This window comes from Notolepis coatsorum (genome assembly GCF_963971535.1).
Source record: "Notolepis coatsorum genome assembly, chromosome: 3".
Lineage (NCBI taxonomy): Eukaryota > Metazoa > Chordata > Actinopteri > Aulopiformes > Paralepididae > Notolepis > Notolepis coatsorum.
The window spans coordinates 112,518,918-112,803,917 of NC_140167.1; the positions used below are offsets into that span (position 1 = coordinate 112,518,918).

Here is a 285,000-nt window from a genome sequence, read left to right on the forward strand (position 1 = left end):
TGCCGAGAGATCTGTCTGGCAAAGTGGGGTTGTTCCCGGAGCTCACTCTCAGCCGTGGTTTCTCAGTGTATAATGTATGGTGCTCTCCCTCAACACGCGAGTAGGGTGAGACAACACCATTCTTTAGTCCAAATAATACCCTACTTTATACTATATTATTGTCATTCGTTTAATGTAAAGTCAGTCTTACATTGGCACTGCTTTAACGTTGCATTTACCCATAATCCATTGCTGTGCCAGTATAACTTTTGTAATGTAATGAAGCGCAAATGTAAAGTTAATCAAGTCAAGTCAAGTCAAGTCAAGAGTTTTAATTGTCACGGCATACAGGTATACAATGAAATGCGGCTGGTCTTGCCCGCGACGATGTGCAATACAGTGGTACAACATATAATAGAATCCAATAAAAAACAACAGTGCAATAAACAGGTAACATGGTGTGCCATCTCGGTATCTGTACATAGTATTTACAGAGCATATAGGACATGCTAGGTAGCTTTAGTAGTGCAATACACTGTTCCCGTTGTTTTACTAATTTAAAGTGGCCTTTCCTCTGGCCATAAGTGTGCGTGTGTGCGGCATGAGTGTTAAAGTGGCTACTAGTGTGTGAGCGTGCTCAGCGTGCGTGTCTTGTGTGTGCTTGTGTGTGCTTGTGTGTGGATAGTTCAGTTTTTCTGTGTCTCTCAATGTTCATTGTTCAAGGCTCTGATGGCCTGGGGGAAGAAGCTTAGCCTAAGCCTCTCCGTCCTAGTAGCTGGGGTTCGCAGGCGTCTGCCTGACCTCAGCAGCTGGAACAGGCTGTTATTGGGGTGGTGGGGGTCTTTCATTATCCTGCAGGCTCTGGATTTGCACCTCTTGTTGTATAGAGCCTGCAGGGGAGGTAGCGCAATACCCGTGGTACGCTCGGCTGAGCGCACCACTCTCTGTAGGGCCTTCTTGTCCTGTGCCGTGCTGTTCCCATACCAGGCAGTGATGTTTCCGGTCAAGATGCTCTCTACAGCTCCTGAGTAGAAGGACTGGAGTATCTTCCCCGATACTCTGAACTTCCTTAACTGTCTCAGGTGGTAGAGGCGCTGCTTCGCTTTCTTTACTACTGTGTCTATGTGTGTTGACCATGTCAGATCCTCTGAGATGTGGACCCCCAGGTACTTGAAGCTGCTCACCCTGTCCACGGTAGCCCCGTTAATCATCAGTGGTGTGTGTGTCTCTTGCTGTCCTCTCCTATAATCCACGATCAGCTCCTTGGTTTTACCAATGTTCAGGAGCAGGCTGTTGTCCTGGCACCAACGTTCCAGTACCTCAACCTCCTCCCGGTAGGCCTTCTCGTCGTTGTCCGAGATCAGCCCCACCACCACCGTGTCATCTGCGAACTTCACTATGGAGTTGGAGCTGAACTTGGCCACACAATCGTGTGTGTAGAGTGAGTACAGCAGGGGGCTTAGAACACAGCCCTGGGGGGACCCGATGCTCAGGGTGATGGTGTTGGAGGTCTGACCCCCCACCCTGACCGCCTGGGGTCTTTCACTCAGAAAGTCCAGTACCCAGGCGCTCAGGGCGGAGCTCAGACCTAGCTCGATCAGCTTGTCCACCAGTCTGGTGGGGACTATGGTGTTGAACGCTGAGCTGTAGTCAATGAACAACAGTCTCACATAGCCCCCCTTCTGACGGTCAAGGTGGGAGAGAGTGCTGTGCAGTACCTGGGAGACCGCGTCGTCAGTGGACCTGTTTGTCCTGTATGCAAATTGCATAGGGTCCATATCACTGGGGAGGGAGGCACAAATGTGGTCCTTGACCAGCCTCTCGAAACATTTCATGACCACAGAGGTGAGTGCCACCGGTCTGTAGTCATTTGGACATGTTGGGGAGGGTTTCTTCGGTACAGGGATGATGGTAGACATCTTGAAGCAGGCAGGGACTACTGACTCCGCCAGGGATTGGTTAAATATGGCAGTGAACACCGGGGCAAGCTGGTTTGCACAGGACTTAAGTATGCGTCCTGTTATACCATCTGGGCCAGCAGCCTTCCTGGTGTTCACCTGCATAAATGCTCTTCTCACACTGTGTTCCGACAACGAGAGAGCTCTCCCGCCCCCCCGCGGTTGCCCCCCCCCCCCTCCACAACAGCCGGTGCGCCAGTGACGTCCCTAGCCAGAGGGCTAGCGGCGACACTGTCTACACCGAACCGAGCGTAGAAGGAGTTGAGTTTGTCCGCGAGAGAGGCGTCGTCGCTCCCCATTGAGGGGGCGCTGACTTTGTAGTCAGTTATTGTCTTCAGTCCCCTCCACAAGCCTCTTGTGTCGTTTTGTGCCATTTGTGTCTCCAGTTTCTCAGCATATGTCCTCTTAGCAAGTTTAACAGCCTTGCGCAGAGTGTAGACTGAAGCCTTTGTTGGGGAAAATGTGTATATCTCTCTTTCATACATACACATATACACACACACATTTAATCTTTTCTCTCTTTAATCTTTTCTCTCTTTTACACACATACATATACACACACACATTTAATCTTTTCTCTCTTTAATCTTTTCTCTCTTTTACACACATACATATACACACACACATCTAATCTTTTCTCTCTTTAATCTTTTCTCTCTTTCATACATACACATATACACACACACATCTCACTAATCTTGCATCTCTCTTCGATGTTAAATCTATGTTCTTCTTAATGTCTTTATCTCTCTTCGATGTTCTTAATGTTTTTATCTCTCTTCGATGTTAAATCTATGTTCTTCTTAATGTCTTTATCTCTCTTCGATGTTCTTAATGTTTTTATCTCTCTTCGATGTTAAATCTACGTGTCATCTTAATGTACGTCATGTCATATCTGATATGATATGACACGTCATCATATCTGTCATGTGGGGGCAGGACTGAGAGGGGATTTATGGGACAAGCAGAGGGATTGAGAAGTGAGAGTGTTTTTCTTCAACTGTGGTGACCGTCTGATGATCCATAGCTTCTGCTGTTAAAACTTTCTTTCATTAAACAAATTGCCTGTTGAAATTGGAAATATCGTCTCCTGCTGTGTTAAACAACCATCAGCCACAACACCTTGTATTCTTCCATATTTCCTGACTCTCTGCCCAGGTTATAAGCCGTGGTGCGTGAGTTCAGGGCTGCTCTTATAGTGCTGTCCACCCACGGTTTCTGGTTTGGGAAAACCCGCACCTTCTTTGTGGGGACAATACCGTCTGCCACTGTTGTTATGTAACTCACAACAGTATCAGCGTACTCGCTGACGTCACTGGCGCTTCCTTTAAACATGTCCCAGTCTGTGACCTCGAACGCATCACGGAGCGTGGCCTCTGATTCGTCAGACCACTTTTTTGTCTCACGTGACACGACGACGTCACGCGATCTTTGTTTGTATGCAGGAATTAAAAAAATGGAGTCGTGATCGCTCGCGCTTGCAGCACCCATCAGTGGCGGAGCCGCTACAGCCTTGTAGCCAGCTCTGAACGGGGTGTAACAGTGGTCGAGTGTGTTTCCCCCTCTTGTGGAGCAGGCGATGTGCTGAAAAAAGGACGGCATCACCTTTTTCAGATTTGCCTGGTTGAAGTCACCGGCCACTATCATCGCGGCTTCCGGATGCTTGCTCTGTTGTTTGTTGAGGTGGTCGTGTAATTCCACCAGCGCTTTGCCAGTATTTGCCTGTGGGTGGATATATACGACGGATATAATGACCGCGGTAAACTCACGGGGTAGGTGATACGGACGGCACAGGATTTGGAGATGTTTCATATCTGGGGAGCATGAACTTGAGAGGACATGTACTTCCTTGGGATTAACCCAGAGATTGTTCGTGAGGATGCAGACCCCACCTCCGATGCTCTTCCCAGAGGCTGCCGTGCGATCTGCTCTCAGGACGGTGAAGTTGTCCGATGGAGAGACGCTGTTGTCCGGCGTCGCTGGCTTGAGCCATGTCTCCGTGAAACACATGATATTAACGTTTCTCATCTCCCGTTGGAATCGGACCCTCGCTCTCAAGTCGTCCATCCTTCCCTCCAACGAACGTGCATTCGCCAAAAAGATGGATGGAATTGCTGGACGGTAAGCAGATCTTTTTAATCTAAGTCTGATACCTCCTCGTCTTCCTCTATGCTTCTTTCTGCCGTTTCCTTTGTTGCCGTTCTCCCGCTTGATTTCTGTTAGCCATTCTGGGCATAAAGTGTCTCCCAACTCCTCTTTGAGTCCGGAGTTTAGGTCCATAAGTGTCAATCAATACACAATGAAACAATATCTTTATCTATATCTAAATCAAGGACCTTGTCTTGACTTTTTTGTGTAGCATCCTTGACGTTTTTCTGGAATCTTGTATTTTTTTTTAAATGTCTAATCAAATCAAATCAAATATCACATGTCAAAACTACTTTAATAAAACAAGATTTCCGTTTTTCATTTCTACTCATTCATCCAAAACGGCGTGGTACCGCGTGGCATGAGCACTGCACCTCTGGATATACAGTACTGTTACATCCAGACATTTATGATACAAGATATACAAATATACAGTACTGATTAAGAGGCAGAGATAAAAAAATATATATATTGTAATAAATACGCTATTTGTCCAAATGCCTTGAAATAACCAACCTCACAACCGGGGTACAAGGAATAACAACTTTATTTCATAAAAGTACCTATGCTAAAACGATTATACATTTACATTTACATTTACATTTAGTCATTTAGCTGACGCTTTTATCCAAAGCGACTTACAAGTTCTGTGCGACAAGACAGCAAGAAGGGTATAACTCTATCAGCTGAGTAACAATGTTCATCAAAGTGTTGCGTGTTACAGTGTAGGTTAGTTTATTAGGACAAGTGCATGACATTAAGGTTAGTCGGGGTTAGATTTTTTTTTTTTTTTTTTTTTTTTTTTTATCATTTCAGATAATATTATACAGGGGACACGGGATTATTAATTAAGAGGACCAATCGGGTACCGTAGAGCTCCTATTATACAACCCCCTCTTATATGAGGCACTGCAATTACAAAACACGGTGTGTCTAATCCCACCTATTAAACACCCTCTTTTTGAGGCACTGCAATTGCACACACCATGGTGTGTTTAATCCCACACATTAAACACCCTCTGTAAGAGGCGCAGCCCTTGGAACAAAAGGCCTAATCAACCACGGCACTGCAAACCCTCTCGAAGAGGCATTGCAAAACACATCAAATCATAGTAGTTAATTAAGGAACACTCTTCCGGCAATAATTACCCCCCCCCCCCCCCCCGCACCGTCTGGCTACGAATCGACTTTAAACGGTAAAATTTCGGTCCCATTGGAAATGCATTGCAATTTAGAGTGCGAGAGCTGAAATAATCTTTTTTCCACTACCTTGGGTGAATTGCGAGTGTGATCTCAATTTTGGACGTAGAAATAAAACAAACACATCAAAACGATGACACGGCTGTCAGCCCACTCACAAAAGAAAAATAAATAAATATATCTCAACTGACGACCATTTCTTTGAAGGTTCTCCTCCCCATTGACTGCCATGCAAATCCACTCTAGGAATCTCTTTTTTCCCACTCTTTTTTACCCTTCTGTTCCGATCGCCGAAGGAGTGCCACAATATCGCACGAATGCCACAATATCGCACACAACCCTTCGCCTACTCGTTGTAGTGCTCCTGTGCGTGTCACAACGCTTCATCTCTTATAATTTTCTTTTAATCAACGTGACAATGCAGTCATGCAAAGAAAATCCAGAAAATGCAAGTCATTGTGTTGTGATTGCATCACCTGTGTGGCTCGTGGCTGATTGGTTCAGCCTAACAGCTGTGAGGCTCAGGGCTCATGGCTCAGCTGACCTGCCAATGACCTCATTGACTTAACCCATCATTGCCCATCACTGTGTTGCAGTACTGAATTGCTGGACAGCGCCCTCTGTCTTGCGGGTTGTGTCATTGTACTCAGTAGGGATATCCTCTTTCATTTTTCATTGGTCGATGTTGACCACCTTTCATTGGTCGATGTTGACCACTCCCCCGATCCTTAGACCACGCCCCATTAGGCCACACCCCCTCAGTGTATCTCTTGAACCGTTTGTCGTAGAGACTTGCGGATTGTGCCATTGGTCGATGTTGACCACCTTTCATTGGTCGATGTTGACCACTCCCCCGATCCTTAGACCACGCCCCCTTAGGCCACACCCCCTCATTGTATCTCTTGAACCGTTTGTCGTAGAGACTTGCGGATTGTGCCATTGGTCGATGTTGACCACCTTTCATTGGTCGATGTTGACCACTCCCCCGATCCTTAGACCACGCCCCCTTAGGCCACACCCCCTCAGTGTATCTCTTGAACCGTTTGTCGTAGAGACTTGCGGATTGTGCCATTGTACTCGGTGTAATAGTGTAATAGTGTGTAATAGTGTAATAGTGTTATAGTGTGTAATAGTGTAATAGTGTAATAGTGTAATAGTGTGTAATAGTGTAATAGTGTAATAGTGTGTAATAGTGTGTAATAGTGTAATAGTGTGTAATAGTGTAATAGTGTGTAATAGTGTAATAGTGTAATAGTGTGTAATAGTGTGTAATAGTGTGTAATAGTGTAATAGTGTGTAATAGTGTAATAGTGTTATAGTGTTTAATAGTGTAATAGTGTAATAGTGTAATAGTGTGTAATAATGTAATAGTGTGTAATAGTGTAATAGTGTAATAGTGTGTAATAGCGTAATAGTGTGTAATAGTGTAATAGTGTGTAATAGTGTATTAGTGTGTAATAGTGTAATAGTGTAATAGTGTCTAATAGTGTAATAGTGTAATAGTGTGTAATAGTGTAATAGTGTAATAGTGTGTAATAGTGTAATAGTGTAATAGTGTGTAATAGTGTGTAATAGTGTGTAATAGTGTGTAATAGTGTGTAATAGTGTGTAATAGTGTAATAGTGTGTAATAGTGTGTAATAGTGTGTAATAGTGTGTAATAGTGTGTAATAGTGTGTAATAGTGTAATAGTGTGTAATAGTGTGTAATAGTGTAATAGTGTAATAGTGTAATAGTGTGTAATAGTGTAATAGTGTGTAATAGTGTAATAGTGTAATAGTGTGTAATAGTGTAATAGAGTGTAATAGAGTATAATAGTGTAATAGTGTGTAATAGTGTAATAGTGTGTAATAGTGTAATAGTGTGTAATAGTGTGTAATAGTGTAATATTGTGTAATAGTGTAATAGTGTAATAGTGTACTAGTGTAATAGTGTAAGTGTGTAATAGTGTAATAGTGTGTAATAGTGTGTAATAGTGTAATAGTGTGTAATAGTGTAATAGTGTAATAGTGTAATAGTGTAATAGTGTGTAATAGTGTAATAGTGTGTAATAGTGTTATAGTGTGTAATAGTGTAATAGTGTAATAGTGTGTAATAGTGTAATAGTGTGTAATAGTGTAATAGTGTGTAATAGTGTAATAGTGTAATAGTGTGTAATAGTGTAATAGTGTGTAATAGTGTAATAGTGTGTAATAGTGTAATAGTGCTATGCGACTTGCGGGTTGTGTCATTGCACTCAGTAGGGATATCCTCTTTCATTGGTCTATGTTGACCGCTCCCCCGATCCTTAGGCCGCGGCCCCTTTTTGTATCCTTTGAACCGTTTGTCATAGAGACTCGCGAGAGACCCTCTCCCGTTGGCCGGCGGTGCACAGGCGTCACCCACACTTTCACAATTTCCCCCACGCGGAATTGTCTAGTTGTTATTATTATTATAATTTCTTGTCTTAGGGCGGTTAGGTGGCCGAGCGGAGATTGCGTTCGTCACCAACCCCGGAGCTGTGAGCTGGATTCGCCTGTTCGAATCCAGCTCACAGCTCCGGGGTTGTCACCAGCTTGGCTGGCCGTCTGCACTAATACAATTGGCTGTATTAGAGGGTGGGAGAAGCTGGCGGGGTGGGTCCGGGTCGTTGTAAACAGCGACTCCTACAGTTCGGTCGTGGCGCCTGCTAAGCGCGGATAGGACTTGAGGGGGATAGTGTGATCCTCCCACACGCTACGCCCTCTCAATGAGAATCCGCGCTGCCAGGTGAAAAGAAGCGGTGATTGGCTGGACGTGTGTCGGAGGAAGCACGTGGTAGCCTCCACTCTCCCAGATGATCTGACTGTGGGGGGTAAGTGCGCAGCAACCAGGAAGGGACTGGGAATTGGCATACGACTAACATTGGGATGGGAGAAAATCGGAGGAAAAATGGAGGGGGAAAAAGACCAAAAAAATCTTGTCTTGTTTTGTCATGTATGTATTGTCTTGTTTGAGAAAAATAAAAAAACTTTAAATATCAAAAAAAAAAAAAAAATTAAATAAATAAAAATAAAAGCTGTAGGAAACACACAACACCAGTATAAAATAAGTAAGGGATAATGTAGCCCCTTACGTGACTGCAATGTGCACACCGCAGTCACTCTCAGCTGTGCCGCGACCAGGCTAAAAAGAAAATATGGGTTTAACACAGCTTTACAGTGGGGTCTGGAAGCTCGGAGTTGCTAATAAACAGTTTAAAACATTGTTACAAAACGAGTGGTACTCACAGAGCGAACGTCCATTTCCGCCGTTGGTGCCACAGCGCATGCGCACCAGGCAGCCAAATAGCGGCAAAAGAAGAAGACGCCATCTTGCCAACGTTCGCTCTGTGAGTACCACTCGTTTTGTAACAATGATTTAAACTGTTTATTAGCAACTCCGAGCTTCCAGACCCCACTGTAAAGCTGTGTTAAACCCATAATGTACGCTGGGTATCTTTGAAATTCATATCTGATATATTTTTTACCCACCCCCAGCCCCCGATCACCGCTTGGTACTTTCTTTTTAGCCTGGTCGCGGCACAGCTGAGAGTGACTGCGGTCACGCGGCCCCAGGCTTGCACATCGCAGTCACGTAAGGGGCTAGGGATAATGTATAGCTACGAGGTCATTGTCGCAAAATAATTGGCCGACACTGTGTTCTGGAACACCGAGGCGTAGCCAGTGTTGCGTTCCTCATATCAACACTGATTGCATGCACGCTAAGGACGCCACGTGCACGCACGCTCCAGGTGCGTGCACGCGATCCCATGAGGAACGCATCACTGGGCGCAGACGAGGTGTTCTAAATGCAGTGAAGGTCAATTATTTTGCGACAATGACAGAGTATAGCTATACATTATCCCGCTTATTACATGGCTAACTTACTAACAATATACCTAATTCATTTTACACCATCGACAAGATGAGATCAAATGCAGACGCAGTTGTTCTGTGGACTTGATTGAACCTGATGTAGTGCAGCGGGGCGAGATAAAGCTGGGAACGAGGTTATAGCTTTCGTGACTGCGATCAAAATGCTTGATTGTGATTGGTCAATAGCGCTCTGTTGCCCCCAACAGCGGTCATTATTGCGCCGTTGCCCATAGCAGCGGTCAATTATCGAGAAATAGTTGACTGCTGCTAGGGGAAACGGAGCGCTATTGACCAATCACAATCAAGCATTTTGATCGCAGTTACGAAAGCTATAACCTCGTTCCCAGCTTTATCTCGCCCCGCTGCACTACATCAGGTTAATAATAAGTTATAACGATTGTGAAGGAGAAGTTAGAAGCCTAGAGGCTTATCAAGAACGTCCCCCGTTTTATAAAATCAAACATACAAAAATACAAAAATATGCATATTATAAAATACCAGAATACATTAAAAGATTTGTGTTAATACAAACATACATACACACAGTACATACATGGATATACTGTGTACATAATAATATATAACAACCCACCCACCTGCCTATAAACCTACCCACCCACATAACCAAATGCATACCTACATGTATGACCTGTTATCTATCTACTACTTTTGGATGAGAATTTCTTTGTAGTTTGCTTTAAAAATAAGCAGAGATGGAGATTTCCTCAGCATAGGATCAGCTGCATTCCAAAGATTGGACCCTCTATACCTCACTGAGAACTGCCTAAGTGAAGTACCACAATAAGGTATATGCAGGTCCCTGGACTGACGTGTAGCATATGAATGAACATCTGAATTAAAAGAAAAAAAACTATTAAAACCATTTGGTAGATTGTGATCATGAATGCATTTGTACACAAATATACATATCTGTAAAGAATTAACCTCAGACACAGTCAGAATATTTAGTTTCTTGAAAAGAGGAGCAGATGGTTCGAATCGATCTGAGAGGGTTGCCAGTCTAACAAATCTTTTTTGAAGTAAAATAATTTTTTGAAGATGAGATGAATGAGTGCTAGCCCAAATTATGTTACAATAAGATATGTAAGGAAAGATAAGACTATAATACAGGATTAAAAAACAACTTCTATTTATCAATGAACACACCTTCCTAATTATACCTACTGACTTCATTGCTTTTTTACAAACATGATCAATGTGTTTTTTCCAATTTAGTTTATCATCAACTAGGATCCCTAAAAACGTTGTTGAAGTTACTTGTTTGATTTCGGTGTTACTGATCAATAGCTTTGCCTCCTTTTTCGAATAACTTTTACCTTTATTACAAAATACAATAAAATTAGATTTTTCTACATTTAACGATAGCTTATTAGTCTGGAACCAATCAGAGACACAAGATAAACCATAATTTGCTTCCCTAATTAATACTGCAAAATTCTCATGTGACATTATAATGTTGGTGTCATCAGCAAACAAGATCGAGAATACTCTAGGAGATACCCAAGCAAAATCATTTATATAAATCAAAAATAAAAGGGGGCCAAGTATAGAGCCCTGAGGAACCCCACAGACTAGCTTTGCCCTGTCAGAGTCATCGCCATTTATGGAAACAAACTGTTCCCTATTATAAAGATAGTCACTGAGCCATTTAATCACGTCGCCAGCCAAACCATACCTCTGAAGCTTTGATATAAGTATTTTATGGTCCACAGTATCAAATGCTTTGGATAGATCCAGAAATATACCAATTGAAAATTGCTTATTGTCTAGTGCATCTGTGATTCTATCTATAAACTGTAAGAGAGCCATGTACGTAGAGTGTTTTTGTCTGAAACCATATTGATGTTCATATAATATATTATTGTCATTAAGATGTTTCAAAATTCTGGTATAAACCAGCTTCTCCAATATTTTAGATATGGACGGTAATAACGAAATCGGACGGTAATTGGAAAAAAATAGAGGAGCCACAGAACAACTGCGTCTGCATTTGATCTCGTCTTGTCGATGGTGTAAAATGAATTAGGTATATTGTTAGTAAGTTAGCCATGTAATAAGCGGGATAATGTATAGCTATACTCGGTCATTGTCGCAAAATAATTGACCTTCACTGCATTTAGAACACCTCTGCTGCACCTCGGTGTTCCAGAACGCAGTGTCTGTAAATTATTTTGCGACAATGACCTTGCTATACATTATCCCTTACGCCAGTAGTGTGTGTGACATTGTATCGACCACCAAAGTACTCACCACTCTTCATACAGGAATTTTCAGAACTCATATCGATCTGCATTACCAGGTATGATCGAATCTTCTTAACACAATCGCGGCCACTGGGATGAGTCTAATTAATCTCAAGAGGACCGGGGAATGTAAACAAACGTGGGGCTGTTTGTAGAGCTAAATCTATACTTTATAGTATTGCTATCTGTCCATTCTCATTGTCAATTGAGTCCATAAACCGTCCCTTCAAAATGGCTTAAAGAAAAAAGATTTTCATCAATAGGTTCTCATTTTATAGCGCCGTGAATATAAGCGTTATACCGGATTTGGTCTAGTATATTTCCTGGAAGCCAAGATACAGGGCTAATAGCTAATAACGTTAAATCCAATGGCATTTCGGTTATAGATACGCTCCAGTTAAAACTCAAACTGCATATGATCGGTACGATCCTCACGCATGTATGCATGAAAGGGGGGGGGGGGGGGGGGCGGGGGACGTCGTTTCTGATTATTGATTAGCAATAACCGTGTTAGCCTCATTAGCCTCATAGGCCGAACGCCTGGATGGCTATCAAAACAAGGCCCGATCGGGATGTACTTTACGTGAAAAAGATCTTACCGTGGTCCGGTGGCGTCTATGCCAAATACAACGCAGTTCGGTTTCCGGGTTCCTCTGATTGGCCACTAAGCCCACGTGACCGCACTCTAGCACGCCCCCCTTATCGCCCGCTGCCGCGCTGTGAAGCGGAAGAGCCAGCGAGGCGACGCGAGGCGGTGGTTTTAGCAGCAGCGGCCATCTTCTTCCGAGGCCGCTCGTTCTTATTAATCCCTAATGTCATGTATGTTGTGTATGTCATGAATGTCGATATGAATTGAAAATGGGGGACCCTGATGTAAACAAGACGAAAGTCTTTCTCTGGTCTGCATCCCCTTAACAATTGTGTGTATTGCGCCGTACTGTGTTGTACCCATTCTGCAATCTGTTAAATAAAGTTTTCATTCATTCATTCATTCATTCATTCATTCATTCATTTTTCCCCCACTACTCCCAAAAGTAACACTAAATAATAGATAAAGTACAACAACGCCAGACTCAAGAAACTGTGTTCCTTTTGGCGCAATACACACACTTGTTTAGGATTGCAGACCAGAGAAAGACGTGTGTCTTGTTTACATCAGGGTCCCCCATTTTCAATTCATATCGACATTTATGACACAACATACATGACAGCTTTGGCTGTTTGTACGATGAAACAAAGAACTTCTAAGATATACATTAACTTGGATTTCAGTGATATTCAGCGGTTATGTCAGTGTTCTTAAGAGCTTGTAGTTGTGCATGTCATAAAAAAACAAACTCGCATCATTTGGGTATTTCTGAATGTTTTGGCATATGAGTCTATATAGCATAGGTGTCAAACTCATGGCCCGCGGGCCAAATGTGGCCCGCCACGTCATTTGATGTGGCCCCCCAAGAGCTCTGGTAAAAAAAAAAAAAAAAAAAAAAAAAATTTAACATTAATCTTGGGTTAAAAAATAGCGGTGTTAAAATAATTGTGGGTTAATGCGTTAATAAAGCTTTAACTTTGACAGCCTTAGTTATTACACATTCTTACACATACATGTATGTTGAACATCTGAGGTATTGATGAAGTAACAAAGGAAAAAAGCCAAAAGCACTTACTCCTCAGACATTCTTTGACAATTTTACAGCCCAAAATACAAAAAAGATCCAGGCGGAATAGGTAACAAAGGGTTGAAGAAATATTGTCTGAACTGTCAGATGCAAACTGGCTGTGTGACATAACCGAGCATCTCGCTCAATTGAATAAGAAGCTGTAGGGACGCAAACAAGTCCCACCCAAAACTTGACCAATATAGTTGTGAACTGAGACAACCCTTATTTAGTTATTTTTAAGTACAGTTACAGTTGTGTGTTCATGCAGACACATAATAGCAATTTCATTACGAATAGAAAATGGTGGACCCTGATGTAAACAAGTCGAAAGTCTTTCTCTGGTCTGCATCCCCTTAACAATTGTGTGTATTGATACTGTACTGTACCAATTCTGCAATCTGTTAATTAAAGTTAATTAAACTATCTTCCATTAGTTGGATGTATGGCCTCTGCAAGGTTGTGTGCAGCCATTTGTTTTTGTAACATCTGCTACATCTGTCCCACATGTTCTTTGCAGCTCAGTTGTTAGTTCTGCCCCTCTTGACTGTGACAAAAAGGTTTTGAACAAACTTAATGTCATAGCTTGTATTTGATGATCTTATTCTTTGTTATTTACTTGAATGGTTTGATCATTGATTAATGGAGTAATATGGGGTTCTGATAAACTAAAATTATTTGTTAAAATAACATAAGCTAACATATATTTTTACATCTATGCAAATACATATGCAATATGTATAACTTGAATAAGTAATAAATACAGAAACAACATGTTTAACAATATGTAAATGAGTAGCTACATTTATTTTACATTACATTAACATTTATACGGTCTTTGGCCCTTTGAGGGCAACCATAATGCTGATGTGGCCCTCTGTGAAAATGAGTTTGACACCCCTGCTATATAGGATGCATTTTTGTGTAATTGTTTGATCATAATACAGGACTAAGGAACATGGTATTTTTTTATTTCAAATTATATATATAGGACTATGTATAAAGAAACCATTTCTTCTTTCAGAAAGGCTGATATAAAGCTAATGTTTTGTGTAATTGTTATACTCATTGAGGACCATTACATTTGTAGTATTAATCGTAGAATCATATCATATCAGTACCTTCAATAAAGAGTAGATCTGACTACTTTACTGAATTAACAATTACTGTGAATATCTCCAAACCACGCTCACAAACATTGAGTAACAATACCTTGGATGATGTAACTGATATGGATATTAGTCGCGCTACTGGAGAAAAATTGTGTGTATTGCGCCAAAGGGAACACATTTTCTTGAGTCTGGCGTTGTTGTACTTTATCTATTTAGTGTTACTTTTGGGAGTAGTGGGAGAGAAATGAATGAATGAAAACTTTATTTAACAGATTGCAGAATGGGTACAATACAGTACAGCGCAATACACACAATTGTTAAGGGGATGCAGACCAGAGAAAGACGTTTTTTCTTGTTTACATCAGGGTCCCCCATTTTCAATTCATATCGACATTTATGACATACACAACATACATGACATTAGGGATTAATAAGAACGAGCCGCCTCGGAAGACGGCCGCTGCTGCTGAAACCACCGCCTCGCGTCGCCTCGCTGGCTCTTCCGCTTCACAGCGCGGCAGCGGGCGATAAGGGGGGCGTGCTAGCGCGCGGTCACGTGGGCTTAGTGGCCAATCAGAGGAACCCGGAAACCAAACTGCGTTGTATTTGGCATAGACGCAGCCCGGAGTGGAGGACCCTGGACTAAAGAGGAGACGTGTAGGAAGATGATGAGGGGGGGAGGGGGGAAATAAATGAAAAAAACATGAAAAGCAAGAGAGTTGTTTTTGAAGGAAGAGCGTTGAAATTGCAGCATTTCTTGGTAATGCTTTACTTTAAGGTAAGGGATTACAAATATAGAATAATTACCTAGGAGCTACCGTTGATTACCCGTCAGTTACTCACGTCTCAGACCGTGACCTGAGTCTCCTCAATCTGGGATGCGGGGAAATCCTTCACGAATGGCTTCTATACTTCGCTTCCCAACAACACATTGTCCATCTGACTGAAATGAATTGAACTCTTTACCTGCTTACCCCATGATTCACTTCCCCAAGGGGATTAATAAAAGTACAACTTTTCATGTCAATCAATCCTTTTTTTATTTTTATTTTAGAACCTTCACTGTGAATAATGCTGTGACAACCAAGCCTACGGTGTTGACACTTTTGAGAGTGCTGCTTTATTTTAAGAGACAGCTATATTAGTGGTGGGACTCGATTACATTTTTTAATCGAATTAATTCGAGACTTTATAGTTAATTAATCGAAATTAATCACATTTTAATCGCATATCAATATTTGATGCGAAAAGCAAAACATTTCAATTCAAATTAATTTTGGTATACGAGTGAATCAATGAAATTATACATAAGTTTAAGCAGCAAAATCCTGTATTAGCTACACAGACCAAGATCAATGCAATTTTTAAGAAAGTGCAGCAATTTTAGGAATAATATATATATAGCACAAAGGACCTTTTGTAAACTCAAGCACTTTCAAGGTAAAAGTAAAACGCAGTACTTTCAAGTACATTCCAGAACAGTTGACCATTGGAAAAAGAAAACTCTTGATTGATCTCAATTTCTCTTATTTCAGACTAGGAAAAAAAGTTATTTGCGATTTATTATACTTTATACTTATAGCACATGCATGAGTCTGGTCTCCTTTGAAAGGTAACATTCGTACACAATAAAGAAAAATCATCATACGATTAAATGCATCACCTTTTTAAACTTTTAATTCTTTCTGTAGTTAATTAATAGAAATTAATGCGATATAGTAGTAGTAGTTTATTGTCACGAATAAAGTACAGGTACATTATAGTGAGATGCTTGGTTCATATACACATACAGCTCATTATAGTAATATTCCACAATTATTAGTTGATAGTAATAATGGCACACATACATTTCACACCAACATGCGCATTTGATGATACATGTTACATGCTAAGTCTTAAGACAACGTATGTGTATCACCGCTGCCATTTCCACGGCGCGGTCCAGCCCTATAGTAGTCCCAGCCCTACTATTAATACAGCTATACATATTCATATTTACCTTCACAGACTCAAATCAAATCAAATCAAATTTATTTATAAGGCCCGACAACACACGTTAATGTCCCCATGGGCCGTACATGTCTTCTTTAAACAAGTCAAGAAGAAAACATAACAATAAGTCAAGAACAGAACAAGAACACCTTAAGGTCCAACAAATTTAAAATAAATGCAAATAAATGAAAGAATGCAAGCACTCCCAGACATACCCAGGGGTGTAAAAAGTACCCAGAAATTATACTTAAGTGAAAGTATGGGTACCGTCTCAAAATCTGACTCAAGTAAAAGTCAAAGTATCTGGCTAAAAACACACTTGAGTAAAAGTCAAAAAGTACTACTTTTAAATGTACTTAAGTACTAAAAAGTAAAAGTAATTTTTTTTTAAAAGGGATACACCAGGGGTCTCAAACTCAATCCATCGTGGGCCAAGTTTTCATTTTAACTATAGGCCTACATTGCACCAGGTCAGTTTTTTTCTTTTTTTTTTTTTAAATCTTTTTCCCCCTCCTTCTTTTTCCCGATTCTTCTCCCATCCCACTGTTAGTCGTTATGCCAATTCCCAACCCCCTTCCTGGTTGTTGCGCACTTTCCCCTACTGTCGGTCCGAGAGGCCGGAGACTGTCACATGCTTTCCTCCGACGCATGTGCAGCCAGCCGGCAGCCAGCCTGGCGGCGCAGATTCTCACTGGGAGAGTGTAACGTGTGGGAGGTCGCACTACCTCTCACCAGATCCTACCTTTGCTGAGCAGGCGCCCCGACCGAACTGTAGGGGTCGCTGTCCACAACGCCCAGGACCCACCCACGGCTCCCCTCCCCCTAACTCAGCCAAACGAGTTAGTATAGCGATCAGCCCGAGCCAAGGCAATGCTGACTCTCCGGGAGTCGAGGCCGCAGCCTCTTGCATTGGTGACGAGCACAATCTCCGCTACGCCACCTGACCGCCCCAGCACCAGGTGAGTTAGTTGAAGAGGTGAGCCAATTAGTGAAATCATCAGCTGGTGTTTAGGCAAGGCTGGAATGAAACCAAGAATACACTCTGCCCACAATGGAATGTGTTCTGCGATAGCCAATGCTGAAATGAAAGAACAGAGGACACTTTTTTTGCATTAAAATTATTGAATGCACTTCTCCATTGAAGGTAAACTAACATGGACGGCATTCACATCACAGCATGAATAATATCACAATATTAACCACAGCATACTGGATTATCCTGAATAATATCACAATATTAAAGGCAAAATACTGGAGTACCCTGAATAATATCACAATATTAAAGACAGAATACTGGAGTACCCTGAATAATATCACAATATTAAAGACAGAATACTGGTATACCCTGAATAATATCACAATATTAACCACAGCATAATGCGGACCTGACTGTCTATTCTTCTGATAGCAGGTGTTTAATCAAAGATCCCCGCTTTCTAGTGTTGCACAAGGACCAATCAGCATGGGTATGGGCGGGTTCATTTTCCATTGATGGGGATTTGATTGGCTGTTTACCTGTGGTTGCAGGATTAATAACGTTAACGTTAGTTCGGCCAGATAAACAATTAAAATGGTTGGACCTGTGAGATTTGTACTTTGTACTTTGTAGGTCTGCATTTGAAATGTAAGGAGTAAAAAGTATGTTTTTTTTCTCTGAAATGTAATGGAGTAAAAGTACAAAGTATACAAACCTAATAATACTCGAGTAAAGTACAAATCCCCCAAAACAGTACTTAAGTATTGTAACGAAGTACAATTACTCAAGTACTTTACACCCCTGTATGTGTGTATGCATGCGCCAACACAGATACTTTGACAGAAAGAAAGACATTAATGCTATGTTCATACAGCCAGTATAGTAGGATGGCTTTCCTCTCTGAACTGTAGTGGCTCACACTTGTCATGTTGTCCACACAGACAGCCTGATCAACAGAACATCTTCAGAGCATGTTCAATGTCTACTAGAAAATAGGCTCTAAGTCTGTGCCGAATCTCTAGGATGATGCCTTGCTGCCCCATAGAGCCACGTTGCTCTAACCTGTTACAGCCCCCTCAGCATCGACGGGGCACCGGTTGAGAGAGTCAACAGCTTTAAGTACCTCGGAGCCTACATATCCGAGGACTTGACATGGACCACACACATTGACAGTGTTGTGAAGAAGGCACGACAACGCCTCTACTTCCTCAGGCGCCTAAGGAAGTTCCAGTCAGAAGATCCTTAAGAACTTCTACTCATGTACAATAGAGAGCATCCTGACTGGCAAAATCACCTCCTGGTTTGGGAATAGCACTGCACAAGACCGAAGCAGACTACAAAGAGTGACACGTTCAGCCGAACGCACAATTGGAGGGGGGCTCCCCACCCTCCAGAACATTTACAACAAGCGTTGCAGGGGCAAGGCTAAGAGAATCATTAAAGACTCCAGTCACCCGAACAACTGCCTCTTTGAACTGCTGCGGTCAGGCAAGCAATACCGGAGTCTCAAGGCGAGCACAGAAAGACTCAGAAGAAGCTTCTATCCCCAGGCCATCAGGCTGCTAAACGAACAATGAACACTACACAACAACAACCATCAAACGCACATAGCACACACATCCACACGCACACACTCACTTTAAACAAACACACTGTAGCACCCACTCCACACACTTTATAGCACACACTCACTTTAAACAAACACACTGTAGCACCCACTCCCCACACTTTATATTTATTGATGAAGGATTGCACTACAACTCGTACACCTTACTGTAAATTGTACCTAAATTGTACCTCATCCCATTTCTGCTTTGCACTATATAGTACTGTACATTAGTACACTGCATAGTATTGTATATTATATGGTAACTCAGTTACGTCTATTCTGCATCGAACATTGTACATATGTCTATACTGAACACTGTGACCTCATTTTCTACTTCTAAATTACATGCTATACTATGTTATTTGATACTATCTTGTCTAGCACAGTCTCTGGAGCGTAACAGTAAGAAGCATTTTGTATGAAAGTATTCTGTACTTCTGTATGACAACTATTAAAGAAACTTGAAACTTAACAGGGTCACTGTGTGGCTGATCTAGCCTGTTAACATGGTCACTGTGTGGCTGCTCTAACCTGTTAACAGGGTCACTGTGTGGCTGATCTAGCCTGTTAACATGGTCACTGTGTGGCTGCTCTAATTGATTGATTGATTGATTGATTGAAAACTTTATTAACAGATTGCAGAATGTGTACAATACAGTACAGCTCAATACACACAATTGTTAAGGGGATGCAGACCAGAGAAAGGCTTTCGTCTTGTTTGCATCAGGGCCCATTTTCAATTCATCAGGACATATATGACATACATGACATACAGATAGACAGTACTGCTACATCTATACATTTATGACATACCAGATTTGCAAATACAGTACTGTTTGTGATACAAAAAGAGTCCAGAAAAGAGAGTATAAACATTTGACGTAGAAACTGTACATTGGAGGAGGTTGGGTAGGTGGGGTGGGGTTGGGTAGGTGGGTGGGGGGGTGGGGGGGGGGGGTTGTACATTGGAGGTGGTTGGGTGGGTGGGGTGGTGGGGGGGGGGGGGTGGGTAGGAGGGGTGGGTGGCTAACACTGTACAACTGTACAAGCAAAACTGTACATTGGAATATTGACAACCATACTTGGTCATTTACTGTACATTGGAGGGGGTTGGGTTAGGACATTTACAGGGGCCAGTTTCGAATTGCAGTCTCCCGTAGGTGTTCGTTGAGAGTTGTTTTGAAAGTGGGTAGTGATTCACATTCCTTTACAGCTTTGGGTAGGGCGTTCCACATTGATGTGGCATAATTGCTAACCTGTTAACATGGTCACTGTGTGGCTGCTCTAACCAGTTAACATGGTCACTGTGTGGCTGCTCTAACCTGTTAACATGGTCACTGTGTGGCTGCTCTAACCTGTTAACATGGTCACTGTGTGGCTGCTGTAACCAGTTAACATGGTCACTGTGTGGCTGCTCTAACCAGTTAACATGGTCACTGTGTGGCTGCTCTAACCTGTTAACATGGTCACTGTGTGGCTGATCTAACCTGTTAACGTTAGGTTATGACTATAACCAAGTTCTGTTAACACTAGTGGACGCTCAGCGTCTCATTGCATATATCTCGCTTCAGCATATATACACTGAATAAATTTCAAAATGTACCTTTAAATGCCAGCATTCATCTGGCCACACCCCCATCCGCTTACCTATATAAGCAGGGGTGGTGCCACACACTCATCTCCTTCCCAACAAATTTCACCACAATGAAAAATCAAGGGCCGCAGCGGCGTCTAGACGCTGAGCGTCCACTAGTGTTAAAGGGGAACTCCAACATTTTGGGAAATTAGCTTATTTAACATCTTCCCTGGAGTTAGACAAGAAGATACATACCTTTTTTGTCTCTGTTCGTGCATTTTAGCTTTGGGAATAGACGCTCCGTTAGCATAGCTTAGCTTCATCACTGGAAGTGAGGCAGGACAGTAGCCTTACAGTGCCTTACAGTGTATTGCAAGGTCTGACATTGACCAAACTTGATATGCATGACCTTGGTGGGCTCTAGGTCAACTCCTGAAAAGGGGGTCAATGTCAGACTTTGCAATCAAAAGTTAGGGGGCTAATAACCCTTGCCATAATTTCAGTGCGCCCCCTAACTTTTGATTGCAAGGTCTGACATTGACCCCCTTTTCAGGAGTTGACCTAGAGCCCACCAAGGTCATGCATATCAAATTTGGTCAATGTCAGACCTTGCAATACACTGTAAGGCACTGTAAGGCTACTGTCCTGCCTCACTTCCAGTGATGAAGCTAAGCTATGCTAACGGAGCGTCTATTCCCAAAGCTAAAATGCACGCACAGAGACAAAAAAGGTATGCATCTTCTTGTCTAACTCCAGGGAAGATGTTAAATAAGCTAATTTCCCAAAATGTTGGAGTTCCCCTTTAACAGAACTTGGTTATAGTCATAACCTAACGTTCTGTTTCACACTAGCTCCCGCTCAGCGTCTCATTGCATAATAGGACCTGAGCGGGAGCTAGAAGCTCGACAAATACACCCCGCTGAAGGCCCCCCACAACCATCAGAACAGGGAGGGCCGAGCCCCCCCGACCCCCCTAATGGAGGGCACCCCCCCTATTAGGGGTTTCCCGGGAGGGCGACGGACCCGACCGTGCGAAGAGGCACTCAAGCAACTCAACGCACAGGGTGAGCAGACCGTGGCCTGACCCCACGACTACACACACGCACAACCCGCATGCCACCCGGGAACGAACGGAGGGAACAACCTCGTTACTGCCCCCTAGAATCACAGGGTCAAGGGTAAAGCCGACCCTGTGGCAAGGCCGTAGCAGCGGAGCGCGAAGGAAGACCCAGACCCACCAAAGGGACTGGACCCCCTGGAACGGGGGCCCGGAGAAGTCCATGATGCCAGCATCAAGACCCCACCAGGTGGCCACTTGGTGACCCCGCCCCCCACATCGCCAGCGTATTCGGACAAAGGCCCCTCAGCCGAGCGGGCCCTGTCCCCCCAATAGTACACCGCCTGGCACACTGACCCTGCAGAACAGGCAGTCAGCATGGCCGTAAGCACACAAAAAAGGTTAACCAACGGAAGCAGGCAGCGAACCGGGGAAAAACCAGGCAACAGGCTGTTAACCCTAGCCTGGAGACTGCGGACGAGACAGGCGCCAGAGGGGACAGCTGAACACAGCCGCACCGGCGGAAGGGGCGTAAGCTGGCGTTGTTGCATGACCAAGCCTCCATTTAAAAAAAAAAAACACCCAGAGGGGTTGAGGCAGAGAAGGCTGACACGATTGGCAGACGTCATGAACGTGCAGGGGCACCCTCAACCGGTGAACCCGGGAGTTGACACTGCTCCAACACACCAGGGAATCAACCACCTTGGTGTTACTCAATGCGGTGGTTGTTCCTATAACCCCTCAAGAAAAAACTCCAAAACACACCTGCGGGTATAGTTTTTCAAAAAAGGGTTAACCCAGGCCTACGGGTCGACGAAACATTACTTCGGACCGGGCCCGGCGATACGGGAAGCACAGGGTCACCAGAGGAGGTCAAAGACCACCCCAACAGGCCCCTCTTCGCCATGCGTAAGAGAGGAGCGAAAAAGAATGGAGAACCAGCCCCAAGCACACCATACTTGGTATTCCCAGGCGGTCTCCCAATCAAGTACTAACCAGGACCAACCTGTGTAGCGGCCAAGATCTGCCGAGATCGAGCGTGTACAGGTTGGCATGGCCGTAAGCCATTACGACAGTGCTGAGTAAAAAACATACCCAACCAGGGTCTCCATAGTGCTTAACCCTGTGACACCCGGACCGACCTGGCATTTTTCCCCCTGAAAAAAGCCCAAGTCCCTCAGGGTACCAGAACAGCAGATCTGCATCCCCGGCGGACAACGGGTTCAACTGATCCGGACCAGCGTGACCAGAACCAGTCCCGTGCCCTAACCACGCCGACATGCCTACTCCAGGAGAAGGGGCAGATATGCGTGTTGATCTTAAACATGAAAAGAAGGCGCCACCCAGACGTTCGGGCGAACCGCGCCCGGTGGCCCACCCCCAGGGCGTGAGACCCCTCTACATATGTTCAGATCCATTCCGTCATCATCCCCCAGATATGAACGAGAATCCGTCGATAACCAAACCAGGTCTCGGATTTGGTCGTCGGAAGAGGAAAAAACCTCCATCCCAGTTGCTTTATAAAAACGCCGTTTTAACCTCAAGCAACCAAGGCGTGCCAGTCAGTCGCCTGTTTACAGAACACCCCGAGCTAGCACTATACGTGCGTCGGGACACACCCACATCAATGAACAGGCTATTTAGACATATCATTGAATCCCCAAGGCGCCCAGGGGAACGACAAGAGGGGTGTGACACTTCCTAACTCCAACTCTTTTTAATAGAAAAGCAGGAAGCACCAACAGTATGTATCCCAGTCTACACAGCCGGGGGTAAAAAAAATTCACATTTTTACATCCCACCACCCTCCCATAGGAAGGAGACGGGAATCCCCAGAGAGACTTCCCACGCGAGCTGTACAGATTGAAAAGAATATATTGCACCTTGAGCCATGTAAAAAATTGGTTTTAGGGCTCTCCGGGGAGGAGGCACTGAACCCATACACACTCAATAATCGAATTGAATCGAATACATACACAATAGAGTAGGACTCCTTCTTGAGGGTCCACTCACCTTGACAATCTGAGGAGGAGGCTCTGTACTCTGAAGGAGGCTCCCTCACATGGAAGGAGGAGTCCCAACTCACAGAAGGCCAGAATAGGAGCTTGGTGAGGAGGAGCCCTGACCACCCCCCCAAAACAGATCCATCACATGGACCTGAACAGCACACGGAAGTCCTACCAACAGAGACGCGCACAGTGACGTACTCTATGGCGGGGGAATTTCTGCTCTGCACACGCCCAATATTCCAGGCCGTGGGACCAGGAAACTCCCCCCCCTCACCCTGTAACGTGCCGAACCGCAACGTGACAGGAACCTTGAAGGACAGGGGGTTTACCCCTGACCAACAGAAAAAAGGGGGGAGGAAAGGTTACCAGTTCACCCCTTTACGACCCCACACCCATGATACGATGTAATGACAAAAAGAGAGTATGACACAGTCATAGTCAGCTCCATGAAGCGTCTGACAGCTTCACACAGCGCATGAGCTAACCTGCTATCTGATTTTTACTAAGGAAAAAACACAGAATAGAGAGGGCTCTCCAAGAGCCCCGGTATCAAACTTTACACATGTGCTTCTGTGGCCAGTCCAACCCAGTTGTAGGTCACATGACACACACAACCCATCATCACCTACAAAAAATGGCAAAAACACTCTACAGAGGAACGCCGTTTTTCATAATGAGAGAATACATAATTCTCGATTAGTATCGGCCACAGGCCTTGCTAAGCACACACGAAAGCGACCAAACAATCTTTTCTTTTAGGAAAATAAAGTTTCTCCAGCAGTTGTAGCACAACCTCAGCAATCAAGCTAAGGGTTACATCGCATCCCTACCACACAGTGACACAATGTAGTGCAACAACATGTCTGATAGGAGGATGAAGAAGTCCCCAGGGAACCGGGGGGAAACACAATCCTCCTACTTTACCCTTAATACGGCCAGTTAAAACAGGAAAACCTGTTAATATGTGAACACACTGTTCATTGTCATTACAGGCTGAGAAAAGAATCATTCTTTACTCATTTGTCACTAAGCATAGCTTTATAGGTTAGTTAACCCCCTTAGTTGTGAGTACACGGTACATATAAACACACATGATGTTTCTCAACACAACAAACCAGATAATTTTCACATCTGTAACAACAACACGATTTGCATGGAGAAGCTAAATACCAGACAAGACAATTCACACATAACTCGCGTCGTATCCTAAATGTAGTGCAGCAACACTCGTTTTGGAAAACATCGTTATTTACAAAACATTTAGAAGGTAAAGCCAGAAGAAGTGTATAAGGTCTGGCCAAACCTTGCCTACCCGGAGAGCGTAGATCAACGAAGTGCAGTCTCAGTCTCGTCGCCGCTCCAACCCGTCGCTACGGTCCCCTTTGTTGACGCAATCCTTGCCGTCCTGGCTCAGGGCAGGGTCGACGAACATCCTCTGTCAAAGATGACGTCGTAGTCAAGAGTGTTAAAACATGTTATAATCAAAGCACGTTCAACAGAGTAGCATTAAGCTAACGGCCGCTCCAAACGTCGGTCGCTACGCTACGGCGCACGCGACCAGAGGAGAGCTTCGAATGCCCCCCGCCTCTCCCCGCGAGGGAGAGGGGAGTTGGGAACCGCGGCGGCGCGCGAGGGGCCGGAGCCACCCCGCGCTGGGCCTCGGCCGATAGCAGCAAGCTAACGTTTCCTAGCCTAGCCAGGTAGGCCACCTACTCACCTAGTGATCACAGCAGGCTAGTGCCGCAGCTAACAGCTGACTGGCTAACAGTAGGCCACCACTAGCACGTAAGCTAAGCAGCGATAGCAGCAAGCTAACGTTTCCTAGCCTAACCTAGATAGGCCACCTAGTGATCACAGCAGGCTAGCGCCGCAGCTAACAGCTGACTGGCTAACAGTAGGCCACCACTAGCACGTAAGCTAAGCAGCTATCACCTGAACTTGTACACAATGATATAACACTCACCCAGACAGGCCGCCGTTCTGAAACCCTCCTCACTTTTTAAGAGAAAAGAGAAACAAGATGTTAACAGTTTTACAACGGTGATTTTACCAACACCCGACGGAGCCAGCACAATACCCAACTGGCCTGTGTAGCTGACTTTGAACACAGATCTTCCGCTAATGAACATCTATGCCCATATCTCCTCGTGAGGGAATACTCTCATTTGGATATGAAAGATGGGGCCTAACACGGTGACAGAGAGAGATCCACTCGTCCAGAAAACACAGGGATCACCAGTGTTAATGGTCGTGGCCCACTAGTTAAACTATAATGGGCTTCAGATCAAGGTCTTCCGCTGCTGCCTAAGAGGCTGAACAAAAGACCTTAATCTGGGGCCGGTGTTCGTAAACATTGTCAGTTAGCCCCCATAGCACTAACAGACAAGTGGAGCCGCAAGCAAACAGTACTCACCCAACCTGAAACCCACCGCTTCTCACAACAGCGGCGCGTCCTACAGTTCAGCTGTGTCCTGAAAGGTTTCACCCCAACCAACACAGCAAGGAACTGCAGTTGAGAGGCATGCAGCGCCGTGCTCCCAATACGAAAACCGGTGGAGGATTTTAGAATGATCACCATCTTCCAAACACTCCAGTGACGAAGACAATATCGCCGTATTTTCTCGAAAATAGTGATAGAGAAAATAAAGATATGATGTCAACGTATCTCCTTGTTCTTCCTTTCCTCGTAAACATTGCTCTTCCAGCCAATATTTTTTTCCACGTCAAGTGGGCATATGAGCAACACGTTGCTTGTGATGAAATTTGAGAAGGAGATGAGTGTGTGGCACCACCCCTGCTTATATAGGTAAGCGGATGGGGGTGTGGCCAGATGAATGCTGGCATTTAAAGGTACATTTTGAAATTTATTCAGTGTATATATGCTGAAGCGAGATATATGCAATGAGACGCTGAGCGGGAGCTAGTGTGATACAGAACATGGTCACTGTGTGGCTGCTCTAATCTGTTAACATGGTCACTGTGTGGCTGCTCTAACCTGTTAACATGGTCACTGTGTGGCTGCTCTAATCTGTTAACATGGTCACTGTGTGGCTGCTCTAACCTGTTAACATGTGTGGTAGGGTGCGGAGATGTCATTATCTGTATATGTATCTGTTCAACCATCAAAATTATCTGTATCTGTTCTGTATTGTGATTGTGGTTTATATCGGAGGTTATTCTTACAATTTTTTAATACACTTTTTTTGCAACAATTATTGCACAATACAAGATGGGAACTGATATAATCAAATTAACAAATGACCATTAGATTAAAGGAAGTCACGTTAAATCCGGCAAATATATTTTCTAACATAAGATTAATTGGAAATGTAATTGTTGTGCCTTCAAAGCATCAAATTTGATTAAATATTTGGCATATCATTATTTCATCTGTACTTGTGCTCTCTCTTTATTTTCTTTTATTTTTAACAAAACTAAGTTTTATGAACTGCCTGAAGTTGACTTTAACTGGGTGACATTGAACAGAAACTGGGGGGGGGGACAGTATTATATAACAGTAATAGTATACATTAACTTTTTTCCTGTTTTATTTATTTTGTAATCTCTTTTTTTCACAGCCTGTAGACTTTTAGTACTATTTAGCACCCTTTTTCTTAAGCGTGATCCAGCAGGCCTTGCACACACCCTACCTTTCCTCCCCTGCTAAATCAGGTGTGTTCTGTTGAAGCAGCTTGTAAACTGATACGTATGTAGGCTGCCCATAAGATTTTTTTTTCTCAGACAAAAATGTTTAATCTAATCTAATCAAATCTAATCTAATATTTGTTTTATGTTCTTTTTTTTGTATCCACTTTTTCTCCTCCATTTTTAAATTTTTTCTCCCATCCCAATTTAGCCGTGCCAATTCTCCCCTCCCCTGTCTTGATCGTTGCTCGCATGTGCCCCCCACTGGCTGGTCGTAGGCAGGAAAGAAGCCCATCACATGTCCCCTCCGATACATGTGGAGGCAGCCAGTCACTTCTTTTCACCCGCCAGCACGGACTCTCATTGGCGAGGAGTAACATGTGGGAGGCTCACACTGTCCCCGCCATTTTCCTGTCTTTGCTGTGCAGGCGCCCTGACCGACCTGTAGGAGTAGCTGTTTCCAACAACCAGATTACCACCCATCGACTTCCCTCCCGCTGACTCTGCCAATTGAGTCAGTATGACGGACGGCCCAAGCCGGAGGCAACACTGACAGCCGGATTCGAGAATATTTGTGTTATGTTCTGAAAGAAATTTCAGAAAAAGTTTAAGCATGAATGTCGGAAACTAATCTTTAAAAGAAATACTCACGTCTCTCCTACAAATTGGCCCATATTCAAGATTTTCATAAAAGTAGATTCCCCCCCCAAATAATAATAGCTGTGTAATAAAAATATATGTGTCCATCTCATTATCCGTGCTTTCCCAAATTCATGTTCGGATTCAGGCTCATCCCTAATACAGTATGTAGAACAGAACACTGGCTATCTCTACAGGGGCTTCCTGCACCTCTCCCATAGGAGACCGCTGTGCCGAGCACACCAGTGAGTGGGCGAGGCCACATGAACACACATGGTGAGTGGGAGTGGAACTCCTGTTCCTGCCACTGCTCTGTTTGTTTCAACCACTTGTTCACTCGCACTCCCCTGAATATATATTGCCTCACTGTGGGTGTTACTTGTCAAGCTCAGCCCTCTCAGCCATAGAACTTAATGTATTTGGACATAACGGTGATTGGGATTCCTTCTTCTCTCAGGAGAGTGTGTGCCCACCTCTATAGTCATTCCAATGTCTTTATTTGCCACATTTTTGCATATACCAGGAATTTGTACTCTGCATTTAACCCTTTCACTACCACACTACAGAAGGTTAACCTTTCACTACCACACTACAGACGGTTAAGGATAATCGTCTGTAGTGTGGTAGCGAAAGGGTTAACATTCTGTTCTGGTTGTGAAAGGGTTAACCCTTTGTCATGTGGCAGTGAAAGGGTTAACATTATGTATTGTCACAGTGAAAGGGTTAATAGTTTGGTAGTGTGGCAGTGAAAGGGTTAACCAACCATACTTATTTAGGCGCACTGGCTATCCGAAGTACCTGGAAGAAACGCATGCAAACCTCACTCAGAAAGCACACAGAAGGAAACAGGCTCACACTCACCTGATCCAGTTTGAGAGCTACTAGATGGGGGGGTGGGGGGGTGGAGAGGGAGAGTGCTTGGATGTATGGATGGATGACTCCTCCTTCAGAACTGAGGTATTGTTACTTGCTAGAATGGGAAGATACATTATTCGTCAAAGTTTAATAATAAAGAAAATAGCTCAACGTTTTTAGATATTCAATGCAATTCAATGCTATTCTAACAAATACATAGTTTATTGAATTAGGTTTCTGCCAATGCTCTGGTTTACATGTTACTGTTACCAAAAGGGAGATGTTATGGTGATGTTAATGTTAGGCTGCCACCTGTTGGCTTCATGTTGTACCTTGCATGTAGACTGGATATGCACATATTTGCAGTGCCTTGTATTATCTGTTGTAGTGATGTTATGTCCTGGCACAACTATTTACAGACTATATCACACACTATAGGCTACAGATTCCTGCTCAGATTTATCAGTAAAGATTCAAGTTAACTGATTTAAGACTACAAGCCCAGTGGATGTAGCAAAAGGTATTCTGGTCAGTTCAGCACCATGGATAGCAACCGAGAATGTAGGTTAAACTAAGTGTGTTGCTATCTAACACACTAATGTTCTTGTGTTTTACATACATGGGCCAGACATGGCCATCAATCAGACCAGGAGGGTCTGGCACCATGAAGTTCCTTCAAGATGTTTCCATTAAAGGGGCACTTCACCAAAAAACACATCCAAAAACTGTTTCACACATTTATTTAGTTTGACAGTTATTGAGGACAAATTAGATTCAATGTGGCCTCCACTGATGTCATCTGGGTTCAAGTTCTTTATTTGTCAAATACACAACAATACAGGGGCATTGCAGGTAATGATTTATTTGTAAATTATTGTTAATCCCTATAAGACAAGCTTTCTTTTTTATCTACATCATTTCACAGTGCTGTAATTAACACAACACAAGGATTCAATGTCCCTGATGACATCACTGGTGGCCATACATTATTATCTCAATAACTGTTAAACTAAATTAATGTGTGCAACTAATTAATTAAATTGGTGAATTGCCCCTTTAAGACCTATAGCTCATTATGCTTTTCTGCATCTTGCTCCTCTATGTCTATGCTTATTTAAATTTAGCATGTTTTTGATTGACTGCAAAAGATAGTTCACTTATTTAGCTGTTGACAGACTAGATCTAAACAACATTGTTAAAAGTCACACATTACTGCATGAGCCACGAGTAAAGACATGCATAATATTAAACATGTTTAATGCCATTGTGTAGTGTGATGTGTGCCTGATGCCAGTGTATGGCAGCCATTGAGGCTGCGTAGCCCAAGGTTGGGTGCTACCAGTGGTGGTGAAGGAGACAATTTCCACGGTAGGAACGGTAGGCTACATATACACACATATACATATATGCATAATAGTATGTATGAACTCCCCCCCATACATTCTTAATGAACCCTGTTGAGCTATTCTGATTGGTTAGAAGGGGGAGTCTCACTGTGAAGCGGGGGCGACAGTAGCTCGGGAGGTAGAGCAGTCGTCTGGCAATCCGGAGGTTCCCGGTTCGATTCCTGCTCCTCCCGGGAAGCGTGTCGATGTGTCCTTGAGCAAGACACTTAACCCCTAGAATAGAATATAAATACTTTTATTATCCCGAGGGAAATTTGACACTGCAAATCGCTCAACATTAAACGTTTAGACAGAACAGGTCACGAATAAGAATAACAAAACAAATCAAATTGCCTAAGATAAGAGTAGAATAAAATAGAATAAAAATTGAATAAAATATACAGTAAATAAATACAGTAAAAATATACTGAGGTCTACAGTAGGTGTAATATTGCACAGAGTCCAGGAAGATGGTAACTGTCACTCTGTGCTCAGTGATGCAGTGAGGCACAGTGATGCATTGTATAGTCTGATGGCTGTTGGAATGAAGGACTTCCTGTGCCGTTCAGTGCTGCATTTAGGTAGTGTTTCAAGTTCAAGTTTCAAGTTCAAGTTTCTTTATTAGTTGTCATACAGAAATACAGAATACTTTTGTATGAAATGCTTTTTTCTGGTTTGCTCCTGAGAGTGTGCTAGATAAAATAAAAATATAGTATAAAATAATTGAGCCTAGCACTGAACATGCTCCTCCTGTCAGCCAAGTCTGTGTATAGTGGGTGGGAGGGGTTTTCCCTGATGGCCTGGAGCTTAGCAAGGCTCCTCCTCTCCGCCACCCTTGCTAGGGAGTCCAGCTCCACCCCAACCACGCTACTGGCCTTCCTGACCAGCTTATGCAGCCTGTTTGTGTTCCCTGCTTTCAGTCCGCTGCACCAGCAGGTCACAGCATACAAGAAGGCGCCCGCCACCACCGACTCATAGAACATCCTCAACATCCTTGTACAGGCATTGAAGGATCTCAGCCTTCTGAGGAAGTAGAGTCGGCTCTGGCCCTTCTTGTACAGTGCCTCTGCATGTTTTTACCAGTTCAGTTTGTTGTCGATGTGCACACTGAGGTATTTGTACTCCTCAACCATGTCCACATCGACTCCCCTGATGGAAACGGGGGTCACAGGTGCACTCCTCCTCCTCCCCAGCTCCACAACCAGTTCCCTGGTCTTCGCCCCATTTAGCTGCAGGTGGTTTTTATCGCACCATGTGACGAAGTCCACTACCAGTTCCCGGTATTCCTTTATACGTCCCACTATCGCAGAGTCATCAGAAAACTTCTGAAGGTGGCAGGACTCTGACCGATAGTGGAAGTCGTTGGTGTAGACGGTGAAGAGGAAGGGAGAGAGGACTGTCCCCTGCGGGGCCCCGGTGTTGCTGACCAGTCTGTCAGCAAGCTCCGTAGGCGCACATACTGTGGTCTGCCCGTCAGATAGTCAACAACCCAGGACACCATGGGGGCCTCTACCTGCATCGCCTCCAACTTCTCACCCAGCAGCCCAGGCCTTATGGTATCAAAAGCACTGGAGAAGTCAAAGAACATGACTCTCACAGTGCTCCCCGGCTTGTCTAGGTGAGTGTAGGCTCGGTTCAGCAGGTAGATGCCAGCATCCTCTACCCCCAGTCGGGGCTGGTAGGCGAACTGGAGTGGGTCTAGGTGGGGTTTGATCACCGGGCGGAGTTGCTCCAGGACTAACCTCTCCATGGTCTTCATTATATGAGAGGTTAGAGCCACCGGCCTGTAGTCCTTGGACGTGCTGGGACGCGGGCACTTAGGGACAGGGACCACACAGGAGGTTTTCCACAGTGTCAGGACTCTCTGCAGCCTCAGGCTCATATTGAATATGAGCTGGAGCACATCATACAGCTGAGAGGCACAGGTTTTAAGTACTTTTGGGCTCACCCCATCAGGACCTGCAGCCTTGCCTGCGTGTAACTTGCTCAGCTGTGTACTCACCTGTCTGCAGAGAGCCACACTGTGGGCTAATTGCTAATTGCTCCTGATGAACAAGTTGGCACCTTGCATGGTTGCCTCCGCCGTTGGTGTGTGAATGTGTGAGTGAATGGGTAAAATGTGAGTAACAAATTGTAAAGCGCTTTGGATAAAAGCGCTATATATATAAAAAATAAAATAAAAAAAAGGCCATTTGAAGCATTAAAATGGAACATCTGCACAATTGCTACACTGGTCAATGGAACTCACTCATAGTGGACTGAGAGTCAGTGTGTCCACGGGTAAGATATGTTTTGTAGCCAAATCCAAACAAAAACATTTCATATACTGTAGGGTCCGTGTACGTTTTGATAGTTCGTTTTTCGTTTCAAAAGGAAAAACGAAAAAACGAAAAAAAACTGAAATACGGACCTGTTTTTCGTATTTTGGTGTCAGAATCAAATGAAAAAAGGAGTCAATAATGGGCCGTGTACGTTTTGATAGTTCGTTTTTCGTTTTTGATGTGAAGAATGGAGAACGGAACCACGTGACAAGTACATTTTTCAATGGAAAAGCCATGCACAATCTAACGTGAGCGAATATGTATAACGTTATGAATAAATACATAAATACATGCATACAGATCTATACCAGGGTAACGTTATGATACATAATTTTTTTGTTTTGTGCATTTCATTTAGACATGATATTTTATGTGAAGTAATAGCCTAATAATATGGAAATAGCCTGTGTGGTCTGTCCCAAGCAGTGTTGTCTAAACGCACGTTATACAGATATCCTAGTTCAGTGCAGTGGTCAGCAATAGGCGGCTCGCAGACCGAAATAGGTCCGCCAGCAATAATATCTGCCGATCAGATTATTTTGAGAATATGATTTGTGATGAAGACTCGCTTTATGCACTTAGAATAACCAGAAAGGCTTTCGAAAATAGTGAAATGCCATGTTGGCCTCAATATTTTCAAAACAAATGATATGAAAAGGTTATGAAATAAACAAGAATGTGATCAAATATGTAAAAAAAAGGAGCTCAACGCATACATTTGATCGTAGAAATCCGTCTGTTTCCCCAATACCAAGATGGCGGCGTTCTCGTGACATCAGAGTGTCTTCTCGTGACACACAATCAGCGTTAGGGGGGTAGGATTTGAATTTTATTTAATTTCTTTTGTTTGTGTTTAGGTTTTATTTTTATTAGGGTTGTATATGGTGGTGATGCTAGGGTTGTGTATTTTGTTAGTTTGTTCTGGGTTTGTTGGTTTTTCTTTATTGTTTTCTTTTCTTTGCCTTATCCGCTCCAGTTGCTGCTGGGTTGTACAGTAGGTGGCGGTATGCACCTTTATGTAGTTGCCACCCGCCATTAACACCGAAGAAGAAGAAGAAGAAGAAGAAGAAGAAGAAGAAGAAGAAGAAGAAGAAGAAGAAGAAGAAGAAGAAGAAGAAGAAGAAGAAGAAGAAGAAGAAGAAGAAGAAGAAGAAGAAGAAGAAGAAGAAGAAGAAGAAGAAGAAGAAGAAGAAGAAGAAGAAGTGATCATTGATCAGCGCAATAAGGTCCAGCTGCAGCCTCGGAGAATCCTCTCACTGGGCAAGCCGGTGGCAGCCACGAAGTCGCCCTCTTTCGAAGTCGGTTATTATGCTTGAATGAATGAATGAATGAAAACTTTTTTTTTTTTTTTTTTTGCAGAATGGGTACAATACAGTACAACTCAATACACACAATTGTTAATGCAGACCAGAGAAAGACGTTTGTCTTGTTTACATCAGGGTCCCCCATTTTCAATTCATAGTGACATTTATGACATACACAACATACATGACATTTATGCAGTGGTGGTCCCACGGGGTACCACGCCGTCCTAGCAGTTTTCTGAGCAGAAGTACCCTGTCTTATAACAATAGCGCAGGTCGTCAGGTGTCTTCAACTACACTACCCGGCACTTATATATCACCTAGACTTTGCATAATAATAGCCTGGATACCAATACATAACAAAGAACGAGGAGAGCCAAACCAAAATACAAGCCCTGTGGTGGTTTGCTTGATCTGTGGAGCTCCCACTATGTGACAAATGGTCCCGACTGGAAGGCATTAAGTTGTGCTTCAGAAGGAAACTGTCCTTCTATGAACTGTAAGTTACATTGTTAATTTAGTTTGTATTTACTTTTCTAGTTTAAGTTAATTCAATTAAAGAAATTGTAACTACAATATTGTATCTACAATTCCATTTAAAACATTGTTTGTTTTTCAACCATATCTGTTGACAATATAATTTCTTTATATATTGAAGGCTACATCCTGCTACCTTTTTCAGCTTCTCTATTTCAAGGCAATATTTACAAAAACTAAACTAAAACTAGTAATTTCCTATACAAACATGTTTCCTACTATTTATGCATAATAATCATCTGAACATTGAGTGCCACAGAACACTGAACTATCCACACACAAGCACACATGAACACACACACGACACGCACGCTGTGCATGCTCACACACTAACAGCCACTTAACACTTTAACATGAGCGGGCACACACTCATGCCGCACACTTATGGCCAAAAGGAAAGGCCACTTTAAATTAGAATAACAGGAACAGTGTATTGCACTACCAAAGCTACCTAGCATGTCCTATATGCTCTGTAAATAACTATGTACAGATACCGAGATGTCACACCAGTCTGTTACCTGTTTATTGCACAATGTTTTTTTTTTATTGGATTCTATTATATGTTGTACCACTGTATTGCACATCGTTGCGGGCAAGACCACCCGCATTTCATTGTATACTTGTATGCCGTGACAATTAAAACTCTTGACTTGACTTGACTTGACTCGACTCTTGTTCTGTGCGACCGCAAGGGAACATGTGTGCGCATGCGCACACGCCGCGTCCAGGCAGTTCTGATCATTACGACCATAGATATATATATCTATTGTGGGCGGCTACGTGGCGTAGTGGGCAAGGCGCTCGCCACGAATGCGGAGCCCTGTTCGAGCCCAGCGCTCCACATTGCTTTCAGTTTAGCTGGTCGTTCATACTAATACACATTGGCCGTATTAGGGGGTGGGAAACTGATGGGTGGGGATCGGGCGTTGTGGACAGCGACTCCTACAGGTCGGTTGGTGCGCCTGCGCAGTAGAATCAGGAAGTGTCGGGGGCAGCGTGAGCCTCCCACGCGTTACTCCTCGCCACTGAGAGATCGAGCTGCGCAGGTGAAAAGATGCGACTGCTGTTACCTCAAGTACCGGAGGGGACTTGTGCTATGTATGACTTCGTCCACATTGCAGCCGGCTTGTGGGAGGCAAGAAACAGCGTTCGTGACAGTGGCGGCTCTACCACTAGGGGCGCTCGGGCGCCGCCCCCCCTCAGCTCCTACCCTGGTTATATGAGAGAACAAGACAAATAAGTTTTTTGTTTTTTTGTTTTATAGCCCTATAAATAATATAAACATGTTTAAAATTAATAATATTTACTCATTTTAAGTATGTTTGTGTTTCCAATGCACAATATAACGTTATTATCGCAATTAAAAAACACTCGTTTTCCAAAGCAGGAAGTGACATCATGTTTTTTTTATTTTTTCATATTTCTCGCCCGGGCTAGAAGCGATAGCGCTCTGAGTGCGCGTCACAGTTTGATCGCTGTCTCCGTCACAGCCAATCAGTGCATACGGCGTTGTGCGTTGAAATATGACTATTATGTTGGAATCCGAGCGCGATTTGAAGCGGTCTAGGCAGCCGCGTGAACTTCCGTGAAGAATTTCCATAGCCGCATTTTCGTGGAGACGCTCTCTGATTGGCCGACGCGATGCCAGTTTTTTTCCATAGCCGCATTTCTCGGGTTGGCTTACAGAGAGAATGCAACACAGCAAGTTCAGCAACAGCAGTTCAGTCGACTCGTCAACAACAACAGCAACTACACTGAGCTTAGGCACTCTTTCAAAGTTGGTTAAGGTTAGAGTTTGTCTTAGAGCATGGCGATAGAACGCCAGGTAGTTTGCAGGCTGTTCGAGGCGGAAATGGACAAAGACACAGCTCTTCACTCACACAGCTTGTTGGCTAACAACAAGCTATATATGGATGCAGTGTGGAGGGACATGTATGGACAATGGATGGACATCAACACAGGCTGGATGGACAATGCCATGGAGTGGATATACTTTATCAACAAGCCAACAACAAGGTAGATTAGCGATCTTAACTCTAGTTTAATACATGATACGTTGTCTACTGATGCCGCATAACGTTGTAACGTTACAGCTACTGCTAGCTGTTAGCTCCGTTAGCTTAGCTGGCCACTTTTATAATTACTGCATGGAAACGGAGTAACGTTAACGTTTAAACGTTATGTCGAGGTCATACAATACTACAGTCGACATAAGGTTAACGTTACCCCGTTTCCATGAAGTGTTTAAATAGCAGCAATCTTGTTGAAAATGTAACTTTACTAAAATGCTCTCTCTCTCGCTCTCTCTCTCTCTCTCGCTCTCGCTCTCTCTCTCTCTCTCTAATTTCGCGGCATGTGGGACATAACCACTCAGACAATGAATGGTAACTTGTTTAAAATAACGAGCTTTACAAATGTGTTTATTATTGAATGGATCTGACATCATCTGAGAGAGAGAGAGAGCGAGAGAGAGAGAGAGCGAGAGAGAGAGAGAGAGCTGTGCGTGTTTGTGTTGCTGCTGATGCATAATGAATGAATGGTGAGTTGTTTAAAATGACAACATACATGTGTTAATTATTTGATTTGATTGATCCGAGAGACAGAGAGAGATTGCTCCAGAGCATCTCAGAGCATTACATTTTCAACTCGACCTATTAACGAGAACTGCGACCTACAAGGCACCAGCGGCAGCGGCCGCCATTGGTTCGTGACAGGGGAGGGTTGAATTGGATGATTGGGATGGCAGAAAATATAGAAAATGGGAGAAAAAGTGGATACAAAAAAAAGTTATATATATCTATGATTACGACTGCATCCCTGCATTTATGCCTGGCTTAGAGTTTGGAATCAGGGCTGGTGGTCTATCGCCCTGCTCTAAAAATAAACTCTAAGCATAACCGACTTCGAAAGAGGGCCTAATTAACCAGTTCGAAACAAGGCGGACATTAATAAAATGTTCAATCAATCAATCAATCAATCCAATAACCAACGCTCACTTAAAACAGGCTTGCCCATTGAGAGGATTCTCCGGCGCTGCAGCTGGACCATACTCTCCTGTTGACCAATAGGAGAATAGTGCACCCAGTTTGTATTCCTGCTCCGCGGCGCGAGGCACCACATTGGTGATTGGTCACGTTAGGTTTTTACAAAACAGTTTTATAACAGAGCGTAAGTTAGTCTAACCGTATCGACCGTTACTTTGCTTTGAAGTAATAGGTTATCGTATATAAAACAATAAGTGTATGTTCATTGGATATATCTGAACTCTGTTTTGAGGTGGGAGACATTCGATTTTTTGTGTGTGCTAACGTGTTAGCTAACGGGCTTACTGATGAATGAATGAATGAAAACTTTATTTAACAGATTGCAGAATGGGTACAATACAATACAGTACAGCTCAATACACACAATTGTTAAGGGGATGCAGACCAGAGAAAGACATTCGTCTTGTTTACATCAGGGTCCCCCATTTTCAATTCAACATGACATTTATGGCATAGGGACATACATGACATATAGTACTGTTACATTTGTGACATATACGATATGCAAATATACAGTACTGTTACCCAGAGATCCTAACAGATTATATACATATGATGGGGAGGAGACTGTACATTAGGAGGGGTAGTGGTGGTGGGTGGGATGGACATGCATACACACACGCATGCGTACTATACCTACCTACCTACCTACCTACCTACCTACCTACCTACTATTGTAATGGTAATGTTTTTTTCCTTAGTTTACTGTTCAGGCAGTTGGTAAAATGATGGATGCGCTGTCAGTGGTGACCAGTGGCGTCGTTAGCCCTGGGCTTCCGGGGCTTTAGCCCCGGATGTTTTTCTCCTAGCCCCGGATCTAAATAAAAAAAAATAAAAAAAAATTGTTTACATTTTTTTTTCTTTTTTTTTTTGTCAGCATCCCCATTGTCTGTGCTGAATGTTTGTTAGTGTTTGGTATTTTTTGTTGGTTTTTAGTACTTTTAAACATTTTTAGTAAGTAGTTTTCATTTGATCCTATAATTCTTTCATTCACCGATTTGTGGACTTTTTTTTTAGTGTCCTGAAAGGCGCCTTATAAATCAAATGCATTATTATTATTATTATTATTATTATTATTATTATTATTATTATCATCCAGGAGGGAAAAGACACTTTGGATAGTAGGGACTGCATCTCTGCCTGTCCTGACCAGGAAACACTTTGCAACTGTGATCTCCTCATAGTTGGATATTGTAATGTGTGGCGAGGGGTTGCAGCAATTCCACTGAGAGAAACTGGTCTGAGGCTGGATAACATGCCTGTATGCCTCTCATAAGTTGTTATCCAACTCATGAGAACCTGCTCTCAAGCTCTTGCAGTATTCTGTCGACGACTGGATAGAACAGTCTCTGTCTCAGCTGATCTCCTGAGCTGAGGTCTGAGCTTGTGCCACAAGATGACTCAACTACATACTCGCCCATCCTTTTCTGCTTCCTCCTTTGGCTGGTAGTATGTTCCTCAATCCAAAGGCCATTACATATGGCCTTTGTCCTGTCATACATGTCCACTGCCATCTCTGAGGTGCGATAACCTTTGAGTGTGTCCTGCACTGTGCTTTTAAATAGTACAGATATTGAAGATGTGCACTTTAACGCAGCAGCAACTGGAGCCATCCATACCCATGTCCAGTGTCCTATAATAAGCTTTAATCGAACCTCGGATAGTCCGGTTGGTTTGGGGTGGTGTGAAAGCTCATTCACTCTTGCAAGTGAACCCTGCTGCGGTTCATTTGAGATGTGAATGCAAAGCGGACCAAAGGCAGGAAAAGACCCAAAAATCGAATCTTTTTTTTACGAGAAGACTGAAACATAATGTATATAATGAAACACACAATAGTTTTTTTCGATTGCCTAAGCATGATTTTGAAAACGGGGCCCGGTGTTTCAAAACACACAATTAGCACAACCACACACACAATTATCAGAACACCTCAGATCCTTTGCTAAATTAAACACTTGTCAAAACCATACACTAATTTTGTTACCATATGAAACACACATTTCATAATGACTTAATTCTGTTTGAACCAGTTACACACACTGCTGTGCTTAACCTAAAACACATTTAGCAATTCTACTTCTCAGTGATTAGAGTACTGTAAGTGAAGTACGCAGAGAATGTGCAAATATACAATAAATTCACCAAACACTACACAAGACCAATGCTGTAGACTGACGAAAATATAATTTATTTATCTACATATACCCAAATCAATGATGCAGACTGATGAAAAAAATAACATTTTCTCTCCATATACCCAAATCAATGATGCAGACTGATGAAAATATAAATGTTCTCTCCATATAACCAAATCAGTCAACATTTCAACATGGAGAATCACAACAATACATGTCCCCGTTTTCATGCTACTATGTGCATAACACTGTAAGCTCAGCAAATATCAGACAAACATAAAATACTGTATCCAGTACAGGTTAAAATTACAGTAATACAATTTATTTTTGAAAAAATCTAAACAGAAAATACTAGACATTATCTCTTTGCCTAGCTGGATCTGGCAAGATACTTTTTTGTTGTGATTCTCCATGTTGACATGTTGACTGATTTGGGAAAATGGGAGACAATTTATATTTTCATCAGTCTGCATCATTGGTTGTCTTGTGTAGTGTTTGGTGAATGTATTGTATATTTTCACGTTCTCTGTGTACAGTACTTCACTCTCCTTCCATTTTGGTTGAAGACAGGTGAACTCACCTGCTGCATTTTTATAGTGCTTAAACCTGATTGTGTATCTACAATTAAGCAATGGTGTGTTTGTGCATCTGATGGCTGTGTTAACCAATTGGCTCATATGTGTGGTATTTTGACATTCTGTGTCTAATGTAATGCAAGTGTGTTTAGTGTTTTGCAAATCACTGTGTGTATTGTTTTGCAAAAAGTGAGGCTGACATTGTAGGGGTGCAAATCTGGGCCTATATTTTGCTCATTGAGTGTAAGGTTTTGATAATTGTGTAATACTTTTGATTTGAGTGTTTATGCAATTGAAGAAAACTGTAAAGACTAGAGATGAACTGTTTATTTATTTTGTACATAGGCTGTGCATATGTTTGTTTGTTTGTTTATTTGCTTATGTGTATGATTCTTAACTGTGTTTTTATTTTGTTATTGGTGTATATGTGTATGTATGTACAGTATATATATATATATATATATATATATATATATATATATATATATATATATATATATATATATATATATATATATATATATATATATATATATTGTATATATGTATATTTGTAATCATGTAGGGGCTTCTTGGACCAGATCAATGTTTAATCTGGCTAAATAAATAAATAAGAAACTGATGATTTGGTCCTGTTAACTTTGAATTTTCTATGGGGACTGCCCAGATCCCTCTCATGGACCTGGACCTCACTTTGAGAACCTCTAATGATTCTAGTTATTCAGTATTCATCTCTAATTACTCTAAAATTGCGTATTTCTGTGCTTAAAAAAAAAAAAAATAAAGGGGGGGGGGTTACCCCCCCTCCACCCCCCTGGGGTGAAGCCCCCAATGTTTCCTAACCCTAAAAACGCCCCTGGTGGTGACCCAGCAGCGGGACCTGGCATCTGAGTCACAGAACCGGGGGGCCATAGTCCAGGACCAGGGCTGTCTGCCCGGACTGGTTCTCTTCCTGGACCACCAGAACCCACAAGTACTGATGACCACTCTGCAGGTGGGTGATGATGGTTTAGGTTTGGAGCCTGGAAACGTAAACAAAAAGGAGATGGCTCCACTCCCTCTGAAATATGTATAATATTGGAGGAATTGTTTATTCTGACATTAATTGACTGAGCTCTTGTCGCAAGGACTGATGGTATTTGATTGGCAGCCAAATCTGAAATTATACAGCACTTCATAGCTGTGAAATCTTTATTTACATGTGAAATTATTGTAAACAAATAAACAAACCTGTATTTTGAGTTGGGTTATGTGGGGTTACTTGGGGGGGGGGGGATTCCACCGACTAGTCAAACTCTTCCGATACGGTCCTTGATTAAAGAAATTATTGCTTGACTAATAGTCAGGTAGAATTGTGTTACCCATTGTTAGAATGAGCTATATTCATTTAGTGCTCATGACGTGCTTATCATTTTTCAGGTATTATCTCATTCAGCGGGCGGGGGGGAAGCATAAAATACGACTAACCAAGTAACAAAATCTTAGTTGACTAAGACCTAGGTAACCAACTGATTAATTGCTAAGAGGGGCAGCTAGGGATGGGAATCGAAAACCGGTTCCCGCTGACTATCGATTCCTCTTATCGCTGCCAGGTTTTTCCGACAGTTGCGCATTTCAAAACAATACGTTAGCGTTAGCATGCAGCCGAAACGCTCCCGCTGTTTGACTGTTTCTAAGTGCAGTGATTGAAAACTACTCGAATGCTTTAGAACCGAGTCATTCATTTAATTCAGGGCAACCTAACAGCCGCGAAGCTAACGCTAGCTAACCAAGCTCAATGCAGACACACAGAGAGAGATAACAGCTGACAGCAGGTAGTACAGGTACAAAAAAAATTAAATAAAAAGTGGATGGGGGCTGTTTTGTAAACCTTGTACTCTTTAGTTCACATATAATAAGAGACGGAGAGCGTGTGATCACGTTGACTGTTGTTTACTAGTAGGTAAGTCAGGAAGTACCGTACAACATACAAACATGTCCGTGTAGCAACACGAGCCAATACCTTACAGGACAGGGGCGAGCGGGGACCGGAGAGGGAGCTGTGTGTGTGTGTGTGTGTGTGGTGTGTGGTGTGTGGTGTGTGGTGTGTGTGTGTGTGTGTGTGTGTGTGTGTGTGTGTAAGACCAAGGACGGAGAAGTCAGAGGAATAACGACCTGTTGAATGCAACTACGGTTCAATAGATTCAATTAGTTTAATTAAGATATTGAACTGTAGTTACATTCAACAGGTCGTTATTCAATAGATTCAATTAGTTTAAGAATAAAAAAATTCGAAATAATTTTTTTTAAGAGAATCTCAAATACATTATTTTTATTTAAGTGTATGCTATAGTGATTTTTTTTTTTTTTTTTACAGTTTTTGTATATTTCTGACATGGGGCTCAACAATAAATGACAATCAGAAATGTCAAGTTGTATGTTGTTATTCTAACCAGCTTAGTTCTGTTGCATTTCCAATTTATTTATGTAAATTATAAATCGATCAGGGATCGATAAAGAATCGGATTGATAAGCAGAATCGATAATGGAATCGTATCGATAAAATCTTATCAATTCCCATCCCTAGGGGCAGCCCTTGTACAGATACCAACAAGTTCAAGTTTCTTTATTAGTTATAAAAAAGTTGAGATCCAAGGCAGCTCTACAAGTTTTAAAATGCCTTTATTTTATGGCTCACATTATTTAGAGAATTTAAAATAAACCGACATGTTTCGGCCTACACAGGGCCTTCATCAGGGTGTTGGGTGTTTCTTTATTAGTTGTCATACATAAATACAGAATACTTTTGCATGAAATGCTTCTTTCTGTTTTGCTCCTGAGAGTGTGCTAGATAAAAATAACAAGATAGTGTAAAATAGTATAATATAAGTATAAAATAGAAAGTCAAGTACGTAAACAAGTGTAAACAAAACAAAAAATTTCAATATACATATATACAGTATATGTACAGTCTATACTTCTGTACAGTCTATACAGTCAGCTACTATACAGTACAGTGTAGAATGGTGAGGTATACCAATACCAACAATTAAAGATGCTGTAAAATAAAATAAAAAAAACTCTGGATTAGCTTTAATGACATTGACAGTTGTCAGATTAACTCATTCCGGGCCAACAGCGCCCTCAGCTGATGGCCCTTTCCGTGCCAGCGCTTTAGTCAATGGGAGCACGGGGATATTTGCGAACGCTTAAACTATATCTTAAATTATGGCTATGGGTCTAATACACCAGTCGCTTATCAATGACTTGCTTGCAGTCAACATGTACGAAACGGATTGTTTTTTCATCTGTACATTTCCGTTTTATACCGTTTTGAATAAGAGTATAGTTTGACATTTCTAATAATTCCAGAGAAATCCGCGATAATAGCCCTTTAGTGGAATACACAAAACACGTAATTTTTCGGCTGATTTATGAATAGTTTTCAAATAAACGCTAGATTATCGATAGTATATGTGTCGTTATGTATGAAGAGAAGCGGGGTCTGAAAAATCGCTTCTAAGTACTTTGGTCGGCGCTAACGGCACACACACACACACGCTCCGATGGCGGTGATAGGAACATCTGATTACCCCAAGATTCGTAACATAAAGGCCTTACCTCACATCTGATGTCATGCAAAAAGATTAATCCAATTCCTGATCGCCATTCCAAATATCGATCGCATCCATTGATTCAACGTTATAGTCCAAAACACAATGATCCACGATGCTCCCAGTGGGGGGACTCAATGCAATGGTATCCAGCTGCATGCCTGAGAAGTAAAACCTGGACCGGACTTATTTTTTAGATGCACAGTCCCAGCCAATCCAATCCAATGATGTGCAATACCATACGGGAGACGATAGGCGGCGGTATTTGCCCTTTGCGAGCTCAGACCCATTCCCAATGATAATGTCAGGCTGGATATATGAAAAATGAATGGATATCGCTAATAAAAGAAATAACGATTAAAACCCGACTATACTCGTGATTGGCACGGAACGCATGGCGAGTTAACCCGACTATACTCGTGGTTGGCACGGAATTAGTTAATGGCATGATGATGGTAAATTGGGTGACAAAACATTAGTACAGAGTGGACGATGATTTTGCATATTCACCCCCCCTCTCTCTTTCATTCTCTCTTCTGACCTCAGACCCTACGCTACTTAGCTGAGTTGTCGCCCAACCTTTCCATCATGCAGAATGAACTGGGCATGATGGTGAGCCTGGAGAACCTAATGGAGAGGTAATAATAATATTATTAATAATGAATCTTGGGTGTTTTGGCTTAACTTTTAGTTTTGTCCTGTGATAAAAAATCAGAAACTCTTTATTTGCCAAATAGTAAATACAGTGAATTAATAGGAATTTGTTGTTGTGTGACAAAGGTGAACATGTATATAATCATCTTCTAATGCCCCCCCTCCCCCCACCTAGGTCAGAGTTGTCTATTGACGTCGTGGCACTGGCCAAGGAGGTGTACAGTGTTTTGAGCAAACCCCCCAACTCTGCTCCCCGCACCCCGGAGAGGAGGAAGAAGCCCCAATTCTTCCTCAACTCCTCTAACAAGAAGGCCAAGTGTGTCACGCTACACATCCATGGGCTGAACAGCATTGTGAGTAAGGTGGCGAGGACACACACACACTGTCTCTCACTCTCCCGCCACACACACACGCATGACGCAGTATCTTGAGGACACACACTGTCTCTCTCTCTCCCGCCACAAACACGCACGCTTGAGGACACACACCGTCTCTCACTCTCTCCCGCCACACACACACACATGACGCAGTATCTTGAGGACACACACGTCTCTCTCTCTCCCGCCACACACACACACACGACGCAGTATCTTGAGGACACACACCGTCTCTCTCTCCCGCCACACACACACACACATGACGCAGTATCTTGAGGACACACACCGTCTCTCTCTCTCCCGCCACACACACACACATGACGCAGTATCTTGAGGACACACACCGTCTCTCTCTCTCCCGCCACACACACACACATGACGCAGTATCTTGAGGACACACACGTCTCTCTCTCTCCCGCCACACACACAGGCACGCATGACGCAGTATCTTGGACACACCGTCTCTCTCTCTCCCGCCACACACACAGGCACGCATGACGCAGTATCTTGAGGACACACACAGTCTCTCACTCTCTCCCGCCACACACACACATGACGCAGTATCTTGAAGACACACACGTCTCTCTCTCCCGCCACACACACATGACGCAGTATCTTGGACACACACCGTCTCTCTCTCTCTCCCGCCACACACACAACGCAGTATCTTGAGGACACACACCGTCTCTCTCTCCCGCCACACACACACACGCACGCATGACGCAGTATCTTGAGGACACACACCGTCTCTCTCTCCCGCCACACACACACAGCTTGACGCAGTATCAGAATATTCATGACCGACGTATCTTATCGTTACTTATGTGCCGTCTTTGCCGTGGAAGTGGCAGACGTTCAAAGTCATAACATGCGCAACATGTCATCTAACTAGTGCGCATGAATCACGTTTGAAATATAAATAACACCACTGTCCGTGATTCTGCCTAAAGCCAGGACTATGTGCATTTTGTGGTAGATTCTGGAAACATAGATCATCAAAGTAATTAAACTGTTGTGTAAAAGTCTTATAGAAACAGTCAAAGTGGAACAACATAGATCTCAGGATCAAACTAATGTGTTATATTTAGAGAAAACAGCTGCAATAGTAAAGTCAGCCAAATATATGCTTCTGGTGATTAGATTACTCTGCCCTTTTGCCGGTCTCACTAAAATAGACAGGGATTTTGAGTTCACAAACAAAGGTGAATTTGCATACAAAGTGTGGGCAACAGCCGAGTCTAAAGATACAGAGTCATGTATCCTGTGTGATCTGTGGAACCGGTCCTGTGAGAACAGCTGAGTAGACAAGTTTCAAACCAAGACAATAGAGGAACTGTTTACAACAACTGGTTACGCAATCAGCCACCTGGGTTCGTCAGGGGTGGGGGGCAGGAAGCCTTAGTTACCCATTCACACACACACTTACATTCACATTCACATACACACACACACACACACACATAGACTCACACACACACACACAGACACACACACACATTCACATTCACACACACACAGACACACACAGACACACACATACCCACACACACACACACATAGACACACACACACACACACAGACACACACACACACACATTCATACAATCTGACCACACATACACACACATATACACACACAACTTAGTTTTGGATGTAAAATATAATGAGAAGTGTTTACATTGGGATAATAATTCTGAAGTCATACTAAAACTGTATAAATGTGTACAAGTAATGTGTTTTAGTATGATGTATCTGTGTTTATGTAATCAATATATTTTGAGGTTCATCAATCAAAGTATTAGAAATACAGGGAAATTATTATCTGGGTTTATGTGAAGGGGGTTGGCCTATTAAGCCAAACCCCTATTTTCAAATGCAAGCTTAGCAGGCCTGGGATTGGAGGAAAGAATTTGGTGATGTCATTCTGATGACATCACAAGATCCGGCAGGTCTTGGCTATAAGATCTGGGTGTGATGGGGGGAAGAGGACTCTGAAGAAAACCCAACTCACCAGGAGGAACCACACCCATCTACACACGAGGCGGGCAAGAACAAAGGAACTTTTGGAGGGAAAAACAGAACTATACTTTGATCCCTAAGCCAAGGGAACAAAGCCATCATCAACTATCATTCTCTTTACTGTAATATTATTCTGGTTGTATCAATTACGGCATAGTGTTTTTGATCACAACTATAGCATTCTTTATTGTAATTTGTATACACTCTTTAACTTTGATTAAACAGCTGTTATATAACCTTTTTCCTCCTAATTCCTTCTGCCTGCACCGCTGGGAGATAGAAGTAATTCCCAAAGCTTTAAAGGTATTGAATCACAATGCAGAGTACTAAGCAACCCGGTTCTGAACAGAGCAGAACCGAAATAGCTTGGGAAATCCACTTCATTTGGTGCTGTGGCCCTTGAATAGAAACGTCCGTTTTGAACGACAACAAAAGAGAATTTTTTTTTTCCTCTTTCTTCACCTTGAACAACAACGACAACAACAAATCGTCTTCGCGTAGCCGGAGAGTTACCAAAAAGGTGAGTGTTATGAAGTGTACGGGTGTTCAATTCGAACCAAGGGGGGGTTTGCTAAAGACTTAACCTCATGTGAACATGAAGTAATAAGTGATGAGTTGGGTGTTCTGAATGGAAGGGGAAGTGCTGTGTAATTGGGTACAGGGAAGTTCCACTGGAGAACTGTTGTACAGAGAATATGGGGAAGTGTACAGAACTCTGTTACTATTCAGAACATGCAAGTCAGATATGGTAAAGATGAGTGTGCACCGCCAAAACTGGTTTGCGAGACAGGTTATAAGCGTCGTATTGCGACTGACTACGGTTTTTCTGGCCAGGAAGCCACGGTGGTCCGTTTTGCGTGCGATAGGGTGCGCTTCTCGAGGGATTATTAGAACCCTAGAAAGTAATACTTGAGACATGGAGCGCAGTTAATAAGGAATGATTTGGGTGTTCTGAATGGAAGGGGAAGCTCTGTGAAATTGGGTGCGGGGAATAGTTCCACAATGGAGCTGAAGTACAGAGAATATGGGAAGAGGACAGAGCGCTGTTACCATTCAGAACATGCGAGTTAAGTGTGGTAAGCATGAGGAGAACCTTCGGGACCGGGGAGTGGCGTGTGAGGTTACAGAGTACGGGGAATAGTTCTACGGGGGAACTGAAGTACACCCAGATACGTGGCTTTTTAATAAAAGCGGGGTCTGGTTCGTGCTCAAAGTTAAACGGTGGTACGTGTGCGTGTTAGGACCGTGCCGGGCAGACTGCAAGGGTCTTGTTTGACTTTGAGCGCAGCAGGCGTGTTAATTAACTGCGTTAGGCTGTAACAAGATAAGTACTTAATGAAACAATTCGGACTGATAGGTACTTAGTGGGAATTCAACAAAAGCTATGGTAAGCTTAAACATGCAGTATGAAAGTGTGTGCAATTACGTTTGGTCTAGTGTTTACTAGTCGCGCTGCTGTGCGACGTTCGAGAGACGATGATGTGAGTGAATGCTGATTTTGTATTTTTATTTGTAGTTAGGAAGCGGGTATGGATGTATGGTTGGCGAATGGCTATGGTTAGGAATGATTGGTGGTACGTGTGAGAGTATAGTTGTATTATTATGTAATTTAAGTCACCGGTTGGCCGTGGGGAAATGTAATGATAACGCCGGTTTTTCGGGGCCCGTGGAACGCAGCAGCAGTTAGCTGTTGTATTAGCCTCTGAGGCGACCGGAGGATACGGCGGACAAATAGACATAGGTTCAAATGTATAAGGTCGATCGATAGTGTCTTGAGATTACGGGGATGTGTAAGGCACTTAAAAGTTTTTATATTCGTGGCGGATAAAATAGATGTATAATGTTTAAGGTGAATGGGATTATGTGTTGCGGGGACCCGGAAGTCGTTCTAAGCTCGCCGGTGGTGACGACAAAGGGGTCAAACTAGAGTTTTGCGGCGGCCTGAGGGCTGTTATGTTTTTATATTTCTGTTTAGATCACTACACTGGCGTTTTGAGGGAATTCGGATTCTGTTGTGGGGAATGTGGTGTTATATTAACATTGCGAGGTGTCGGCCCGCGCGGCGAAACGGGTCGGTGAGTCGTTGGGGAACGTTTTTATGGGATCATGGGTGAAGCTAGGCTAATGCTACCTAGCCGCGCTAACGGCTAAAATGGTCGCCGGTTGTGACATCTTAAGGGTGCGCGGTCTGACGGCCCGCGACGTGGCTAACGAAGCTAAGCTAACTGTGCTGACGTCATGGCATGGCGGGGCTCTCGGGATGTCTCGCGGGGGGCGTCCATCTTGGCAGGGGCGCCGGCGTCCATTTTGGGAGGGGCGCCAAGCGTCCATTGTTGAGGGGAGGGTGGAGTTTATTTAGGAATACGGTAGGGGGCGGAAGAGGACAGGATGAATATTTTTGGATTCTGCTCACAGAACGTTTTCATTAGGGGGTTGGTGTGCTGGTAGAGTGAGATTGGATTGTTGTGCTTTAATCTGGCGGTGGATTGTGGGGCCTTGGCCCCCCCTCCCCCTCGTACACTCTCTCTCACCCCCCCCCCCCCCTCCCTCTCTCTCTTTCCTTCTCTCACCCTCCCCCCTCTCCCTCTCTCTCTTTCTTTCTCTCCCCCCCCCCCTCTCCTTCTTTCCTTCTCTCCCCCCTCTCTCACTCTCTTTCCTTCTCTCACCCTTCCCCCTCTCCCTCTCTCTCTTTCCTTCTCTCACCCTCCCCCCTCTCCCTCTCTCTCTTTCCTTCTCTCTCTCCTCCCTCCCTCTCCCTTTCGCCTCCCCCCTCTCTCCCTCTCTCTCTCTCTCTCTTTCTCTTTCACCCCCCCCTCTCTTTCCTTCCTTCTCTCACCCTCCTCCCTCCCTCTCCCTTTCACCTCCCCCCTCTCTCCCTCTCACCTCCCCTCCCTCTCTCTCTCTTTCACCCCCCCTCTCTTTCTTTCCTTCTCTCACCCTCCTCCCTCCCTCTCCCTTTCGCCTCTCTCCCTCTCCCTCTCACCTCCCCTCCCTCTCTCTCTCTTTCTCTTTCGCCCCCCCCCCCCTCTTTCTTTCCTTCTCTCACCCTCCTCCCTCCCTCTCCCTTTCACCTCCCCCCTCTCTCCCTCTCCCTCTCACCCTCCTCCCTCCCTCTCCCTTTCGCCTCTCTCCCTCTCCCTCTCACCTCCCCTCCCTCTCTTTCTCTTTCACCCCCCCCCTCTCTTTCTTTCTCTCTTTTACCCCCCCCACTCTCCTTCTTTCCCTCTCTCACCCCCCCTCTCTCTCTCTCTCCTCCCTCCCTCTCCCTTTCACCTCCCCCCTCTCTCCCTCTCCCTCTCACCCTCCTCCCTCCCTCTCCCTTTCGCCTCTTTCCCTCTCCCTCTCACCTCCCCTCCCTCTCTCTCTCTTTCAACCCCCCCCCTCTCTTTCTTTCTCTCTTTTACCCCCCCCACTCTCCTTCTTTCCCTCTCTCACCCCCCCTCTCTCTCTCTCTCCTCCCTCCCTCTCCCTGTCGCCTCCCCCCTCTCTCCCTCTCCCTCTCACCTTCCCCCCCCTCTCTCCCTCTCACCTCCCTCTCTCTCTCTTTCTCTTTCACCCCCCCCCTCTCTTTCTTTCCCTCTCACCTCTCCTCTCTCCCTCTCCCTCTCACCTCCCCTCCCTTTCTCTCTCTCTCTTACCCCCCCCCCCCTCTCACTCCCTCCCCCTCACTCCCCTCATTCCCACACCGCCTCTCTTCCATATATTTTTTCCCCCCTCGGCCCCCCTGAAACGCTCTCTCTTTCTCTCCTAGTTTGGGCCTGTATATAGATATGTTGTTTTTGTATGGGTTTCAAACGCGGTGTAGTGCTAGGGTTATTGTTTATTGCTGTTTACTGTAGGGTTCAAAGGCTGTAGGTTGAGTTTGGGACTTATTGAGCGGGTGTTGTTCTATATTCAGTTTTATTGTTATTTTTAGGGAATTTCTAGTGCTGGCAGTGGTATTGGCTGGCGTTAGGGCTACGCTTTGGTCGACAGGGCGCTCGTACTTCTTTCCTTGCATTTGGACGAGCTCCGGCTGGTAAGGCGGGGGCTCCGTGTCAGTATTTTTTGTGTGGCGTTCATGTTGGTGGGCCGTAGGTCGGAGCATATTTACTCTGCTCGGCTGCGCCTGCGATGGGGGTGTGGGTAGACAGTTCGTCGTGGCTCACTGTCTGCCTCCACGCTTTGACGGGGATGCGGTGTGTGCGACTCGTCGATGCTCGCTGCCACACTGCGCACATTTTTCATTTTAACAGGGGTACGGGGACTGCTAGACGTCATGGCGGGGGTGGGCTCGCTGTCTGCCACCGCGCATTAACGGGGGTGCGCTATGCGTGCACTCGTCAATGGCTCGCTGCCACACTACGCGCATCGGATTATATTGTGTGTGGGTATTTGGGTGACTGTGGTTACGGTGGGTGAGTGGTATCAGAGGTGCTGTGTGTGTGTGGCAGGGGTTGTGAGTGGAATGATCTTTGAATATCCTTGAGTAGGAGGCCCGGGGTTTCGCGTTCCAGGTTGCAAACTGGGGGTGACGCCGTGGGCCACAGGTCGGGTTGACCGGTGAGCTGTCATTGGTCGGCAGGATTTTCAATGTGGGGATGGAGTCGGCGCCTGTGGTTATGAACGGGTTGTGTGACACTGTTCTAAATGCACGGGGACTTCAGTGACATAAGACACTGAAAATTGATTTCTGTTCTCGTGGGAAGCGCGTTATTTAACACCTAAAGGGTTAGGTGTTACGGGGGAAATATAGTAACTGTGTGAGAAATTATGAATGGAAAATATGTATGTTACTGAGATGTATAATGTAATATGAGCGGAATACATTGTTAGGCTTTCACGGACAGAAATAAATATAGTTACACATACACATAGTAATTTGCAAAGAACAATTAGAGTAAAAGTGAGATTATTCACCTAAAATTACCATGTCCAATTCAGATGTTTAGAAATGATAGGCTGTAAATAACAAATTTCTGATTGACCAACCTCTTTTCTAGTGTGTTACGAGCAATTCCTGACTTAGGCCGGGAGCGTTCATTTTGTTTATTCATTTGATATCCCTTTTTTGTTTCTTAGTTAATACAGGGGTGCATAAGCCTCTAGATGATAGGTTAAAAATTAGTTGAAAAGAAAAAAAGAAAAAGCTCACAAGTTTGGATTATTTTTTCATTTATTTGGTTTGGCATGGGTTTTTCTTTGTATGTTTTGTTTTCTGTTTTCTTTCTTTCTGTATATTTTTTCTTAGGGTACCTGGCAAGCTGGGAGTGATCGACACATCAGGACTGGGTAGTATATGTCTGTAAAATGGACTGGGAACAAAGTGAAGGGACAGGAAGCAAGTTCATGGATTTTTGTTCTCCGCCCATTGAATACCCGGTTTTAGGGGCTGGGGGTGTGTCGTGATTGGTGAAAGTGTTGGGAAGCATGATTCTCTGTACATTAATGAAGCTCAATAGGTTTGGTCGCTATTGGCCAAATTTGTCTTTGTGTAGGGTGTGAACATGTGCAATTGATAATTGGCTTGTGGGGGACTCCGTGGGCTTGATGAAGGCTGGCGGAGAGTGTGGAAGATGTGTGTTTAAGGCGGACTGTGATTTGTTGCCATACACACAGGATTACTGGGAGAGTGGATGTGTCAGTGCTGACCGTCCGGTCCGGGGTGCAGCTGTCCAAAGGACGAAGGTAACGATGTTTGAATGTGTATTCCACATCGAGAAGTGGAGGAGTACACTGTTTTGACAGCATAATATAATGAGAGCCATGTGAATTTTTCAGAATTTTGAAAATTAATGATCTAGAAGCCAGGAAATATATAGATAAATGATTTGGAAAAGAAAGTTGTCAAAGCTCAGACCAGTAAAGAGAGTCTGAGGGAGGAAAAGTATGGATTCTCAATCAATTGTTGTGGTAAGAAGTGACCTGCACTGTCCCCCGAAGCGATATATATTCACTGCAGGATACGGATGGGAGGTTGGGGAGTCAGCAGTCATCCGAGTGTGGTACAAGGAATACCAAGGACTCCATCGGTACTGTTGATCCAGGACACTGGCTAGTGTCTACCCAGCGGTTCCATGGGGAGCCACAACACTGCGGAGAACCAGGGGACGCCTACCTCTCGGGCCGGGAGAGTTTCGGCCAACGCAGTGACCGAGTCTTGAGGCTTCAGAGGGAAACGACAGACAACCAACGAGGAGACAGGCGGCTAGGCCTCAGCAACAACTCCGGCTGTCAACAGAAGCAAGGCCTCAACCATTGACCAGGGGGTCAACCAGCGAAAGGGTGGAGCTGCTATCGCCCCTATAAACGACCAGGCGGAGGGGGAGAGAAGCGAACCTCTTCCACATCCAAGGGTAAACAGGGGTCGAGCAGCCAGCGACGACCTCCCCACCGCTGTGACAGCAATAGAAAATACAGCAGGGGGCTCTACCCCCTAATAGAGGTCAACACGAGTCAAGATGTTCTTGACAGAAGATGGGGTGTGATAGAAAGGCAATTTGCTTTCTAAATTCCACCTCCCAGAATGGGGAGTTGCACCCAGCAGTCGTGAACTGCACCAGCTCTGAGCAATAAAGAGGAGGCCGGGTCAAATCTAGAAAACATAGACCCCCCTCCTCAATGCTCCAAGTCAGAATTTGACAACTCACAGTTGAAACCAATGGAAATTGATCTTGGTACGAGAACAGGTTGTTAAAGACTGTACACGGGATCACAAAAACTGAAATTGCTAATTTGAATTTTAGGATCTGAGTGTGGCAAACTATATGTATTTTATAAAATGTCTTAAGTATTATCTAGATAGTAGTGTGTAGAGATTGATATCTATGTTTGACATATTAAGGATAGGTAAACTATCCGAGTGTGGAAATGTGGTAGATTCTGGAAACATAGATCATCAAAGTAATTAAACTGTTGTGTAAAAGTCTTATAGAAACAGTCAAAGTGGAACAACATAGATCTCAGGATCAAACTAATGTGTTATATTTAGAGAAAACAGCTGCAATAGTAAAGTCAGCCAAATATATGCTTCTGGTGATTAGATTACTCTGCCCTTTTGCCAGTCTCACTAAAATAGACAGGGATTTTGAGTTCACAAACAAAAGTGAATTTGCATACAAAGTGTGGGCAACAGCCGAGTCTAAAGATACAGAGTCATGTATCCTGTGTGATCTGTGGAACCGGTCCTGTGAGAACAGCTGAGTAGACAAGTTTCAAACCAAGACAATAGAGGAACTGTTTACAACAACTGGTTACGCAATCAGCCACCTGGGTTCGTCAGGGGTGGGGGGCAGGAAGCCTTAGTTACCCATTCACACACACACTTACATTCACATTCACATACACACACACACATAGACTCACACACACACACACAGACACACACACACAGACACACACACACACATTCACATTCACATTCACACACACACACAGACACACACATACCCACACACACACACAGACACACACAGACACACACACACACACACACACATAGACACACACACATTCATACAATCTGACCACACATACACACACATATACACACACAACTTAGTTTTGGATGTAAAATATAATGAGAAGTGTTTACATTGGGATAATAATTCTGAAGTCATACTAAAACTGTATAAATGTGTACAAGTAATGTGTTTTAGTATGATGTATCTGTGTTTATGTAATCAATATATTTTGAGGTTCATCAATCAAAGTATTAGAAATACAGGGAAATTATTATCTGGGTTTATGTGAAGGGGGTTGGCCTATTAAGCCAAACCCCTATTTTCAAATGCAAGCTTAGCAGGCCTGGGATTGGAGGAAAGAATTTGGTGATGTCATTCTGATGACATCACAAGATCCGGCAGGTCTTGGCTATAAGATCTGGGTGTGATGGGGGGAAGAGGACTCTGAAAAAACCCAACTCACCAGGACAAGACCGTTGACCATCTCATCCACAAGCAGGTCGGCAGAAAAGAACAAAGGAACTTTTTGGAGGGAAAAACAGAATCCTCTTTGTTATCAGCAGAGAACAAAGACTTTCAAACAACTTATACACTCTTAAACTTTGATTAAACAGCTGTTATATAACCCTTTTCCTCCTAATTCCTTCTGCCTGCACCGCTGAAAAGAAGAGAAGTAATTCCCAGAGCTTTAAAGGTATTGAATCACAACGCAGAGTACTAAGCAACCCGGTTCTGAACAGAGCAGAACCGAAATAGCTTGGGAAATCCACTTCAATTTCACCCACATTTGATGAGTTTAGTTTTTGACCTCAACTCCAGCTGCAACAGTGAGTGACTAAGCCCCATAGCGCACTCTCTCTTCTCTCTATAGGCTACTCTTTTTGACATGGATTAGGCTAATTCTTCAAAAGACAGATATTGATTTACATATGTATATATATCATTTTTTTTTATAATCTTATCTCAGAGTGGAAGAATAATACATAATACAGTCATATAATAACACATGGGGATATACTAACAAGCTATTTATCATTTTTGGCCGGTAAAAGATCTCACTGGCTGGTAGTCTTTTAAATCTAAAGCCAAAAAGTACATTTTGTTCTGTTTTTCAGAATTTGATAAATTGTATGTAATGATAAACAATGTCATAGTAACTGGTGGTGGGTGTTATATTATTTCAAGATAATAAAGTAGCTATGAGTCAATAAATAAAAAGCAGTAATGGCATGTATGTTGCTCACCCTACTCATGTACATTAGGCAGGCATCCACACTACACAGCATTTACAGACATAAATCAACTTCATGGCTCATCTCCTACTCTGGGTATTCAGTAGATTATCGTACATCTAGCAGTGGTGCATGAGCCTCTACCATGGATCAAACTGCCAGACTAGACATTTCAGATACAATATAACTCAAGATCCAGCAATAGCAATAGAAAGCAATAGAAAGCAGCCCTGCCCCCTCCCATCATACTGGGAGGCACTCAGGTGGCCTCCGTGGAGTCATGCCGATTCCTCGGCATGACCATCTCCCGGGATTTGAAGTGGGAGCTCAACATCACGGGCCTGCTCAAGAAGGCCCAGGGGAGGATGTTCTTCCTCCGGCAGTTGAAGAAATATAAACTGCCGAGGACCATGATGGCCCAATTCTACACGGCCATCATTGAGTCCATCCTCACCCACTCCATCATCTCCTGGTTCCCTGCTGCAGCGGCAAAAGATCTTGCCAAGCTGCAGCGGGTGATTCGCTCCGCGGAGAGGGTGATCGGCTGTCCCCTGCCCTCCCTCAGGTCCCTGCACGACTCCAGGGCGCTGAAGAGGGCGAGAAAGATCATGGCCGACCCATCCCACCCCGGTCACAGCCTCTTCACCCTGCTCCCCTCTGGGAGAAGGCTGAGGATCCCAAAGGCTGTGAAAGCTCGACACAGACTGAGCTTCTTCCCCTCAGCCGCCAGGCTGATCAATGCCTCAGGCCCCCCCCCCCCCCCCTCGGTACCCCCCCCCCCCCCCCTCTGCCCCCAAGTGACACTGGCACAATGACATTGACTGCACTGCACTAGTCCGTACTGGATCTCTGCACACTTCACTTTATATATATATATATGTATTTTATTTATTGATTAATCCCCCACTGCACTGTTTTCGTTTCTTGTCTGTGTTGGCGTTTGTTTACTGTGAAAAAAGAAAGAATGCATACACTGTATTGCTGCAACAATTACCAATGTGTTTTACACAAATGGCTCAATAAAGGAATCTGAATCTGAATCTGAATAGCATATCAAACTTACCATAGCAAATGTTGTCAGAAACATATTTTAGGTTCAACTTTAGGTAGAAAAGAGAAGATTTACAAGGAAACCACCATTTTGTACACACACATGTTCCCGAGATCTCTTCACATTGTTAGATTTGGATCAATCAGCCAGTATCACCTCTATCGGTTAGCTCGGGTAGTTTCTGCGTTGTGTTTTATTTCTCCGACGTCTTCTCATCGTGGTCATTCCCCTTTATGCAATCCGTAAACATAAGAATTCGACACTGGACGGCGTAGTACCTTTCTTGGAATCGTTGTTTATTACATAAACAAAAACCTCAGATGTTACCCATTTCGTGTTGTCCTTGAAAAGTCTTTGATGGAACACTAAATTCATTATTCTAATGATCTCCTGTTACCCCGCTTGGTGGTCGTTGCGGCCTTGTCGTAGCCAACAACCATATCTGCTAGCCGAAGCTAGTGATGAGGTGTCACTCCCCTCCCCCATCCAGCGAGGGTGGAGAGGGATGAAACAGGGCTCGAGACTAACGATGTCCCGTCGTCCCGGGGACGATCAAATATTGATTTGGGACGAACAGAAATCTTTTTTGGGATGCAAACGGGGACGGAGAGGATTAAATTTTTTTCACAGGAAATGTCAATTAGCCGACTGTCAGTGCGCGCATATATATATATGAATTATTCTACGTTAATAAAACATACCTGGTGATCAACTACAGTTTGCTGTAAACATTATGATATGTGTGTAGTGTTCTGATAAAGACGGCTGCAGCAGGAGCTGGCTCATGCTGGATTTGCGAATAGCATGCAGCTGCAGAGCCGCAGAGCCAGGGGCTCTTTCAGGTCCGGTCACAGGCCCGCTCAACAGCGCCCCCCACCCAACGGCTGAATTGCCAATGGCTGAATTGGAGTATTGCACAGTGCAATACTCCAATTCAGCCATTGGCAATTCAGCCGTTGGGTGGGGGGCGCTGTTGAGCGGGCCTGTGACCGGACCTGAAAGCGCCCCTGGCTCTGCGGCTCTGCAGTTGCATACTATTGGGATTCGTTGAGAGGAGCACGGAGTCTCGACTCGGGACTTATTTTATTTTAGCAGCAGTTATCAATATCGACCAGGACAGTGCGATCTAAGGGACATGTTTCATTACTAGTCAAGTGTCATTACTTTAGTTATCAAAGGTGGAATCTCTGGACGCAATGACAGTATATAGTTTAAAGCTAAACTACGTTTTTCTTTCTTGTTAGAAGAGGGATATTTGATCTTTATTTATCTCTAACATTTTCAACCATAAACACACACATTTGTAATAACAAAAAAAACTAAAACGAAATAAAATACAAATACATTTAAATATATTTTCCTATGGAAGGAATAATCAACATGGCTCCAATTGGTTGACTATAACAGCACCGTGACCAAATATCCCTTGTTAAACACTTTTTTTTTTATATATATATATCTATTTATTTTTAATCATAATTATTCTTGTGAAATCTTTCCACCTGGGAGCCTTTTGACTAAATCAATTTATTCTCCCCTTCTCTGAATGGTGTTTCTTATGGCAATAACAACTATAGACGACAAAACCAAAGTAAAGAAACGACATTTGATTTTTGGGACGGTTACATTCACTTTGGGACGGTTAAAATTGTATTTCGGGACGGTTCTGGGACGGTGGTGAAAAAAGTTAGTCTGGAGCCCTGGGATGAAAGTCTCTGATCAACGCGTGCGCTCTTCGGTGTGGTTCGTTTTTCATTCTAACTGTACCCGGAAGAAAACTCCATTATATTATCTTCGCCATAGCAACGACAGGCCCCGCCCCTCTTCTTGTTACTATGTGACGCTGCCATGGCAACTGCTTTTAACCTTTAGTATGGTTCAATGTCAAACTCTGCATAGTTCTCTCTGACCAAATCTGCACTGTTCCCAGTCCTTATCAGTGTTATGTTTAAGCTAGCTGAACGACCTCGAAGCCCTGGGCTCTATCTTAGTCTGCTGCTAAACACATTGACTCTCTCTCTGACCGCCTCCACCACCACATCTACCTCTCTGACCTGGCACCTTTAGATGCTGTCATCTCCCCCAATATATACATTATATACATTGAAAAAACCTCGACATCCTTCAACGTGCACATATGAGGTGTAATTAACTACATAGATTCTGAATGGCTAGTTTCAAGAGGGAGGGTTCTGAACTGCATAAAAGGCACAATGCACATATTTCACATTTTCCCAGTGTTGGGACAACCCCTCATTCTGTAAAAACAATGCAAAACACAGGAAATGGCCATTTTCACAATAGCATTGTGAAGAAAGAAATCTTAAAGAAAATCCACTCCCTGAATTAATTGAATTGAAAGTGAATTGATCCCAAGTCCAACCCTGATAGGTACCTAAATTAACCAATGCTGATGATACCGTGTGTGTGTGTGTGTGTGTGTGTGTGTGTGGCACAGGACCAGCGTGGTATGTGTGAGGAGGCTCTTCTGAGGGTCAAAGGAGTGATCAGCTTCACCTTCCAGATGGCTTCCAAGAGATGCACTGTCCGCGTCCGCTCTGACCTGCCCACAGAGGTAACTAGCCCCCAGACACACAGACAGCCCTATACTAGAGGGACATTCTAGTATGTCACCACTAGGTGACATTCACGCTGGCAAGGACTACTGTTGAAGTGAGGCTTCTATCTGCTCTCAGGGACTAGAGCTTCCTCCTGGAGTGAGGTTTCTATCTCGTCTCAGGGACTAGAGCTTCCTCTTGGAGTGAGGTTTCTATCTCGTCTCAGGGACTAGAGCTTCCTCTTGGAGTGAGGTTTCTATCTCGTCTCAGGGACTAGAGCTTCCTCTTGGAGTGAGGTTTCTATCTCGTCTCAGGGACTAGAGCTTCCTCTTGGAGTGAGGTTTCTATCTCGTCTCAGGGACTAGAGCTTCCTCTTGGAGTGAGGTTTCTATCTCGTCTCAGGGACTAGAGCTTCCTCTTGGAGTGAGGTTTCTATCTCGTCTCAGGGACTAGAGCTTCCTCCTGGAGTGAGGCTTCTATCTCGTCTCAAACTGCAGGTCCTCTGCTTGCCAGCATGGAAGGCACTTTTGTGATAAATTATTTATGTATTTATTGTTTGTATAAGAAAGGGGGAACACCATTAGTCACACAATTGGGTAAATTATAATGCAACAGTTTATTTTGCACCCCTCCCCTAGAGTAGTTGTTATTGTACAAGTTAACCCATTCTCAATAACTTACCTATATAAATAAAGGTACAACATTTAGGTTTAGCCTCAAAATGGAGTGAATGTGAGAATTGACAGTTTTGGGTGCCTTCGAACAGGATTTATTTAGCAAGTTCCAAGTCTGTGATGCAGATGAATGGGCTTTGACACTTTTGTCATTACCGGTAGACTTGACTCTGGAATCTTGTGTCCTTGAGCGCGACACTTAACCAACTGCCCCCGATGAGCCCAATGGCGCCCTGCATGGTTGCCTTCACCGCTTTGAGTGGTCAGAAGATTAGAAAACGCAATAATATAAATCCAGTCCAATTAGCATTAACCCAAGTGGGCCTGATCTCTGCAAACGACGAGAGGGCCTACCTGGAGGAGGTCAAGGTTCTAGCGGGATGGTGTCAAGAGAACAGCCTCTCCCTGAACATCAGCAAAACAAAGGAGATGATTGTGGACTTTAGGAGGTCGGGGGTCAGGGACTACAGCCCCCTCAGCATCGACGGGGCACCGGTTGAGAGAGTGAACAGTTTTAAGTACCTCGGAGTCCACATATCCAAGGACTTGACATGGACCACACACATTGACAGTGTTGTGAAGAAGGCACGGCAACGCCTCTACTTCCTCAGGTGCCTAAGGAAGTTCCAAGTCAGTCAGAAGATCCTTAAGAACTTCTACTCATGCACAATAGAGAGCATCCTGACTGGCAATATCACATCCTGGTTTGGGAATAGCACCGCACAAGACCGTAGCAGACTACAGAGAGTGGCCCGCTCAGCCGAACGCACAATTGGAGGGGGGCTTCCCACTCTCCAAGACATTTACAACAAGCGGTGCATGGGTAAGGCTAAGAGAATAATCAAAGACCCCAGCCACCCAAACAACTGCCTCTTTGAACTGCTGCGGTCAGGCAAGCGATACCGGAGTCTCATGGCAAGCACAGAGAGACTCAGAAGAAGCTTCTATCCCCAGGCCATCAGGATGCTCAACGAACAATAACACTATGTAACAACCATCAAATGCACTCACATCCACACGCACGCACACTCACTTTAAACATACAACTCACTGCAGCACCCACTTTAACCACTTTAGAACACCTAAGCACACTTTATATTTATTGGTAAAGAATTTGCACAACAACCCATACCTCATTACACCTTACTGTAAATTGTACCTAAATTGTACCTCATCCCACCTCTGCTTTGCACTGTATAGTATATTGTATGGTAACTCAGCTACTTCTACTCTACATTGAGCATTGTATATTATGTAAATACTGAACATTTTTGTCTACGTACTTGACTTCTATTTTATACTTGCTATACTTATTTTATACTTATCTATTTTTGCCTAGCACAGTCTCTGGAGCGAAACAGAAAGAAGCATTTTGTATAAAAGTATTCTGTACTTCTGTATGACAACTAATAAAGAAACTTGAAACTTGAACTTGAACTAATCTCTCCTTCCCTCTAGAGTCTGGCATCGGCCATCGCCTCCACCAAGGTGTTATCAGCCCAGCAGGTGGTGAGGAGAGGAGGTGAGTTCCGGGGCTAGAATGGAAACACACTGGGCCCCATTCATCAAGCAAAATACACTTAAGATTTGCACACTCTTTTTAAATATACACTTAATGAGCCATTGGAAAAGCATGTTGTGCATTTGAGTAAATTGTGGCTCAGTAATTTATGAACTTTCAACCATTTACACATGTGGAAATATTGGCCCACTGTCTCCCCCTCTCAAAGGCAGACCTGTACAACATGGGGCTGGGCCATTAATTAATTAGTAGAAAGCTATCTGGCTGCAAGCTAGCCTAGCACAGCACAAATTAATGGAAGCCGATACGGACCACTAGCCTAGTTTAAAACTTCGGGAGAAGTGTTTTTGGCCAACAGCTAGGCTAGTGGTCCGTATCCGCAATTTGTGCTAAGCTAGGCTAGAGTGCAGCCAGATAGCTTTCTACTGAACATAACAGAGAAAACAAGTATATATATTTCTTGTGACTCTGGAGAAGACTGTAAATTGCATGTCCCATAATGTTGGCATGATGTTCCTAATGAAGATCCCCTGAATAAAGGGGTCTCCATGCCAACGAGGGCTGGGCGATTAATCGATATTTAGATTAATTCGAATTAATGATTTAGGACGATTTTGAAAATTTTTAATAGATTTTTACGAGTCACCTTTTATTTGACAAAAAGTGATGTTTGGTGAAAGTTAGAGTTGATCAAGAGTAACCTTTTATATTATATACCGGTATATATTATTATAAAAAAAATAAATAAGTGAAGATTGGTGAAAGTTAGGTTTGCACTTCAATCCCAATAGGGGCATTAATCTTGGTTTGATAATTTTTTTGTTTTTGCTCAAGAGAAAAAAAATCGATTAAAATCGTATATTGGATTTAAAAAAAAAATCTGGGATTTTATTTTTAGGCCATATGCCAACCCTATGCCAACCACACCCTTAATAACCGCAAGCCTAATGATCTCCTCAGGTTCTCCTACCTCTGACCTCGTCTGCGGTGGTGGAGGTCCAGCAGAACACGGCGGTGCCAGACTACCTCTCGGAAGACGAGGACAGCCCAGAGAAGGACGACGGCCGCGCCATCTCCCGCACCACAGCCAAGGGCGACCCCAGCGGCAGCTGGCTCAACGCTGCCGCTGGTTTCCTCAGCAAGACCTTCTATTGGTGAACGCTGGAGCCAACATGGCGTAACCAAGACCTTCTATTGGTGAAGTGCTGGAGCCAACATGGCGTAACCAGTCCCTGCGATCCAATACAGTAAAGATGTGTGAGGACTCCATCAGGGTTGCGTATGTTACCGGGGTGGGCATGAGTAGATGTAGTTCACACTTCATATAGCGATGCATTCAGGCTTTGTGGAAGCCATAATTTCCTGTGGACTTATATCAGTTGATTCTGTGCAGGTATTGCACAATGCTCTTATGTTCAGTGTCATTTTCCAGATGTGTACATATTGTTCGGTCACAAATCTTCTCTATGTATATATTTCCCCATGCTTACAATTCTTTCTTTGTGTACATTCTCTGTTTGTATGTATATATATCCACTTTTCTCACTAGATGCAACTGTTTGTGTACATGTCTTACTCTGTAGTATCTTCTTTATTCTGAAACACATTTACAAAACATTGGTGTACCTTTTGATGCATGTTGTACATTTGGGTAATTTCTCTGGAGTAAAAGAAAGCTCACTGCTTATTATTTTAGTTCCCAAGTCTATGACTTTCCTCAACTAAAGAGAGTCAAATGTTTCTACCACATGCAATCTTGAAGGACTAATTCAAATATTGTGCTTAACCAGAGCTGGGCTTATTATATTTCTGAAAATTACTCAATTGAGCTTGGAAGAAAACACTAGGGGCTAGATCCACAAATAATGGATTGCATGGTGCTAATTGCACTCTTACTTATAATTCATTATGAATTGAAAATGGGGGACCCTGATGTAAACAAGATTAAAGTATTTCTCTGGTCTGCATCCCCTTGAATGAATGAAAACTTTATTTAACAGATTGCAGAATGGGTACAATACAGTACGGCTCAATACACACAATTGTTAAGGGGATGCAGACCAGAGAAAGACGTTTGTCTTGTTTACATCAGGGTCCCCCATTTTCAACCGTTTCTGCGCTCGTTATTTCGTTTATTCGCTATTTCTATTCATAATTCATAGCTGCAGCCTCTGGTATACCCCTCGAAGCCTGTCTGAGCTGGCAGACGGTCAACACTGCCCTCTACTGCCAGGCGGAGCTATTGCATCTCATTGAAAATGGGCAGATCTGAGCCGGGCGGGCGGGGTTTAAATACTCAGGCGAGCCAGTTCTATACAACGATGGCATCGAACAGTGACTCCGCCCGCCCGTCATTGTGAAACGGTTGGTAGTGTGGTACAGACCTCCACGAGCATTATTTGGAATTGCAATCAGATATTTGGATTATCTCTTTTGCATTACATCAGATAACAAGGTAAGAACATATATAAATTTGATCGTTGATCTGACATTTATTTCTACCCTGATCACAGCTATCTGTGGACCGTGTATGGCTGTTTACCGTTGGGGGGGGGGGGGGGGTGTGAGTGATTGAATATATATTCACGGTAAAAAAATATATATATATATTTACAAATATTTCTTTATTAACATTTAAAAAAAATTACAAAAATAATGAACACAAACAGCTCCACAGGCGACTCCAATTCTTTCCCTGGCTGGTCCCGAAAAACAACCGATCAGTCAGTCTGTGGCGGATACGGGCTGTCGAGAGGACGGCTGGATCAGCGGCTCTCTGATCTCAAACACTTCAATTATTTCCTACAAGAAACAACAGTGCAATGTATTAGTGTAAAACAAAGAATAGTAGTAGGCAGGAGTGTATTAGTGTAAAACAAAGAATAGTAGTAGGCAGGAGTGTATTAGTGTAAAACAAAGAATAGTAGTAGGCAGGAGTGTATTAATGTAAAACTGAGTAGTAGTAGGCAGGAGTGTATTGATGTAAAACAAAGAATAGTAGTAGGCAGGAGTGTATTGTGTAAAACAGAATAGTAGTAGGCAGGAGTGTATTGGTGTAAAACAAAGAATAGTAGTAGGCAGGAGTGTATTAATGTAAAACAAAGAATAGTAGTAGGCAGGAGTGTATTAGTGTAAAACAAAGAATAGTAGTAGGCAGGAGTGTATTAGTGTGAAACAAAGAATAGTAGTAGGCAGGAGTATTAGTGTTGTAGAAGCCAAAACTGACATTATTAGAGGTTGTATTGCCATATGTTATATTTTATGTATTTGTTTGGATTCATGTTGAGTTCTGCCTGTATAAATTGAGCCTGCCAGCCTGCCAAATTGAGTTTGTGGCATCAGTTCCCGTTGCTCACCAGTAGGCGACATACTTAGCTACTTAATGGGTAACGGGACTGATGACAGCAGGTGTGTTTGGTTACCGGCAGAGTCACGTCGACACGGCACGTTATCATTGTTTGGTGAATCGTTTTGTTTGTAGTATAGGAATGTTATGTTGTGCAAGGTAGTACCGTTGGCGTTACTTCATATCACATGCAAATTGTGCATCGATTATTGTTTAGTGTAAATAAACCCAGTTGGGGGCATTATTGCAACGGACCTTGTGGAAATTTTATTTTTGGATCAGACGAGTAGCCTTCACGAGCCACAGATGCGTCAACGTATGTTCTAGCCGGTTTCAGCCTCCTCAGGGCTTTATAGATTTATTGTTTTGTTTAATAAAGTTAGGCCCTTATAAGTGTAAAACAAAGAATAGTAGTAGGCAGGAGTATTAGTGTAAAACAATAGTAGTAGGCAGGAGTATTTTTTATTATGTTTTTGGTAGATTTTTATTTGTTTGTACTACCGGGCAGTCCGGTAGAGAGAGAGAGAGAGAGAGAGGAAGTACGGGAGACAGAGCAGTGGGGGGGAAGACATTCGGCCAAGGACGCCAGGTCCGGGAATCTAACCCGGGTCGGCCGCTTCGCGACGCAGCACGTTACATGGGTCGCCACTTGGGTGCCCGGTAGGCAGGAATATTAGTGTAAAACAATGAATAGTAGTAGGCAGGCGTAGGGATGGGTATCGTTAGGATTTTATCGATACTACTACTCTTATCGATACTGCTTAACGGTTCGGTACTTTATCGATACTCTTATCGGTTATTTTTTATTATTTTTTAATGATTTTTATATTTGCAGTTGAGAGCATTGGTCATCTGTCTCCCTACAGTAAAGATTAGAAATGATTGAATTATTGTAAATGTGTGGAGTGGTGGGATTCCCACCACTCCACACATTTACAATAATTCAGACAACTATGTATGCAAAAAAAAACTATACACACTGAATGATTAGTTGTTACCTAAAGTCCTTGGACTCCACTGTAGAGAACGGGTGCAGGCCTTTGACAACAAACTTTGTCACAGCCCTGTGACACTCGTTCACCCTATCCTGTCATCCTTCCTCTAGCTGCTAGGGAGAAAGGACTTTGGGTGGTGGAGGTAGAGGGAGGATGTGTGGTGGCCCTGGGCTCACTGGCCTGGGACACATTGGTGGCTGACGCCTCAGCTTGACGATCTATAAAAAGTTTTTAGATTGTAGTATTTGTAGCTAAACAATTATTTTGTTTATTAGCCTATTTGTAATAATTCGTTATTAGCCTAGGAAACTCTGTATCTTGGCTTACCGGCTGCAGTGGACGTGGATGCAGATGGACCACTGCGCGCAAGGCAGTCGAATACGGCGCATTTCTGCACACTAATATCGTGTTTTGCCAACAAATGTTTTGATAGATTGCTCGTATTGCCACCCTTACTGGCAAATGTTTTGTTGCACTTGTGGCAACGTGCGTTGTCGGCATTGACCCTTGTAAAGTATATCCATACTTTAGAACGCTTCGCTCTATCCGCCATCACGACTCAGTGCATGCAGACTCAGAGCTGTCTGTGTCTGTGTGCAGCGCGCTTCAGCACGGAGACATCGCTTTCATTAAGGAGTACCCGTATGTATAAGAACGAAGTACCCGTATGTGTAGCGCGAGGAGTGTGTGTAATATTGACTCGCTGCGGCTCGCTTCTCGTGCAGAGACAGAGAGAGGAGAGATCGTTCGCAACTTTTAAATAATAATAATAATTTCTCTAGAGTATCGATAGCAGTACCGAGGACGTCGGAGCTTATAAATACTCCGGTATTTTCTAATATAGTACCGGTTCCCGTTTAAAACCGGGGTCCGGGGGGCATCCCTAGGCAGGCGTGTATTAGTGTAAAACAAAGAATAGTAGTAGGGAGGAGTGTATTAGTTTAAAACAAAGAATAGTAGTAGGCAGGAGTGTATTAGTGTGAAACAAAGAATAGTAGTAGGCAGGAGTCTATTAGTGTGAAACAAAGAATAGTAGTAGGCAGGAGTATTAGTGTAAAACAAAGAATAGTATGAGCGAAAATAGAGCCCAGTGTCATAAATGCAAAGTGCATTTCCTGTGAGCCGCCACTAGGGGAAGATCAGCTAACCATGAGTGAGTGAGTGGGTTACTGCATGAGTGAGTTAGTGACATTGCTGGTTATATAGATGTGCTTTGCATTTTAAAAACCTAAAATAATAAAAACTTTGGGAAATACAATTAAAAAAGTCTAAATCAATTATACTCCAAACATTCAAAATTTAAACAAGTTCACAGAAGAATCCCAAACTTTTAAGCTTTTTGGTGCCTCTTGATACGCCGTAAATGTCTTACCCTTAAAAAGCTATAATTTTGTATACGCTGTCTTAGTAGGTGTTAAAAGCTGTCTTAGTAAGTGTTAATAGCTGTCTTAGTAGGTGTTAGGAGCTGTCTTAACCCTTTAATCGCCAAGGACGACTTTAGACGTCATTCCTCGCCATGCGTAATCTGCCAATGACGTCGTACAGCGTCTTTGAGATCAATATTTCAAAAATCTGTCATGGCAATCATATTTCACCCACGGAGACTTGAGATCTCCTGTAGATCTCCTCTCAACTCTCCAACGGTTCAAGACCGCCATCTGGTGGCCGATCGGCGAATCGCCAAAACCGGAAGTGAGCGGCAGAAAGTGGTGCTGACCCATATTTCGTCCGGCCACTCGCTATCGCTAGCGGGACTCCAGCTTGATACACTGGATAGCCATCCGTTGCCAATAACTCGATAAACAACATGATTTGGACGTATATAGTATTATACAACCTGGAACTCGACCAACTAGATCGACATCCCATAATAGCGAACTTTCTGCTCCACGCTGATCGCCCAACGCTACGAGGAAGCCGCGGTGAGTTTCAGCGTGTTTGATTATTATTATACATGCAAACTGCTATGATCAACATATCACCCATACTACATGAATCATTTAACGTCGGCCACGGACTTATGAACCCCCTCCGGTCACCAGCAGATGATGAGGCATGACGATTAGGACCTTGTACAATTGAATTTTTTTATCTGACGTCAATCGGTATCAAACTACATTTGATGATCGAATATATGTATTTGTGGCTATAACTCACGTTCTATGGAATGCTGCAGAAAACGATAAAAACATATTTATACTTTAGACCATATTTTAGTATGAATGTGTGAATGAAAAAGTAGAACGTTGCTACATCCTAAACGAGATACTTGATGTTGAATGGGCCATAGTAATGCCAATTTAGCAATACAATTAAAAAAGTTATAGCCCTGCAAAGAAGGGGAACATCTCCATAGACAAATAGAGCTGGCAGAGGATGGTATAAGGATGGATATAAGCGTGGCAGAGAAAGGGTTAACTCATTGGGCGCCAGCCATTAGCCTTATCCTTGTAAGGTTTCCATAGCCTATTTTCACTGTGCGTCACTATGTTTGGAGAGCTATATCTATATTCTATATTATAGCTATGGAGACAATACTATAGTCATTTGACAGTGACTTTCTTCCGTCGAACATGCAAAAAAAGAGATAATTTCTTCATGCATACGTTCGCGAGCTATCTCTTGGTGAATATAAGTATAGTTTAGGAGTGATCCGGGATAATTCCTGAAAAGCTGGTTTATAGGGCGCTACGTGTATTCTACTATAAGCGTTGGCGTTTCTTGCATGGACACGCTACTATTTACAAATCAAATGTATATAATAGGCATTATGTTTCATCATGAATGCATGAAAGGGGGGGGGGGGGGGGTCGTTTTTTTTATGCTTTGATGGCCAGTAACGGCATTCGTGTTGAACACTACAGAAGCTGATCAGCTGGATCGATATCAAAACATTGTTGGATCAAGCTGAAATTGATGTCAGATAGTCCTTACCTTTGGTCGGGGGTATTCCAAAAATAATATTCCAATTGTCTGATCGAGATTTCCAGTATTGGTGTCCATCTGGTCCCGGACATAATGTCACTTATGGATCGAGTGTGCCAGATGCGCTTCGAAGTGGTCGGATGAAGCGATTTACTCGGCTCCGTCTAAATATAGCGCCCGGAGACATTTGAGTGTAACACAGGGTTAGACGGCAGGTGTTAGGAGCCGTCTTAGTGGGTGTTAAGAACTGCTCACCTTCCAGCTCTTGGGACTGATGGAGATGATACACTGCTGACGCTCGCCTCCTGCTTTTTTTGCTTGATCAACCTCTCCCTCCTCCACAGGAGCTACACACACACAAACACACATACACACACACACATTAACAATGTGAAAGAATTCTTTCTACGTGATTACCAATGTGTTCAATATCAATACATCTCCATCAGTCACTAATGTGTTCAATACATCTCTATCAGTCACCAATGTGATCAATATCAATACATCTCTATCAGTCACCAATGTGATCAATATCAATACATCTCTATCAGTCACCAATGTGTTCAATATCAATACATCTCTATCAGTCACTAATGTGTTCAATATCAATACATCTATCAGTCACTAATGTGTTCAATATCAATACATCTCTTATCAGTCACCAATGTGTTCAATATCAATACATCTCTATCAGTCACTAATGTGTTCAATACATCTCTATCAGTCACTAATGTGTTCAATACATCTCTACCAGTCACTAATGTGATCAATACATCTCTATCAGTCACTAATGTGTTCAATACCAATACACCTCTACCACCATGTATACAGAACATAGTTTGTCTATGTTTCTCCAATCAGAACTATCTTTGTTGGTTTTAATAATCAAGCTAATAATCAAGCTTGCTAAAGATATTCCACCTATTGATAATATTACATTACAGCCTATTTACCTACCCTATGTAGTTTTGAACCACCCACATCTATTGAAGTGCTTGAAATCATTAATAAATTAAATAATTCAGCAGCCGGACATGATGAAATCAAGGTCAAGCTTCTCAAGGAAGTAGCTACCACAATCATCATGCCATTAACACATGTACTTGATGTCTCTTTGAAAACAGGTGTCGTCCCGAATGACTTGAAAGTAGCTAAGGTAGTACCACTCTTCAAAGGTGACCCTTGTCTCTTCAATAATTACCGTCCTATATCGATCTTACCCTGCTTCTCCAAGGTTTTTGAGAAGTTGGTCTATGCAAGAGTGTTAAAACACCTCAATGACAACAACATCCTGTATAAGCATCAATATGGATTTAGAAAAAAATCACTCAACCTATATGGCTCTCCTCCAAGGAGACATTTTGCAAAAAAGTTATGAAATCATATGGCATTATTAGAAGGATTTCTTCTCTTGTGAATCGCTCCTGTCTTTTGACACTTTATTAGTTTGATATACCCATATTTATCGTATTGTAATATTGTTTGGGCCAGTACTTTTCCTACTTCTCTTCTAAAACTTTTTATATTTCAAAAGAAATTCATAAGGCTTGCCACTACTTCTAATCACCTTGAACCATCTGCTCCTCTTTTTAAATAACTTGAAATACTATCAATCTTTAATATTAATGTATACCAGATATGTATTTTTATGTTTAACTGCACTTTTAATTTAGATTTATTTCCCATTGTTTTCCATATCAAACTCCAGTATTCATTCATATCAAACAATATTCATCGTAATTTCTTCCGCACAACATTAGGTCAGTTCAGTATAAGATTTAGAGGTCCTACTATTTGGAATTCAAAACCCTCCATAATAAAACATTTAAAATCCATTTAATCACTCAAATCCAAGCTTATATACATTGTTAAATGAATAGCTTCAATCTCGTAAAACCATTAATGTCACTTTGTTTTACAGTTTCATGTTAATTTGTTTAGACTAATTATTAATGTTGTTTTTGTTATTATTATTACTTTTATTATTATTGTTATTATTATCTTAATATTATGAAAATTGTTTTATGAACTTATTTCACTTTACTTTTGTTTGTGTTTTTTTAATCCAATGATTTAATGAGTTGAGGCCCCATATCGGCCCATCTGGGTCTCTTGCCTCTACTCAGCACCTTTATACACTTTCTGTCATGGTCAATGTTTTTACTGTTTTGCTGAAATGGTGCGAAATAAAGAAATACAAAATAAAAATTAAATAAGCCAGTTACAAGCGTCTAGCCAAGGAAAATTACACCAAAATTCACAAGATCAAAATATGTCTTTAATGTGAGGCCTTCTCACCAATACATGGCAACTTCTCTTCATCCAAATACATCCTGGCCAACCCATCCTAAGAGAGAGAGAGAGAGAGCGAGAGCGAGAGAACACAGCCTTAAGCATCCAACTGACCTATTTCAAACCATGCCTTCTTTTCTCGATCCTCCAATCACAACTGTTCAAAATAAATATATATATATCCCTCGTCTAACCTCGTTCCCAGTTTTATCTCCTCCGTGAGATAAAGACTGGTAAAGCACTACGGCCGAAAGTGTGTATGGGGTAGAATTTCCGGTGTATGTACTTCCCCTGGAAGCTGCCTCCGAACGGACCAAACCTTTCCCGAATCCTGTCGCAAACAAGCTAGAACGTCCCGGTCGCGTGAATACTTTACCCAACGCAGTTGTGTTTCCGCGTCTCTGATTGGCCCACGCATTTCTGGTCATGTGCGCCAATCTTGGGACCGCAAGTTTCTACACTGGTTAAGCTTAGGGGCTCTTTCGAAGTTGGTTACGGTTAGAGTTTGTCTTAGAGCAGGGCGATAGAACGCCAGGTAGTTTGCAGGCTGTTAGGCGCAGAACTCGCTGTCCCACGATTGGCGCACATGTCACATGACCTGGCCAATCAGAGTGCAAAACGGGAACGCGGAAACACAACTGCGTTGGGCAAAGCATACACGCGTCCCGGTCATGTAGTAAATTCTTCAGGCAAAGCCGTTGCAGTGGCTTAAACGAGGAAATATTGTGCACTTCACACGTTTCTATAATTGTTTTGTCGAAACCGGAAAGCCTGTAGCCGGTACTTCCGTTTTCACACTTTAGGAGGCATATCTTTACCAGCCTATCCCTTGTCGGAGAGAAGCAACAGTTGTGATTGGACGCTCAAGGAAAGAGGGCAGGCCTTGAGCTAGGTCAATTGTACAATGTTCTTTTATGATCTACTGTAGGTTGTAGGCATCTACTTTAAACACCATCAAATATCTCAATATTTCTATGTGAGCAGAATATTGAATGGAGAACATGCCATATCCAAAGCACCTTCCAATACCACGAATGCATGTGTTTTTAGCATGGGTGGTCACAATGGGAATCAAACCCCTAACCACAGCGTTGTATTGTGCTCTACACAGAACCATAGGACATTTGAACAAAAATACTAGTCTATCAAATTATTTCTACTTTAATGAGGATAATATACAAATACAAGTACCCTCACTACTCACCCGGATTAGAAACGACACATGAAACATATTCTCTACAGTTCGTGAGAATGAGCCGGGGTCAATGACAAACTCGTAGTAGGAGAGGGGTGATGTTGCTGCAACAGAAAAAGGAAGCAATTAGTGACTGATAATTGTTGTATTGTAAGATGTATTGTGTTAGTATTGAAGACATTAGTGGATGATAATTAGATATATTCCCGGCTATAACAGGATACCAGACTATAACAGGATACTGTAATGATACCAGACTATAACAGGATACTGTAATGATACTAGACTATAACAGGATACTGTAATGATACCAGACTATAACAGGATACTGTAATGATACTAGACTATAACAGGATACTGTAATGATACCAGACTATAACAGGATACTGTAATGATACCAGACTATAACAGGATACTGTAATGATACCAGACTATAACAGGATACTGGTGTAATGATACTAGACTATAACAGGATACTGGTGTAATGATACCAGACTATAACAGGATACTGCTGTAATGATACCAGACTATAACAGGATACTGCTGTAATGATACCAGACTATAACAGGATACTGTAATGATACCAGACTATAACAGGATACTGCTGTAATGATACCAGACTATAACATGATACTGTAATGATACCAGACTATAACAGGATACTGGTGTAATGATACTAGACTATAACAGGATACTGTAATGATACCAGACTATAACAGGATACTGCTGTAATGATACTAGACTATAACAGGATACTGCTGTAATGATACTAGACTATAACAGGATACTGTAATGATACTAGACTATAACAGGATACTGTAATGATACCAGACTATAACAGGATACTGGTGTAATGATACCAGACTATAACAGGATACTGTAATGATACCAGACTATAACAGGATACTGTAATGATACCAGACTATAACAGGATACTGCTGTAATGATACCAGACAGGATACTGCTGTAATGATACCAGACTATAACAGGATACTGTAATGATACCAGACTATAACAGGATACTGTAATGATACCAGACTATAACAGGATACTGGTGTAATGATACCAGACTATAACAGGATACTGGTGTAATGATACCAGACTATAACAGGATACTGTAATGATACCAGACTATAACAGGATACTGTAATGATACCAGACTATAACAGGATACTGCTGTAATGATACCAGACTATAACAGGATACTGGTGTAATGATACCAGACTATAACAGGATACTGTAATGATACCAGACTATAACAGGATACTGTAATGATACCAGACTATAACAGGATACTGTAATGATACCAGACTATAACAGGATACTGCTGTAATGATACCAGACTATAACAGGATACTGCTGTAATGATACCAGACTATAACAGGATACTGCTGTAATGATACTAGACTATAACAGGATACTGGTGTAATGATACCAGACTATAACAGGATACTGTAATGATACTATAACAGGATACTGTAATGGTACTAGACTATAACAGGATACTGTAATGATACCAGACTATAACAGGATACTGTAATGATACCAGACTATAACAGGATACTGTAATGATACCAGACTATAACAGGATACTGTAATGATACCAGACTATAACAGGATACTGTAATGATACTAGACTATAACAGGATACTGCTGTAATGATACCAGACTATAACAGGATACTGCTGTAATGATACCAGACTATAACAGGATACTGGTGTAATGATACCAGACTATAACAGGATACTGTAATGATACCAGACTATAACAGGATACTGTAATGATACCAGACTATAACAGGATACTGTAATGATACCAGACTATAACAGGCTACTGCTGTAATGATACCAGACTATAACAGGATACTGCTGTAATAATACCAGACTATAACAGGATACTGTAATGATACCAGACTATAACAGGATACTGCTGTAATAATACCAGACTATAACAGGATACTGTAATGATACCAGACTATAACAGGATACTGGTGTAATGATACTAGACTATAACAGGATACTGCTGTAATGATACTAGACTATAACAGGATACTGCTGTAATGATACCAGACTATAACAGGATACTGCTGTAATGATACTAGACTATAACAGGATACTGTAATGATACCAGACTATAACAGGATACTGTAATGATACCAGACTATAACAGGATACTGTAATGATACCAGACTATAACAGGATACTGCTGTAATGATACCAGACTATAACAGGATACTGCTGTAATGATACCAGACTATAACAGGATACTGCTGTAATGATACCAGACTATAACAGGATACTGCTGTAATGATACCAGACTATAACAGGATACTGCTGTAATGATACAAGACTATAACAGGATACTGCTGTAATGATACCAGACTATAACAGGATACTGCTGTAATGATACCAGACTATAACAGGATACTGCTGTAATGATACCAGACTATAACAGGATACTGCTGTAATGATACCAGACTATAACAGGATACTGTAATGATACCAGACTATAACAGGATACTGGTGTAATGATACCAGACTATAACAGGATACTGTAATGATACCAGACTATAACAGGATACTGTAATGATACCAGACTATAACAGGATACTGCTGTAATGATACCAGACTATAACAGGATACTGCTGTAATGATACCAGACTATAACAGGATGCTGTAATGATACTAGACTATAACAGGATACTGTAATGATACCAGACTATAACAGGATACTGCTGTAATGATACCAGACTATAACAGGATACTGTAATGATACCAGACTATAACAGGATACTGTAATGATACCAGACTATAACAGGATACTGCTGTAATGATACTAGACTATAACAGGATACTGTAATGATACCAGACTATAACAGGATACTGGTGTAATGATACCAGACTATAACAGGATACTGGTGTAATGATACCAGACTATAACAGGATACTGTAATGATACCAGACTATAACAGGATACTGCTGTAATGATACCAGACTATAACAGGATACTGCTGTAATGATACCAGACTATAACAGGATACTGTAATGATACCAGACTATAACAGGATACTGTAATGATACCAGACTATAACAGGATACTGTAATGATACCAGACTATAACAGGATACTGCTGTAATGATACTAGACTATAACGATACCAGACTATAACAGGATACTGTAATGATACCAGACTATAACAGGATACTGCTGTAATGATACTAGACTATAACAGGATACTGTAATGATACCAGACTATAACAGGATACTGTAATGATACCAGACTATAACAGGATACTGGTGTAATGATACTAGACTATAACAGGATACTGCTGTAATGATACTAGACTATAACAGGATACTGCTGTAATGATACCAGACTATAACAGGATACTGTAATGATACCAGACTATAACAGGATACTGTAATGATACCAGACTATAACAGGATACTGTAATGATACCAGACTATAACAGGATACTGGTGTAATGATACCAGACTATAACAGGATACTGGTGTAATGATACCAGACTATAACAGGATACTGTAATGGTACCAGACTATAACAGGATACTGTAATGATACCAGACTATAACAGGATACTGCTGTAATGATACCAGACTATAACAGGATACTGCTGTAATGATGCCAGACTATAACAGGATACTGGTGTAATGATACCAGACTATAACAGGATACTGTAATGATACCAGACTATAACAGGATACTGGTGTAATGATACTAGACTATAACAGGATACTGTAATGATACCAGACTATAACAGGATACTGCTGTAATGATACTAGACTATAACAGGATACTGTAATGATACTAGACTATAACAGGATACTGTAATGATACCAGACTATAACAGGATACTGCTGTAATGATACTAGACTATAACAGGATACTGCTGTAATGATACCAGACTATAACAGGATACTGCTGTAATGATAACAGACTATAACAGGATACTGCTGTAATGATACCAGACTATAACAGGATACTGTAATGATACCAGACTATAACAGGATACTGCTGTAATGATACTAGACTATAACAGGATACTGCTGTAATGATACTAGACTATAACAGGATACTGCTGTAATGATACCAGACTATAACAGGATACTGGTGTAATGATACCAGACTATAACAGGATACTGTAATGATACCAGACTATAACAGGATACTGTAATGATACCAGACTATAACAGGATACTGCTGTAATGATACCAGACTATAACAGGATACTGCTGTAATAATACCAGACTATAACAGGATACTGTAATGATACCAGACTATAACAGGATACTGCTGTAATGATACCAGACTATAACAGGATACTGCTGTAATGATACCAGACTATAACAGGATACTGCTGTAATGATACCAGACTATAACAGGATACTGGTGTAATGATACTAGACTATAACAGGATACTGCTGTAATGATACCAGACTATAACAGGATACTGCTGTAATGATACTAGACTATAACAGGATACTGCTGTAATGATACCAGACTATAACAGGATACTGCTGTAATGATACTAGACTATAACAGGATACTGCTGTAATGATACCAGACTATAACAGGATACTGGTGTAATGATACCAGACTATAACAGGATACTGTAATGATACCAGACTATAACAGGATACTGTAATGATACCAGACTATAACAGGATACTGTAATGATACCAGACTATAACAGGATACTGGTGTAATGATACCAGACTATAACAGGATACTGGTGTAATGATACCAGACTATAACAGGATACTGGTGTAATGATACCAGACTATAACAGGATACTGTAATGATACCAGACTATAACAGGATACTGTAATGATACCAGACTATAACAGGATACTGTAATGATACCAGACTATAACAGGATACTGCTGTAATGATACCAGACTAACAGGATACTGCTGTAATGATACTAGACTATAACAGGATACTGTAATGATACTAGACTATAACAGGATACTGTAATGATACTAGACTATAACAGGATACTGTAATGATACCAGACTATAACAGGATACTGTAATGATACCAGACTATAACAGGATACTGGTGTAATGATACCAGACTATAACAGGATACTGTAATGATACCAGACTATAACAGGATACTGTAATGATACCAGACTATAACAGGATACTGTAATGATACCAGACTATAACAGGATACTGTAATGATACCAGACTATAACAGGATACTGCTGTAATGATACCAGACTATAACAGGATACTGTAATGATACCAGACTATAACAGGATACTGCTGTAATGATACTAGACTATAACAGGATACTGTAATGATACTAGACTATAACAGGATACTGTAATGATACTAGACTATAACAGGATACTGTAATGATACTAGACTATAACAGGATACTGTAATGATACCAGACTATAACAGGATACTGCTGTAATGATACCAGACTATAACAGGATACTGCTGTAATGATACCAGACTATAACAGGATACTGTAATGATACCAGACTATAACAGGATACTGTAATGATACCAGACTATAACAGGATACTGCTGTAATGATACTAGACTATAACAGGATACTGTAATGATACCAGACTATAACAGGATACTGGTGTAATGATACTAGACTATAACAGGATACTGTAATGATACCAGACTATAACAGGATACTGCTGTAATGATACTAGACTATAACAGGATACTGTAATGATACCAGACTATAACAGGATACTGTAATGATACCAGACTATAACAGGATACTGGTGTAATGATACTAGACTATAACAGGATACTGTAATGATACCAGACTATAACAGGATACTGTAATGATACCAGACTATAACAGGATACTGGTGTAATGATACTAGACTATAACAGGATACTGCTGTAATGATACCAGACTATAACAGGATACTGCTGTAATGATACCAGACTATAACAGGATACTGCTGTAATGATACCAGACTATAACAGGATACTGTAATGATACCAGACTATAACAGGATACTGTAATGATACCAGACTATAACAGGATACTGCTGTAATGATACCAGACTATAACAGGATACTGCTGTAATGATACTAGACTATAACAGGATACTGCTGTAATGATACCAGACTATAACAGGATACTGCTGTAATGATACTAGACTATAACAGGATACTGCTGTAATGATACTAGACTATAACAGGATACTGTAATGATACCAGACTATAACAGGATACTGTAATGATACCAGACTATAACAGGATACTGTAATGATACCAGACTATAACAGGATACTGGTGTAATGATACCAGACTATAACAGGATACTGGTGTAATGATACCAGACTATAACAGGATACTGTAATGATACCAGACTATAACAGGATACTGTAATGATACCAGACTATAACAGGATACTGTAATGATACCAGACTATAACAGGATACTGTAATGATACCAGACTATAACAGGATACTGGTGTAATGATACCAGACTATAACAGGATACTGTAATGATACCAGACTATAACAGGATACTGTAATGATACCAGACTATAACAGGATACTGCTGTAATGATACCAGACTATAACAGGATACTGCTGTAATAATACCAGACTATAACAGGATACTGTAATGATACCAGACTATAACAGGATACTGCTGTAATGATACCAGACTATAACAGGATACTGCTGTAATGATACCAGACTATAACAGGATACTGCTGTAATGATACCAGACTATAACAGGATACTGGTGTAATGATACTAGACTATAACAGGATACTGCTGTAATGATACCAGACTATAACAGGATACTGCTGTAATGATACTAGACTATAACAGGATACTGCTGTAATGATACCAGACTATAACAGGATACTGCTGTAATGATACTAGACTATAACAGGATACTGCTGTAATGATACCAGACTATAACAGGATACTGTAATGATACCAGACTATAACAGGATACTGTAATGATACCAGACTATAACAGGATACTGTAATGATACCAGACTATAACAGGATACTGGTGTAATGATACCAGACTATAACAGGATACTGGTGTAATGATACCAGACTATAACAGGATACTGGTGTAATGATACCAGACTATAACAGGATACTGTAATGATACCAGACTATAACAGGATACTGTAATGATACCAGACTATAACAGGATACTGTAATGATACCAGACTATAACAGGATACTGCTGTAATGATACCAGACTAACAGGATACTGCTGTAATGATACTAGACTATAACAGGATACTGTAATGATACTAGACTATAACAGGATACTGTAATGATACTAGACTATAACAGGATACTGTAATGATACCAGACTATAACAGGATACTGTAATGATACCAGACTATAACAGGATACTGGTGTAATGATACCAGACTATAACAGGATACTGTAATGATACCAGACTATAACAGGATACTGTAATGATACCAGACTATAACAGGATACTGTAATGATACCAGACTATAACAGGATACTGTAATGATACCAGACTATAACAGGATACTGCTGTAATGATACCAGACTATAACAGGATACTGTAATGATACCAGACTATAACAGGATACTGCTGTAATGATACTAGACTATAACAGGATACTGTAATGATACTAGACTATAACAGGATACTGTAATGATACTAGACTATAACAGGATACTGTAATGATACTAGACTATAACAGGATACTGTAATGATACCAGACTATAACAGGATACTGCTGTAATGATACCAGACTATAACAGGATACTGCTGTAATGATACCAGACTATAACAGGATACTGTAATGATACCAGACTATAACAGGATACTGTAATGATACCAGACTATAACAGGATACTGCTGTAATGATACTAGACTATAACAGGATACTGTAATGATACCAGACTATAACAGGATACTGGTGTAATGATACTAGACTATAACAGGATACTGTAATGATACCAGACTATAACAGGATACTGCTGTAATGATACTAGACTATAACAGGATACTGTAATGATACCAGACTATAACAGGATACTGTAATGATACCAGACTATAACAGGATACTGGTGTAATGATACTAGACTATAACAGGATACTGTAATGATACCAGACTATAACAGGATACTGTAATGATACCAGACTATAACAGGATACTGGTGTAATGATACTAGACTATAACAGGATACTGCTGTAATGATACCAGACTATAACAGGATACTGCTGTAATGATACCAGACTATAACAGGATACTGCTGTAATGATACCAGACTATAACAGGATACTGTAATGATACCAGACTATAACAGGATACTGTAATGATACCAGACTATAACAGGATACTGCTGTAATGATACCAGACTATAACAGGATACTGCTGTAATGATACTAGACTATAACAGGATACTGCTGTAATGATACCAGACTATAACAGGATACTGCTGTAATGATACTAGACTATAACAGGATACTGCTGTAATGATACTAGACTATAACAGGATACTGTAATGATACCAGACTATAACAGGATACTGTAATGATACCAGACTATAACAGGATACTGTAATGATACCAGACTATAACAGGATACTGGTGTAATGATACCAGACTATAACAGGATACTGGTGTAATGATACCAGACTATAACAGGATACTGTAATGATACCAGACTATAACAGGATACTGTAATGATACCAGACTATAACAGGATACTGTAATGATACCAGACTATAACAGGATACTGTAATGATACCAGACTATAACAGGATACTGTAATGATACCAGACTATAACAGGATACTGTAATGATACCAGACTATAACAGGATACTGTAATGATACCAGACTATAACAGGATACTTCTGTAATGATACCAGACTATAACAGGATACTGCTGTAATGATACCAGACTATAACAGGATACTGTAATGATACCAGACTATAACAGGATACTGTAATGATACCAGACTATAACAGGATACTGTAATGATACCAGACTATAACAGGATACTGGTGTAATGATACTAGACTATAACAGGATACTGTAATGATACCAGACTATAACAGGATACTGCTGTAATGATACTAGACTATAACAGGATACTGCTGTAATGATACCAGACTATAACAGGATACTGCTGTAATGATACCAGACTATAACAGGATACTGTAATGATACCAGACTATAACAGGATACTGTAATGATACCAGACTATAACAGGATACTGCTGTAATGATACCAGACTATAACAGGATACTGTAATGATACCAGACTATAACAGGATACTGTAATGATACCAGACTATAACAGGATACTGTAATGATACCAGACTATAACAGGATACTGTAATGATACCAGACTATAACAGGATACTGTAATGATACCAGACTATAACAGGATACTGTAATGATACCAGACTATAACAGGATACTGCTGTAATGATACCAGACTATAACAGGATACTGCTGTAATGATACCAGACTATAACAGGATACTGTAATGATACCAGACTATAACAGGATACTGCTGTAATGATACCAGACTATAACAGGATACTGCTGTAATGATACCAGACTATAACAGGATACTGCTGTAATGATACCAGACTATAACAGGATACTGCTGTAATGATACCAGACTATAACAGGATACTGGTGTAATGATACTAGACTATAACAGGATACTGCTGTAATGATACCAGACTATAACAGGATACTGCTGTAATGATACTAGACTATAACAGGATACTGCTGTAATGATACCAGTCTATAACAGGATACTGCTGTAATGATACTAGACTATAACAGGATACTGCTGTAATGATACCAGACTATAACAGGATACTGGTGTAATGATACCAGACTATAACAGGATACTGTAATGATACCAGACTATAACAGGATACTGTAATGATACCAGACTATAACAGGATACTGTAATGATACCAGACTATAACAGGATACTGGTGTAATGATACCAGACTATAACAGGATACTGGTGTAATGATACCAGACTATAACAGGATACTGTAATGATACCAGACTATAACAGGATACTGTAATGATACCAGACTATAACAGGATACTGTAATGATACCAGACTAACAGGATACTGCTGTAATGATACCAGACTAACAGGATACTGCTGTAATGATACTAGACTATAACAGGATACTGTAATGATACTAGACTATAACAGGATACTGTAATGATACTAGACTATAACAGGATACTGTAATGATACCAGACTATAACAGGATACTGGTGTAATGATACCAGACTATAACAGGATACTGGTGTAATGATACCAGACTATAACAGGATACTGTAATGATACCAGACTATAACAGGATACTGTAATGATACCAGACTATAACAGGATACTGTAATGATACCAGACTATAACAGGATACTGCTGTAATGATACCAGACTATAACAGGATACTGCTGTAATGATACCAGACTATAACAGGATACTGTAATGATAGACTATAACAGGATACTGTAATGATACTAGACTATAACAGGATACTGTAATGATACTAGACTATAACAGGATACTGTAATGATACTAGACTATAACAGGATACTGTAATGATACCAGACTATAACAGGATACTGCTGTAATGATACCAGACTATAACAGGATACTGCTGTAATGATACCAGACTATAACAGGATACTGTAATGATACCAGACTATAACAGGATACTGTAATGATACCAGACTATAACAGGATACTGCTGTAATGATACTAGACTATAACAGGATACTGTAATGATACCAGACTATAACAGGATACTGTAATGATACCAGACTATAACAGGATACTGGTGTAATGATACTAGACTATAACAGGATACTGTAATGATACCAGACTATAACAGGATACTGCTGTAATGATACCAGACTATAACAGGATACTGCTGTAATGATACCAGACTATAACAGGATACTGTAATGATACTAGACTATAACAGGATACTGTAATGATACCAGACTATAACAGGATACTGTAATGATACCAGACTATAACAGGATACTGGTGTAATGATACTAGACTATAACAGGATACTGCTGTAATGATACCAGACTATAACAGGATACTGCTGTAATGATACCAGACTATAACAGGATACTGCTGTAATGATACCAGACTATAACAGGATACTGTAATGATACCAGACTATAACAGGATACTGTAATGATACCAGACTATAACAGGATACTGCTGTAATGATACCAGACTATAACAGGATACTGTAATGATACCAGACTATAACAGGATACTGCTGTAATGATACTAGACTATAACAGGATACTGCTGTAATGATACTAGACTATAACAGGATACTGTAATGATACCAGACTATAACAGGATACTGTAATGATACCAGACTATAACAGGATACTGTAATGATACCAGACTATAACAGGATACTGTAATGATACCAGACTATAACAGGATACTGGTGTAATGATACCAGACTATAACAGGATACTGTAATGATACCAGACTATAACAGGATACTGTAATGATACCAGACTATAACAGGATACTGTAATGATACCAGACTATAACAGGATACTGTAATGATACCAGACTATAACAGGATACTGTAATGATACCAGACTATAACAGGATACTGTAATGATACCAGACTATAACAGGATACTGTAATGATACCAGACTATAACAGGATACTGCTGTAATGATACCAGACTATAACAGGATACTGCTGTAATGATACCAGACTATAACAGGATACTGTAATGATACCAGACTATAACAGGATACTGTAATGATACCAGACTATAACAGGATACTGCTGTAATGATACTAGACTATAACAGGATACTGCTGTAATGATACCAGACTATAACAGGATACTGTAATGATACCAGACTATAACAGGATACTGGTGTAATGATACTAGACTATAACAGGATACTGTAATGATACCAGACTATAACAGGATACTGTAATGATACCAGACTATAACAGGATACTGGTGTAATGATACTAGACTATAACAGGATACTGTAATGATACCAGACTATAACAGGATACTGCTGTAATGATACTAGACTATAACAGGATACTGCTGTAATGATACTAGACTATAACAGGATACTGCTGTAATGATACCAGACTATAACAGGATACTGTAATGATACCAGACTATAACAGGATACTGTAATGATACCAGACTATAACAGGATACTGCTGTAATGATACCAGACTATAACAGGATACTGTAATGATACCAGACTATAACAGGATACTGTAATGATACCAGACTATAACAGGATACTGTAATGATACCAGACTATAACAGGATACTGTAATGATACCAGACTATAACAGGATACTGGTGTAATGATACCAGACTATAACAGGATACTGTAATGATACCAGACTATAACAGGATACTGTAATGATACCAGACTATAACAGGATACTGTAATGATACCAGACTATAACAGGATACTGTAATGATACCAGACTATAACAGGATACTGCTGTAATGATACCAGACTATAACAGGATACTGTAATGATACCAGACTATAACAGGATACTGCTGTAATGATACCAGACTATAACAGGATACTGGTGTAATGATACCAGACTATAACAGGATACTGGTGTAATGATACCAGACTATAACAGGATACTGTAATGATACCAGACTATAACAGGATACTGTAATGATACCAGACTATAACAGGATACTGGTGTAATGATAGACTATAACAGGATACTGTAATGATACCAGACTATAACAGGATACTGTAATGATACCAGACTATAACAGGATACTGTAATGATACCAGACTATAACAGGATACTGCTGTAATGATACCAGACTATAACAGGATACTGCTGTAATGATACCAGACTATAACAGGATACTGTAATGATACCAGACTATAACAGGATACTGTAATGATACCAGACTATAACAGGATACTGTAATGATAACAGGATACTGCTGTAATGATACCAGACTATAACAGGATACTGCTGTAATTATACCAGACTATAACAGGATACTGCTGTAATGATACCAGACTATAACAGGATACTGTAATGATACCAGACTATAACAGGATACTGGTGTAATGATACTAGACTATAACAGGATACTGCTGTAATGATACCAGACTATAACAGGATACTGCTGTAATGATACTAGACTATAACAGGATACTGTAATGATACCAGACTATAACAGGATACTGCTGTAATGATACTAGACTATAACAGGATACTGCTGTAATGATACCAGACTATAACAGGATACTGGTGTAATGATACCAGACTATAACAGGATACTGTAATGATACCAGACTATAACAGGATACTGTAATGATACCAGACTATAACAGGATACTGTAATGATACCAGACTATAACATGATACTGGTGTAATGATACCAGACTATAACAGGATACTGTAATGATACCAGACTATAACAGGATACTGTAATGATACCAGACTATAACAGGATACTGTAATGATACCAGACTATAACAGGATACTGCTGTAATGATACCAGACTATAACAGGATACTGCTGTAATGATACCAGACTATAACAGGATACTGTAATGATACCAGACTATAACAGGATACTGCTGTAATGATACTAGACTATAACAGGATACTGTAATGATACTAGACTATAACAGGATACTGTAATGATACTAGACTATAACAGGATACTGTAATGATACCAGACTATAACAGGATACTGTAATGATACCAGACTATAACAGGATACTGCTGTAATGATACCAGACTATAACAGGATACTGTAATGATACCAGACTATAACAGGATACTGTAATGATACCAGACTATAACAGGATACTGCTGTAATGATACTAGACTATAACAGGATACTGTAATGATACCAGACTATAACAGGATACTGTAATGATACCAGACTATAACAGGATACTGCTGTAATGATACCAGACTATAACAGGATACTGTAATGATACCAGACTATAACAGGATACTGCTGTAATGATACTAGACTATAACAGGATACTGTAATGATACTAGACTATAACAGGATACTGTAATGATACTAGACTATAACAGGATACTGTAATGATACCAGACTATAACAGGATACTGTAATGATACCAGACTATAACAGGATACTGCTGTAATGATACCAGACTATAACAGGATACTGTAATGATACCAGACTATAACAGGATACTGCTGTAATGATACCAGACTATAACAGGATACTGCTGTAATGATACTAGACTATAACAGGATACTGTAATGATACCAGACTATAACAGGATACTGGTGTAATGATACTAGACTATAACAGGATACTGCTGTAATGATACTAGACTATAACAGGATACTGCTGTAATGATACTAGACTATAACAGGATACTGCTGTAATGATACTAGACTATAACAGGATACTGCTGTAATGATACTAGACTATAACAGGATACTGCTGTAATGATACCAGACTATAACAGGATACTGCTGTAATGATACCAGACTATAACAGGATACTGTAATGATACCAGACTATAACAGGATACTGGTGTAATGATACCAGACTATAACAGGATACTGCTGTAATGATACCAGACTATAACAGGATACTGCTGTAATGATACCAGACTATAACAGGATACTGGTGTAATGATACTAGACTATAACAGGATACTGTAATGATACCAGACTATAACAGGATACTGCTGTAATGATACCAGACTATAACAGGATACTGCTGTAATGATACTAGACTATAACAGGATACTGTAATGATACTAGACTATAACAGGATACTGTAATGATACTAGACTATAACAGGATACTGCTGTAATGATACTAGACTATAACAGGATACTGCTGTAATGATACCAGACTATAACAGGATACTGGTGTAATGATACCAGACTATAACAGGACACTGTAATGATACCAGACTATAACAGGATACTGTAATGATACCAGACTATAACAGGATACTGGTGTAATGATACCAGACTATAACAGGATACTGTAATGATACCAGACTATAACAGGATACTGTAATGATACCAGACTATAACAGGATACTGTAATGATACCAGACTATAACAGGATACTGCTGTAATGATACCAGACTATAACAGGATACTGTAATGATACCAGACTATAACAGGATACTGTAATGATACCAGACTATAACAGGATACTGTAATGATACCAGACTATAACAGGATACTGTAATGATACCAGACTATAACAGGATACTGTAATGATACCAGACTATAACAGGATACTGTAATGATAACAGGATACTGCTGTAATGATACCAGACTATAACAGGATACTGCTGTAATGATACCAGACTATAACAGGATACTGCTGTAATGATACCAGACTATAACAGGATACTGCTGTAATGATACCAGACTATAACAGGATACTGTAATGATACCAGACTATAACAGGATACTGGTGTAATGATACTAGACTATAACAGGATACTGCTGTAATGATACCAGACTATAACAGAATACTGCTGTAATGATACTAGACTATAACAGGATACTGTAATGATACCAGACTATAACAGGATACTGCTGTAATGATACTAGACTATAACAGGATACTGCTGTAATGATACCAGACTATAACAGGATACTGTAATGATACCAGACTATAACAGGATACTGTAATGATACCAGACTATAACAGGATACTGCTGTAATGATACCAGACTATAACAGGATACTGTAATGATACCAGACTATAACAGGATACTGCTGTAATGATACCAGACTATAACAGGATACTGGTGTAATGATACCAGACTATAACAGGATACTGTAATGATACCAGACTATAACAGGATACTGGTGTAATGATACTAGACTATAACAGGATACTGCTGTAATGATACCAGACTATAACAGGATACTGCTGTAATGATACTAGACTATAACAGGATACTGTAATGATACTAGACTATAACAGGATACTGTAATGATACTAGACTATAACAGGATACTGCTGTAATGATACTAGACTATAACAGGATACTGCTGTAATGATACCAGACTATAACAGGATACTGCTGTAATGATACCAGACTATAACAGGATACTGGTGTAATGATACCAGACTATAACAGGATACTGGTGTAATGATACCAGACTATAACAGGATACTGCTGTAATGATACCAGACTATAACAGGATACTGTAATGATACCAGACTATAACAGGATACTGGTGTAATGATAGACTATAACAGGATACTGTAATGATACCAGACTATAACAGGATACTGTAATGATACCAGACTATAACAGGATACTGTAATGATACCAGACTATAACAGGATACTGCTGTAATGATACCAGACTATAACAGGATACTGTAATGATACCAGACTATAACAGGATACTGTAATGATACCAGACTATAACAGGATACTGTAATGATACCAGACTATAACAGGATACTGTAATGATAACAGGATACTGCTGTAATGATACCAGACTATAACAGGATACTGCTGTAATGATACCAGACTATAACAGGATACTGCTGTAATGATACCAGACTATAACAGGATACTGTAATGATACCAGACTATAACAGGATACTGCTGTAATGATACTAGACTATAACAGGATACTGCTGTAATGATACCAGACTATAACAGGATACTGGTGTAATGATACCAGACTATAACAGGATACTGTAATGATACCAGACTATAACAGGATACTGTAATGATACCAGACTATAACAAGATACTGTAATGATACCAGACTATAACATGATACTGGTGTAATGATACCAGACTATAACAGGATACTGTAATGATACCAGACTATAACAGGATACTGTAATGATACCAGACTATAACAGGATACTGTAATGATACCAGACTATAACAGGATACTGTAATGATACCAGACTATAACAGGATACTGTAATGATACCAGACTATAACAGGATACTGCTGTAATGATACTAGACTATAACAGGATACTGTAATGATACTAGACTATAACAGGATACTGTAATGATACTAGACTATAACAGGATACTGTAATGATACCAGACTATAACAGGATACTGTAATGATACCAGACTATAACAGGATACTGCTGTAATGATACCAGACTATAACAGGATACTGTAATGATACCAGACTATAACAGGATACTGTAATGATACCAGACTATAACAGGATACTGCTGTAATGATACTAGACTATAACAGGATACTGTAATGATACCAGACTATAACAGGATACTGCTGTAATGATACTAGACTATAACAGGATACTGTAATGATACCAGACTATAACAGGATACTGTAATGATACCAGACTATAACAGGATACTGTAATGATACCAGACTATAACAGGATACTGTAATGATACCAGACTATAACAGGATACTGCTGTAATGATACCAGACTATAACAGGATACTGTAATGATACCAGACTATAACAGGATACTGTAATGATACCAGACTATAACAGGATACTGTAATGATACTAGACTATAACAGGATACTGTAATGATACCAGACTATAACAGGATACTGTAATGATACCAGACTATAACAGGATACTGTAATGATACCAGACTATAACAGGATACTGCTGTAATGATACCAGACTATAACAGGATACTGTAATGATACCAGACTATAACAGGATACTGCTGTAATGATACTAGACTATAACAGGATACTGTAATGATACTAGACTATAACAGGATACTGTAATGATACTAGACTATAACAGGATACTGTAATGATACCAGACTATAACAGGATACTGTAATGATACCAGACTATAACAGGATACTGCTGTAATGATACCAGACTATAACAGGATACTGTAATGATACCAGACTATAACAGGATACTGTAATGATACCAGACTATAACAGGATACTGCTGTAATGATACTAGACTATAACAGGATACTGTAATGATACCAGACTATAACAGGATACTGCTGTAATGATACCAGACTATAACAGGATACTGCTGTAATGATACCAGACTATAACAGGATACTGTAATGATACCAGACTATAACAGGATACTGCTGTAATGATACTAGACTATAACAGGATACTGTAATGATACTAGACTATAACAGGATACTGTAATGATACTAGACTATAACAGGATACTGTAATGATACCAGACTATAACAGGATACTGTAATGATACCAGACTATAACAGGATACTGCTGTAATGATACCAGACTATAACAGGATACTGTAATGATACCAGACTATAACAGGATACTGCTGTAATGATACCAGACTATAACAGGATACTGCTGTAATGATACTAGACTATAACAGGATACTGTAATGATACCAGACTATAACAGGATACTGGTGTAATGATACTAGACTATAACAGGATACTGCTGTAATGATACTAGACTATAACAGGATACTGCTGTAATGATACTAGACTATAACAGGATACTGCTGTAATGATACTAGACTATAACAGGATACTGCTGTAATGATACCAGACTATAACAGGATACTGCTGTAATGATACCAGACTATAACAGGATACTGCTGTAATGATACCAGACTATAACAGGATACTGTAATGATACCAGACTATAACAGGATACTGGTGTAATGATACCAGACTATAACAGGATACTGCTGTAATGATACCAGACTATAACAGGATACTGCTGTAATGATACCAGACTATAACAGGATACTGCTGTAATGATACCAGACTATAACAGGATACTGGTGTAATGATACTAGACTATAACAGGATACTGTAATGATACCAGACTATAACAGGATACTGCTGTAATGATACTAGACTATAACAGGATACTGTAATGATACTAGACTATAACAGGATACTGTAATGATACTAGACTATAACAGGATACTGCTGTAATGATACTAGACTATAACAGGATACTGCTGTAATGATACCAGACTATAACAGGATACTGCTGTAATGATACCAGACTATAACAGGATACTGGTGTAATGATACCAGACTATAACAGGATACTGGTGTAATGATACCAGACTATAACAGGACACTGTAATGATACCAGACTATAACAGGATACTGTAATGATACCAGACTATAACAGGATACTGGTGTAATGATACCAGACTATAACAGGATACTGTAATGATACCAGACTATAACAGGATACTGTAATGATACCAGACTATAACAGGATACTGTAATGATACCAGACTATAACAGGATACTGCTGTAATGATACCAGACTATAACAGGATACTGTAATGATACCAGACTATAACAGGATACTGTAATGATACCAGACTATAACAGGATACTGTAATGATACCAGACTATAACAGGATACTGTAATGATACCAGACTATAACAGGATACTGTAATGATAACAGGATACTGCTGTAATGATACCAGATTATAACAGGATACTGCTGTAATGATACCAGACTATAACAGGATACTGCTGTAATGATACCAGACTATAACAGGATACTGCTGTAATGATACCAGACTATAACAGGATACTGTAATGATACCAGACTATAACAGGATACTGGTGTAATGATACTAGACTATAACAGGATACTGCTGTAATGATACCAGACTATAACAGAATACTACTGTAATGATACCAGACTATAACAGGATACTGTAATGATACCAGACTATAACAGGATACTGCTGTAATGATACCAGACTATAACAGGATACTGTAATGATACCAGACTATAACAGGATACTGGTGTAATGATACCAGACTATAACAGGATACTGCTGTAATGATACCAGACTATAACAGGATACTGCTGTAATGATACCAGACTATAACAGGATACTGTAATGATACCAGACTATAACAGGATACTGGTGTAATGATACTAGACTATAACAGGATACTGTAATGATACCAGACTATAACAGGATACTGCTGTAATGATACTAGACTATAACAGGATACTGTAATGATACTAGACTATAACAGGATACTGTAATGATACTAGACTATAACAGGATACTGCTGTAATGATACTAGACTATAACAGGATACTGCTGTAATGATACCAGACTATAACAGGATACTGCTGTAATGATACCAGACTATAACAGGATACTGGTGTAATGATACCAGACTATAACAGGATACTGGTGTAATGATACCAGACTATAACAGGACACTGTAATGATACCAGACTATAACAGGATACTGTAATGATACCAGACTATAACAGGATACTGTAATGATACCAGACTATAACAGGATACTGCTGTAATGATACCAGACTATAACAGGATACTGTAATGATACCAGACTATAACAGGATACTGTAATGATACCAGACTATAACAGGATACTGTAATGATACCAGACTATAACAGGATACTGTAATGATACCAGACTATAACAGGATACTGTAATGATAACAGGATACTGCTGTAATGATACCAGATTATAACAGGATACTGCTGTAATGATACCAGACTATAACAGGATACTGCTGTAATGATACCAGACTATAACAGGATACTGCTGTAATGATACCAGACTATAACAGGATACTGTAATGATACCAGACTATAACAGGATACTGGTGTAATGATACTAGACTATAACAGGATACTGCTGTAATGATACCAGACTATAACAGAATACTACTGTAATGATACTAGACTATAACAGGATACTGTAATGATACCAGACTATAACAGGATACTGCTGTAATGATACTAGACTATAACAGGATACTGCTGTAATGATACCAGACTATAACAGGATACTGGTGTAATGATACCAGACTATAACAGGATACTGTAATGATACCAGACTATAACAGGATACTGTAATGATACCAGACTATAACAGGATACTGTAATGATACCAGACTATAACAGGATACTGTAATGATACCAGACTATAACAGGATACTGTAATGATACCAGACTATAACAGGATACTGTAATGATACCAGACTATAACAGGATACTGTAATGATACCAGACTATAACAGGATACTGCTGTAATGATACCAGACTATAACAGGATACTGTAATGATACCAGACTATAACAGGATACTGTAATGATACCAGACTATAACAGGATACTGCTGTAATGATACTAGACTATAACAGGATACTGTAATGATACTAGACTATAACAGGATACTGTAATGATACTAGACTATAACAGGATACTGTAATGATACCAGACTATAACAGGATACTGCTGTAATGATACCAGACTATAACAGGATACTGTAATGATACCAGACTATAACAGGATACTGCTGTAATGATACCAGACTATAACAGGATACTGCTGTAATAATACCAGACTATAACAGGATACTGTAATGATACCAGACTATAACAGGATACTGCTGTAATGATACCAGACTATAACAGGATACTGCTGTAATGATACCAGACTATAACAGGATACTGCTGTAATGATACCAGACTATAACAGGATACTGGTGTAATGATACTAGACTATAACAGGATACTGCTGTAATGATACCAGACTATAACAGGATACTGCTGTAATGATACTAGACTATAACAGGCTACTGCTGTAATGATACCAGACTATAACAGGATACTGCTGTAATGATACTAGACTATAACAGGATACTGCTGTAATGATACCAGACTATAACAGGATACTGGTGTAATGATACCAGACTATAACAGGATACTGTAATGATACCAGACTATAACAGGATACTGTAATGATACCAGACTATAACAGGATACTGTAATGATACCAGACTATAACAGGATACTGGTGTAATGATACCAGACTATAACAGGATACTGGTGTAATGATACCAGACTATAACAGGATACTGGTGTAATGATACCAGACTATAACAGGATACTGTAATGATACCAGACTATAACAGGATACTGTAATGATACCAGACTATAACAGGATACTGTAATGATACCAGACTATAACAGGATACTGCTGTAATGATACCAGACTAACAGGATACTGCTGTAATGATACTAGACTATAACAGGATACTGTAATGATACTAGACTATAACAGGATACTGTAATGATACTAGACTATAACAGGATACTGTAATGATACCAGACTATAACAGGATACTGTAATGATACCAGACTATAACAGGATACTGGTGTAATGATACCAGACTATAACAGGATACTGTAATGATACCAGACTATAACAGGATACTGTAATGATACCAGACTATAACAGGATACTGTAATGATACCAGACTATAACAGGATACTGCTGTAATGATACCAGACTATAACAGGATACTGCTGTAATGATACCAGACTATAACAGGATACTGTAATGATACCAGACTATAACAGGATACTGCTGTAATGATACTAGACTATAACAGGATACTGTAATGATACTAGACTATAACAGGATACTGTAATGATACTAGACTATAACAGGATACTGTAATGATACTAGACTATAACAGGATACTGTAATGATACCAGACTATAACAGGATACTGCTGTAATGATACCAGACTATAACAGGATACTGCTGTAATGATACCAGACTATAACAGGATACTGTAATGATACCAGACTATAACAGGATACTGTAATGATACCAGACTATAACAGGATACTGCTGTAATGATACTAGACTATAACAGGATACTGTAATGATACCAGACTATAACAGGATACTGGTGTAATGATACCAGACTATAACAGGATACTGCTGTAATGATACTAGACTATAACAGGATACTGTAATGATACCAGACTATAACAGGATACTGTAATGATACCAGACTATAACAGGATACTGGTGTAATGATACTAGACTATAACAGGATACTGTAATGATACCAGACTATAACAGGATACTGTAATGATACCAGACTATAACAGGATACTGGTGTAATGATACTAGACTATAACAGGATACTGCTGTAATGATACCAGACTATAACAGGATACTGCTGTAATGATACCAGACTATAACAGGATACTGCTGTAATGATACCAGACTATAACAGGATACTGTAATGATACCAGACTATAACAGGATACTGTAATGATACCAGACTATAACAGGATACTGCTGTAATGATACCAGACTATAACAGGATACTGTAATGATACCAGACTATAACAGGATACTGTAATGATACCAGACTATAACAGGATACTGCTGTAATGATACTAGACTATAACAGGATACTGCTGTAATGATACTAGACTATAACAGGATACTGTAATGATACCAGACTATAACAGGATACTGTAATGATACCAGACTATAACAGGATACTGTAATGATACCAGACTATAACAGGATACTGGTGTAATGATACCAGACTATAACAGGATACTGGTGTAATGATACCAGACTATAACAGGATACTGTAATGATACCAGACTATAACAGGATACTGTAATGATACCAGACTATAACAGGATACTGTAATGATACCAGACTATAACAGGATACTGTAATGATACCAGACTATAACAGGATACTGTAATGATACCAGACTATAACAGGATACTGTAATGATACCAGACTATAACAGGATACTGTAATGATACCAGACTATAACAGGATACTTCTGTAATGATACCAGACTATAACAGGATACTGCTGTAATGATACCAGACTATAACAGGATACTGTAATGATACCAGACTATAACAGGATACTGTAATGATACCAGACTATAACAGGATACTGCTGTAATGATACCAGACTATAACAGGATACTGTAATGATACCAGACTATAACAGGATACTGTAATGATACCAGACTATAACAGGATACTGGTGTAATGATACTAGACTATAACAGGATACTGTAATGATACCAGACTATAACAGGATACTGCTGTAATGATACTAGACTATAACAGGATACTGCTGTAATGATACTAGACTATAACAGGATACTGCTGTAATGATACCAGACTATAACAGGATACTGTAATGATACCAGACTATAACAGGATACTGTAATGATACCAGACTATAACAGGATACTGCTGTAATGATACCAGACTATAACAGGATACTGTAATGATACCAGACTATAACAGGATACTGTAATGATACCAGACTATAACAGGATACTGTAATGATACCAGACTATAACAGGATACTGTAATGATACCAGACTATAACAGGATACTGTAATGATACCAGACTATAACAGGATACTGTAATGATACCAGACTATAACAGGATACTGCTGTAATGATACCAGACTATAACAGGATACTGCTGTAATGATACCAGACTATAACAGGATACTGTAATGATACCAGACTATAACAGGATACTGCTGTAATGATACCAGACTATAACAGGATACTGCTGTAATGATACCAGACTATAACAGGATACTGCTGTAATGATACCAGACTATAACAGGATACTGGTGTAATGATACTAGACTATAACAGGATACTGCTGTAATGATACCAGACTATAACAGGATACTGCTGTAATGATACTAGACTATAACAGGATACTGCTGTAATGATACCAGACTATAACAGGATACTGCTGTAATGATACTAGACTATAACAGGATACTGCTGTAATGATACCAGACTATAACAGGATACTGGTGTAATGATACCAGACTATAACAGGATACTGTAATGATACCAGACTATAACAGGATACTGTAATGATACCAGACTATAACAGGATACTGTAATGATACCAGACTATAACAGGATACTGGTGTAATGATACCAGACTATAACAGGATACTGGTGTAATGATACCAGACTATAACAGGATACTGGTGTAATGATACCAGACTATAACAGGATACTGTAATGATACCAGACTATAACAGGATACTGTAATGATACCAGACTATAACAGGATACTGTAATGATACCAGACTAACAGGATACTGCTGTAATGATACCAGACTAACAGGATACTGCTGTAATGATACTAGACTATAACAGGATACTGTAATGATACTAGACTATAACAGGATACTGTAATGATACTAGACTATAACAGGATACTGTAATGATACTAGACTATAACAGGATACTGTAATGATACCAGACTATAACAGGATACTGGTGTAATGATACCAGACTATAACAGGATACTGTAATGATACCAGACTATAACAGGATACTGTAATGATACCAGACTATAACAGGATACTGTAATGATACCAGACTATAACAGGATACTGTAATGATACCAGACTATAACAGGATACTGCTGTAATGATACCAGACTATAACAGGATACTGCTGTAATGATACCAGACTATAACAGGATACTGCTGTAATGATAGACTATAACAGGATACTGTAATGATACTAGACTATAACAGGATACTGTAATGATACTAGACTATAACAGGATACTGTAATGATACTAGACTATAACAGGATACTGTAATGATACCAGACTATAACAGGATACTGCTGTAATGATACCAGACTATAACAGGATACTGCTGTAATGATACCAGACTATAACAGGATACTGTAATGATACCAGACTATAACAGGATACTGTAATGATACCAGACTATAACAGGATACTGCTGTAATGATACTAGACTATAACAGGATACTGTAATGATACCAGACTATAACAGGATACTGTAATGATACCAGACTATAACAGGATACTGGTGTAATGATACTAGACTATAACAGGATACTGTAATGATACCAGACTATAACAGGATACTGCTGTAATGATACCAGACTATAACAGGATACTGCTGTAATGATACCAGACTATAACAGGATACTGTAATGATACTAGACTATAACAGGATACTGTAATGATACCAGACTATAACAGGATACTGTAATGATACCAGACTATAACAGGATACTGGTGTAATGATACTAGACTATAACAGGATACTGCTGTAATGATACCAGACTATAACAGGATACTGCTGTAATGATACCAGACTATAACAGGATACTGCTGTAATGATACCAGACTATAACAGGATACTGCTGTAATGATACCAGACTATAACAGGATACTGTAATGATACCAGACTATAACAGGATACTGTAATGATACCAGACTATAACAGGATACTGCTGTAATGATACCAGACTATAACAGGATACTGTAATGATACCAGACTATAACAGGATACTGCTGTAATGATACTAGACTATAACAGGATACTGCTGTAATGATACTAGACTATAACAGGATACTGTAATGATACCAGACTATAACAGGATACTGTAATGATACCAGACTATAACAGGATACTGTAATGATACCAGACTATAACAGGATACTGTAATGATACCAGACTATAACAGGATACTGGTGTAATGATACCAGACTATAACAGGATACTGGTGTAATGATACCAGACTATAACAGGATACTGTAATGATACCAGACTATAACAGGATACTGTAATGATACCAGACTATAACAGGATACTGTAATGATACCAGACTATAACAGGATACTGTAATGATACCAGACTATAACAGGATACTGTAATGATACCAGACTATAACAGGATACTGTAATGATACCAGACTATAACAGGATACTTCTGTAATGATACCAGACTATAACAGGATACTGCTGTAATGATACCAGACTATAACAGGATACTGTAATGATACCAGACTATAACAGGATACTGTAATGATACCAGACTATAACAGGATACTGCTGTAATGATACTAGACTATAACAGGATACTGCTGTAATGATACCAGACTATAACAGGATACTGTAATGATACCAGACTATAACAGGATACTGGTGTAATGATACTAGACTATAACAGGATACTGTAATGATACCAGACTATAACAGGATACTGTAATGATACCAGACTATAACAGGATACTGGTGTAATGATACTAGACTATAACAGGATACTGTAATGATACCAGACTATAACAGGATACTGCTGTAATGATACTAGACTATAACAGGATACTGCTGTAATGATACTAGACTATAACAGGATACTGCTGTAATGATACCAGACTATAACAGGATACTGTAATGATACCAGACTATAACAGGATACTGTAATGATACCAGACTATAACAGGATACTGCTGTAATGATACCAGACTATAACAGGATACTGTAATGATACCAGACTATAACAGGATACTGTAATGATACCAGACTATAACAGGATACTGTAATGATACCAGACTATAACAGGATACTGTAATGATACCAGACTATAACAGGATACTGTAATACCAGACTATAACAGGATACTGTAATGATACCTGACTATAACAGGATACTGTAATGATACCAGACTATAACAGGATACTGTAATGATAACAGACTATAACAGGATACTGGTGTAATGATACCAGACTATAACAGGATACTGTAATGATACCAGACTATAACAGGATACTGTAATGATACCAGACTATAACAGGATACTGTAATGATACCAGACTATAACAGGATACTGTAATGATACCAGACTATAACAGGATACTGCTGTAATGATACCAGACTATAACAGGATACTGTAATGATACCAGACTATAACAGGATACTGCTGTAATGATACCAGACTATAACAGGATACTGGTGTAATGATACCAGACTATAACAGGATACTGTAATGATACCAGACTATAACAGGATACTGGTGTAATGATACTAGACTATAACAGGATACTGCTGTAATGATACCAGACTATAACAGGATACTGCTGTAATGATACTAGACTATAACAGGATACTGTAATGATACTAGACTATAACAGGATACTGTAATGATACTAGACTATAACAGGATACTGCTGTAATGATACTAGACTATAACAGGATACTGCTGTAATGATACCAGATTATAACAGGATACTGCTGTAATGATACCAGACTATAACAGGATACTGGTGTAATGATACCAGACTATAACAGGATACTGGTGTAATGATACCAGACTATAACAGGATACTGTAATGATACCAGACTATAACAGGATACTGTAATGATACCAGACTATAACAGGATACTGGTGTAATGATAGACTATAACAGGATACTGTAATGATACCAGACTATAACAGGATACTGTAATGATACCAGACTATAACAGGATACTGCTGTAATGATACCAGACTATAACAGGATACTGTAATGATACCAGACTATAACAGGATACTGTAATGATACCAGACTATAACAGGATACTGTAATGATACCAGACTATAACAGGATACTGTAATGATAACAGGATACTGCTGTAATGATACCAGACTATAACAGGATACTGCTGTAATGATACCAGACTATAACAGGATACTGCTGTAATGATACCAGACTATAACAGGATACTGTAATGATACCAGACTATAACAGGATACTGGTGTAATGATACTAGACTATAACAGGATACTGCTGTAATGATACCAGACTATAACAGGATACTGCTGTAATGATACTAGACTATAACAGGATACTGTAATGATACCAGACTATAACAGGATACTGCTGTAATGATACTAGACTATAACAGGATACTGCTGTAATGATACCAGACTATAACAGGATACTGGTGTAATGATACCAGACTATAACAGGATACTGTAATGATACCAGACTATAACAGGATACTGTAATGATACCAGACTATAACAGGATACTGTAATGATACCAGACTATAACATGATACTGGTGTAATGATACCAGACTATAACAGGATACTGTAATGATACCAGACTATAACAGGATACTGTAATGATACCAGACTATAACAGGATACTGTAATGATACCAGACTATAACAGGATACTGCTGTAATGATACCAGACTATAACAGGATACTGCTGTAATGATACCAGACTATAACAGGATACTGTAATGATACCAGACTATAACAGGATACTGCTGTAATGATACTAGACTATAACAGGATACTGTAATGATACTAGACTATAACAGGATACTGTAATGATACTAGACTATAACAGGATACTGTAATGATACCAGACTATAACAGGATACTGTAATGATACCAGACTATAACAGGATACTGCTGTAATGATACCAGACTATAACAGGATACTGTAATGATACCAGACTATAACAGGATACTGTAATGATACCAGACTATAACAGGATACTGCTGTAATGATACTAGACTATAACAGGATACTGTAATGATACCAGACTATAACAGGATACTGTAATGATACCAGACTATAACAGGATACTGCTGTAATGATACCAGACTATAACAGGATACTGTAATGATACCAGACTATAACAGGATACTGCTGTAATGATACTAGACTATAACAGGATACTGTAATGATACTAGACTATAACAGGATACTGTAATGATACTAGACTATAACAGGATACTGTAATGATACCAGACTATAACAGGATACTGTAATGATACCAGACTATAACAGGATACTGCTGTAATGATACCAGACTATAACAGGATACTGTAATGATACCAGACTATAACAGGATACTGCTGTAATGATACCAGACTATAACAGGATACTGCTGTAATGATACTAGACTATAACAGGATACTGTAATGATACCAGACTATAACAGGATACTGGTGTAATGATACTAGACTATAACAGGATACTGCTGTAATGATACTAGACTATAACAGGATACTGCTGTAATGATACTAGACTATAACAGGATACTGCTGTAATGATACTAGACTATAACAGGATACTGCTGTAATGATACCAGACTATAACAGGATACTGCTGTAATGATACCAGACTATAACAGGATACTGTAATGATACCAGACTATAACAGGATACTGTAATGATACCAGACTATAACAGGATACTGGTGTAATGATACCAGACTATAACAGGATACTGCTGTAATGATACCAGACTATAACAGGATACTGCTGTAATGATACCAGACTATAACAGGATACTGTAATGATACCAGACTATAACAGGATACTGGTGTAATGATACTAGACTATAACAGGATACTGTAATGATACCAGACTATAACAGGATACTGCTGTAATGATACTAGACTATAACAGGATACTGTAATGATACTAGACTATAACAGGATACTGTAATGATACTAGACTATAACAGGATACTGCTGTAATGATACTAGACTATAACAGGATACTGCTGTAATGATACCAGACTATAACAGGATACTGGTGTAATGATACCAGACTATAACAGGACACTGTAATGATACCAGACTATAACAGGATACTGTAATGATACCAGACTATAACAGGATACTGGTGTAATGATACCAGACTATAACAGGATACTGTAATGATACCAGACTATAACAGGATACTGTAATGATACCAGACTATAACAGGACACTGTAATGATACCAGACTATAACAGGATACTGTAATGATACCAGACTATAACAGGATACTGGTGTAATGATACCAGACTATAACAGGATACTGTAATGATACCAGACTATAACAGGATACTGTAATGATACCAGACTATAACAGGATACTGTAATGATACCAGACTATAACAGGATACTGCTGTAATGATACCAGACTATAACAGGATACTGTAATGATACCAGACTATAACAGGATACTGTAATGATACCAGACTATAACAGGATACTGTAATGATACCAGACTATAACAGGATACTGTAATGATACCAGACTATAACAGGATACTGTAATGATACCAGACTATAACAGGATACTGTAATGATAACAGGATACTGCTGTAATGATACCAGACTATAACAGGATACTGCTGTAATGATACCAGACTATAACAGGATACTGCTGTAATGATACCAGACTATAACAGGATACTGCTGTAATGATACCAGACTATAACAGGATACTGTAATGATACCAGACTATAACAGGATACTGGTGTAATGATACTAGACTATAACAGGATACTGCTGTAATGATACCAGACTATAACAGAATACTGCTGTAATGATACTAGACTATAACAGGATACTGTAATGATACCAGACTATAACAGGATACTGCTGTAATGATACTAGACTATAACAGGATACTGCTGTAATGATACCAGACTATAACAGGATACTGTAATGATACCAGACTATAACAGGATACTGTAATGATACCAGACTATAACAGGATACTGCTGTAATGATACCAGACTATAACAGGATACTGTAATGATACCAGACTATAACAGGATACTGCTGTAATGATACCAGACTATAACAGGATACTGGTGTAATGATACCAGACTATAACAGGATACTGTAATGATACCAGACTATAACAGGATACTGGTGTAATGATACTAGACTATAACAGGATACTGCTGTAATGATACCAGACTATAACAGGATACTGCTGTAATGATACTAGACTATAACAGGATACTGTAATGATACTAGACTATAACAGGATACTGTAATGATACTAGACTATAACAGGATACTGCTGTAATGATACTAGACTATAACAGGATACTGCTGTAATGATACCAGACTATAACAGGATACTGCTGTAATGATACCAGACTATAACAGGATACTGGTGTAATGATACCAGACTATAACAGGATACTGGTGTAATGATACCAGACTATAACAGGATACTGCTGTAATGATACCAGACTATAACAGGATACTGTAATGATACCAGACTATAACAGGATACTGGTGTAATGATAGACTATAACAGGATACTGTAATGATACCAGACTATAACAGGATACTGTAATGATACCAGACTATAACAGGATACTGTAATGATACCAGACTATAACAGGATACTGCTGTAATGATACCAGACTATAACAGGATACTGTAATGATACCAGACTATAACAGGATACTGTAATGATACCAGACTATAACAGGATACTGTAATGATACCAGACTATAACAGGATACTGTAATGATAACAGGATACTGCTGTAATGATACCAGACTATAACAGGATACTGCTGTAATGATACCAGACTATAACAGGATACTGCTGTAATGATACCAGACTATAACAGGATACTGTAATGATACCAGACTATAACAGGATACTGGTGTAATGATACTAGACTATAACAGGATACTGCTGTAATGATACCAGACTATAACAGGATACTGCTGTAATGATACTAGACTATAACAGGATACTGTAATGATACCAGACTATAACAGGATACTGCTGTAATGATACTAGACTATAACATGATACTGCTGTAATGATACCAGACTATAACAGGATACTGGTGTAATGATACCAGACTATAACAGGATACTGTAATGATACCAGACTATAACAGGATACTGTAATGATACCAGACTATAACAAGATACTGTAATGATACCAGACTATAACATGATACTGGTGTAATGATACCAGACTATAACAGGATACTGTAATGATACCAGACTATAACAGGATACTGTAATGATACCAGACTATAACAGGATACTGTAATGATACCAGACTATAACAGGATACTGTAATGATACCAGACTATAACAGGATACTGTAATGATACCAGACTATAACAGGATACTGCTGTAATGATACTAGACTATAACAGGATACTGTAATGATACTAGACTATAACAGGATACTGTAATGATACTAGACTATAACAGGATACTGTAATGATACCAGACTATAACAGGATACTGTAATGGGGCGGCTAGGTGGTGTAGTGGTCTAAGGCACTCGCCACCAGTGTGGAGACGCTAGGATTCGCGTGTTCGAATCCAGCTCTCCACATTGTTTTTCAGTTTGGCTGGTCGTCCGCAGTAATACACATTGGCCGTATTACGGGGAGGGAAAAACTGAAGGGTGGGGATCGAACGTTGTGAACAAGCGACTCCTACAAGTCGGTTGGTGCGCCTGCGCAGTAGAATCAGGAAGTGTCGGGGGCAGCGTGAGCCTCCCACGCGTTACTCCTCGACACTGAGAGATCGAGCTGCGCAGGTGAAAAGATGCGACTGCTGTTACCTCAAGTACCGGAGGGGACTTGTGCTATGTATGACTTAGTCCTCACTGCAGCCGGCTTGTGGGAGGCAAGAAACAGCGTTCGTGACAGGGGAGGGTTGAATTGGATGATACGAAATTGGGATGGGAGAAAATATAGAAAATGGGAGAAAAAGTGGATCAAAAAAAAAACAGGATACTGTAATGATACCAGACTATAACAGGATACTGCTGTAATGATACCAGACTATAACAGGATACTGTAATGATACCAGACTATAACAGGATACTGTAATGATACCAGACTATAACAGGATACTGCTGTAATGATACTAGACTATAACAGGATACTGTAATGATACCAGACTATAACAGGATACTGCTGTAATGATACTAGACTATAACAGGATACTGTAATGATACCAGACTATAACAGGATACTGTAATGATAACAGGATACTGCTGTAATGATACCAGACTATAACAGGATACTGCTGTAATGATACCAGACTATAACAGGATACTGCTGTAATGATACCAGACTATAACAGGATACTGTAATGATACCAGACTATAACAGGATACTGTAATGATACTAGACTATAACAGGATACTGTAATGATACCAGACTATAACAGGATACTGTAATGATACCAGACTATAACAGGATACTGTAATGATACCAGACTATAACAGGATACTGCTGTAATGATACCAGACTATAACAGGATACTGTAATGATACCAGACTATAACAGGATACTGCTGTAATGATACTAGACTATAACAGGATACTGTAATGATACTAGACTATAACAGGATACTGTAATGATACTAGACTATAACAGGATACTGTAATGATACCAGACTATAACAGGATACTGTAATGATACCAGACTATAACAGGATACTGCTGTAATGATACCAGACTATAACAGGATACTGTAATGATACCAGACTATAACAGGATACTGTAATGATACCAGACTATAACAGGATACTGCTGTAATGATACTAGACTATAACAGGATACTGTAATGATACCAGACTATAACAGGATACTGTAATGATACCAGACTATAACAGGATACTGCTGTAATGATACCAGACTATAACAGGATACTGTAATGATACCAGACTATAACAGGATACTGCTGTAATGATACTAGACTATAACAGGATACTGTAATGATACTAGACTATAACAGGATACTGTAATGATACTAGACTATAACAGGATACTGTAATGATACCAGACTATAACAGGATACTGTAATGATACCAGACTATAACAGGATACTGCTGTAATGATACCAGACTATAACAGGATACTGCTGTAATGATACCAGACTATAACAGGATACTGCTGTAATGATACCAGACTATAACAGGATACTGCTGTAATGATACTAGACTATAACAGGATACTGTAATGATACCAGACTATAACAGGATACTGGTGTAATGATACTAGACTATAACAGGATACTGCTGTAATGATACTAGACTATAACAGGATACTGCTGTAATGATACTAGACTATAACAGGATACTGCTGTAATGATACTAGACTATAACAGGATACTGCTGTAATGATACCAGACTATAACAGGATACTGCTGTAATGATACCAGACTATAACAGGATACTGCTGTAATGATACCAGACTATAACAGGATACTGTAATGATACCAGACTATAACAGGATACTGGTGTAATGATACCAGACTATAACAGGATACTGCTGTAATGATACCAGACTATAACAGGATACTGCTGTAATGATACCAGACTATAACAGGATACTGTAATGATACCAGACTATAACAGGATACTGGTGTAATGATACTAGACTATAACAGGATACTGTAATGATACCAGACTATAACAGGATACTGCTGTAATGATACTAGACTATAACAGGATACTGTAATGATACTAGACTATAACAGGATACTGTAATGATACTAGACTATAACAGGATACTGCTGTAATGATACTAGACTATAACAGGATACTGCTGTAATGATACCAGACTATAACAGGATACTGCTGTAATGATACCAGACTATAACAGGATACTGGTGTAATGATACCAGACTATAACAGGATACTGGTGTAATGATACCAGACTATAACAGGACACTGTAATGATACCAGACTATAACAGGATACTGTAATGATACCAGACTATAACAGGATACTGGTGTAATGATACCAGACTATAACAGGATACTGTAATGATACCAGACTATAACAGGATACTGTAATGATACCAGACTATAACAGGATACTGTAATGATACCAGACTATAACAGGATACTGCTGTAATGATACCAGACTATAACAGGATACTGTAATGATACCAGACTATAACAGGATACTGTAATGATACCAGACTATAACAGGATACTGTAATGATACCAGACTATAACAGGATACTGTAATGATACCAGACTATAACAGGATACTGTAATGATAACAGGATACTGCTGTAATGATACCAGATTATAACAGGATACTGCTGTAATGATACCAGACTATAACAGGATACTGCTGTAATGATACCAGACTATAACAGGATACTGCTGTAATGATACCAGACTATAACAGGATACTGTAATGATACCAGACTATAACAGGATACTGGTGTAATGATACTAGACTATAACAGGATACTGCTGTAATGATACCAGACTATAACAGGATACTGTAATGATACCAGACTATAACAGGATACTGCTGTAATGATACTAGACTATAACAGGATACTGCTGTAATGATACTAGACTATAACAGGATACTGCTGTAATGATACCAGACTATAACAGGATACTGGTGTAATGATACCAGACTATAACAGGATACTGTAATGATACCAGACTATAACAGGATACTGTAATGATACCAGACTATAACAGGATACTGTAATGATACCAGACTATAACAGGATACTGTAATGATACCAGACTATAACAGGATACTGTAATGATACCAGACTATAACAGGATACTGTAATGATACCAGACTATAACAGGATACTGTAATGATACCAGACTATAACAGGATACTGCTGTAATGATACCAGACTATAACAGGATACTGTAATGATACCAGACTATAACAGGATACTGTAATGATACCAGACTATAACAGGATACTGCTGTAATGATACTAGACTATAACAGGATACTGTAATGATACTAGACTATAACAGGATACTGCTGTAATGATACTAGACTATAACAGGATACTGTAATGATACCAGACTATAACAGGATACTGCTGTAATGATACCAGACTATAACAGGATACTGTAATGATACTAGACTATAACAGGATACTGTAATGATACCAGACTATAACAGGATACTGGTGTAATGATACCAGACTATAACAGGATACTGGTGTAATGATACCAGACTATAACAGGATACTGTAATGATACCAGACTATAACAGGATACTGTAATGATACCAGACTATAACAGGATACTGTAATGATACCAGACTATAACAGGATACTGTAATGATACCAGACTATAACAGGATACTGTAATGATACCAGACTATAACAGGATACTGTAATGATACCAGACTATAACAGGATACTGTAATGATACCAGACTATAACAGGATACTGTAATGATACCAGACTATAACAGGATACTGCTGTAATGATACCAGACTAACAGGATACTGTAATGATACCAGACTATAACAGGATACTGTAATGATACCAGACTATAACAGGATACTGTAATGATACCAGACTATAACAGGATACTGGTGTAATGATACCAGACTATAACAGGATACTGTAATGATACCAGACTATAACAGGATACTGTAATGATACCAGACTATAACAGGATACTGTAATGATACCAGACTATAACAGGATACTGTAATGATACCAGACTATAACAGGATACTGCTGTAATGATACCAGACTATAACAGGATACTGTAATGATACCAGACTATAACAGGATACTGCTGTAATGATACCAGACTATAACAGGATACTGTAATGATACCAGACTATAACAGGATACTGGTGTAATGATACTAGACTATAACAGGATACTGCTGTAATGATACCAGACTATAACAGGATACTGCTGTAATGATACTAGACTATAACAGGATACTGTAATGATACTAGACTATAACAGGATACTGTAATGATACTAGACTATAACAGGATACTGCTGTAATGATACTAGACTATAACAGGATACTGCTGTAATGATACCAGACTATAACAGGATACTGCTGTAATGATACCAGACTATAACAGGATACTGGTGTAATGATACCAGACTATAACAGGATACTGGTGTAATGATACCAGACTATAACAGGATACTGGTGTAATGATACCAGACTATAACAGGATACTGTAATGATACCAGACTATAACAGGATACTGGTGTAATGATACCAGACTATAACAGGATACTGTAATGATACCAGACTATAACAGGATACTGGTGTAATGATACCAGACTATAACAGGATACTGTAATGATACCAGACTATAACAGGATACTGCTGTAATGATACCAGACTATAACAGGATACTGTAATGATACCAGACTATAACAGGATACTGTAATGATACCAGACTATAACAGGATACTGTAATGATACCAGACTATAACAGGATACTGTAATGATAACAGGATACTGCTGTAATGATACCAGACTATAACAGGATACTGCTGTAATGATACCAGACTATAACAGGATACTGCTGTAATGATACCAGACTATAACAGGATACTGTAATGATACCAGACTATAACAGGATACTGGTGTAATGATACTAGACTATAACAGGATACTGCTGTAATGATACCAGACTATAACAGGATACTGCTGTAATGATACTAGACTATAACAGGATACTGTAATGATACCAGACTATAACAGGATACTGCTGTAATGATACTAGACTATAACAGGATACTGCTGTAATGATACCAGACTATAACAGGATACTGGTGTAATGATACCAGACTATAACAGGATACTGTAATGATACCAGACTATAACAGGATACTGTAATGATACCAGACTATAACAGGATACTGTAATGATACCAGACTATAACAGGATACTGGTGTAATGATACCAGACTATAACAGGATACTGTAATGATACCAGACTATAACAGGATACTGGTGTAATGATACCAGACTATAACAGGATACTGTAATGATACCAGACTATAACAGGATACTGTAATGATACCAGACTATAACAGGATACTGCTGTAATGATACCAGACTATAACAGGATACTGTAATGATACCAGACTATAACAGGATACTGCTGTAATGATACTAGACTATAACAGGATACTGTAATGATACTAGACTATAACAGGATACTGTAATGATACTAGACTATAACAGGATACTGTAATGATACCAGACTATAACAGGATACTGTAATGATACCAGACTATAACAGGATACTGCTGTAATGATACCAGACTATAACAGGATACTGTAATGATACCAGACTATAACAGGATACTGTAATGATACCAGACTATAACAGGATACTGCTGTAATGATACTAGACTATAACAGGATACTGTAATGATACCAGACTATAACAGGATACTGCTGTAATGATACTAGACTATAACAGGATACTGTAATGATACCAGACTATAACAGGATACTGTAATGATACCAGACTATAACAGGATACTGGTGTAATGATACTAGACTATAACAGGATACTGTAATGATACCAGACTATAACAGGATACTGGTGTAATGATACTAGACTATAACAGGATACTGCTGTAATGATACTAGACTATAACAGGATACTGCTGTAATGATACTAGACTATAACAGGATACTGCTGTAATGATACCAGACTATAACAGGATACTGCTGTAATGATACCAGACTATAACAGGATACTGTAATGATACCAGACTATAACAGGATACTGTAATGATACCAGACTATAACAGGATACTGGTGTAATGATACCAGACTATAACAGGATACTGCTGTAATGATACCAGACTATAACAGGATACTGCTGTAATGATACCAGACTATAACAGGATACTGTAATGATACCAGACTATAACAGGATACTGGTGTAATGATACTAGACTATAACAGGATACTGTAATGATACCAGACTATAACAGGATACTGCTGTAATGATACTAGACTATAACAGGATACTGTAATGATACTAGACTATAACAGGATACTGTAATGATACTAGACTATAACAGGATACTGCTGTAATGATACTAGACTATAACAGGATACTGCTGTAATGATACCAGACTATAACAGGATACTGCTGTAATGATACCAGACTATAACAGGATACTGGTGTAATGATACCAGACTATAACAGGATACTGGTGTAATGATACCAGACTATAACAGGACACTGTAATGATACCAGACTATAACAGGATACTGTAATGATACCAGACTATAACAGGATACTGTAATGATACCAGACTATAACAGGATACTGCTGTAATGATACCAGACTATAACAGGATACTGTAATGATACCAGACTATAACAGGATACTGGTGTAATGATACTAGACTATAACAGGATACTGTAATGATACCAGACTATAACAGGATACTGCTGTAATGATACTAGACTATAACAGGATACTGTAATGATACTAGACTATAACAGGATACTGTAATGATACTAGACTATAACAGGATACTGCTGTAATGATACTAGACTATAACAGGATACTGCTGTAATGATACCAGACTATAACAGGATACTGCTGTAATGATACCAGACTATAACAGGATACTGGTGTAATGATACCAGACTATAACAGGATACTGGTGTAATGATACCAGACTATAACAGGACACTGTAATGATACCAGACTATAACAGGATACTGTAATGATACCAGACTATAACAGGATACTGTAATGATACCAGACTATAACAGGATACTGCTGTAATGATACCAGACTATAACAGGATACTGTAATGATACCAGACTATAACAGGATACTGTAATGATACCAGACTATAACAGGATACTGTAATGATACCAGACTATAACAGGATACTGTAATGATACCAGACTATAACAGGATACTGTAATGATAACAGGATACTGCTGTAATGATACCAGACTATAACAGGATACTGCTGTAATGATACCAGACTATAACAGGATACTGCTGTAATGATACCAGACTATAACAGGATACTGCTGTAATGATACCAGACTATAACAGGATACTGTAATGATACCAGACTATAACAGGATACTGTAATGATAACAGGATACTGCTGTAATGATACCAGACTATAACAGGATACTGCTGTAATGATACCAGACTATAACAGGATACTGTAATGATACCAGACTATAACAGGATACTGCTGTAATGATACTAGACTATAACAGGATACTGCTGTAATGATACCAGACTATAACAGAATACTGCTGTAATGATACTAGACTATAACAGGATACTGTAATGATACCAGACTATAACAGGATACTGTAATGATACCAGACTATAACAGGATACTGCTGTAATGATACTAGACTATAACAGGATACTGCTGTAATGATACCAGACTATAACAGGATACTGGTGTAATGATACCAGACTATAACAGGATACTGTAATGATACCAGACTATAACAGGATACTGTAATGATACCAGACTATAACAGGATACTGTAATGATACCAGACTATAACAGGATACTGTAATGATACCAGACTATAACAGGATACTGTAATGATACCAGACTATAACAGGATACTGTAATGATACCAGACTATAACAGGATACTGTAATGATACCAGACTATAACAGGATACTGCTGTAATGATACCAGACTATAACAGGATACTGTAATGATACCAGACTATAACAGGATACTGCTGTAATGATACTAGACTATAACAGGATACTGTAATGATACTAGACTATAACAGGATACTGTAATGATACTAGACTATAACAGGATACTGTAATGATACTAGACTATAACAGGATACTGGTGTAATGATCATTACATGACCCCACAGGGAGACCGACGTACAGGAGGTCCAACCCCCTGGCCAATCAGTAAAAGTGGGGAGGGGTTTATCAGTTCACCCCATATGACCCCACAGCCGGGATACGATGCAATAACAAGCAGCGCATGACACCAGTTGTCTAGCATGCTACATGAAAAGCGCATATACCTGCTAGGGTAAAAGCTTTATAGTTTGCACGCCAGCCACAGACGATAAAGTTGTTTGTGTAAAAAACTGGCTTTTATACAAGGCTTAGGCTCATGTGCGAAAAAACTTGCCACCCGCATTTTTACACCTTTACCAAGTAAAGAAAAAACAACAGACGTTAAAGAGAGGGTCCAAAGACCTCGGTACAATAGCTACATATGTGACCACTTCTGTAGGCTAACACTCTCAACCTAGTTGTGGACTCGATGCCATGTTTCCTAAACGTAACATGAATACACACAACCCCCTCAGATAATAAAAAAGGTAAAGTTCCCTCTTACTACTGCAAGAACACCGTCTTTTATGATGAGAAGACAAAGTCTTTCGACCGAGTGCTAGCCACAGGCCTTGCTAAGGCCTAAGCACACATATAATAGCGACCAAAAAACAATTTTCAGAGAAAACTGCCCCACTCCCTAAGCAAGAACACAACCCCAACAGTAGTTGAGGGTTTTACATCGTATCCCCAATATATAATGAATAAACACGTTTTGTAACAAAAAATAGTCCCTCACCAGGAGGGACCTTTTATTTAATAACAAAATTATATGTTGGGGGGGGGGGGGGGGGGGGGGACACAGGGGCAAACAGGGGAGTCACTAGCGCCGCCTGCCGCGTGCAGAGCGTCGTTTGCCCCCACGGGGAGCCGGCCCGGAGGGACGGTGCTGGGCAGTCTCCTGGTCACGTCGATCCCTACCGTTCCCTCCGGGCGTGGGACGACTGGCTGCAGCGGTCGCGGCACTCCCTCCACTCCTGGCCTTCTTGGCGGAAGGCCCAGCAGCGGCGGCGGTGATGGTGGCAACGGCCGCAGGCCTTTGCCGGCGTTGCTTCCTCCGGACATCACCGGTGGCATCGGGTCGGGGGAAATGGGGCTGGAGCACGGAACGCTCCTCCTCCATCTCCCTGCAGGCTGCCGTCATCTGCTGCATGGCCGACCCGAAGAGTCCAGCATCGAAGAGGGGGGCCGTGAGCAGCGGAATCCTCCTCTGGTCCGGCACCCGCGCCTGCTCCAGCCAAAGGTGGCGCTGGATGAGAGTGGCCAGGGCGTGCTCCTTCCCGGCGGCTATCGCCTGCAGCTGGGTTAGGTGCAGGATGGCTCCAGCCGCCTGGGCGTGAAGGTACCATTGATGGTCATCTAGTACCGTCCCGCCCGCCATCAGCCCCGACATGTAGCGCGCCAGCTGCGCGATGTTGGAGGTCGCAGCCAGGCTCTGTGTCGAGGCGATGTACACCACGACGCCAACTCCCTAGCCGACTTCCCCTGGGGAACCGGCTTTCTTAACGGCTCCCACACCATTTCGGGGCAAAGTATGGCTGCCATCGGGCTATCAAGCAGAGGCACCCCGTCCTTTAGCCCCTGGACCAAACCCACCACCCGCGTGACTGGCACGTAGGCGGGGGTAAGGCCAACGATGCGGGATATTACCTGTCCCTGTGCCACGTAAGCCTCCATTGCTGGGAAGAATGGGCAGACAACGCCCGTCTCTGTCACAGGACGACGTTGCCAGAGATGACCTATCATGTCATCAGGAACAGGTGCCGGCAGTGGCTACGGCAACGCCACGCCATTAGCGGCTGCGGCGGCCGCCATGAGCTCGGGGAACAAGACAAGCAACTCCCCTTGCATACCTTCTTCCACGTCACTTGCGTCCCTCGCATACGGGAGGCTGCACCAGGCGCCATCGTCCGACGCCGGCAGATAGCTGGGCATCTCGTCTCGGGGGTGGAGGTTTTAACCCAGTCCCAGAGTACAAGGAACCCCAGGGAGACGTAGCACTCCCTGCCACTCCCCGAGGGGAGAGTGACACGTCTCCGCTGGGCCTTCGAACAAGAGAGCTCCCGCCCCCTCCGCAAATCCTCGGCCACCAGAGGAACTGTCGGCCTTTCGGCTGACGGAACCAGGGCCGGAATCCGGCCACCTCACAGGAGATGGGGGCTCAACGGCCCCTCGGCGAAGCACACTCTTCCACGACCGTGGAACCAGAGACGCCCCGCGGCGCACAGAGGACGCCGCGATAGTGAAGTGCTGGTGGAGGGTAGCGTTGTAACCATCTAGACCCTCCGACGGTGAAGACATTCTCTTTGCTTTTTCGGAAATTTGCGAGAGAGAAAAAAGAAAGATACAATGTCAACGTAGCTCCTTTCCAACAACTATCTTGGCACTAAACTTTCTAAAGTGTTACACACTTTCGGTGGTGATGATGGTGCGGCCACGACCCCGCTTATGTAGAGGAGCGGATGTGGGTGTGTGCATGTGGAGAAAATGATTGATTATTAGATTGGATAAAGGGATAGTTCCACTAAGAGCAGAGCGTAAGCTATACAATCTATAACTGGGGATGTTGTTTGCTCCTGACAAGAGTCTCAAAGTCTGGGGTGATGGTAGACAAAGCGACTCCGAGGTCATGCTCAATGTCCAATCTGTTCCTCTGCTTTGTCTTCAGCTGGACCAGAGCTGAGAAGCCACTTTCACAAAGATAGGTAGTGCAAAGAAAAAGTATAATTATTTTTTCTTACATTTTTCCCCACACATCCGCGACCCACTCAAAATGGCCCTGCGACCCACCAGTTGAGAAACACTTCTCTAAAGGATTGATTAATGAGTTATTTCTAGGGATGACGGCCGATATTGGCATTAAAATGTAATATCAGAAATTATCTGTGTCTGTTTTCAAAAAAAGAAAAAGAAAACTTGTTCTTTTTTTTTTACATTTATTTACCCAGGCAAGCAAGTAAGAACACATTTTTATTTTATTTCTTGTCAAAAGTATGCATAATGTTGTGTTAATTCCACAACAAGAGATATGTAATGTTAATTACCTGAAATTATTCAGTTTTTTGGGGGGGGGGGGGGGACCCCACATATATCGGTATCGGTTGATATCGGTATCGGAAATTAAGAGTTGGACAATATCGCTATATCGGTAAAAAAAGCCAACATCGAACATCCCTAGTTATTTCCGCTAAATAGTATTTCTTTATTTTTATCAGGAAGTCCCATAGAGATATGGGAGAGAGACCTGGCCAAGATAACAGCAATAAAATGTGTGATACATCACACAAGAACACAATAAAAGTGCATGTATACAATATACAATACATCACATAAAACAGAATAGCCTACATGATAGTAAAAGTGTATGACTGAGGGTAATAGTCATTTTGCAGTGGGGACCTGAGTAGAGTAGCATGATATAGTTCTGTGCATTAGGAGCACCAACACCCAACTCTGATCCACACTTTAGACTCTGATCCACTGTAGACTTTAGACTCTGATCCACACTTTAGACTCTGATCCACTCTGTAGACTTTAGACTCTGATCCGCTCTGTAGACTAAAGTCTACAGTAGACTCTGAGCCACTCTGTAGACTTTAGACTCTGATCCACACTTTAGACTCTGATCCACACTGTAGTTTAGACTCTGATCCACTCTGTAGACTTTAGACTCTGTTCCACTCTGTAGACTTTAGACTCTGATCCACTCTGTAGACTTTAGACTCTGATCCACACTTTAGATTTTAGACTCTGATCCACACTTTAGACTTTAGACTCTGATCCACACTGTAGACGTTAGACTCTGATCCACACTTTACACTTTGATCCACACTTTAGACCATAGGTGTCAAACTCACGGCCCGCGGGCCAAATCCGGCCCGCCACGTCATTTGATGTGGCCCCCCAAGAGCGCAGGTATTTAAAAAAAAAAAAAAAAAAAAAAAAAAAAAAAAATGTACATTAATATTGGGTTAAAAAATAGCAGTGTTAAAATAATTGTGGGTTAATGCGTTAATAAAGCTTTAACTTTGACAGCCTTAGTTATTACACATTCTTACACATACATGTATGTTGAACATCTGAGGTAACAAAGGAAAAAAGCCAAAAGCACTTACTCCTCAGACATTCTTTGACAATTTTACAGCCCAAAATAAAAAAAAGATCCAGGCGGAATAGGTAACAAAGGGTTGAAGAAATATTGTCTGAACTGTCAGATGCAAACTGGCTGTGTGACATAACCGAGCATCTCGCTCAATTGAATAAGAAGCTGTAGGAACGCAAACAAGTCCCACCCAAAACTTGACCAATATAGTTGTGAACTGAGACAACCCTTATTTTGTTATTTTTGAGTACAGTTACAGTTGTGTGTTCATGCAGACACATAATAGCAATTTCATTACGAATTGAAAATGGGGGACACTGATGTAAACAAGTCGAAAGTCTTCTCTGGTCTGCATCCCCTTAACAATTGTGTGTATTGAGCTGTACTGTACTGTACCCATTCTGCAATCTGTTAATTAAACTATCTTCCATTAGTTGGATGTATGGCCTCTGCAAGGTTGTGTGCAGCCATTTGTTTTTGTAACATCTGCTACATCTGTCCCACGTGTTCTTTGCAGCTCAGTTGTTAGTTCTGCCCCTCTTGACTGACAAAAAGGTTTTGAACAAACTTAATGTCATAGCTTGTATTTGATGATATTCTTCTTTGTTATTTACTTGAATGGTTTGATCATTGATTGGTGGAGTAATATGGGGTTCTGATAAACTAAAATTATTTGTTAAAATAACATAAGCTAACATATTTTTACATTTATGCAAATGAATATGCAATATGTATAACTTGAATAAGTAATAAATACAGAAACACCATGTTTAACAATATGTAAATGTGTAGCTACATTTATTTTACATACATTAACATTTATACGGTCTTTGGCCCTTTGAGGGCAACCATAATGCTGATGTGGCCCTCTGTGAAAATGAGTTTGACACCCCTGCTTTAGACTCTGATCCACACTGTAGACTTTAGACTCTGATCCACACTTTAGACTTTAGACTTTGATCCACACTTTAGACTCTGATCCACTCTGTAGACTTTAGACTCTGATCCACGCTTTAGACTCTGATCCACACTTTAGACTCTGATCCACTCTGTAGACTTTAGACTCTGATCCACTCTGTATACTTTAGACTCTGATCCACACTGTAGACCAGGGGTCTCAAACTCACGGCCCGCGGGCCAATTGCGGCCCGCTGGATGATATTTTGCGGCCCCCCAGATGATTTTCCCAACAACAAAAAAATAACAAAAAAAATCAGTCATGTCATCACAAACACTGGCATTTAAAGGGTACAAATAAAACAATTCCTGCACCATAATGCAGGAAATTAAGTCTTTGTAACACAAAATCTCCTGGTGGGGGACCCCCCGCTTAAAAAGTGGCCTGACTGGGGCTATATTTCTAACTATATTTCCTGGCCTGAATGATTTCCCCAGTCTGGCCCTGGTTAAAAGCCTCCAATGCTTATATTGTTTCAACCATACATTTCACAAAAAAAAATTTAAATACTTGAAACCCTTTGTGTGGAATATTTGATGCGGCCCAGCCTCACCCAGACTCTACCTCCGGCGGCCCCCAGGTAAATTGAGTTTGAGACCCCTGCTGTAGACTTTAGACTCTGATCCACACTGTAGAGTTTAGACTCTGATCCACTCTGTAGACTTTAGACTCTGATCCACACTTTAGACTCTGATCCACTCTGTAGACTTTAGACTCTGATTTACACTGTAGAGTTTAGACTCTCCAGTGGGTCTTGGACTTCCTGACGGGCAGACCCCAGGTGGTGAGAGCAGGCAACTGCACCTCCTCATCCATCACCCTCAACATAGGAGCCCCCCAGGGCTGTGTTCTGAGTCCCCTCCTCTACTCCATGTACACACATGACTGTGTGGCTCAGCGGAATAACAACACAATCATCAAATTTGCTGACAACACAGTAGTGGTGGGCCTGATCTCTGAAAACGACGAGAGGGCCTACCTGGAAGAGGTCAAGGTCCTGGCGGGATGGTGCCAGGAGAACAGCCTCTCCCTGAACGTCAGCAAAACAAAGGAGATGATTGTGGACTTTAGGAGGTCGGGGGTCAGGGACTACAGCCCCCTCAGCATCGACGGGGCACCGGTTGAGAGAGTGAACAGTTTTAAGTACCTCGGAGCCCACATATCCAAGGACTTGACATGGACCACACACATTGACAGTGTTGTGAAGAAGGCACGACAACACCTCTACTTCCTCAGGCGCCTAAGGAAGTTCCAAGTCAGTCAGAAGATCCTTAAGAACTTCTACTCATGTACAATAGAGAGCATCCTGACTGGCAATATCACCTCCTGGTTTGGGAATAGCACCGCACAAGACCGAAGCAGACTACAGAGAGTGACACGTTCAGCCGAACGCACAATTGGAGGGGGGCTTCCCACCCTCCAGAACATTTACAACAAGCGGTGCAGGGGTAAGGCTAAGAGAATCATCAAGGACTCCAGCCACCCAAACAACTGCCTCTTTGAACTGCTGCGGTCAGGCAAGCGATACCGGAGTCTCATGGCAAGCACAGAAAGACTCAGAAGAAGCTTCTATCCCCAGGCCATCAGGCTGCTCAATGAACAATAAACACTATGCAACAACCATCAAATGCACACACATCCACACGCACACACTCACTTTAAACAAACAACACACTGCAGCACCCACTCTCCACACTTTAGAACACCTAAACACACTTTATATTTATTGGTAAAGGATTTGCACTACAACCCGTACACCTTACTGTAAATTGTACCTAAATTGTACCTCATCCCATTTCTGCTTTGCACTATATAGTATTGTATATTAGTACATTGCATAGTATATTGTATGGTAACTCAGTTACTTCTATTCTGCATCGAACATTGTACATATGTATATACTGAACACTGACTTCTATTTTTACTTCTATTTTTACATGCTATACTATTTTATTTCATACTCATCTTGTCTAGCACAGTCTCTGGAGCGTAACAGTAAGAAGCATTTTGTATAAAAGTATTCTGTACTTCTGTATGACAATTATTAAAGAAACTTGAGAAACTTGATCCACTGTAGAGTTTAGACTCTGATCCACTCTGTAGACTTTAGACTCTGATCCACACTTTAGACTTTAAACTCTGATCCACTCTGTAGACTTTAGACTCTGATCCACTCTGTAGACTTTAGACTCTGATCCACTCTGTAGACTTTAGACTCTGATCCACTCTGTAGACTTTAGACTCTGATCCACTCTGTAGAGGTCAGACTCACGATCCTCTGCATGGTACCCCCTCAGGTATGCCAGGATCCGCTCCACCTCCTTCTCCGTGGCCTCCTGGTGGGACTCCTCCATCTTCTTCAACTGAAAACACAAAACATTCAGAAGACTGCAGCACTCTGTGTACTACGGCTGCAGCACGATTCTTGCTAAAAATGTGAATCACGATTTCTCTAAGAATTGAGATCACGATTCTCATTTTTCATCATCATTTAAAAAAGGATTTTTTTTTTATAAAGTAAAAAAAAATCTATTAAAAAATCGTCATCATTTAGAAATTAGATCGCATAGGTCTATGAATCGAGATCGTGATTTTTTTTCCGATTAATCATGCAGCCCTACTGTGTATTAGAAATCCACAGTATAATAACTTAGTTTATACAACAGGTTAGGGCTGACCACTATTAGTCGAATGCAAAAAAAAGACATTAAAAAAAATATATACTTTTTTTTATCATTCTTTCCAAAAGCAAAGAGGCCTAGAAGCGTGGCTAACGCTAATGGCACGCATACCAGAGGCTAACTTCCTAAGAAAACAGGCACAGAGGCACTGAAAGAGGATTTCACCCATCTAATGCAGGGGTTCCCAAACTTTTCAGGCCGGGGCCCAGAAAATAAGGCGTCAGAGAGCCGCGGCCCAATGCACATCGTCTGGCTTTTTTTTATTTTTATTTTTTTTGCCAGGCGACTGATTTTTTAAGCCAAATATCACTTCAATTGTAACTGCATCTCTTGCAATGATGACGCAACTCGTCTTTGATCTTTACTGATTGGCTTTATTTCCGTTCGAAAAGAACATCTTTATTCCGAACCGTAAAACTGTGAAAACATACATGAAATACAATCAATCACGGATCAAACCATAACAACATACATACAATTTATCGGTCGTTGCAAGGGTGGTTGTTAACCCAATGAACTTAACTACCAGCGCATTACGGCCCCAAATGTACCTTGTTGACTGCATGCAATATGAGAGGACAGTTATGGAGCTCTGGTGTCGATGTGGCTTGTCTGAAGATGGTGGAGAAGTGAAGGAACGAACCTTATAGGGTCTCCCTATTTATACACTATGGGCGATCTATTATGACATCACAATGCAGCAGGGCATTACACTATGGGCGATCTATTATGACATCACAATGTTCCAGGGCATTCTAGCCTGTTCTAACCGGTTCTATTATGACATCACCGCTGCAGCTAACTAGAATTACACTATGACACTCCTGCAGTTACATCAATCCTATTAAGTTAGTTCAAGTTAGTTATTCATTTATATGTGCTATTTATGAGAGGGCTAACTTGTTGCAAAATAATAATGATAATAATAATAGCCTCATTAAAATACTATTGTTGCTTCGGTTGTTTTCAGCGTTTTATGTGCATAATCTGTTATTTAGTTTGAAATGTTCGTTGAAATAAGTAGATTTTTCGTTTTTGTTTATTTATTAAGTTAATATAAAACCATATAGTCACATTTTAGAATACAACTAGAAACACTGTCCTGGCCTGCTTCTAAGTTCAGTGGCCTGACAAAAAAAATTAAAAATTAAAATAAAAAATAAAATAAAGTTTTTTTAATTTTCTTTATTTTTTTTAAATCATCTCGCGGCCCACCCGTGGCTGCTCGCGGCCCACCTTTGGGTCGCGACCCGACTTTGGGAACCACTGATCTAATGAACACACTAGAGTAGACAAATATCAACATGTATCCATCAGTGGACCAATTGCATGCTTCCACAGAGGACAAGAAGCCTTCCGTCGACTCCTTCAGACAAAAAAATATATATAACTTTTTTTATTTTTATTTAATTTTTTTTATAGTCGACTAGTAGTCGACTATTGGCTAATTTTGGCGACTACAAATAGACTATACAAATCCTTAGTCTGGGACAGCCCTACAACAGGTAGGTCCGATCACGCATTGTGATTGGTCGAGAGTGTTCTAAACCATGAGTATATTCATGATACACTCACGGTTAAATCACCATGAATATACCACTGCGCTGGCTTTAGAATGTTGTAGAAAGTTTCAACTGCCATTCATCAAAAGGAAACTGTCGACCCGACGGTCCTACTGCGAGGACAACTTTATTTCCGTTCGAAGAGAACATCTTTATTCCGAACCGTAAAACTGAAAACATACATGAAATACAATCAATCACGGATCAAACCATAACAACATACATACAATTTATCGGTCGTTACAAGGGTGGTTGTTAACCCACTGAACTTAACTACAAGCGCAGTACGGTCCCAAACGTACCTTATTGACTGCATACACAAGGCCGCAGGACCGCCCACACAGGGCGATCTATTATGACATCACAATGAACCAGGGCATTCTAGCCTGTTCTAACCGGTTCTATTATGACATCACCACTGCAGTTACAGTTACATTTGATTTAACGTACCTGTAGGAGCTATTTGAATCTCAAACAAGCTTCTTGTTAAATGAGACGGTCTGGTCTACGGAGGAGACTGGGGCTGAAGCATCCAGATTGGGGAATCCCCCGCGTCACGGCATGCATTATGCCCATATATGGACCAAGAGCGGTTAAAAATGTCTGTTAGTCATCTGAATCAGACGGATAAAAGCGATGGTTTTGTCCAGATTATTTGATTATTGACACTTCCACTAAATATATTAATCTAGCTACTAACTGGGGAGACTGATCAATTACGGATAAAGGAATATAGCGGGACGATCGATTACGATAGTTAACTTTAGTAATTAATTCTTGATGAGTTGAAAATAGAGGACACTTATGTAAACAAACCTCACATTATTAAACTGGGCATGCGTCAACCAAAGTCCTGTCGCAGCCGCCGAATCTCCGAAAACGTTGGGAGCAAATTTCCAAACAAGCGTTATTTGAACGAACTGACTAGATATTTGGAATCTAAATGGGTACATTCTGGGCGGCTAAGTGGCGCAGTGGGCAAGGCGCTCGCCACTAATGCAGGAAATGCTGGGTTCGAGCCCAGCTCTCGGCATTGCTACCAGCTTGGCTGGTCGTTCATACTAACACAATTGGCAGTGTTAGGGGTGGGAAGCTGGTGGGTGGGGATCGGACGTTGTGGACAGCGACTCCTACAGGTCGGTTGGTGCGCCTGCGCAGCAGAATCAGGAAGCAGCGGGGGCGGCGTGTGCCTCCCACGCAGGAGAGAGATTGCACTGTTCAGGTGAAAAGAACACGTGATGCAAGGGGACACGTGATGCAAGGCTTCGTCCACATTGCAGCCGGCTTGTGGGAGGCATGGCCTAACAGCGTTCGAGACAGGTAAGGGGAGGGTAGAATTGGACGATACGAAATTGGGATGGGAGAAAAAAAATTGAAAATGGGAGAAAAAGTAGACGAAAAAAATAAATGGGTACATTCTCGCTTGATTTGTATAATAATAATAAAAATAATGGTCCTAGGTCATACATTAAAACAGTGTTCCACCTTGGTAAATAGGTGGTCGGACCTACCTGTTGTATAAATTAGAATAATACGTCATTCGTTTGCGTTGCCAAGCTGGTCGATAGCCTACTCCATTTGAAATTCCATAGGAACGATACATCTTTAGGAACTATTTTTCTACGCCAAGTTCACTGAAATCAATATAAAAGACCCTACGAAACTTGAACTCTGGGAGATGTGACTGGGACTACTAGACAGTAGGTCAGTTCCTACCTGGGTGGGCATGACCCGCTTGGCCTCCTTGGTCGGTGCCCTTCTTTCCTTTCGCTCCGCACGCTGCTTTGGAGGGGGGGGCTCGGCCAGGAAGGAGCCCATCCTGATCAACAACAAAACCAACCAGATACAGGATTACATTACATTTAGCCGACGCCGTTTACCAAAGCCACTTACAGATTACATTGAAGGAATTACAAAGGAAATGCAAAGCTTTTCCAACTTTGAGCCCAGCCGTCTCTAAGAAGAAGCAATCAAAGCATTCGCAGTGGACCACGGGGAAGTGATTATTTAATGAACAGGGAGCGCTTCCTAGCGAGGAAATACAGACCCGTATTTGACAGGGGTTCAGCGCACACCGGTTCCTTCCGTCAAGCCAATCCTCTGGTGCAGCGTCTTGCTCAGATGGGTCTCACACCTCTGGGCTGCGGAGATGGACTTGTGTGGGGCGTTCACTCGCATGGCCGCCAGGCTCCAACACATCGCCCGCTGAATGTGTACTTTTATTTGAGTGCATTCAACAACTATACTGAAGTCATTTGAATTAAAGCCATGTGGTATTTATTTGACCATCTAATTATAGGTATATTCACATAGTATGTTCGAATCTTGATTAGTTTGACTTATAGTTTGTAAAATACGCTCTTCAGAACCTTCATAGGCCACGCTGGCTCAGAATACAGGTCACTCCAGTGCTTACCAACAGTGCAAATGTAAACAGACATTGTTGCTGTCATGTCAGACCTTGTATCAAAGACAATACATTTCACAGTGAATACATCCCTAATGCAAACACAACCAGCAGGGAGCCGTGCTAGAATCACGGATCCCTATTTTAAAATCCCTTTTTCTTTCCAGGGCAGTGTTCCACTAAGTGCTTCTACCTTTCCTTAAAGGAGGAGTCTGTGTTCTCCCTTCTCCTCCTCTCCTCTCCCTCCTCCTCCTCCTCTCCTCTCCCTCCTCCTCTGAGCAGTTGTTAGTGTGGGTCTTTTCCAAAGAAGCGTCTGCAACTCCCATCAACACAAGCAGCTATCTTTTCCCTGCTGCAGGAGTTTATTCACCAGCAAGTTTTCACACCTCTGGTTGACTGGAGCAGGAACGAACCAACGAACGCGTTGCAAAAATATATTATAATATATGTATATATTTATATATATAAATGTAAGGTTTGTTTAAGATTATTTTCTTTATATATACAAACTATATAATTTTTTATTTTATTTTTTACTTACGTTTATATAGTGACCTCTGTCTTTGATTTATTCATTTGTTTATTTGTCAGACAGGGACAATGCGAAAGAAAACATTGTAGCAGGTTACAATAACAAGATACAGATGCATTGCATGTAGGATTTCCAAATGAGTATTTCCCCCCAAACACCCACCTTTTGTTTAGCAAGGGCCTGCATGAAGTTACCCCATGTATGAATCACTAATCATTCATTAATTAACACCAACACACCAGCCCTCGGTCTATATTATTTACTCATCAGAGTCTTTGGAATACACAAACAGGCGATTAACATGGGAAGTAATTAATCCCACACCGTCATATTTACCCAGAAGCCGGGGGGCGTTAGTGGTGAGAGTGTGGATTAGCTTGGAGGAGATGACTCATTAGCAATTTCTCATTAGCCCATGATATATAGATTATCCTGACGACACCTTCAATCCACGTCATCAGCACAACAGAACAAGGACGGAAGCCTGAGGACAATCCAAGGTGTCTTCATAGGCGTCAGCTGATGTAAGGCGCCTTTAATAAACACTGCACAAGCACTGAGATGGCGCCGCAACGAACGGCTGCCTGTCTGTGCGCTCCGTCGAGACTGTGCTTACTTTTGTTAATATTTATAGTTTAGAGTTTTGTTTGTACCAACTGTTGGTGCATTTAATGTATATGACCTTCAGTCACTCATAGACATTGGATTACGGGAAACTTACCAACTGGATTACTCACTGGACCAGCTTTCCGAACCGCAACAATGGCCTGAAGAAATTCTCAGGAGATTAGGACCAGATCCTTTGTTCCTTGATCCCAGGAAAAGAGGACCCAGACGACGAGGAAAGAGAGCTGGAGTCCGTAACAGGCTGAGAACCAGGCGGCACAGGACACCACTACCCAGTATATTGCTAGCCAATGTACAATCAATTGACAATAAACTGGATGACATCCGAGCAAGGATTCAATATCAAAGAGACGTTAGGGACTGCAACGTTCTCTGCTTCACTGAAACGTGGCTCACGCCGGAGGTCCCAGACCACGCAATTCAACCGGCTGATCACTTCTGTATCCATCGCAAGGATCGGACATCAGAGTCCGGTAAACAACGTGGAGGAGGTATTGCCTTCATGTTTAACAAAAATTGGAGCGATCCAACTAACGTGAAGGAATTATCCAACCACTGCTCCCCAGACCTGGAATATATAACCATCAAGTGTCGTCCTTTCTTCCTCCCGAGGGAGTTAACGGCGATCATCCTGATCGGAGTGTATATTCCACCGCAAGCCAGCAACAACGCCGCGCTCTCCAGACTACACGACGAGGTAAATAGAATACAAGTGGCGAACGTTAACGCCGCCATTCTGGTGCTGGGCGATTTCAACAGCGCCAATCTGAGAAAGGTATTACCTGACTTCTATCAGCATGTGACTTGCAACACCAGAGGCGGTAACATCCTAGATCACTGTTACACGCAATTTAAAGGTGGCTACAAGGCTCATTCTGATAGTGGCTTTGGTAAATCAGATCACGCGTCAATCTTTCTTTCACCAAAGTACAAACAGAGAATTAAAAGTACTCCCGTAGTCTCGCGAGAGGTGCAGAAATGGGATTTGACGTCAGAGGAGACGCTCCGGTCTGTGTTTCACTGCACAGACTGGAATGTGTTCCGCGACACAGATAACATTAATGTCTACACGGAGACAGTGCTGGACTATGTTTGTACTAGGGTGGAAGAAACAATCCCCACTACCACAATGAGAGTTTACCCAAATCAAAAACCCTGGGTAGACAAATCCGTCCGTGAAGCTCTGAGAGAGCGCACCAAAGCATACAACGACGGCCTAGTGGCAGGCAACATGAATGACCACAAGGTGGCGCGATACAACGTAAGGAGGACAGTGTCAGAGGCCAAACGGCGCTACAGGGATAAAATTGAACTCCAGTTTGAACAAGCTGACTCTAGAGCTATGTGGCAGGGGCTCAAAACGATGACAGACTACAAAGGCGCCTCCCTCAAACTGAACAGTGACATCTCCTTAGCAAATGACCTCAATACCTTCTATGCGAGGTTTGATGCTGGTAATAACAACACCAGCTCACAAGCCACGGCAATGGGGGGGGGGGGGGGGGGGGTCGGCTGCTGATGGAGGCGCAGTGTTCAGGGTAACAGAGCATGAGGTGAGGCGGACCTTTAAAAAAGTGAATATCAGGAAGGCAGCAGGTCCGGACGGCATCCCCGGCCGCGTCCTAAAAGTCTGTGCCGACCAACTGGCCCCAGTATTCACTGACATATTTAACCTGTCCTTAGAACAGGCTGTCATCCCCACCTGCCTGAAGAAGTCCACTATTATCCCTGTACCCAAAAAATCCAAGCCTGCTTGCCTCAACGACTACCGCCCTGTAGCTCTCACCTCCATAGCCATGAAGTGCTTTGAGAAGCTAGTAAAGGGCTACATCTGCTCCTCCCTCCCCATCAACATGGACCCCCTGCTATTTGCATACCGCCCCAACAGGTCCACGGAGGACGCCATAGCCCATGTGCTGCACACAGCAGCATCACACCTGGACAAGAGGCAGGGGAACTATGTGAGAATGCTATTCATCGACTACAGCTCGGCATTCAATACCATAGTCCCCTCCATACTCATAGCCAAGCTCAGGGACCTGGGCTTGGGCTATGACCTCTGCCAGTGGGTCTTGGACTTCCTGACTGGCAGACCCCAGGTGGTGAGAGCAGGCAACTGCACCTCCTCATCCATCACCCTCAACATAGGGGCCCCCCAGGGCTGTGTTCTGAGTCCCCTCCTCTACTCCCTGTACACACACGACTGTGTGGCTCAGCGGAGTAGCAATACAATCATCAAATTTGCTGACGACACAGTGGTGGTGGGCCTGATCTCTGCCAACGACGAGAGGGCCTACCTGGAAGAGGTCAAGGTCCTGGCGGGATGGTGCCAGGAAAACAGCCTCTCCCTGAACGTCAGCAAAACAAAGGAGATGATTGTGGACTTCAGGAGGTCGGGGGTCAAGGACTACAGCCCCCTCAGCATCGACGGGGCACCGGTTGAGAGAGTCAACAGCTTTAAGTACCTCGGAGCCTACATATCCGAGGACTTGACATGGACCACACACATTGACAGTGTTGTGAAGAAGGCACGACAACGCCTCTACTTCCTCAGGCGCCTAAGGAAGTTCCAAGTCAGTCAGAAGATCCTTAAGAACTTCTACTCATGTACAATTGAGAGCATCTTGACCGGCAACATCACCTCCTGGTTTGGGAATAGCACTGCACAAGACCGAAGCAGACTACAAAGAGTGACACGTTCAGCCGAACGCACAATTGGAGGGGGGCTCCCCACCCTCCAGAACATTTACAACAAGCGTTGCACGGGCAAGGCTAAGAGAATCATTAAAGACTCCAGTCACCCGAACAACTGCCTCTTTGAACTGCTGCGGTCAGGCAAGCGATACCGGAGTCTCAAGGCGAGCACAGAAAGACTCAGAAGAAGCTTCTATCCCCAGGCCATCAGGCTGCTAAACGAACAATGAATGAACACTACACAACAACAACCACCAAACGCACATAGCACACACATCCACACGCACACACTCACTTTAAACAAACACACTGTAGCACCCACTCCACACTTTATAGCACACACCCACTTTAAACAAACACACTGTAGCACCCACTCCCCACACTTTATATTTATTGATGAAGGATTGCACTACAACTCGTACACCTTACTGTAAATTGTACCTAAAATTGTACCTCATCCCATTTCTGCTTTGCACTAGATAGTACTGTACATTAGTACACTGCATAGTATTGTATATTATATGGTAACTCAGAACATTGTACATATGTCTATACCGAACACTGTGACCTCATTTTTCTTCTTCTAAATTACATGCTATATTATGTTATTTGATACTATCTTGTCTAGCACAGTCTCTGGAGCGTAACAGTAAGAAGCATTTTGTATGAAAGTATTCTGTACTTCTGTATGACAACTATTAAAGAACTTGAACTTGCATCTCAGGAAAAGCCGCAGACCTATTTTTGTGCTTGAGAAGCAGGATTTCTCACTTTCAGAAGTACTTGAGTGAAGAAATTAGCAACTCCTCTGCAAGCTTTAAGAGCAAGCGATATCTCAAACGAGGCTTGAGACTTAGCCACAGCACGCAATACGCTACCCACACTCCAAATAGCAAAGTCATTAGACCACATTAGCATTCATGCTTTGCATCGGATATTATGCAACCCCTCTGGAATTCAAATGACACCATTCTTTTTCCTGTGCCAGTGTTGCATAATGCATTGAGTAGCAAGTCAAGTGGTCCTGAAGTCCTCTTTTACCTCAGTGTTTTACATAATATGGCTTAACCATTACCTTAGCTTTTGTCCTTAAATGTCCCCCGAGTTTGCTCTGAACAGGGTAAATCCACATTTTGCTATGATGCTCCCCACTAGCTCATGGAATGAACTCCAACGGTCCTTAAAGCTTGAGATGATCTCCTCTGTTGCAGAGTATAAAACCTTGATCCAACCTTTGTCAATCAAGTTGTACGTGTTTTAATTGATTTGTTATCCTTACTTTTGTCTCACCTTGTTGTCTTATTGTTTTTTTTTTTTTTTTACTTTGGCCATTCCGCTGGCTCTTTTTAGCGTTTATCGCATTTATTCTGGTCAAGAATGACCGACAGAAACAGGCTGAAGGGGTACAGATGGGGGGGAAGACACTCTGGGAAAGGCACGGCTGCAGTCCGGGATTCGAACTCGCTAAACCCCAGATCCGTGACGAGCACGGTTGTCCCCGGCGCCGAAATAGCGCTCGAGGTACGTGGTGAGCTACTGGAGCTCCCCTGTCTTATTGTTCTTTTGTAAACATTTTGATTTTATACACTGTGCGATTTTATATGCCTTTTTTTATCTCTGTATGTACACTCGACCTGCATGTAAATGAGGGAAACCTCAGTTGGCTTTCTAGTTTAAATAAAGGTTTGAAATTAAATGAAATGAAATTACAGGGCAAAAGAAGATGTATTTAGAAAAGCACAACATTGTATTTATCATGTTATGATTTATCATGTTATACTACATGACAGTCTCTTAGGTTAGTAAGTAAAAACAAGGGGTCAATCACCTCACCATATACTTAGCTTTTTCATTTACAACCTTTAGCAAATATGCTTTCACAATAATTCCCGACAGCATGGCCCCTATTCTCCTCCCTCCTGAAAAGTCCTCAGATTTTTTTTTTAGATTTTTATTTTTAAGTTCATTGAACCTGGGGACAGATGTTATTGCATGAGAGGGAAAAGTCTGTCCAGCACACCACTCTCCAGGCTTCACCTGGTCTCCGATGCTCCACGTGGTACTTCAGACACTCCACTCTACAGGCTTCACCTCGTCTTCGATGCTTCAGACACTCCACTCTACAGGCTTCACCTGGTCTCCGATGCTCCACGTGGTACTTCAGACACTCCACTCTACAGGCTTCACCTCGTCTTCGATGCTCCACGTGGTGCTTCAGACACTCCACTCTACAGGCTTCACCTGGTCTTCGATGCTCCACGTGGTGCTTCAGACACTCCACTCTACAGGCTTCACCTCGTCTTCGATGCTCCACGTGGTGCTTCAGACACTCCACTCTACAGGCTTCACCTGGTCTTCGATGCTCCACGTGGTGCTTCAGACACTCCACTCTACAGGCTTCACCTCGTCTTCGATGCTCCACGTGGTGCTTCAGACACTCCACTCTACAGGCTTCACCTGGTCTTCGATGCTCCACGTGGTGCTTCAGACACTCCACTACAGGCTTCACCTCGTCTTCGATGCTCCACGTGGTGCTTCAGACACTCCACTCTACAGGCTTCACCTGGTCTTCGATGCTCCACGTGGTGCTTCAGACACTCCACAGGCTTCACCTCGTCCTCGATGCTCCACGTGGTGCTTCAGACACTCCACTCTACAGGCTTCACCTCGTCTTCGATGCTCCACGTGGTGCTTCAGACACTCCACTCTACAGGCTTCACCTGGTCTTCGATGCTCCACGTGGTGCTTCAGACACTCCACTCTACAGGCTTCACCTCGTCTTCGATGCTCCACGTGGTGCTTCAGACACTCCACTCTACAGGCTTCACCTCGTCTTCGATGCTCCACGTGGTGCTTCAGACACTCCACTCTACAGGCTTCACCTGGTCTTCGATGCTCCACGTGGTGCTTCAGACACTCCACTCTACAGGCTTCACCTGGTCTTCGATGCTCCACGTGGTGCTTCAGACACTCCACTCTACAGGCTTCACCTAGTCCTCGATGCTCCACGTGGTGCTTCAGACACTCCACTCTACAGGCTTCACCTGGTCTTCGATGCTCCACGTGGTGCTTCAGACACTCCACTCTACAGGCTTCACCTCGTCTTCGATGCTCCACGTGGTGCTTCAGACACTCCACTCTACAGGCTCCACGTGGTGCTTCAGACACTCCACTCTGCAGGCTTCACCTCGTCTTCGATGCTCCACGTGGTGCTTCAGACACTCCACTCTACAGGCTTCACCTCGTCTTCGATGCTCCACGTGGTGCTTCAGACACACGGCTCCGTGTTCAAACCATGAGCGGGAGGCGCCTTCAAGTATCGTAATCCTGGAGTTCTTCCTCCTGCACATGCACATGTGTGCTTATCTGTGCTCAGAATAGGGCTGAGCACAAACGTTCGAACGTTCATTTGTTATGTTGGCATTCGATAAATGTACATTCTAAATCAACATTCGAAGAAAAAAAAATTACAAAAAAATACATATTTCTTTTCTTTTCTATTCATTCTGTTTAAACCAATGGGGTTTTTCTTCACAGTTGCAGATAAAGATTAGGCTACACTAATATTATAGTATTAAAATAAACTGATGAGTTATATTCATTAGAAAGTTGATTTAGTTGGGCTGGGGCTTCTCCCTGGGCTGGGTCTGGGGCTAGAAAGTTGATTTAACACTTTGAATGCCGACGACGCGATTTGTGGTTTGATTTTTTTATTAGCGATCTGAATTCATATTTCATCAACCGAGTCTGCCGTTGGTACAGCAGCCCCTCTAGGAGCTCAGATGGGAAAAAACCGCCCCCTATCGTCTATCCCTGTGTAACTGCAGGTCAGTCGATTATACTGGGAGATCCCTGTGGGATCTGTAGAGGTGGAGCCAACTGGCTCCATTATGCTGGCGAGCCGTCTGATGATGAGGGATCTGATCGCGAGCCGGAAAGCAGCCTGGAATATATATTTACAGCAGCCAATAATCAATCAATAAACGCGATCGATATTTGGAATGGCGATCAGGAATTGGAATAATCTTTTTGGAGAACATCTGATCTAAGGTAAGGAGTCTATGTTACCAGTCTTGGGGTAATCAGAGCTGTATTCACTGAGATATCAGCAGGTGCCGTGTGTGTATATGTGTGTGTGTGTGTGTGTGTGATCTTGAGGAAACGAGAGAATAGATTTTTCAGCACGCCTATAGCGTGCATAAACATATACTGTCGATAATCGAGCGTTTATTTGAAAACGATTCATAAATAGGCAGACAAATGACAACGTGTCTAGTGTATTCGGTATTTATTCCAATAAATGCCGTTTATGGGGGAATATTGAAATGTTCAGAAAAATTTCTAGAGAACGATGGCTTTTCGAAATGCTATTAAAAGGATATGAACTGATTAAAAAACAATCCGTTTCGACAATGTTGACTGCAAACAAGTCATTGATAAGCGACGGGCAGATTAGACACATAGCCATAATTTAAAACATATATTATGCGTTTTTTAACGCTAACATTGAAGTGGATGATGGCATTCAACGGGGTAAAAAGGTAAACAAGGTCGGCACTGATAGTGTTAATACATTTTAAAGACTAATTTAATCAGATTAATCACTGTATTCAAATTGAGGATTTAGTTTGATATTTATATATTAAAAAAAAAGGTTCGAACATTCGTTCGAAAAACCCTGACGAAGTTCGAATCCCAAAAAACAGGCTTCGGGGAAACAGCCTTAGCTCAGAAGGGTGTGTGTGGAGCAGGTGCTGCTTGGCTAACTGCGTGACAGAGGAAGCCATCGACTGAACTTCTGATGAACTTCTTTTATCATGTATCATTATGTAGTTTTGGATGATGGTACCAGCCAGGCAATATGCACCATTTTGGTCTCTAGTGCAGTCAACACTAATGCATTTTAATCTTCCATTAAACCACAATGAACCCCATTGTGTCTGCAGGCTTCACACAGAGATAAGCATTTAAAACTAATATTTAATATAGGACTGGGAGAGGTATACGCAATATGAAGGTATACAAAAAATATATATATATTAGGGCTAGGCAATTAATCAAGTTTCAATTACAATTACGGTGTGTAAATGTACTTGTGTTTTAAATGGTGTGTAAATGTACTTGTGTTTTAAATGGTGTGTAAATGTACTCGTGTTGTAAATGGTGTGTAAATGTACTTGTGTTTTAAATGGTGTGTAAATGTACTCGTGTTGTAAATGGTGTGTAAATGTACTTGTGTTTTAAATGGTGTGTAAATGTACTCGTGTTGTAAATGGTGTGTAAATGTACTTGTGTTGTAAATGGTGTGTAAATGTACTTGTGTTGTAAATGGTGTGTAAATGGTGTGTAAATGTACTTGTGTTGTAAATAAATGGTGTGTAAATGTACTTGTGTTGTAAATTGTGTGTAAATGTACTTGTGTTGTAAATGGTGTGTAAATGTACTTGTGTTGTAAATGGTGTGTAAATGTACTCGTGTTGTAAATGGTGAGTAAATGTACTTGTGTTTTAAATGGTGTGTAAATGTACTCGTGTTGTAAATGGTGTGTAAATGTACTTGTGTTGTAAATGGTGTGTAAATGTACTTGTGTTGTAAATGGTGTGTAAATGGTGTGTAAATGTACTTGTGTTGTAAATGGTGTGTAAATGTACTTGTGTTGTAAATAAATGGTGTGTAAATGTACTTGTGTTGTAAATTGTGTGTAAATGTACTTGTGTTGTAAATGGTGTGTAAATGTACTTGTGTTGTAAATGGTGTGTAAATGTACTTGTGTTGTAAATGGTGTGTAAATGTACTTGTGTTGTAAATGGTGTGTAAATGTACTTGTGTTGTAAATGGTGTGTAAATGTACTTGTGTTGTAAATGGTGTGTGTAGTGGAAGCAGGGGGCGGCTCTACTCGGATATATATAACTGGATGGTGCAAGGCGGAGTCTCCAGCGTGGTTCACCGGCGGCCATCTTGTCACAGGCAACACGCCCACTCATAACATGAATGTCTATGGTGCATGTACCATTGAAATAACCATAGCTTGCTCAATCGTCAACCGATTTACAAACGGTTTGGTTTATTACAAACGGTTTGGTTTATTACAAACGTTATTAACGTGGCTAATATGATTCAGGATGCTTGGATATGTTGAAATTATTCTCATATAAAAAGTCAATTATAAGTATGCAGTATGATAACTACATCTCTGACGTTTATAACAAACCAAACCGTTTGAAAATCGGTTGAAAATGTAGCAAGCTATGGTTATAGTACTACATGCACCATAGACATTCATGTTATGTGGGGGCATGCTGCCTGTGGCAAGATGGGCACCGTGTGGCAACATCGGTCTCGATTGGCCAGCAGCGCAGGCGAGTCCTCAGAGTCTAGCCTTTATATTATGTCTATGGCTCTACTCACATGTAGTGGAAGGTGGGGGCGGTTCTGAAACACATGGCAGCTCTCTCGCCTAATCGCTGCCAGCCCTCCAGGACCCTGTTGTCACCAAACTCCTCCTCGCTCTCCAGGTCGTTGAGCCCCATGAACGTCAGCTGTCAACCATCAAACACCAGAGAATTACATGCTATTGTTTTTATTTTATTTTTATTTGTACTTTATTTAACCAGGTTAGTCTCATTGAAGTTAGAAACCTCTTTTACAAGAGAGACCAAGACGTAATTACCGGTAAGACAATTACAAATCACAATTTCATAAAATTCACAGTGTAACATTTAAAGAAAAAAATAAAGAAAAAGGGGGACCACCACATCGGAGTTGTACATTGAAGGCAGGCAAGATTAATTTAGTGTGACCGGTTACATAACATAGCATTTAGGGGTGGCCAACGCACGGCTCTTTGCCCACCAATGTGCGTCTCCTCCCTCCATTAAAAAAAATTAAATAAAAAGGAAGTAGAATATTTCTTTGTCCTTCATTCCATAAGACATAGAATAAACATTTACAGGTTCATTTAAATGGTTCATTACATTTAGCATGTTCTTGGTATCTGATTCTAGGGACATCTATGGATCTCAGGGAACGTATTCCCAATGTCAGAAATATTGTGTCTGTTACTAGGCTTGAGTAAATTGTAATGAACCAAAGGAGAATATCAATTCAATTATATATATATTTTTTTTTATCTTTGACTGTGAATAACACCATGCTAAAATTGACCAGACCTGAAAAATCTAAGCAAATTAAGGAAGATGATTAAACAGAAGGTTTTGTAGATACAGTACTGAATTCTGCCATCCGGACACATGCAATTTGAAATAGGATTATAGAATATCAGGCCAATAAATTACCTTATTATGACCAAGTCGCACATCTATGGATCGGGCCAAATCTCCCCTTTCCAATGGAAGAATTCAATCTGGATTTAGTATCACCAGGCATGATTCACAAGTACAGTTACTTTTTTATAATGTAAATTTCACGAAAATGTTTCATAAGATTGCAACGCCGTTTTTTGCTAGACGTTCACAGAAAGGTAGAGAAACAAACTGTGTTTTGTATTATGGCAATAACGTTCAGGTTTGTGGGAGATTATCCCGAAAAATAAGAGAAATAAAAAAGCGTATCCAGAAGTCAGATGATTGACAGGGGCTGGGGTGAGCTGGGTAGGGTAGTTTTTAGAAATTCGAAAGTCCATCAAAAGCCCTGGGTCTCTTTCTTCAAAAGACTACACTCACTTTTGGCTGTGCCACTTCCTCCCGTCAATATGCGCCGGTTTCCGACTCAATGACCTGAGATTTCTATAATCATATATTTCGCTAATAACAGTTACAATCATTGGTAAACAAACGTAATGCTGAAAATATACACTTTGACTGCTGTTTTGACAGGGTTAGGGTCTTTACTCTTGGCTACATTTGAAAAGAAAATGCAACATTAATTCATACATTCTGTAGAGATGGATTTATGGCCCAATGTCATTTGCGGTCCAGTACCGGACCTCTCTGCCTTAACACTTTGAGTGCCAGGGACGCGATTTGTCGTTAGTTCATGCCGCCAGTTGAGTGCCGCCAACGACATATAGCGTTTGTTTGTCGTATTTTTTTTAATTAGCGATTTTAATTCATATTTCATCAATCGAGCCTCACGCTAGTGTTGCAGACTCTCTCTGAGCTCAATTGGGAAAATACAGCCAACTGAAGAGACCCAAGTTGATCACCGGCCCGGAAAACGCGTGGAATATATATTTACAGTACCCAACGCTGAATCAATAAACACGATCGATATTTGGAATGGCGATCAGGAATTGGAATAATCTTTTTGGATAACATCTGATCTGAGGTAAGGAATCTATTTTACCAGTCTTAGGGTAATCAGAGCTTTTTTCACAGATATATCAACGTGTGCCCTATGTGTGTGTGTGTGTCATCACCCGCCTCGACTACTGCAACGCACTGCTCGCTGGCCTCCCGGCCACTGCCACTAAGCCTCTTCAACTCATTCAGAACGCAGTGGCCCGCCTGATCTCAAACCTACCGAAGTCGGCCCATGTCACCCCACTTCTTAGGGACCTGCACTGGCTCCCCATTGCTGCACGAATCCGCTTCAAGGCCCTCGACCTAGCATACCGTGCGGCAAAGGGAACCGCTCCCGCCTACCTCCGGTCAATGGTCTCCAACTACACACCCTCATGACCCCTACGGTCTGCATCTTCTGGCCGCCTCAGACCTACTCCTATCCGAGCTCCGGGAGGGTCATCAAGGAGATGCCGCCTATTCTCAGTCCTTGCCCCACAATGGTGGAATGAACTACCCACCCCAGTTAGGACAGCCGAAACACGTCCAATCTTTTGCCGTCGACTAAAGACGCACTTCTTCAACCATTATCTGAATTAAAAAAAAATAAAAAAATCTAACCCTAACTAACCGTACTGTCATGCACTTGTCCTAATAAACTAACCTACACTGTAGCACTCAACACTTTTATGAACATTGTTGCTCAGCTGATAGAGTTGTGCCCTTCCTGATGGCTTGTCGTACAGAACAGTCGCTTTGGATAAAAGCGTCAGCTAAATGACTAAATGTAAATGTAATGTGTGTGTGTTCGCTGATCAGGAAATAAGATAATCGATTTTTCAGCCCGCTTCCCTAGCGTGCATAAGTACACATATACTATCGATAATCTAGCGTTTATTTGAAAACGATTCATAAATAGGCCGAAAAATGACAGTTTGTGTATGCCAGAATATTCCAGTAAAGGGCGATTATCACAGAATCTATATATTTTCCTGAAAAACGAGGGCTTTTCAAAATGCTATAAAACAGAAATGAACCGATTAAAAAACAATCCGTCTCGACAATGTTGACTGCAAACAAGTCATTGATAAACGACGGGCAGATTATTATGACACATTATGCATTCACAACGCTATCATTGAAGTGGGTGGCGGCATTCAACCATGTTTTGACCATCTTATGGCCGGTAATCAAAGTGTTAAGAGGTTAACCCTGTGAGGCCCAAATAAAAAAGACATTAGCAACATCAGAGGCCAGAGGGTGGGACCTATAAACGCATGAAGGGTGCAGTGACTGAAAAAAGGGTTGAGAAACGCTGGTATATATGGTGTGGCTCTTTGTGGTACCACAGTAATTTTTGTGGCTCTTAGTCTCTGACTAAGTTGGCCACCCCTGGACTAGTGCATCTTCCTCCATGAGTTTTATCCTAGCTTTAAAACATGGTAGTGATAAGCTCCTCCAGATCCATGTTTTTTTTAAGCTCATTCCAGGCCTTAGGAGCAGAAAACTGGAGAATTTCTTCTCCGTGCAGAATCGTGATTCACTGGTTGATTGATTTCACTGAAGTGTAATGTAGTGAAGGTGTCCGGCCCACATAAGCTTATGAGACATTACACATTTGCATTTGAGTGCAACACAAAACATATTTATATATAATATATTAACTCTTTGGTGGCCATACCCGAGATAAGTCGGCTTATCTCGCTATGTGTCGAGCGCCATACCTGAGATTTATCGGGTTTTGATCCTTTGATCTTTTTCCTTTGATCCCCGTTCTGTACGGTCAGCCGGAGCCCTCTAGGTGTCCCTGGCTCATCTGCCTATGTTGGAATTGCAATGACGATCGAATCTCACCAGGTGGCAGTATCGCCTACCTTTTGAACTCTGATAGTCTATTCCCTTTCTGTCCTGACCCACTCTGAGGGGGAGGAGCTCTTGCAGAGCAATCGCTAGGAGATCTTCTCGTCTCAAAACCTATAGTTTCCTGTATACGCGAGTAATTACATATAAACGAGTAATCGCGATCGCCGATGGGATCATTGGAATTATTCTTTTTGGAGTACCTTCTGGCTAAGGTAAGGTATATTCTATGTCTATTCTACCTAACCTGAAACATGTTTCTGTAACGATCACAGAGTCGTATTTTACCGGACCTAAACCAAGCTTTTTGTAACGATCGCATTTTCGGGGTAAGACTACCCCCCCCTTGATGATTTTGTGAAGGCACATATGTACATGGTATATACCTTTGATTTGGGAGTATTTCAGGCGATTAACCAGAACGATTTGGGCTTATTGCATATAACGCGTCATATCTCGCGATCTATGGAAAAAGACTGGATTATTTTGGAAATGGGCGATGTTTAGCATGTAATAAACTACAAACTACACTGTGTAGAAATGAAATGATTAGTCAGTAATGGACTATGAATAATGCCTGTCAAATGAGCCATACTATTGTCTCCATAGGTATAATACAGAACACACGATGGCTCTGCAAACATCGCTAAAATGGTCAATAACGCTGGCGCCAGGCGGTACAGAGGGGAAATTTACTAACGCTATATCTAAAATTATGGCTATGGGTCTAAAACACCCCTCGCTTATCAATGACTTGCTTGCAGTCAACATGTACGAAACAGATTGTTTTTTCATTGGTACATTTCCGTTTTATACCGCTTTGAATAAGAGTATAGTTTTGGAGATGTCTAGTAATTCCAGAGAAATTCCGCGATAATCGCCCTTTACTGGAATACACAAAACACTAGGGCTGCAACAATTAGTCGACATAATCGACGACGTCAATCATAAAAATTCGTCGACGCAGAATTTTAGTGTCGATGCCTCATATAAAAAGTAAACAGAGAGCCGGATAACGTTCATTCAAAACTGCGCAAATGCACCACAGGAAGTGCTGGGGCAGTATAATTTCCCTGGTCTGCCATGAGTGCATTCTGTGTACTAACGACAAAGAAGAAGAAAGCAGCAGCGAGCATTCTGGAACTGTGATGACAGCTACTCGGATCATGGGTAAGTTTTAGCTCACATGTTGGAAAACAGAATGTCTCATGGATAATGCTTGCTAAGCGAACGCTATTTCAGTTAATATGTTGAGGCTGCGTGTCCACCAACTACTATGTAACGTTAGCTAACATTAAACGGCGCCAAGCTTACAGGCTACTAGTTTCAAGATTCTTTAATAGTTGTCATACAGAAGTACAGAATACTTTTATACAAAATGCTTCTTACTGTTACGCTCCAGAGACTGTGCTAGAGCGTGGAAGAGAGAAGAGAAGTATGAAATAAAATAGTATAGCATGTAAAATAGAAGTAAAAATAGAGGTCACAGTGTTCAGTATAGACATATGTACAATGTTCGATGCAGAATAGAAGTAACTGAGTTACCATACAATATACAATATACTATGCAATGTACTAATATACAATACTATATAGTGCAAAGCAGAAATGGGATGAGGTACAATTTAGGTACAATTTACAGTAAGGTGTATGAGTTGTAGTGCAAATCCTTTACCAATAAATATAAAGTGTTTAGGTGATCTAAAGTGTGGAGAGTGGGTGCTGCAGTGTGTTGTTTGTTTAAAGTGAGTGTGTGCGTGTGGATGTGTGTGCTGTGTGCATTTGATGGTTGTTGAGAGCTTGGCTAGGCTACCGGTGTTTACAGCTCCGTGAATTAGCACAAAGTGTCGTATTTTTGCAGACTGGAGTATTAATTAGGTAAGTTAAGATAGCTAGTGCCAACGTCCATTGTCTATATAGCGCCATGGTCTAGACTAGGCTGCTTTTTTTTCTCAGTTGAAAAAAGTTGAACTTTTTGGGCTAAGACTGCAGAGATAGGGAACGTTAGTGCTAGCCATCTTATATCTGATGATTTATAAGTTTGCTATAGCAATGCAATCACAGGTTCCTTTATGGACGCTGTCATTTGTAAATAGCGTGTTCCTCTGCAGGAGATCAGAGTAAGACACACACACATACAACACACACACACAGCTCCTCTCACTCACACACAGCAAACAAAATACCTAGAAGTCTATCTGATCCGACTCATCCACCTCCTCTCCTCTCCTCTCCCCTACAGCTGTTGGAGATGGTGGAGCCTAGTGAGTGGATCCACGTCACCCTCCTGGACCAGGTTTACAGCTCCATCAGAACCAGTGCTGGGGCAGAGGCTGCTACTTTTAAAACATTATCTTTACATTTAAACTTGCACTTTAATTAGTATTATTTAATTTGTTTATTATGATTGATTATTGTATTTGTTATTAAAATACATTTGATTAAGCAAGTAGCTTAATTAAGATCCAAATTCAAATGTTTCATGAGTCCTTATTTAAATTTGCTATGGGATCATGTTAAGGCAGAGGGAGGGTGACATTCACAGGTGTGCAAACTTGAGCATGTGAGGTAAAACATGCACTGGAGCCCAGAAAAAGAGCCGCGCCCACAGGAAGCAGAGATGGAGGGTGTGACAGAAATAATCGTTAGATTAGTCGATTTATCGGAAAAAAATTCGACAGATTAGTCGACTACCAAAATAATCGTTAGTTGCAGCCCTACAAAACACGTTGTCATTCTTTGGCTGATTTATGAATAGTTTTCAAATAAACGCTAGATTATCGATAGTATATGTGTACTTATGCACACTAGAGAAGCGGGCTGAAAAATCGATTATCCATACCGTGGTCAGCGCTAACGTTACGCTAGGCCTGCCACGATAACACATTTTGCTGGCCGATTAATTGCCCCCGAAAATATCGCGATAAGCGATATTATTGCGACCGGTTAGAGATTTTCTTTTTTTGGAGAAATGTATTTCCCAAAAGTTTTCAATTAACCTTTTTATTTTTTTTACTAATATAATAATAGCATAATAATGCAAGGAAACCGTTTCAAAGTGCAATAAACCTTTATTTAACATTGGAAGACATTTTAAATATCCTAAATAAAAAAAATGCTCAGTTTGATTGTTTATTATAAAACAAACTGAAACTGGAAACAAGCCCTCTGTCTGGCTTTTTGTGTAATTCTTTTAACATGTACATGTATTATTAATGTACCATGTACAAAATGTTAATAAAGTGTGAGGAAAAAACTGGAAACGTAATAAATAAAAAGGCAGTGAAACAATAATCAAATAAACACCAAAATATATACCATCTCTATTGGAATGGAGACTTCAGCACAGGATAAACTAGGGATGGGCAAAAATAATCCAGATCGATTGATCACATGATGTACTCGAGTACTCGTGGAGGAAAACGCTGTACAAAATAAACGTATTTTCCGGTGTTTTAGACTTTTATTTTGAAACCCACCCACCGGTCCGGCCGGAAGTATTGTTGTTATTATCCTAGCTGCCTAGCAGAACGTATTGAGCGGACAACTTGTCTCGTCCGGTTCTGTGTTTTTGAGCTAATGATAAAACAAATGTTGAGATTGTTGGTGAACAACTAACTTTAGGTTAGTTTTAACGTTAGCTACTAACGTTAGATGCAGCTACTACAGGCAATCAACGATGAGGAGGAAGCGTCAAAGCCGCATATAATAGAATAGCTGTGGTGCGTAGGCACTGCAGCACGACTCGAAACTACCTGTTATAATAAATTAATTCATGTTTAACTTGTCCCCGTGTCCAGTCCTTTGACGAGCCCCACCCGTTCATTGTAAACAATGATGCATGTAATTGTATTAACGTTATTCTGTGTTGTAGCTATGCTATACGTTGTATTTCGTTTGTTAGCTATTTAGCTAATGTTAGCATTGGATAGCGGCAACGCTAGATCTTTAATCTTTATTTAGCAGTCCAGTTTCTCCGGGCAGTAGCGAGTAACTACTTGGGTCTAAAAATAGCTAACGTTACACTACAAAGAACGCTACTTGGTTAAAAGGAGCAACACTATTGAGAAATGTAGTTAAGCTATGGGGCGTTGGCCCACGGAGCTCCCGTGCTGTGCTCTGTAGTAAGGCCAGCGGCCCCCCACACGGAGAGTGACTGACAAGGGGTACTGGTTCCGCCTCATTAAAACAAACACGCAAATAGCAATTAATCGCGCCCGTCAAAATCATTGCATTCATTTTAATTATCGCGCCGATTAATCGATTTATTGCTTATCGCGGCAGGCCTACGTTACGCACACACACACACACAACACAGTGCGATAGCGGAGAAAAAAACATCTGATTAACCCAATACTGGTAAAATAAGAGTCCTTACCTCACATCAGATGTTCTGCAAAAAGATTAATCCAATTCCTGATCGCCATTCCAAATATTGATCGTGTTTATTGATCCAACGTTATAGCACCAAAACACATAATCGACGCTGCTCCCAGCCTTGCCAGTGAATGTGATAACACGATACTGCTTGCCCGAGAAGGGAAACCCCGGGACCGGAATTTTTTTCTGATGCACAGTCCCACCCAATCCAATCCAATGATGTGCAATACCATCCGGGAGACGATAGGCGGCGGTATTTGCCCTTTTCGAGCTCAGACCTATTCCCAATGAAAACGTCAGGCTGGATTGATAAAAAATTAATGGATATTGCTAGGCCTGCCACGATAACACATTTAGCTGGGCGATTAATTGCCCCCGAAAATATCGCGATAAGCGATATTATTGCGACCGGTTAGAGAATTTTTTTTGAGAAATTTATTTCCCAAAACTTTTATTTTGAAGCCCACCGCTCCGTCTTTTCCGGTTTTAGACTTTTATTTTGAAGCCCACCGACCGGACCGGAAGTATTGTTGCGATTATCCTAAGCAGAACATATGAGCCGACAACATGTCTCGTCCGGTTGTTTTTGAGCTAATAACAAATGTTGAGATTGTTGGTGAACAACTAACTTTAGGTTAGTTTTAACGTTAGCTACTAACGTTAGATGCAGCAGCTACTACAGGCAATCAACGATGAGGAGGAAGCGTCAAAGCAGTATATAATAGAATAGCTGTGGTGCGTAGGCACTGCAGCACGACTCGAAACTACCGGAGTGTTATAATAAATTAATTCATGTTTAACTTGTCCCCGTGTCCAGTCCTTTGACCAGCCCCACCCGTTCATTGTAAACAATGATGCATGTAATTGTATTAACGTTATTCTGTGTTGTACTTGTAGCTATGCTATACGTTGTATTTCGTTTGTTAGCTAATGTTGTTAGCATGGAATGAGAATCAAAGCTCTATCTTTCATCTTTATTTAGCAGTCCAGTTTCTCCGGGCAGTAGCGAGTAACTACTTGGGTCTAAAAATAGCTAACGTTACACTACAAATAATGCTACTTGGTTAAAAGGAGCCACACTATTGAGAAATGTAGTTAAGCTGTGGCGTTGCCCCACGGGGCTCCCGTGCTGTACTCTAGTAACGTCAGCGACCCGCCTCCCAACACGGACAGTGACTGACAAGCGGCACTGGTTCCGCCTCATTAAAACAAACGCGCAAATAGCAATTAATCGCGCCCGTCAAAATCATTGCATTCATTTTAATTATCGCAGCAATTAATCGATTTATTGCTTATCGCGGCAGGCCTAGATATTGCTAATAAAAGAAATAACGATTAAAACCCACGTTTTCTCGGGTCTTGGCACTCGCATGTCGAGTTAACCCGACTAATCTCGTGGTTGGCACTGAATGGGTTAAAGAGTTAATAACACCGGGGCGGCTACGTGGCGTAGTGGGCAAGGCGCTCGCCACAAATGCGGAGACGCTGGGATCGCCTGTTCGATCCCAGCGCTCCACATTGCTTTCAGTTTAGCTGGTCGTCAGTACTAATACACATTGGCCGTATTAGGGGGTGGGAAACTGATGGGTGGGGATCGGCGTTGTGGACAGCGACTCCTACAGGTCGGTTGGTGCGCCTGCGCAGTAGAATCAGGAAGTGTCGGGGGCAGCGTGAGCCTCCCACGCGTTACTCCTCGCCACTGAGAGATCGAGCTGCGCAGGTGAAAAGATGCAACTTGTGTTACCTCAAGTACCGGAGGGGACTTGTGCTATGTATGACTTAGTCCACATTGCAGCCGGCTTGTGGGAGGCAAGAAACAGCGTCCGTGACAGGGGAGGGTTGAATTGGATGATACGAAATTGGGATGGGAGAAAAATATAGAAAAATGGGAGAAAAAGTGGATAAAAAAAAAAAAGTTAATAACACTAAAAGTCTTACTATAACCTAGGGCTGACCCCTATTAGTCGAATAGTTGACTAATCAGTCGAAAGGAGCTGTAGTCGACTGCCAACCTCTTAGTAGAAGAGATTATATATATATATATTTTTTTTTTATCATTCTTTCCAAAAGAAAATAGGCCTAGAAGCGTGGCTAACGCTAATGGCACGCATACCAGAGGCTAACGGCCTAAGAAAACAGGCACAGAGGCACTGAAAGAGGATTTCACCCATCTAATAGACTAGACTAGACAAATATCAAGATGCATCCATCAGTGGACCAATTGCATGCTTTTGCAGAGGACAAGAAGCCTTCCGTTGACTCCTTCAGACATTAACACATTGTGCGCCATAAACGGCGTAAGTCGTTATTGCCCACCATGCGTTGAACGCCAACAACCGCGTAAACCATTTTTGGGATCAATATTAAATTTTTTCGCCATGGCATTCATAATTCATCCAGCCTCCCTCCAGACTGCAGCGGCACCCTGTCTGAGATTGCAACGCCTCAATACCGCCGCCTGGTGGATGGTCGGGCGAGTTTCACTCACGCCAAAACCGGAAGTGGCGATCGGTGCGTCGAGGAAATCCCTCCGGCAGTCATATCTTGTTACGTGGATCCAGACAAACACTCTAGTGCATTTGGATCGCTTTCGAAACGCAATAATCGATATGATTTCGGCGTTTATTGCGCCATACAAACCGGAAATGGATGTAGGAGATCGACGTCAAATTATTGGGATCTTTTTCCTCCAGTCTCATCGGCGAACGGTAAGAGGAATATAACGTTATTTTCAGACCGATTGTTTATTCATTTCACTGCAAACCATCTGCTCAACATATAAACCCATACTAAATAAAGCCATTACTGACGATCAAGGAATTATAAACGCCCCCCCCCCCTTTCCTTCACGCATGATGAAGCATAATGTATACCGATCATATACATTTGAATTTTTAATATAGCGTGTATAGGAAAGAAATGCCAATCGATAATCTATCATATGCGTCAGGGCCTATAACTAGCATTTTTGGAATTACAGCAGAAAAGCTTAAAGGGGAACTCCAACATTTTGGGAAATTAGCTTATTTAACATCTTCCCTGGGGTTAGACAAGAAGATACATACCTTTTTTGTCTCCGTGCGTGCATTTTAGCTTTGGGAATAGACGCTCCGTTAGCATAGCTTAGCTTCATCACTGGAAGTGAGGCAGGACAGTAGCCTTACAGTGCCTTACAGTGTATTGCAAGGTCTGACATTGACCAAATTTGATATGCATGACCTTGGTGGGCTCTAGGTCAACTCCTGAAAAGGGGGTCAATGTCAGACCTTGCAATCAAAAGTTAGGGGGCGCACTGAAATTATGGCAAGGGTTATTAGCCCCCTAACTTTTGATTGCAAAGTCTGACATTGACCCCCTTTTCAGGAGTTGACCTAGAGCCCACCAAGGTCATGCATATCAAGTTTGGTCAATGTCAGACCTTGCAATACACTGTAAGGCACTGTAAGGCTACTGTCCTGCCTCACTTCCAGTGATGAAGCTAAGCTATGCTAACGGAGCGTCTATTCCCAAAGCTAAAATGCACGAACAGAGACAAAAAAGGTATGCATCTTCTTGTCTAACTCCAGGGAAGATGTTAAATAAGCTAATTTCCCAAAATGTTGGAGTTCCCCTTTAAAAACACTTATATTCTAGACGGTATTAACACAACAATGTATGAATGAAAAAATATAACGTTCCCACATCCGGAACGATAGATAATCGATGTTGAATGGGCCATAGTAATGCAAATATAGCTATAATATTTAAAAAGTTATAGCCCTGCAAAGAAGGTAAACATCTCCATAGGGTTACAGTGCTGGCAGACTGGGTATAATGATGGGCACAATGCCCGGCGCCCAATGTGTTAACACATTGACGGCCACGGGTATTAGACGGCCCCACTCTATAACTCCTTATCATAACAAGTATTCATTGTGCATGAGGCTGTTTGTAGAGCTAAATCTATACTTTATATTATTGTTATCTGTCCATTCTCATTGTCAATTGACACCATAAACCGTGCCTTCAAAATGGCTTAAATAAATAATTTTCTCATCAATACGTTCCCATTTTATAGCGTCTTGAATATATAAGCATTATATGGGATTGGTCTGGTATATTTCCTGGAACGCTAGTTATAAGGCTAATAACGTTAAATCGAATGGCGTTTCGGCCCTACAGAAGCTAGAGCTAAAAATCTAAATGCATATTGTCGGTATTCATGGTCCACCATGAATGCATGAAAGGCGGGGGGGGGGGGGGCGGGGGACGTCGTTTCTGATTATTGATTACCAATAACGGCGTTAGCCTCAGTAGCCACATTCGCTGATCGCCTGGTTGAGTATGAGAGCAAGGCCCGATTGGCCTGTAATTTACGTGAAAAAGCTCTTACCATGGGCCGGTTGGACTGCAAAAAGGATTTCCCAGTTAACGATCGCCATCTGGTAGATCGATATGTCCATTGGCTGATGATATAGTCCTTTACTGCATAGCGAATTCCGCGTCCCAAAACATTTTACATGCTACAGGCATAGATTTAGGCTAACAGGAAACTCCATTCAAAGATTAAAGAAAAAAGACAACGTTCTGCCACAAGGAACACTGCATTATCGAGACAGCGCCCCTACGAGGATCTGGCCGGTAATGCATTTTTTGGAATTCCAAGAGTAGGGTAATTCTGCAGTGCCGCTCGTTGACATTGAGTAGGTTATTAAAATGGAATAAAAGCCCAAACAACCTAGCCACAGATATGTCCGTGGTTGGCCCTTTAAGCATGGCGCCGAAACACGGACATGTCCATGGTTGGCCCCGAAACGGTTAAGCACCCCCCACAGCCCAAATGGGATAAAAAAATATATATATTATACTTTTTTTTGTCTACTAATAGTCGACTATCTGCAAATTTCGGCCAATCATAGTCGACTATCCAAATCCTTAGTTGGGGACAGCCCTACTATAACCTAACCTGGGTCATGATAATGAAATGTAAAAAAATATATATACTTTTTTTTTTAAATGTTTGCTTGACAATCCCATTTTACTGCAATACAAATTACTGGAATGAGGTGAATGGACTGTCTTAAAGGAACACGCCAACTTTTTGGGAAATTAGCTTATTTGCCATCTACCCTGGAGTTAGACAAGCAGATACATACCCTTTTCTTCTCTGTGCATGCATTAGGCTTAGGGAACAGCCGCACCGTTAGCCTAGCTTAGCGTCATTCACTGGAAGTAGGTGTGCCAGTGTAGCCTAGTTCCCAACAGTCACGAAATACACTCAAACTTTCCTGTAAACATGTTGTGACCTGTGTATTTACCACGTGGAGAAATAAAAAATAAAATAATTTGACATTTTCATTTTCTAAGCAGATATATACTCCGAAATTGTTTTGCCGAACCACTGCTGGCCCGTTTTTCAAAAAGCAACAGGCACGTCGGCTTTTGACGTGATGAAATCACAAATAAGCTCATTTCCCAAAAAGTTGCTGTGTTCCTTGACAGATGATTACCCCATTCCCTGCCACCACTTTGATCATCTTATACCATTCTCTGCCAGTACTGTAAGTATATGGAGATGTTCACCTTCTTTGCAGGGCTATAACTTTTTAAATTGTATTGCTAAATTGACATTACTATGGCCCATTCAACATCGATTATATATCGTTCAGGATGTAGGAACGTTTTACTTTTTCATTCACACATTCATACGAAAATACGTCTAGAGTATAAATATGTTTTTATCGTTTTCTGCAGTATTTCCTAGAACATGAGATATAGACATAAATGCATACCGATCAACGTTATATTAAGGGTTATGACTGATCATCCGCGGGTGAACGGAGGGGGGAGGGGTCGTTTATAATTCCGTGACCGACGTTAAATGATTTATGTAGTATGGGTGATATATAGATCAGAGCAGTTTGTATCGAAAATGATAAAGAAAAACGCTGAAACTCACGGCAGCTTCCTCGTAACATTGGGCGATGAGAGTGGAGCAAACAGATCCCAGTTATGTGATGTGGATCGATGCGATCCAGTTCCGGTTTGTATAATACTAATATACGCCCAAATCATGTGGATTATTGAGTTATGGCAAAGATCCATATCCACGGTATGTGTCTTGAGTCCAGGGACAATAAACGAGTGGCCGGACGGAATAGGGAGACGCACCGGTATCACAAGAGATCCACTTCCGGTTGCAACTCGCCGATCAGCCACCAGGTGGCAGTATTGAAGCGTTGCAGAGTTGTGCTGAGTCCCGCAGCATATGACAAGGCTCCGTGAGTGAAATATTAACACCATGGCGAAAATATGAAATTATGATCAGAATCACGTCGTACGCCGTTATTGGCAGAATCCGCATGAACTTGAAACCCGTCGTACGACGTTATTGGCGGGAAAAGGGTTAAAGATGATATTTTTTCTTTATAGCAGATGGTAACGTTTTTGGTTGGGGACATAATTAATAGTTAATAGGTCAAATTGTGAGACACTGTGCAATTTGTTGAACATTGTTTCATGTACAATTGGCCAGTTTGTGATGCACACTAAAGATAAGCTGATAAGCTTTCATGAGAAGCCTGTGAATAAATACATAATTCCTGCTTTTTGCATTTTTATGGGTATTATTTCTTCTTCAGATACACAGATATCGTGATTAGTGCCGTCAGGCGATACAAAAGATTTATCTAATTACAGGATTTGTAATAAATTAATCTAATTAATCGCATTTTAATCACGTAACCATTTTAGGCCTGATATTCTATAATCATAGATCAAATGGCAGAATTCAGTACTGTATCTAGAAAACCTTCTGTTTAATCATCTTCCATTTATTCATTTGCTTAGATTTTTCAGGTCTGGTCAATTTTAGCATGGTGTTATTCAAAGACAAAAATAAATGTGTGGATATTCTCATTTGGTTCATTACAATTTACTCAAGCCTAGTAACAGACACAGTATTTCTGACACTGGGAATACATTCCCTGAGATCCATAGATGTCCCTAGAATCAGATACCAAGAACATGCAAATGAGCCATATTAAAAAAAAGTCTGTAAAAGTGTATTCTACGTTCTTATGGAATGAATGAGATTTAAAAAATAATAAAAATTAACGCGATAAACTGACAGCCCTAATCGTGATGTATCGTAGATACAAAAAATCTTGCAATATATTGATGATTCCAGATATTGTGTATCGTTATCGAGGGCCAAATCTGTTAACAGTATGGAATCATGAGTTACTGCACTGTTGCATAATTTTACTATCTACTCTATTCTACTATTTTACTGCACTGTACTCTGTCTATTACTTTTTATTACAGGTTCAAAACTGTTTGCGATACTTACAGTATTTTGAAAATCCCCTGGCGAGCATATCCACCCATCAACAACAGTAGCTCTGCGTGTGTAGACGACACATTACAGCATAGCTCCAGAGTCCGCCTGCTGTTTTTTTCCACAACGGGTCAAATGCATCCAACATGCTTTGCATCCTCACCATTCCTTTATGCCCACGTCGCGTTAAAGACCGAAATTAACGTTACGTTAGCGTAAGCTAACTAAGCTAAGCTAAGCCTGATCAGAACCATAGAGAGAACAGCAGAGGTCCATTAGTGGGGACTGGGGAAGGGGCATTCTCCCTTTCTGTGTGTGTGCGTTTGGAAAGACCAGATGAAGTCAGGAGTATATTATATTTATAGTACATTTACTGAGGATGGACAGATAATGTTGATATTTAAACATAAAAAATACAATACATAATGAATGTATTCATGATCATCACGCTACATAAAACAATTGTAGGAACGGTTTGGGAGAGGAAGGGGTTTTAGGTTGCGTGTTCCAAAAGTTTAAAGCTCAATATATCAAAACGTGGCACTTTACAGTGAACAGGAAGTCCATTTGTATTAAGAACAATAGATTGCACCTGAATCTAATCGAATCGTGGCAGACTTTGTGATATCAACAAATATCGTATCGTTGTCCAAAGAATCTATATCGTATAGTATCATGATGAAACTGGTGATTCCCACCCCTAGTAGGACCCAGGCCTAGAACTGCGCCCTGAGAGGGAGGTTTGCCCTGAGTGGGAGGTTTGCCCTGAGAGGGAGGTTTGCCCTGAGTGGGAGGTTCGAAGGGTCAAAGTGGGTATCAAACAGGAGGGAAGACTGTCAGGTTTTGATACCAAACAGAGACGGTAAAGACGACTTTAAACTGTTAAAACAGTAATCCAGAACTATTTTATTGCACTGTAAAAAACAGTAATCCAGAACTATTTTATTGCACTGTAAAAAAAAACTGATTTTATATGTCTGCACTTTATGTGCACTATTTTACTCTGTCTATTCTATCTTACTCTTTTTATTATTGTCTATTTAAAACTGAATCAAACCATAAACAAGGTGGCCTGTTGGGATGTTAGATCCTAATGTGAAAAACTGTGATTTTAATGTCTGCACTTTATGTGCTCATATTATGCCCATCTTTTTTTCTGTTGTGAAGCACTTTGAGCTGCAGTTTCTGTATGAAAGGTGCTATACAAATAAAGTTTATTATTATTATGAGTTACTTGTATGGTCTCACCGCCGCTACAGTAGACTTACCAGATGCTCTGCAAAGGCAGTGGTGTCGAAGGCAGAGCCCTCAGCGTGCATCTGGTTGGCCTTCTCCTTCCCCAGGTCTGTGGCCAACACCAGCAGCTGAGAGTCGAGAGCTTGCTCCCGTCCCTGACGGACTGCAGAGGGAACACCGACAGTTTACATGCACATTCACTACACATCTAGGTCCGAATTTACAACCCCAATACATTCATTTTTTTTCCCCTCATAAACTTTTGGAAAGTGTTGCTCTGGCTGTAGGTGCCTAGTTTGATAAATAAGAATAATTTCAGTTCATGAGAAAGTATTTTGGACATTTAGTTCATGGTGTTTAACTCATTCAGCGCCAACAACGATGATAGTCAGGTTAACTCGCCATCGCTTGAGCACCAATCACGAGTATAGTCGGGTTTTGGTCGTTATTTCTTTTATTAGCGATATCCATTCATTTTCATCCATCCAACCTGCTGTTATCGTTGGGAATGGGTCTGAGCTTGCAAAAGGGCAAATACCGCCGCCTATCGTCTCCCGGATGGTATTGCACATCATTGGATTGGATTGGCTGGGGATGTGCATAGAAAAAAACTCCGGTCCAGGTTTTGCTTCTCGGGCATGCAGTATAGTTACAACAGATGGACTGGGGACACTCAGAGCAGCGTGGATTATGTGTTTTGGAGATATAACGTTGGATCAATAAACGCGATCAATATTTGGAATGGCGATCAGGAATTGGATTAATCTTTTTGCAGAACATCAGATGTGAGGTAAGGAATCTATGTTACCAGTCTTGGGTTAATCAGATGTTTTTTTTCACAGCGATCACAACGTGTGTGTGTGTGTGCGTGCCGTTGGCGCCGAGCAAGGCACGGATAAGCGATTTTTCAGCCCGCTTCTGTATCGTGCATAAGGACACATATACCATCGATAATCTAGCATTTATTTGAAAACATGTTGACTGCAAGCAAGTCATTGATAAGCGACGGGTGTATTAGACCCATAGCCATAATTTAAGATATATATATAAGCACTCGCAAATATCCCCGTCCTCCCATTGATTAAAGCGCTGGCGTACTAGGCCCAATTTCCCGGAAGGGGCTCGGCGGTCAATGAGTCAATTAAGGAATTAATAAATAGATACAGTATTTACAGTACAATGTACATGTTTATTGATAACGGTGATTTCTTTGTACAGTTTGTTTTTTACATGATATTTGGCTGATATGATATAGGGACTTTTATTTTGACATAACTTTATTTACCATCAGATGTTGTATTTTGTGGTCAGAATTGTGTAGAAGGAAGATACGCCAGATGCGTACCGGCAGTCAGGCCACGTGATGAGAGTGGAGCCAGGCAGTTTTTAGACCCCTCTCCCTGGACTCACTTTATTCGAACACCCAAATTGGAATTAAACAGTGAATCTTACGTCGTGGTCAGTGGCTTTCTTGTACGTGGATATGGAACGGGAGAATCAAAGTTTGAGAGTGTCCGAAGCTTATGGTATCAACGTGTTTGTGAAACTACACTGGCAACTCATAAATGTCTATTTTGCCCCACTCTACCACCAATTGATATAACACAATAGTGATTCTACCTATACCCAGTTCATGATTTTTTCTTTCTTGGGTACACAGGAAGTGATACATTTTACGTCACCACCAGCAGCAACACTGTTTTATTTGGAATGCATATAAGATGGAAAGCAAGTCGATGCATTGCGTATTACCAATTTAACATCTTCTTTTAATTGACAAGTAATTAGCTTGTTAGTATAAACCAATCAAATTAAAGCTATTCGGGGACCTGTTTTCCAGCGCTCACTAGCACCACTAATGGTTAAAAGTTGTATAATATAACATGACTTTTACTATAATAACTTTTTTAATATATTAATACAGTATTATATCAAATGACACATACCATCTTTAAAAAGAATGTTAGCCTCATCCAGAACCTTAGTGAGCTTGTTGTTGGAGGGGCTCATCAAGTCCTCTCTGTTCTCTGAGAAAGACACACACAAATATATAAACACTAACACAAATACACATCCAGTACAGATTTATCTAAGATTTAAAAAAATATTTTTAAACGATCACGATAGTATATCAAATGTATTAATATAATATTATATAAAATGTATTTTATAAACATTTATAAAACAATTATTCAAAACAAAACCTACAAACTACTGTATGTGACTCATAAGAGTTTTTAGCCCAGGCTTCACCACTGTGATCATAGATATATACACACACACACACACACACGCACGCACCAGCACACACACAATGTTATTTTCCTCAGCCATTAACACTTTGGATGCCACGCCAGAGATTTCTCGGGTTTACCCCCCCGACCGTTGAATGCCCATCACGAGATTTTTTTTTTTTTTTTATATTATTATTAGCGATCTGAAATCATATTGCATCAAGCGAGCCTACCGTTGGATATCCAGGCACCGCCGGGGCTCAGATGTGAAAAAAGCGCCCCCTATCGTCTCCCAGATGGTAAATCACCCTTTTGGATTGGACTCAATGAAAGTGAATGGGAGAACGGATTTCTGACTCCACATTTTACTTCTCACTGATGTAACCGGGGTCTACCAGAGTTCATTCTGGAACCTTGGTGCCACGGCGAATATGTGTTCTACTGTACACACGGTGGATCAATACAATTATCGATTTTTTCGAATGGCGATCGGAAATTGGAATAAACCATTTGGATACCATCTGACCTCAGGTAAGGAATCTATGTTGTCAGTCTTAGGATAATCAGACTCGTTTTCACGGAGATATAAGCGTTTCCACTATATGTGATATAGCTGTTTTGACTGTAAAAGCCATCAGGAAATAAGAGCAGCGATTATCAGCACGCGGCACGAGCGTGCGTGCGCACACATATACTATCGATCATCTAGCCTTTATGACAACGTTCTGGAATATTCCAGTAAAAGACGATTATCATCATAGGGTTGTTTTTTCCGCGAAAACGAGTGATTTTCAAAATGCTATCAAACAGAAATGAAGCGATAAAAAAACAATCTGCCTTGACAATGTTGACTGGAAAATTTGTCTTTGATAAGCGACGGGCAAATTAGACACATAGCCATAATTTAAAACATAGATTAGGCGATATTAAGTTAACATTGGAGTGGGTTTGGGCATCAAGGGGGTAAAAAGGAAAACACGGCGTGGCATCCAAAGTGTTAACACATTGTATGCCATGCATTGTACCCGTCCTTATGCCCAGTCTGCCAGTGCTGTAACCTATGGAGATGTTTACCTTCTTTGCAGGGCTATAACTTTTTAAATATTATAGCTATATCGACATTACTATGGCCCATTCAACATCGGGTATCTATCGTTCCGGATGTGGGAACATTATTAGTTAGTACCGTCGAGAACATAAGTATGTTTTTAAGGTTTTCTGCAGTAATTCCTAAAACGCGAGTTATAGGCCCTGACGCACATGATAGATTATCGATTGGCGTTTCTTCCTATACACGCTATACTAAAAAATTCAAATGTATATGATCGGTATACATTATGCTTAATCATGCGTGAAGGAAAGGGGCAGGGGGGGGGGGGCGTTTATAATTCCTTGATCGTCAGTAACGGCTTTATTTAGTATGGGTTGATCAGATGGATTGCCGTGAAATGAATAAACAATCGGGCTGAAAATAACGTTCTGTATCGTATCGCTCTCGCTCGGCATCGCTCTGCACTCTCGCATATGTGCACGCGCACTGAATAAAGACCACAATGTACCTTTAATCCCAATATTCGTCTGACCACACCCCTATCAGCTTACCCATATAAGCAGGGGTGGGGCCACCCACTCGCCTCCTTCTCGCTTTCACCACAAGGAAGAAGTGCCTCGGTAGATCCCCACACTTGACACCATGTTGGAAAGGATTAGGAGCAGCTTTGGGAAACAAGGATACGTTGACATCATATCTTTATTTTCTCTCTCACTATTTTCGAGAAAATACGGCGATATTGTCTTCGTACTGGAGTGTCTGGAAGATGTTGATCATTCTAAAAATCCTCCACCGGTTTTCGTATTGGGAGCACGCCGCTGCATGCTTCTCAACTGCAGTTCCTTGCTGTGTTTGTTGGGGTTGTCAGGCCACAGCTGAACTGTCGGACATGCCGCTGTTGTGAGAAGCGGTGCGTTCCAGGTTGGGTGAGTAGTGTTTTGCTGGCAGGCTCCACTTGTCTGTTAGTGCTATGGGGGCTACTTGACAATGTTTATGGAAACCGGCCCCAGGCTAGGGTCCTTTGTTCAGCCACCTAGGCGACAGAAGGCCTTGGTCTGAAGACCATTATAGTTTTAACTAGTGGGCCGCGACCATTAACACTGGTGATCCCTGTGTGTTCTGGACGAGTGGATTCTCTCTGTCACCGTGTTAAGGCCCCATCTTTCATATCCAAATGAGAGTATTCCTTCACGAGGGGATATGTGCATGGATGTGCGATAGCGGCAGATCCATGTTCAAAGTCAGCTACACAGGCCAGTTGGTATTGTGCTGACACCCAACACAGGCCGTTGGGTGTTGGTAAAATCACCGTTGTGAAGCGGTGTTGACATCTTGTTTTCTCTTTTCTCTTAAAAAGTGAGGAGAGGTTCAGAACGGCGGCCTGTCTGGGTGAGTGTTATGTCATTGTTTACATGTTCAGGTGATAGCTGCAGAGCTTACGGTTAGCCAGTCAGCTGTTAACTGCTGCGTTAGCCTGCTGGGATCGCTGCATGGCCTGTTTAGTGGGCCTACTGTTAGCCAGTCAGCTGTTAGCTGCGGTGCTAGCATGTCGTGATCGCTAGGTAACGTTAGCTTGCTGCCATGGCCTGGCGCGGGGTAGCTTTGGCTTCTCGCGCGCCGCCGTGAGCTCGCTTCTGGTCGCGTGCACCGTTAGCTTGGCGTCTCACGAGCAGGAGCAGTAGCGCCCGAACGGTTGGAGCGGCCGTTAGCTTGATGCTATTCTGTTGAACGTGCTTTGATTTTAACATGTTTTACACTCTTGACTACGACGTCATCCTTGACAGGGGATGTTTCGTCGACCCTGCCCTGAGCCAGGACGGCAAGGTTGCGTCAACAAAGAGACTGTAGTGCGGGTTGGGGCGGCGACGCTGCCCAGTTCGAACAACACAGGAGCGGCAGTGTTCCTACGGTGTCTGTGACTGCACTTCGCTGATCTACGTTCCGGGTAGGAACAGGTTTGACCAGACCTTATAACACGTTTTCTGGTTTTACTTTTCTAAATGTATTGTGAATAACGATGTTTTTCCCAAAACGTGTGTTGCTGCAATGCATTTGGGATACGGCGCGGGTTATGTGTGAGCTGTTTTTGTCACTGGCAGTTAGCTTCTCCGTGCAAATCGGGATGTAATGATCTGGTTGTTGTGTGAGAAACATCATGGTGTTTATATGTACCGTGTACTCACAACTAAGGTAACTAACCTATGAAGCTATGCTTGGTGACAAGTGAGTAAAAGAATGTTCTTTTTTCAGCCTGTGATGACAATGAACAGTGTGTTCACATATTAACAGGTTTTCCTGTTTTAACTGGCCGTATTGAGGGTAAAATAAGAGGATTGTGTTTCCCCCCGGTTCCCTGGGGACTTTTTCATCCTCCTATCAGACATGTTTGTGCACTAATTGTGTCTTTTGTGTGGTAGGGATGCGATGTAACTCTTAGCTTGATTGCTGAGGTTGTGCTAAAACTGCTGGAGAAACTTTATTTTCCTAAAAGAAAAGATGGTTGGTCGCTGTCGTGTGTGCTTAGCAAGGCCTGTGGCCGATACTAATCGAGAATGATGTATTCTCTCATTGTGAAAAACGCCGTTCCTCTGTTGAGTGTTTTTGCCATTTTTTGTAGGTGATGATGGGTTGTGTGTGTCATGTGACCTACAACTGGGTTGGACTGGCCACAGAAGCACATGTGTATGTTGGACCGGGGCTCTTAGAGCCCTCTCTATTCTGTGTTTTTCCTTAGTAAAAATCAGATAGCAGGTTAGCTCATGCGCTGTGTGGAGCTGTCAAACGCTTCATAGAGCTGACTATGACTGTGTCATATTCTCTTTTTGTCATTACATCGTATCATGGGTGTGGGGTCGTAAAGGGGTGAACTGGTAACCTTTCCTCTCCCCCTTGTTTCTGTCGGTCAGGGGTACACCCCCTGTCCTTCAAGGTTCCCGTCACGTGGCGGTTCGGCACGTTACGGGGGGGGGGGGGGAGGAGGGAGTTTCCTGGTCCCACGGCCTGGTATATTGGGCGTGTGCACCACAGGAATTCCCCCGCCATAGAGTACGTCACCGTGCGCGTCTCTGTTGGTAGGACTTCCGTGTGCTGTTCAGGTCCATGTGATGGATCTGTTTCAGGGGGGTGGTCAGGGCTCCTCCTCACCAAGCGCCTATTCGGGCCTTCTGTGAGTTCGGACTCCTTCTTCCATGTGAGGGGGCCTCCATCAGAGTACAGAGCCTTCCTCCTCAGATTGTCAAAGTGAGTGGACCCTCTAGAAGGGTCCTGTTCTATTGTATATGTATTCGATTCAATTCGATTTTTGAGTGTGTATGGGTTCAGTGCCTCTTCCCCGGAGAGCCCTAAAACCAATTTTTTACATGGCTCAAGGTGCAATATATTCTTTTCAATCTGTACAGCTCGCGTGGGAAGTCTCTCTGGGGATCCCCGTCTCCTTCCTATGGGAGGGTGGTGGGATGTAAAAATGTGAACATTTTTTACCCCGGCTGTGTAGACTGGGATACATACTGTTGATGCTTCCTTCTTTTCTATTCCAGAAGTGTTGGAGTTAGGGAGTGTCACACCCCTCTTGTCGTTCCCCTGGGCGCCTTGGGGATTCAATGACAGGTCTAAATAGCCTGTTCATTGATGGGGGTGTGTCCCGACGCACGTATAGTGCTAGCTCGCTGTAAACAGGCAATTGACTGGCACGCCTTGGTTGCTTGTGGTTGAAACAGCGTTTTTATAAAGCAACTGAGATGGGGGTTTTTCCTCTTCCGACGACCAAATCCCACGACCTGGGTTGGTTTTTCGACGGATTCTCGTTCATATCTGGGGGATGATGACGGGATGGATCTGAACATATGTAGAGGGGTCTCACGCCCTTGGGGTGGGCCACCAGGCGCGGTTCGTCCAAACGTCTGGGTGGCGCCTTCTTTTCATGTTAAGATCGACACGCATATCTGCCCTTCTCCTGGAGTAGGCATGTCGGCGTGGTTAGGGCACGGGACTGGTTCTGGTCACGCTGGTCCAGATCAGTTGAACCCGTTGTCCGCCGGGGATGCAGATCTGCTGTTCTGGTACCCTGAGGGACTTGGGCTTTTTTCAGGGGGAAAATGCCGGGTCGGTCTGGGTGTCACAGGGTTAAGCGCTATGGGGACCCTGGTTGGGTACGTTTTTACTCAGCACTGTCGTAATGGCTTACAGCCATGCCATTCTGTACGCGCTCGATCTCGTCGGATCTCGGCCGCTACACAGGTTGGTCCTGGTTAGTACTTGGTTGGGAGACCGCCTGGGAATACCAAGTACGGTGTGCTTAGGGGCTGGTTCTCCATTATTTTTCGCTCCTCTCTCACGCATGGCGAAGAGGGGCCTGTTGGGTGGTCTTTGACCTCCTCTGGTGACCCTGTGCTTCCCGTATCGCCAGGCCCGGTCCGAGGTAGTGTTCGTCGACCCGTAGGCCTGGGTTAACCCTTTTTTGAAAACTGAGACACTTGTACTGCGGTGTAGCCGGTGTATACCCGCAGGTGTGTTTGAGTTTTTTCTTGAGGGGTTATAGGAACAGCCACCGCATTGGGTAACGCCAAGGTGGTTGATTCCCTGGTGTGTTGGAGCAGTGTCAACTCTCGGGTTCACCGGTTGAGGGTGCCCCTGCACGTTCATGACGTCTGCCAATCGTGTCAGCCTTCTCTGCCTCAACCCCTCTGGGTGGGGGTTTTTAAATGGAGGCTTGGTCATGCAACAACGCCAGCATACGCCCCTTCCGCCGGGGCGGCTGTGTTCAGCTGTCCCCTCTGGCGCCTGTCTCGTCCGCAGTCTCCAGGCTAGGGTTAACAGCCTGTTGCCTGGTTTTTCCCCGGTGCGCTGCCTGCTTCCGTTGGTTAACCTTTTTTGTGTGCTTACGGCCATGCTGACTGCCTGTTCTGCAGGGTCAGTGTGCCAGGCGGTGTACTATTGGGGGGACAGGGCCCGCTCGGCTTACGGCCATACCAACCTGAACACGCCCGTTCTCGTCCGATCTCGGAAGCTAAGCAGGTTCTGGCCTGGTTAGTACTTGGATGGGATTCCGCCTGGGAATACCAGGTGCAGTAACTGAGGGGTCTTTGTCCGAATACGCTGGCGATGTGGGGGGCGGGGCACTACGTGCCCACCTGGTGGGGTCTTGATGCTGGCATCGTGGACTTCTCCGGGCCCCCATTCCAGGGAGTCCAGTCCTTTTGGTGGGTCTGGGTCTTCCTTCGCGCTCCGCTGCTACGGCCTTGCCACGGGGTTGGGTTTGCCCTTGACCCCGTGATTCTGGGGGCAGTAACGAGGTTGTTCCTCCGTTCGTTCCCGGGTGGCATGCGGGTTGTGCGTGTGTGTAGTCGTGGGGTCAAGCCACGGTCTGCTCACCCTGTGCGTTGAGTTGCTTGAGTGCCTCTTCGCACGGTCGGGTCCGTCGCCCTCCCGTGAAGCCCCTAATAGGGGGGGTGCCCGCCATTAGGGTGGGTCGGGGGGGCTCGGCCCTCCCTGTTCTGATGGTTTGTGGGGGGCTGTCAGCGGGGTGTATTTGTCGGCCGTTGGCTCTCGCTCGGCCTCCCTTGTGCAGAGAGCGATGCCGAGCGAGAGCGATACGATACAGAACGTTAGGTTATGACTATAACCAAGTTCTGTTAGTATAGCGACGCTCGGCATCCGACGCCGCTGCAGCCTTTGACCTCGCCTTGTGGCGAAAGCTTGGGAAGGAGGCGAGTGGGTGGCCCCACCCCTGCTTATATGGGTAAGCTGATAGGGGTGTGGTCAGACGAATATTGGGATTAAAGGTACATTGTGGTCTTTATTCAGTGCGCGTGCACATATGCGAGATAGTATAGCGATGCTCGGCATCGCTCTCTGCACTAACAGAACTTGGTTATAGTCATAACCTAACGTTATATTACTCTTACCATTTGCCGATGAGACTGGAGGAAAAATATTCCAATTATTTGACATTGATCTGCTAGATCCATTTCCCGTTTGTATGACGCAATAAACGGCGAAATCATATTGATTATTGCGTTTAGAAAGCGATCCCATGCACTCGAGTGTGTATCTAGATCCACGTTACAAGATATTACTGCCGGAGGAATTTCCTCGATGCACCGAGCGCCACTTCCGGTTTGGCTTGGAGTGTAACTCGCCCGACATCCACCAGGCGGCGGTATTGAGGCGTTGCAATATCAGACAGGGTCCAGCTGCAGTCCCAGAGGGAGGCTGCATGAATTATGAATGCCATGGCGAAAAAATGAAATATTGATCCCAAAAACGTGTTTATTCGTTGTTGGCGCACAACGCATGGCGGGCAATAACTAATTATCACGTTTTTGGCGCACAATGTGTTAACACATTCGGGGCCATTCGATTTCCCCATCTAGCTATAGCACGGCCAGGTTTTCATTACATAGTTTCACTGTGCGTCACGTTGTTTGTAGAGCTAAATCTATATTTTATATTATAGCTTTTTTTTTCTATATTTTTCTCCCATCCCAATTTCATATCATCCAATTCAACCCTCCCCTGTCACGAACGCTGTTTCTTGCCTCCCACAAGCCGGCTGCAATGTGGACTAAGTCATACATAGCACAAGTCCCCTCCGGTACTTGAGGTAACAGCAGTCGCATCTTTTCACCTGCGCAGCTCGATCTCTCAGTGGCGAGGAGTAACGTGTGGGAGGCTCACGCTGCCCCCGACACTTCCTGATTCTACTGCGCAGGCGCACCAACCGACCTGTAGGAGTCGCTGTCCACAACGCCCGATCCCCACCCATCAGTTTCCCACCCCCTAATACGGCCAATGTGTATTAGTATGAACGACCAGCTAAACTGAAAGCAATGTGGAGCGCTGGGCTCGAACAGGTGAGCCCAGCGTCTCCGCATTCGTGGCGAGCGCCTTGCCCACTACGCCACGTAGCCGCCTTATTTTATATTATAGCTATGGATACAATACCATGGTCATTTGACAGTAACTATCTTCCGTTCAAGATGCAAAAAAGAATAAATTTGTTCATGAATACGTTCACGCGTTATTTCGTGGTGAATATGAGTATAATTTCGGAATGATCCGGACTAATTCCTGGGAGGCTGGCTAAAAGACCAGTATGGTGTCAACCTCTCTCCTCTACTCACGTTGCACCGAGTTGATGAGGGTCCTGTACTTGCTCCGGATCTCCCTGCGGATAATGGGATCGTTGCCCTTCTCCTCCTCCAGGTCAACGGGCATCACACTGGACCCTGCTGCCTCGTCCTGTGCGCTTGTGGAGGAATCCCTGCCTTCAAAAGGTTGACAAGTAACGGCAACTTTTAACAGGGGTACCGTACGGTAATATCATTACAAAAAAAGGCAATGGTAATACTGCAGGGTTTCCCATTAATTACATAGGCCCGCCAGTCTAATTAGTCCCGCCACAGTTGTATAATGAACTAAAAAAATGTTTTTATTAAAAAACAAATAAATCTTATTTTTTTTTCACTCTTTTTTTTTTTTAAATATAAAGTTTGCCAATAGGGATGTATCAGTAGTATTGGCAGTGGTAGTAGTCGTAATAGTAATCCACTATATTTTTTTTATTTTCGAAAAAATATACCAGTTCAACACAGGTAACCACTTTTGCTTAATTTCTTTGATGGCTCAAATGTATGCTCTAGTCCAGTGGTTCCCAAACCTCTCCTCGAGACACCCCAGCCGTTCCATGTATTTGTTTAAATTCCACCACCAGCACACCTTGATTCAACTAATAAAGGGCTTGTTAAGTTGAATCAGGTGTGCTGGTGGTGGAATTTAACAAATACATTGAACGGCTGGGGTGCTTCGAGGAGAGGATTGGGAAGCACTGCAATCTAGTCGATTTTGTGTTTTGAGCACAAAGTTCATCATAGATCTAGCCTCTTTATTTTGCTCTCAAAGTGTACCAGATTGATGCATTTAACTTTAAAATGTACACACACAAAATAATTACGGGGGGCATGCCCCGGACCCCCCTACAGGGTCGGAGGTTCACCCCCCATAGTCTCTGAAAATCCTGTGGGAAACACTGTACTGTATTTAACATTATAGACCTGCCGCCCACTACTAGCTTTGAATAATTATAACTTTACAATCTCAGGAACTGTGTCTCAGTGTGAACTGGTCATGAACTGACCTACATGCATAAAAGAACAATCATGTAGCGTAACGGAGATTGCGTTCGTCACCAACCCCGGAGCGGCTGGATTCGCCTGTTCGAATCCAGCTCACAGCTCCGGGGTTGTCACCAGCTTGGCTGGCCATTCACACTAATACAATTGGCAGTATTAAGAGGGTGGGAGAAGCTGGCGGGGTGGGTCCGGGTCGTTGTAAACAGCGACTCCTACAGTTCGGTCGGGGCGCCTGCTAAGCGCGGATAGGATCTAAGTGGGATAGTGTGATCCTTCCACACGCTACGCCCTCTCAGTGAGAATCCGCGCTGCCAGGTGAAAAGAAGCGGTTGATTGGCTGGATGTGTGACGGAGGAAGCACGTGGTAGCCTCCACTCTCCCAGACCGACTGTGGGGGGTAAGTTCGCAGCGACCAGGAAGGGGATTGGGAATTGGCATAACGACTAACATTGAGATGGGAGAAAATCGGAGGAAAAAGGAGGGGGGGTGAAATATCAATATTAACACTTTGGGTGCCGGGAACCGTGTTTAGACGTCATTGCGGGCCATGCTCAAGTTGCCGAAGACGCTTTACAGCGTCTTTAATATCAATATTTCAAAAATCTGCGATCGGATTCATATGTCCCCTCCGCTGGCCTGAGATCCACCAGCAGGACCCACTGAGCTCTCTGGCGGTTCAGGAGCGCCATCTGGTGGCCGATCGGCGCAACTGCTTAACAGGATGTGCCATAGAGGTTGTGTTGGACTCCGTATTACTTCCGGGCACTCGCTATAGGTCCCGGGACTCTGGCTCGTCACGCTACACAGTGATCGATTGCCAATAACTCGATAAACAACATGATTTGGACGTATATACCATTATACAAGCTGGAGATGGACCGGGTAAATCGCCATCCCATAATGATAGAATTTCTACTCTACGATGATCGCCCAACGGCGCGCGGAGACTGGGGTGAGTTTGAGCGTGTAACGTTACCGTCTTCGATACTAACTGCTATTATCAACATTTGACCCACATTAGATGATTGGTATAACGCTGCCCACGGAATTATAAACGCGCCCTCGCCCATCCGGTCAACATCAGATGACGTGTAGTAACTTCTAGAAGTAAGTCTAGTTGGAATTTTTTATATCGCGCTGATTGCCATCAAACTGTATTTCATCATCAATATAATGCATTTGGGGCTATATATCACGTTCTGGAGAAAGCTGCAGAAAGAGATGAAAACATACTTATACATTAGACCAGGGGTCGTGAACCTATGGCTCGCGAGCCATATATGGCTCTTCTGGGACAGCATATGGCTCCCAGAAATTAAAAAAAAAAAATACTTGTGATATTTCTTAATAATACTGTGTCATTTTAAAGTAAACAGAAATTAGTTTTGAAGATACAGCCAATAGTATCTGTAGCTGAAGATATAGCGAGCAGAGCTGGCGAGAGAACACAAGTGGACAAAAATAAAAAATCTTCAACCTGAAGACCAGCTGATTCTTAAAACTTGGAACGAGCTTCCTGTGACATACCACACAATGCAGCGTGAGTATTGCCGTATTGACCATGTTTGGCTCTACATATGCATGTGGGCAGTCATTCTCGCATATGAGGAACATTGAGACCAACCTACGCTCACGTTTAACTGATGGAAGCCTCAACGCCTGCATGAAGCTCAACCTCACCACGTATGAACCAGATTACAAGGCCATCAGCAAAACCATGCAGCACCAGAAGTCGCATTAAAAGTAAGACATATTTAATTTATTATACGTTAAAAATACTATATGGCTCTCAATGAAATATATTTAGAAATATTTGGCTTTTATGGCTCTCCCAGTCAAAAAGGTTCCTGACCCCTGCATTAGACCATACTTTACTATGAATATGTGAATGAAAAAGTTTAACGTTGCTACACAATGAACAATACATATAGGACTTTGAATGGGCCCTAATAATGGCAATGTAGCAATAGAATTTAAAAAGTTATAGCCCTGCAAAGAAGGGGACTTTCTCCATAGACAAATAGATCTGGCAATCTATGGTATATCATGAATTTAACCTTAGGCAGCCAAAGTGTTTAAAAAAAAAAAAAAAAAAAGTATTGCAAACAGCATGTCGGGCTAATTATGTTGTTGAAAATCCAATTGCACATACTGTAGTTTGAATTAATTCCTTTTCGGATGGCTTTTAGCTTCATTGGCTAATCTTCCAAGAATCCATTTAAATATACAATAATTTCTATAATCGGACATTCATATTCATTAGGTTTATTTTTTTTACTTAAATTTTTTTTGTTTGCCGACATCAATGTTTTGTTTACAGCAAAACAAAACCTATGAAGTGTGCCGCACGTTCACGTCAACGTTGACGCGGACAATACATGCTTACCTACTGTAGGATTTTACTTGATTCAACAACAAAGCAGTCGGGGCAATGGCAAGCCGAAAACGGTCGCAAGTGTTGTTACACTTTACAAAGCTAGATGCAGACAACGCTTGCTGCAATATTATATATGATAATAAATTATTTGAAGTTTGGATTATTTTTTTTTTTTTTTTTTTTTTTACAACTGAGGTAAGTAGATTTTTTTAGACTAAAGTACAGAAAAAGGTACCGTTGGGTACCGGTATCGATTCACAGGTACCGGTATCAGTTCAAATGTGAAGGTACCCAACCCTAATATTCATACATCATTTTGACACACATAAACGTCCAACCTCCAACAGCATGTCGGGATAACAAATTATGTTGTTGAAAATCCAATAGGACATACTGTAGTTTGAATTAATTCATTTGGATGGCTTTTAGCTTCATTGGCTAATCTTCCAAGAATCCATTTAAAAAACATTTAAATATACAATAATTTCTATAATCGTACATTCATATTCATACATAATTTTGACACAAAAAACGTCCAACCTGGCAACATAAAATGTAAATAGGTTATTGTAATGAGTTCCATAATTTAACAGTTCTGAAAATGAAGGTTATTCTTCCCTGTAAAACATGTAGATTTTTGTCTCTTATAGAGGACATAGTTAGCCAACTCCAATGTTCAAGGTACCCAAGTGTTGGGTAGCTAGTGAAGTTAGTTTAGTGAAGTTAGCTCGTGAAGTTAGCAGCCTCCCATAGTAAAGTTCACTATATACTTTTGTTAGATTTTCTTGGGGATTTGCAATACTATACATTTTTGGAAAGGATATTGTATAAGGATTCAGAAAATCCATGTTTCCATTTGCCCAGGTGAATTTACAAAATGGCCACTGTAAAATGTAGGTTTTGTAATATCTCGGCTTCTAAATGAGCTAGAACATTGATTTGAACTTCTAAACATACATGTTCAGAGTCAAGGAATCCAATGGTGCCAACAAAAATGATAGAACCCACTAAAGTTAATATAACTTAATAATAAGCTGCTTCCTCCCATGTTCCCAGCAGGATGAGGCATTTTACAAATAAAGTTGAAAGTTGTCCTGTTGGTTCAAGTTATTATTATTATACTGATTTGACTGAAAATGTGCTTTCAGCCCCGTTAGAAGGAAAGATGAGACGTTAACATCATATTTTTTATCATACAATTTTATTTGCATGTTACGGACTCTGTCCTTATTTCATTATGTATGTATGTAATATTATATTGTATGGGTTATTATGTATATATATAATATGTGTTATGTATGTAGGCAGGTTGTAGTGTTGTTTTCTTGTCTCCCTCCTATATAATCTATCTACCTCTCAGGGTCAATCACCATTCCACTCCAACCAACAGAAGAAGCAGCAGCAACCACAGCTGAGGCTCATCAGCCTAATTGGCCTCCACATCCCTTCATATAATCCCTGTGTATGCATTGTTAGCGGCGGTGTATGGTAACTATCTGGTGGTGTTGTAAAAGGGGCTCTCATTTGTTTTGTGTGTAGACTCATATTTGGTTCATAGGCCAGGTAAAGCTCTGTTGGGCTTGTGGTATTGAGAGAGCTAGTTAAAGCTCTGTGGGGCTCATGTCTGTTACATGAGCCACTTACAGCTCTGTTGAGCTACAGATGGTGTGAGAGCTGGGAAGGGCTCTGGTGGCTTAGCCATTTGTATTGTATAGTTGTATCTTGTGTGATCCTGCCTGTTATATATTTAGTCTGTAACCCATAACCTGTATTGGTGTATCAAATCATCACCCGGTTTGTGATGATTGTTTCTTTTCCCATTTCTAACCTTTTGTTTCACACACAGGGACATTGAGGGCAGGAAGATACCCTGGGGTCTACATCTGCATCACGTAGGAGAACTACTGTTAAAGACACCAGCTTAGAGTGAGCACCACCTCCTGTACTTTGGGGCGTCCGCGCCTGTAAGGGGGGGGGGGGGGTGGGCTTTTGTTTCCTTTTGATATTATTTGGTGCTCACTGGTAGGTCCTCTTTGCTCTCTGTGTTGCTGATCCTCATTAGTGTAAAATAAATATTGTAATTTTACAATCTGTCTCTGGTGTTTTGTGTCACTGCACCCTCACCTATCCTGTCTGTGGCCTAGTGTTGAGTCTCCCCACGGGGGCACGTAACATGCAATATAAATAATAATATTAATGGTTTGTCCACATCATGCAGCCCTAGAGTGCATGTATGTGTGTGTGTGTGTGTGTGTGTGGTACCTCCTCTAGACTTCCTCATCTTGTAGCTTGGTGCCTTGCTGACAAACTCCCCTCCAGCTGAAAATAAAGACACAGAGTCAGTGGAAAAAAGACTTATCTACACAGAAACAACTCACTACCTTATTATTCTCTGGACATAAGATAAGGGAGGACTCAATAGGTGTGTGGTCCAGATTTACGATACAAATATGGAGAGAGGTCCAGAAAGAGTTCAGGTTGCCTTTAACATCGGGCCTGACCTCAATTGGTTTCATTGGGGACTTTACACCATCAACTTTGGATGCAGGATTCAGTGGATGGAGGACAAAGGGTCTGACATTTGTTCACCAACTTATTCACTCCGGCCAGCTTAAATCTTTCGAACAACTCCGAGTGGAGTTTAGCCTTCCTAGTACTGACTTTTTCAGATGTCTCCAATTAAGAAATTTTTTAGAAAACCAGGAAGATTGGGACAAAATTCGAAACCCTTCTGCTATAGAACGCGTTATAGCTAATATCCAAATTGATGCTTCAATACAAAAAATTCTTTCTAAATTATATCAAAACCTAATATCAATGAACCCCAACGACTCGCTATACATTAAGTTGAAGTGGGAGGCTGAGCTCCAACAGGATATCTCACAAGAGGAGTGGTTCGATGTTTGTACTGAAGCACATAAGCATAAGGTGACTAATTCTAATTCCTGGAGAGAATATAAATGGAAGGTCATTAGTAGGTTTTTCAAGACTCCCTTGACTGCTAAAGCAGGTACAACTCCCACAAGCGAATGCTGGAGGGGATGTGGTGAACAAATAGGTACAGTAACCATACACACATTTTCTGGACATGCCCAAAACTATGTCACTTCTGGGATGATGTATTTCAGGGATGTAAAAAAAGTATTCGACATGGACATCCCACAAGATTTCAAAACTGCCATCCTCGGAGTCATACCAGAGGGCATTGAGGGAAGGAAAAGTGTGTATCTTCTTCAAATACTGTTAACTGCTGCCAAGAAAATGATCACAATTAATTGGTTAAAACCCAGTCCCCCAACACATAACCAATGGCTAAACAAAGTTAAAGAAATTCAGGACATGGAGAGGATGACTTATCTGATCAGGTTGCAAGGTGAACAGTTCGATAGAAAGTGGGCTTGTATAGAGCGAATAGGGCTATAAAGGCAACGTATTACTTATTTTCATCTTATTATTTTCTATCTTATTCCCCATTTTATTGTCATTTTCTTTTTAAATGGTTTGATCCACACATGTAGTATATTCTGGTTTACCTTTTTTTTTATATTTTTTTATTTATTATTTTATTTTATTTATGTATTTATTTTTACGCCCCTTCCCCAAGCATAGCTGTGTCTTAATGACACGGTACAGACAGGATGTTAATTGAGAACTAGTTGTAAAATATATCTGCATATCTGTACTGTCTTGATTTTGTGCTGAATAAAAAAATATATGAACCAGAGAGTCACGGTGAACATGCAGACTACTGTTGGCTAAGGAAGTAGTGTCATACTACATAAATCATTTAACGTCGGTCATCGAATTATAAGCGACCCCCCCCTCCGTTCACCCGCAGATGATCAGTCATGACGTTTAGGACCATGTACAGTTGAAATTTTTAATATAGCATGGATCGGTATCAAACTGCATTTGATAATCTAATATATGCATTTATGCCTATATCTCACATTCTATGAAATACTGCAGAAAACGATAACATATTTATATTCTAGACTGTATTTTAGTATGAATGTGTGAATGAAAAAGTAAAACGTTCCTACATCCTGAACGATAGATAATTGATAATTGGGCCATAGTAATGTCAATTTAGCAATACAATTAAAAAAGTTATAGCCCTGCAAAGAAGGTGAACATCTCCATAGACAAACAGCGCTGGCAGAGGATGGTTTAGGATGATCAAAGTGGTGGCAGAGAATGGGTTAAGGGGATGCAGACCAGAGAAAGACTTTCGTCTTGTTTACATCAGGGTCCCCCATTTTCAATTCATAATGAATTGTAAGTAAGGGTGCACCTTGCACCGTGCAATCCATTATTTGTGGATCTAGCCCACAGTATTTCTGACACTGCAGAATACATGATGAATTAGGGATGTCCGATATTATCGGCCGATATCGGCAGTAAAATGTGATATTGGAAAATATCGGTATCGGTAAAAAAAAAAAAAAAAAAAAAAAAATATATATATATATTTTTTTTACATTTATTTAAGATAAGATATTCCTTTATTGATCCCCTTGGGGAATCCCCTTGGGGATTTAACCTTTATTTACCCAGGCAAGCAAGTAAGAACCAATTCTTATTTTATTTATTGTCAAAAGTATGCATGTTGGTTTAATTCAACAACAAGAGATATGTAATGTTAATTTTTACTTTTTTAATTATCATATTTTGCACAGATAATGGTTACATTTAGAAAGCCTTTTGAATGCATCCAGTGAAATTATTAGTTACCTGAAATTATTCAGTTTTTTTGGGGGGAAACCCTGCATATATCGGTATCGGTAATTAAGAGTTGGACAATATCGGAATATCGGTATCGGTAAAAAAGCCAATATCGAGCATCCCTAACTAGAATCAGATACCAAGAACATGCAAATGGACCATATAAAAAAAAAATTGTGTGTATTCTACATTCTCGTGGAATGAATGATAAAAAAAATAAAAATATTGTAATTAATTTTGAGTTAATTTTCATAACGCGATAATTTGCTGTGTAATTAATTAATCTAATTAACGCGATAAACTGACAGCCCTAATTATTATTATTATTTTTTGTATCTCTCTTTCTCCGATTTTTCTGTTTTCTCCCGTCCCAATTTAGTCGTTGTGCCAATCCCCCCCCCCTCCCCTACCTGGTTGTTGTGCGCATGTTCTCCTACTGGTCGGTACAAGGGAACCCTGAAGTATCCGCACGCTTCCTCCGACACGTGCGACGACAGCCAGTGGCTCTCTTCTCACCTGGCAGCGAGGGCTCTCATTGGTGAAGTGTAACACGCGTGGGAGGTCACGCTGCCTTCCTCAAGTCCTGCCTCCGCTGAGCAGGCGCCCAGACCTGACCTGTAGGCGTCGCTGTCCACAACGCCAGTTTCCCACCCACGGCTTCCCTCCCCCTAACCCAGCCAAACGAGTTAGTATAGCGATCAGCCCAAGCCAAGGCAATGCTGACTCGGAGAGTCAAGACTAGAGATGTTCTGATACCATTTTTTCCTTCCCGATCCGATTCCGATACCTAAGCTTTGGGTATCGGCCGATAACGATCCTGATCCGATACCAGTGCATACATTAAACAAAAATATATATATGTATAAATTATAACACTTTTTTTTTCTTTACACAGTTACTGTTTTATATATATTGTTTTTTAGTAATAACTATAAAGTAATGGTATTTATTCAACAACAGGTGATTGTATAGATTAGTATCAGTAAAGGTTGTTGGCACATTAGTTCCACACGGACATTATTCGTTGCTGCACTTGCTTCCACAAGGCTCAGTTTTTTTGTTGTGATTTTTGCACAATAAATATTCAACATTCTCTTTTGAGACTCCGCCTCAGACTCTTATCATTTGGCACTAAAAGTCACCGATATGGCTGTCCGCAACATGTCATTAATTGTGTACGTGAGGTGGTCGATCAGTGACGACGTTAACGTGAGCTAACGTTAGGTTAGCTAGCATGAGCTACCGGTAGATGGAAAGACTCTAACGTTACTGGTGAAAATGTGATTTAACTTGGAATACTCATTTGCCAACTTGCTGTACTTTGCTTGCAGGTCTGCAGCCATTATTGCTGGATTATGAATAGCCCCAACTTTAGCCAAGGTAACGTTAAAGCTAAAACTTTAACGTTAGTTAACGCTAGTTTTCGGTTAGCTGTTCAATGCTAATACCACCAAGCGAACCCATCAGAGCTCCCCGTCAACAGCGCTCTGTCGGGACGATGGCAACGTATCTGGAAAGTATCTGCTGTTAAAATGACAAATGGCATTGACACTTTAATTCACGGTTGGTTAAAAACATGTTTGTTTTATAATGCTCACTCAGCAGACCGCAGTGTTGTTGATAAATTACATCATATGGTATCGGAGCGCAGAATTAGAGGGTACTCGCCGATACCGATACCAGCATTTTAGGCAGTATCGGCAGCATTTCCGATACTGGTATCGGTATCGGAACAACTCTAGTCTAGCCTCTTGCATTGGTGACGAGCGCAATCTCCGCTACGCCACCTGACCGCTATAGAATGTTCTATTATGACATCATACTGTGACATCACAAATGTTCTAGAATGTTTGTTTATGACATCATACCGTGACATCACAACGGAACATGTTTGAGAGACATTTGAATAATATAAATAATGTTTGGTAAGGCTGTCCCCGTAGCCTGTTTTTGGGATTCGGAAAGACGTTCGAACCTTCGTTTTTAATTTAAAAAAAATTCTATTTTTTTTAATAAGTTCTTTTTTATTTAAAATTTTTTATATCCTCAAACTAAATCCTCAATTTGAATAAAGTGATTAATCTGATTAAATAGTATTTTTTCTTTTATTAAATCAACTTTACAGACCCCTGTCAACTGTCAAATGATGTCAACTGTTAACCTGAATTAACATTCAGTATTCAATATGGTCTGATATCAACATTCAGTATTCAATATTGTCTGATTCAATATTAACATTCAGTATTCAAGTAGAACAGCTAGCTAGCCGTTGTTGACACTCACGTTTCCTCAGCAACATGGTAGGCAGCCCTTGGTTAGAGCCATATGAAATCCGTTTTATTATTTTCCAAATTCCATTTTATTTTTTCCCAAATTCCATTTTTTCCGTTTTAATAATTCAGAATTCTGTATTTTGCCTTTTATGCTCATTTTACCATCAGAAATCGTGTCTAATAAGTGGGAATGAATAAATGTCCACAATTGAATAAGATATAACAGTCCATTTAATGTTTTTAAGTGCTGCAACTCAGAAATACAGTTCAATTTTACACAATATTTTTCAATTAATATTGTGACAAAATAAAAATACATATTTCAAGTGTAAACAATAGATACAGCTAGCTACTACTGACATTATCACAATGACAATGTCAGTAACCTAGCTATATCTATTATATTGTGATGAAATATAGTAATGCAACGTTAGTAGTAGTAAAGGTAACGTTAGTAAAGTAGTAAAGGTAACGTTAGCTAGAACTTCTAGAAGCTATCATTTCCATAGATAGTCCTATAACGTTACATAGCTATTTAAGTGTATTTAGTTTATAAAGGGCAGTGTATAATGACAATCGTTTGGATTAAACAAATGGATGGGTGCACTAGATTTAGCTAGAAGTTAAACGTCCTAACGTTATCTATTTAATCACAATAGTGTCGCAAGTGTTTTTGCGGGTCCAGTCCACGGAACGTTGACAGAATTAGCAAAACACCTTATCACCGGAGGCATAAAAGTCATTAGGATACTGTTCTGCTCTGAATTGAGGGCTTATTGTGGAATAGTTTAGCTTCTTGACGATGCAGCCAGACGCTTGAGCACCGCGGCTGTGTTGTGTGTAACACGCTGTAGAGTCCCCGCCTCCCCGGTCGTATGTGCACCAAACGTTCCACCCAAAAACGAAATTTCAGTCCAGATTAGGCCAAATTCTGCAATATTCCACGTTTTGCAGTTGATTCCATTTTTATTGGTTAATTCCGCGATTCCGTCCGCGATTCCGTGAACACGGATTTCATATGGCTCTACCCTTGGTGCATTTTGAGAAATGCAGGCTTCAATCTATGTTGTTTAGTCTATCTGTTCAGTACTGTTTCAAGATGCACAATAAGATCTTCTTCTTCTTCTTCTTCTTATTTGAATTTCCGGCAGTGTAGACGCATCGTGGCGTATTACTGCCCTCCACAATTCTTGCTTCGCCCACACTTGAGAAAGTTTACACTCCTCTTCTTCTTCTCATCTTCAAAACACATTTCTATCGTCTCTGTCTCCTTCTTCTCTGCTCCTCTTGTCATACAATCACAATACAAACATCATCTCCTCTCTTGGAGGGCCCCCCCAAGAGGGGGAACCCTCCATCTCATCGCCACCAGAATCCTCCCATTGTTGAATATATATTATACAAATGTTCTAGAATGTTTGATTATGACATCATACTGTGACATCACAAATGCTCTAGATTGTTTGATTATGACATCATACTGTGACATCACAAATGTTCTAGAATGTGCTATTATGACATCATACTGTGACATCACAAATGTTCTAGAATGTACTATTATGACATCATACTGTGACATCACAAATGCTCTAGATTGTTTGATTATGACATCATACTGTGACATCACAAATGTCCGAGCTTCCAGACCCCATCGTGAAGCTGTGTTAGACCCATATTGTACGCTGGGTATCTTTGAAATTCAGATCTGATGTATTCTTGACACACCGCGAGCTCCTTGATGACGCTTGGTCGTTTCTCTACTGGGTGATCGGGCGTGTGGGCAAGTGACTCCGGTCACTAGAGCCCCAGGCTTGCAAACCGAAAGTCACGAAAGGGGCTAGTGTAACACTGTAGAGAGAGACATGTCTTTGAGTGAGAGTGTTGAGCATATTGTATTGGTGGACAAAGTCATGCGTCTGCTCCTGTATGACATCACAGTGTGCATGCGTACACAGACAAGGTGTTTGATATAAAAGAGCATGCGCACTAATAAATGGTCCCTTAGCCCAGACTAAACTCAGTCCATGTGGTCATGTCATTTTCTTTATATGTCGAATGCTAACTACTTTGGTTTGACTGTAGCCCCTTTCGTGACTTTCGGCAGGCTTGCAAACCGAAAGTCACGAAAGGGGCTAGTTTGACTGCACACGTGGAGACTTCTGCTGACAAAAATGTCTCACGCAACAGATTGTACTGTATATATACACTTCTGATCAGTGATGCCGGTAACGCGTTACTAAGTAACGCGTTATTGTAATCTGATTACTTTCCCCCGAAAATAGTAATCTAACACGTTAATCTTTAAAAGCCAGTAATCTGATTGCAGTTACTTGTCCAAGTGGCTGTGCATTACTATTTCGTTACTATCTCATCATAAATTCATAATGCAGGCGGAATGCAGTATTTTATTTCGTTTTCGACAGTCAAAAATACATTTTGAGCTGTTTTTCTTTTGGGAGTGACGTAGTGTGGCAGTGAAAGGGTTACACAAGAATGTGTCCCCGCGGCGTGACTGGACACTCTGTCTGTGAGTGACATCTGCTTTGGTACAATCACATTCCCCATCCACAGTCTGCGAATCAGAGGCAGAGTAGGGCGGGTCTTCACAGCACGTCATGTGACATATGCGCCAATCGTGTGACAGCAGGGCTCCGTCGTCGGAGAATTCCACCCCAAAACGCTTGGCAAAATTAAAAGTGAGTTTCTGTTCAGACTTCCATCCCAAAACGCTCGTATAGCCTCAGTCACTACTTCACGTTCATATGCGGAGGAAACAAAATACTGTCTACCGCTAAAAACTGCACATCCAATTGCATTGAAAGCATCTGGAATCACAACACTGGGGGACCCTGATGTAAACAAGACAAAAGTCTTTCTCTGGTCTGCATCCCCTTAACAATTGTATGTATTGAGCTGTACTGTACTGTACCCATTCTGCAATCTGTTAATAAAGTTCTCATTCATTCATTCATTCACTAGCCGACGCTTCGACTAGGTACAGGAGGACTCGGAGGCCAGCCAAACAGCAAAAGAGAGAGATTGTTTCTTTCCCTTTTGATTAATGTATATTTGATGGTGGCAGAGCAAAAGCTCTCATTTGCCAGATTTACAGTTAATTTACATGTTAAAGAGAGACTGATTGTATGTTTATAGAGAGACATTTATAAAAACAATTTAATAGTTACAGTTGATATAATTGAATAGTTCAGCCTGCATTTGTTAGATGTGAATGGATATACACTGGTTTTGTAAAACCACTGGCTGGCTGCTCTAATGCTGTGAGCATCATAGACTGTTGCTTTACCATACTTGATGGTACAGAAGCTGAAGCACTAGTTTAACAATTTACGTTATGTGCAGAGAAACAAGTTAAAAACAATTTATGCACTTTCAATAAAGCGTTTTAAAAAAAACGGTTGGGGGAACGACGACGACTTCGTAACCTAGTTACTTTCAAAGTAACTAAGTTACTCTGATAATCAAGTAATCAGTAAAGTAACTTGGATTACTTTTTAAAGGAGTAATCAATAATCAGTAATCGGATTACTTTTACAAGTAATCTGTGGCATCACTGCTTCTGATACAATGGCAAGTAGAAGCATTATTAACTATGTTACACCGGGATTATAAACATAGCCTTTTACAAATGATCCGAGTGTCTGTCAAACATCAACAACAAACAAAAGATCACACATGTTTGTATTTAGTTTGCCGCTAACAGACGTCCAGACAACTTCCTCCTATTCTCGAAGACACTCTGATGTCACGAGACCGCCGCCATCTTGGTATAGGGGGACCATACGGATTTCTACCATCAAATGCATGCGTTGAGGTCCGTTTTTATTACATGTTTTATCACATTCTTGTTCATTTCATAACATTTTCATACGATTTGTTTTGAAAATATTGAGGCAAACATGGCATTTCACTATTTCGAAAGGCTTTCTGGTGATTCTAAGGCGAGATATGAGTCAAAGATCTCCCCCTGATTGACTTGACATAATGTCCATACAAAACACCTGCAGACATGGCCATCTCTCGAATATCCAAATTGAAGCTGCTGTGTTACGTTTTGTACTAATAACGAACACAGAAATCCAAATCGCAAGTTTTATATAATACCAGCTGATGCATCACGGAGGAAAAAGTGGCTGGTGGCTAACGTTCGGCTAACTCGCTCTGTGTTGTGGTCGTGGTAGCTACATGCTAAGCTAACGTTAATTACATAATATCGAACCGATAGGAGCTTATCTTATCTAATCTTACGTGGTGGTACCACGTGTGCCACTACCCGATCAAACATCCACGTAAGATTAGATAAAATAAGCTCCTATCGGTTCGATATTATGTAATTAACGTTAGCTTAGCATGTAGCTACCACGACCACAACACAGAGCGAGTTAGCCGAACGTTAGCCACCAGCCACTTTTTCCTCCGTAATGGTATACAACTTGCGATTTGGATTTCTGTTTTTGTCATTAGTACAACGCGTAACACAGCAGCTCTTTGGCATTGTGAAGGACTGAAGAAAATTCCGCTTGATAGTCTTTAATTTGACGCTTTAACGATCCGTTTCTGCACTAAATGAACCGTACACAATGTACGAGGCGGGGCAGTTACCCCCCACGCTGCAGTTGCCTAGCAACAATGTCGTTTACAGTTTAGCTCAATTCGATTAACTCCGATAAAATAATGACATTATTGTAAGTTAGTAACAGCTTAATGTCAACCTTACCTTACCTTGTCCCTGGTTTTTGTTTTTGAGTTTTCCTTCTTCAGTTCTTGACTGGCGCGAAGGAAGGAGGAAGAGGTCTTCTTCTTCTTCTTCTTGTACGTTTCCGGCGGACTACGCGTCTAGGCGTATTGCCGCCCTCCACAGGACAGAGGGAGCACTATAGATTTCCAGCCCTCCCTATATTCTGTTATAGCCCCGCGGCAAGCAGGAACTGCACACCAGCACTAGCTCGGTCCGTGTACGTTTTGATATATGAAATGCACAAAACAAAAAATGTATGTATCATAACGTTACCCTGGTATAGATCTGTATGCATGTATTTATTCATAACGTTATACATATTCGTTCACGTTAGATTGTGCATGGCTTTTACATTGAAAAATGTACTTGTCACGTGGTTCCATTCTTCACATCAAAAACGAAAAACGAACTATCAAAACGTACACGGCCCATTATTGACTAGTTTTTTTCATTTGATTCTGATACCAAAATACGAAAAACAGGTCCGTATTTCAGTTTTTCCCCGTTTTTTCGAGTTTGGTTTCAAACGGAAATAGGAAACACCTCGTATTTCCGTTTTTTTTCGTTTTTTCGTTTTTCCTTTTGAAACGAAAAACGAACTATCAAAACGTACACGGACCCTGTAGCTTTAATGCTTGCTATTTTCATTTTATGGCTCTTTTCTCCAAACTCCAAAAATGAATGCTTTCCCCAACAGTAGGGGGACACGGAACCACCACAGGACAAGGCCCCCTTGCTGTTATTTTCTTACAAACCACGATATGGAACCACATTTTATTTCAACGCTTTCCCAGCATATAATCAAACATTTATCAATGAAACCCCACACAGGGCGTCTCCTCTCAGCCCAACCCAAAAGCAACCTCCTTAAAGTGACAGTGCCCCATCAACACATCAAAACAATACCATGGGGAATTAGGTCTCTATAGAACCCACTACAATATAAATATTATATTTATTAAGAATTTATTTGCATCTCAGATATTGATTGAAGAGGTGTGTTTCTATATGGGTGACATGTCCCCATACACAGGGCATACGAGGGCATTCGCATGCAGTCACCAGCTCTCCACCCAATCCAATGCCTATATGGGAGATTTCCCACGACCTGTTAAGACGGCACTCTCTTACGTTAAGACAGCACTCTCTTACGCCACCATCGCCAAAACACCAAAAGAGCATCAAATCACTGACCTCTAGGACCATCATTCAGGTCATAGTACCAGTTAGATTATATTTCATTGAAATGTATTGTCATCATACAGCATAAGTACATTACAATGAAAATAAGGGTGGCATCCAACCCCAGTGCAAATGTAACAGTAAAGTGCAATAGTAATATTAATATAGTGATTAAGCTGGGTATAAGATATATACATTTGTTCTACTGAGTATAATGCTAATCACATGTATGTACAGAGTTGTAATATATTTAAATGTTGCAAACATTTTCTTATGTACCCCAGTTGCTATTGCATGCACATATTTGTGTTTTATTACAAATACAAAGTACATACATACCAACTATTCGCCTGTTTTATTCTCAACCCATCCATAGCAACACTATTATCACCGACATCTAAGAAGGGAGATCCCCCCTTGAACGGCCCTTCTAAGGTTTCTCTCCTCCACATCGCCTGTGGTGCTTTTTTCCTATTGCTAGGTTTTTCCTTACCTTCGCTGGGGTATGTCTGGGAGTGTTGCATTTATTTATTTTACATTTATTTTGGATTTCATGGTGGGTTTTTTGTTCTTGATTTATTGGGATGTTTCTTCTTGAATAGTTTAAAGAAGACTTGTCCGGCCCATGGGGACATTAACTTGTGATTTCGGGCTTTACAAATCAATTTGATTTGATTTTATTAATATGCATTTATATGTCCAGTGATACAGGTATAATATAATATAATAACCAGAACCCCTGTGATCAGTTACATCACCCCCGTCCTACGCCAACTACACTGGCTTCCCATTAAACACTGCATAGACTACAAGATCCTCCTCCATACATTCAAGGCCATCCACAACCTCGCCCCTCCATACCTGTCCGACCTCCTCCACATCAACATTCCCACCCGGTCCCTCAGGTCTGCCTCCTCCATCAACCTGACCGTCCCCCCAGCCCGTCTGTCCACCATGGGGTCAAGAGCCTTCAGCCTTTTAATTGTTGTACGGCGACCTTGAGTGTCTTGAAAGGCGCCTTATAAATAAAATGCATTATTATTATTATTATTATTATAAAGACACTATGGTCAGGCACTCTACTACTGGCCCCTGAGCAGCTAACACTGGATCGGTTAAAGCTGAGGTGCCTTGCTCAAGGGCACAGCTAGCAGGCACGTGCACACATAGAGCCCAACGGGTGCACAAGCACCTGCCCTTTTGTGCCTCATAAGAAAGTGCCCTTTTTATGCCAATTATTTTGACCATATTTTCTTTTTCACCTCCATATAGAGAGAGTGATCTGCAATCTGCTTGGGTTGGGGGTGCAATTCCTAACAGGCTCAACCATATGGATAAAAGTTCCCATATTATGTAAAAACTAAAAACAGATATTACATTACATTACACAAACTAAAAACAGATATTACATTACATTACACAAACTAAAAACAGATATTACATTACATTACACAAACTAAAAACAGATATTGTCTGAATTACTAGAAGAAAGAAATGCACCACCTTTGGCTGATAGTTCAGTTCAGTTATTTTTTATTTCGGGCTTTGGACACATAACAACGGTCATTCTAGAGCTGCCGCGATAACCGCATTACCGCGGTATCGCTGTTGCATCACGCTCACCGCAGAGTTAGGCTGAATACCGCGTCACCGCTGTTTTTTATCATAATAATAAAGTTGGCTTGCGGCTTGCGGCTCTGCAGATATACCCTACTCGGTTCCAAGCGACCCTATTGGTCCAGCCTGGCTCTGCGGCTCTGCAGATACCCCCTACTCGACGCGTCACACTTTGTAGCCTCTGAACGAAAACAGAACGCCGCCATCTTTACTGCCTCGCTAAGGATGCATTTCATTCAGGATTTGTTTGCGACAGAACCAAGTGCAATAAACAAAAAAGAATGGATTCACTGTGTATTCTGCCTTATTTATTGATGAAACAAAACCGACATCAACCCAATTTACCACCGAGCGGAGAGTTTAGTGTCACAACAAGATCGCTGATGTGTTAAGTTTGTTGTTGTTATCCGATATACACGAGAGGTAACGTTAAACCCGGGTTTGCTTGGTAGAATACACAATGAGAGGTAACGTTAGCTTTGGCAGAATAGACGCAACGAGAGTCTGGTTAATGTTGTTATTGATTGATTGATTGAAACTGTGTTAAACTCTGGCTTGCTGCAAGCCCTCGGACATCTATGCCCACGGAGCTTTCAGTGTACACAAGCGAGCGGCGGCGGTCCCGCCTGCATCCCCATTCCCCAAACGGAGTAGTACCTGGCTGCAGTGGAAAAGGAACGAAGTACCAGGTGCCTAAAGCGGGTCGAGTCGAGTAGGTAATATGCAGTGGAAAAGCGCCATTAGACTAGAGGCAGGCTATAAGAGTAGACTACTACTACTAAAAAAAAAAAAAAAATGCATTCAAAAATTTTTTTTTTTGCGCACTGTGCGGTAATTACCGCGGCGGTAGGAAATATTTCGCAAATTCGTGCGGTAAGGAAAATATCAATACCGCGGCAGCTCTAGGTCATTCCATAAATCACCACACTTTTACCAGCTGCTATTGCAGCATTGTCCAATTGTCCGAAAAGGGCTATGGAGAAGCACTAGGCTTGTCGGGCCCTACCCCTGAAGACTTACGCTTAAAAATTTATTTTTTATTTTTACATACATACATAGTAGATACATATAGTACACATTTCAGTGCACACATATAGTACACATTACAGTACACATTACAGTATAGTATACCTGCAGTATATAATAGTATATATAATAGTATATAGTACATAATAGTGTATACAGCACATATATAATGTGATGTGAGATATATAGTACATGATATATACAATACAATATAGTACCATAATATAATAGTACATACTGCAAATATAGTTCAATATAATATACAAATGAATTATAATATGATTATATAATGTGATATGATATAGCGCACAATACAGTATCATACGTATTTATTATTTTTTTAATTTTTTTTAATATGCCATTAAAGCTCTTCTTCCCTTCTGTACCTATCAAAAATAGATTTTTTTTAGTCTAGATTTGAATCGATTTATGTTTTCACAATATTTTTGCTCATCCTGTAGCCCATTCCACAGGGTGGCTCCGTAAGAGGAGATACACATTATTTTCAGGTTGGTTTTCATCACAGGTTTTTTGAAGTTCAATGGTCCTCTGAGGTTGTATCCCCCCTCTTTATCCAGAAATGTGCTTCTTACATTTACCGGTAATTGATTATTTCTTGCTTTGTACATAAAGAGTTTTAAATGAATGAACCTCAAAATGTGTGACTGTAGAAACAGTGTGTGTGTGTGGTCCCGATATCCTGCATTGTTTATTACTCGTATTGCTCTTTTTTGTAGGATAGTCAATGTATTTATGGTTGTTTTGTATGTGTTACCCCGTACCTCTGTGCAGTAATGCAGGTAAGGCAAGATCATTGCACAGTACAGAGTGTGCAATGAGTTGGGATTGAGTACATGTCTTACCTTACTAATAATTGAGATGCTCTTTGCCATCTTATATGGGGTTTCCAGCAGAGTTTATTGTCTAAAATCACTCCCAGGAATTTATTTTCATATATTATTTCTATTATAGTATTATCTATTATGGCTGATAGTAATTTATTAATTTCTTAGGATTTATTTTGGTCTAATAAATGTTTAAGGTTCTTAGATGGATCCCCTGCTGCCTCTTCCTCCTCTTCCTCCTCCTTCTCATCCTCATCTTCCTCATCCTACTCTTCCTCATCTCCCTCTTCCTCCTCCTCCTAATCCTCATCTTCCTCCTCCTCCTCCTCCTGCTCCTAATCCTCCTAATCCTCCTCTTCCTAATCCTCCTCTTCCTCCTCCTCCTCCTCCTCATCCTCCTAATCCTCATCTTCCTCATCCTCCTCATCCTGCTCCTAATCCTCCTCATCCTCCTCCTCCTCTTCCTCATGCTCCTCCTCATCTTCCTCCTCCTCTTCCTCATCCTGCTCCTCCTCCTCCTCCTCCTCCTCCTCCTCCTGCTCCTCCTCCTCCTCCTCCTCCTCCTCCTGCTCCTGCTCCTGCTCCTGCTCCTCCTCCTCCTGCTCCTGCTCCTGCTCCTGCTCCTCCTCCTCCTGCTCATACTCCTCCTCCTGCTCATACTGCTCCTCCTCCTCCTCCTCCTCCTCCTCCTGCTCCTGCTCCTGCTCCTGCTCCTGCTCCTGCTCCTCCTCCTCCTCCTCCTGCTCATACTGCTCCTCCTCCTCCTCCTCCTCTTCCTCTTCCTCCTGCTCCTCCTCCTCCTCCTCCTCCTCCTCCTCCTCCTCCTCCTCCTCCTCCTCCACGGGGAGCAGCGTACTGGCTCATGTTAGGCAGGCCATGCATTATGCAGCAGCTTAGGCCACCGCGCCGGGTCTCCATGTCCTCGGCTACAGTCCACGTGTCGCTGCTCTGGTCGTAGCGCTCCACGTTGGAGATGGTTCTGGAGCCATTGTAGCCTCCGACCACGAAGAGCAGGTCGTCCAGCACCGCGATGCCAAAGAAGCTGCGGGGGGTGAGCATGTTGGGCAGGGCGCTCCAGGAGTCAGTCAAGGGGCTGTAGGCCTCCGCGCTACGCAGGGCGTGTCCACAGTCTCTCCCTCCCACCTGAGGACAGGACACATGAGAGGAATGTTTTAGTGTGGGGTTAAGGCAGGCAGAGACTGTATTAATCCATTTAGGGAAATGAGGGCATCACAGAAGCATTGAAAGTCAAATGATATATCTATACAAATATCTAGTATAAAGCATTTGTCTCTGTGTGCACCTACTGCATAGACATGTGCTCTGTATGCAGCGACTCTCACTCCGTAACGCCTGGTGCTCATGGGGGCGATCAGAGTCCACTGGTCGGTGTCTGGGCTGTAGCACTCAGCTGTGAGCAGACGCCCCGCCCTAAAGTTGTAGCCACCACAGATGTAAACCTGTAATAAGAAAGAATATTCTAATTTAGTTTATATATTCCATTTGATTTCATTCTACTTTAATTGTCTGTTAATGTTGATGCACCAAAGGACCCAGACACATCTTTTGTATGTGCAGGCTTACTTGGCAATAAAGACATTTATGATTTCTGATCTAACGTTCCTTGTGTTCATCTAGCACCCTGTGTCCCTCAGTTCCACCCACCTTGCCCTGGAGGGCTGCTGCCCCGGCGCCGCTCCTGTGCTCCAGCATGGGTGAGATCACTGTCCACTGGTTGGTTTCAGGCTCGTAGCGCTCGGCGGTGTTCAGCGCGTGTCCGTCCCACCCTCCCATGGCGTAGATACAGCCGTCCAACACGACCACGCTGAGCTGACTGCGGCGTGAGTGCATGGGAGCCGCCTGCAGCCAGCTGCGAGTGACAGGGTTGAACCTGCGCAGACTGTTGAGAAACTGTACGGCGTCCCGGCCACCGACGCAGTAGACCAGACCGTGGAGATAAGCGGTGCGGTGGTCCCACCGGGGACTCTCCCCCTCAACAATCACGTCCATCCATCCACCGGCTCGGATATCGTAAGCCTCCATGGTGGTGCTGCCGCCACCCAGGCCTCCGATGGCCAATAGGACCTCCTGGGGCAGGCGTGGGCGCATCAGGGGGTTTGGGAGCCTGTCGGAGCCAGGGGGGTTCAAGACGCTGAGGATGAGGGGCCTGCAGTCGTGGCTGTCCCTCACCACAGGGTTGTTCTGGACGTTGCTCCTGAAGTAGTCAGGCCTCATCAAGCCCATGCGAACCTGGGAAGAGACAAGCAGACAGCGGGTACAACTTAGACATCGGTTGTAGACGGTTTCTGTTGCTAGGGAACAGTTTGGACCCAAATGTTTGACAACCACTGTACTAGGGAACCTAGTGTTGTTTTAATGTAATGCACAGTAATAAAAAAAAAATTATTTATTTTTTTATAAATGTTTTTCTTTTCTTTTCATACATAAAACAGAACATAACAGTACAATAATAATAATAATAATAATAATAATAATAATAATAATAATAATAATAATAATAATAATAATAATAATAATAATAATAATAATAATAATAATAATAATGACAACAGCGACGACAACAATAATAACAGTAACATGAATCATAATGACCTTGACAAGAGACAGACAAACAAGAAAAAGTAAAATAATAAAAAAAAAAAAAAAAAAATGTGGCTCAGGCACTAGCAACCATGTTTGTCTATCCGTAATACAATTAGTTACCTTGGGCAGCAGCAAAGGGATGTGTGTTTTACGCTCCTCACGGGAGTGGTCGATCCAACGGAGGACGGCCTCGAACACTGTCTCCTCGCTCTTCACGTTCAGGTCATCCCTCTCAATGATGTCCACCAGTTGCTGCGGGGACAGCTCCACAAACTCCTGTGAGACGTGCAACATCTCCTCAAAGTGGCACACGATGCAGAGATGGGCCTTGCGCCTCAGGTCAGGGCAGCAGTAGATGTCCGTGAACCTCCAGATGCCGACACAGTTTTCCAGAGACAGCTGGCCCTCTAGGAAGTCAGAGCACGCTCCTACTATGCCAGTGACGCGAAGCTGGTCTGCAGCCACGAGAAGCTCTTTCACGTTCTCTGCTGTCACCAGCACAAAGCGTGTGTAGGAGTACTCTATGATGAGCTGCATCATACCCGGGGACACCCCAGGGATACTGTAGACTGCTTTCTCTGAGTCGCTCCAGCGAGTGAAGAGGGCTCTGTGGGACGCAGAGTATAGAGATATCTGATGAGTAAACAGTAAGCAACATGCTGTCCTGTGTAGTCATATATTTTCACTGTAGAAGTATAGGGTCTTAGCACAGTAGAAGTATAGTATATTTTTACAGTAGAAGTACAGTATAATATCTGTTTACAGTAGAAGTACAGTATAGTATCTGTTTACAGTAGAAGTACAGTATAGTATCTGTTTACAGTAGAAGTACAGTATATTATCTGTTTACAGTAGAAGTGCAGTATAGTATATTGTACAGTAGAAGTACAGTATATGATCTGTTTACAGTAGAAGTACAGTATAGTAAACAGTAAGCAACATTCTGTCCTGTGTAGTCATATATTTTCACTGTAGAATTATAGGGTCTTAGCACAGTAGAAGTATAGTATCTTTTTACAGTAGAAGTACAGTATAGTATCTGTTTACAGTAGAAGTACAGTATAGTATCTGTTTACAGTAGAAGTACAGTATAGTATATGTTTACAGTATAAGTGCAGTATAGTATATTTGTACAGTAGAAGTACAGTATATTATATGTTTACAGTATAAGTGCAGTATAGTATATTTTTACAGTAGAAGTACAGTATAATATCTGTTTACAGTAGAAGTGCAGTATAGTATATTTTACAGTATAAGTACAGTATAGTATCTGTTTACAGTAAAATTGCATTATAGTATCTGTTTACAGTAGAAGTGCAGTATAGTATATGTTTACAGTATAAGTACAGTATAGTATCTGTTTACAGTAGAAGTACAGTATATTATCTGTTTACAGTAGAAGTACAGTATATTATTTTGTTACAGTAGAAGTACAGTATAGTATATGTTTTACAGTAGAATTACAGTATATTATATGTTTACAGTAGACGTACCGTATAGTATATGTTTACAGTATAAGTACAGTATAGTATATGTTTACAGTATAAGTACTGTATAGTATCTGTTTACAGTAAAAGTACAGTATGGTATCTGTTTACTAACCAAGCTAACCTGAACCAAGCTAACCTAAACCAAGCTAAGCTGAAGCAAGCTAACCTGAACCAAGCTAACCTGAACCAAGCTAAACTTACCTGAAATAGTCGCTGCAGTCACACAGGAGGGCCTTGTGGGCATTCAACTCAGTGCTGTTGACTTTAATAACCACATCACAGAACCTTCCCTCCAGACGCAGCTCATTAAGGATTGTACAGGACATTGTTTCCTTTTCCATGTGGGGATTTTAAATTGTATCTACAGAATATATTCAAGCTTACAGACAAATAACTGGAGACAACAAGTGAGATCTTCACTTGTCTTCTGAGATCTGAGATATTCTTCTTCTTCTTCTTATTTGAATTTCCGGCAGTGTAGACGCATCGTGGCGTATTACTGCCCTCCACAATTCTTGCTTCGCCCACACTTGAGAAAGTTTACACTCTTCTTCTTCTTCTCATCTTCAAAACACATTTCTATCGTCTCTGTCTCCTTCTTCTCTGCTCCTCTTGTCATACAATCACAATACAAACATCATCTCCTCTCTTGGAGGGCCCCCCCAAGAGGGGGAACCCTCCATCTCTCTCTCTGAGATAATTGTTGAATATATCTGAGATATTCTTCTTCTTCTTCTTATTTGAATTTCCGGCAGAGTAGACGCATCGAGGCGTATTACTGCCCTCCGCAATTCTTTTTATGGGCTCTTCTTCTTCTCCTTCTTCTCCTTCTTTTCTTCTTCTACTGGACCCCGTCATCACCTACATTGTCCATTGGAGTGCAGCTACTGCTGCTACTTCCTGTCTGAGCCCCCCTCCGCGGGATTTCTTATACTACACTAGTGGTGTTCCATCTATAGGCCTCTTCAACTCACACTTTCTCCTTCTTCTCTGCTCCTCTTGCCTGTCCAATACTAATACATACACTAACGCTATATCCTCTGGTACAACTCTGAAGCATGCAGAAATGTCAGCACTGCCTCTGTGATCAACTGGTGGTTCTCATTATCCATGCCAAAGAATGATTTAAGAGAGAAGGAAGATACTCCCAGCTCTACCAGACTTTTATAAAAGATTTCCCTCTCTTTCCTATACCTTTCACATTCTAGGAAGACATGCCCGACAGTTTCAGTCTCTCCACATTCACACACCCCATCTGGATGTTTGCCCACAATGAACAAGCTACTGTTCAACCCACAGTGCCCCAGCCTCAGTCTACACATCTTCACCCTATCACTCCTTGACCCATATCCCTCCACCTTGATCTTGACCCGAGGCTGCAGAGAGAAATAGTGCCTTCCCTTGGTCCCCCTTTCCCACTCATCCTGCCACTCAGCCTCAACTCCTTTCTTTATCTTATCTCTGAGTTCTACTCTTCCCATTGAAATACCTATCTCTTCCTCCCTTCCCAGGCTCTGTTTGGCAAGGGAGTCAGCCATCTCATTCCCCGCAATCCCAGCGTGTCCCGGGACCCAACAAAACTCCACTGACCAGCCTGCCTTCGCAATCCTATATAAAACCAACATTATTTCCTGAATGAGATCAGGGCGAGCTTTAGACCCACCTGCACTCAGAGCCATCAGTGCAGCAGCCGAGTCAGAGCATATAATCACCTGGCTTGGTCCCACTTCCTCCACCCACCACAATGCCCAGAGGATGGCAAGCAACTCTGTCACAAATACTGAGCTGCCATCGGATATTCTTTGTCCCTTACCGATCCCTAACCAAGGCACCCACCACCCAAATCCTGCCCTCCCACTTTCAGGATCCACAGAGCCATCAGTGTACACCTCCAGAGCCCCTGATTCCAGAAGGAACCTCTCTATTTCCTCCACAATCTCGCCCTTATCCTCCTCCTTCAAGAACCTAAGTTCAATGACTCGATCAGGCAATAGCCAAAATGGCACTGATAGCCACCGAGTGTGCTCCGCCACTCCCCCCTGATGCAGTCTCAACTTCCTGGCCCACTGATCAATACTGGCCAAAAAAGGTTTATACTTATCCCCATCTCCTGAAAGTAAACACCTAGCTGGGAAGGACAGACTTGTCCCACTCAATTTTGCCCAGTACTGTAGCCCTAACTTTACTCTCCTCAGGTTTAGGGGCAACTCCCCCATTTCCACCAATAGTGCTGAATATATACTGTACACAAATGTTCTAGAATGTTTGATTATGACATCATACTGTGACATCACAAATGTTCTAGAATGTTCTATTATGACATCATACGGTGCCATCACGAATGTTCTAGAACGTTTGATTATGACATCATACTGTGACATCACAAATGTTCTAGAATGTTCTATTATGACATCATACTGTGACATCCAGTGATGGGAATAACGGCGTTAGTTTTTTCAGTAACGAGTAATCTAACGGATTACTCTTCCAATCTTAATAACGCCGTTACCGTTACTGCCAAAAAATGCGGTGCGTTACTATGATTGAAGCTGTTTTTTTCAGATCAGACAGATCTCTGCGCTGAGAAGCAATACTTTTTTTCCTTGGTTAGTGGGCAGTGCGCGATTGGCTGAGGTTGAGTAAAATGTCATGGTAAGCCAATCAGAGGTAGCGGTGGGCGGTGTTTGAAAGAATCCAGAGTCTGACACACAGCGACAACACAAGCGACTCAGTCAACGACAGACCGCGGTTCTGTGTACGTTTTGATAGTTTGTTTGGCGAGCCCAAATAATCCAAAACTAATCCAACAAACAACACAAGCGAGCAGTCAACGACAGACCACGGGTCCATGAGCATTTTTTGTTCACTCTTGTGTTAGTTGTGTTGCAGCGCAGGGCACTACAGTAGTGGAGGCTACAGCCTTCCCAGATAGCAAAAAATCGTTGAATCAACATTGTGTTTTTGTCAGGCTGAAGATTGGAATCAACATTGATATCAGACATAGAAAATGGCATTGAAAGTGCTCGCTATGATCAACATGGAAAGAACATTGGATTTTCAACCAAAATTTAGAAATTTCAATTTGAAAGCCGACAATGAATCAACGTTGATTCAACTATGATATGAGCAACATTGAAATAATGTAGCATTGCATCAACATTGATTCAACTATATATATATATTGCATTATACATTGAAATAATGATATTATTGAATGACCATTTCAGCACTTTTTCAACCTTCCTCTGTATGCTTTTAATATGCCTCATTAATAAAGAAAAATAATCACTTTACATCTAAATTATATTATTAGTTGTAGTTCCACCGGGAGCATGCTAAAAGGTGTCTACTAGTGACATTACTGCCATATGCCTGAATGGCAGTGATGTCACTGATAGACAGGCTTGGAGCAACCCCTGCAGAACTTTAAAACACCAAATAGAGTAAAGTGATTATTTTTGGCTTAAATGAGACATATTAAAAACATACAGAGGAAGGTTGAAACATGCTGAAATGGTCCATATGCTTTACTGCAGTGGTTCTCAACCTTTTTATACAAAGACCTCACAGGAAAAATATTTGGGGACTCCAAACTTGATTATAATTATGCCATTCTATGTGAATATTCGAAAATATGTTGCAAGCTTGTAGATCGGCTATTTCGTATTTTTTTCTTCTTCAAGAAACCAAGGTTGAGAACAGCTGCTTTACGACATGCTCTATGAACAAAGAAACAGACAATTTATTGCTTTAACCATTTATTAAAGCCAATTAATTCGCACATACATATTCTTTGAAATGCCTCTCTTTCTATTAGACTTCGATGCCAACTATGCACGTGGCTCCAGATCAGCTGACATTCAGCTGACTCTCCCATACAAAAATGACAGAATAATAAGTTATTGAAAATATTCATACAGAACTCTGAACCTTCGCACATACATATTCTCTTTGAAATGCCTGAGTTCAATTTGGATTTAGTATCACCAGGCGTGCATGAGAACAGATAATGAAATCTACTGTAATGTACAGTAGCTTTTTTATTTTATCAGGGTGGCACCATTGAAACTATTTAATGATGCGTGTCCCTTCTCTTTCTATTAGACTTCGATGCCAACTACGCATGTGGCTCCAGATCAGCTGACATTCAGCTGACTCTCCCATACAAAAATGACCGAATAATAACAGTTATTGAAAATATTCATACAGAACTCTGAACCTTGAACCCCTATAGAATCTTCCAGGAAGTGTTGTTTTCCAAAATTCCAATGCAGAATCTAATCTAAAAGTTAAATCTATCTAAAAACACTTTTACCTATTGCTAAACTAAGTATAATACTTCAGAGTATTATAGAGACACATTAGAGATGTACATCTATATAATATATTCACATCCACACTATAAATAGCATCCATTAATCCATCATTAATCATCACTCCATTCAGACTACCGACTACTGACAACCTTCTGAACTTGAATAAGCATGCAAAACCAACAATTAGCATTTCAGGTGGCAGACTGCCTCTCCCGGGCGCACGTCAGCCCTGTGCACCCGGGCATCGACTATGCTGCCATGGCTGCTGACCAGCTCACCGACTCAGACCTTCAGGCGTTCAGGACGGCTGTGACAGGACTTCGACTTGAGGATGTGGTGTTTCACGACAGCGGCGCCACGCTCCTCTGTGACGTCTCCACTGGCCAGCCCCGCCCCATGGTTCCAACTGACTGGCGCCGCCGGGTATTTGACACCATTCATGCCCTTTCACACCCTGGGGTAAAGGCGTCGGTCAAGTTGGTAGGGCCTTAGGAAGGACGTCAAAGTATGGGCGGCCTCCTGTGTGGCGTGCCAGCGTGCCAAGGTACATCGTCACACTAAGGTCTGGAGGGGGGCTGAGTCTAAACTAGGGGGTGGTCCTGAGGGGGGCTGAGTCTAAACTAGGGGGTGGTCCTGAGGGGGGCTGAGTCTCAACTAGGGGTGGTCTGGAGGGGGGCTGAGTCTAAACTAGGGGGTGGTCCTGAGGGGGGCTGAGTCTAAACTAGGGGGTGGTCCTGAGGGGGGCTGAGTCTCAACTAGGGGTGGTCTGGAGGGGGGCTGAGTCTAAACTAGGGGGTGGTCCTGAGGGGGGCTGAGTCTAAACTAGGGGGTGGTCCTGAGGGGGGCTGAGTCTCAACTAGGGGTGGTCTGGAGGGGGGCTGAGTCTAAACTAGGGGGTGGTCCTGAGGGGGGCTGAGTCTAAACTAGGGGGTGGTCCTGAGGGGGGCTGAGTCTCAACTAGGGGTGGTCTGGAGGGGGGCTGAGTCTCAACTAGGGGGTGGTCCTGAGGGGGGCTGAGTCTAAACTAGGGGTGGTCTGGAGGGGGGCTGAGTCTAAACTAGGGGGTGGTCCTGAGGGGGGCTGAGTCTAAACTAGGGGGTGGTCCTGAGGGGGGCTGAGTCTCAACTAGGGGTGGTCTGGAGGGGGGCTGAGTCTAAACTAGGGGGTGGTCCTGAGGGGGGCTGAGTCTAAACTAGGGGGTGGTCCTGAGGGGGGCTGAGTCTCAACTAGGGGTGGTCTGGAGGGGGGCTGAGTCTAAACTAGGGGGTGGTCCTGAGGGGGGCTGAGTCTAAACTAGGGGGTGGTCCTGAGGGGGGCTGAGTCTCAACTAGGGGTGGTCTGGAGGGGGGCTGAGTCTAAACTAGGGGGTGGTCCTGAGGGGGGCTGAGTCTAAACTAGGGGGTGGTCCTGAGGGGGGCTGAGTCTCAACTAGGGGTGGTCTGGAGGGTGGCTGAGTCTAAACTAGGGGGTGGTCCTGAGGGGGGCTGAGTCTAAACTAGGGGGTGGTCCTGAGGGGGGCTGAGTCTCAACTAGGGGTGGTCTGGAGGGGGGCTGAGTCTAAACTAGGGGGTGGTCCTGAGGGGGGCTGAGTCTCAACTAGGGGGTGGTCCTGGAGGCTAAATTAGGGGGTGGTCCTGGAGGCTAAACTAGGGGCTAAACATATGCACGCACGCATGCACGCGACAGCTGCAACCAGAGATGCTGGAGATAAATGTTGCCCCTGGATCAGCTTCCAATGATCCAACTCCCATGAAACCCACTGTCCTCCAAACCATTTGTCCTTTTAAGTCTTTGTCTTTCTTCGTATCCCGCCATTCCTCTCAGGTGCATAACGCAGCCACTTCTGCAGTGCATCTCTGTATATCAAGTCAGTCAACTTGCGGTCAAATTGACGAGCAGCCGCTGGGAAAAAAGAAAAAAAGAATACTTAAAGATAAACAAGAAAGCTGCAGTGGGCACGTTCCATTCCAAAGTGAACAGTGTCCTTTTTAGTGTACTAGATTTTCAGGTGGCCTTAGGTGCATTTTCAACCCCATAGTCATATAATTGATCCACATTAATGCTCGTAAAAAATCTTATTGTGAGCATTACAGAGGACCACTTATATGACGTTAAGGTTGGAAATGGGTGAGGTGTTTCTTTAAGAGTGGTTGCATGTTCCATCAGGCTCATTCCATGGTGATAAAAATGCATCCATTCGTATTTACTTGAGATAAAAGTGAAAATACTTAATTAAATGAAATATCCATCATCAAAATAGCTAAATCCACTGTAGTAAACCTAGTATTTTGCGATGCAGATTGACTCACCAAACATGCAGTCCTGCATCAGTGTGTCCTTGAAGGCCCTCTTCGGTCCCTTTCCCGCCCAGTTGAAGATGCATGCTAGACAGTTTGTCATGGTAGCGGATAGCATTCGCCGGATCATATTTTCTGAGTTGGTCCCTCCGATTAATGCCAGGCGGGTTGTCTTAACAGATTGGAGAGGAAAAAAAGTGAGTGTGCTAAAGTGTACATTGTACTATGTCAAATGGACAGAATATGATGTTTTAAGTACACATTTTAAGACTTTTTTTTATTAACTCTAAAGAAAGACCATTACTGTGTCAAAACTCAACAAACAATACCATCAAACAAATTAGCTAAATGAATTGTCAAATATTGACTAAGAAATAAATATCATCCCGCATATCATTGCAAGGCTATTTTCACAATATTTCTATGCCAAGCACACATCCAAGCAAAAAACTAAATAAATGCCTCCACTCCTACAATTCAGACATTATAAACACTTAGATTTCAAACAATACATTTTTAACAAAATACAAAAATGTTGACCATCTTTCGACGGACTGTTTCGTCCTTCAGTGCAGCTTCAGCCTCATCAAACTGCTCCTCATTGGTGAGTGGCAGCACGATGGGGAAGTTCTCTTCTCTCTGTGATTCAGGTCCAGCTCCGTGATCGTTAAAGGTGGATTTAGCCATTTCAGTCTTCAGAAACTGAACGTCATGTGAAATTTGCTTCACCTCCACGAGTAGCTCTGCAAGCATCCTGGTGTTTTTGTTGGCAGCAAGGTCTTGAAGAAAAACAATTGGTTTTACATTAAATTTCAAGGATAGATTCACCATTTCAATCATTTAGAATGACACTAAGCAATAACATTCAAATCACGTCTAATTAAAGGGATCATCACATGACAACAACGTTACTATTTACATTTAAATGTGACGCTTAAGTCTTTGCACCCCTAACTTATAGTAACCATTAAGTGCTTAAATATTAAGCCTATAAACACCATGACAAATTACATGAAAAAAAAAAGTGACAAAGACTGTAAAGTCACAAGGGACATCAGAAAATCAGAAAAGCATCAGAAAATGATACTTGCCTTGTAACATTTGACTGGGCTCTCCATGGAATCTTCCCCGCGGCGGTTCAGGAGCTGAAGCTGAAGAAATCAACATGGCATCAGCAGTGCACATTAGGTCATTGTGTATGGGGGAGGCGGGGGGTAAAGTGGAATATAGGCATCTTTACCCAGGCGATGTGAGTTGAGGTCAGCTGATCTGGAGCCACGGCTATAGTTGGCATTGAAGTCTAATAGAACGAGAATAAAGGACACACATCATTGTTTACATTGAACACGAATTATGGAATTTTACCCAAAAAAACAACATTTAAGATGAGAAATGCATACCATTCCTTGCTCGCTCTGATGGCACAGTGTGGTAGGGGCTGGAGTTATACATTGGCTTTCCTAGAGAAAGAGCGACAGAATTAACAAAATAAGGTAAGCACCATCAAAGTATCAATGAGCACCATATACAGTAGCAAGCAAAAGACATACCATTCCTTACTTGTCCAGTGTGGTTCCCTCCTGAAATGGATTAAAATAACCGTAATTAGTCACTGTAAAATACAAGTTCTCATATAATATCATGCCAACATTAACAGCTCATTGCAAAATAGTGAGACACTGAATAAGCTACTCATATATGCACTCAACTTTACATTTCCACCCATTTAACTAACATTTCCAGTCAGTAAGGTATCCAGTAAGGCAGGACTAGTAATCCAACCGCCACCTATTGAAACAGACTGGAGACACAAGAGTGGCTGAGAGAATCACATAGCTATATCTAGTTTATTAATCTACTTACCATCATTGCAGTGGTCCATTGACTCCAACTGTGCCAAGAAGCTTCCACCAAAGCCTAAAATGAGAGAACACAACAAAACATGAACAATGAATGCTATCAAAAGCACATTTACAATCTGTCCACCGGCTCCACCCTGACTTAGTAGTGTGAAGTGATTCACTTACCATTATTAGGCTGGTTATTCTCCGAGCAGCTTCCTCCAGAGACCGAGCAGCTTCCTCCAGAGACTAAAAGAAGGGAACACAAGACATGAATAGTGGACACTGTAACTTTTGAACACATAACCTGACTGATATGTTTGGATGTATTGACAGAGGAACTAAATGCTTGTAAAGCTCTCATGCAACTACATTTTGTTCTGCTATGTTAGTAAATAATGACATACCACTGCTTGCATTTGATGTTGGCACCGAGGGGTACTGGCTGGATTCTGGCTGCACTGTATTAATAAATAAATGGAATTATACATGGCAATACTTAAAGTAGGTGTAGCAGTTAGTGTCATAACTGACAAGTGTCACCACTATACCTGGGAAATGAACATCAGGTGGCTTGGCATATCTTCGCGTCACCCTGCTGTCTGGCTCTTCATCTGACTCCACTGCGTGCATATGATTTGTCCTAAAAAAAAAACATTTAACATTCCCAGGCTCCCAGGATAATTCAATTAATTGAGCAATCCTTGAGACACTGTTCAGGAGCCAGCCCATGGCCCATTTCTGTTTAACCAAAAACTATCACGAGGAATTCAACTGTACCTTGCTCTTCTTTTCCGACGTACATCTGCTTCCTCTTCAGATTCCAAATCAGTGGTTAGACATCCAGTAGTCACATACTTGTCTTCATGTTGCTTGGCCTTTACAAATGAGTCTGTAAAAGAACAAGCAGAAAATACAGCATGACATTAATAAGAAGTATGAGGAACAATTCACATCAGACAATAGCAGTGACTATACTTACCACAAGTAATTAAGAGCCGAATTTTGTCATATGTGGTCCATCCTTCACAGGGCATCATGTTTTCTTTAAGGGCCTTTGAATAATTTGTGTTTTTTGGGGGCCATAATAATGTACCTTCCGTTGGATTGAACCAGCTGGAAAGAACTGTTGCAGTTCCGCCATTTGGAAACAGTACAACGCCCCAGAGCACCACCTCACTTTCCATTCTGTGTACAATAAATTAAATTAGAATATTAATGATAAAAAAATTATAATGACAAAAACATGAATCATAAGATGTCTACTGCAGATGAGCTATTGGAATAGCTATGAGGCTATTTCCCTCTGGATACAGAACACATTTACGTTTAATAAAGCTAATTTTACCAACCCCGATCTCATCACACAACTCTCTAACCTTGTATGTACCTATGAGGGAGGACTCGCAGGGATAAGTGTAATATAATTCTTGGTGTCTGAACTTTCTGTAGATCACATAGACCTCACCTTCTTCCTGGACTATATTCTGCACTACTGCAATTGTATCTCCCACCTGAATACAATTATCCCCCTGCTTTGTAGACAAGGTAAAACGACAACTGGAGACCTTTGTGTACTATAGAGCAACACTGAAATGTTGAGGAAGTGGACCATCAGTATGAATGTGCTTTAAAACTGGTTGATCTGTTGCTAATGGAACCTCAACATGTGGCATTTCTGACAGCCTTTTGACTACCTGTTGTAGAGGTTGGTGTGGCTTGCGTAAAAGATGCTTTATTTGGCCAAGATAATTCTCAAAAGGGAACCCTGAAACATTATCTAAAAGGTCCAAATTGTTTGTATTCATCTGCTAAATGTATAAGCTGGTGGACACTGAACACAATCTCACCCGTACCATACAACTGTCCAAAGTGGCCCACAAAGGATATCATTAATCTATGTGCAAATTCAACCATTTGGCCAGAAGTTCCAGGAGACAAAAACAAATACATGGCCACTGAAAACAACATGAAGTTGTCATAAAACTCACTGGGAAGGCAATCCTTCAGAACTACAGGACCCCAGTATAACATGAAGGATCGGAGCTCAGTAGCTTTCCAACGATCAAGCTCATTCAAACCTCTTGGCTTGCGATTGAATTCAACAGGGGTGTGGGAATGTAACACCAGCAGTTTGCTTGATATACTGTTAACTGTTTGTGAAGGAAGCCTAGTGGCTAGATTGCCCTTTAACCACATATGCAACAGTTTTCTCATCAACCCAAGACAACAGAGGTGCATATAATCTATTGGGAATGAAGAAACCATCTTTACTATCCCTGTTAAAGGACTGAGTTTCTGTTTCAAGTGGTGTTCCTCATCAATCATATCACAATAACTCGAATCCGTCCTGAGCCTGACATTTGTTTCTGGATACGTCATTTTGTTCCTCCACACACCCTCTTGGTCACACTTGTCACACCCTGAATAACCATTATGTGACTTAATATTCTTAACGTAGGCCCTAGCAGGAGCATCACACACAAATGAGGAAACCTGTACATTCAATTTCTTACCATTATGAACAATGCCATTAGCCAGCACATTTTTAAGGTCGCTAACAAATTTCTGCAGATACTCAACAACACACTTTGGCTTGCTTAAACCACTAAATATACCGACAATAAATGGGGACTTAGTGTAATCACAATTCAGGATTGCAAGTATAGGCCAGAATTGAAGTCTTGAACTCCTAAAGAGGGGGAGACCATCTATATTGAACTGTAAAGTAAGAGTTGTGATGTTCACTGGTAAACTTAAACATTTTAATCGTGAAAGTATTCCTCGCACCAATCCAAAATGATAGTACTCGCCACCTTGCATTTGAGTGGTTGCAACATGAGATTGTGTTCCAAGCAGAGTCCTTCCATCTTTAGGGAGCTTAGGGTGAAATAGCTTTAAGATGGACAGCAGAGCAGACAAAGCAACAAGACTAATGGAGTAGGATGTTGCCCAATATCTTAGGCTCCTTATAAGCAGATCCTGACTAGGCGGCTGCTCCTCATCGCTCTCATAGTGAGAATCTGATTCATCTTCATCATTGCCAGCTTCATCGTCTATATCATCATTTCCCATTTGCATATGATCAACTTCATTTCGAGCTACTGCACTACCATCAGAATGATCATTTTTCATTTGCACATCGGACTCAACTTCATCATTGCCAGCTACACTGCCATCTGACCATTTTCTATGTCTACATGTGAAGCTGGTAGTGCATCTAGTTGGGAAAAGTGTGAGCTTGTGAAGGCAGGTTCCCTATTCACACAGGGGTAAATATTTTCTCTTTGATTATGCAGAGATTCCTCATATTCCTTAAGGATATCTTTCTCTATGCCCCTTACAGTTCGAATGACTCTACGTCTTTTAGCCCAATACGATTCATAAGAAGCCATCTTAACCCATTAACTCCCGGATTGAAAGGTATATAATAACGTATAGGTTACAACAGGTCTAAATAGAAAAGAGGTGGTGCTGATTATAATTTTTTTGTTATTACTTGGCCTTTTTTTTGCAGTGAATCATCCAGTCCTCTTCTCTTGTAGCACAACCCTGAAAATAGAGGGGAAAAAATTATTAAAATAATATATGCATAAAACAAATATATATATCAGCCAAATTATTAATTTATCAGGTCCTTCCAACATATTTTAAAATATTTAACCTCTTCCACCCGGAGCCTATTTTCTGAAAATCCGCCTAAAATATATACCTAGGTAAATGGAATATTGCTCCACTTCTACAAGGGCCATTTGCATATTCTTGTATAGCGTCATCTATCTATCTAATGTATATTCACAGTGTCAGAAATATTGTGTCTATTACTAGGCTTGCTTAAATTGTGATGAAACAAAGGAGAATATTAATTATGATTTTTCTTTGCATCTTTGACAGTGAATAACACCATGCTAATAATGACCAAACATTAAAAACTGCCACTGATCTTGTTCAATACCTTCTTGAGTGTAAAATAAATAAAGGGAAGATTATTAAACAGAAGGTTCTGTAGATACTGTACTGAATTCTCCCATCCGGACCAATGTAATTTGAAATATTATCATAGAATATACAATAGCAGGCTCATAAATTACCTTATTATAGCCAATTCGCACATTTATATATATACATATATTATCTTTCAAATGCCCGAGTTCAATTTGGATTTAGTATCACCAGCGTGCATGAGAACAGATAATGAAATCTACTGTAATGTACAGTAGCTTTTTTATTTGATCAAGGTGGCACCATTTTGAAACTTTTCAAATCTAATTGTTGCTGAATGCTAACAATAGGGAAGATAAACTAACTATGTTTCAATATTTGTCATAAACGTTACCTTTTGTGGTAGAATGATCTCGAATAATAGCAGTTATTGGAATCATTCTCGAAGTCAACTTCCTTTCTGTTTAACTTTCTGTCTAAGTGCATGTCTATGGCTTGGGGGGGAAACATACACTTTAGAATCACCAGAAAGGCTTTCGAAATAGTGAAATGCCATGTTGGCCTCAATATTTTCAAAACAAATTATATGAAAAGGTTATGAAATCAACAAGAATGTGGTAAAATATGTAATAAAAACAGAGCTCAACGCAGACATTTGATCAGTAGAAATCCATTTGTTTCCCCCATACAAAGATGGCGCCGTTCTCGTGACGTCAGAGTGTAGCTGACGTTAGCTTGCTAAGCTATCAGATTCGCATGGTCTGTGTAGCTGGCTAAAGCTAGCAGACTCGCATGGTCGAGCTGACGTTAGCTTGCTAAGCTATCAGATTCGCATGGTCTGTGTAGCTGGCTAAAGCTAGCAGACTCGCATGGTCGAGCTGACGTTAGCTTGCTAAGCTATCAGATTCGCATGGTCTGTGTAGCTGGCTAAAGCTAGCAGACTCGCATGGTCGAGCTGACGTTAGCTGGCTAAGCTAGCAGACTCGCATGGTTGAGCTGACGTATAGCTGACGTACGTTAGCTCGCGCTGTTATAAGTTAACGCTACTTTCCAGGCCGGGGGTTTTGACATTTTCAAACCGTGAAACCGGTTACCGGCACATGCCTAATGTGAATAGCATAATACATTATATTGTCAAGGACTTACCAAAGACGTGTGCGCACTTGACTAGTCACGCTGAATGAAGACACCATGGCGCCAAGTTTTTCTTTTAATGCCTCAAGTCCCGTGAGATCTTCTAGCTGGCCTCGCGAGTTGCTTACGACCTACCCCCTCGAAGGGGAGGGGGGAGGGGAGGGGGGATTATCAGCACTACGTTGTAACCATGTAATTTCATTGTTGGGCATTTCAACATTGAAAAACAAGCATCTATACTAAATCGATTCAACAACAGTTTTTCAAATGTTGAAATGGTGTCTGTAATTTAGATATTGAATAAACATAGCTTTTTCAACCTCAACCAAAAATAACCAATCTGACCAAAATCCAACATTTAATTAATGTCTTTTGCTATCTGGGTTATCAACAGTGCTGCACTTCCTGGTTTAATAGCACAGTCTTCAGGTGCTCAGAGATATATATATCTGTATGTCATGCATGTCTTAACACTAGAACAGCCATGGAGAAAATGTCACTGATTCCCGCCGGAAGGGGTCAGATGACCCCACAGCTTATATGAGAAATATGAGAAAAATAAACAGTGTAAACTATATAATTACCTCTTAATATAAAAATATGAGGTTTACCACAGGTTTGAGTGACAAAAAAAAAAAAAAAAAAAAAAAAAAAAAAAAAAATAATAATAATAATAATAATAATAATAATAATAATAATAATAATAATAATAATAATAATAATAATAATAATAATAATAATAATAATAATAATAATAATAATAATAATAATAATAATAATAATAATAATAATAATAATAATAATAAATAAAATAATTATTATTTTTTATTTTTTTGATGGAAGAGCCACACATTGACGGGCAAAGAGCCACATGCGGCTCGCGAGCCATGGGTTGGCCACCCCTGCGCTAGACGCTCACAAAGTGCTGTGACTTTCCACATATTATTTATTCCATATATATGTGGAATAACGTTCTAATTACATTTTCCTGAAGTCATTTTGAAATGTCAGAAACCGTGCTGCAGATAAAACGGGTACTTTTAGGAAAAGTCATTGAGTGACAGAGCTGGAGCTCGACCGAGTGACGAGGATACATTCATTGAGAATGCCTCGGGGTCATGTGACCCCTTGTCGGCTGTGCTAGTGTTAAAGGTAGAATATGTAATACCGCGTCACACACGTGACCCCCAGGCAAAACAGCCCCCCCCCCCCCCCCCACACACACACAACTCTAACCCACACAAAAGTACAACACCACGCAGGTCTCTTTCTCCTAGAGGTCGCTGTTTGACAGCATTACTGCATATATTCTATCGTTAACGGTACATCTAACATTTTGGGTCGGTATAGTTTTGGGTTACTTCAAAATAATTTTTTTTACAAATAAAAAAGAACAAAAGAAAAAGGAAATCTCTTATTGACTTCAATGTGTCTTCAGCTTGGACGCTGAAATTGTGGCTCAGAGTGCGACGATCCAGATGCTTGATAGTTGACTCTGTGTTACGGTATTTCAGAAAGGTGGTCTGCCTACTGCACCCCCCAGCCTCTTCTATCATGAGGACCCCCCAGCCTCCTCTATCATGAGGACCCCCCAGCCTCTTCTATCATGAGGACCCCCCAGCCTCTTCTATCATGAGGACCCCCCAGCCTCTTCTTTCATGAGGACCCCCCAGCCTCTTCTATCATGAGGACCCCCCAGCCTCTTCTATCATGAGGACCCCCCAGCCTCTTCTATCATGAGGACCCCCCAGCCTCTTCTATCATGAGGACCCCCCCCCCAGCCTCTTCTATCATGAGGACCCCCCCCCAGCCTCTTCTATCATGAGGACCCCCCAGCATCTTCTATCATGAGGACCCCCCAGCCTCTTCTATCATGAGGACCCCCCAGCCTCTTCTATCATGAGGACCCCCCAGCCTCTTCTATCATGAGGACCCCCCAGCCTCTTCTATCATGAGGACCCCCCCCAGCCTCTTCTATCATGAGGACCCCCCAGCATATTCTATCATGAGGACCCCCCAGCCTCTTCTATCATGAGGACCCCCCAGCCTCTTCTATCATGAGGACCCCCCAGCATCTTCTATCATGAGGACCCCCAAGCCTCTTCTATCATGAGGACCCCCAAGCCTCTTCTATCATGAGGACCCCCCCCCAGCCTCTTCTATCATGAGGACCCCCCCCCAGCCTCTTCTATCATGAGGACCCCCCCCCCAGCCTCTTCTATCATGAGGACCCCCCAGCCTCTCCTATCATGAGGGGAGATTGACGTGGAAAAAGTGACCTCAGGAGAAGTTATGTAGTAGGACCCTAGTCAGTACAGTAGTCAGTTGTATAGAGCAATTGTATATTGTATATATGTATATTGAACACTTTTGTTTACACTTGTTTACGTACTTTTTTTTATCTAGCCCACTCTCAGAACAGAACAGAAAAAAGCATTTCATATAAAAGTATTCTGTATTTTTGTATGACAACTAATAAAGAAACTTGAACTACAGTAGTCAGGACAGTAGTCAGGATAATAATAATAATAATAATAATAATAATAATAATAATAATAATAATAATAATAATAATAATAATAATAATAATAATAATAATAATAATAATAATAATAATAATAATAATAATAATAATAATAATAATTCATTTATTTTATATAGCGCCTTACATTAGGCATCTCAAAGCGCTTTACATACATGGCATTATAGCATACGGACAAACACAGTACAGGGACAAACACAGTACATGGACAAACACAGTACAATGACGGCATGGTGGGGATTAATACATGTATTAATGAAGTAATCTTTAGGCATACAAAAATATGACGTAGTTATTTTAATTAACCCCAAAAAAGCAGATACTGCACTCTGCTGCACGATTTCCTTAAATAATTATACAGGTAATGTACAGGCAAAGTGCAGTAACTTCAAATGCAATGTTGTTTTCCCTCCAGCTTTCATAACTTCACCTAGCCATTTTATTTGGATCATCATCATTCCAATATATTCAGGTATTAAATTTCATTTTCAAAATGGCTAGGTTAAGTTATGAAAGCTGGAGGGAAAACAACATTGTATTTGAAGTTACTGCACTTTGCCTGTACATTACCTGTATAATTATTTAAGGAAATCGTGCAGCAGAGTGCAATATCTGCTTTTTTGGGGTTAATTAAAATAATTATGTTATATTTTTGTATGCCTAAAGATTACTTCATTAATACATGTTAAATCTGGGTACTATCATCTATTTACCTATAACACATTTTGGATGGCAAGTCAAAACACTTTAAAGCCAGTTTTCACTGTTTGGAAGTTACTGCGGTCTGCCTGGGTTTTGAGTGTGATTTTGTAGTTACTGCAGTTTTTAAAACCCCATATCTCCAAAACTGAGCGACATTAACATCTGAAACTTGGTCACAAGATAAAACATTTATTGACAAGGTCAATTTCACTCATAACTAAATTTTTACTTTTTTCAAGTTACTGCGGTTAGCCCTTGACAGGGCAGTATACTACTGCCTACAAGGTCTCAAGGATACAGTCCCACTCTCAGCATACAAGATCGATGGTCTGCTGCTGCTGACTCCCAAGCGATTCATTCAAGTGAAACGGAACTGAGTCCAGCTAATGGTGAATAGTTATTTTATTAATCAATTATTGTGTCTTTATTCACTCTAGTTGTGTAATTGACCAGTTCATATTCTGTATAAGTTCATATTCTGTATATGTTAATAATAACGCTTCTGTGTTGCGTTTATGGCTCCTGGTATATCGCCTTGTACTCTGTACTGAGAACACTAACTCTACCACTGCCTACAAGCAATGGAAGCAGTCAGAGCAGAGTGGCATTTATGCCCATTGCCTCCTATTGTTCCTCGAGAAACAAACGTTTGGGACTTGGATGTTGCCTTTGAGATTCTGATAAACTCTTTCAACTCTAAAACTTACTTGGATGAAATTACAATAATGCCAGCTATAGACGGTTAAGAAAATTCGAACTGTAAAACTCTCAAATGTAAACATATTACATAAAAAATAAAGAACAAGGTACATTGAGTAGTTTGGACCTATTGGCTGAACATCTGCAAAGTAGTACAGCAACTTTTGAAGGTATTATTTTGACATGACAAGACATTTCAGATGAGTTTCTATAGACACACTTTTGAGGTGTTGGTAAGTGCTTTGGGGTAGTGCATAGATTAGTCCAAACATTACAGGAAGGAATCACCAAATCTGGGGAGGCTGATCATGATATGACTTTCAATGACAATAGAGATTGTCACAGGCTGGTAGTGAACTGGACTTGTGTCATGATCACTGATTACAGTAAGGAATAGAAACTCATCTGAAAGAAGGATGTGGGGTGAGGTATTAATTTCCTTGTCATGTCAAAATAATACCTTCAAAAGTTTAATGCAAGAGCGGTCAGGTGACGTAGCGGAGATTGCGTTCGTCACCAACGCTGGAGACACTGGATTCGCGTGTTCGAATCCAACTCCCTGCGTTGTCACCAGCTTGGCTGGCCGTTCACACTAATACAATTCGGCAGTATTAGGGGGTGGGGAAGCTGGCGGGTGGGAATCTGGCGTTGTGGACAGCGACGCCTACAGGTCAGGTCTCGGCGCTTGCTAAGCGGGGCAGGACTTGGTGGAGATAGCGTGCCCTCCCACGCGTTACACTTCACCAATGAGAGCCCTCGCTGCCAAGTGAAAAGACGTCACTGGCTGGCGGCGCACGTCTCAGGGGAAGCGTGCGATCGACTCGGGACGCCCTTATACCGACTCGTAGGAGAACATGCATACAGCACCAGGTAGGGGGGGGGGGGGAATTGGCACAACGACTAATTGGGACGGGGAGAAAATCCATTGAAAAATCAGAAGAAAAAAGAATTATTGCATCATCAAGTCATTCTTGAGAGTCTGCAACCTGGGCAACAGTTTACCAGCTTCTAGACCTAGTAAAATCTTCTGAATGAATTCAAAAGTGTTGGTAAGTCCCTTGGGTATAGCTGAGGTGTAGTGCATAGATTAGTCCAAACATTACCAGGAAGGAATCACCAATCAGAGATTGTCACAGGCTGGTAGTGAACTGGACTTGTGTCATGGTCACTGATGACAGTAAGGAGGGCCACTGCAACACCATGAAGCTCTGGCTCATCAGGCGTGTCCTGAAGGAATGAAAGAGACATAATAATCACAAATAAATCCATGGTTGCTACAAAGTGCAGCACAAAGCTAAGTATATGGAGTTGTGTTTGTAAGTAGGGATGCACGATAATTATCGGGCCGATAATTATCGGGCCGATATCAGCAATTATGACGTCATCCCGATAAACTCGATAACGTTATTAATAGCTCCGATAATATAATATATTTTTTGGTAAAAAAAAATGCGGTGTGGGTGAATTTGGATGAAGTGCGTTTGTTTTGACTGTCCGCTCCTCCCGTTTTGCCAGTACTGTGGTACCACTGATAGTGTGTGGTTTAGGAACAGGGCGTTTTACACAAATCCAGCGCTCCCTTTCTTAGCTGTGACGTAGCCACGTAGTACGTTTCTTGAAAGCAGCGCGTTGTAAACAAAGATGGCGACGCTAGTGGGGATTGTTTCAGAGGGGAAAAGTTTGCTTGCTATTTGTAATAAATGCAATGGAGAAGTTCCACGAGGAGGGAAAAGTGCAGCGGCTTGTGATACATCCAACCTAGCAGGTCACCTGCGGCATCACCACCGCTGCGATGGTGTGTTGTGTTAACTTAAAAGCCTGCGACGACGCGGGGAGCTAAGCAAAGCTAGCCCCTTTCATGGCTGTGATGCAACCTTTGGTTGAATACGCAGTCACTTATTGCTCCGTAGTAGCCAGGCTAATTTGCACCACCAAGGACTGCTTAAAAGCTAGCGGCTTGAGCCCTTGGGTCATTTCTGTCAAACTTATTTAATTTAGCAAACGACTCGTCAATGGGTACAAGCGTGCTCGCGCCGTCGTACACCAGCGGTGGTGATGCCGCAGGCGACCTGCTAGGCTATGTGTCCACTCAAAGCCTTTCTTTCAAGGCGGACAGCTTTGAAAAAAAAGCTTTGAGCGTCTTAGGTTGGATGTATTATAAGTTGTTGACGGATTGTGAATTTTCATTTGGAAAAATAAATATAGTCACTTTATCAGTCAACTGTTGTCTTGGCTTTTGTTTCTGTTGTCTGGTTAAAAGTTTATTAACCGATTGCAGAATGGGTACAATACAGTACAGCTCAATACATACAATTGTTAAGGGGATGCAGACCAGAGAAAGACTTTCGTCTTGTTTACATCAGGGTCCCCCATTTACAATTCATCATAACATAATGACATGCATGACATACAGATAGACAGTACTGCCTACATCTATACATGACATACCAGATTTGCAAATACAGTACTGTTTGTGATACGAAAAGAGTCCAGAAAAGAGAGTATATACAGTACATTTGACGTATTATTATTGTATTGTGATATGTTTTGTTTCATGTTGAAAATAAAATAAAAATATTTGATCAAAATATTTTTTTAATAATACAATAAATATCGGTTATCGGTATCGGTTATCGGCTTGAGGAGCATAAAGTTATCGATATCGGTGTCAAAAAATCAATATCGTGCATCCCTATTTGTAAGTTGTTTATATTTTAGTTAGACATTTTTTTTTGGTGAGAAGGTTATTTTTATTTAACCAGGTTAGTCCCGTCGAGATCAAATATCTCTTTCACAAGGGAGACCTGGAAGGAAGGAAGACTGATACTTAGCATTTTGATTAACTGTTCACTTAATATACAGTTGTACTGTAAATTATTTTCACTCGGACTCACTGTGCAGGTTTTGAAAAATCCAGAGACTTCCTCATGCAGATACACAGGCAGGGCATGGAGAACAGTGGTACGCCTGGTGTGAACATCATGGATTTCCTATTAAGATGTAAGATTAAGAAGAAAAAAAGAATTGTATTATATGGAAATGTTTACTGAACAAAGCGGATTTTAAACAGTCCAATCAGATATGTCCACAAATAACATGTTCACATCTTTAATGCATCAGAAAAATGGCAAAGATACCAACAGTGTCATGCTATACAGGCACAGGTCATAGATACCAACAGTGTCATGCTAGCATACAGGCACAGGTCATAGATACCAACAGTGTCATGCTAGCATACAGGCACAGGTCATAGATACCAACAGTGTCATGCTAGCATACAGGCACAGGTCATAGATACCAACAGTGTCATGCTAGCATACAGGCACAGGTCATAGATACCAACAGTGTCATACTATACAGGCACAGGTCATAGATCCAACAGTGTCATGCTAGCATACAGGCACAGGTCATAGATACCAACAGTGTCATGCTAGCATACAGGCACAGGTCATAGATACCAACAGTGTCATGCTATACAGGCACAGGTCATAGATACCAACAGTGTCATGCTAGCATACAGGCACAGGTCATAGATACCAACAGTGTCATGCTAGCATACAGGCACAGGTCATATATACCAACAGTGTCATGCTAGCATACAGGCACAGGTCATAGATACCAACAGTGTCATGCTATACAGGCACAGGTCATAGATACCAACAGTATCATGCTAGCATACAGGCACAGGTCATAGATACCAACAGTGTCATGCTAGCATACAGGCACAGGTCATAGATACCAACAGTGTCATGCTAGCATACAGGCACAGGTCATAGATACCAACAGTGTCATGCTATACAGGCACAGGTCATAGATACCAACAGTGTCATGCTAGCATACAGGCACAGGTCATAGATCCAACAGTGTCATGCTAGCATACAGGCACAGGTCATAGATACCAACAGTGTCATGCTAGCATACAGGCACAGGTCATAGATACCAACAGTGTCATGCTATACAGGCACAGGTCAAAGATACCAACAGTGTCATGCTATACAGGCACAGGTCATAGATACCAACAGTGTCATGCTATACAGGCACAGGTCATAGATACCAACAGTGTCATGCTATACAGGCACAGGTCATAGATACCAACAGTGTCATGCTATACAGGCACAGGTCATAGATACCAACAGTGTCATGCTATACAGGCACAGGTCATAGATACCAACCATGTCATGCTAGCATACAGGCACAGGTCATAGATACCAACCTATCACACCTATCACACCTCTCACACCTCTCACACCTATCACACCTCTCACACCTATCACACCTCTCACACCTCTCACACCTCTCACACCTCTCACACCTCTCACACCGATCCCACCTATCACACCTATCACACCTCTCACACCTATCACACCTCTCACACCTATCACACCTATGACACCTCTCACACCTATCACACCTCTCACACCAATCACACCTCTCACACCTATCACACCTATCACACCTCTCACACCTATCACACCTCTCACACCGATCCCACCTATCACACCTATCACACCTATCACACCTCTCACACCTATCACACCTCTCACACCTATCACACCTCTCACACCTATCACACCTCTCACACCTCTCACACCGATCCCACCTATCACACATATCACACCTCTCACACCTATCACACCTCTCACACCTCTCACACCTCTCACACCTCTCACACCTATCACACCTATCACACCTCTCACACCTATCACACCTCTCACACCTCTCACACCGATCCCACCTATTACACATATCACACATATCACACCTCTCACACCTCTCACACCTCTCACACCTCTCACACCTATCACACCTCTCACACCTATCACACCTCTCACACCTATCCCACCTATCACACATATCACACCTCTCACACCTATCACACCTCTCACACCTCTCACACCTCTCACACCTCTCACACCTATCACACCTCTCACACCTATCACACCTCTCACACCTCTCACACCGATCCCACCTATTACACATATCACACATATCACACCTCTCACACCTATCACACCTCTCACACCTCTCACACCTCTCACACCTCTCACACCTATCACACCTATCACACCTCTCACACCTATCACACCTCTCACACCTATCACACCTCTCACACCTATCACACCTATCACACCTCTCACACCTATCACACCTCTCACACCTATCACACCTCTCACACCTATCACATCTCTCACACCTCTCACACCTATCACACCTATCACACCTCTCACACCTATCACACCTATCACACCTCTCACACCTCTCACACCTCTCACACCTATCACACCTCTCACACCTATCACACAGATCCCACCTATCACACCTATCACACCTCTCACACCTCTCACACCTCTCACACCTATCACACCTCTCACACTTCTCACACCGATCCCACCTATCACACCTATCACACCTCTCACACCTATCACACCTATCACACCTCTCACACCTATCACACCTCTCACACCTATCACATCTCTCACACCTCTCACACCTATCACACCTCTCACACCTATCACACCTCTCACACCTATCACACCTCTCACACCTATCACACCTCTCACACCTCTCACACCTATCACACCTATCACACCTATCACACCTCTCACACCTATCACACCTCTCACACATATCACACCTATCACACCTCTCACACCTATCACACCTATCACACCTCTCACACCTATCACACCTATCACACCTCTCACACCTATCACACCTCTCACACATATCACACCTCTCACACCTCTCACACCTCTCACACCAATCCCACATATCACACCTATCACACCTCTCACACATATCACACCTATCACACCTCTATACCCATTCTGCAATCTGTTAATAAAGTTGTACTTAATTTATGCTTTTACATTATACTTACTTAATAAGTGAATAGTTCCAAGTCAATCAAAAACTATGAGTTTTATTTACTCAAAACATAATGCGGTTTACAGTCTGTATCTACTTAATTATCTTAAGTTGTACTTAAGTTATGCTTTTACATTATACTTACTTAATAAGTGAATAATTCCAAGTCAATCAAAAACTATGAGTTTTATTTACTCAAAACATAATGCGGTTTACAGTCTGTATCTACTTAATTATCTTAAGTTGTACTTAAGTTATGCTTTTACATTATACTTACTTAATAAGTGAATAGTTCCAAGTCAATCAAAAAAGATCAGTTTTATTTACTCAAAACATAATGCGGTTTACACTCTGTATCTACTTAATTATCTTAAGTTGTACTTAAGTTATGCTTTTACATTATACTTACTTAATAAGTGAATAGTTCCAAGTCAATCAAAAACTATGAGTTTTATTTACTCAAAACATAATGCGGTTTACAGTCTGTATCTACTTAATTATCTTAAGTTGTACTTAAGTTATGCTTTTACATTATACTTACTTAATAAGTGAATAATTCCAAGTCAATCAAAAACTATGAGTTTTATTTACTCAAAACATAATGCGGTTTTCAGTCTGTATCTACTTAATTATCTTAAGTTGTACTTAAGTTATGCTTTTACATTATACTTACTTAATAAGTGAATAGTTCCAAGTCAATCAAAAACTATGAGTTTTATTTACTCAAAACATAATGCAGTTTACAGTCTGTATCTACTTAATTATCTTAAGTTGTACTTAAGTTATGCTTTTACTTTATACTTACTTAATAAGTGAATAATTCCAAGTCAATCAAAAACTATGAGTTTTATTTACTCAAAACATAATGCGGTTTAGAGTTTGTATCTACTTAATTATCTTAAGTTGTACTTAAGTTATGCTTTTACATTATACTTACTTAATAAGTGAAGTCAATCAAAAACTATGAGTTTTATTTACTCAAAACATAAGAACTCAAGACATTCAAGTTAGTAGAACTTTCATAGAATATTGAGTATACTCTACTCAAACTAATTGATTATTTTGAACATGCGGGTTTACAGTGTGACACTAAATCAACAAGAATGTTTTGCTGACTAATCTCAAAAAATGAAGTTATTCCATCAAAACTTTTTAAGCTAAACTGATGAATAGAATGATTTTACAACATAAGTAATGCATCATCATTTAAAGTAATAATATTCTCACCGGGACCTTTTCCCCCATGTATTAAATTATTTGTTTTAATGGAATACATAAATAAATATGAATCCTACCATATCATTTTGTACATTGTAATGACCCCCCCCCCCCCCTTTTTGCTTATTTGTGTCAGAAAAATTACTTCCTTTTGGGGGCTTTTAACGCCATGGTACCATAGCTAATATTGTTATTTTTATGTTTTCCATTCTTCAGATCTCCAAATATTATTGATTGGAAATGTGTGTGAGGGGCGGTCATTCTCTGTTACAATTATATTATAACTTTTCATTTATATTTTCCAAAATTATCTTTACTGTCCCTCCATATCAGTGGCAGCTGCTGACCAAATGTTTTGGTGAAGCACAAATTATTATATTATATTATATATTAAATTATATTTTTAAAACATCCCCCACTGTGTGTGTCAGTGGTCAGTGGACACAGATGAAAACATATTAACATTAGGTAACGGCGCACCTGACCAGACACAGATGCAAAAAATTACATATTCGGTGACGGCGCACATGACCAGACACAGATGCAAAAAATTTCATATTCGGTGACGGCACACCTGTCCAGACAGATGAAAACATATTAGGTGACGCGTGACGGCACACCTAACCAGACACAGATCAAAACATATTAGGTGACAGCGCACCTGACCAGATCAAAACATATTAGGTCACAGCGCACCTGACCAGATCAAAACATATTAGGTGAAGGTGACAAGGAAGCCACAGACTCATACCCCCCCGACACTCAACTATCCGCCTCGGACAGTCCTTCATACCAGCGGCCATCAGGCTCCACAACAGTGGGCAGGGACTGCTGCCAGACATCGAACCTAGAACTAATAGGAACCCAAGTAGGACAATAACACTACCTTATGCATACTGCACCTTATGTGGATACTGTGATACTGTGAATAATGAATAATGTATATTTCAGTTAGTTAGATAGTAAATTATATTATTATTATAACACTACCTTATGCATACTGCACCTTATGTGACACTGTGAATACTGTGAATATATATTTCAGTTAGTTAGATAGTAAATTATATTGACCTATTCACTGCTTGTGTTTCACTACCTGTACCCCCCCCCCCCCCATGCTGCTATGATGCCTGAATTTCCCCAAGGGGATCAATAAAGGAATATCTTATCTTATCTTAAAAGGAAAGATGAAATTACCTACCTGGGTTCCATCCTAGAGGCAAATCTTTCCTGTGACAAAATGGGATCCAATGTAATAAAACTAAGTCAACCAACGAACTAGATTCCTGTACCGGATCTCCTCTCTGGTAAACAAGAATACCTCGAAGACTCTAACAGGATACTATTCAAGGGTACTACGACTATGCTTGCACATCATGGTACCTAAGCACCTCAAAGGCACTAAAAACAAGATTACAAACATCACAAAACAAACTGGTCAGACTACTGCTTGACCTTACTCCTAAAACCCACCTCACCCCTGCCCACGTTGACAACCTAGGATGGCTTAGAGTAGACGACAGAGTACAGCAACTTGCAATGGGCCTAGTCTACAAGATACACTACACCACTAAGATACCCATGTGCATGTCGAAATACTTCCCAAAGGTCAGTGAATACCACGACCACAACACCAGAGGGAGTTCCACAAATCATGTTCAACCCAGATAAAATCATTTAAAAAGTTTAAAAAAAAATGTATAACTTTTTTTTTAATAAAAGAAAGATCGTCATAACTTAGAAATTAGATTGCATAGGTCTATGAATCGATATCACGATTTTGTTTCGATTAATTGCCCAGCCCTACTGTGTACAGTAAGTTAGCTTGGTGATCATCATTGTGATGTGATATAAAGGTAGCTAACAAATTGGCTATCTACTGTTAGCATACAAGCTTTTACAACGGAAATGACGGGAACATAGCAAAAATTGCCTGCATGCGTCCAGCCCACTACCATGACTGACTCAGTGTCAACGTCTGCTTCTGGGGGGAGTAGAGCCCCACCCCCCCGGCTGTGCTGATTGGCTCCCTCCGCTGGAGGCAGAGCAGCATGGGACATGGCGCCAGGGATCCGCTCCGCCCCATCTACACGGAACCCCTGCCGTTTCCCTGCCTCTCCTGGCGATTGCGGCAGTCCCTGCGGAGATGCCCGGGTTGGCCACACCCCCAGCAGCGCATGGGCCCCGGTGAATGAGCCGCACCTCCTTGTGGTTGCAATGTTACTGTAACTGACCGCCAAGGGTAAAGATGCCTATCATCTTTATTGTCAGTAAGCTTTAATTTACATTGGTCTAGATCAGGGGTTCCCAAACTTTTCAGGCCGGGGCCCAGAAAATAAGGCGTCAGAGAGCCGCGGCCCAATGCACATCGTCTGGCTTTTCTTTTTTCTTTTCTTTTGCCAGGCGACCGATTTTTTAAGCCAAATATCACTTCAATCCTATTAAGTTAGTTCAAGTTAGTTATTCATTTATATGTGCTATTTATGAGAGGGCTAACTTGTTGCAAAATAATAATGATAATAATAATAGCCTCATTAAAATACTATTGTTGCTTCGGTTGTTTTCAGCGTTTTATGTGCATAATCTGTTATTTAGTTTGAAATGTTCGTTGAAATAAGTAGATTTTTCGTTTTTGTTTATTTATTAAGTTAATATAAAACCATATAGTCACATTTTAGAATACAATAGAATAGAATTTTAGAATACAACTAGAAACACTGTCCTGGCCTGCTTCTAAGTTCAGTGGCCTGACAAAAAAAATTAAAATAAAAAAATAAAAAAATAAAAAAATAAAAAATAATTTTTTTTTTTTAATCATCTCGCGGCCCATCCGTGGCTGCTCGCGGCCCACCTTTGGGTCGCGACCCTGACTTTGGGAACCACTGGTCTAGATGATCGACTTCTCTTTATTAGCTCAGAATACTGGCAACTTCTTGGAGTTGGAACAGAACAGGACAGGTGCTCGCCAAAGAACTCTAACCGAGAAAGGAAAATCGTGAAGTGGAGGATTTGAGAAAGGAATGAGAAAGCTTTTAACAAAGCTTATCAGAAGTGGAAGAAGATAGCCAAGGAAGCAAGAGGGAAACTAAGAACCTTCTGTCCAGCAGAAGAACTTGAAAGACTAAAACAAGACATTCAAGCAAGTTGTGACTTAGTAAGAAGTTTGTATGAGTCCATTTTACGTAACCATGCCACGACTCCCGAGATCGCAAATAAAATGGACGCCTGTATTCAGCTGACGACAGACACCCAAGAGCTTGTGTGTAAGCAGCTGGAAACAAAAGAAGAAGATTTTAATGAAAGACTTGAGAAGGAGAGGGTGAGAATAGCTCTGAACAAAGAGGAGTACAGATCTGTATATGGTCACACAAATACTGAAACAATTCACTCTCAACGTTCCAAGGCATCAAACAGGCGGAGGGAAGCTGAACTCGCGGCTAAAGTAGAAGAGGTAAAGGCCATTCAAGTGATCCAGGCTCAGCAAACCAGTCTCCTCCAACTAGAGGGGGAAGAGGCAGCCATGCTGGTGGAAATGGAGAAGATGAAAGTGCAGAGTCGACGTAAGCTGGAGGAGGAGAGGATGAAGTTACAGCAGCTACAAGCAGAGAAGGAAGTCCAGGTAGCAGCAGCCCGAGTGAGGGCATACAGTTCTGGAAGTGAGCTAGACAACGAAGAAGAAGAAGTCACTGACTATGAAATAAATACTGCTCACCAAAATCCTGAATATAGTGCTCCGCTACATCCTACATCATTCCAACGTCAAGCATCTCCCAGCGCGACTGCAAACCAAGAGGCCTTCAGTCTAGCCGAAGCAATCACAAGTGCATTAAGCATGAATCGCCTACCTACACCAGAACCAACAATATTCAACGGTGACCCTATGAAATTTGTTGATTGGAAAATGACCTTCATGACCCTGATACACCGAAAGCCTCTCCCAACAAGTGATAAGATGTTTTATCTGAAAATATACCTTACTGGAGAAGCTCGTAAGTCTGTGGAAGGATTCTTTTACAGAGACTCCGAAGAAGCATATAAAGGTGCCTGGAGAGTGTTGGAAGAAAGGTATGGGAACCCCTTCATTATACAAAGGGCGGTCAGAGACAAGCTAATGAGATGGCCTAAGATAAACACAAACGATCCTCTGGCGCTCCGAGAGTTTGCAGACTTCCTACAGGGATGCACAGAGGCAATTCCACATGTCCGAGGGCTGGACATCTTGAACGACTGTGAAGAGAACCACAAACTGCTCAAGAAACTACCTGAGTGGATTGTGCGAAGATGGAGCAGGATCATCGTAGAAGAGCTAGATAAATCTGGAAGCTATCCAAGTCTTGCACACTTTTCAAAGTTTCTGAACAAAGAGGCACGAATAGCTTGTAACCCCATCGCTACCCCACTACTGTTGAACCCCAGAGCCTCAGACGAGAGGTTTCCCAAGAGAGCCAGAGCGTTGAATACAAGCACTCACATAAAGAGCAACATCGTGGAGACACAGTATTCACCCTATAGAGCCAGACCACCTTGCCCAATCTGCAAGAATGAGAATCATGGCATTGCTACATGCACTAACTTCGCATCAAGGTCTATAGAGGATAAGAGAACGTACATCTACCAAAATCACCTTTGCTTTGGATGTCTGAGGAAGGGACACTCCAGCAAGGACTGTAAACGGCGACATACCTGCAACATCTGCAACCGTCGTCATCCAACGTGTCTGCACGAAGAGAGGTCACAAGCACCAGAGACAACCCAGAGTGGCACATCAACTGCAAACTACCGGAGCCAAGACGTCCGCAGAGTCGTGTCTCACACTACTACCCGATGTGCTTCTGCCACCTCCAGCATTGTCCCAGTCCTTGTGTCTTCAGTTCAAGAGCCACAGATAACGGTGCTCACTTACGCACTACTTGACACACAGAGTGATACGTTTATCTTAGAGGACCTGCTTACAGAGTTAAGTGTGGAAAGTCAACCTGTGAAGCTGAGACTCAGTACAATGACTGCTGTAAATACAGTTATAACCAGCAAGAGTGTCAGCGGCCTACAAATCAGAGGACTCCATTCTGCAAACAACATCAGAGTGCCACAAGCCTACACTCGTAGCTTCATCCCAGTAGACAAATCCTACATTCCTACTGGTAAAACAGCGCTACAGTGGCCTCACCTCAAGCATCTCGTAAACAAGTTACCATCACTTCTAGACTGTGAAGTGGGTATGTTAATAGGATGTGATTGTCCCTCAGCGCTAGCTCCCCTCGAAGTCATCACAGACTGTGAAAACGAACCTTTTGCACAGAGGACAGAGCTTGGCTGGAGCATAATAGGCTCATCTAACCCTCATCTGGACCGACAAGGGAGCCAGAGCTTTGTACATAGAGTGTCGGTAAAAGAAATACCAGCCCTGTCTACAACAGATGTCCTTAAAGTACTTGAGTCGGACTTCTCTGAAAGGAACTACGAGGACAAGTACGTGTCTCAAGAAGATGTTCACTTCATACAATTCCTCAGTGAGAACATCAGACAGAAAGAAGATGGACACTACGAAATGCCTCTACCTTTCAAGGGTAGCAGCCCACCATCCCTACCAAACAACAAGAGACTAGCTACAGTCCGCCTCCAGTCTCTAAAGAAGAAGCTAACGACGGATAAAGAGTATCACGAACACTATAAGGCTTTCATGAAAGACATCATCGAGAAAGGTGACGCAGAACTTGACCATACCACTTCATATGGAGAGACTTGGTACCTTGGTACCTTCCTCATCACGGCATTTACCACCCTCAAAAGCCTGGCAGGCTAAGGGTCGTGTTTGACTGCTCAGCTAAATTCTGTGCAGTTTCCCTAAATGACTGTCTATTGACCGGTCCCGACTTAATCAACTCCCTAATAGGAGTTCTATGCCGCTTCAGAAAGGAAGACGTGGCCATAATCTGTGACGTGGAAAGAATGTTCCACCAGTTCTTCGTCCACCCTGACTCTCGAAAATACCTCAAGTTCCTGTGGTGGAGGGAAGGTGATTTGGAAACGGAACCACAGGAATACAGGATGGCAGTTCACCTCTTTGGAGCTGCTTCGTCTCCTGGATGTGCCAATTTCGGCCTAAGGTACATGGCACACCAACATAGAGAAGACTACCCAGCAGCCTCAGCCTTCATTGAGAAGAACTTCTACGTTGATGATGGGTTAGCCAGCGTTTCATCAGTCGAAGAGGCCAAGAAACCGATCATCGAGGCACAAAAATTGTGCAAACGAGGAGGCCTACGCCTCCACAAATTCAACTCTAACCACAAAGACGTCCTCTACTGTGTGAAACCCTCAGAAAGAGCAACAATCACTGACCCTCTCGAACTTAAGCTGGAAGCGACCCCAACTGAGCATGCACTTGGCCTTCAGTGGTCTATAGACAACGACACCTTCAGCTTCAATGTCAACATGAAAGACCAGCCTTCAACTCGTCGAGGAATGCTCTCCATCGTCGCCTCTCCATCGTCGCCTCTCTTTATGACCCACTCGGGTTTGTTGCTCCATTCACCCTAAGCGGAAAACGCATACTCCAAGAACTATGCCGCAGAGGCATAAGATGGGATGATCCACTGCCAGATGACTTAAAGCCACGGTGGGAGGAGTGGAAGATCGGGCTATATAACTTAAAGGAATTCACGATCCCTAGATGCTACCACCCACATGACTTCGGCAACATCATCAAGACGGAACTGCATCACTTTGCTGATGCCAGCAGCATGGAGTATGGCGCTTGTTCCTACCTCAGGTACAAAAATGACAAAGATACAGTACACTCCAGTCTTGTGATGGCCAAAGCAAGAGTAGCACCCACAAAGGTCTCAAGCATCCCACGACTAGAGCTCTCAGCGGCAGTGGTCGCAACCAAATTAAGTGTGTTGCTGAAAAGAGAACTGCAGATGAAGATCGATGAAGAATTCTTCTGGACAGATTCACAAGTAGTTCTGGGCTACATCAATAATGAGGCAAGAAGGTTCCATGTGTTCGTCGCGAACAGAGTCCAACTGATAAGAGAAAACACTGACCCAAGTAAATGGCACTATATTGAAACAGCAGAGAACCCGGCAGATCATGCCTCCAGAGGCCTTCAGGCATCTCACATTCCTTCAACAAACGGGATGTCAGGTCCTACATTTCTCTGGGAGCAAGAAGTACATCCCAAACTGAATCCCTTCGCAGACCTACTCGTCGGCGATCCTGAGGTTAAGGCTGTCCAAGCTTTCACAACCAAAGTTAACAATTGTACAGACATTCTAATTCGCCTAAATCAGATCTCTTCATGGTCAAAGATCCTGAAAGTAGTTGCAAGAATCAAGAGGCTGGGATCGGGAAAAGTACACAACACCGAACTGGTGACAGTCGAAGAACGAGAAAGAGCTGCCAAAATAGTGATCAAGCTCGTCCAGCAGCAAGCCTTCTCTCAGGAAATTAAGAGATGCCAGGAAGGAGATGCTCTTCCAAGTTCAAGTGCTCTTCATTCCCTTGATCCAATTTTGCATCGAGAACTTCTCTGTGTGGGTGGAAGATTGAGACGCTCATCCCTCAGTCAAGAAATGAAACATCCCATCATTTTGCCAAAAGACAGCCCTATCACCAAGCTAATTACGGCTCATCACCACGCTCAAGTTTGTCACCAAGGCCGAAGTCAAACTCAAATGGAACTGAGAGTAAATGGATTCTGGGTCATTGGCGGGAGCAAATTAGTAGCCAAGCTGATTCACAACTGTGTACGATGCAGGAAACTCCGACGACCTACTGAAGAGCAGCAAATGGCTGAACTCCCTAAAGAGTGTGTGGAAGACTCACCGCCTTTCTCATACAGTGGCATGGACTGCTTCGGCCCCTTCCTGATTAAAAAGGCACGGAAGGAGTACAAAAGGTATGGCCTGATACTAACTTGCCTGGCTTCACGAGCTGTCCACATCGAGATGCTTGAAGACTTATCAACAGACTCATTCATTAACGCCTTGAGATGCTTCATCAGCCTCAGAGGAGCTGTTCGGCAGCTTCATTGCGACCACGGTACTAACTTCGTGGGAGCTAGAAACCAGTTTAAAGAAGCACTCAAACAATGTGATGCCAGTTTACTGGAGATCTTTCTAGCAGAGAAACAGTGTGAATTCGTCTTCAACGCTCCATCCGCCAGCCATGCAGGTGGTGTCTGGGAACGTCAAATCAGGACAGTAAGAAATGTGCTGAACGCCACTATCGCTCTGTGTCCAGGCAGACTTGATGACGCCTCCCTTAGAACACTCTTCTATGAAGCTACAGCTATTGTAAACAGCCGACCACTGACAGTAGATGGTATCAACGACCCTATGGCGCTAGAACCCTTAACACCAAACCATCTCGTCATGATGAAGTCTAAAATCGCTCTTCCACCCTCTGGGAGATTTGTTAAAGAGGACATGTATGCAACCAAGAGATGGCGCAGAGTCCAGTACCTAATCGAACAATTCTGGAGCCGCTGGAAGAAGGAATACCTCCTGAACATTTCTACATGCCAGAAGTGGCACGTACCACGGCGTAACCTCAAGGTGAACGACATAGTCATCCTCAAGGACAGTAACCTGCCAAGAAGCCAGTGGCAACTATGTCGAGTCGTCGAAGCCACTCAAGAGAGCAACAGTCTAGTACGTCCAGTAAAAATACAGACTGGGGAGCGAAAAGATCACTCTACCAGACCTTCAGTCCTCGAGCGACCGATCCAGAAATCGGTACTCCTCCTCGAGAGTAATTAGTATAGAGACACTTGAATTGTATTATTTTGATCTGTTATGTGAAATCTAAAAGGAAATCCTGTATGACTAAATTAATTGTTTCTAAATTGTGCTTATCCGTCATAGCAGGATTTGGTGGGAGTGTAACTGACCGCCAAGGGTAAAGATGCCTATCATCTTTATTGTCAGTAAGCTTTAATTTACATTGGTCTAGAGATGATCGACTTCTCTTTATTAGCTCAGAATACTGAGCTTTCTATTTAAGAAAAGAATATTTCAGAGCCGCTTGTGCATTTTCATTTCGTGTCCACATGGGGGTAGAGCTCGTCTTTCCTATAGTATAAAGGTCACAGCATCCTGTGTGTGACCAAGGCAGGAAGTAACTCAGAGACAACGATGGAGCAGACAGCGAATTATGTAGAATATAAGGACCTTACTTCAGTAAATAACACCCCTTGGTAGAGCGGAATAAGGTACGTCGAACACTAAAATGTATTATTATTAAGTTCAAGTTCAAGTTCTTTAATAGTTGTCATACAGAAGTACAGAATACTTTCATACAAAATGCTTCTTACTGTTACGCTCCAGAGACTGTGCTAGACAAGATAGTATCAAATAACATAATAACATAATATAGCATGTAATTTAGAAGAAGAAAAATGAGGTCACAGTGTTCGGTATAGACATATGTACAATGTTCTGAGTTAACATATAATATACAATACTATGCAGTGTACTAATGTACAGTACTATCTAGTGCAAAGCAGAAATGGGATGAGGTACAATTTTAGGTACAATTTACAGTAAGGTGTACGAGTTGTAGTGCAATCCTTCATCCATAAATATAAAGTGTGGGGAGTGGGTGCTACAGTGTGTTTGTTTAAAGTGGGTGTGTGCTATAAAGTGTGTGGAGTGGGTGCTACAGTGTGTTTGTTTAAAGTGAGTGTGTGCGTGTGGATGTGTGTGCTATGTGCGTTTGGTGGTTGTTGTTGTGTAGTGTTCATTCATTGTTCGTTTAGCAGCCTGATGGCCTGGGGATAGAAGCTTCTTCTGAGTCTTTCTGTGCTCGCCTTGAGACTCCGGTATCGCTTGCCTGACCGCAGCAGTTCAAAGAGGCAGTTGTTCGGGTGACTGGAGTCTTTAATGATTCTCTTAGCCTTGCCCTTGCAACGCTTGTTGTAAATGTTCTGGAGGGTGGGGAGCCCCCCTCCAATTGTGCGTTCGGCTGAACGTGTCACTCTTTGTAGTCTGCTTCGGTCTTGTGCAGTGCTATTCCCAAACCAGGAGGTGATGTTGCCGGTCAAGATGCTCTCTATTGTACATGAGTAGAAGTTCTTAAGGATCTTCTGACTGACTTGGAACTTCCTTAGGCGCCTGAGGAAGTAGAGGCGTTGTCGTGCCTTCTTCACAACACTGTCAATGTGTGTGGTCCATGTCAAGTCCTCGGATATGTAGGCTCCGAGGTACTTAAAGCTGTTGACTCTCTCAACCGGTGCCCCGTCGATGCTGAGGGGGCTGTAGTCCTGTGCCCCGTCGATGCTGAGGGGGCTGTAGTCCTGTTACTGTTACTGTTGTTGAAGAGGTCTATATTTATGTGTGGTAAACATGTAAAGTGGTGCACTCACTGATTAGGTTCTAATCAAAGGCACCTGCTGCCGAACAAGTAACGTTACTATTTATCATTATTTTTCCTTAAATGCCTTTATTATGGAAGACGAGTTCACCCTCAATAATATCATTAAATTCAAATGTTTGTTTGAACACGTTAGGTGCTTTGTTGTGAACAATATTGAACTGTGAACAATATAACTAATTGTATATGTTTGTGTTTTTGACTGTCACAGTTTTCACAGTACAAACGGAGCAAACGATGCAACCGTCACAACATGTACAACTACGGTGCAACGACAACTACCAAAGAAAGGCGACAGTGATGCTATGCTGAAATGCAAAATAAAAATAAAAAATAAATAAAAGCACCTGTACGAAACATAACCGCATCTTTATTTCACCACCAAGCCGGGGGGCAGTTACAGTTACGGCACGCACCAGCTCTGTCATCCGCTCCATCATTGCGCCCACCCACTCCGGCTCCCTTGGGTCGCTCTCCCTCGCAACCCTCACCGTGGGAGGGGCCTCCCTCACGCCCTCCTGTGTGGTCTCGCCCCGCAGGTCTTTTCTCTCCAGCGCCAGCTCCAAGGCCCCCTGCAACGTGCTCGGGTGCCGCAGCTGAACCCGCTCACGCAGGTCTCGCGGCTCGATGGCGCGGACAAACTGATCCCTGGCGTACTCACTCAACACCGCGGGGGGCATGTGGCCGTATGCCCGTCTCGTGAGTGTCTCAATGTCAGTTGCCAGTGCACGAAGGGACTCACCGGGCCGTCTGTGCCGGTTACATAGCTCTGTGACCACAATGCTTTTATTGTCACATCGACCGAAACGCCTCTGCAGCGCCCCCACCACAGCTCCATAGTCTCTCAGCTCTTCCGGTCCCAGTGCACTCAAACATGCCAGGGCATCATCCGTGAGGGACAAAACGAGACGGGCAGCCTTTTTTTTTTATTGTCCATCGGCCAGCCATTCAGTTCGGCTGCTAGCTCAAATTGCATAAAAAACGCCCCCAGACTGCCTTTACCCGAATATTTCAGCGCCTGGTCTGCTCTCCATCCGCCGTGTGCACCTCCACATGGTGCCACGCTCTGCATGTCATTCCTACCGGACGCAGCCGGGTGGAGTACCCGCGCCGCCGTCGCGTGGCCGTCACTCTCCCGTCCTCCGAGATTGCCAACCCCGACTTCGACAACGACCTGCATTCTTTCCAGGTCTGGAAGTCCACTTGACAGACCTTCATCCTCCCTCTCCTGTTTAATCTCGTGGCGTGGCTCTTCTTTTGCCGTCATTGCTAAGCTAACGTGACGTAGCTAGCCAAACAGCGGAGCTCCCCAGGGTACACAGTGCACGTCAATCCGAGTTCACTGATCCCACTTCAGACACCAAATGTAGCGTTCTGTCGTACCCGTATTGTTAGGAAGAATGAGGAGAGGTTTATGTTTCTTTTGGTTATTTAATTCCACTTCAATGAGTAACATACAGGTCAATACCTCACTCGTTAGGAACACACACAGCTTCCTCCTTCACGTCTATTTTACGAACACAACGTAACTTCCGGTGCCACCTCCTATCTCTCCCAGGGGGAAACACACCCCCGGGTACAGTGACACACAAGACCCCAGATCATTACACTATATATATTTTTTCTGTATATTACTCTTTCTGTATATTACTAGTGAAGCACTGCCTCACTAGTCATCATGCAATAACCTCCACTGCTCCATATGTGTAGTCTCTTTGAGTCTTCCCACTGACTGATCTAACAGAACGGTTGAAAAAGCTTTTGAAAAGTATGTTGCCAGGTTGTAAGCATTTTCCCCGGTCCTGATGAGGGAATGCTCCCTTTCAAACCTGGCAACCCTCCTTGACTATGCGCTGTTTAAAGTAAGCAGTATGGCGGACGGAGAAAGTGATTTGGAAACAGAGAGGCTTGAATTTGAGCTGGAGACTTTGTTTTTCACACACTGCAGCGACGAATCTTTGCTGAACAGCAAAGAATATTGCTCTGAGTTTTGCAAGGTATCTTACAAAATAATAACTGATTCTCAGACATTTGCTATGATCGATGTGTGGCGCAACGAAGACCTCCTTAGCTGTGCTAGCTAGCTAGCTCACGTTAGGCAGCGACATAGTTAGTAGCTAGTTAACCTGCTGTGTTATGGTTATACATTTCATCACCAACAACATACAATAAAGGTATAACTAATGTAGTTAACGATCGACTGGGCACACACGGTAGTAACGTTAGCTGTGAGGTTAGCTGTGGCTGCGGCCTCCTTGTTCAGCTTGACAGTTATTGTTGTCAGTTCGCTTGGTAACGTAGGCAGCTGGACATGGCCTCGCTAACAGCAGCTAGCTTGTGTCGCTGAGCATGTTGTCATGAGCGTGTTTACAAAAGTGCTGGTTAATTAAAACAAGGAAACACTTCAAAACACTGCCCGAGACGGTGGGTTATTATCTAGCTGGTTATCGACATCTAGCAAACGAAGTAATGCTTTGTCGTGTACATTTTATGGAAAATAACAATCGAGACCATTGTCAGCCACAAGTTACATCTGATTAGTTATGTTTCCTGAACGATGTTAGCTAGTAGCTGAATGCATGTAACGTTAGTGTATTCAAGGCCACAGCAGCATCATGATACCTTATCCTCCATAGTAGCCTATATACCCTCCTACCACCCTAATACAATTACACGTTAATTTAAGCCTGTTGTGTCCTTCTGCACAGTTGGTTGAAGAGCATACAGGAAGATGGCAGGTGCCTCTGCCCCAGCTGAAGGTGCTGCGGACAGCGATGATTTGTTTCACCAGTGCCACCACTGCCTTCCCAGATGACTGTCAGCACATCCGCTATGCACTCAGCAGTCTGGCCTTGTAAGTTGTTTGCCAAAACAGGTGGGGTAATAAGAGGTGTTGATGAAGGTGGAACTCTTCCTCACATTTGATTTATACATTTAAAAAAACAAAAACAAAATAAAAAAAACACTAGGGATATAACGGTACCCGTATTTGGACAGAGCTGTTCGGTATAGGACTTTCAGATCAGTGAGCGTTGTGAATAACATTAATAGTCTTGGCTTTAAAAACGAACGTGAAATTAAAGTTCCCGAGTTCCAGGTTTGTGGCTTTGTGTGAGGAGCGTAGAATTAGATGTGGAGTTTGACATATCACTAGTTGAAAACGAAGAAGCTTTTCCTGATTAAATATTGCAAGCAGGGAGGCGCTTTGCTGGAAAATGAGAGCAGCCATCATCAAATCCATTCTCTGGTCTTTGAGCAACACACGGATGCAGTTCCTCAGTAGATGTATGGTGAGAAAATATTCATTGTAGTTGATGAAACCGTTGATTTCTGAGACATCAGAACGTTCAACATTGTGACAGAGAGAAGGGCTGTGATTGTGATCCCTGAATAGAAGGCAGCTTCTATTGTTCTCGTGCTGGCACTAGCAAATAGTTATTGTAGCCATGTATCTACCTTGCTGAACTCTGACCATTCAACTGGCAGGGTCACAGAGAGGGCCAGATCAAAAGTCCTAAATGCAGTCATTTAGAGCCGCCTTGTGGCAACAGATCCACATCATTAGACATAATGTGGCATTTATATTAATTTAGTTGATGATTTTATCCAAAGTGATACACTAACCCTACAGGAACAGTCCTCTAGATATGAATTGTGCAAGAAAAAAGAGAATTTGGGGGAAAAAAACAACAGATTTCATAGGGCTCTACAAATGTGAATATCACCGGTACAAGGAAAACTGGTAGCAGTACAAACCCAGCTCCCTGTGGCATTTAACAGCCTCTCCCTACTAATTCAAATTAGCAGCAAATCTTATGTCTTGCCTACCTTTTCCCCCCCACTGATTTCCAACACTGATATGTACAGAACCGTGACTTTAAAACTAAACCCATAATCAACACCGATTATCCAATTAGATTTCAGTTCACAATAGGGGTGTAAAGGTACACGTACGAACCGTTTCAGTGTGTACCGAACAAATACAACGGTATGTTAACCACTAACGAATGCCCACCAGGGGCTGTTTTATTCACAATATAATATACATTTTTTTCTTTTTTTCCCCTTTACAAGTCGATTATTAATTTCAATATAGAATATTCGTTGACAGCCCTACAAGTACAATTAGTTACTGCACACTACATCACCCCTGAGTGGAACATGGAAAGCCAAACTTTCCCCCACTGTACCGAAAACCCGTACCGAACCGTGACGTCAAAACCGAAGTACGTACCGAACCATGGTTTTTGTGTACCGTTACACCCCTAGTTCACAAGATCAAGATTTGATTTTAATTCGATATCAATTCAATTGGGCTTGATGGCGCTGGTTTCAGGGGGCCAGCACCTGCCATTGTTGTCAAAAGTTGTACTTTGGTGAACTGAGTTTCCATAGTTATTAAAGGAAAACTCCAACATTTTGGGAAATTAGCTTATTTAACATCTTCCCTGGAGTTAGACAAGAAGATACATACCTTTTTCTTCTCTGTGCGTGCATTAGGCTTAGGGAACGCCTGCACCGTTAGCGTAGCTTAGCTTCATCACTGGAAGTGGGTCAGACCTTTACCCTGAAGTTCCCTACAGTCCCCTACAGTCACGAAATACACTCCAAATACAACTCCAAAACGTTCCTGTAAACATGTTGTGACCTGTGTATTTACCACGTGGAGAAATACAAAATTATTGAATTCGACATTTATGTTTTCTAAGCAAATATAATCTGAACTATTCTTTGCCTAACCACTCCTCTCTGGGCGCAGTGATTTCACGCAACGCAGTGCTACTTTCTAACGCTAACGCCAGTGTTTGTTTACATTTTCATTTCATTCAAAGGATCCGAACCGATTGAAGTTTATGGATACCATGACTGGTAAGTTTTAAGGGGCTAGCGTTACACAATAAATGAGTTATAATAATACCACAAGTGTGGATTCACTCGCCCAAACCCTGGCTTGCACATCGCAGTCACGAAAGGGGCTAGGGCTAACTAGGTTGATAGTCCAGCAACGTTATGTCCTATTCATCAATCTCACAATATTCGCTAACGTTAGACAGATGGAATACAGGAAAGGTTGAGATCCAAGGCAGCTCTACAATTTTTAAAAAGCCTTTATTTAGTCGCTTACATTATTTAGAAAAATCTTTTTTAAAAGTCCGACATGTTTCGGCCTACATGGCCTTCTTCAGGGTGTTGCTGTGACAAAAACAATACTGTGACTAAATAGAGGAAAAAAGGAAAAAACATAACTCAGGGAGTGACTAATTACAATAGGGGACAGCTGGTCCCAATTAAATGAAGGCAAAGCAACATTCTCAACTTGAGTTGAAGAAATATACAATAATACTAAATAGAAAAACAAATTTGTATATTATATAAGTATATATACAATACACACAACCTCAAAATATTATAACAACATAAAGAAATGAGTCAAAACAAACATAGAATAGATCAATAATAATATAAACAATTACCAACAATTATCAAAAAACAACATTGTAAGAGCATTGAGTAATGCAAGACAAAGAATAATAATACTATAATGTAATCTACTTAGCCTATAAAAGTGACAGTATGTCCGTAAAGTCATTTAAACCTGTAAAGAGGTGGCCTGTAGTCTATCAAAATACAATAAATAAATAAATGATCTACTGGCCTATAAAAATGATACCATGTCTATGGAATCATTTAAACCTGGGAGTGAGGTGGCCTGTAGTCTATCGATCCAGCGACTTTTTTTCTGGTTTAAAATTCTTTGTCTATTACCTCCTCTAGACGTGAGTGGAACACTGTCAATTCCGATAGCTGTAAATAAAGCAGAGGTACTATGGTGAACTTCATGAATATGTTTAGCCATTGCATAATCCATGTTGTTAGTTTTGATAGCATATTTATGATCTGCCAGTCGATCAAGTAGGCGGCGTTTCGTACGACCAACATAAAAAGAGTCACATTTGGAACAAGACGGTATATAAATAACATGTGTCGTTTGACAATTAATAAAGCTGTTAGAAGTATATGTCTGTTTTGTAACTGGGTGGGAAAAACCTTTTGATCTTATCACCACATCACATTGTTTGCAGTGACCACATCTATACGTTCCTATAGGAGGCTTTGCTAACCATGTAGATTTGACATCTGCCGGTAGATGGCTTCGTACTAATTTATCTCCGAGATTGGGAGCTCTCCTAAATGTACAGAGGGGCGGGTCAGGGAATATGTTAGACAGGGCCTCATCACATTGGATCAAGCTCTAATTATTTTTAATTATATTGCGAACAGCAAGGGCTTTAGTACTATAAGTGGTAGAGAAAAACACCCTATCGGTTTTCTCTTTCAGTGTCTTTCTTTTTAAGAGGGAGTCGCGTTCTACAGTAGCGGCTTCAGATATAGCTGTTTTAAGAGTATTATGTGTATAGCCACGTTCTCTAAAGCGATCATACATTTCTCCGCTCTTTTCTCTAAAATCAGCCACACTGTCACAGATTCTACGTACTCTTTTAAATTGGCCGTACGGAACATTGTTGATCAAAGTAGAGGGGTGGAAGCTCTCTGCATGTAAAATAGTATTTTTATGCGTTAACTTCCTGTACAATGACTTATGTAGGTCACCATTCAAATCTTTAGTGATTTCTAAGTCCAGAAAATGGATCTTATCAGGACTAAAATCTAGAGACAGTTTTATATTTGGGTTAGTGTTGTTCAAATAACTATGAAAAGCTTTCAATTCATCAATAGTGCCTTTCCACCACATAACAATGTCATCTATATATCTGGCCCACCAGATGATCTTATCTTTAAATACGTTTTGAGTGTTGAACACATAGTCCTCCTCCCATTTTCCCATAAACAAGCCTGCATATGAAGGGCTAAAACATGCACCCATAGCACAGCCTTTTACCTGTCGATACATTTTGTCCTGAAATAAAAACACATTGTTAAGTAAAGTAAATTTAGTTAGTTCGACCAAAAAATCTGTAGGGGGGTCCTGTGAGTCAGTGCGAGTATCTAAAAAATGTCTCATGGCTGTCATGCCTTGTCTACATCCATTGTCGCCAAGTAAGTGCCTGGTCCTATATTACCTTGCTCTTTGATTTTATTGAGAACATCTGTAGTGTCCTGTAAATAAGCTGGAAGTGTTGGAAGTAGTGGTTTAATAAAAAAATCTACGTATTTAGATATAGGTTCAGTTAGGCTATCGTTCCCTGAAATCACTGGTCTCCCTGGTGGTTCAATAAAGTTTTTATGTATCTTAGGCAATAAATAGAAGGAGGCCATACGAGGGTTATCATTGTATAAGAACTTAAATTCTTGGTCAGAGATAAGGTTATCTTCTTTCGACCTAACTAGCAAGTCTTTAAGTTCTTCTGCTAATATAGTTGACGGGTTAGAAGTAAGAGGGAGATAAAAAGTAGTGTCCTGAAGTTGTCGGGACGCCTCTTTAACATATTGTTCTACACCCCAAACTACTATGGCTCCTCCCTTGTCGGCTCTCTTAATGACAATATTTCTATTATCTGAGAGTTCTTTGAGGGCATCTCGTTTGTTTTTAGTCAAATTATGGTGGACATGTGTCTCGCTATTAGTTAATTTCTTTACTTCATAATTTACTTTTTTCTCGAATGTGCTCAACGTAGTATTCTGTACTACTGGACAAAAATATGATTTAGGCTTAACACTTTAACTGCCGAAGGTTAAATTCATGATATACCACCCCTTGCCAGCTCTATTTGTCTATGGAGAAGTTCCCCTTCTTTGCAGGGCTATAACTTTTTAAATTCTATTGCTAGATTGCCATTATTAGGGCCCATTCAATGTCCTATATGTATTGTTCAGGGTGTATGAACGTTAAACTTTTTCATTCACATATTCATACTAAAATATGGTCTAAAGTATAAGTATGTTTTTATCTTTTTCTGCAGCTTTCTCCAGAACGTGATTTATAGCTCCAAATGCATTATATTGATGATGAAATACAGTTTGATAGCGATCTGTGCCAGATAATAAATTTCAACTGGAGGTACTTCTAGAAGTTACTACACGTCATCTGATGTTGACCGGATGGGCGAGGGGGCATTTATAATTCCGTGGGCAACGTTATACCATTCATCTAATGTGGGTCATATGTTCATCATAGCAGTTAGTAAAGAAGACGTTAGAGAATAACGCTGAATCTTACCGTGGCTTCCTCGCGCCGCTGGACGATGAGCGTGGAACTGAAATATTCCTATTATGGGATGTAGAAATATCCGATCCATTTCCAGGTTGTATAATAGTATATACGTCCAAATAACGTTGTTTATTGAGTTAGGGCGAGCGATCTATTATCCAGTGTTTCAAGATGGAGTCGCGGGAGCTATAGAGAGTGGCCGGACCACATTTGGATGAGTACTACCGGTTCAAAGGGTGACTTCCTGTTGGGCGATCTGCCGATCGGCCACCAGATGGCGCCCTTGAACCGCTAGAGGGTTGAGAGGAGACCAGCACTGTGTCTCAGGGCTGCGGAGGAAAAATATGATTTCGATCACAGATTTTTTAAATATTGATATTAAAGACGAGTTGCGGCGTCCTCTGCAACTTGAGCATGGCTAGGAAAGACGCCTAAACACGTTTTCGGCAGTTAAAGTGTTAAAAGGAGTACAAGGAGTAATAATATTTTGACTAACTGGGGTAAACACACACTGTGGATTCTGCTTATACCATCCCTTAATGTGTAGATTCCTATAAAAACGAAACAAGTCTGTTTTTAATTCAAAGTCATTGGGAAGATTGGTAGGGGAGAAAGAGAGACCCTTGGATAATACCTTGTTCTGCGCATCAGTAAGCTGTACGTCTGACACGTAGATCACTACCTCTGTTGGCTCCGTGTGTGATATTTGCGATGCAGGTTTCTTTCTCCCCCTCCTCGTCCTCTTCCTCTGTTTTCCTTGTGGGGTGTCCGTGTGTCCTTGTCTTGGCTCGTTAGAGATTGGTCTTCTCCTAAAAAATCCACTCCGGGGTTCCTTCGTGGGGCATCAGAGTCTTCTTCTTCACTGGTGAAGTTGAAGGAGACAGTGCGGGGACGTGTGCGCTTGGGTTCATGGAAGTGTTGAGCCTTGCGTCTATGCCATGGGTTGGCAGCCCCTGGTCTGTGCCATGAGTAAACATTGTTCTCTTTAAAATCTTTTTCATCCCGCTGGAATTTCCGGAGCTTATCTTGTTTGAGTGTCATTGCAAATTTGTTCAAATGTTCTGTTAATTTGATTTCAAGTGGAGCCTTTTCCAGGTCTTTGTTCAGTGTATCCACCTTCTTGTTCATTTCCTCAATTTCATGCTGAACAATCTGTCGATCTTTGGTAGCTTCTTCTATCAGTATAGAAGAATACAGCCTTCCATCTAAAAACATAAATTAAAACGTACCACAGTCATGGTATCCATAAACTTCAATCGGTTCGGATCCTTTGAATGAAATGAAAATGTAAACAAACACTGGCGTCACGTTAGAAAGTAGCACTACGTTGCGTGAAATCACTGCGCCCTGACAGGAGTGGTTCGGCAAAAAATAGTTCAGAGTATATTTGCTTAGAAAACGTAAATGTCTAATTCAATTATTTTTTATTTCTCCACGTGGTAAATACACAGGTCACAACATGTTTACAGGAACGTTTTGGAGTTGTATTTGGAGTGTATTTCGTGACTGTAGGGAACTTCAGGGTAAAAGTGACCCACTTCCAGTGATGAAGCTAAGCTATGCTAACGGTGCGGGCGTTCCCTATGCCTAATGCATGCACAGAGACAAAAAAGGTATGTATCTTCTTGTCTAACTCCAGGGAAGATGTTAAATAAGCTAATTTCCCAAAATGTTGGAGTTTTCCTTTAAGCAGAAACTCAGTGCAAACTAGAGACATCTGCAGGATGGGAGGCACGCTATGTTTAGCTAAAATCTTCACACAACCATTGAAAAAACACATAGATTAAAAGATCAATCTTAGAATTGATATCGGAGCATTCAAGTGAAACGATTCAATATAGATTTTTCCCCCTATGATTTTACCCAGACCCATTTTTAAATTGATGTGCTGAGAGAAGCAGCTGTTTTTAGTGAATAGGATTCTGTTTATTCGTCATGAATGGAATTTCTTAATACAGCTGTGGACAGTTGTTGCTGCAGCATTATTTTTTAACTGCAAATGCTCTTAATTTGATAGGCTTTTCCTCTCTTGCAGGAGCTTCTTTGAGCTGATGCTGTTTTTCAACAGAGAAGAGTTTCAAGAGGATCCCTTGAAGGACATCCTCGATTCCTTCCAAGTGAGGACCAGAAACACATGACACTTTGTTTTTTCATACTGGCTAGTTCTTCCACTGTAGCGTCAGTGTGGAGAGAAGTGTAGATAATATGCACAGATACTGTTAAAGGTATCGGTTATCATGCACATATCAGGCTTTAACCAGGTGTCGTATAGGAGAATGTCTCTATCACTAACATCCGATTCCAAGAGCCATGTTTGACATCAAAACAAATTGACTTGATCTTCTTATTTATATATTTGATATATATTTATAATATTTTTGGCATTTGTTTTGGCAATTGGTCATTATCTCCTTTCTGTCCTATACTGTTGTGGATTGGTGAAGCGGTATGAATCGATACATAAACCTTGAACTGCTGCGGTCAGGCAAGCGATACCGAGTCTTAAGGCGAGCACAGAAAGACTCAGAAGAAGCTTCTATCCCCAGGCCATCAGGCTGCTAAACGAACAATAAACACTATGCAACAACCATCAAATGCACACACCCACACTCACTTAAACAAACAACACACTGCAGCACCCACTCTCCACTTTAGATCACACAAACACACTTTATATTTATTGATAAAGGATTTGCACTACAACTCGTACACCTACTGTAAATTGTACCTAAATTGCACCTCATCCCATTTCTGCCTTGCACTATATAGTATTGTATATTAGTACACTGCATAGTATATTGTATATTATATGGTAACTCAGTTACGTCTATTCTGCATCGAACATTGTACATATGTCTATACTGAACACTGTGACCTTTTTTTTTTTTTTTACTTCTAATTTACATGCTATACCAGGGGTGGCCAACCAGTCAGAGACTAAGAGCCACAAAAATTACTGTGGTACCACAAAGAGCCACACCATATACCAGCGTTTCTCAACCTTTTTTTTCAGTCACGGCACCCTTCATGTGTTTATAGGTCTCACCCTCTGGCCTCTGAAGTTGCTAATGTCTTTTTTATTTGGGCCTCACAGGGTTAAAAGTACCCTGTGAGACCCACGGTTGCAAAATTACAAAATCACTTTTAGCCATTTAAAAAAATAATGTTTATTTAAAAAATGTTAAAGGGGAACTATTTTACTATTTCTTTCACTATTTGGGCACTTTTACACAATTCCTGTGAGTCTATGGAACACCTAGGTTTTTTTCAAAAAAAAAAATACATTGTTTTGTATTTCTAATCAAGTACTAAAAACCGCATTTTTCTACCTCAAGATCTTAAGCCGTTTTGAGGCTGGGCTCCAACCACTGTGTGGCCTGGTGCCAACTACCACATCAACTGCCACATTATTATGCAGCTGAGAAATCTCTGACATCACAGATATGCACATTTTCAGATGACTCAGTTCAGTGAGGGTGAATATTTTGAGAGGAGAATTGGAAGAATTCGCCAATATGAGAATTAGAGACATATATCCTATTAATATAAGTCCACATAGCTAAGAAACAATGGTAAACACTGAAAAAAGCCATTTATAAGATAGTTCCCCTTTAAGCACATGTATAGTCAATTGGTCCTGTTGTTCAGCCTCACAATGCTATTTGATAGTAAATGTGTTTATATGTCCCACCCTCTGGCCTCTGAAGTTGCTAATTTCTTTTTAATTTGGGCCTCACAGGGTTAACCTCTTAAGCCCGAGATATACAGTAAAAGTGTATATTTTCAGCATTACGTTTGTTTACCAATTATTTTAACTGTTATTAGTGAAATATAAGATTATAGAAATCTCAGGGCATTGAGTCGGAAACCGGCGAATATTGACAGGAGGAAGTGGCACAGCCAAAAGTGAGTGTAGTCTTTTGAAGGAAGAGACTCAGGGCTTTCAAATTTCGAAAAACTACCCTACCCAGCTCACACCAGCCCCTGTCAATCATCTGACTTCTGGATTAACTTTTTAATTTCTCTTATTTTTTGGGATTATCTCCCACAAACCTGAACGTTATTGCCATAAAACAGAACGCAGTTAGTTTCTCTACCTTTCTGTGAACGTCTTGCAAAAAACGGTGTTGCAATATGATGAAAAATGGTGGAGAAATTTACATTATAAAAAAGATGGCAGAATTCAGTACTGTATCTACAAAACCTTCTGTTTAATCATCTTCCCTTTATTCATTTGCTTAGATTTTTCAGGTCTGGTCAATTTTAGCATGGTGTTATTTACAGTCAAAGATAAAAATTTGTTTAAATAGAATTGATATTCTCCTTTTGTTCATTACAATTTACTCAAGCCTAGTAACAGACACACTATTTCTGACACTGATCCATATATGTCCCTAGATTTTTTTTTTTATGGATGGAAGAGCCGCACATTGACGGGCAAAGAGCCGCATGCGGCTCGCGAGCCGTGGGTTGGCCACCCCTGTGCTATACTATGTTATTTTATTTCATACTTATCTTGTCTTGCACAGTCTCTGGAGCGTAACAGTAAGAAGCATTTTGTATAAAAGTATTCTGTACTTCTGTATGACAACTATTAAAGAAACTTGAAATTGAACTTGGGACTCCCGTGAAACAGTGGCATGGGTTCATCCCCTGGAGTCTGTCTCTGTTCCTTCTCTGTAGGATTGCCACTCACGGCTGCTGAGGCACAGGAACGCGTACCTGCAGCAGGTGAAGCATGTCATCAAGGTCGGAGGCCCCTGGGAGAGTCCTGTGCTGCAGAGCATCCTGAGAGAGGCAGCTGTGCCACAGGCAGAGGGTAGGACGGGACCACAGACACACACCTTCTCGTGCCTTACGTATACAGGGGTGACAGTGGCTCAGGAGGTGGAGCGGTCGCCTGGTAATCGGAAGGTTACCGCTTCGATTCCAGCTCCTTCTGGCAGCGTGTGGAAGTGTCGGTAATAGCAAGACACTTAACCCCTAACTGCTCCCCATGAGCAGGTTGCCATCTTGCATGGTTGCCTCTGCCGTCGGTGTGTGAATGTGTGCGTGAGTGGGTGAATGTGAGGCATAAGTTGTAAAACTTTCGATAAAAGCACTATATAAATGCAGTCACCTAAATTATTTTATTAGAGTGGCCCGGGAGATACCCCACCTGGGTACCTGGCAACGCAGCAACCTGGTCCCCAAGGGGGAATCGAACCCAGGACCTTCTAGCTGTGAGGCGACAGTGTTTAACTACTACACCACCGTGCTGCTACTGTGATTGTGCCGATTACAATCACAATAATCACATCATTGTTTTAGCACTAATTGTCCCTTTCCTTCCTCCCTCTCCCCTGTGCAGTGGAGCAGTACTTGAGCTCCGAGGTGCCCGTGTTCCTGGAGCTGCGTGTGCGTTACCTGCAGGCGTGTGAGCGGACGCAGGAGGCCATGGCCCTGGCTAAGAGCTGCCTGGAGCACCGTGACACTGGCCGACACCTGTACTTCCACCAGGCCTACCTCACCAGCCTCTACAAGGCCTCTCTGCACGAACACCTGCATAAGGAGGTAAGGAAACCTATTTATTTCTCCCCGGCAGGGTGGTATTGGTGTCTTCGCATGGAAGGTGTCATCCTGTACACAGACTAGGGATGTCATCATACATTTTATATATAAATTAAATAAAAAAAAAAAACTTATTTCTGAATAATCTTATCCATTTGAATAAAATAATCACAGGATGCAAGACCTCTTTTTCTGCATCAAGATGTTCAGGAAGCTGACACACATGCACGCAGTAGTTGTAGTACACTTAGTTGACGGTATACGTCATTATACGATGCATTTATTTTCTTCATATAACTCAGTTTAAAGTTTTCAGAGGACCAGTGTTTTTAAACGTTCTTATCTAAAGATCTTAAGTTAAGAGTGTTCATTCATAGTTACAGACCGTAGAGGTTGAGTACTCTCTTGTGATCACATTCACGCTCCCAAGTGATTTGGATCCACAACCGCAAATACACTGGGCGTCCAAAACACTGTGTAATCACAGGAGTTCTACGGTTCTTCAATGCAAGGGGTTCATGAGTTGTCAGTCATCTGTATCTGTTTGTATGTTTGCGTTCTTGCACGCCCTGCCTCCAGATGGCGGAGATAGATGGCCGTGACGCGGTGGAGATCATCTGCAACACAGAGTGTGTGGAGAAAGACGAGCTGCTGCTGTCGCTGTGCAAAGCCTTCCTCACCCAGCAGCTAAAGAATGGGGACATGTACTACATCTGGTTAGTGCACGCCGAGGCTGTCGGAAAGCAAAGCTGCCTTTTCCCCGCCTTCTTCTCACACAGAAGGTTGTTCCATCTCTTAACACTTTCAGAGCCCAAGCTCAATCTTGATTTACCACTTGAATGCCCACCATCCACTTCAATGTTAGCGTTAATAACGCCTAATCTATGTTTTAAATTATGGCTATGTGTCTAATCTGCCCGTCGCTTATCAATGACTCGTTTTCCAGTCAACATTGTCGAAGCGGATTGTTTTTTTATCGGTTCATTTTCGTTTTATAGCATTTTGAAAAGCCCTCGTTTTCAAGGAAAATATAAATATTCAATGATAATCGCCCTTTACTGGAATATTCTAGAATACATGTCATTTTTCGGCCTTATGTTTAGTTTTCAAATAAACGCTAGATTATCGATAGTATATGTGTACGTATGCACGCTATATAGGCGATCTGAAAAATCGATTCTCTGATTTCCTCAAAGCGATCGCCCACACACACACACACACACACACACACACACATAGGGCGAACGCTGAGATCTCAGCGAATACAACTCTGATTATCCCAAGACTTGTAAAATAGATTCCTTACCTCAGATCAGATGTTCTCCAAAAAGATCATTCCAATTCCTGATCGCCATTCCAAAAATCGATCGCTATTATTGATCCAACGCTACATACTGTATTATGTATTCCACGCTGTTCTGAGGCTCCACAATGAATCCGATCGGCTCGGGTTACATGCCTGAGAAGTAAAATGTGGATTCCGGATTTTTCTTTTTTCATCCATTTTCATTGAGTCCATTCCAAAAGGGTGCATTACCATCTGGGAGACGATAGGGGGCGGTTTTTTCACATCTGAGCTCCTACAGGGGCTGCATACCAACGGGAGACTCGGTTGATGAAATATGAATTCAGATCGCTAATAAAAAAAATAAAACGATAATTGTCGTCGTGGGCATTCAGGCATTGGGCTGATAAAACGTCTTATCACGTTTTGGGCATTGAAAGTGTTTTTTTTTTTTTTTTTATTATTATTATCTTTCTTCCCCTCCTTTTTTCCCCCCGATTTTTCTCCCATCCCACCCTTCCTGGTTGTTGCGTACTTTCCCCTACTGTTGGTCCGGGAGACCGGAGACTGTCACATGCTTTCCTCCGACGCATGTGCAGCCTGGGGCAGGCCAACCTGGCCGCGCAGGTTCTCACCGGGGAGAGTGTAGCGTGTGGGAGGCCACACTATCTCTCCTTAGTTCCAACCCTTGCTGAGCAGGCGCCCCGACCGAACTGTAGGGGCCGCTGTCCACAACGCCCAGGACCCACCCTTCAGCTTTTCCCACCCCCTGATACAGCCAATTGTATCAGTGTGAGAGGCCAGCCAAGCTGATAGCAACGCCGGGAGCTGGATTGTCTCCCGGTGTTGGTGACGAACGTAATCTCCGTGCGCCACCTGCCCCCCGGCATTGAAAGTGTTAAGGAGTAACTAAACAACATGGTCGTTTTGCTGCACACTCTGCCCCACCTCACTCACCTCTTGTTTCCCTAGACGGACCTTAGTAGTACCTACAAATCCAATAGACCTGTCTCAAACCCTGCCCCTTTTCTTGATCCTCCAATCACAGCTGTCGCTTACCTCTGACTTCCTCGTACAAAGTTTGTACGAGGAAGTCAGAGGTAAGCGACAGCTGTGATTGGAGGATCAAGAAAAGAGGGCAGGGTTTTGAGACAGGTCCATTGGGGTCCGACCACTAGGGTAGAAAAATGACCATGGGTTTATTTACACTTTTTCTCCATGTGCTAACACCATGCTGCCACTATTGTTCTGTTGTCCGCCAGTTGTTGTTCAGTTCAGTTGTTGCTCTATGTCCTGCCTTTTTAATAATGTTCCTTTGTGTTTTATTTTTATTTATTTTATTTTATCCCCCATCCCCTTTCCCCTAGGGGGCTTTTTACCCCCAAATAGGCCGTTATTGAAAATAAGAACTTGTTCTTAATTAACCTGCCTATTCAAATAAAGGTTTGATGATTTGATGATGATTTGTTTATTATTTCAATTTAGCTGGAAATACATTGCTACATCATTCAGTAACATTTGCAGAGCCTTTTAACAAAAACATTATTACGGTCACCATTGTGACCAGTGGGATTAATCAACCAATTTTATTATTTATTTTTCTATTTCATTGAACATTGCACATGTTAACACTTTGAGCGCCACGCCGGGTTTTCTTTTTTACCGGCTGAATGCCACCATCGGCGCCAATGTTAACGTTAATATCGCCTAATCTATGTTTTAAATTATGGCTATGTGTCTAATCTGCCCATCGCATTATCAAAGACTATTTTCCAGTCAGTGCAGTCAAGGCAGATTGTTTTTTTATCGCAGCATTTCCGTTTCAGAGCATTTAGAAAAGCACCCGTTTTCAGATAAAAAACAGCCCATTGTGGAGCATTCTATGAAAATCGCCTTTTACTGGAATATTCCACAACGTTGATATTCGTCTGCCTTTTTATGAATCGTTTTCAAATAAACGCTAGATGATCAATATTATACGTGCACGCAAGCACATTCGAGCCGCGCACGGATAATCGCCCGGTTGATTTCCTCATGGACTTTTACAGTGAAACCGAAAGAAGACATTTCACAAAACAGCTTATAACTTCATCAAACTTACTCTGATTATCCTAACACTGATAACATAGAGTCCTTACCTGACATCAGATGGTATCCAACTGGTATATTCCAATTCCTGATCACCATTCGAAAAAATCGATACGTGTATGGATCCAACGCGATACAGTAGAACTCTATGATCAGTGGGGATCTGAGGTTCCAGAATGAACTGTGGTAACCCCGGCTGGATCAGTGAACTGGAAAATGTGGAGTACCGGATTTTTTTCCCCATTTCATTTTCATTGAGTCCATTCCAAAATCACTTATGTCATCTGGGAGACGACATGGGGCGCTTTTTTCCACAATGATCGCCGGCTTCGCTCGGCTATACTCGGGTAGGCTCGGGTGATGCAATATGATTTCAGATCGCAAAAAAAAAAATTCAGAGAAATCTCGTGAGTGGCTTTCAACCACCTATAAAAAAACACGAGAAATCTCGTGAGTGGCACGGAAAGAGTTAAAAAGCCATTTTTCTTATTCAAAATGTGATTATTACCAAGTCAACTTGTGTTCTTAAAACAATGACAATAAACATAGTTTTATTAGGTTGAAATAATGTGGTTGTGTACTTATTTTTCTGTTAACTTATTATGGATTGAAAACTGAACCTTAATGCACAGTAACTGAACTCAATATTTTTAAGTTCTGGTAACTTATTATTATAACATTTTTTACAGTGTATTCTTGCGATCAATCAAAACTTATTTACACGATATACCTCACATTAACCCTCCATTCACATCCTGGTGTTCTCCTGGTGTTCTCCATTAGGCCTGTAGGTGGAGTCTGCATTGCACTCCCCCCCCCCCCCCCCCCCCCAACTCAGATTTAGGGTTGATACAACCATCATAATAATATTGTTAATAATAACAATAACAATAATGATGTAATAATGTAAAAATTATCATTAAAAATACCTGATTATGAGCATTTTTTTTTTACGATGCATGGAATATTGTTGAGGCACACTAGTTACAACTATATTTCAAACAGGCACTCCATGTCAAAAAGGTTGCTGACCCCTGATTTAGACTATACCTTGTGACCGGTAGAGCAACACAGTGTGGAGGGAGGAAGCTGCCACGAGCGGAGCCAACGCCAGCCCGCCGAGACAGGGCTCCACAGTGCGACTATTTCACTCGGATTTCCCCCTAAAAATAGATATGTGCGAACTGGAACAATTATTTAGGAGCACAGAGGCTTTGCGTAGTGGCCGTGTCAACGCGCAATTGTCATTTCATAATAGTCACGGAACAGAGCGGACCTTCAATTCTAGAAGCAAACTAGCACTTCAGCCCTGCGTTGCACACAGCTGTGTGACAACTTCTCTCGCGAGTTGCGCAGTTTCTATGTGTAATGTAAACTCTGCGTCGGATCCAATCGTCTAACATGCTTTGCATCCTCGCCATTCTGGAATGCCCACGTCGCGCTAAAATCTTAAGTAATGTTAAATGTTGATGTAGCCTCAGCAAGCCAACGCCGGCTCCACCCCTAGCAGCCCTCCCCCTCACTCTCTCTCTCTCCCCCTCCCTCTATCTCTCTCTCTCTCTCGCTCTCTCTCTGCTAACAATCCTGACTCGATTCCTGACCTATTTCATTACAAAGGAATATATTGATGGACATTAGCTCAGCAGCTGTAACAGAATACTTTTTTTTTTATTTTTTTTTATTTTTTTTATGTTTCAACAATGACAAAAAAAGCCAGTGGTGGACCGACATAGCAAACGCTGTCACTGTTTACTTGTGTAAGGATATGGTTCCTTTTCAAACTGTCGATCGAAAGGGCTTTAAAGACATGGTCAAAACACAATCCAAGATATGCGTTACCTGCCTGCAGACACTTGAGAAAAGGTTTTGCATTTTTCTATTGCAGTTTTGCACAATAAATGTTCTTAAAATACCTCTGTACTATGTGAAATATGTCCTAGTAATACAATAGTACAGTAATAGCTGCCAGTGTTTTACCCCTTCAGAAGCATGTATATAGACATTTTAAGATAAGTTACCGGTAATATACCGTGATATATACCATTACCGTCTACGCTTCAAATTATACCGTGATATACATTTTATACCATACCGTCCAGCCCTAATCACAAGCTCATATGAAGTAGAAAGACAAACCATTCTGTGAAAGGCCTGTATTGTTCATAACCGTACTCTGTATTGACTGTGGAAAAAGTGGCATGGGTGTATACCTATACGAGTGTGTTTGATATATCCTCCCCCAGGGACCTGGTGTTCATCTGGAGCAGACTACACCTCAGGGCCCACCCCTCTAGACTGGGCTTCCTGGGAGAGTGTCGCCACCTGGCCTCCTCTGCCACCAACGTCAGAGCAATCTTCCCTTTCATCAAAGTGGTCACTCTGGAGGTGGGTCCAAAGCCATAGTGCTGGTTACTTTACCCTATTTTAGTCTTAAAAAATTTACAATGTACTCCACTTTAGGGCTGGACGAGATAACGATAATTATCGCGACATATTTTAATAATCGATATCGGAAAAAAAAAATATTGAAAAAAAAGAAAATATCGACATACTTGTCTTTCTTGCCTGCAACTTAAAGTAATGGCTTTGCTTGTCCAAATGACAATACTGACCAAATTGAGATTTATTTTTCTCTTGTCCATTTATTTTGTTTGCTTTCTAATGTAAAATACAGTTTGAAACCGTCTGTACACAGTAGGCTATGTGTGCTAGCAGAGCTAGTCTCCAGTCACGAGTCACGGTGCACATGTGCTGTGGTTTGTCCACCAAAAAAGCGCCAAAAGATATAAAAGAAACTAGCAGAGCCAGAACTGTTCAACTCCCCTGGAGCCACAGCCAGCAGAGAAGCCTGTTTACTTTCGCTTTCAAACCAGCTGCAGCCTGAGAACTGGAGTGTGTGAGGGGATGTAACACTAAAGATGGCGGCAACGACAAAGAATTGCTGCAAAATAAACATACATCTGTTGTTTACATTTTTTTTTTTTTTAATACTTATAACAATATCGATAATTATCGATATCGCGTGATATGATATTGTTATCGATATCGCGATATCATTTTTGGCCATATCACCCAGCCCTACTCCACTTAATACCCCGTTCACTACCTGGGGATATTATGGTGGGTAACAAGTGAGTTCTTTTGTGGGGTCGACTTACGAAGGTCAACCCTTCGTAAGTGTAATGATCAATGCTGTCAATCGATTAAAATATTTAACTCGACTAATCGCATTATTGTCCATAGTTAACGTGCGATTAATCGCAAATTAATCGCATTTTAAATATATATAAATTTTTTTACCTTAAACTGATCTTTTCCGTTCCAAGAGTTTTAATACTCTTATCAACATGCGAGTCAACACATGCTTGCTTTATGCAGCCATTTAACACAAAAGGATGACCCTCATGCATTGCAAATTTGCATCAAATTCAAAACCGAGTGATGCACAAAATAATAATTTAAAACAATGAATAAAGTGTGCATGAAATAATAGGGGAAAGAAAACATTAGGAACTTGTTACATTCACCCACACAAGGGCTGATTAATCACCCCCCCCCCCTCTCTCTCACACACACACTCTCCCAGCTCTCTTTCTCTCGCCCCTTCCTCATCTCTCTCACCCCCCTCTCTCTATATCTCACACACACACACACACACACACACACACACACACACACACACACACACACACACACACACACACACACACACACACACTTTAGAAACAAACATAGTATCAATGAGAGCATCAATACACCCGAGTGAAGTCTAGTAAAAAAAAAAAAAGTAAAAAAATTACTTACCTCGAACGCTATTTCGGCGTCGGGGACAACCGTGCGCGTCACGGATCTGGGGTACACGAGTTCGACTCCCGGACTCGCCGTATTTTCTCAGAGTGTCTTTCCCCCGATCTATACCCCATTCAACCTGTCTCTGTCGGTCATACTTGACCAGAAAAAGCGATAAACGCTAAAAGAAACCAGCTGACTGGTCAAAGTTAAATTTTTTTTAAAATAAAACAGAATTCTTAAAAGTTAATCGTGAGTTTAAAAAAAATAGTGGCGTTAATAGAATCGGGCGATAACACGTTAATACTGCGTTAACTTTGACAGCCTTAGTGTAAATGATTTGCTCGACCCTCTAATTCACTATTCATCAATAGCATATGGTATGTGTTTCCCAGCAGCTGGGTAATGACGGGGTCCAGTTCTGTGTGGAGCTTTGCGCCCGGGGCCTGCAGCTTTGTGACCCAGAGTCGGACTTGGTGACCCGCTCTCTGGTGTGCAAGACCATCGCCTTCCTACTGCCCCACGACCTGGAGGTGTGCCGTGCCTGTGCCCTGCAGGTCCTCTGCCAGGAGCGCACCCTGGAGGCCTACAGGACCGTGTGTCTGCTCTACATGCAGCCTGACCAGGAGCCACACCCGCACGGCCGTCACCTGCGCACCAACATCCGCTTCTACATCCTACAGGTTAGAGAGGGACACCAACATCCGCTTCTACATCCTACAGGTTAGAGAGGGACAGCAACATCCGCTTCTACATCCTACAGGTTAGAGAGGGACACCAACATCTGTTTCCATGTCCTACAGGTTAGAGAGGGACACCACCATCTGTTTCCATGTCCTACAGGTTAGAGAGGGACACCAACAGCTGTTTCCATGTCCTACAGGTTAGAGAGGGACACCAACATCTGTTTCCATGTCCTACAGGTTAGAGAGGGACACCAACATCCGCTTCTACATCCTACAGGTTAGAGAGGGACACCAACATCTGTTTCCATGTCCTACAGGTTAGAGAGGGACACCAACATCTGTTTCCATGTCCTACAGGTTAGAGAGGGACACCAACATCCGCTTCTACATCCTACAGGTTAGAGAGGGACACCAACATCTGTTTCCATGTCCTACAGGTTAGAGAGGGACACCAACATCTGTTTCCATGTCCTACAGGTTAGAGAGGGACACCAACATCTGTTTCCATGTCCTACAGGTTAGAGAGGGACACCAACATCCGCTTCTACATCCTACAGGTTAGAGAGGGACACCAACATCTGTTTCCATGTCCTACAGGTTAGAGAGGGACACCAACATCTGTTTCCATGTCCTACAGGTTAGAGAGGGACACCAACATCTGTTTCCATGTCCTACAGGTTAGAGAGGGACACCAACATCTGTTTCCATGTCCTACAGGTTAGAGAGGGACACCAACATCTGTTTCCATGTCCTACAGGTTAGAGAGGGACACCAACATCTGTTTCCATGTCCTACAGGTTAGAGAGGGACACCAACATCTGTTTCCATGTCCTACAGGTTAGAGAGGGACACCAACATCTGTTTCTACATCCTACAGGTTAGAGAGGGACACCAACATCCGTTTCCATGTCCTACAGGTTAGAGAGGGACACCAACATCTGTTTCCATGTCCTACAGGTTAGAGAGGGACACCAACATCTGTTTCCATGTCCTACAGGTTAGAGAGGGACACCAACATCTGTTTCCATGTCCTACAGGTTAGAGAGGGACACCAACATCTGTTTCCATGTCCTACAGGTTAGAGAGGGACACCAACATCCGCTTCTACATCCTACAGGTTAGAGAGGGACACCAACATCTGTTTCCATGTCCTACAGGTTAGAGAGGGACACCAACATCTGTTTCCATGTCCTACAGGTTAGAGAGGGACACCAACATCTGTTTCCATGTCCTACAGGTTAGAGAGGGACACCAACAGCTGTTTCCATGTCCTACAGGTTAGAGAGGGACACCAACATCTGTTTCCATGTCCTACAGGTTAGAGAGGGACACCAACATCTGTTTCCATGTCCTACAGGTTAGAGAGGGACACCAACATCACAACAAACAAAACAGTGAATCAAAGCTCACTCAATATTCATAAGTCAGATATCACAATTCTCCAACCATAGTCAGTCCATAAGAACAAAACGGATCAAAATCATTTATATGATTTTAACTCATAATATAGCATAACTTTTCTCAAGTCACCGATCACCTTTATATTTCCATACTAATTTCCATAATAAGTCATGAGCGTCATTTTAATTTTTTTTTAAACATAAATGTGTTCCTTACCATGGTTATATTTCTCTGTATATTATTCCAATAAGCAACGGCTCTATACATTACCGTCTTTTTCAGAGCATTTGTTTTTGGTAGAGGTAAAGTAAAGCATGAATCTAATGCTTGCCTTGTGTTCTATCCATGTCTCATATATTAGTTGGGTACAGTTGTGAGTGCAAACCCTCCGGTTTCCCAGTATTACAGATATTAAACGAAAAAGTTACCAGGCTACATGCCATCCTCTGTTCCACTGTCATTCAGGTCAGCGCGGCATGCATCCCTCCAACACTCCTCACAGAGCAGCGCAGAGCGAGGCGTGCCGCACTGTTCTGAGTGAGCTGGAGTTTGTTCAGATCAAGCCTAGAGGCGTTAGACCAGGGCTCTACGCTAACCTGTGCTCCTAAATGAAAAAATGTAGGAGCACACAAAGAAATTTAGGAGCACCCAAAAATAGCACAGTGAAAATATTTCAAGTAAGAGTTTATTTAGATTTTTTTTTTAAATAAATGTATATTTGTACTGTGCGTGCATGTGCAAACGGGAACGGGACACACATCTGTGCAATAGCACATACCACCAAAGTCACTGGCCCACTGCGTGTGTGTGTGTGTATCTGCGTGTGCAAAAGTAACAGTCACTTAACTTTAGCTTTTGCCCCTTTTATGCATACAATGCCTATGTTTTGGCTAGTGTTGCTCTTCTAGAAAAATAATCCTTTCAGGGTTGCCTATTGAAATACTGTACACCTCCAGTACAGAAACATTGTTTATGAGTTTGTGTGTCAGGTAGACCATTGATTGACAGTCGATTCTGCCAATTACATCACACCGCTTGCACTCCGGCCGTCCGGCGCTGCAGCTGCACCCTATTGCCCACCTCTGCTGTTGATAACGCTAGCCAAGTTAGCTGTACACACATACACAGTGGGCCAGTTACTTTGGTGTAGGGGTGTAACAATGCATCGCAATGCATCGATCCTAAGGGGACAATTCAACTGCATCGATTTGAAAATGTTAGAATCTATTATCGCAAATTTTAATGTGTACACAGTGTTGCTATTCTCATGTCAGTTACAGCCAACACAACGACACTACACGACTACTGCATCAACGTTATGATTAACAAAGCAAGGCATTCGTTTTGTTGCATTAACGTTATATTACTATTGCTATCGATAAAACTAGGTGTTCTCAAATCTATTGCTATTGGTAAGACTAGAATATTACATTAACTTAATGTTACTTGTGTCTCGGAAAACGCTCGCATATCACAATGGCGGACTTTCAGGAAGTAAAAGAGAAAATGAGAGCTTCCGATTGGTAATTTCCTTTATTTTTTCTTGAAACCAGTCACGTCACTCTACTGTGATTGGACCGTTGGCTTGAGTGCAATGTGGGACTTGTCGTTTTTTTTTATTTTTTTTTTATTTTATTATTATTGATCTTTTTCCCCCTCCTTTTTCCTCCGATTTTCTCCCATCCCAATGTTAGTCGTTATGCCAATTCCCAATCCCCTTCCTGGTCGCTGCGCACTTACCCCCACAGTCGGTCTGGGAGAGTGGAGGCTATCACGTGCTTCCTCCGACACACGTCTAGCCAATCAACCGCTTCTTTTCACCTGGCAGCGCGGACTCTCACTGAGAGGGTGTAATGTGTGGAAGGATCACACTACCCCCCTTAGATCCTATCCGCGCTGAGCAGGCGCCCCGACCGAACTGTAGGAGTCGCTGTTTACAATGACCCGGACCCACCCGCCAGCTTTCCCACCCTCTAATACTGCCAATTGTATTAGTGTGAACGGCCAGCCAAGCTGGTGACAACGCCGGGGGGACCTGTAGTTTTTGAACGATTACCAGCGGAGAAAAAAGCACGATTGAGGCTGTAATCTTCACTCGCACACCGTGCGAGTAATTGATTTTTCCGTTTCGCACACACATATTTCTAGGAGCATATGCGAGCAATATGGTCGCACTGTAGAGCCCTGCGTTAGACCATATAGTAGGACAGTAGTCCAGGCGGGATAAGACCAAAGATTGCAGATGTCTACACCTTCTGATCATTGAAGTACCACAGCTCATCTTAGCCACCATATTGCTAATGTGTTTCGACCAAGAAAGTGTTTCATCTATTACAACACCCAGCAGTTTTGCCTCCCTGACCTGTTCGATATCAGCACAGTTCAGAACTAGATTTAATTTAGGATTTGATCTAGATGTATATTTTATACTCATTATACTCTTTTTTGCAACATTTAACTTTAACTTATTTTCACGTACCCAGTTGGAAATTAGCACTATCTCATCTTGCAATAACCTATTAACAGACTCAGATTTTTCTGCCGCTACATACGCGCTAGTATCATCTGCATAGATCTCCATTGATGCGTTATTAAGTACTAATGGTAAATCATTAACGAAGATTGCATACAATAAGGTAGGGCTGGGCGATATGGCCTAAATATGATATCACGATATTTTCTGACCTTTCGGCGATACACGATACACATCACAATGTTTTTCTTTTTTTCATTATGAGGCTTACCAAGACAGTATTTGAGTTTGCAAGCTAACATTAAAGACAAAATAAAATACCCATGCATTTAGCATTTAGATTATTAGATTATATATTGCATATATTTAGCAATGAGATATTATATGATTTAGATATGAAATATGATGAATTGAAAATGGGGGACCCTGATGTAAACAAGACGAAAGTCTTTCTCTGGTCTGCATCCCCTTAACAATTGTATGTATTGAGCTGTACTGTACCCATTCTGCAATATGTTAATAAAGTTTTAAATCAATCAATCAATCAATCAATCAATCAATCAATCAATCAATAGCATTTTAGCATTTTTATGAAACTACTGTATATTTGTATGTCTCTAAATGTTTTGATGAATTGAAAATGGAGGACCCTTATGTAAAAAAGCCGAAAGTCTTTTTCTGGTCTTCATCCTCCAGTCTACTGTTGTTGTATTGAGCTGTACTGTTGTTGTATTGAGCTGTACTGTAATATTCTGCAATCTGTTAATAAAGTTTTCATTCATTCAGACGGCAAACCGAATAATTTTGATTGACAGTCGAGTCTGCCAATTACGTCACACCGCTTGCACCCGCCCTGCTGTTCTTAGCACCAATCAGCAAGTGCATATTCATTTTTTACTTCTGCTATGTCCGTATTTGATTTTGACGAGAGCTCAACAACAACAACAACGTTAGCTCCCCGCGGCCGACGTTTAGCTTTTAGCTCCGCAGGATGACTAAACGAGGCATAATGATTTTACTGCAACGAATGTTATAATAAAAGCCTTTCCATATATCTGTCTGATTGAAAACTTTATTAACACTTTAATCGCCAGGGTTAAATTCATAATTTACCATCCCTCGCCAGCCCTATTTAACATGGAGAAGTTCCCCTTCTTTGCAGGGCTATAACTTTTTTAATTCTATTGCTAAATTGCCATTATTATGGCCCATTCAATGTCCTATATGTATTGTTCAGGGTGTAGCAACGTTAAACTTTTTCATTCACATATTCATACTAAAATATGGTCTAAAGTATAAGTATGTTTTTATCGTTTTCTGCAGCTTTCTTCAGAACGTGATTTATAGCCCTAAATGCATTATATTGATGATCAAATACAGTTTGGTAGGAATCTGTGCGAGATAAAAAAATTCAAATGGACGTGCTTCTAGAAGTTTCTACGTATCATCTGATGATGAGCGGATGGGCGGGGGATCGTTTATAATTCCGTGGGCAGCGTTAGATGATTCATCCAGAGTGGGTCATATGTTCATCAGAGCAGTTAGTAAAGAACACGTTAGAATATAACGCTGAATCTTACCGTGGCTTCCTCGCGCCGCTGGCAGATGAGCGTGGAACAGATTTTTTTCTATTATGGGATGTAGAAATGCCCGATCCATTTCCAGGTTGTATAATAGTATATACGTCCAAATCATGTTGTTTTTTCGAGTTATTTGCACCGATCGATTCACTGTATCAAGACGGAGTCTCTCTAACGATAGCGAGTGGCCGGACCACATATGGATGAGCACTACCGGTTCAAAGGTTAATATCCGGTTGGCGATCTGCCGATCGGCCACCAGATGGCGCTCTTGAACCGCTAGAGAGTTGAGAGGAGATCAGCAGTGTGTCTCAGGGCTCCGGAAAGGAAATATGATTTCGATGACAGATTTTTGAAATATTGACATCAAAGACGCGTTTTCGGCGATTAAAGTGTTAACAGACTGCAGAATAGGCACAACTCGGCACGGGCTGAGATATGAACGAGTAATGTTTGCTATCTATCTGTCGTCCTCGGACGTTGCTATGTTCGGGTAAATACGCTGATGTTATTGAACGTGTAATTATATAACGTTAATGCCACAAAACGAATGCCTTTGTTAATCATAAGTAGTAACTTTGATGCAGTAGTGTGTGTGTGTGGGCGGCGTTGTTCAAAAGTTTGAACGTGTGGACCAGATTGACGCGACACAATCCTCTTGGGCAAAACATCACGATATCCACGATAGGTTTAAAAAGTGTATTGTTAATGAACTGTACCCGATATTTATATAATATCGTCATATCGCCCAGCCCTACAATAAGGGACCCCGGCAACTCCCTTGGGGCACTCCGGCATGTAGTTCCCTCATCTCCGATAGTGTGCCATTAAACATCACACATTGTAGTCTATTAAGTAAGTAATTCTTTAACAACTTAATAGCACTTTCATTGAATTTATAAGCTGAAAGTTTCATGAGCAGAAGATCATGATCTATAATGTCGAATGCAGCGCTAAAATCCAGAAGCACAGCACCCACCATTGACTTCCTATCAATATGTTTAACCCAGTTATCAGTAGGGTTGGGCATCGTTTGGATTTGAACAATTCCGATTCTCCATTTCGATTCCTGTTCTAAACGATTCTCGATTCCGATTCTTTGAGGTGCAGGTCAAAACGGGTCACAGCTTATTTCGCAGGAGATACTTTTTTTTTATTTTTTTATTTTCTTCATACAATTCACATTGTCAGTTGACTTGATACAGTTTAAGTTGGTTGCTGTACTGTAACTAGGGTATTAATTAACAAAGTAAATATATATATTTTTTTTAAGAATCGAAATTCGAGGGCGGCTGATTGGCGCAGTGGGCAAGGCACTCGCCACTAACGCTGGAGACGCTGGGTTCGAGCCCAGCTCTCGGCGTTGCTACCGGCTGGCCGGTCTTCATACTAACACAATTGGCAAGTGTTAGAGGGTGGGAAAGCCGGTGGGTCGGGATTTGACGTTGTGGACAGCGACTGCTACAGGTCTGTTTGGTGACGCCGGTGCGACGGAAGCAGGAAGTGACGGGGGCAGCGTGAGCCTCCCACGCGTTACTCCTCGCCACAGAGTTCGAGCTGCTGCGGTGAAAAGATGCGACAGGCTGCCTCCTCGTGTACCGGAGGGGACACGTGATGCAAGGCTTCTGTCCTCACTACAACCGACCTGTGGGAGGCATAGTCTAGCAATGTTCAAGACGGGAGGGAGGAATTGGAAAATCCGAAATTGGGATGGGAGAAAAATAGAAAATGGGGAGAAAAAGTGGATAAAAAAAAAAAAAAATCGAAATTCAAACATGTTACTTCCGGTTCCAGACCCGGAAGTTAGGAACCGGTTCCTATTAGAACCGGTTCTCGGTGCCCAACCCTAGTTATCAGCCAGCGATGTGAGTGCTGTGTTTGTGGAGTAGCCAGCTTTGTATGCATGTTGGTGTTCTGAATTGATTCTGTTCCCATCAAAATAAGCTTGTACCTTTTTGTATATAATTTAAATAAGGAAGCCATAACTAATTAACTAATTTGTTAAATGTATTGAACATGGATGAAAATATACTGTCTTTGGTCTCTCGACATGGTAAAGTTTAGACCATGTCAAGAGACCAAAGACAGTTATATTATCGTGTAGCTCCGCTCTGCGTCATACTGCAATACTCTTCCATATCAGTATTAGCACTGAATAAGTTTTCACATGCACCTTTACATACCTCATCTGTCTGGCCACACCCCCATCCGCTCCTCTACATAAGCAGGGGTGTGGCCATACTATCAGCTCCTTCTTTAGTTTTCACCACGTCAAGTGCCTGCATGTACCACACTTTGAGATTGCTGGAATATTGAAGAAGGGAATTGAAGCTGCGTTGACATTGTTTCTTGTTTTTTTTTCTCTCTCACAATTTAAGAGAAAAAAAGCGAAGTTATGTCTTCTTCGCGGGGTTCGAGCGCTAGCAACGTCACTCTTCACCAAAGGTTTACCATTGCCGCCTGCGTCGTGGGGCTGCGCTGACTCCGCGGTCGTGGCAGTCAGTCGTACCCGATCGGCGTCCGGTGGAGAGTTTGCCTCTCCGAGGAGCTGTTGAACCAAGGCCGTCTCCTGTGAGATGGCCTAGTTCCAGCTCTGGTTCCTCCGCCGGGGGGCGGTCGGCCGATAGGCTGACTGCTCCTCTGGTAGCGGAGGATCTGAGACGCAAGCTCTTCGCTTCTGCTCGTTCCCGTCGTAGGAGGGTGGCCTGCAGGGGCGAACGGCCTGGTTTTGGTGAGCTGCTGGAGCCAGACGAGGGTGCTTCTGCTTCTCTGTGTCCGATGGAATTTTGGATTTTATGGATGGATTTTATGGTGGAAGCGGAGGCGCTCTTGTTTGACGCCCCGGTGGGGACGCATCACTCTCCCCCTCAGGGGGTGGTATGTCTCCTTGGGGTCCCTCGTACTCCGGTGTTGGGTTAGAACCTCCGACTCGGCGACGGGATGCCCTGCTATCAGCCGCATCGGATGGTGGCACTACAATGAGTGGTAGCCTCCCGTACGTGAAGGACGCGAGCTGCGTGGAGGACGGTGCGCATGGGGAATTACGTGCCTTGTTCCCGGAGCTCATGGCGGCAGCCGCAGACGCTAATGGCGTGCCGCAGCCACTGCCTGCACCTGTCCCCGATGACTTGATAGGTCATCTATGATGGCAACGTCATCCTGTGAGGGAGACTCCGTTGTCTGCCCATTCTTCCCCTCAATGGAGGCCTACGTGCGTCAGGGGCAGGTAATCTCCAGCATCACCGGCCTTACCCCCGCCTACGTGCAAGTCACGCGGGTGGTGGGTTTGATCGAGGGACTGAAGGAAGGGGTGCCTCGGCTTGATAGCCCGATGGCGTCTCTCCTTTGTCCTGAGGTGGTGTGGGAGCCGTTGCGGAAGCCGGTTCCCCAAGGGAAATCGGCTAGGCAGTTGGCCAACTGGAGTGACCAGTCATTCATTGCCTCGACTCAGAGCCTAGCTGCGACGTCCAACATTGCACAGCTGGCGCGCTTCATGTCAGGGATGATGGCGGGCGGTACGGTGCTGGACGAACACCATCAGTTCCTGCACGCCCTGGCGGCTGGAGCCATCCTGCACCTGATACAGCTGCAGGCAATCGCCGCCGGGAAGATACGCGCCCTGGCCACTCTAACCCAGCGCCACCTTTGGCTGGAGCAGGCGTGGGTGCCGGAGCGGAAATGACTTCCCTTGCTCACGGCCCCCCTCTCCGATGCTGGGCTCTTCGGTCAGCAATGCAGCTGATGACGGCGGCTTGCAGGGACATGGAGGAGGAGCGTGCAGTGCTCCAGCCCCATTTTCCCCCACCCGATGTCGCCGGTGAGGTTCGACGGAGGCCACGTTGTCGGGGATCCCGTGACCGTCGCCACCACCACCGCCACTGCTGTACCTTCGGCCAAGAAGGCCAGGAGGAGAGAGGGTGCCTTGACAGCCGCAGCCAGCCGACCCACGCCCGGAGGTGACGGTAGGGATCGTCCTGGCCAGGCACCCCAGTACCGTCCCTCCGGGCCTGCTCCCCGTGGGGGCAAACACCAGGCTGTTCGCGGCAGGCGCCGCTAAGTGACTTTCCCCCCCTGATTACCCCTGTTCCCTTCCCCGCCCCAAATATGATTTTTGATACATTAATAAAAGGTCCCTCCTAGGAGGGACTATTTTGTTACAAACTGTTTATTCACTGCATATGTTGGGGATACGATGTGTAGAACCCTCGCCTAGTTGTGGGGTTGATAGGAGAGCTGGACTTATAGTCTTTAGCTGGTCGCTACATATATATATGTGCTTAGCAAGGCCTGTAGCTAACACTCGGTCGAAAGGCTTTTTTCTTTCCTCGTCCTGAAGGAATGTTTCTTCCTATAGTGGTAAAGATTTACCGTTGTATGAGGGGGTTGTGTGTTCTGTTACATTTTAAACAGTGGCATTGAGCCACAACACTGTAGTGTTGGCCTGCAGAAGTACTCGTGTGTGTGTAGCTTGTACCACAGTCTTATAGACCTCTCTCTCGATCTTCTGTTTTTTCTTGAAACATAAAACACAGGTGTCGTGTTCACACATAAACCTTGTCCTTGTTATAAACCCTGTTCGCAGACGTGTTGTCGTCTGTGGCTAGCGTGCGTTGAGTTAGCTTATCCTGTTAGGATAAACACTGTTTCATTAGCATGCTGGCTACATAGGTGGTATCGTGGCTTGTTTACTATCGTATACAGGGTTTGGGATCATGAGGGGGTAACCGGATAAACCCCTCCTTCCCTCTTTTCTGATTGGTCGCGGGGTTGGGCCCTCTAGGGAATTCCCTGACTCCTTGCCTGTCATGGTCGGTTGAGTCATGGGATTCCCCCCGCCATAGAATACGTCACTGGGCGCGTTTCTATTGGTTGCCGACTTCCGTGAGTTCTTTACAGGCCCCATGTGTGGTTCTCTGTTATTGTCAAGTTGGTGTTGCGATGCATAGGAATTCGAGAGTTCTGCTACGCTCTGTATATATGTATCTTGAGCCTTTGGTCACGTGGCTCAATGTTACATAAACGTTTCAATTTATTGCTCATGTGCAGGGCACGAAATTAGACCCCGCTACCCGTCATTGGCGGGCAGATTTTAGGTTTGGCGAGTGAGACTGAGTGGTCTGTCCGCCATGTGGCGGGCAACCAAATAGTCATGTGAAAACCGATCGGAAAAACATGATCCAATTCTTAGCGGAGTTCTCACTCGCTGACTTCTGTCAAGCACACAGACCTGCAGCGCACTGCTCCTCCTCCTGCCCCTCCCAAACCCGTGTAAACACAGAGGCTCCTATTGCATCGGGCAGTCTGCTGACTGCTCTAGTCTAGTGGGACCTCCGTGAGCTAACGTTAGCTACCATTACAAAATGACCCAGTCAACTATCAACTAGTTTAATACATGAGGCATTGTCTAACGCTATCTAGCCGGCTAGCTACTGTTAGCTCCTGATATCAACAAATGCTCCAGCAATAGTCTAGTAGTGCATGATACCTCCGTTGGCTAGGTAGCTCACGTTAGCTCACGTTAGCTCACTACGAAATGTCCCAGTAAACTAAATAGTTCACTGAGGCGTTGTCTTAACGTTATCTAGCCGGCTAGCAGTAGCTACAGATAGCTCCTGATATCAATGTCTTATAACATTGATTCGATGCGTATTCGAGCCCCTGGCTTCCATCGCATGAGGGCATGCTGAATGTGATTTGACCAAAGCAGAGTATAGGGTCCAGCTGCAGCGCCGGAGAATCCTTGCTAGAGCTGGAGGCTACTCGAGTATACACACGGACAGTGGAACTGTTTGCAGATAGCGAGCATTTTGACTTGTTGCGTGGTGGCGATGTCTCGCAGATAATACAACTACAAGTATGATTATATAATATATATATTTTATAAAAAAAAAAATATATATATATATATATATAATTTTTTTAACCAAAAACTATCGGTATCGGCCCATATGGCTCATAGACTATCGGTGATCGGTATCGGTGACGAAAAACGTGATCGGGGCATCCCTAATTATGTTCTGTTATATCCTACAAAGAGGGTAGAGTGAGGATTCTGATGTTTAACAGTAGGTTACAATTTAAGCTTAAGATTGAATTTACATGTATTGATTAATCAATCATCAATGAATATATTCAAATAATTTGCTTAAAATTTTACTCTGGCCTCTTATTTAAGTGTATTCTTCAACATAATACCCTATCTACTTGAAATGTACTGATTTCTTTTTTATATATATGTGACACAAAAATGCGTTTTTTTTTTGGCTGGTAAGACATTTTTCCCATCTATCCGCCACTGGCCGGTGAGTCAACAAGTAAATTTCGTGCCCTGCTCACGTGGGAAGTCTCTCTGGGGGTTCCCTGTCCCCTCCTTTATGGAGCAGGTTGACCAGGTATTGTTTAGGGATTTACCTGACTCCTCGCCTGTAATGGTCTGGAGTCATGGGTTTCCCCCCGTCATAGGGTACGTCGCTCCCCGTCCCCTCTTTTATGGAGCATGGTTGACGGGGTGTTGTTTTCCCTCAGCCGTGTCGTATGGGACCCATGTCTGTATTTTTTTCTGTGAAAAAGGCGGCTTCTTGTCGTTCTCCCAGGCGGCTTGGAGGAACGGTATCTGGGTTCTTGTTAGAATGTCCATCGATATGTTTTGGGTCTCGACGCGTACATAGTGCTGGCCCTGGGTGCTTCTGATAGTTTCATCATTGAAACTGCGTTTTTATGGGGCAACTGGGATGGAGTTGGCCTGGGTTAACCCCTTCTTGAAAACTGGAACACTGGTACTGCGGTACTTGGAGTTTTTTCTTGGGGGGTTAGAGGAACAACCGCCTCATGTTAGAACCAAGGGGGTGGTTGGTTCCCTGGTGTGTTGGTAGCGGAGTCAACTCTCGGTGTAGGCCGGGTTTGGCCCCGTCTACCTGTGAGTGTGCCCCCGCACCTTTCATGACGTCTGCCAATCATGTCAGCAGGGGAGGAAATTAGGCCACTTTACTCGCCAAATGCGAGTATTTTTTACGTTTAGCGAGTGATTCATGAAGACCACTCGCCAGTCTGGCGAGTATACAAAACAAACATTCTGCAATCACGGTCACTGGCAAACGGTGCGCATCTTCTGAGTGCTCGCTTTAGTTGACAGTGCCACGAGAGCACTGCACAAGACCCGCGGACATATAATGTTTAATAAAAGTTTGCACAGTACTGGCCAACCCACGAACATATAGAATGTTTAAAAGTTTGCGCAGTACTAGCCATCAGTCAAGGGAGCACTCGCAAACAGATAACGTTAAACACAGCAGAAGATGGAAAACAGACAGACTGACCAACGGGGAACTGCGTCCAACCCTAGTACAACCCTCGAGTATAAGTTACTAAGGACACATTTAAATCACAGGTGTATGTTAGTCTATTGGAACTGTATACAGTGTTAGCTTCTAGTTAGCGTTTTAGCTATAGAGCTGCTTGCTAGTTAACGTTAGCCCCATGTGCGCATGTGCTCAAAGCAGCCAGCCCCATGTTAGCTAGGTGTATCTGTTATGACTACTGTTTCCAAAAACGCACCGAACTACGACGTAAGGTTAGACATTTTATTTCATGCTCAAAAGCCCCTGGCTTGCACATCGCAGTCACGAAAGGGGCTAGCTCAACCAGTGCACAACAGCACACCAACCGAACTGATGTTACCGCAACACTTGACGGTACTTCACAGCACTGTCGTAAGACTACCTGCCGTCTTAAAGGCACAGTGAACACCGTTGTGATGCCACTTAGATGCATACACAACATTGACGCGGCTTGATAACCGAGGTTCAAAGTTAACTTGATTGATTGATTGAACACTTTATTAACAGATTGCAGAATGGGTACAGTACAGCTCAATACACACAATTGTTAAGGGGATGCAGACCAGAGAAATACTTTCGTCTTGTTTACATCAGGGTCCCCCATTTTCAATTCATCATAACATATGACATACACGACATACAGATAGACAGTACTGCTACATCTATACATTTCACATCTATCTATACACTTCACAACATACTTCGGTTTTTTTCTTTCACTGCCCAACCCAGTCCAACCCAGCATCTTTCACTGCCCAGTTCAGCCCAACCCAGTCCAGAATAGATCCCTCTCTCATGTTATGTTTTATGCTAATATTGTGAAGAGTAGAGACACTGTTATTAATGTTTTATGCTAATAAATATTTTAAAGAGTAGAGACACGGTGTGATTATTACTATGATTGAAAATCAATTTAGACGAAGACATACAAAGAAGTAATTATCACAATTAGCGATTTTCTTTGGCTGGTAAAAAATCTGTTTGGCTGGTAAAAAAAATCAGACACTCGCCAGTTGGCTGGTAAGCCAAAAAGTTAGTTTCCTCCCCTGCATGTCAGCCTTCTCTGCCTTGGCCCCTCTAGAGAGTCGAGTTTTTTTTGTGGAGGCTGTGACATGGTGCACAACATGCCAGCATACGCCCCGGGGTGCTGTTTCAGCAGACCCCTTTGGCGCCTGTCTAGTCCGCAGTGCTCCAGGCTCAGGTCGAGTGGCCTGTTGCCTGGATTGAGGGATCGACCTCTTTTGGGGGTCGTCTTCCCGGTGCGCTGCCTGCTCCTGCTGTGTGTGTAGCCTCTTGAGTGCTTCGGGCTTACAGCCATACCAACCTGAAGACGCCCGATCTCGGAAGCTAAGCAGGTCCAGGCCTGGTTAGTACTTGGATGGGAGACTGCCTGGGAATACCAGGTGCAGTAAGCTAGGCGGCGTGCTGTAGGGGGGAAGGGCCTGCTCTTGGATGGGCCCTGTCCGAATACGCTGGCGATGTGGGGGGTGGTGTCTAGGGCTGCAACTAATGACTAATTTGGTAGTCGACTAATCTGCCGATAATTTTTTCGATTAGTCGATTAATCGAAAACCAATGTAAACAACAATTTTTTATTTTTATTTTTTTATTATCATATCTTTGTGAAAGTGGCTTCTCAGCTCTGGTCCAGCTGAAGACAGAGCAGAGGAACAGATTGGACATTGAGCATGACCTCAGAGTTGCTTGTCTACCATCACCCCAGACTTTGAGACTCTTGTCAGGACCAAACAACAACATCATAACATGATGATCCCATAGCAAATTAAAATAATGACTCATGAAACATTTGAATTTGGATCTTTAAGCCACTTTAAATGAAAATGTATTTGAAGAACAATACAGCAATCACTCATAACAAGATAAATAAATTAAATAATACAAATTAAAATGGAAGTGTACTTTAAATAACTTTTGTTTGCTGTGTGTGAGAGGAGTCCGTGTGTATGTGTGTGTGTCTTACTCTGATCGCTGTGTGAGTGAGAGGAGTGTGTGTACTGTGTAATTTGTGTGTGTGTCTTACTCTGATCGCTGTGTGAGTGAGAGGTGTGTACTGTGTAATTTGTGTATGTGTGTGTGTCTTACTCTGATCGCTGTGTGTGAGTGAGAGGAGTGTGAATGTGTGTGTGTCTTACTCTGATCGCTGTGTGTGAGAGAGAGGAGTGTGAATGTGTGTGTGTCTTACTCTGATCGCTGTGTGTGAGTGAGAGGAGTGTGTGTGTGTGTGTGTCTTACTCTGATCGCTGTGTGTGAGTGAGAGGAGTGTGTATGTGTGTGTCTTACTCTGATCGCTGTGTGTGAGTGAGAGGAGTGCGTGTGTAATTAGTGATGCACGATATATCGGCCGCCGATATAATATCGGCCGATATGGCCGTTTTTTTTACACATCGGTATCGGTCCGATATCAAGATAGGGCCGATATTTATAATTTTTTTTTTTTTTTTTATTATCTTTTTTTTCTTTTTACATGTTTTGGCCTTAAATAGTTTCAAAATATCAGTCATTTCTGAAAATAAGTTACAAAAGTTAAAAAAATTATGCGTTTTGGAAAATAGCTCTTTATTTGATTATCATAAAAAAGTGTTTTCTATACAGAGATATCGACATCGGTAAATATCGGTATCGGCCAGAACAGCAATATTAATATCGGTTATCGGTATCGGCCACAATTTTCACATCGGTGCATCACTATGTGTAATGTATTGTGTGTCTAGTCTGATCATCATCTCCTGCAGGGGAACAATGTTTTCAATGTCCAAAATTTGCTATGGGATCATCATGTTATGATGTTGTCTGGAACCCTGAGAAGCCACTCTCACAAAGATAGGTAGTGCAAAAAAAAAAAAAAAAAATTAAATAATTTTTTTTCTTTTTTTTAATGACTAATCGACAACAATTTCTCGTCGACGATTTTTTATAATCGACATCGTCGATTATGTCGACTAATCGTTGCAGCCCTAGTGGTGTCACTAGTGACCGCCTGGTGGGGTCTCGATGCTGCGGCGTCATTGGCCTCTCCCTTCCTGGGTCTGGGTCCTCCTTCGCGCTCCGCTGCTACGGCCTTGACCCCGTGATATTGGGGGTGGTAACGGGGGTTTGTTCCTTTCCGTTCGTTCCCTAGTGGCATGCGGGTTGCGCGTTTGTGTAGTCGTGGGTAAGCCCCACGGTCTGCTCACTCTGTGCGTTGAGTTGCTAAAGACTCCTCTTCGTCGGATCCGATACCCTCCCGTCCTCCGCTAGGGGGGTCCGGGGGCTCGGGTCCTCCCCGGTTCTGATGGTTGTGGGGGGCCTCAGCGGGTGCATTTGTCGAGCTCTGCTCAGCTCCTGTATTGCAGTATGACGCAGAGTGGAGCTACACGATATTATATAACGTACGGTTATGTAGTGTAGTGACGCTCTGCGTCGGACTCACTGAGGACCCCATGGTCTTGCCTTTGTGGTGAAAGACTTGGGAAGGAGCTGATAGTATGGCCACACCCCTGCTTATGTAGAGGAGCGGATGGGGGTGTGGCCAGACAGATGAGGTATGTAAAGTTGCATGTGAAAATTTATTCAGTGCTAATACTGATATGGAAGAGTATTGCAGTATGATGCAGAGTGTCACTACACTCATATAACTATGGTTATATACATAACTACGTTTATTTTCTCATTGTTTAGACTCTAAACAATGAGAATGAGATGCAAACTTGCAGAAAATTCAGTGGATCCTCACTCCCTGAAAAAAGCAGATACAGTACGTTCTTTAGGACATGACACAACAGAGCACTTGAATTGGTTATTTGCAATTAACTATGCGTAATTCTTTTCCATCATTGTTCCACAGACACTGAAGGAAGGGCTCTGTTTTGACCCCGAGTTCTGGAACCTTCTGACTCTGAGGACCCACTGCCTGGAGATGATCAGCGACAACACCATGAAGGCCGCCGTGCTCAGTGAGATGAAGGAGGAAGAGGAAGAAGAATACCAGGAGGAGCTGATACCAAATAGCCACACAAATGACTTTTGCACTCTACATCCAAACACATGGCAGTCCTGCTCTGGACTGGAAACCCAGGTCCATGGCCCTGTGCGCACGGAGGAAAGGGAAATAGTAGAGGCAACCGACCCGTCACAAAATGCTCCCACGAAGAGGAGAAAGTGGAGGAGGAGAAGGAGAATAATAGCTGGATCTGACGATGAGCCTGACCTGGGCGATGATCCAGAGATCAAATATAATTTCATGTCCACTCGTGTAGATAATTCCAAATACTCGCTCAGACGTAATCCTCCATCTTTGGAATATTCTGCCCCTACCAAGCTCCCGCCGATCCGTCAGAGGGAGTACTTGTCTAGAGGGGTGAAGAACAAGATCCTGAAACGGAAGGGAAAGAAGAAAAAATTGCTGCAGGGGCTTCCTTGGCTGGAGCAGGCGCAGGTGGTCAAAGAGGCAAAGACCAAGGTTAAGAGTAAGAAACGTGGTAAGAGACATTTACAGAAACTGGAACTCTCTTACCCTGAGAATGAAGTGTCTCTGGAAGAGGAGGAGGATGATATGGAAGATAAACAATGGGGTGAAAGTCATGAGGAGAATGGTCTTGAGTTGAAGAATGAACTTGAGGAGACGAAACTTGAGAACCATGCTGGCATGATGGATGGCAGCAGCCTCAGTGAAGAAAGCCAAGTTGAGTCTCAAACGGAGGCAGATTCCAAGCCTTCTGAAGGTCTTCCTAGTGAACTTCGACCTATTGCCCCTGCTACTGAAGCTGACCCTGAGCTTGACGGCCCAGCCTTAGAGTTTTTGGATTGTCCAGCAACATTTTTCCACAATTACTCTCTTATCTATAAAGACCTTGATGGCGAGGAACTTCCAGAATACACGGCATTGAAGGCACAGAATGGTGACTCAGAGCAGCAACTGGAGACATTAGATGGGTTGACCACTCAGGTTAGTCCATTTTTAGTTAGTTTCTGTCCTCGTAGATTTAGAAGAATTACCTTCCTTTTCAGCCATGTATTAGCTTCTCTTGTATATAAAAAGGCTAGGCTGTATGTGCCAAGGATTTATGCCATGACAATACCATCGTTTCTTAAGAGTCTGGCCACAGCAACCTATTGTAACCGTTCTTGAATCAAATACCAAGTTGTATTAAGTATGGCTGTCCCCATGTTATGATGATGATCAGTCCTCTTAACCTACCCCACAATTCCAAGCATCTTCTTTTGTTGTTAGATAGTGTTATTGCCATGGATATAATATATAACTAGATGGTGCAAGGCGGAGTCTTCAGCGTAGTTCACCGGCGGCCATCTTCTTGTCACAGGCCCACTCATAACATGAATGTCTACGGTGCATGTGCTATTGAAATAACCATAGCTTGCTCAATTTTCAACCAATTTACAAACGGTTTGGTTTATTACAAAAGTTATTAACGTGGCTATGATTCAGAATGCTTGGACATGTTGAAATTATTTTCATATGAAAGTTATAAGTATGCAGTATAATAACTACATCTCTGACGTTTATAACAAACCAAACCGTTGTTTAGCAAGCTATGGTTATTTCAATAGTACATGCACCATAGACATTCATGTTATGAGTGGGTGTGCTGCCTGTGGCAAGATGGCCACCATGTGGCAACGTCTGTCTCCATTAGCCAGCAGTGCGGGTGAGTCATCTAGCCTTTATGTCTATGGTTATCCCTACCATCAGCTAGCAAAAGTGAGAGCTAGCTACCGTTAGCTGTAACATAGCAGCTCCAGTGTTTGGTAGCTAATGTTAATGCTTATGCTTGTTCCTTAGCAACACAATTCCACAGAAAAGGTCTATTCATTGGGCTCATCTCCGTTGGTAACAAGTGTGTCTGCTTCCACAGGTGAAAGGCAAGACGTCGTGGAGGGAGCGGATGCTCCGTGCCCAGCGTTACGGCCACCTGACGCACCACTGCACCATCTGCAAGAAGGACTTCAAAGGCTTAAATGTGTTGAGGCATGTCCTTTCCCACCTGAAAAAGAAGAAAAGACCACGGTGTATACTCTGTGGGAAGCGCTTCAAACAACAGTCCTTTGCCAAAACGCACGTCTTACAGCACATTGAGGAGATGTGCAAAAACAAGCCGAGCGGGCGAAAGTTGGACGCACTGGTGACTAAAGCGGAGGCAACTCCAGTTGTCAACGGAATGGGGGAAGTGTCGGAGAACGAAAGCCCGGGTCAGGATGAGAACCAGCCCTCCAACACCCACGTGCAGACCCTTGAACAGAAGCCCAAACCCAAACCCAAGCCGCCCAAACCCGAACTTAGTAGGGAGGGCAGGATCATCAGGAACCTCCGCATGCTCATCAAAAAGACTGCTTTCCTCCACAAAAAGCACGGGATGTTGAATTTTGAAGATGAGCAGGTGATCATCCAAGAGGACGTGGTGATCGTGAAGGGTGTACCTGTGAGAGGATGCGGAGAAGCGGGGAAGGTGGATCGAGATGTACCGTTGGCAGAAGTTGGGGGAGGAGAGGAGGGCAAGGAGACGCAGGATCTACCATTGGCTGAAGGGGAGGGAGGGAAGGAGGCGCAGGATCTACCATTGGCTGAAGGGGAGGGAGGGAAGGAGGCGCAGGATCTACCATTGGCTGAAGGGGAGGGAGGGAAGGAGGCGCAGGATCTACCATTGGCGGAAGGGGAGGGAGGAGAGGAGGGGAGGGAGGCGCAGGATCTACCATTGGTGGAAGGGGAGGGAGGAGAGGAGGGGAAGGAGGCGCAGGATCTCCCATTGGCGGAAGGGGAGGGAGATGAGGGGAAGGAGGCGCAGGATCTCCCATTGGCGGAAGGGGAGGGAGAGGAGGGGAAGGAGGCGCAGGATCTCCCATTGGCGGAAGGGGAGGGAGAGGAGGGGAAGGAGGCGCAGGATCTACCATTGGCGCAAGGGAAGGGAGGAGAGGAGGGGAAGGAGGCGCAGGATCTCCCATTGGTGGAAGGCAGGGGAGGAGAGGAGGGGAAGGAGAAACGAGATGTGACGGAAGGGGAGGAGGAGAATGGAGCAGGAGAAAACGGGTGTGTGGAAGATCTCATCTTCTACCTGTGCCCTTCAGCGACCTGCGATAAAGTGTTCATGAGGATGAGCAGCACAGTGATGAAGCACGCCTTCAAGTGCCACATTAACGAGGAGCACATGGTTGAGAAGGCATTCTTTCTGGCCAAGCGGAAGTGCCCCCTCTGCTTCAGGTAAGATACATCAACTGCATCCAGTGTCATATTATTAGGCCTCACTGATCAGCTATGCCAGTGGTTCTCAACCTGGTAGATGGACCCCCAAGGGGCTTGCAAGATCATTTTGGGGGGGGGTCATGGAAAGATATACAAATACATAATCTTTTATAATGTTTGCTTTAGATGCTTTTTTCTATTTACTGGGTATTGGAAGTCTAAAAAAGCTCTACAATCATTAAGCAAGTTCAAGCTGCACCTGGTCGTTTTCTGGGGGGGGGAAACTTACCTCTGAAAAGTGAAAATAAAGTGAATGTTTATTATAAATAAGTTAACTGGAGCCCTGGAGCTAGAAAGGATCTGTTTGGCCTCATCATCTAAGAGCAATATTGCTTCACTTTGTTTCAAAGGGTTATATTTTGGATTTCTGTCCAAATTATAAACAATATTCAAGTATTTGTGACTAGTTATTGTCGAGGGCTCTTCTCAAAACTAGCCAATGCAGCTTTAAATAACCTGACCAGAATTGCATACAAATCATTAATTGGTGTCAAAGTTCACTATTCAGTATGCTTAACTATGCAGGGGGGTCGCCAACAGATATTTTTTGCGGTCCCAAACCAAAGAGCCTGAGAGACCTTTTGAATTGAAAGTTCTAAAGACCCAATTTGGATCCAAATCACATTATAAACAAATAGATGGCGGCAAAAAATTTAAACATTGAGGAATGGAGACATGTTTTCATTCTCTAGCTGATTGACTTAACTTGATACTTGACTATCTCTACAATGGGCATTTGAAGGTAGGGATGCCCCGATCACGTTTTTTGCCACCGATACCGATCACCGATCGTCTTGAGCCATATCGGCCGATACCGATCCGATATCGATCGTTTTTGATTAAAGAAATATATATATATTTTTTATAAAAAAAAGTATTTTATAAAATATATTATATAATTATACTTGTAGTTGTATTATCTGCGAGACATCGCCACCATGCAACAAGTCAAAATGCTCGCTATCTCCACTGTCTGTGTGTATACTCTGCTTTGGTCAAATCACATTCAGCATGCCCTCAGCAGGGTATTTCTGCCGCTCTGCAGATATACCCTACTCCCTCAGCTAGCCCCCTTTGTGACTGCATGCAAGCCGGGGCTCGAATACGCATCGAATCACTGTTATAAGTAGAGGTGGGCATAGATTAATTTTTTTAATCTAGATTAATCTATCTGCAATCCTGGATTTAATCTAGATTAATCTAGATTAAAATGGCAAAAAAATAAAATAAAAAAAACCTGCCGAAGGCATTCAAAATATGTGTGTTCTACCCAAATAATGACCAGAAGTAAGTCCTTACTTTTTCTTTCCTCCTTATGTTTCTCAGGCCAGGTGGCCCATTACACCATGAGCCCATCTCCCGTTTCCAAATTGCATTACAGACTGTTTGAAAAAGCTGTTTTGCTATGATAATTGGTAATGAAATATCAAAATAATGTTCAATAAGATGTACTTGTGTTTAATAAGTTGTTTTATTCAGAAGTTAACACAAATAAATAATATTACCAGTACAGTACAGTATCTAGCACACTCTCAGCAGCAAAACAGAAAGAATCATTTCAAACTTGAACTATGTGACATGGCTTGAATCAACTGCTCCAGTGGAGTTGCTCAGTGGCCAATGGTGTCAACTGTGGTTGTACTGGGCAGCTCCCAGGTGTGAATGGAACTGTGTGAATGTGAAGCAGGGCATTCCTGAAAAAGAGCATCTGTGCTCAGCGAACCTACCCTGGGTAAATAAATGTAAAAAAAAAGAAAAAATTAAAAAAAAAAATGTAATTTTTTTTTATTTTTAATTTTTTTTTAGGTTAATGCGTTAATTATATTATCGCGCGATACTAGTATAGCGTTAACGCAGCACTTTAACGGCCCAGCTCTAGTTATAAGACATTGATATCAGGAGCTATCTGTAGCTACTGCTAGCCGGCTAGATAACGTTAAGACAATGCCTCAGTGAACTATTTAGTTGAATGGGACATTTCGTTTTGAACAGTGAGCTAATGTGAGCTAACGGACGTATCATACACTAGTACTAGACTATTGCTGGAGCATTTGTTGATATCAGGAGCTATCAGTAGCTAGCCGGCTAGATACCGTTAGACAATGCCTCATCATGTATTAAACTAAAAGTGAATAGTTGACTGGGTCATTTTGTAACGGTAGCTAACGTTAGCTCACGGAGGTCCCAGTGTCTCACTAGACTAGACTAGACTAGTGTTTACACACGGTGCGGGAGGGGCTGGAAGAGGAGGAGGAGGAGGAGCAGACGCCGCAGCTCTCTCCGTGTGTCTGAGACAGAACTCAGCGAGTGAGATCTCCGCTCAGAATTGGATCATGTTTTTCGATCGGTTTTGACGGATCGGCGAAAATAAAGCATTATCACCGATCACCGATGGCATATTTAGACTGATTATCGGCCGATACCGATCGGTAGCCGATCGATCGGGGCATCCCTATTTGAAGGCATATCAAAATGTAGTTAAAGGAATTAACCCTCCAAAGAAAGTGTGCAGTGCACTCATAATATAGGATGCGGAAGGCTTCTGTCATCCTTGCTTTCACAAAACGTCTAATAATTGCAACTGTTTTCCATTTATAAGTCAAATAAATAACGAAACCACATCCAATTTGTTCAATTGATTGAGTATAGAAGGAAAGAACTCAGTCTGAATCAGTGCAATTTAACATGAAATAAAAATCTGTCAAAACATCACAGATTGAGCCTTCAAAGCAGTAATCACATTAATTGACCGTTTTAACCTGTTAACACTTTAATCGCCGAAAACGCCGGAACTCGTTTTTCCTAGCCATGCTCATTCTGCCGAAGACGCCGCAACTCGTCTTTGATGTCAATATTTCAAAAATCTGTCATCGAAATAATATTTCCTTTCCGGAGCCCTGAGACACACTGCAAAGCTCCACTGAACTCTCTAGCGGTTCAAGAGCGCCATCTGGTGGCAGATCGGCAGATCGCCAACCGGAAATTAACCTTTGAACCGGTAGTGCTCATCCATATGTGGTCCGGGCACTCGCTATCGTTAGAGAGACTCCGTCTTGATACAGTGAACATCGATCGGTGCAAATAACTCGAAAAAACATGATTTGGACGTATATAATATTATACAACCTGGAAATGGATCGGGCATTTCTACATCCCATAATAGAAGAAATTCTGTTCCACGCTCATCTGCCAGCGGCGCGAGGAAGCCACGGTGAGTTTCAACATTATTTTCTAACGTCTTCTATACTAACTGATCTGATGAACATATGACCCACTCTGGATGAATCATCTAACGCTGCCCACGGAATTATAAACGATCCCCCGCCCATCCGGTCATCATCAGATGATACGTAGAAACTTCTAGAAGCACATCCAGTTGACATTTTTTATCTCGCACAGATTCCTACCAAACTGTATTTGATCATCAATATAATGCATTTAGAGCTATAAATCACGTTCTGAAGAAAGCTGCAGAAAACGATAAAAACATACTTATACTTTAGACCATATTTTAGTATGAATATATGAATGAAAAAGTTTAACGTTGCTACACCCTGAACAATACATATAGGACATTGAATGGGCCATAATAATGGCAATTTAGCAATAGAATTAAAAAGGTTATAGCCCTGCAAAGAAGGGGAACTTCTCCATGCTAAATAGGGCTGGCGAGGGATGGTAAATTATGAATTTAACCCCGGCGATTAAAGTGTTAAGCGGGAGGAAATTAGGCCACTTTACTGGCCAAATGCTAGTATTTTTTACGTTTGGCTGGTAAAAAAAATCAGATACCCGCCAGTTGGCTGGTAAGCCAAAAGTTAGTTTCCTCCCCTGCTGGAGAGTATACAAAAAAATAAAACATTCTGCAATCACTGCACTGGCAAACGGTGCGCGTCTTCTGAGTGTTCGCTTTAGTTGACAGTGCCACGAGAGCACTGCACAAGACCACCCGCGGACATATAATGTTTAATAAACGTTTGCGCAGTACTGGCCAACCCGCGGACATATAATAATAAAAGTCCCGCGGTACTAGGCTAGCCATCAGGAGCACTCGCAAACAGATAACGTTAAACACAGCAGAAGATGGAAAACAGACAGACTGACCAACGGGGAACTGCATCCAACCCTAGTACAACCCTCGAGTATAAGTTACTAAGGACACATTAAAGGACACATTTAAATCACAGAGGAGTAATGTTAGTCTACTGGAACTGTATACAGTGGTTAGCTTCTAGTTAGCGTTTAGCTATAGCTGCTTGCTAGCTAACGTTAGACCCGTGTGCTCAAAGCAGCCAGCTAGGTGCATCTGTTATGACTATAATGTTTCCAAAAAAGCACCGGACTACGACGTAAGGTTAGACATTTTATTTCATGCTCAAAAGCCCCTGGCTTGCACATCGCAGTCACGAAAGGGGCTAGCTCAACCAGTGCACTGTGCACAACAGCACACCAACCCAACTGACGTTACCACAACACTTGACGGTACTTCACAGCACTGTCGTAAGACCACCGTGCTGTCTTAAAGGCACAGTGTGCCTACCCAGATGCATACACAACATTGACGTGGCTTGACATACAAAGAAGTAATTATCACAATTAGCGATTTTTTTTGTCTGGTAAAAAATCTGTTTGGCTGGTAAAAAAATCAGATACTCGCCAGTTGGCTGGTAAGCCAAAAAGTTAGTTTCCTCCCCTTAAGCTGTAGCCCTATTTTCATAATTTTCGCCTAAAGGTACATGCCTAAGTAAATGGAAGATTGCTCCACTTCTACAATGTCAATTAGCATGTTCTTGGTATCTAGGAACATCTAGGGACCTGGGGTATGTATTCCCAGTGTCAGAAATATTGTGTCTGTTACTAGGCTTGAGTAAATTGTAATGAAAAAAAGGAGAATATAAATGATATTTTTTTGCATCTGTGCCGTTGAATAACACTGTTACAATTGTGCGCGAACCGAGCTTGCTCACTGAGCTCATTCACCACCTTATTGAGATCAAGTGTACAAAAAATCTAAGCAGATGAATAAAGGGAAGATGATTAAACAGAAGGATTTGTAGATACAGTAATAAATGATAATCGATTTAACACATTGTCCCCCATGCATTGTACCCATCCTTGGGCCCAGTCTGCCAGTGCTGTAACCCTATGGAGATGTTTACCTTCTTTGCAGGGCTATAACTTTTTCAATATTATAGCTATATTGACATTACTATGGCCCATTCAACATCGGGTATCTATCGTTCCGGATGTGGGAACGTTATTGTTGTGAAGGGCCAGATTAAACCGAATATATATATTTATTATATATATATATTTAATTGTATTTGTATATTCTCTAATATTCCTTGATATCCCTTGTATATTCCTTGTACAATATGCATTGAATATCCATTCTAGCCTACTGAACATCCCATAATAGTCTCCATTCTACTATTGGTCGAGACCTTGGTGCCAGGCTGCCATACCCCCCAGACCCAGTTCAAACGTACCGCTCAACATGTACGAACAAGTCCTAGTTCCGCGTAGGAATCTGGCTACCGCACCACTAACGGTACTATTTGTTCATAGTGCGTATATATACTGCGCTACTAAAGTAGGACTTCCTTTTTAGTCCAGTTTCTTACCCTCCAATAGAGTGACAGACGTAAAGCCTCCCCGCGACGCCACGTGTGGGAGTAAGGCCAAGTTCGGCCTACCATCGGTATTGAGACATCGTGTATATTAATATTTGAATAGTCATATTTGGCACTATATCGTCGAGTTGGACGTAGTCTATTAAGCTAATAATAGTCTATTCATATGTAGTGCTTCGTGTGGTGAGAATACTATCGTAGTCAGTACCCCATCGTTTCGGGCAGAGAACTGGCTGCTTATCCAGGGTGGCCGACCCCATGTGAGGCTGCACCCGAGGAGCCCCAGAGCCGACGAGCGAGTGGACCTGCATACCGGATTATTCTACCGACGACAGCCCGCCTTCCCAGGCACGGATTATGCTTTGTGTACAGTGATTATTCCATGGATAAAGACCCCCGACACTGCCGTGTGTTGGAACCCCCCCCCTTGGAGAGGACGCAAGGTGAGGAGGCGCTCTGCAAGACGAGGTCGCTTCACGTCTCTCCTCCGTGGACCGGAGAGAGCCGGCCCACAGAGAGTCCAGCTGCTTTCATCTGTGGTCCAAGGATCGCTGGCGCATTGAACTGCACTACTGTGGGTTCACCCAGGATACCCTTAGCCGGACGAGGCAGCCAGACTCTACCCCCCCCCCCCCCCCTTCTCCAGTTGTCTTACAAGCGACCGGAATTCCCCCCTAGTGTATCCAGTTCTATAATCATTAAAGTATCATTGCTATTATTCCTTAAATATTCCAGGTTGTATATTTACCGCCTGCGCCACCAGAGATTGGACGTTCTCTATTGATATACCAACGAATACTCATTTGCCATAAAAGTGCATCCTATTTCAAATCATAAATGTAATTAAGTGATTGCTCTACATACCTTTTGCTATGTATTAATTATTATTAAATACATACTTCGACTTCGTACATTTGTGTTGGATCCGTTTCATCTACGTGAGAGTGTTTATCATAATATATTTATGCCGAGTACTGGGTGGCCGAATATAAAGTACAAAGGTAGTGGTAGTAAGTATCTAGTAATACAGTCAGGGAATTGTACCCCTCAGTTACAATTGGTCCTTCGAGCCGGATGGTAATTAGTGTAATATTAATATAGTGTTATTAATATTGAAATGGCCTATGATGAACACTCCACGAAACGATCCTCCTAACCAACGCCCGCAGCGCGAACGACGGCTCCCTCAGTACTTAGAGGCTTACGCTGTCAGTCAACAACCTAGTCTTCTACTAACAGTAAACGCGGTAAAACTAGAAAGTAAAAAAAAAAAAAAATGTCTAACCCCAACGCCCAGACTACCCCGACCATAGAGGCCCCTACGGGTTCTAATGTAACTGACCAAGTTCACGGTGGGGACCAGTGGGAACCAGACATGACTTCACACCCCGCCAGTACTGAAGAAGTAGTCCCCGATGAGTCCCGGGAGGAATACAACGCTACCGAGAGAGAACTCGGCACGGAAGAAGACTGGGAGAGCACCGTGGAGATAGAGCTCCAAGGCTCCGCAAGGAGTACCCCGAGGGAAGGCTCCCCTATACAACCGCCTTCTCCCAGCGAGGCAGAGAGGACCCTACAGCAGGCCTTCCTCATCAGCCTGAACGCCGCTGCTGAACGCGACCGACTGCAGATCCAGCAGCGGAGCGAAGAAGAGCATATACGTCTAGAAATAAGACGCATTCAGAGGGAAGAGAATGTGGCCCGAGACCGAGCAGACAGCCAGCGAGCAGCTGCTGGTGCTCTACGGGACGCAGAGCGCGACAGACAGCAAGCGCAACTAATAGAACAGCTGATCAGACGGACAACACCCTCTCCCTCCGCCAGAGGCTCCAGGAACTCGTCTAGACACACCTCCAGGGCGGCATCCCCTAGCCGAGTAAACAACCCTGAACTTGACCAACAGACGAGGTCTATACCCCCCACAGACCACCTCCCCCCACCGGTCCAAGCGAGACCTAGCAACCGGGAAGGAGCAGCATATCCTGTGGAGAGGCTAAACCAGAGACTACAAGCACTGGATGACCTAACTGAAGACGAAGAGGAGGAGAACCACGCCCGACGACAGCACAGTACTCTACCGGACCAGGAGGTCCGGTACAGCCCAGGCTATACTCCCGCGGAGCTGCGCTACAGACCCCCGACTCTATACACGGGTGAGCACGACGCACGACCCGCACCGAGGAACAGCACCTGGACAAGCGGGCCATGGTACACTGCCGGTACCAGCCCATACCAAGGAGCGGGAGGAGACTCGCCTAGGAGGCCTCTCCCCCAACGCTCGCCGATGTATCCACAGTCAGCGTCATACATTGGCACGCCTATGGTACCCGACTTCACCCAAGAGAACCGGGCCCAGTATACAGAACTCCGCATGTGTCTGGAGACCATGTTGGTGGATGTATTGGATGAACGCCATAAATACGCCATCCTACTGAAGCACTTAAAGGTACCCCGCGCACATAATATAGCGCTCGCCTACGCAACTTCCACCACCCCATACACAGCAGCGCTGGTAGCATTGGACCAGAGGTATGGGCGCATATGGGATTACGTGATCCAGGAGATCCGACACATCGACCGCTTACCCCCAGCAATAGACAATCGAGCACTGGACGACCTGTCCATCAGAGTGCAGTCCCTGGTGGTCTGGTCAGCCTCTTTAATGTCCATCTTTGTGACGTGTCCCGCTGTGATGAGCTTCTCAATCTCAGCGCGATATACACTCTCTTGGGCGGGGTTCTTGGCTAAGTGCCGCTCCGTGTTCAGCAGGTACCGTTCTGTGGCGTCTGTCTTGGCGTGGAAAGTAGGCATTCCTTCTCGCCGCAGGAGTGGCGTGGCGTATCTCAACACGCCGTTGACCGGGACTCTCTTGGTCCCTGTCTCGAGGAGGTGAATGGCGTAAATGTCATATTTAGAGCGAATGTCTTTCTTTCCGTTCTTAAAGGGCATTTGTTCCTAAAGCTCCCGGAAGGAGAGTGGCCCACGCCTATCCCGAGGGAAGCCAGTCAGGAGGAGGCTGAGAATAAGAAGCCTGTGTTCTGTGGATTGAGCACTGTTATCTCCGCAGACCCCAACATAGATGATTGCACTACCATAGAGAGTGCACAACAAAGGACATTCCTACTGCACTACCTACCGTCTCTACAGACCCGCCAGAAGTGGGTAAAGGAGAGAGACAATTTGACAGAAGGAACAGTCGTCATGATTATTGATCAATCACTGCCCAGAGCTATGTGGCCGGCCGGCCGCGTAAGCAAAGTGATCACCGGTGCCGACGGCAAGGTCCGAGCAGCTGAAGTGCTTGTCCAGGGTCGCACTTACACCCGTCCCGTGGCGAGGCTCATAGAACTGCCCCGACTCCCAGACACAATCGATGATGACCATGACCCTATAACCCTATGACTTTGTGAAGTTGACTGACCCTACAGCAAACCCTTATGTGTAAATAGACAACGCGATTAATCTGTCTCTGCTTAACTGATTAGGTCTGGGACCAATCAGGGGGTGGCTGTTGTGAAGGGCCAGATTAAACCGAATATATATATTTATTATATATATATATTTAATTGTATTTGTATATTCTCTAATATTCCTTGATATCCCTTTTATATTCCTTGTACAATATGCATTGAATATCCATTCTAGCCTACTGAACATCCCATAATAGTCTCCATTCTACTATTGGTCGAGACCTTGGTGCCAGGCTGCCATACCCCCCAGACCCAGTTCAAACGTACCGCTCAACATGTACGAACAAGTCCTAGTTCCGCGTAGGAATCTGGCTACCGCACCACTAACGGTACTATTTGTTCATAGTGCGTATATATACTGCGCTACTAAAGTAGGACTTTTTAGTCCAGTTTCTTACCCTCCAATAGAGTGACAGACGTAAAGCCTCCCCGCGACGCCACGTGTGGGAGTAAGGCCAAGTTCGGCCTACCATCGGTATTGAGACATCGTGTATATTAATATTTGAATAGTCATATTTGGCACTATATCGTCGAGTTGGACGTAGTCTATTAAGCTAATAATAGTCTATTCATATGTAGTGCTTCGTGCGGTGAGAATACTATCGTAGTCAGTACCCCATCGTTTCGGGCAGAGAACTGGCTGCTTATCCAGGGTGGCCGACCCCATGTGAGGCTGCACCCGAGGAGCCCCAGAGCCGACGAGCGAGTGGACCTGCATACCGGATTATTCTACCGACGACAGCCCGCCTTCCCAGGCACGGATTATGCTTTGTGTACAGTGATTATTCCATGGATAAAGACCCCCGACACTGCCGTGTGTTGGAACCCCCCCCCTTGGAGAGGACGCAAGGTGAGGAGGCGCTCTGCAAGACGAGGTCGCTTCACGTCTCTCCTCCGTGGACCGGAGAGAGCCGGCCCACAGAGAGTCCAGCTGCTTTCATCTGTGGTCCAAGGATCGCTGGCGCATTGAACTGCACTACTGTGGGTTCACCCAGGATACCCTTAGCCGGACGAGGCAGCCAGACTCTACCCCCCCCCCCCCCCCCCCTTCTCCAGTTGTCTTACAAGCGACCGGAATTCCCCCCTAGTGTATCCAGTTCTATAATCATTAAAGTATCATTGCTATTATTCCTTAAATATTCCAGGTTGTATATTTACCGCCTGCGCCACCAGAGATTGGACGTTCTCTATTGATATACCAACGAATACTCATTTGCCATAAAAGTGCATCCTATTTCAAATCATAAATGTAATTAAGTGATTGCTCTACATACCTTTTGCTATGTATTAATTATTATTAAATACATACTTCGTACATTTGTGTTGGATCCGTTTCATCTACGTGAGAGTGTTTATCATAATATATTTATGCCGAGTACTGGGTGGCCGAATATAAAGTACAAAGGTAGTGGTAGTAAGTATCATATCTAGTAATACAGTCAGGGAATTGTACCCCTCAGTTACAGTTATATTTTTTCATTCATACATTGCCGTGTTAATACCGTCGTGAATATAAGTATGTTTTTAAGGTTTTCTGCAGTAATTCCTAAAACGCGAGTTATAGGCCCTGACGCATATGATAGATTATCGATTGGCGTTTCTTTCCTATACACGCTATATTAAAAAATTCAAATGTATATGATCGGTATACATTATGCTTCATCATGCGTGAAGGAAAGGGGAGGGGGGGTCGTTTATAATTCCTTGATCGTCAGTAGCGTCTTATTTTACTTTGGGTTGATACGTTGATCAGATGGATTGCCGTGAAATGAATAAACAATCGGGCTGAAAATAACGTTACTTTCCTCTTACCGTTCGCCGATGAGACTGGAGGAAAAATATTCCAATTATTTGACGTCGATCTGCTAGATCCATTTCCTGTTTGTATGACTCAATAAACGCTGAAATCATATTGATTATTGCGTTTAGAAAGCGATCCCAATGCACTCTAGTGTGTATCTAGATCCACGCTACAAGATATTACTGCCGGAGGAATTTCCTCAATGCACCGAGCGCCACTTCCGGTTTGGCTTGGAGTGTAACTCGCCCGACATCCATCAGGCGGCGGTATTGAGGCGTTGCAATATCAGACAGGGTCCAGCTGCAGTCCCGGAGGGAGGCTGGATGAATTATGAATGCCATGGCGAAAAAATGAAATATTGATCCCAAAAACGAGTTAACTTGTTTCTGACTCACAACGCATTGCGGGCAATAACGAGTATACTAGTTTTTGGCGTCCAATGTGTTAATTATAAATTCATATTTGACCTTGAACTTGACCTTATTATGGCCAAATCATATATCTATGGATAGGGAAAATGCTCCTCTTTCCAATGGCAGGGTAAAATCTGGATTTAGTCATTTCCTCACGGTTTTACGATAAAAGAGATATAATTATCTTTTTTCCGATAAAAGTCTTATTTTCGGTAAATCTTACAAAACATTGGTAAAAATGAAAATATACACTTTGACTGCTGTTTTGATAGGGTTATGGTCTTTACTCTTGGCAATTTTTTTTAATAAAATAAAAACATTACCTCTTAACCCTTTATCTGCCGGAGCTTATTCTCATCCTTGTAGCCTCTCTGCCAGCACTATTTGTCTATGGAGATGTTCACCTTCTTTGCAGGGCTATAACTTTTTAAATTGTATTGCTAAATTGACATTACTATGGCCCATTCAACATCAATTATCTATCGTTCAGGATGTAGGAACGTTTTACTTTTTCATTCACACATTCATACAAAAATACGGTCTAGAGTATAAATATGTTATCGTTTTCTGCAGTATTTCATAGAACGTGAGTTATAGCCATAAATGCATATATTGGATCATCAAATGCAGTTTGATACCGATTGACGCCAGATTAAAAATTTCAACTGTACATGATCCCAGACGTTATGACTCATCATGCGCGGTTGACCGGAGGGGGGGGTCATTTATAATTCCGTGGCAGACGTTAAATCATTCATGTCGTATGGGTGATATATAGATCAGAGCAGTTTGTATCGAAAATGGTAAACAAACAGGCTGAAACTCACCCCAGTCTCCTCGTAGCGTTGGGTGATGAGCGTGGAGCAAAAAGATCGCTATTATGGGATGTTGATCTAGGTCAACCATTTCCGGGTTGTATATTACTAATACACGTCCAATCATGTTGTTTATTGAGTTATGGCAACGGATCGATATGCATCGCGAGTGGCCGGACGGAATAGGGAGACACACCGGCGTCACAATTATCAACATCCGGTTGCAACTCGCCGATCGGCCACCAGATGGCGGTATTGAAGCGTTGGAGAGTTGAGCGGAGATCTACAGCACCAGTCAAGGATCCGTGGGTGAAATATGAATACCATGACAGAAATTTGAAATATTGATCTCAAAGACGCTGTAAAACGAAAAAAATATATAGATAGAATTATAGCCCTATTTGTTGCCTGTCAATTGCCCTTTCATGTGACAAAATCCGTTCAGCGGTTCTCGAGTTACATGCCGATATGTGAGGCGTGCGCCAAAGTACACATTACCACCCCCGACCTCCGGGGGCTCTAGCTCCGTCAATCATTTGGCGATCTCAAAAAAAATTGGAAGGGTTGTAGCCAATGAGTGTTGCTTTCCAATGATACCCCATGATATGATAATTGGGAATCTAATACGGTCTCTATTGATCGATTTATGATAAAGAAAAGCAGGGTCCCCCAATTGGGGGACCTACAGGCTTAACGGCTTTTAACACCCATCTGACGACACTATTGATATGAGAAATTTGAAAGTTAAGAATTTCAGGGTGTGTTTTCTGCTTGGGGACTGATGGCACAAGTTACTTTCAGACAAACATATCAACTATATAAATACAAAATTCCATGACAGAAATTTGAAATATTGATCTCAAAGACGCTGTAAAACGTCATTGGCAGATTACGCATGGCGAGGAATGACGTGGTAACACGTCATTGGCGAGAAAAGGGCTCTCATGAGGACGATTCGCGACGCACCACTTTGCTGACCTCTAGCGGCTCGGGTGTGCATTTCTTTTAATACAATATATAGATAGAATTATAGCCCTATTTGTTGCCTGTCAATTGCCCTTTCATGTGACAAAATCCGTTCAGCGGTTCTCGAGTTACATGCCGATATGTGAGGCGTGCGCCAAAGTACACATTACCACCCCCGACCTCCGGGGGCTCTAGCTCCGTCAATCATTTGGCGATCTCAAAAAAAATTGGAAGGGTTGTAGCCAATGAGTGTTGCTTTCCAATGATACCCCATGATATGATAATTGGGAATCTAATACGGTCTCTATTGATCGATTTATGATAAAGAAAAGCAGGGTCCCCCAATTGGGGGACCTACAGGCTTAACGGCTTTTAACACCCATCTGACGACACTATTGATATGAGAAATTTGAAAGTTCAGAATTTCAGGGTGTGTTTTCTGCTTGGGGACTGATGGCACAAGTTACTTTCAGACAAACATATCAACTATATAAATACAAAATACTTTAAATACTTAAATTATCTGCCGAAAATGGTTTGAAAAGGGCACTTTCGGCTTTCGGCCGAAAGGGTTTTAGCACCGAAAATATATCACTGAATGTCAAATAACGTGTTGTTGTGATGACGTAATCAAAACGTGGCTACATTGCATGCGCAATGTGTAACGTGAGCAGCTTGGCAGCTCTTCCTGCATTCTACAGCCTGCGACAACTCCTCTTGGGACTTGCGCTGTTTCTATGTAAACTCTGCGAGCAACGCATCCAATAAATGCGTCTTTAACATGCTTTATATCCTCGCCATTACTATATGCCCGTCGCGGTTAAAAACCTTTTTAACTAACGTTAGCGTTAAGCTAGCTAACAGCGCTTCCATTCCTTTCACCTGTCTCGCTTAACACTTTGAATGCCAGCCACGTGTTTTTTTTATTGGCGATTTGAATTCATATTTCATCAACCGAGCCTCAGGTTAGTGTTGCAGACTCTCTCTGAGCTCAATTGGGAAGATACCGCCCCCTATCGTCTATCCCTGTGTAACTGCACCCCATTACTTTAGACTGATGAAGGGGGGGGGGGGGGGGGCAGTTTCCTCATTTTACTTTTCCGTCAAGCCAACTGAAGAATCCATTGTGATCGCCGGCCCGGAAAACGCGTGGATTATGTATTTACAGTACCCAACGCTGAATCAATAAACGCGATCGATATTTGGAATGGCGATCAGGAATTGGAATAATCTTTTTGGATAACATCTGATCTGAGGTAAGGAATTTATTTTATCAGTCTTAGGATAATCGGAGCTATTTTCACCTATATATCAGCGTTTGCCCTATGCGTGTGTGTCTGTGTGCGATCAGGAAATGAGAGAATCGATATTTCAGATCGCTTCTATAGCATGCATAAGTAGACATATACTATCGATAATCTAGCGTTTATTTGAAAACGATAAAAAAAATAGGCTGAAAAATTACAACGTTTTTGTGTATGCCAGAATATTCCAGTAAATGCCGTTTATCACGGAATCTTTATATTTTCCTTGAAAACAAGGGCTTTTCAAAATGCTATAAAACGGAAATTAAGCGATTATATATAAAAACAAAATCTGTTTCGACAATGTTGACTGCAAACAAGTCGTTGATAAACGACGGGCAGATTAGACACATAGCCATAATTTAAGACAGAGATTATGCGTTATTGCGTTCACAGCGCTATCATTGAATTAAAGTGTTAAGCTACGTCATCCCCCGCTAAGAGTCACGGGAGATGTAGTAAATACAACAGTCCTTCCATGTAGGCTAGAACGCAGTGAATTATGACTCGGTAACCACTAGAGTAACATCATTAAGTCTGCTATAAGCTATTTTCCCTCTCGTGTGTGTGTCTTTATGCAGATCTTTATGCAGTTTTAAAGCACCTTGGTTTTGTTCTGAATGCACTTTGTTGTAGTTATCCTACAGAGAAAAGAAAATGCACTCGACTTTAATGCACATTTTGTTCTATGCAAAGAGAAGATGTTTAAATTGTACAATCTTTCAGCAGTCAGTCTGGAATTAATGTATGCATTCAAAAGTGCTGAATAAATGTTTTATGGGCCCATAATAGTGATTATTAATATTATTTAAGTTAAGTTTTGCCATAATCATGTATTTTGCCATAATCAGGCAGCTGGAATTTTTTTTATAATAATACATTATACATATATTTATATTAATCATTTTCCGCCTTTTGGCATTCGGTTTTCGCCCAACTGTTTCCTATTTTCGGTATCTGTTTCGGCCAATAATTTCCCATTTCGGTGCATCCCTAGTAATTATATGGATCTATAAAAAAGGTTGTTATGGTTGTATAGAAGATAAGTCTTTCCTGCACAGAATTAAATTGGTGCTGTATCTTCCTCCTCCCACCACAGACAGATGCAGTACCTCCAACACTACAAGGACCACATTAAGCTCCATGATGCTTCCCTCCGACACTTATGCCAACACCTGGAGTGCAGCGAGCGTCTCCTGACCCACGTTGAGCTGAAGAACCACATGAAGACCCACCAGCCCTTCAAGCCCCAGTGCCCCTACCCGGACTGCAGACAGGTCTTCTCATGCCTCTCGGCTCTATACGACCACGAATGGAGACACTACACCCAAACGCCAAAGAGAGACGGCAAAGACAAGCAGCAGAACGCTGAGGCTCCCTGGAGGATGAAGATCAAGGACATGTGGCTACCGGGTAGCGAGGAGCAGAAGGAGAGTCCCATAACCCAGCATTGGGGGCCCTCTGAACCCGAGGATCCAGCCAAGGAGATGGACAGAGTTGATGTTCAGGCGGAAGGCACAGTTGTCTCAGACATCAGTGGTCAGGACCCCTCTAAATCAGACGCTGCCCCAGAGGGAGTGGTGAGTTCCGAGCCCAGGGACTTAAACCAGTCACTTATCAACGGACACGAGAAAGGGAAGCGAGACCAGGGAGAGAAGTCCGCCTCCCACACTGTAGCGCCAGAACAGAAAGCTCCAAAGAACCACTTGAACATCAAAGAAGTTGACAATATTTCCATCTTTATGGAGGGCATCACGCCACCCGTGGGGGTGCCACATATCACTGAGCATAAGACCTTCAAACCCGATGATCCCCCCTACAAGCCCACGGCCATTGCTCTCTTCATGCGGCCGCCTCCCTCCACCTACCTGAATGAATCTGTGCTCTGCATGCGCAAGAGGAGGTCCACAGACGAGGAGCTCCCATCTTCTGAGAAAAATAAGAAGTATATCTCATGGACGAAAAGGAAAAAAGAGGTGCCTGCTCGGCTGGTTGAACCCGAGGCCTCTCCGTTGAAGACCAGGCAGCGCTGCAGCAAGTGTCTGTCCTCTTTCAACAGCCCGGAGGAGCTGAAGCAGCACCAAGCCCTCAACACCTGCTCTGCACTCTTCGGCTTTGACTCTGATGACGACAGTGAGTACGCTGGACTTGGAATGGTTCATCTAGATGTGTCTTGTTGCGAGAAAGCATCAATCGGTGCCCCCTGTCAATGAATCGTCGGTTTGGTGTTAGACGATCGTTAATTTATTAGTCAATTTGTGTGCTTTTTTTTACGATGCTGAATGGCAAAGCTCTGCAGTCCCGCCCAGTTTGGTGATGTGCTGCTGGTCCTACTTTAAATTTTTTTCTTGGACAGTTCAAAACATCCAATGTGGGGTTTATCACATTTTACACACATTTATATTATTAATTGGACTTTTCAAATGATGCCCAACAAACCAACAAGAGCGCAATTAACTCATCATCCAGGTACTCAAAAGGAGCTGTGCTGTCTGAAAGCAAATTGCAGTGTAACTTTGGGTCAAAGTCATCTTTAAAGATTTTTTTACAAAATGTTTGTCCTTTGGGGCATATCCCGTTCATGTGTAATATTACAACTTGTGCAGACTTGTCATAGTACAGGGGTGTACAGTGCGACATATATATCGCACGTGCTACAGCAACAGCGGTCTGTGCGATGGATGGATTTACTTCAATAGCACTGGTGCGATAGGGATTCGGTTCATATAGATACTCTTATTTTGAAAATCCTGTAGCGGGTCTCATTTCTGCCCACGCGCAGCTCCAGCTAGGCTCCGAAAGCTAGCAACATTCAGGTGCATATGATACTCTTATTTTGAAAAAACTCTTGTGACAACTCGACGAGTCATATCCGCGCTTCTGCAAGCAGAGCAGCGCGTTGGTCGGTTGGTGCTGCTGCGTTAACACAGCAGTGCGCCTACACGTCCCGAAATAAGTCTGTGGTGTTTTTTTTTTCTCGCAACGGGTCAAATGCATCTACATGCTTTGCACCGTCGCCATTCCTTTATGCGCACATCGCCCGAAATTAACGTTTATGTACCATTACAATCACTACAACGTTAGCAAGCTAACAAGCTAATCCTGATCAGAGGCAGAGCCAGCAGACAGTGTGGACTGGGGAAAGGGAAATGGGGGGGCACTCTCTCCCCTTCCCTGTGTGTGTGCGTGCGTGCGTTTGGAAAGACGATGAAGTCACTAGTCAGGACTCAGGACAGGAGTATATTATAGTAAACTGAGGATGGACAGATAATGTTGATATTCAAATAAACAAGTTTCGAGAGGAGTGGAAGTTTGAAGACAGACTAGACTACAATATGATGCGGGGGTGGTGAGTTGAAACAGTGTGTGAATGAATGAAAACTTTATTTAACAGATTGCAGAATGGGTACAATACAGTACGGCTCAATACACACAATTGTTAAGGGGATGCAGACCAGAGAAAGACGTTTGTCTTGTTTACATCAGGGTCCCCCATTGTGTGTGTGTGTGTGTCCCAACCGACCCCACTTCTATGTTTCAATAAATTATTTGCATTTAAAACTATTAACGCTGACTCATTCCTTCAGTCCACTCAAAATTATGCTAATATTCCTTATGTTGTTTATGATATTAATTGAAAATAGCATATGAGAGTATCATAGTAATAATAACACATGGCGATATACTAAATGACAGCCAAACATGGCACTGCAACTAAATAACACAAATACAATAGGCACATTTGTGACTGTTACAAATATAACACGTTTTATACTTGTGCTACAAGATTTTGGCCTGTGCTACAAAACTATCAACCTCTGTAGCACCAGTGCTATGTGCAAAAAAAGTTAACGTACAGCCCTGGATATAGAAGCTACTGCATGCAAGAGCAGCTGATGCACCAGGCGGTGCTGAGTATTGTAGTTATCTTGCTCAAACTCCAGTAATTATACATTTTCTATTGGATTTTAACACAGTGGTGTGTATATTATGGCTTTTGTATTGTGGATATGTTAAAGCTTAGTCCATAAAATGCAACATATCCTCATAGAGAGCGTCTGAAAAAAGCCCAATGGGAACATTTGTATGTTCTATGTAAAGTTCACCTTTAAAGATCCACAGAAACGGAAGTCACAGCACAGCGAGCCTCCACGATTTAATGATTTAATGTATTTCCAAATGCAACAGACTTCTGAGGTGGGGCGGGAGGCCGATATCAAAATGTATTGGATATGTTTTGGGGGGTTCACCCTCGCATTTATATAAAGACTCACGAAGTGAGGCGTGTTTTCGAGGGAGAGGAAGGATTTTATTTTATACGTACATTTTTAACTTTTTTTTTGGCACATGGTGATAAATAGATGTGAAATATTTATCTAAATATAAACGAAATGGTGATAAATACCGGTAGATGAGAACTACCGGTACATGCAGACAAAATTGGTAAAATGGAAGAAAAACACCTTTTTATTTCACTGCATCTTTACTGGTAGGATCTACATGTGGCATTTTTAAGAGACACATGTTCATTCTTGTTCCTCTTCAGGTTTTTCTGGTGAGGCGAAGGAGGAGCCAAATTACCCTATAGACATCAGTAAGTTATTGACCCAGAGCCATCCCATGTTAAAGGGATACATCTGATTTTCTTTTACATTAAGTGTTATAAAATGCTTGCCAGTAGTGTAATGGCCGATGCATAACCGCTAGCTTTCGTGTTGTTTTCTTGCAGAATGCTATTTTTTAAGGATACCCAATACAATACACTGTTTTTGGACTATATTACTATATATAACAACAATACTGACCAGGTATTATTAAGTGCCTTGCAAAGTGCAGATATGAGGTTTTGTTCTTCGGCCAAATATGATTGTGAATGCGCATGCTTGTGTTACCGAATGGTGGTGCTGACGTTAGCAGCTAGGATCTACAGTCAAGCTAAGCTAAGATTATAACAGGATAACACCAGTATAATATCACCTGTGGTTCACTGCCAGGCATCAGATCACATTTGTCTTGTGACTTTTTTCATCTCTTGCATTTCCAGCAGTCAGTATCTCTATTATATTCCCAACTCCATTAAATTTGAGCTGAAATAAAAAATGCCTTTTTAAGCATTTTAGATTACTTCCCCAGTGTTATTGTGCACCTATTTAACACATTCCCTGCCATTGGTTATATCCATCAATATAGCCAGTCTGCCACCACTCTACGCCTATGGAGATGTTCACCTTCTTTGCAGGGCTATAACTTTTGAAATTGTATTGCTAAATTGACATTACTATGGCCCATTCAACATCGATTATCTATCGTTCAGGATGTAGGAACATTATACTTTTTCATTCAAACATTCATACAAAAATACATTCTAGAATATAAGTGTTTTTATCGTTTTCTGCAGTAATTCCTAGAATGTGAGTTATAGGCATAAACGCATATATAGATGATCGATTGCCGTTTATTCCTGATACACGCTATATTAAAAAATGCAACTGTATATGATCCTATACGTTATGCGTCATCATGCGCGGAGGAAAGGGGGGGGGGGTCGTTTATAATTCTGTGATCGTCAGTAAATGCTTTATGTAGTATGGGTGATATATTGATCGGTTTGATCGGTTTGCAGTGAAATGAATAAACAATTGGGCTGAAAATGACGTTAACGTCCTCTTACCGTTCGCCAATGAGACTGGCGGTGAAATATCCCAGGTATACGACGCCGATCGCCTAGGTCCATTTCCGGTTTGTATGTCGCAATAAACGCCGAAATCATATCTTTTAAGTTTATAAAGCAATCCATTATGTACATAGTGTCTGTCGGGAGCCTTGCGACAATATCTGACAGCCGGATGAATTTAATCGACGCACAGCAGCCATATCCTGTTTACCAGTGTAACTCGCCCGACCATCCACCAGGCGGCGGTATTGAGCTGTCGTTGTATTGAGCCGTAGGGTCTCTCAATATCACTGTACAGCGTGGTCTGGCGGTCAAAGCATGGCGGGCAATAACGCTGTACAGCGTGAACGGCGGTGGATGTGTTAACAATATATACCAACGGTGATACAAAAAAATCTGAAATGCAAATAGTTTTTAAAATCTAGCCGAGAGATTGAAACTCTTCATCTCTTCTTGCAGACTATTAGCATTGACTGCTTTTGGATTTAAGCCTGATCTTCCAGCCTTGAGAATATTGTTGATCCTTTGAGTGACATTTGCTCTTTCTCTCCATTACTCTAGATATTTCTGTTGGAGTTAAGGAGGACCAAAATGATTACAAATACCTCAGTAAGTAAGCATTTCTTTCTTTCTAAAGGCAGCCTGGGTTTCTGGAAACATACCTAGTGGCTGGCTGCCCCGTCTGTCTGTTAAGACTTCCACACCCTCATGAATTTTACTCAAGCGGTAGCTCCACTGTGGGCTAGATCCACAAAGAATGTATTCCACGGTGCTAGTTGCACCCTACTTACAATTCATTATGAATTGAAAATGTGGGACCCTGGTGTAAACAAGACGAAAGTCTTTCTCTGGTCTGCATCCCCTTAACACATTGACCGCCAGCAGCAGGGGGCGCTGATACCCCATTCATCGCCAGGTCTTTATTCAATGGATATAGTTTTAGACTGTGACATTTGCGAGTGCTTAAAATATATCTTATTATATCTATGGGTCTAATAACGCTGTCGAGTCTCAGTGAGTTGCTTCTAGTCAACATGCCAGAGACGGATTGTTTTTTCATCTGTACATTTCCGTTTAATACCGTTTGTATGGTTTGGGTGTTTTTCAGTAATTCCAGGAAAAATACAAGAAAAAGGCATTTTACTGTAATCCAGTCATCACGTTGTAATTTTTCGGCTGATTATCTAATCATCCTGAAATCAACGCTAGATTATTGTTATTATGTCTCCTCGTCTCCCCCCCCCCCCCCCACCGCAGCCAACGGTAAACAGCCATACACGGTCCACACAGATAGCTGTGATCGGGGTAGAAATAAATGTCAGATCAACGATAAAATTTATATATAATGTTCTTACCTTGTATCTGATGCAAAAGAGATGATCCAAATATCTGATTGCAATTCCAAATAATGCTCGTGGAGGTCTGTACCACACTACCGACCGTTTCACAATGACGGGCGGGCGGAGTTACTGTACAAGATCCTCCTCATCTACAAATCCCTGCACGGGTTGGCCCCTTCCTACCTGACCAACCTACTCCACCCCTACACTCCAGCACAAGGCCTCCGCTCCTCCAACTCCGACCTCCTCACCATCCCCCGCACCAGGCGTTCCACACTGGGAGACCGAGCTTTCGCTGTAGCCGCCCCCAGACTGTGGAACTCCCTCTCCCCCCCCATCTGAGGCTCTGACACCATCAACCTCTTCAAAACCAAGCTAAAAACCCACCTGTTCACACTTGCCTTCACGCAACACGGCCCCGCTCCCAAGTAGCCCACCCCTGACTCTTTAAAGGGGCTATGCACTGCTATTCCTAGCACTATTTGGGCAACTTTACACAATTCCTGTTAGTCTATTGAAGACATTTGTAATTTTTTTTTTTTTTTAATTCATTGTTTTATATTTCTAATCAAGTACTCGAAACCATCATTTTTCAGCCTCAAGAAATCAGGCTGTTATGGCCTGGCTCCGCCCATAAGCACTTTGAGTGACAGTCAGACCACAGTCTGCACTGGTAGAGGGAGGGAGGGAGGGGGGGGGAAGAGAGAGAGAGTTCAGTTCAGTTCAGAGTTTTTATTTGCCACATGGAATAATACAATCATAGTTTCTTCATTAAAAAATCATAAATAGTCATTCCATGGACAAAAGGAGCAGGAAGAAGAATACATCTTATAGTTACCTTACTTACTTACTTACTTACCTGCCCCTTATTCCTAAACTAACATGTATTTTCTTAATGGTCGGCGTATAACCTTATTTACACAAATAATCATTTATACCATGAGAGAGAGAGAGAGAGAGAGAGAGAGGGAGAGGGAGAGAGAGAGGGGGAGAGAGAGGGGGAGAGAGAGAGGGGGAGAGGGAGAGAGAGGGAGAGAGAGGGAGAGGGAGAGAGAGGGAGAGGGAGAGAGAGGGAGAGAGAGAGAGAGAGAGGGAGAGAGGGAGAGGGAGAGAGAGAGAGAGAGACCCCTCTCGGCTCTCTCTTCCTTTCGCTTTTTTCTTTCTTTCAATCTCCCGTGTGGCGCGCGGCCGGCAGGTACCCCCCCCCCACCCCCCCCCCCCCCCCTCTCTCTCCCTCCCTCCCTCTCTCTTCCTTTCTCTCCTTTCTCTCCCTCTCGGCCCCGCAGCTCCACTCGCCGTCTAGTCTAGGTAGAATGGGGGCGGGCATTAGCTCCAACCACAGAGCC

The 285,000-nt window shown here is 42.1% G+C and overlaps 3 protein-coding genes and 1 pseudogene across 4 annotated transcripts in view; 2 read left to right on the plus strand and 2 right to left on the minus strand.

Moving 5' to 3' along the window:
• Positions 1 to 3,584, minus strand: part of LOC311225960 (scavenger receptor cysteine-rich domain-containing protein DMBT1-like) — a gene marked incomplete at both ends in the record, with an annotated part of 24,897 nt that extends 21,313 nt beyond the window's left edge. The window contains one exon of the mRNA XM_084311347.1: positions 3,543 to 3,584. Within this exon, the coding sequence (XP_084167473.1) occupies positions 3,543 to 3,584 (42 nt within the window). The remainder of the gene's footprint in view (positions 1 to 3,542) is intronic.
• A 34,283-nt stretch (positions 3,585 to 37,867) lies between these two features.
• On the plus strand, positions 37,868 to 62,130 carry LOC311225962 (armadillo repeat-containing protein 1-like; annotated as a pseudogene). Its single transcript has 7 exons — positions 37,868 to 37,878; positions 40,675 to 40,843; positions 43,989 to 44,080; positions 44,272 to 44,449; positions 58,677 to 58,793; positions 60,909 to 60,972; positions 61,933 to 62,130. The product of its transcript is annotated as an armadillo repeat-containing protein 1-like (transcript).
• Positions 62,131 to 63,583: 1,453 nt separating this feature from the next.
• Positions 63,584 to 176,992, minus strand: LOC311225231 (non-structural maintenance of chromosomes element 4 homolog A-like). Its single transcript, XM_084310447.1, has 12 exons — positions 176,909 to 176,992; positions 167,433 to 167,489; positions 161,786 to 161,929; positions 153,326 to 153,406; positions 151,412 to 151,542; positions 134,754 to 134,884; positions 123,801 to 123,903; positions 120,114 to 120,204; positions 71,735 to 71,829; positions 70,537 to 70,585; positions 68,494 to 68,585; positions 63,584 to 63,774 (listed from the first exon to the last, which is right to left on the minus strand). Exons 2-12 carry the CDS (start codon positions 167,449 to 167,451, stop codon positions 63,697 to 63,699), a joined length of 1,014 nt encoding a protein of 337 aa, XP_084166573.1. The 5' UTR covers positions 167,452 to 167,489; positions 176,909 to 176,992; the 3' UTR covers positions 63,584 to 63,696.
• Positions 176,993 to 222,437: 45,445 nt separating this feature from the next.
• Positions 222,438 to 285,000, plus strand: part of LOC311225963 (uncharacterized protein) — a gene marked incomplete at its 5' end in the record, with an annotated part of 100,832 nt that continues 38,269 nt past the window's right edge. The window contains 14 exon segments of the mRNA XM_084311349.1: positions 222,438 to 222,460; positions 222,462 to 222,621; positions 223,333 to 223,478; positions 230,830 to 230,911; positions 233,478 to 233,613; positions 234,145 to 234,347; positions 234,924 to 235,060; positions 239,961 to 240,102; positions 241,905 to 242,189; positions 258,828 to 259,928; positions 260,857 to 262,196; positions 277,740 to 278,773; positions 281,187 to 281,234; positions 282,876 to 282,923. Of these exon segments, the coding sequence (XP_084167475.1) occupies positions 222,438 to 222,460; positions 222,462 to 222,621; positions 223,333 to 223,478; positions 230,830 to 230,911; positions 233,478 to 233,613; positions 234,145 to 234,347; positions 234,924 to 235,060; positions 239,961 to 240,102; positions 241,905 to 242,189; positions 258,828 to 259,928; positions 260,857 to 262,196; positions 277,740 to 278,773; positions 281,187 to 281,234; positions 282,876 to 282,923 (4,885 nt within the window).

Coding starts and splice junctions, on each gene's coding strand:
- LOC311225231 (XM_084310447.1), bottom strand. Junction 120,205..123,800: donor AGCGGGTCATGCCCACCCAG/GTAGGAACTGAC, acceptor TTGTGTTTTCAG/TTGAAGAAGATGGAGGAGTC. Junction 70,586..71,734: donor ATGTGTCGTTTCTAATCCGG/GTGAGTAGTGAG, acceptor TCTCTCTCTTAG/GATGGGTTGGCCAGGATGTA.